Consider the following 288,358-nt stretch of genomic DNA (forward strand, 5'->3'; position numbering starts at 1 on the left):
TTTGTTTGTTTCATTTATTCAAATAAATAATTATTGAAAGGAGATTACTTGTAAAGCATTTAAAAAGCAGAAAGAGCAACAGGCCTTGAAGTCTACCCTCTAGGAATTTTTATGTTCTCCTAGTATAAGTTTTCCACTAGCAACCCTAGAAGCAATTTTTTAGTGCTCTGCTTTTATTAAGGTATGATTTTTTTTTTTCTGAATGTTGAGCTTCAAGCCAACCTTTTCACTCTCCTCTTTCACTTTCATCAAGAGGCTTTTGGGTTCCTCTTCACTTTCTGCCATAAGGGTGGTGTCATCTGCATATCTGAGGTTATTGATATTTCTCCCAGCAATCTTGATTCCAGCTTGTGCCTCTTCCAGCCCAGCATTCCTCATGATGTACTCTACATATAAGTTAAATAAGCAGGGTGACAATATACAACCTTGACATACTCCTTCTCCTATTTGGAACCAGTCTGTTGTTTCATGTACAGTTCTGACTGTTGCTTCCTGACCTGCATACAGGAACATCTGGGAGTTCACAGTTCACATATTGCTGAAGGCTGGCTTGGAGAATTTTGAGCATGACTTTATTGGCTTGAAGCTCAACATTCAGAAAACAAAGATCATGGCATCTGGTCCCATCACTTCATGGGAAATAGATGGGGTAACAGTGGAAACAGTGTCAGACTTTATTTTTTGGGCTCCAAAATCACTGCGGATGCTGATTGCAGCCATGAAATTAAAAGACACTTACTCCTTGGAAGGAAGGTTATGACCAACCTAGATAGTATATTAAAAAGCAGAGACATTACTTTGCCAACCAAGGTCCGTCTAGTCAAGGCTATGGTTTTTCCCGTGGTCATGTATGGATGTGAGAGTTGGACTGTGAAGAAAGCTGATCGCCAAAGAATTGATGCTTTTGAACTGTGGTGCTGGAGAAGACTCTTGAGAGTCCCTTGGACTGCAGGGAGATCCAACCAGTCCATTCTGAAGGAGATCAGTCCTGGGTGTTCATTGGAAGGACTGATGCTAAACCTGAAACTGCAATACTTTGGCCACCTCATGCGACGAGTTGACTCACTGGAAAAGACTCTGATGCTGGGAAGGATTGGGGGCAGGAGGAGAAGGGGACGACAGAGAATAAGATGGCTGGATGGCATTACCGACTTGATGGACGTGAGTTTGAGTGAACTCCGGGAGTTGGTGATGGACAGGGAGGCCTGGTGTGCTGTGATTCATGGGGTCGCAAAGAGTCGGACACGACTGAGCGACTGAACTGAACTGAATATGATTTTAAGTTTTAACCCTTTGGAAATTATAAAAATAAGGCTTTCAGTCAAATGCATTGTATTGTTTAAGGGAAACAAAAATCCATACATATAATTTTATTTCAACGAGTACAAAACTGGACAGCTAAGATTTTAAAATACATTTCTTATTGCTATTGTGAGACTACCCATCTGTACACGGGGTTATCCTAGGCACAGAAATTAATTTACAACAAAGTACTTGTGGATGTGGATGAAAACATCTTTTACAGAATCACAGGATTTCAGAACTTCTAAACACTTCCAAGATCACTCAGTTCAACTCTTGGGGACTGAGGTTTTCCTTCAGTGCTGCAGAGCTCCTTTGGCTACAACTGATAAAGCCTTTTCATACCCAGCCCAGCATTCCTTTCTCTATGTGACACCAGCAGTATTTCAATTAGACAGAAGAGCTTGACGTTTGGAAAGCTTCAGTATCCCTGTTGGTTAGAATACTGAAAAAAGGCAGAGTCAGAAGACGACAGCATTTTAGCCATGAAAAGACACACTTCTCAGGGCACCCAACTTTAAGTCGTACGAGGGGGCAGCAGAGTGCTGGAGGAAGTCACTTGGGGCTTTGAAGGTCTGGTTTGAACATTGTCCCAAGAACTGTCCCCTAGTTGTGTGATGAGTCATGTCGTTTCGTTAACTCTCTGAGCTGCTGGTTCTTTGCTGTGAAGTGGGGCTAAGACTCAGTTCAGAGCTGCTATGGACTCAGCAAGGTAATAACTGAAGAGCTTGGCACTCTCTAGAGACTCAGTAAACATCAGCCCTCTGTCTCCCTGGTCCCACTGGGAGTGTGGCTTAGAAAGTACAACACGGAAGAGAAAAACTCTGGAAAAACAGAACAGTTAGTCTACCATCAGTTGAATTTCAGTAGAGGATAATGGCATTTGACTAAACGGCTGGGACGTGAGTAGACCCACTTCCCATGCTCCCAAAATGTTCACTCACACGAGCTATTTAAAACTTAATGCAGAGATTAGGAGTTACACAGTATCCGTTCAATATGTCCAAAAAAAATTTAACCACAGATTCATCCGGAAGGAACCAGATCCTAAAGAACAACAACATGTGAACCCAATCCAGGGAAACACTATTGGAATCGTTTTGCAATCACAAAACCTTGAATGTCGGAAAGGTGATCAAAACACGGTGAGTATTTAATTCACTCTCATAGCTCTATAATTAACAGACAATTGCTTTTTAGTTAGTGTCTGTCAAAATATGGAATGAAGGTTGGATATCATGGCACAAGGGCCTGCATCTTGGCTGGGAATGGTTTTACCTCTGAAGTTTCCTTTAGGGTCAAACAAGTAGAAACCTGATACCACGAGCTGACATTTAACCCCGGCAGAGGTTTAAACTCAGTGTTAGTACTATGTCTTCAAGGATCCTGTTAGTGGTGTAAAAGGTGGCACAGGTAACATTAGATGGGAGCAGTGCCTTTTACTTTACAAATGCTACACATATGCTGAGAGATATAAATATGCCTCACTGAAGGAATCCACAGTACCATTTTATTGATTTCTTTTTTTTGTATTAAAAACAATTCCCAAGGCTCTTGTCTAGCAAGAATTAGCTTCATACATACATTAGCTTGATACTCAAGGCCAACCAGTCGCGCACCTCCTGTTCTTTACGGAAACTCCTACTGTAAAGTCTGTAAGTCTATACTTTCCCATTTTCAAAGTCTTTCTCTATGCCCTCTCTCAGTTCTGTTACTCTTCCCCAAGCAAGACAGCAAATTCAGCTCCCCACGCACTCACTTAAGGTACTCATTTCCATTTGTAAGGCACCGTGTCTTAAGCACCCGCTCTGTTTTGGTTAACTTTTCATATATATGTGATACTAGCTCCCAGCTTAGTCTGTAAGCACCTTAGGGTTAACGACAGGTATTTAGATATAATGGAGACTCAAATATTTGTTGATTAAGATATTCACACTTAAAATGTGTCATTTTCAACCTTTTAAACAGCAGCTGATAAACCATCTCACAATTTAAAAGGATACTCAAAAAATCTATTCAGGTGATAAACTTTACAAAGATATTGGGAAAGGTCCATTCCTTTTTTGGACAATCTAAGGATTAAGACTTTTAAAAACAGAACATTTAGGACAAAAAGCCAACAGAGACTGATGCTTAAGTCCAAGAAACATTTTGGTTCCTGAGAACTCCATGGTGCTAATGAAAAAAATACTATAACTTTCTATTTTTAAAAGTCAAGAATGGCAAGGATGGCAATAAAGAACGCCAGTCAAATTTAAGAGAAGAGAAAGTGTATTTCCACTCATGGTTAATTACTGATAGATGTGGGAACATTTTTAGATTACATGGGCCTCCAGGGCAGCTCAAACAGTAAAGAATCTGCCTGGCTTCTCAGGCGGCGCTAGTGGTACCTGTGCCACCTTTTACACCACTAACAGAACCCGCCTGCCAACGCAGGAGACGCAAGAGATGCGGGTCTGACCCCTGGGTCGGGAAGGTCCCCTTGAGAAGGAAATGGCAACCCACTCCAGTGTTCTTGCCTGGAGAATTCCATGGACAGAGGAGCCTGGTGGGCTATGGTACATGGGGTCGCAGAGTGGGACACGACTCGGTGATTGAGCAATAACGGTATTAGATGACATAATTTCTCACAGCGAAAAAAGTTTATAAGGATCTTCAAATAGGAGCTCACCCATACATATATTGTAACTTTCTGTGTAACATACGAATATGTTATTATCTTATTATGAATATCAAAAAGATGTTTTTGTAATAAGAGAGTCTTTTCCACATTAAGCTTTAGCTTTTTAAGCTCCTGCAAGGCAAGCAATGTATTCCAAGAATTTCTGTGTTCCTCACTGTACTTGTCATTTGTTGTGTAATTAGTGGCGTACTACTTACACATCAAGTATGTGCTAGGTAGGAGTCTGAGATAAAAGGAAGAGCTACTGTGGATACTGGCGGACAGGTGGGAGGCCTCACCCGGTCTGGACCCAGTTCTGCCCTGTACGGTCCAGCTACTTACTGCTCTAAAGCACTCTTTTTGAAACCTGGCTATTCACACCCACCCCAGATGTTTGCTCTGCGGATTACAAGAAATAATGTAAGGGTTTTACATAGTTCCTGGTGCATAACAAGTACTTAATATTTTTTTGGAACATATTTTTAATGTGCCTACATGGACATTCAGTCTTGAGGGGTTGGGAGTTCCAAAGAGAACAAAGTCAAGTCTTTGCTCTCAAGGAGCTCACAGTGTAGGGGGATGGGACAGACAAATTTACCCATAGGTAGAAAGTGTCACGGAGAAGGCAATGGCAAGCCACTCCAGTACTCTTGTCTAGAAAATCCCATGGATGGAGGAGCCTGGTTGGCTGTAGTCCGTGGGGTCGCTGAGGGTCGGACACGACTGAGCGACTTCACTTTCACTTTTCACTTTCACACATTGGAGAAGGAAATGGCAACCCACTCCAGTGTTCTTGCCTGGAGAATCCCAGGGACGGGGGAGCCTGGTGGGCTTCCGTCTATGGGGTCGCACAGAGTCGGAGACGACTGAAGTGACTTAGCAGCAGCAGCAGAAAGTGTCACGTACGGATGTGAGAGTTGGACCATAAAGAAGGTTGAGTATGGAAGAATTGATGCATCTGAGCTTTGGTGTTGGAGAAGACTCTTGAGAATCCCTTGGACTGCAGGGAGATTCAACCAGTCCATCCTAAAGGAGATCAGTCCTGAATACTCATTGGAAGGACTGATGCTGAAGCTCCAATAACTTGGCTACCGGATGGGAAGAGCAAGCTCATTGGAGAAGACCCTGATGCTGGGAAAGATAGAAGGCAAAAAGAGAAGGGACAACAGGATGAGATGGTTGGATGGCATCACTGACTCAACAAACGTGAGTTTGAACAAGTTCCGGGAGATGGTGAAGGACAGGGAAGCCTGGTGTGCTGCAGTCCATGGGGTCGCAAGGAGTTGGACATGACTGAGAGACTGAACAGGAACAGACAGTGTCAGGTAGAAATAAAAGCCATGAAAAGAATTGGAAGAGGGGTGGATGGGTAAGCAGAGAGCAAATGGAAGGTGTGTATGTCTTAAGTACATGCATGCACTATTTTATACAGGGTGGCAAGGGAAGCCTTCTCTTGTAAGTCTTGAGAAAAAGTGTGTGTGGGGGTGCTTAGAGATGCATGGGAAAAACTCAGCAAGGAGAGGAAACACTGAAGCAAAGTCCTGGAGTAGGCCTTTGAACAGAAGGGGATAGGGGAGGGAAGAGCCCAACACAAGGTCACCAAGGCAGGAGGAGGCCGGAGCGCCTGGACCCACAGGCCTCTGGGAGATCTCTGGGCTTTTTTATCTGTGGTGGGGGGACCACTGAAGAACTGTGGGCAGCAAAGTTATCTTCAAATACTTGAAAAGGCAGAACAGAGTAGCTACTGTCAAATAGTGTAACCATAAGGGATTTGATACACAGGAAATGAACACTGTCTATCACTGTTTTTTTAACTCTGATGTGATCCATCTAGATTGTAAGAACCAGTCAGCCATATGAAACTGCAGTTTCTATTGGTCAAAAATTGTGGAACACCATCAAAAGTTCCCACCTTACTGGATAGGGTTAGTAAAGGGGCACAGAACAAAGGCTTTAGAATACAGTATAACTGGATTTGAATTCCACACCTAGGACTCCAGAGCTATAACCTTGGGCAAGTTATTTAATCTTCTTCTTGGGTTTCCCCTTATGTAAAATGGGGCTAGTAGCATAAGCTAAGTGACAAGGCTGAAGTAAAAATTAAACGAGATATACATTCAGCACGAGGCCTGGGAGCTTAATAAAGAAGTGAACAGATTACAGAGACTGAACATTTTACACTAAAGTCAAATGAACAACTTAGTACCAAAACCCTTCACAACTACCATTCTGCCCACTACTAAGGAAACACACCTTACCTTAGTTTTTGAAGAGATGACAGCTTTTGACTAAATTACTATTCCCTGCATTTAGAATATTCATCCTTTAATAGGTAATTAGGTGAATATTCTTGGCAACCCACTCCAGTCTTCTTGCCTGGAGAATCCCCGTGGACAGATGAGCATGGACGGGCTACAGTCCATGGTGTTGCAGAGTCGGACAGGACTGAGCGACCAAGCACAGCGCAGCTCAGGTCAATCTTCTATAGCTCCACTAACAATGATGGGTGTTGGTGAACTTAGAATATTTCAGTTTGTTTTCAACTTTGTCTAGCAAAGCAATTCCATTTTCTCTATCGACTTAGCTTGATTTTAAAAGCAAACTCACTTTATGCTTTTTAAATGAATAGGCCAGATGCCACTTGCCACTCGAGTTTTTGTTTGAAATTCATTTAATAGTTTCAATACAACTCAAAAAGTGTTCCTCAGAAACAAAATTTTATAAAAGAAACGAAAACACCCAACAAACCCACTTATTTAGAACACGGTAGACAAGACTACGGACATGAAACTATTTCAGCATATATTACTCATACAATGATCGGTTTTTGCATACATCGTTTTGTATACATTATCAACTGAACATGTCATAAAGCGCTTGAAATAAAGTGCAGATGCAGATTTGGTGGCTGACCACATTCTGCAAACCAAATTGAACGGCAGTGTGGCAGTTCAGAAAATTCCTTCCCAAAGAAATCGAAATGTTTGAAATGTACTCTTAACTGCAGGAAAATCCCCCTTGCCCAGTGTACGGTTATTTCTGCATGTGTGCAAATACCAGTGTTGACTTTGCGCTTTTCCAACTTAGGCAGACTCTCCTCGGTCCGCCTCGCCATCGCGGCTGCATGGGATCATTACTGGACACCGAAGCCGTCGCGAAGCGCTGCAGACGGCGCTCCCGATTCGCTTCGGACTCGGCCCCGGCGGTGCGCGCGCCTCCCCGCAGCGGCTCTCGGGAGGGCTGGGGGCCACGGAAGCGCGGACCCCCCCCCCCACGCCCGGACCCCGCCGCGCCGCCCGGGTTCCGCCGTCGGGCGGGCCAGAGGCGCCCACGGTGGGGGGCAAGCCGCCGCGCGACCCTCGAGGCCGGAGGCGACCTCGAGGAGCCTGGGGTCGGGGGTCGCGTGCGCGCCCACCGTGGAACCGATCCTGGCGCAGGACGGCCCGGCGGCCGGGAGCCGAGGCTGCGCCGCGTCGCCGCCCCCACTAGCCCGACGGCCCGGCAGCTGCGCTGTAGCGGCGACGGCGGGAGTTCCCCACAGCACGACCCCCGCCCACCCCGGCACGCGGCCGTCCCCCTCCCCCGCCCGGGCCGCGCCCCCGCCCCGCGCAGGCGCGCGCAGGCCCCGCCCCTTCCCCTGGGCTCGTGGGGCCCCGGCGGGGGCGGGGCGGCCCTCGGAAGGGGCGTGGCTGCCGGCCTCGACGCACGCACGCACGCGCTCTCGGGCCACACGGCTACGTGTCGGGCCACGTGACGCCCACCCCGACAGTCCCCCCTTGAAGCAACAGGACGTTAAAAAAAAAAAAAAAATTTGTTTGGGGGTGTGGGGGCGGGGAGGGCGGCTGAGTGGCTTTTAGAAAACCTACAGTAACGGGGCCGAGCGGCGGCGGCGCGGCCCTCACATGCCAGAGCGCGTCCCGCTGGAAAGCCCTCTCCCCTAACGCCACAGCCCGGCCGCGCCCGCCAGGAAGAGCCGGCGCGGCGGCGCCCCCTCAGCCCCTCACGCTCCCGTCCACGCACCGCCGCCGGCGGCCCCTCCGCTCGCCCGGAGCGGCGACCCCCGGCCCGGCGCCCAGGCCGCGCTCGCAGTGCGCCGCCTCCGGCACGCCGGCCGCCGCCGAGCCCCTCAGGCCGCCCGCGGGGGACGGCGCGGCGGCGCCCGGGCCGGGAGGCGGCGGCGGGAGGAGGGGCGCGCCGGCCGGGCCCCGTAACGGCCGCCCTGCGCGGCCCCGCCCGCCGCCCGCGCCCGGCCCTCCCCGCCGCCCCTCCCCCCGCGCGCCGCCGCCGCCGCCGCCGCCGCCGCCTGAACTGAGGCGAACTCCGCCGCCAAGTGAGTGAGGAGGAGGCGGCGGCCAGGAGGAGGAGGAAGAGGAGGAGCGCAGTCAGAGCGCGGCGGCAGCGGCGGCGCAGAGGCGGCCGCGGCGGGGACCGGCGCAGAGAGACCCCGAGCCCGCGGCACAGGCGGCGGCGGCGGCCGGGCGGGCGCGACCAGCCGAGCGAGCGAGCGAGCGGCGGCGGCGGCGGCCCGGCTCCTCCTCGTCCGGCGCCGAGCGGCCCCGCGCCCGCACTCGGCCCGCGGAGACCCGCCTCCCGCCCGCCGGCCTCGTGAGGGACGCGCCGAGCCGGCGGCCGAGGAGCGGCGGCGGGCCGCGGGCGGAAAGTGCCTGCGGGGGCGGGGAGAGCGCGGCGAGCGCGCGGTCCGGCCGCCCGGGCGCCCGGCGCGGGAGCGGAGCGGAGCGGGACGCCGAGTCCCGAGCGGCCGGCGGCCGGGGCTCCCCGCCCCTCCCTCCCTCTCCGGCGGCGGCGGCGGCGGCGGCGGGCGGACTGAGCTGCGGAGCCTGGAATATGGTGGGGGAAATGGAAACGAAGGAGAAACCGAAGCCCACCCCAGATTACCTGATGCAGCTGATGAACGACAAGAAGCTCATGAGCAGCCTGCCCAACTTCTGCGGAATCTTCAACCACCTCGAGCGGCTGCTGGACGAAGGTGAGTCCTGCCCGGCCCGGCCCCTCGCGACCCGCGCCCGGGCGGCGGCCCCTCTCCCCGGGCCCCGACGCCCGCCGGAGTGCGCGGAGGGCGGGCAGGTCGCGCGGCCGCCGGCGGGGGACCGTGCGCCCGGGGCCGGCGAGGCCCGGGCGGGGCGCACGGAGGCGGCGCCGAGGCCGGGGGGCGCGGGGCGGGCGGGCCGGGACTCGGGCGGGACGCCCCCATTCTCCCCCGGGCTCCCTCACCCCGGCCCGGCCCTGAGCCTCTGGCGCCCTGGCGGGTGCGTTCGCGCAGGCTGCGGGGCCGCCGGCTCCCGGCCCGGCCTCGAGCTCCGCGACGGCCCCGAGCTCCGCGGGCCTCCCGGGGAGCAGCCCGGCCTCGCCCGCCCCGCGCCTCGCGGGCGCCTGAAGGACACCGGCCTCGGGGCCGCTCCCGGAGGGGCCGCCCCCTCACCCCCCGACGGAGGTCCTGGCGGTTCCCCGAGTGGGGCTTGTGCTTTTGTGTTTGTAAGTTTGCGCAGCTTGTAAATACTCAAGGGGACCGAGGAGCGTGGGGCTGGGTGAATTGAAAGGCATCCCAGAGCCGACCGAAAGTACAGCCGCCGTAGCCGAAGGCGAGGACAAAATGACAGCGGAAAGCACTTTTCTGCCCTTTTGTTTGGGGAAGCGAGCGGCGTCGGGGAGTTTTAAGTTCACTTTCGGGGGGGTGAACGCGAAATACCGCGAGGACGCGTGCGGGCGGCGTCCGACTTGGAGAGAACTTGGGCGGAGAGCTTTCCCCCGGGGCCGCGGCCGCGTCGGTGTGTAGGACAGGAAGCCGAGGCGCCCGAGAGGGCGAAGACGACGCGAGCAAAAGTTTGCAGCGGAGCTTCGTCGGCGGAGAGCTGCGAGGACCTCCGAAGACGTTCGTTCCGGCAACTCGGAGAGGGCTCGACCGAGGTCCGGGCCGGAGCGTCCCCGTCCGGGGGCGTTTCCGTGGCCGCCAGGGGAAAGGCGACCACTACGAAGGGAGTCATTTTTGAAAATCGAGTAGCGTGGAGTTTCTTTTTTTTCCTGCTCAGAAGCATCTCCGGGAGGGCTGAAGAAAACGGAAAACTGCTGCATAGCGATTAACATTGGATTGTAGGTTTTTCGCAAGGATTTTGAGAGATTTTTACAACAGACCTAAGAGAAAGGAATCTGGGGAGTTGGAATGTCACGCAAGAACAAAAGACCGGGAATATCTGCGTGATAAAAAGTGGTTGAAGAAGCATCCCAGGAGCTTTGGTTACCATGAAAGTTTCAAAAACAACTCGAAAAGTAGAAAACTGTTGGATATTACTGTGTACTGTTTGTGTGTGTGCTATTTATGTGTTAAGCATACAGCAGTAGATAGATCTCATTGAGATGAGCTTTTTACCCCCCATAGTTGAAACAGCAAATCTGTTCGTATCCAATTGTTCCGGGGAAAACTTGAGCTGTGCCTTTAAGGGGTTCTGCTTTTCCTATTTGTGTTGGCATTTGAAAGATTGTGGAGGCAGAAAACTTTCTGGAATGTCAAAAAAAAAAATTGCTGGAACTCTTAAAATCGAGTATTTCCAATTGTGGGCACTAAGGGGCGCCAGTTATTTTTTTTTAAGCATAAGAGATGTTTGGAGCAAAATGTGTAACATTCTCAGTGATCTGACCTATATTAAATTTAAATCATAGATCTTATGATTAAACTTAAATCATGGGTCATTTTGTCATTTTCTGTCCATATATATATTTGAAGACACTTCGGAACAATTTTATCACATTTCATGTGATTTCATGAATTCCACATGCGCTATGGAAGTAATAACGCTATTTTTTCTTGGCACATTTTGATGCATTTAAAGTTTTAGTAGTATTCGTAAAAAGTTGTGTTAAGCTTTTTCTTTAAGCGTAGTTGTATAGAAGACACCCTTTATAGTCATTAAAATGACTTTGAAAATAGGCTTTGATTATATTAGGGTTACAGTTAAGTTGCAGTCAGAATTAAAATGTTGGATTCAGTAAGATAGCATAGGAGATTATAAAAAATTTGGAAATGTTTTCTCCTCATTTGTACTATTTGAAGTAAATAATTTGAGTTTCTCTGACCAGTTTTAAAAGATTTCTCATATGTACTGTTAGGTTGGCCTGAAATCTCTAAATGGTAATTGAAGTTGGTTCTAACCTTTGGCGTGATAATTTTTAATCTAAGTCTAGAATTCCAATTATGTCCGTTATTTCTAACAAAGGTTTGTTTGTTCGTTTCTCTCTGTTTGGAAATAGCAATCGCTTGAGTTTTAAATGTTGTGACCTTCTGGTTGAGGAGGAAACAGTCTAAGTAATATGTATTTTTTACTTTTAATATGGTTTACTTCATCTCTGTCTCAGTCTCTGTTGAGTTTTAGCTTTTTCAACTCCCCAGCATAAAGAATGCTCCTGTATAGTAGCTGGGATGTTTAAAAAGGGACAGCATAATGACTAGGAAGTTTGATTGTTTTTTATCAGACCAGTACAAACAGGGAGGAAAAGGGGTTATTCCTTAGTGTGGCATAAGCTGCTTCCTGTAATTGTTAGCCTTATTATACTTAATTTGACTTAAGGAAAATATTGGTTTCTGAAGTTCATCACGTTTTTATCTGTGCTGGGTGATTTGATTCTCAAATTTGGCAAGTTGTCCTTTACTCCTTTGTGGCCTATCATTGTCCAAAACAAATTAATCTACTTGTTTGTGGTTAGGAATTATAATTTCCTTTGTCCATATGATTGGCTGAAGAATTCTTTTTAAATTTAGTTAAAACTAAATTTTATTTCAGTGATTAGTTTAATCAAGATATTGTACTTACTGACAGTAGTTGTATCTTCTGATAATTGGAAGTTTTGAATGAGTAGCAATTTTATTTTGAAATATTTTTCAAAAGCTTAAAAAAAATTTCCTGGTCAGTTTGAGAATATTTATTTGGCTAGTTACACATTGGGGATTTCTGTGTTCCAGATTTCGTTTGGTTGATTAAAACTTGAATGCTTTAGAGTGAGCATTTTAATTTTATGCCAACTTACCCTTTATATTTTGACTGTGGACTGTGGACAATCTTTTTTTGTTTACTGTTTTTTTGTGTGTGTGTGTGAGGCAGGGTGTCAGATTTTTCTCTGAAGTAACTTTATTTAGCATGGTTGCTTTTTTAGGTTGTTGAATGCATTCTAGGTTGGATCAGTCTCATGAAAGACAGCATCAGTTGATAATTCTGATACTTGGTCTTCCATTGAGATAGAGAGGATCACAGATAGGTTTGAGGTTTTAAAGTGTTAAACTGCTCTTCCTTTAAAGAGAAGTTTTCCACTGAACCACGGTGGGACTATCCATAGGAAAGAATAGTTTTTTTTTTGGGGGGGGGAACCTTCCTTTGTCACGAAAATGAAACTTAAGCAGGAACAGTGTTTGAATGCAGATTCTGTTTTAATAAAGTATTGCAATTTAGAATTGAGACAGCATAAAAGTAAAATAAAATCACTCCACTCAAAAATCCCAAATAGGGGGAAATGGAGATCTAGAGATACTAAAATTAGATTTTGAGTTTTCGTTTTTAGGCAGGTATGAAAATTAATGTGACTATGTGGTATAGTTTTTGAGGGAGGCTAGCCTAAATCTTTTTATTGTGAATAACTGAAAAAGTAGTGCGTGGTTCCGAAAAAGCAAACGTGTTAGAGTCCACATTAGTGATCTGAAAATTTGTGTTCACTTCTTCATGATTTTTTTGGGGTTGGGGGGTGAGGAGAGATGTGAATTTTCGTTTTGACCTCAGTTTATTTTTTCTCCCTGTTTCCTCTCCCTTGAAAATGAGGGCAAAAAAATATTTTAAATTAAAACTTGCTTTGCTGGTTAAACATTTTCCAATATTAAATGTTTGTTTCCATTCGTTATGCGTTCATTACTGAATGTATCATATTTTCAGTTTTCCTACACTTACATTTTCTTTTTTTTTTTTGAGAAGTCTTGCTCAGTTTAGAAATTACATGTTTTTTTTTGCATTGAGAGAAATTTTGTTATATAAGTTTATTTTAGTTTTTCCCCCCTGAAGAAGCATTGTTGACAATAATCAATGTCTGTGACAAACTGATTTTAAGTTGAAGTAATTAATCTGTTCTTTAGGAGCAAAGGTTGTGTTTTTGCATGCACAAACCTTTACGTTATTAGTAATGAGAAGGAAGCTAGTTTTCATAATCAGTTTTTTCCCATATCCTTTTTTCTCCTCACCCAGGAGGTGTCAGCAGCTATAATAAGGTAATAACAGAAATGATGATTTGTATCATGGGTCATTTATTCAACATTTATTCAATACTTTTGAAGCTTAACTTCTCTGTAGACAGTGTGTATATAAAATGCTTGTACATACTATGATGCAGGTGACTTCTTTTTCTTAATTTTATCCAGTTTACATGATTTTGTAGTAAATCTGTACTCTCAAGACTATAATGTACTTGAGTTAATAGGAATAGGTCTCTGGTAATCACATTTGCTAGTGTGTTTGGTATGAGCACCTTTTCTTAAATGGCTTTGATAATGTCAAGTGAAAACAAGTTAATTTTATCTTTTTAATGCTTTGTACACATCTTACTCCTATTGTTATCCCCCTACTAGTCACAATCCTGAAGTTGAAATGCATCCGTTTTTCATAAGAACAAATGGTTTTTGGCTTCCTTCTTAAGGGAAATAGATTCCTGCAACTAAAGACATGAAGTGAACCCTCCTTCCCTTTCCTGAGCGTGATTCAGGTGCTTCTTTTTTGAGGCCAGTATAAGGTTTTTGTTTTTTGACTTATTTTTTTGGTATCAAGAGAACTACACCAGTGTGATTATAAGGGCAACTTTTTATAATCTGACTGGAACCACATTTTAATTTCCTTGAGAATTTAATGCTGTTAGTATTCTTTGTTTGATTTATAATGACGCACTTATAAGTAAAACTTGGCCTTACTCTGTTGGAGATGTTGGAAGTGCTATGCTATTGTTAAGTTTTAGTTTTTGATTGCTTAAAAGTTGGAGCCCACTGAGCAATTTTCTGTTACTTACATGTCAGCTATTGTGAGATATGTAAGGATCTATTTTAGGGTCAACGGAAGGGGTCAGTGCATGGGCCCATGTGAAGAAGTCATAGTTAAAATTAATGTGCTGACTTTTTATTTGCATGATTGACAGGACTTTGTCATTTTCTCTGACCCCTCTTTTTTTGACATTGACAGTTCAATGTGAATTTTAAATGCAAAAATGTATGTATGTTTCTCTTAATGAGAACTTTTAGGAAATGCTTATCCCTTTTTTGAATTGGCGTTTCAGTGCTGGGACTCAAAGCTAGGTTGTTTGATGCCCAAGTAAGATTTTTACAGGTTTATTTTCATTTAATAGAAAGCAAAAATAGCATTAAACTTTTCATAGTGAGTACAGTTTGTTTTGTTAGTGTGACTCTGTTACGAAATTTGACTATAAATATAATCCCCTGGCCTGTGTTAGGTACTACTCTCTATATAGTTATCATCATACTTAACATGGTAATATCATCTTTTTTTTTTTTGTCTGTCTCTGGTTTGTAATGTCATCTCTCTCTTTTGTCTGTTAGAAATAGTTTCTTGAAAGTGGCCACCTCATAGCCTGCATATGTGCGATCTCAGATATTTGTTGAATTAATAAATAGGTTCACACTTTAAATTCTTTTTTCTAGTTTCTCTAAAATACGTTCATTGCTAGTTTCTCTAAAATATGGGGTTGAGCAGATGGTTTTGGGTAATTAGAAGAAAAAGGTACACGTGTTTTTCTTAAAAATGGTATTTTTTAGAAATCTTACAATATTTTTTGCAGTACTTGCCCTCAAGGAGCTTAATCTTATTTTACTACCATTGGTATGAATGAGAATTAGGAAGATAAAATTGCTTTATTTAAGCAGTAGTTTCTAGCCAGTCTTATAGAAAGTGTATTGGTCCATAGGCAGAAAAGATCTGTCAGTGTTCATCTCAGCTTGTGCATGTTTTGGCATTTATGGAATTATATAGGTGAACCTTCTCCTAGTTAGTTACCTACAAAGGCAACATTAGGCAGATGCGTATGTCTTGTACTCTGCAAAGCACAGTGAATATGAAAGATTTCTTCTCCCTAAGCGGTGCTTTGATGTGCTTAGGATAAATAAGGACTATTTGAATGGTTTTAGTTTAGAGGAAAGCTGAGTGTAAACATATGTGGCCGTTAGAGTAGTTTAACACAAATAGCAGTTTTTAAGACACAGGTGTTTATTGAAGCTAAGTTGAAAGTGTCATTACTTAGAAGACTGATAAATTGAAAATTTCAGTTAACTGAAATTTAATTCTCTGAAAAGGAGTCTACTTCTCTGCTTTATCCGTACAGTGTTTAAAGTAAATCTGTCAAGTTTAAGAAATACATAGCTTGTCGAAGTTAAGTGATTTATCCAAAATTCGTGTAATTAACAAGGTGATGATTGTACTTAATGTTCTCAACACTTCCTCAGTTTGCTGAAGCAGAAACTCATTTGAAAACCTAGCAATCCAGTCAAGTCTAATAAAATAAACAGAATTGTGTTTATGTTCATACCGTGGTTTCATATATTGATTCTAACCTACATATTTTATTAAACTAAGTTTTGAGGTTGGTGAAATGATTCAATTTACATTTAGCATTTCTATTACATTAGTTATGTTAAAGCAGAGTTTATTAATTTGGATGCTATTCAAGGAGGTTGAAGTCTCAGTAAAACATGAAAGTGCAGTTAAGTCCGTGAAGCGGTCCTGTGCTATGCGGCCATGGTTGTAAGGAAAGGGTGTATGTGTTTGCATGTGTCCAAGCCTGCGTGTGTATAAAGGGAGCCATGCAGTAGATGTGAGCTGGCCTTGAAATCCTTGCGCATGGGTGCTGCAACGGTGAAGTTCAGAGCAAGGAAGTTTTTCAGAGTAAAAACCTGTCTGGCCTCAGGATTGAAATGATTATATATCAACAGTGGAAAAGGGAGTGGATATTAAATATCTTGCTTTTGACTTTAGTGCAGGATGAGTTGTTGTAAAGATTGGGCATGATCACCTGGTCATTTGCAGATCTTGGAGGAAAAATACACAACATACATATATTTATTACATTAAAAAGAAAGCTCTAGTAAAAAGCAAAACTTTTATGCAATTTTTACTTGAAACTTTTCCATTAACTCAATGTCATAATATTTTACAGGGTCTGAAAATTCATTTACAAAGAGTGTTTGAAGAGACTTATATGTGGAAAAAACTGGGAGAAATATGAAACATTTCTTCTTAGATGCAATTGAGTGTAAGGCATGCTAAAGTGATGCCAGAAGATCATGGAATTTCAGAGCTACCAGGGACTGTGAATTGGGGGATGAGGTCTTCATTTCACAGGTGCAGAGACCGACTTAGGGAGACTTGTGACTGGTCCAGATCACACAGCGGGGTGGGTGGTCTGCGGGTTGACCGCGCTCCTGCTGACATGGTACAGAGGAGGAGAAAGACTTCTGCTGTTGCCTTGGGTTGTGGACATGACGGGAAACAAAAACAGATGAGGGTTTTCCTGATTCTGTGATGTGTTGGGCTTCAGCAGAATGCTGGTCATAGCTTTGGAGCTAGAATACACACACACACACAATTCAGTGGCAGATCTTCATGATAATTGAAGGGCTAATAATAATAAACACATTTTTAGAGAATTTCAGCTCATTCACTTAAACTGATTAGTAGCTGAAGGATAGAGCTTTAGCTCTTAACATGGTACAAATCTAGTGAATATTGAGTATTGTTTCTACTCTTTTTATTACTGTAAATTCCTATTTTTGAAAACTACTCAAGAGGAAACTTGTGTCGAAGTTTACTATTGTTGGGCAATTCAAATCAGGAATATACAAACTTGTATCAGTTTCAGATTAGCATAGGGTGGTTACAAGCATAGGTAGGCAACTCTAATGACAGCCAAAAAGTGGATGATAGTAAATCCTATGGAAATAGAGCTGCACTAGGTAGCCCCTCCAGTACTATTGCCTAGAAAATCCCATGGATGGAGGAGCCTGGTAGGCTGTAGTCCATGGGGTCGCTAAGGGTCGGACACGACTGAGCGACTTCACTTTCACTTTTTACTTTCACACACTGGAGAAGGAAATGGCAACCCACTCCAGTGTTCTTGCCTGGAGAATCCCAGGGACGGGGGAGCCTGGTGGGCTTCCGTCTATGGGGTCACACAGAGTCGGACACGACTGAAGTGACTTAGCAGCAGCAGCAGCAGCAGGTAGCCCCTGCATCCTATTCCCGAGGCCCACATCTGGAGCTTTCCGTGTTTCCAGTAGATGGGAAAGGATTGAGTATAAACCACCATTACTTGCCTGTATTATGGTAATGTGTCAACTCTGATAGAATTGATTAGAAGAAATAAAAGTTCCAAACTAAGACCCTATAGGTTACTCTGAAATTAACTGCCCCAATCCTTTACTAGTGTTGCTGCTGCTGTCACCACTGCTGCAGTGACACTCTCATTGTTAGAACAGGCATTCAGGTGTTGACTCTGCCTGTGCCAGCATAAACATGAAAACGAATTTGTGTTTCTGTTCACATGCTAATGAGACTTACATTGCAAAGTAGTAACAGTTCTTTGGCTAATAGATTTGGGATCTGTTCATGACTTTACAGCTAACTGATTAGTTTGGTGATCTTGGACAAGCTCTGTAAGCTTTCTGAACCTTAGTTTCTAAATGGAATGATCAGTTACACTGGTAACTTCAAAATGCTCAGAGGATGAGGAGAATATTATATTCAAAAGAGTTTCTTAGGCTATAAGGCAGCATTACCTAGCTTCTGTCAACATTTTCAGGTTGTTTTTCATAGGATGGGCAACCAGATAAGCAAAGGAGTTTGTAGAGAATGAGAGAAGAAAACAAAAAGGAGAAGGGTTAATTATCCAAATGAATATCATCTAGTTTTTGTGTTCAGGAGAATCATTCACTTCTAGCATTCTGGAAGTTCAGAAGTCACTTTATGCTGAAGTGTCTAATAAGGATTTTTTAAGAAGTAGAACTTGAGTTGGTATTAATAGGTGAATGGTATTATTGATTTTTAATGAGGTGAATGGGAGGGTAAAGGATGTTCCAGCAGAAGGAAAAAGTGAAGTAGTATCAAAACAGTAGTGATGGGAGATTGAAAGACTTTCATAAAAGTGTGTTTCAAGGAGGTTAGCTGAGATGACGATGCATGAAGAGAAGCAGTGAGAAGGAAGAGACGAGCAGAGCCAGAAACCAGTTTACAGCTGTATTGCGATGGGCTCTGATTGCTGGGGTGAATGTTCAGGTTTTCCTCTGTCTTGTAAGGAACCATTGATGACTTGGGTTGTATCAATCAGGATGCCATGATGAAATCTCTGGGGATAAACTAGCAACCGTGTATAGAACAAGTAGATTTAAGGAAGTAGACTTTGGACACTGTGGAGAATTAAGACAGTAGAGAATTTGGAAAGAATCTTACATTTTCTCCAGATATTTAAGAAAAAATATCTTTTGATTTTTCTGTGTTTTAGATTTTAACTTTTTAGAGTTTTTTAAAATGGTGTTTTAACTGAAAGTAAACATACATGCAAATTATTTTTTTCTTTACCTGTAAGTTACTGTATTCATATTAAAGTATTGAGAACACATGGGGCTCATGTTTTTACCTGTCAGTCCAGTTACTTAGAATTGAACTTTCATTTCTGCGTGAATTAAAGAGAATTGAAGAAACTCTTGGTTTGGGGAATGTTGGGCATTTTTGGCATAGTTTGATTTAAAATTTTTGTTTCAACTGTACTTACCTAACAGTGTTAAATATATGTGTTCCATCAAGTACAGTGAAGACTTTCTGGGAACTTGACTGCTTGTCATCCATTTTACTTTGTGTGTGTGTTAGTCGCTCACTTGTGTCCAACTCTTTGCCACCCCGTGGACTGTAGCCTGCGAGGCTTCTCTGTCTGTGGCATTTCCCAGGCAAGAATGCTGGAGTGGGTTGCCATTTTCTTCTCTGGGGATCTTCCCAACCCAGGGACTGAACCCAGGTCTCCCGCATTGCAGGCAGATTCTTTATTGTCTGAGCCACCAGGGAATCCCACACTTTAATTTATTGAAGGTAAATTATAGAGATTTTGGCGTTCTGTCTTTAAATATTTATATATTTCTTTAAAAAGTAACAAGTTTTCTACATAGTAAATTCACACTGAACAAATGGATTAATCTTACAATTCATGTAATAAACAATCTGTATTCAGATCCCCTTATGTGCCAAGTTGGTTTGATCCTGTTGGACTCTTTGCAACCCCATGGACTGTGTAGCCTGCCAAACGCTCTGTTCGTGAGATTTCCCAGGCAAGAATACTGTAGTGGGTTGCCATTTCCTTCTCCAGGGGAACTTCCCAACTCAGGGATTGAACTCCATCTCCTGCATTGCCTGCATCTTGGGGACTGCAGGCAGATTCTTTACTGCTGAGCCATCTCAGATCTCCTTTTATCTCCAGAATATTCTTTGTAACTGAACTGGCCTGTGGAAATCAGAATCTGACTCAGAATCACTCAGTGAATCTGATTGTTAGAGCTTGAAGCCTTAAATCTAGAACCATCTCTCTCGCTTTTTCTTAATGACACTGATGTAACTTTCTTGTTATTGAACTTGTTCCTTTATGTCTTCTGTATCTATTACTTTGGAATTCCAGTCTAAAGATGGACAGGTCCAAGTGTAACACCGTGGGTGTCACTTGCCCCTGGGAACCCAGTTTTGGTTCTGCCGTGAGGGAACCTAGACCATGTTCCCAATGGAAGAGTTAGATAATTCTTATTAAAGAATTAATTAATTCTTACTAAGTGTTGGTTGGTTTTCAGAGTGTTAGTTTGCTAGCTCGCTCAAAAGATGACTAATGAATTTTTTCTGTGTTTCATGATAATTATTAAGAGCTCAAGAATCTTAATAAACTCACTGCAATTAATATTCTTTTTGATGTTCAAGTTGTCACAATTTTGGCCTGTGATAATCTGAACTGGCTTTTGTGTCTTTTGAAAATCTTCTTTGCTTTCTGGAACAGTTTGATGCCCCAAACTCCTTTGCCCCACAGCTAGAATTAAACCTTTCTGCAAGGTTTTTTTTTTTTTTTTTTTTTAGTGGAAATGGTATTAGAGATGTGAATTTAGTCCCTGAGCATATTGGTTGCTGTCAGGGTGAGGTTATTTCCGAGTCATTGGCCATTTTTCTGTGAACAGAGCTCAACAGTTAATGAGTTCATGTTTGTACTTTCAATTCAATTTTAACATTTATTTAATTTTATAATCGTATCTTTCTTTTTCTGTCAACACCAAAATAATGTGGTTTCTGACAGTGACAGAATTTCCTATTTACTTTATGCTACCATATAAAGAACATACTTTAAAAATAATATTGCTAATAATTGTAAAATTACTGAATATATTTAAACATTTTTAATATATTTTAGACATGTTACAAATTATAGATACAACCAGTGATCTCTTAATTCTTCCAATTGATATAATTTTCTTCTTTCTTTGGCTTTATTCAATTTGTAGTGTTTTTTTCTACCAAATCTTGTTTCTGAGCTTTTGATGTTGTCAGTTATTAGCTAAGTTCTTTTGCTGTTTTACTGACGGTTTCTATTAGTTTTCACCCCAGGTCCAGCAGAAATTATTATGGAAGAATACATTTTATAATCAGGGGTTAGTAAGTGTGTATATTTATCAGGGGTTAGTAAGTGTGTATATTTATGGAGATATGTTCCAGAGAGATAGAGAACTTTAAGATAACCTATAAGGAAAAAGATTGTGCTGTTCAGGTTACTGCTTTGTATCTTAAGCCTAAGGATAGAGAAGAGAACGTAGCGGGCAAAGTGTTTTAATTTAGTAAATTTTTCTGAATAATGTTGGTAAAAGAATAAGGATAGGTCTAAGCTTTTAAGGTCCTATGAGTTATAGGAAAAAAAATCCCTAGGTAGAAATTAAGTATTAAATTTTATTTTTAAGTAGTTGCAAATTCTCTACTGCAGCGTTTTTGTCCTTAAGAACTTTGGTAGTAAGAAAGTTCTGTTCCAGCAGATGGAGATATTAGTACACAAAAGACAGTGTTTAGTGATTAAAATGTGTTGAGAGATAACTGTCTTGCCAGCATAGGAAATTTTTCTTCCTTAAATTGTAAGAGAAGAGTTGTTGTTCAGGAATATGACAAATATTAGTTGCTGAATTTAATTTGGGGGTAGTACTTAAATCAGTTGTGATATTTCTTTAGAGAGTTTTTTTTAAGAGACCATATGTTGCTATGTTGACTATATAAAATATAAATGGTTTAGGACATTGAATTGATTACAGGAATATTCTGAAATATTCTCTGCCTTTACAGTTTCGTTGTTTGAATGATTTTGGTTTGTTTTGGAAAGGGACTGTGTCAGGTCTGTTTAAATGTATTGTTTGTATGTTACCTTTGCAATTCTAAAATCTTTACCAGGCAGTTGATTTCTGTTTATTAATCTAGGTATGAAAAAAAACGTGTGCGATAGTTTACTATTATATGTTGTATAAAGAGAAAGTTTTTTTTGGAGATTGTAGTTTTATTATAGTAATAAAAAATTATCAGCAGTAAAAGGTAATTTTGTCTCACTTTATTATCGTTTATGGTGTTCCTTATCAGCTTTTTTTTCGGTTGGGTGAGTATTACATATTTTGCTTTGAAAATGGCTTGCAATTTTAAGTTCCTTTTTAGGAACTTTTTGATTTGTGGAAATACGTGTTTTATTATTAGTTACTGCATTTAAATTATATGTTTCTAGTTGTTATACTGAGCGTTTTTTTTTTAAATTGCCAAGTCAGTTGTAAAATACCGTTTTTCCTTTCATTACTTGAAGTTGAACTCAGCCATGAGAAGAAGATGGATGTGTTTTCTTTGTTACTATCTGGAGGACCAGGAAGACGAAGTCTGCTCTGGTGCCCTGTAGAGGGGAGGGCAGCTCGCAGTTTACCCCCCACCCCCCGACTTGTAGAGGGGAGGGCAGCTCGCATTGTACTCTGCCCCCCCCACCCCCCCCCACCCCGACTTCTGCTCTTGTTTGTTATTCCTGAAATGTAGAGAATCAAAGATGCAGACTTTTTTTTGGCCTTGTGGCATGGCTTGCAGGATTTTAGTTACCCTTCCAGGAATTGAACCTGGGCTCTGCGAGTGAATGCGCTGAGTCCTAACCATTGGGCCACCAGCGAATTCCTGAAAATGCAAACCTTAATTCACCTTTCACAGTAAGGTGCTCTGTGGTCTCTGAGTCCTTGGAAAGGTGGTGCTGTGAAGGCAGAGAAGTATCCTGGCATGCTGGCTTTGCACCTTAATGTGAATTATTATTGTTTTGACATAAATTATGTCATGAGCATTTTCTCCTGCCATTTTATATCATTTAACAATACAATTTTTATGGTAACAGTTCATCTTATACAGGTACATTATAATTTATCAACTCTTCACTGTTGTACATATCATTTTGCTTTCAGGAAGCTTGCATGATGATATATCAGTGGTTTCAGAAGTTTAATACTGTTTCAGAAGCCTTAGGTTACTAAGTGTTGTAACTTTTATTTTTGTAATGTGGTACTTGGAAAGCAGTGTTTTATGCTGCATTCCAGTAGGAAGTGATTGCTATTATGTGACATGCAATTTTTGAGTAATGTCAGTTGCATATTTCACATAGTAGCTTTTAATGACAGAGAAGGCAATGGCAAGCCACTCCAGTACTCTTGCCTGGAAAATCCCATGGATGGAGGAGCCTGGTGGGCTGCAGTCCATGGGGTCGCTAGGGGTCGGACACGACTGAGCGACTTCACTTTCACTTTTCACTTTCGCACATTGGAGAAGGAAATGGCAACCCACTCCAGTGTTCTTGCCTGGAGAATCCCAGGGACGGGGGAGCCTGGTGGGCTTCCATCTATGGGGTCGCACAGTGTCGGACACGACTGAAGTGACTTAGCAGCAGCAGCAGCAGCTTTTAATGACAACGTATTTATTTGAAGTTTTTTATTCTATTTTCAAATATTTGAATGCATACTATGTGTGTCATCGTAGGAAAATACAACAAAGCTTCAGATTCATTCCATACCTTCAAGTTGTTTGAGTAGTAGGGTAGGTCAGTCAGTGCAGTCGCTCAGTCGTGTCCTGCTCTCTGTGACCCCGTGAACCGCAGCACGCCAGGCCTCCCTGTCCATCACCAACTCCCGGAGCTTATTCAGATTCATGTCTGTTGAGTCGGTGATGCCACCCAACCATCTCATCCTCTCCCACCCCCTTCTCCTGCCTTCAGTCTTTCCCAGCATCAGAGTCTTCTCTAAGGAGTCAGTTCTTTGCATCAGGTGGCCAAAGTATTGGAGTTTCAGCTTCAGCATCAGTTCTTCCAATGAATAGTCAGCATTGATTTCCTTTAGGACTGACCATCTGCAGTGATTTTGGAGCCCAAGAAAGTAAAAGTCTGTCACTGTTTCCATTGTTTCCCCATCTGTTGGTAGGGTAGAAAGAAAGTGAAAGTCACTCAGTTGTGTCCGACTCTTTGTGACCCCATGGACTATACAGTCCATGGAATTCTCCAGGCCAGAATACTGGAATGGGTAGCCTTTCCTTTCTTTACGGGATCTTCCCAACCCAGGGAATGAAGCCAGGTTTCCCACATTGCAGGCGGATTCTTTGCCAGCTGAGCCACAAGGGACGCCCCTTTGTAGGGTAGGTAGCATGAAATAAAATAATAAAATTGGAACTTCCATGGCCGTCCAGTGGTTAAGACTTTGTGCTTCCACTTCAGGGAGCGTGGGATTGATCCCTGCTCAGGGAACTAAGATCCTATAAACCTCACAGCCCACCTCCCCCACCTTAAAAAAAAAAGTAATATAAAGTCATATAAACAAGAGAGGACTAAAGACTGTTGTTAAAGAGGTAGCTAGGACATTCCAAGTAGGATCAATTCTCCACTGTAGATAAGCTTAAGTGCCTGGAGTTTAGCTTCTGTTGTGTTGATAATGAGAGACCCAATAAGGGTTTTTCCTTTTATATCTTACTCTTAGGATTTTTTCTTTTCTTTTACATGTCTCCATATTTCTGTTCAGTGTGTATTAATGTGATAGATTGCTATGCTTGCTATATATTTTCATATTGTTGAATTTATCCCCTTCCCAACCCCATTCCAATATTTTGCCACTTCAGTTCACTCAGTCGTGTCTTTGCAACCGCATGGACTGCAGCACACCAGGCTTCCCTGACCATCACCAACTCTCGGAGCTTACTGAAACTCATATCTATGGAGTCACTGATGCCATCCGACCATCTCATATTCTCTTGTCTCCTCCTGCTTTCAATCTTTCCCAGCATCAGGGTCTTTTCAAATGAGTCAGTTCTTCCCATCAGGTGGCCAGAGTATTGGAGTTTCAGCTTCAGCATCAGTCCTTCCAGTGACTGTTCAGTACTGATTTCCTTCAGGATTGACTGGTTTGATCTCCTTGCAGTCCAAGGCACTCTCAAGAGTCTTATCCAGCATCACAGTTCAAAAGCATCAATTCTTCGGTGCTCAGCTTCCTTAATAGTCCCAACTCTCACATCCATACGTGATTACTGGAAAAACCATAGCTTTGACTGGATGGACCTTTGTTGACAGAGTAATGTCTCTGGTTTTTAATATGCTGTCTAGGTTGGTCATAGCTTTTCTTCCAAGGAGCAAGCCTCTTTTAATTTCATGGCTGCAGTCACCATCTGCAGTGATTTTGGAGCCCCCCCAAAATAAAGTCAGCCACTGTTTCCACTGTTTCCCCATCTATTTGCTATGAAGTGATGGGACTGGATGCCATGATCTTAGTTGTCTGAATGTTGAGTTTTAAGCCAGCTTTTTCACTCCTCTTTCATTTTCATCAAGAGGCTCTTTAGTTCTTCAGTTTCTGCCCTAAGGGTGGTGTCATCTGCATATCTGAGTTTATTGATATTTCTTCCAGCAATCTTGATTCCAGCTTGTGCTTCATCCAGCGCAGCATTTTGCATGATGTTCCCTGGTGGCTCAGAGGTTAAAGCGTCTGCCTCCAATGCAGGAGACCTGGGTTCGATCCCTGGGTCGGGAAGATCCCCTGGAGAAGGAAATGGTAACCCACTCCAGTATTCTTGCCTGGAGAATCCCATGGACGGAGAAGCCTGGTAGGCTACAGTCCACGGGGTCGCAAAGAGTAGGACACGACTGAGCGACTGAACGGAACGGAACGGAACTCTGTATAGAAGTTAAATAAGCAGGGTGACAGTTCACAGCCTGGATGTATTCCTTTCCCAATGTGGAACCAGTCTGTTGTTCAATGTCCAGTTAGAACTGTTGCTTCTTGACCTGCATACAGATTTCTCAGGAGGCAGTTTAGGTGGTCTGGTATTCCCATCTCTAAGAATTTTCCAGTTTGTTGTGATCCACATAGTCAAAGGCTTTGGCGTAGTCAATAAAGCAGAAGTAGATGTTTTTCTGGAAGTTGGTTGCTTTTTCGATGATCCAAAGCATGTTGGCAATTTGATCTCGGGTTCCTCTGCCTTTTCTAAACCTAGCTTGAGCATTTGGAAGTTCACAGTTCATGTACTATTGAAGCCTGGCTTGGAGAATTTTGAGCATCACTTTGCTAGCGTATGAGATGAGTACAATTGTGCAGTAGTTTGAACATTCTTTGGCATTGCCTTTCCTTGGGATTGGAATGAAAACTGACTTTTTCCAGTCCTGGACCATTGCTGAGTTTTCCAAATTTGCTGGCATATTGAGTGCAGCACTTTCCCAGGATCATCTTTCAGGGTTTGAAATAGCTCAACTGGAATTTCATCACTTCCACTAGCTTTGTTCATAGTGATGCATCCTAAGGCCCACTTGACTTTGCTTTATAGGATGTCTGGCTCTAGGTGAGTGATCACACTCTTGTCGTTATCTGGGTCACAAAGATTTTTTTTGTAGAGTTCTTCTGTGTATTGTTGCTACCTCTTAATATCTCTTGCTTCTGTTAGGTCCATACCATTTCTGTCCTTTATTGAGCCCACCTTTGCATGAAATGTTCCCTTGGTATCTCTAATTTTCTTGAAGAGATCTCTAGTCTTTCCCATTCTATCGTTTTCCTCTATTTTTTTTGCATTGATCACTGAGGTAGGCTTTCTTATCTCTCCTTGCTATTCTTTGGAACTCTGCATTCAAATAGGTATATTTTTCCTTTTCTCCTTTGCTTTTCGCTTCTCTTCTTTTCGTAACTATTTTTTTGTAAGGCCTCCTCAGACAACCATTTTGCCTTTTTGCATTTCTTTTTCTTGGGAATGGCCTTGATCCCTGCCTCCTGTACAATGTCACGAACCTCCATCCATAGTTCTTCAGTCACTCTATGTCTATCAGATCTAGTTCCTTGAATCTATTTCTCACTTCCACTGTATAATCGCAAGGGATATGATTTCGGTCATATCTGAATGGTCTAGTGGTTTTCCTTACTTTCTTCAATTTCAGTCTGAATTTGGCAATAAGGAGTTCAGAATCTGAGCCACCGTCAGCTCCTGGTCTTGTTTTTGCTGACTGTGTAGAGCTTCTCCATCTTTGGCTACAAAGAATACAATCAGTCTGGTTTCAGTATTGGCCATCTGGTGATGCCCATGTGTAGAGTCTTCTCTTGTGTGTTCTTTTGTGGTTTTTTGCCACTTCTTTTTTTAATATGTGCATAGCTGCTTTGGATTTTTGTTCTGTTTCACTTGGATTTACTTACTCCTTTATTATGATGCTTTTTAGTTACTCTGTGTTTGTCTGTTGGTTATTGTTTTGGGTTTAGGTGCAGGGAGGAGAAGGACATCTGGATTAGTGAATGTGTGGCTTCTAGAATGGTGAGTTTCAGCTGTGTACTAAAGGTGAGTTGCTAGCCTATCTTGGTCTGCCTGTGTGGTATAGGTCTTCCCTTAGGTCTGGTTTTCATTGTCCTCTCCGTTTGCTTTGGCTCTAATGACTTGAGAGATTGCACTCTCATGTTGGAGGGGAGTTGTGGAAGATATGCTAACTTAACTGGTTTGTGAGAGGCTTTCAGTTCAGTTCAGTCGCTCAGTCGTGTCCGACTCTCCGCGACCCCATGAATCTTTAGGAAAGTGTTTTTGAGTCCTGTTTCTTGTAATGCTGGCTTCTTCAGGTGGTCTGAGAATAGAAGGGTTCTGTAGTCAAAGAAGTGCTACATATTCTTCTGTGAATTCAGTGTTGATACATTAAATATACAGGACCTGCAACCAAGAATTTTCTGAAATTGACTAAAAGAATGCTTTTTTTTTTCTTCTTGGAACAAATGGTCTGAGGATATATTATGGGAAATAATAGAGGATTATAACGACCTGTGTATCTGGAGAGAGGAAAGTTTTTATATAATTGTTTGGGAATCTTGATTTTGAATGAGAATGCTGATTCAAGTCAGATCAAAGTACTCTTTGAAAAGACAGTTAAAACTTCATTTACTTTGGGACTATTTCAGATTCCATCTTGAAGCAAGAAAAGTATCCTTTCTGGCTTTATGTAACAACTAAGAGGGTTTCAGTAGTGAATTTTATTTGAATCGATGTATGTTACTTCAGTAACAATGTAGATTTGCTATTTAAAACAACTAAAGTCCTGAAAGTAAAAACAGAATTTTGACAATTTAAATAGCAGAGTAAAACATGTTTTGAAATAGATATGCATATAGAAATATGTTGGTGTACTAAGATATGACTGGCTCAAGTGTAGAATTTTTGAATTTGGGAACTAGTGAATTTTAAAGTGAAGAAGAAGTGTGACATTTTGAAAAGAAAAGTATTTGGATTGTTTGGTGAGCACTGAGGCGCAGTGATACGATAGCCTTTGGGGTCTGTGAGTCAGGAGCCTGCCGAGTGTTTCCGGGGCCTCGGTTTTAACCTGAGCACGCGGATGGCCGCGCTCTGTTCCCGTAGTTAATCAGGCTTGTCAAACGACACGTTGATGACACTTGCAGTTTGAAGCAGCCTTTCAGAAAGGGGGATACAAGGGTTGGACTTCACTTGGAAGGCCTGCAGGATTTTTATTAAAAAAATTTTGTCCTTGTTCGAAGAAAAACACTATGATTCAGATTTTAAAGCTGAAATGAATATTAGAGATCACAGTTGCATCGTTTCATTGTATAGTATGTAAGTGCATTTCATTTACAAAGGGTATGAAGACAGCTGACAGTCTAGAAACTACTGGTTTCAGAAGTGATAGCTCATTTGGCTCTTGTGGCAGAAGTATATCTGTAAGTTATGTTAAGTTATATGACTGGCCAGAAGGTACTTTTGGGCATGATCCCCTCTGTGGAGAATTATATCAGGACTGATAATTTGCATAAGGTGACTGCCTTCTGATGTGAGTGGTCTTAATTATTTTAAATTTTATTTCATTACTTGAAGTATCTGCCTACCATGTTTTAACTTTTCCTCTAAAGAGTAAAACTAAGCATCTCATGCACACAGTGATGATGTCATTAAACTGATGTTAAGTCAGAAGGTTCTTCTAAGTTTGTTGTAGTTTCCTTCAGCATTTTCTTGCAGGCTGAATCTAGGTCCGCTGCTGCTGCTAAGTCGCTTCAGTCGTGTCCGACCTTGTGCGACCCCATAGATGGCAGCTCAGCAGGCTCCCCCGTCCCTGGGATTCTCAAGGCAAGAACACTGGAGTGGGTTGCCATTTCCTTCTCCAATGCATGAAAATGAAAAGTGAAAGTGAAGTCGCCTAGTCGTGTTCGACTCTTAGCGACCCCATGGACTGCAGCCCACCAGGCTTCTCCGCCCATGGGATTTTCCAGGCAAGAGTACTGGAGTGGGGCGCCAGTACCTTCTCCGGAATCTAGGTCTAGGGACAGTTGAGTGTGTATTTGCATAAGAACTTTCACTGTCCATATTTTATACAGGTCTTTTAAAGTCATCTGTTAGTTATCCCCACTTGCTGTGTGCCCCCCGCCCCCCGCCCCGCCGCCTTTCATTACAGATCGTGTGTCTTTTGAACAGTGTGATAAAGTCCAAGATAGAGATAAGGGAAAGTGAGAAAGCCATGTGGTATGTTCTGAATACTCAGTTCACATTCTCTGTCCTTGCTATGCTAATACTTAGGTACATTTGCGTTGATGTTCTGTACAGGTTGAAAGAGGTGTCTGTAAGAAACTGTCTTAAGTTAAAGACCTAAAGGGTAAGAGTGTAGAGGGATGGATAAATGGATCAGTTAGAGAATGCTGGTAATGAAGGAAGGTGAAAGTAAGATCTGAGTTAGAAAATCCTAGGCTTCTGTTTAGGTTATAGGAAAATGTACAATTGTCCCTTGAGCAATACAGTTGTGAATTCCACGGGACATTTATGTGGACATTTTTCAACAGTAGGTACTAGAGAATGGCAAAGTCCATGGGTGACTGAATCCACAGTTGTGGAGAAACTGGATGCGGAGGGCCAACATAAGTTAATACTGGGTTATTCATCTCTCTGCTCAAGGGTCAGTTTTGTTTATTTTACAGAGTGGTAGGGGGTGTGAGAAGGTAAAATCTTTCATTTTGTAAATTGAGTCTCTTTTGATAACGTTATTTGTTGAATAGCAAGTATACATATATCCTGACAGTATAAAAGTGAACCAGAACAAATGGTATAAATATGAACCAGAAAAGGCATATACCTTAAATTTTTAAATGTTTCCTGAAAAGAGACGTACTTTGCTAGGTACACATACATGTATATTTATATAATAACTGAAATGAAAGCTTCATGAAATAATAATTTTTATTACCTGTGGCCACTCCAGTACTCTTGCCTAGAAAATCCCATGGATGGAGGAGCCTGGTAGGCTGCAGTCTGTGGGGGTCGCTAAGGGTCAGACACGACTGAGCGACTTCACTTTCACTTTTCACTTTCACACATTGGAGAAGGAAATGGCAACCCACTCCAGTGTTCTTGCCTGGAGAATCCCAGGGATGGGGGAGCCTGGTGGGCTTCCGTCTATGGGGTCACACAGAGTCGGACATGACTGAAGTGACTTAGCAGCAGCAGCATGGTATAATGTAGTATTTTTGTGTTCTATTCCATTTAAAAAATACTGGTTTTGACTAATATTATAAATTTAGTGGATTGTGATCTGTGTGGTTTTAGGAAAACTTATGTTGACTCCTGCTATAATTTAGTTTTCAGTACACTTAAAAAAAAACTAGTACTTTGCTGGAGATACAAAGATGGATAAGGCATAGTCCAGTTTTTAAGGAGACGCACAATGGAATGGAGATAGAAATGAACTGAGCAATGCAGGACAGTGCTTTAACTGCAGAGGCAAAGGTATGCGCAGGGTAAGATGGAAAGGGGCCACGTTTCCTAGCAGGAAAATGAAAAGTTTTTCTAGGTTCACATGGTGCGTGTGTGTGTGTGCTAATTCGCCCAGTCCTGTCCAACTCATTGTGACCCCATGGACTGTAGCATGCCAGTCTCCTCTGTCCATGGAATTCTCCAGGCAGGAGTACTGGAGTGGGTTGCCAGGGCCTCCTCCAGAGGGTCTTTCTGACCCAGGGATTGAACCCAGGTCTCCTGCATTGGCAGGTGCATGTATGTCTCCACCATGGAGCCACCTGAAAGTCCAGATTTACAATGCATGATCTGATAATTTCTCTTACTACAAGCTTCACTTAATCTGAAATTGAGTTCTGTTTTTTCCCTGTAAATTCTAAAATGAATACTGTCAAATTAACTTTAAAATAAGAGATTTCTGAACTTTTGGTATACAGGCCAAGTTAGTAAATGTTAATTTTATAGATAATATTAAAAAAAATTTAAATCTCACAAGTGCGTAGAATTGTTGTCTTAAATATGACATGGTGAGTAACTGTAATGCCATTATTTTGGAAACATTTTTCTTTTTTTCCTTTGAAGTTTATGTTGTGACTTATTAAGAAGGTAAAGTTAGATAAAAGTGTTCTATAAACAGATATATCTTATAATTATCTTTCACCATTAGTTATTTGCCCAGGTAGTGAAAGTTAAATTACAGTACAAACCATGAACTTTTAAATGATAGGGTAAAGATGGATACTTAATTATCCAACACTTAAAAAACCGTTTTGTCTCTGTATTGGAATTTGAAAATATTCTGTATATTGACTTTTGTGGTTAATTGATTTGCAATAACATTGATTGTGAAAGTTAGGAAATTGATTGCCTTTTATTTTAAAAACTGAAACCATGACATTTCTGTAGAATCGCGTTATTTTTGTGGGTTACATGGCTGTTTCGGGTCCTTCGTGAGTGACAGGCTACTGCACCCGGTTGAGGGCGCTAGTTTCCGGGGCTGTGGTGTCTGCTTTAGGATGAATTCGCTGTTAGCAGTGAAAAATGTTTTCCTTACAGTTCTTGTGCAGCAGGCCATGGAGTAAAGCACATTTTTATAATAAAGGTGATGAATTTAATCGCAGACTGGCAACCAAATGGAAATTGCAGACCTTGAAACTGGGAGAAAATTGCCTATAAAGCAACTCTTGAGAGAACAGGCTTTAAATTTATCCACCCATTTCGACATTGAGGAGAACATAGGAATCACAGGGTATTTTGCTTGGTCTGTTTAGTTCAGATGAATGACTCTTGAGTGTTCTGTTTAAGAGTCAGAGATAGTTGGTTTAAAGTTGCTTATGCTATATACATAAAGCCTTTAACACATTTTTTGTATTAAAATTCTAAAATATTGCTGCCCTTTTATATATTAGCACATTGGTAAGAAAGTGGAAGTTGCTCAGTTGTGTCCGACTCTTTGTGACCCCATGGACTGTAGCCCACCAGGCTTCTCCATCTGTGGAGTTTTCCAGGCAAGAATACTGGAGTAGGTTGCCATTTCTTTCTCCAGGGATCGAACCTGGGTCTCCTGCATTGCAGGCAGATGCTTTACAGTCTGAGCCACCAAGAAAGCCTGCACATGGTAAGCGTAATGAATTGAAATCCATTTACCACACTTACTGTCATATGCCATGTAATTCATATTTCTGCCATGAACATGATGGAGTAAAGGGTTTATAAGCAACATTGGGCCTATCTGGTGGCCCTGTCAGTAAAGAATTTGCCTGCAGTGTGGGAGACCTGGGTTGGGAAGATCCCCTGGAGGAGGGCGTAGGAACCCTCTCTAGTACTCTTGCCTGGAGAATCCCCATGGACAGAGGAGCCTGGCGGGCTGCAGTCCAAGGGGTCGCAAAGAGTCATACGTGACTGAGCAACTAAGCACATAAGTAACATTGAATGTCTGTCATATAAACTTAAACAGCTTATATTATAAAATTTAAGCACAGAATGGTAGAATTTCTATTATGGGAAATCTGGACTTTGTCATTTTTTAAGTAATTAACGATTGTCATTTCTTAGAAATAGCTTAACCTTTGATCCAACATGCTGTATTTAGAGTGTTTAACCTTGAATCTTGGTTTTATTGTTGCATGTATTTTGAGGTATGCTTTCCCCCCATGGTATACATGTTGTTAACAGATATGTGTCCAAATTTAGAGAATTATTTGTACTATTGGAGAGTGAGGCCTGTTGGAGGATGGTAAATGTTTAGAATGTAAAACGCCACTGGAAAATATAAAAATATTTAATATACTTACAGAAATCACTGGGTTCCAGAGGGAAATAAGAATGACCTTTAGGAGGTTATCAAATTTTGCTTGGTTACACAACCCTGTTCTGATAGATTTTATTTTCTGGATAGTGTGGTACATTATATCATGAGAGTATAGCTGTAATAAGTGTGTGTGTGTGTGTGTGTGTAGCAGCGTTTTATTAAAGTATGCAAAGGGACAGAGAGGTTTCTGACATAGACATCAGAAGGGGGACGGAGAGTGCCCCCCTCACTGTAGTCTTATCAGTGTGTTCTCTTTATTTATAGAATTACAGAAGCGTTTAAAGTAAATATGGAAATTTAATATTTTTTGATAGAGCAAGAATAGAAGGAAGAAAAAAGTCTTAGAAATTTTGTTTTTAAGAAACAGCTTATTAAAGTTGTGCAGATGAGACTGAGGGTAAGAAAACAAGAAATAGGAGTATTGTTTTTTCTTATTAAAACAAGTACCAGCAAGTGCATCTTTGCCATTAGATATAGTTTCATTTAAATTTAGTGGTAGATTGATTGTAGTAACATCCATGTGAGAAGCTTCCATGAATGTTGAAGGAGGTAGAGTGTTTAACCATCTCTGAAGTTTGCAAAGTTTGAAATAAATCCTCTTCTCTCTTCGCTTATCTGTGGTGTATGCTTGATCTTTGGTTTATTTGGTGGAAGTAAACTGTGATAGACCCTAAAGACAGCATTTGTGCTCTGCCTTTGTGAGAGAAGTATAATTATTTTAACTCTGATCCTCCTAGTCCAGTAAATTAATATATGGAAAACTGTATTTTCAGTTTCAGAAAAAAACTATAAAGTTTCATGCACTTAAAGTTAGATGTAAGGATATATCTATAAGATATAGTTAAATATAAGATATGCGGGATAAAGTTAGAGTAAGATATATGGACCATATATAACTTGTGTACATGCATAATATGTTTGTTGATACGGTTCAAAAATATATCTTGTACATATAATATTTGTATATAAAGGTACAGTGTGTGTATAACATGCGTGACTTTAATGATGTATAAGCACTGTGCATGTGTTTGCCCACATGTGTGTAGATGTGTGTACACACCTGTATGCTTACCGTGCTTCTTTGAAACTGTACTATTTGTCTGTAGTAGGTTGAGTATAATTGGTTGTAATCTGACATTGAATTCAATTTCCATAGACATTGATGGTGGTTTATTTTTTTAAAAAGGCTTTTGTTTGTTTTACTGCTGTGCTTCCATTCACATATAAATCTATTACTGTGATAAAGGTAGTCGCAGTTTAGCTCAAGATTATTAATGTGATAAAGGTAGCCACAACTTAGTTCAGGATTGTCTATGTCAGAGTCTGAAACACCTTAAGCATCTGAGTTCCAGATGGATTTTAGAATTACGTGTTTGAAAAGTCATATCACTGAATTAGCTCAAAATTGCTAGTTTGTCAGTGGAGTGAAGTAAGGGGAGTGTCCACAGTAATATTGTAGTTTCAAGACGACAGTGTAAGATATGATCCTTTTATGTTGTTTTTGTGTAGATGACTATTCTAATGTATTCAGTTGTAGTTACATAAAGATATATTACAAACTAGAATGTCTCCTCAACTTCCTTTCCTCAAATTATTCATTTGATGTTAAAATAATCTTAAAGCTCCTGAGAAGCGGTTAAACCTAAACAAGTCGGATCCTGGAGCAAAACCTTTTTTAAAGAGAGTATTGTGGGAAAGGTGCTGTAGAGGACGGTCACTCCAAGTATTCAAAAGTCATTTTTATAAGTCAGGTATACTGTGGGGTTTGTATTCGAGTAGTTTGTAAGATTTTCCAATTATATGTTTGACTATTTGAGGAAAAGCTTAGTAAAAATGAGTTGGAAAAATTTAGATGTCACTTTATTACTCTGTCTCCTTTTGCCATTCGTGGTGAATTAACCTGTAAGAAGTCATTTGCAAACAGTATTTGGTAGGTGCCTTTTCTAGTATCTTTTATGCCTCTATCTTCTGCAAAGAGATCAATTACAGATTTTATGTAACAGGTACTCATCAGATCAGCAGACACTGTCTTTGAGACCCACCTGTCAGGATACAGCATTCCCAGAGTATATCATTTTACGTCACAGCCATCCTTCATAGTGATGATGCTGTGGACACACCTGTGCATCAGGCGTGTCTGCTCCTCCCCCCTCCCTGCTCCTCCTCCTCTCTCTCTCTCCCTCCCCTCCCCCTTTCCCTCCCCTCACTCCTTCTCTCTTTCTCTCTCCCTCTCCATTATCTCCTTTAACTTTCCCAGCAATCCTGTGGAGCTTCTAATAACTTCATTTTACAGATGATGAATGGAGGCTGAGACACTAATTTTTTTTTCCCAAAGATTGCACTTTGAGCAATTTTTCTATTCATCATAGATTTTTATTTACAAGTCTTTAGTCTGCTGTTCTGTAAATTTCTTTAAAAAGTAAAGTTTAGTCTAACTTGTTTAGGTTAATTCTGGATAAAGACCTGGAGAAGCAAAGTTTTTCTCTTTAAGTTGTCCTTAAGAGACAACTTTATATGCACATTGCATTAAATTATCTTAAGCTACTGTAATTATAACTCTAAGGAAGGTGGTGTTGTGTTGACTGTGTAAATAGCTTGCTTGATTTGAAAGTGTCATTCTTTTCATAGGGAAAGAAAAACTGCACAACATGTTCAGAATGCAGGAAGTATATTAAGTTTCTTTCAAAACTTGTTCCGTTAAGTATTGACCTTTTGAAAGTGGGTTTACTTTTTAAGTCTTGATACTCTTATGTCTTGCTGAAGGTTCCTACCAGTGTCCCCAGGCACCTGTGAATTGACCAGGTGTCGAGAACTTGTACTGGCTTCCCTCATAGCTCAGTTGGCTCAGTTGGTAACAAATTGTCTGCAACGCAGAAGACCCTGAATCAATTCCTGTGTTGGGAAGATCTGCTGGAGAAGGGATAGGGTACCCACTCCAGTATTGTTGGGCTTCCCTTATGGCTCAGCTGGTAAAGAAACCACCCGCAATGTGGGAGACCTGGGTTTGATCCCTGGGTTGGGAACTTATGTGGCCTTTTCCACCTTGTTGTTGTTTAGTTGCTAAGTTGTGTCCAACTGTTTGCACCCCTGTGGGCTGAGCACCGCAGGCTTCTCTGTCCTTCACTATCTCCTGGAGTTTGCTCAAACTCATGTCCATTGAGTTGGTGCTGCCAGCTGTCTAACCATCTCATCCTCTGCTGCCCCCTTCTCCTTTTGCCCTCATCTTTTCCGGCATCAGGATCTTTTCCAGTGAATTGGCTCTTTGCATTAGGTGCTTTAAAAAAGGTATACTGAGGGGTTTTAGTGTACATCTTATCCTTTTCCTATCAATGAAATTATTAGTCTTCAAAGGGATTTGGCTTCAAACCGCTATTAGGTAGGGTTTCCTCTTTAATGATGGAATTTCACTCATTTTTCAATGTGATAAGGGTGGTACAGTGTTGTTAGAAATAAGGTTTTTTCGATTTTGGTTTATATAAGTAATTTTCTACTTGTCCCTATCAAGGTAGGCTTTGGTAAAGACAGAACTTTGTTCTCAGAAATTCTGTTCATTATGAACTTTGCATGGGGAAAAATAAGTATAGTCTTCAAGGAACAAATACCCAGTGTGAATGGTAACTTGCATATCTTTAAACCTTAGCATGGCTACTTTATAATAAATAACTCTAAAATAAACAGTCTCTGTGTTTGAGAAGTTTTTGAGTAAATGAAGTACCTAGAGCAAGAAAAACAGAACCACTTGCCTGAATAATCATAGATATTACTAAAAATAAGTCAGAAAACTTAAGATTTGGGGGGAAAAATCCTTAAGTGGGACAGAAAAATATATTTTAAGCTTTTTTCATGTATCAGATCCATCAACATAATTATGTATCTTAATAGTGATATATATATATCCATGCTTTTTCACTTTTATTCTCCTTTTCTTCATAATGATTAAGGTGAGAGTTCACTTGGTCTTTTCCCACTTGTTCAGTCGCTTAGTCTTGTCGGACTCTCTGTGACCCCATGAACTGCAGCACACCAGGCTTCCCTGTTCTCCACTGTCTCCCAGAGTTTGCTCAAGTTTATGTCCTTTGAGTTGGTGATGCTCTCTAACCGTCTCATCCTCTCTTGCCCTCTTCTCCTTTTGCCTTCAATTTTTCCAACTATAGAACGAAATGAAACCATAGAACTCTGGCTTACTCTCCAAAAAGTGCTTTGTCTATTGTTCAGGCCCAGGTATTTATATCCCAGGACACTCAGCTGCATCCATCAATCAGTTCTAGCACTCTATAATCTGTTTATGTAGAAACTAGTTCTTACTGCTGGAATGCCCAGACCATGTTGCTTACAGTGTGTCCCCGGCATGGTGCCTTTACCATAGAATGATGAGTTGTATTCAGTCAGGAATAGCTTCTTGAGCATCTTTTATGTGTCAGATACTCTACAAATGTTTCAGTTCAGTCACTCAGTTGTGTCCAACTCTTTGCGACCCCATGAATCACAGCACGCCAGGCCTCCCTGTCCATCAACTCCTGGAGTTCACTCAAACTCATGTCCATTGAGTGAAATAATTTTTCCTAACTCAGAAACTTAGGTTTAGATATCTTTATCTTAGATATCCTTAGAGATGAAAGTTGTCGTAGGCCATGGAAAGCTTGCACAATTTGTTGGAGGATATGTAGCCAATCCCTGGCAGAGCTTAAATGAGAATCTCTCCTTTGACTTTCATTTGGACTGTACCAGTCTTCCTGTTCTTAGTTATTATTGCATATATATATATATCTCTGTGTTTCCCTCCATAGCTCTGATTTGTAACCTCTTCACCATCTCCCCACCCCCCCCCGCCTTTTCTGTCTGGCTCCTACTGTCTGCCATCACTGCTTTTCCCATTATTCTAGACCATTTGCTCTAGTAGCAGCCAAATTTAATTTTGGGAGATGGAGCAATAAGGTATGGAGACAGACCTGGGTTTGAATCCTGATTTTAACTTTCAAGTTATGTGATGTTTGGTGAAGGTATTTAATTCTGAAATCCAAGTCTGAACTATGAAGTGGAGATGAGAATAGTGTGTATGTGTAAGGAAATCCACCTACCCAGACTGGAGTCATAAGGTGCTGTCCTACAGGGCAGACTTTGTAGGGAGATGCATCCTTCAGAAAGGATCTGATCTCATGGCTCCTCTCCTCCCACCATGAGGGAACTCTGTTTCATTCCCAGTGCCTTTGTGCTGTGGCATTCCAGGCAGCCCTAGAGAAGGTCTGGATGACTGGAAATAGAGACCGAGTAGCAGCTGGCTAATTTGTTTACAGAGGAGAGTTCATTTTAAACTCTGTCCTGTAGGGAGGTGATGCTTCTTTGTGCAGTTTCTGGTAGGCTCCCTTTTCCTGGGGATTTTGTCTCATGTCTGCTCTTGGGAGCCCAGTCTCAGAGCAGAATGTGAAGCCCAGAGGAAGCAGGGGCTCCCAGTCATATTTAGATTCTTGTGCATTTTATCTCTCATTTGATCTAAAAATACAGTAGAGGAATTTAACACTGGTGTAATAAACGTGTTATTGAGCAAGTGCTGGTGGTCATGGTGGTTTAGTCGCTAAGTTGTGTCCAACTCTTTGTGACCCCATGGACTGTAGCCCACCAGGCTCCTCTGTCTGTGGGATTCTCCAGCAAGAATACTGGAGTGGGTAACCATTCCCTTCTCCAGTGAATTCTTCTGATCCAAGGATTGAACCTGCTTATCCTGCTTGGCAGGCAGATTCTTTACCACTGAGCCACCTGGGATGCCCAAGCTAATGCTGCTGCTGCTGTTGCTAAGTCACTTCAGTCATGTCCAACTCTGTGTGACCCCATAGACGGAAGCCCACCAGGCTCCCCCGTCCCTGGGATTCTCCAGGCAAGAACACTGGAGTGGGTTGCCATTTCCTTCTCCAATGTGTGAAAGTGAAAAGTGAAAGTGAAGTCGCTCAGTCTTGTCCGACCCTTAGCTAGATTCTCACAAATCCAGAATAAAGAGCTCATTTGAGAAGGTGAATATGTTCCTGTTACTTTAGAAAGAAGAGGAATAAGTTGTCAGCATGTATCCTGTTGATGCTTTAGTGAAGTTTCAGCAATGTTTTGTAGCTTTGTATGCCAAGAGCCCTAATGAGGTTTGCTCAGTCTCTGTTTTTTTCAAGGATTTAGATGTTGGGACTGTAGCAAATGGCAAAAATAAAGCTATCTGCCCGTCCAGGGTTGACATTTCTTTTGTAGGAGACAGGCAGTAGGCAGTGTATACTTTTATGGTATATTAGACATTATGAGTTATAGGGGTAGGTTGAACAGGATAAAGTGAATGAGAGTGTTCTGGGTGGATTGGCAAATTGCAGTTTTAAATAGAGAGATTGGGGTGAGCCTCATTGAGAAATTGACGTTGGAGCAGAGATGTGAAGGAGGTAATACAGGAGCTGTATTGCTGGGCTTCCCTGGTGGCTCAGAGGTTAAAGTATCTGCCTCCAATGTGGGAGACCCGGGTTCGATCCCTGGGTTGGGAAGATCCCCTGGAGAAGGAAATGGTAACCCACTCCAGTATTCTTGCCTGGAAAATCCCATGGACGGAGAAGCCTGGTAGGCTACAGTCCACGGGGTCGCAAAGAGTCGGACACGACTGAGCGACGGAACGAACGAACGATTGCTGTCTGGGGAGAATGGTGTTCTAAGGGGAGAGAAGAGTCCGTGCAGAACCGAGGCCAGAACCAGCATCTCCTTGCGTGGGCGCAGCTGCAACTGTGAGTATGGGACAGTGGCTTGGTCAGGAGAGGAGGGTGGAAAGGAGCGGGAGTGGCACAGTGATTGATATGGGAAATCCCAGCAGAGTTCCTATAAACCTGGTCTGGCCTAGGAAGTCTCTGAGGTCTAATTATTTACGATAATGTTCTCTGACTTTTTCACTTGTCCTCCTTGCTTGAGTGTACATTGGAGTGTTCAGAGGCTGCGTGATAACTGCAGTCGGTTGAATTGAGAAGAAACTAGGAGAATCCCACTGTCCCGTTAAGAAAGACATTTCAACCATTTGCAGAAGTATAAAACAGTGCCTCTCCTCACTATTTTGTTGGAAATAGTGTAATAGAGTTCATGTAATAGAGTTCACTGTTTTTAAGAGTGAATCAGAATTAAATACTTCACTTTTGACTTCTAGTATAGTAGGTATTAATAGATATAAATCTCATGGACATAAGCTCTCTAGGCTCCTTGTGGTAATATTTTAAGCATGGGGTCCTGAGACCCACAATTTTGAGGAAAGCTCCACTAGAGAGTTTTGAGCAGAGGAGTGACATATCACTTGGATTATTACAGGCTAGCTCTGGAAAATAGAGAATAGATTGACAGGGGCAGAGGTGGAAGCTGGGAGACCAGTTAGGTTATTTTAGTAGTCACAGTGGGAAATGCTTGAGGCTGGAAGCAGGTGGTGAGAAGCGGGGTTCTGTGTATGTTTTAAAAGGTGAGCATATAGTACTTGCTGGTGAATTGGATATTATGTGTGAGCGAATGGACTTGCCATTTTCTGAGATCAGGAGGGAAACGTCTGAGGGGAGGCAGATAAGGAATCTGATTTTGAATGTGTCAAGGTACATGTTTAGAAGGTGGTTAGATATAGGTGTCTGGAGCTCAAGGAGAGGGTTCATCTGGAATGTCCTCCAACTCCACTAGATTTTGGTGGATTATATCGGTAATATTTTTATATGATAGCACTTTAGCTTCCATTGCATGTGCGTACCAAGTTGTGTCCAACTCTGCAACCCTAAGGACTGTAGCCCACTAGGCTCCTCTGTCCATGGGATTCTCCAGGAAAGGATACTGGAGTGGGTTGCCATTTCCTCCTCCAGGGGATCTTACCATCCCAGGGATCAAACTCATGTCTCTTACCTCTTCTGCATTGGCAGGGAGGTTCTTTCCCACTAGTGCCACCTGAGAAGCTTCCATTATAATGAGTTAAAGCTGTATGATCTCAGAAAGCATGCTGTATTCTGCATTTTAAAAGTTCACATTAAAACTGCTTTCCAAGAATATTAAATGATAGTAGAATGTGCACTTTGAGTTAGTAAAAATTTAATACAAGTAATTATGTCAGTGGCATATATAGCATTACTTAGACTTTCTGAGTCTAGTTCTTTGCAAAGTGAAACAGCTTTGGTTTAAATAAAGGGGATCATACTGTTTACTGTATTAATGTTTTTAATACCCATTATGTTGACATCTGAATATGTTGCTCTTGTTACAAAGATGGAAGTTTTGACACTTGATATAAAAGGACCTTTTTGAATACTGCGTGTAGCAGGTTTTTTATTACGGCTTAAAAACCTCTCCCTAGCTTTTTCATCGTGTGAGGCATTTCTCTTGTATGCGGGCTGCTGTAGCACATGTGAATGTCGTGTGATGTTAATTTGCTTTAGTTTGTGGGAGTAAGGTGATGCACAGGTCAATGTAATGTGCGATTACACATCTGAGGCTTTTCCTACATTGAGCTTAGGTGGAGTTTAGAATCAATAAAAAACGATAATTAAAAATCGAATTGTTCCCTAGGAAGAGCAATTCATCTCTCTCCCTTACACAGACATAATTCCTTCGAAATCTGGGGAAGTTCTGTTTTGTTTTCACTCTGATTTAACAAATTCCCTTTAAAGCCCTCAGAGACTTGGAGTTTGAAGAGGCTAAAACACATAGAGATGGACACCTTCTCACCTTCTCAAATACAACTGTGGTAGAGCCTGCTTTGGAGAAGGCAATGGCAAGCCACTCCAGTACTCTTGCCTAGAAAATCCCATGGATGGAGGAGCCTGGTAGGCTGCAGTCCGTGGGGTTGCTAAGGGTCGGACACGACTGAGCGACTTCACTTTTCACTTTGACACATTGGAGAAGGAAATGGCAACCCACTCCAGTGTTCTTGCCTGGAGAATCCCAGGGACGGGGGAGCCCGGTGGGCTTCCGTCTATGGGGTCACACAGAGTCGGACACGACTGAAGTGACTTAGCAGCAGCAGCAGCAGCAGAGCCTGCTTACCCGAGGGTTTGGTGCTTTATAAGAATGTCATTTAAACTGAGTCTTGGTGCCTAGTAGCTTAAGACATTTTGGAATGTGTAATTCTGACAAGAGTAGGATTGTTTATGCTTCTTAGTTGGTCATTGAATTTATTATTAGTCATTTCTTGTGATGTATTGATACAGAGAGAGCACAGAATGGGGTTTTCTATGAAGAAACAGGAGGATGCACCCTAAACAATTTTAGAGCTGGCAAAATCTATACATGTGATCTGGTCTAACCTCACTTCACAGAGCAGGAAACTGAGACCCAGAGGTTAAGGTCAAAGCCACACAGCTATAAATTGCAGCAAATCAGAAATAAAATCCAAGTTGTATAAACTCAAGGTCACTGTTTTTTCTCCTACTGCATGTAGTTCTTAGAAAGACTCTTTTTACAGAAGTGAAAGTCTCTCAGTAGTGTCCTACTCTTTGCGATCCCATGGACTGTAGCCTGCCAGACTCCTTCGTCCATGGGATTCTCCAGGCAAGAGTACTGGAGTGGGGTTCCCTTTTCCAGGGGATCTTCCAGATCTCCCATATTGCAGGCGGATTCTTTACCATCTGAGCTACCAGAGAAGCCCATTTCTACAGAAAGGTCATCGTTTATGGATTGTAGTCTTTTTCCTTGTTCTTAAAGAGCATTTAAAGTACATATGTTTTTTAAGCAATATCTGATAAAATTAAAGAGATTATTTTAAAATTTTTAGTTATTTTGAATTAAAGATGATATTGAATGATTTTGAGATCCTCAGTGTTACTGCTAAACAGATGTTTTCTTTTTCTTTTTTTTTTTAGATACTAGAAAAGTAAAACGTTTGGGTGGCTTTCATTCTCTCCCACAACTATCCTCCTCCATTAGAATAAGTAACTTCTAAGGCTAAAGCAAATAGTTTTCTTAAAAAATGAGTTTAGACTTACTTATAGAGAAACAGAAAAAATAGTGCAGAGGTTAACGTTAACTCATATGACTAGGAAATTAACATCGATTTGGGATTATTTACTCATTTGCAGATACTTACTCACATTTCACTAGTGTTTCTACAGGTGTGCTTTTCCTGGTCTGGGATCCAATCAGAAATTCCACATTGGGTTTGGTGATGATGTCTCTTCAGTTTCTTCCATTCTGTGACAGCGTCACATTCTTTCATGATACATTTCTTGACACTTTGGAAGGCAGCTGAACACTGAAGAACATTCTTGAACTTGGACTTGGCTGAGTTCAGGCCGTTTGGACAAGGAAACCACAGAAGTGCTGTTGGACCCTTCTAAGCACGTCACACCAGAGTGCATGTCTTTCTCTTGATATTGACCACCATCTGGTTAAGGTGGTGTCTGCCAGTTTTCTCCACTGTGCACTTTTCTTTTTTCCTCTGTAATTAGTACATGTCTTGTGGGAAGACGCTCTGAAACTGTGCAGATAGCCTGTTTCTCATACTTTTGTTCACCCATTTTAGCATCCATTGAGTAGTTTTCTTCCTTGCAGTAATTATTACTCTGGTGGTTATCTGTGATGATTTTTCTTATCCGTCTTTTCTACTATATTTTTTATTGAAATTCTACAAGGAAAACCTGTCTCTTCTCCCAGTTAAATTATTCAATTATCTATATCAGAATGGTTTTTCCCGTGGTCATGTATGGATGTGAGAGTTGGACTGTGAAGAAAGCTGATCGCCGAAGCATGGATGCTTTTGAACTGTGGTGTTGGAGAAGACTCTTGAGAGTCCCTTGGACTGCAAGGAGATCCAACAAGTCCATTCTAGAGGAGATCAATCCTGGGTGTTCATTGGAAGGACTGATGCTAAAGCTGAAACTCCAAGACTTTGGCCACCTCATGTGACGAGTTGACTCACTGGAAAAGAGTCTGATGCTGGGAGGGATTGGGGGTGGGAGGAGAAGGGGACGACAGAGAATGAGATGGCTGGATGGCATCACCAACTCTGTGGACATGAGTTTGAGTGAACTCCGGGAGTTGGTGATGGACAGGGAGGCCTGGCGTGCTGTGATTCATGGGGTCGCATAGAGTTGGACATGACTGAGCAATTGAACTGAACTGAACTGATAAATGGATTATAATCCATTATTATATTACAAGTAAAAGCTTCTTTAAAATATAATTTTGAAAAGTAAATACATGGAGATGATTCAAAATTCAAAGGCCTGTTAAGAGTGTATGGTGAAATATCTCTCCTCCAGTCCTGTATCATGGTTACCCATTTTCATTGCTATGAATTTATTTTTATTCTTCCAGAAATACTCAAAGGGTTGGGGAAAGAGTTGTTAGTAAAAATTGCTAGATTCTCAAGTATTACTGTTTATCTGGATTCTGATAACACCTACGATTTTACCATTACATATTCTGCAGATATTTATGGAGAGATGTTTCTTAACTAGATTTCTTAACTTTCGGATTGAAATTTTAATGACAAATTAATATAAAGACTGGTTTCTCCTGCATATTCTAAAAAATGACCAAAGGCAATATTTTTATTAAATAATACTTAAAACTCACCAGATATAAAAGTAACTAACCAAGTTATGACCAACCTAGATAGCATATTAAAAAGCAGAGATGTTACTGTGCCAACCAAGGTCTGTCTAGTCAAGGCTATGGTTTTTCCCATGGTCATGTTGGACTGTGAAGAAAACTGATCGCGGAAGAATTGATGCTTTTGAACTGTGGTGCTGGAGAAGACTCTTGAGAGTCCCTTGGCTGCAAGGAGATCCAACCAGTCCATTCTCGAGGAGATCAGTCCTGGGTGTTCATTGGAAGGACTGATGCTAAAGCGGAAACTCCAATACTTTGGCCACCTCATGCGACAAGTTGACTCACTGGAAAAGACTCTGATGCTGGGAAAGGTTGGGGGCGGGAGGAGAAGGGGACGACAGAGAATGAGATGACTGGATGGCATCACCGACTCGATGGACATGAGTTTGAGTGAACTCCAGGGGTTGGTGATGGACAGGGAGGCCTGGCGTGCTGTGATTCATGGGGTCGCAAAGAGTCGGACACGACTGAGCGACTGAACTGAACTGAACTGAACCTCCAAACAAAATTTAATATAAGTAAGGTTCCGTTTTTTTTTCAGTTGATTTTTATTCACTTACAAAATGCTTTCCCTTTTTTCTGATAGCCTGTTGCCAGTTTTCATTTATGTATCCGTTTATTCATTTAACATTGTCACTTTTCTGGTAACCGAGGCCTAGATTTCATTCATAAACCCGCTTACTTTTACCGTGGAGTGGACGAGGAGGGCTGCAAAGACTTCTTGGTAGTTGCTGGGAAACAGTGAACGTATTGGACTGTGCTTGTTACGGTGTGACTGTAGCAGGAAACCAAAAATTGGTTTTTTCCACTTTGTTTTTTTATATTTCTAATTATTAATGCCATCTCTTAAAGTGAGTTTTAAGGGCTTCTTGTTGCAGAATTCCTTTATGAAACCCTAAATAAAAGTTGCTTGCACTGTCTGCGGTCTTGAGCAAATTCTTTAATTTCTGAAACTTTTCTTCCTTCCTGCTTTCCATTCTCACCTCCCCCTGCCCCTTTTGTTTTGGAAAATATGTATTAAATACTATCTTAGATCCTGTGAGGATCACATGATAATTCATGTACCGAATTTTAGCATGGTGAGGTGCTCATATTTTAAAAAATAGGTAAGTCTTTGTGGTTTATTTTTAGACTTGAGAGTCAATAACTTAATCCTCATTATAATTTTATATGGGGAATCCTATTCTGCATTTTGATTTAAATTAGTTTCTACCATCCTAATGAAACTAACTTATCTTCTAAGTGTTACTGTTGTAAAAAAAAAAAAGTTCATGAAGTAGCATGAAAACTAAATTGTCCCTGTAAACTCACCTCCCAGGGATGACTACTCTTAGTCATTGTCATATCCTTTTGTTGACTTCTGTATGTCTGTCTGAAAATTCAGATACTTCAGTTGTGATCATGTAATAGACTTTCTTTTCTGTAACCTTTGAAAGAGCCTTTCCAGGGAAATGCAGCTACTTTTAAACACCTTTCGTGATACGTAACTGCTGCTGAGAACAGTCAAGGAACTAGGACGGACTATTTCATATTTTTATGTGAAATTTACCAACAATTTTGAACAGTTAATTTTTGGCAGTTTAAAGGAGGGCTGCTGAATTTCATTTTGTCATTTTTCTTTGTGTGCTCCCAGTTCTGGATTGATTAAAGAGTAAAAAGGGCTCTGTCTATTATAGCATCGGCAGTAGCTTGAGTCCTGCCCTCCCTGCTAGTTTCAGTGTAGCTGCCTCAAATTTAAATCAGATTTATTTGGTTGAATAAGCAAAATATGTTCCATTAAGTAGTGCATATTCTCTAGTAGCCTGCTTCTTAATTCATTTCTTTTCTTTACCTTGTGGATATGGCTTTTTAACATTAGAACAGTGAAGTTATATTATTCTGTGGGTTTTGCTGTGCTTAAAATATCTTTAAATTTAGTAAACCCTGAATTAGAGGTTTCTTCTTTTAGAAAAGATGTTTGTTGCCCCTACAGGGCACATAACAGCCACCTCGCTGTGCGTTGGCAGGTGTCCTTCAATTATAAGTAGACTTCTAATATTATTTTTTAAGATTTAATGAATTTCATGTGAATAGAGATTGGTGCTTTCTTAATTAAGACCTAAAGCAACTAAAATCTTACTTTGCCCTTTGTCTCACTGTACCAGTTTAGTGTCCAGCAAGAGATGGGTGCAGATAGTGAAGAAATCATTGATCCCATTTAAATTTCATTTGGAATGAATGATCAAAGCTGTCATTTTAACTTTGTTTATAAGATTTATACTGTGTACCTCGAAGCATATATATGTTTATAAATAATTGACTCTTACTTTACTGAATAAGGGAAAATGTTAAATTAAAAAAAGGCTTTAATGGTCAAATGATACAGTAACCTTTTCATTTCTTTCTGTATTTTAGCTCCAGCTATATTAATTACAATATAGATGATATTTTTGATGAATTTAAGTGTAAAGGTCAAAGAAAAGCAGGTAGATGCCCAAATAAAGTGTATATATCTATCGTATCATTATAGCCAATTGTTTTTCAGTTGCAGTCGTGTCCACCTCTTTAAGACCCCACGGACTGCAGCACGCCAGGCTTCCCTGTCCTTCATTATCTCCCGGAGTTTGCCCAAGTTTGTGTCCACTGAGTTGATGGTGCCATCCCACCATCTCATCCTCTGTCGTCCCTTTCTTCTGCCTTCTCTCTTTGCCAGAATCAGGGTCTTTTCCAGTGAGTGGCCAGGGTATTCGGAGCTTCAGCATCAGTCCTTCCAGTGAATATTCAGGGTTGATTTCCTTTAGTATTGACTGGTTTGATCTCTTTGCAGTCCAAGGGACTCTCAAGTGTCTTCTCCAGAACTGCAGTTCAAAAGCATCAGTTCTTCAGTGCTCAGCCTTCTCTATGGTCCAGCTCTCAAATCCATATGTGACTACTGGAAAAGCCATAGCTTGGACTAGACTGACCTTTGTTGGCAAAGAGATGTCTCTGCTTTTTAATACACTGTCTAGTTTTGTCATAGCTTTCCTTCCAAGGAGCAAGCATCTTTTAATTTCATGGCTGCAGTTACCGTCTGCAGTGATTTTGGAGCCCAAGGAAATAGTCTGTCACTGTTTCCATTGTTTCCCCATCTATATACTATGAAGTGATGGGACTGGATGCCATGATCTTTGTTTTTTGAATGTTGAATTTTAAGCCAGCTTTTTAACTCTCCTCTTTTCACCTTCATCAAGAGATTCTTTAGTTCCTCTTTGCTTTCTGCCATAAAGGTAGACTCATCTGCATATCTGAGGTTATTGATATTTCTCCTAGTTTGTAATTCCAGCTTGTGATTCAGCCAGTTCAGCATTTCGCATGATGTACTCTGCATATTCCTGTGTGTGTTGGAGAAGACTCTTGAGAGTCCCTTGGACTGCAAGGAGATCCAACCAGTCCATCCTAAAGGAAATCAGTCCTGAGTGTTCATTGGAGGGACTGATGTTGAATCTGAAACTCCAATATTTTGGCCACCTGCCTCATTTGAAAAGACCCTGATGTTGGGAAAGATTGAAGGCAGGAGGAGAAGGGGACGACGGAGGATGAGATGGCTGGATGGCATCACCAACTCAATGGACATGAGTTTGGGTGAACTTTGGGAGTTGGTGATGGACAGGGAGGCCTGGAGTGCTGTGGATCATGGGGTCGCAAAGAGTCAGACACAACTGAGCAACTGAAGTGAACTCTGCATATAAGTTAAATGCACAGGGTGACAATATACAGCCTTGACACACTCCTTTCCCAGTTTTGAAGCAGTATGTTCCATGTTCGGTTCTAACTGTTCCTTCTTGACTTTCATACAGATTTCTCAGGAGGCAGGTCAGATGGTCTGGTATTCCCATCTCTTGAAGAATTTCCCACAGTTTCTTGTGATCCACACAGTCAAAGGCTTTGGCATAGTCAATGAAGCAGGTGTTTTTCTGGAACTCTCTTGCTTTTTCTGTGATCCAGTGATGTTGATTGGCAGTTGGATCTCTGGTTCCTCTGCCTTTTCTAAATCCAGCTTGTACATCTGGAAGTTCTCAGTTATTATACTGTTGAAGCCTAGCTTGGAGGATTTTGAGCATGACCTTGTTAGCATGTGAAATGAGTGCAATTGTACAGTAGTTTGAACATTCTTTGGTATTACTCTTCTTTGGTATTCAGTGAAAACTGACCTTTGCAGTCCTGTGGCCACTGCTGAGTTTTCCAAATTTGCTGGCATGTTGCATGCAGCACTTTCACAGCATCATCTTTTAGAATTTGAATAGCTCAGCAGGAATTCCTTAGCCAGTTGAACAATTAAAATTAGCTGTCACAACATTAAGTTTAACATGTGGTTTGCATCAGATTTTTTTCAGTGTTTTGAAAAGTCATCCTTTTAAAAAAAAGATTACTTTTTGGCTGTGCAGGTAGGTCTTAGTTGTGGCTTGGGGACTTACCTGCCCCTTGGCATGTGGGATCTAGTTCCCTAACCAGGGATCAAACTTGCATCCCCTGCATTGTGAGACAGATTATTAACTACTGGACCACCAGGGAAGTCCCCCTGAAGAGTTACCTTTTAATCTGCATTGTTATAGATTCTTAAAATAATTTTTTAATCCTTTTTAAAATTTGTATCATTAGAATTTTTTTTCCTACACTACTGAGGTGGTAAGTTTTTTATATTTCCTAATCTTTGTTTTCTTGTTTTAAATTTTTGTTAAAATTCTAAATGAGAAAGTAAAATAGGGCTATATTTTATTCTTTATCTAGTCTTTCAATTTTGCAGCATTGAATTTATACACAGCATTTTCTACTGATCTTTGGAAATGACTACTTAATTTTGTAATTTAGATTTCTCAGCCTGTATTTTTCTGTTCTTCAGTATTTTTTTCATGTCTTTATTTGACACTCTACTCTTCTACAGAGTGTTTAGCTGTTAATTTGATAATTCGGATTTTAAAAGAATGTGCTGCACTACTATGTATAAAATAGATGACTAATGAGATTCTATTTAATAGCACAGGGAACTCTACTCAGTACTCTGTGGACACCTCAATGGGATGGAAATCTTTTAAGAAAAGTGGATATATGTATACTTAAGGCTGATTCACTTTGCTGTAAAGCAGAAATAACACCACGTTGTAAAGCAATTACACTTCAAAAATTGAAACCTGCAGAACTGTAAGGTGGCAGTGGTGGACGCACGCGCAGTGGTTAAGAGGCAGTAACGGCAGTGGCGATGGACAAGCTAAAAGCCCAGGTTAGTTAAGGCTTACTGAGACATAAGAAGGACTTTAAAGCAAAGCTTTTAGTTAATATTTAGGTGAATTAGGGGAAAGGGAAATGACTCAAGGCCAATGAAGTGTTAGTAGGTTGCATAAAACAGAACTGTGTAATAACTTCCTTTTCCTCTAGGAGCATAATTCACTGACTGATAATTGAGCTTTAGTTTGGAAAAGGAAAATATCAGGGTAATTAAAGCAGAGAAATATGAAGAGACAAAGCAGTACAGCCAAGGCAGATTTTCAGGACTGGATAAAAAAGTAGTTTTTAAGGTATTGGAACTTGAAAAAAAATGTGATGACTGAATATCAGATCAAGAAAACATGGAAACTGAGAGGAGCCTGCCTGTTAGAAAGGTTAATACTCCCCAAAGCCGAAGAAAGCGTATTCTCAGCTTGTCAGCACAGCCTTTAGAGTCCGGAAGTGATTGCTTCCTGTTTAGCGCTGGTGGATCCAGAGGGAGATTCCAGTTCTAGTGTAGCTTGGCATGTCATCAGATAGTTGATAAAGTATGCCTGAAGTTTTAATATCCAGGTTAGAGAAATATGTGTGGTATGAAATTGCAGTTAGTTGGATCCTTGCCTCACAGAATAGTCATCCCTTAAGAATGTCAACTGATAGATTATCATCAGTCTGAAGGTATTAGTCTGGTAGAAAGCAACCGTGAAAGAATGTTAATTTGTCTCCTGCTGTCTAAGGAAACAGCCGTAGAAGTATGGAATGGGTGAAACGTAGTTTTGACCATGTCAGCAGTGCACTGTGCTTGCCAAAGCAGTTAAGGTATTCTTGAAGGTGCAAAGGGAGCGGAGTGTTGGGGACTGGAGGTAGGCAGCAGCCTCAGGCTGCGTACTTATTGGTGGTCAGGGAAGGATGTGTGTGGTACAGGGTTTTCCATTTTAAAAGAGAAGACAAATGAATTACACCTAAATGAGTAAGAGAGTATGAAACTATGTCATATAGCTTAGAGAAGAGGACACTTAGATTTCAGAACTTTTTTTTATGAGCTTTGGCGTGTTGAGTGGGGGTGAGTGGGAGAGATTTCAGGAAAGAGAAAATTCAGTAAATTTATAACATTTGAGAATTTAATTTAGAGATGTCTAAAACAAATTGTTTTGATATTGGGGTTATTTTGGGGTAATTATAAGTAGTAGGAATTTGTATACTCGGTGAGTAAGCAAATGGCTCTGAACTTTTACTTTTCTAAACCACTGCAAGTTTGATGAAGGTAGTGTGGAGATGGGGACATTAAAATCATTATATCTTGTAATGTTTGATGCAACAAAAGAATGTATAAAGCATACTAATCATGAGGTGTTTGTATGTTTCATAAATGAACACCTGTGAGCCCACCACTCACGAAGGAATCAGAGCATTACCCATGCCCATACCTATGACAAGTTTCTGTAATACTTTGCCTTTGATCATACCAGCTTGATAGGATAGCATTAACAAAAGCTCTTCTTGCTAGCCTTAAAGAATGAAATGCTTTGGAGGCAGCTTTTAAAACCATTGGAGTTGTGGGGAAAATAATAAATGAATTTTTGCCTAGTGAGGTTGGAAACCAGTGGATTCAGTCACCATCATTCGATAAGCACCTTTAATTATATGAAGTACAGGGTACCGACTCCAGTATTCTTGGACGTCCCTGATAAACTTTTGGTAAAGAATTCACGTGCAATGCAGAAGACCCCGGTTTGATTCCTGGGTTGGGAAGGTCCCCTGGAGAAGGGATAGGCTACCCAGTCCAGTGTTCTTGGGCTTCCCTTGTGGCTCAGTTGGTAGAGAATCCACCTGCAATGTGGGAGACCTGGATTTGATCCCTGTGTTGGGAAGAACCCCTGGAGAAGGGAAAGGCTACCCACTCCAGTATTGTGGCCTGGAGACTTCCATGGAATGAATAGTCCGTGGGGTCACAGAGTCAGACACGACTGAGTGACTTTGACTTCACTTTTCACAGGAGCCGAGAGGTTAGGCCAGAGACACCTAGAATGACACAGTTGCTGTTAGAACTGGCATCAGAGCTTGTTCTGACTTGAGTGTCAGCAGTAATGTGTGGAGAAGCACTAATGACTTTCTGCCTAGAAAGGTGCTGTTGATAAAGGTGTAGTACTCAGCTGGTTGGACTCCACAGTGAAAATTGTAAATACCTGTGAGCTCAAACTGTCTTAGTGATCATTTCATTTCCATTAGTGCTGTCTTGTATGTAATTTCTTTTCTATTATTAAATTGAAGTATTTCAGAGACTGAAATAAACACGGTAGAAATATTTTTTAATTTTAAGAAAAGTAGAATATATAATTTCGCTTCACATACTCCTGTCATTAGAAAACAAAGTCAGAGTTCTGTCCTGTTGACTTCTTTCTTGATCCTAATACCCTGTCTAGCAGAGTTGATGATGCCTGTTTTTGTGTCTAATCCGTATCTTTTACTTACTGTTGTTCTACCTTAGAGTACCTCTGTATTTATATACTTCCCATATTAGACTAAGTATTTTGAGAGCTGGGACCATGACTTAACTTCAGTGCCCTAGAACCTGGCTCATTCCTCCCTCCATTCAGCCATCCATCAATCACATTTACTGAATGTTAATTGAGGACCCAGTGTATTCCCAGCCACTGTTGTAAGAAGCAAGAATATAATAGGTAATAAAATTTCATGAAACTTTTAAGGTATTAAATAGTCTCAAAAATGTTTCTAGAAATACAGCTGAAGTGGTAGATGTATATTTTCTCTCATTATATCCTCTGGTCAGATAGATATACGTTACTGGGTTTTTTGTATATTGTTTTTAAATCTAGTCATCTGAATTTTTTATTTATAATTATTTTAACTTAGATATATGTTACTGGGTTTTTTGTATATTGTTTTTAAATCTAGTCATCTGAATTTTTTATTTATAATTGATTATTTCAACTTTTCTAAGTTATATAAATTTGTTTACCTGAAAATCACTTTCCTCTTCAGCCAACTGTATTACTATGTTAATAGATTAAAAAAAATATCGAATTACTCTCGCATTCGTGGTGTGAATTCCACCTTGCCCTAGTGCACTATGCCAGTGGTGTCTGTGCATTTAGGACATTTGCATCTCCATCTGTGAGCACATTTTGTCTATGGTTTCCTTTTATGCTCTTGTCAGGTTTTTATTTGAGTGTTATTAGCTTCATAATAAGAATTGGGCAGCTTTTGAAGAGGAAATTTAATGAAATAAACTAATGTTGGAAGTGCTTCTGCATAGAGACCTGGACTGAAGGATAGATGTGAGTTTTAATTAGATTAAAATTTTCTCATGCCCTCCATTTAATTATGTGCTATAATTACAAATTATGTAAACAACCATTTATATTTAAATTGTTGGTCACTAGAAATTTGATTTGAGAATTGCTGTCATATGCTAATTTAAGATAAACACTGATTTGATACTTGACATCTTTGGGGAAGATTTCATTATGAAAGCAAAAGTATAAAAAAGAACTTAAAGAATCAAGTCTTGCCCTTATAATGTAGTTAAATACAAGGTACCTTCTTTTGATACTCTTACAAAAGTTCACTTGCTGTAAGAGATAAACATTTGGTAAACTTTGACAAGCAAATTGTTAAGAGATAAGATTTGTCGTAAAATGAACATTGCCATCACTGAAGCAGAAAATGTACTATAGTGCAAAATTTTCATCAGTTGAACTAATATAGCTGGGTAAAAACATCTTTGATCATGCCTTTTTACTGTAGTGGATTTTATTTAACTGAAAGCAATTAACTAGTTAAGAAAATTAAAGTGTGCATTGCTTTTGATAGTTCCTTAATAGCAATAAATTGAAATCCAGTGTTTGGAAGGCATACAAATACAACAGGAGTGGTAAATGTATCTTTCTTTCCAGATGAAGTTGTTTTTTTGTATGTTTATGTATCCTTTAACCTAGTCATCTTATCTAAATTTTTTTATTAATAAGTAGTTCTTTTGGAATCTTATTTTTAAATATCAATACTAATGGACCCAAGTCTCCCAAAGGAGGACATAGTCTGTATCATTGACAGCTGGTTACAGAAACATTCAGCTAAATTAATAATGACAACTGTTATTAGTGTATTGCAGTAGGTAGGGGCCTGTCCTTTAGCACATTGTAAAAGCTACATAAAGAACTCTTAAAAGAATTGATTTCTTTGTACAGGACTTGATCTGTTAAAATAGATTTCTCATTTTTTTTAAGAAGTCATATTTATACCTGAGAACTGTCATGATAATTGTTTTAAAAAATCATTGACTTCAAGTATCTCTGATTTCTTATATTTCATTCATTAACTCAGTGTAGTCTGATCTCCACACCGTCTTTTCCTCTCAACTTCTGGATCAACATTGACTTAGTGGTCAAATCCAAGGTACCCTCTTTTTGCTCTTTACCTTACCACGCTTTTGCGGTATTTGATACTGTTGATTACCCTGTCCTTGAATCTGTCATTTCTTAGCTTCTTTGATGCCTCTCTTCCCTTGTTCTCCTATCTACCTCCATTCTTGGTTTGGAGCCTCTTTTCCTACTCCTTAAAAGTTGCTTTTCCTAGGGTCTTCTCCCAATCGCCCCTTAAGACATCTTTTTTGTTCCTGTAGCCTTTAACCAATACGTTTCTGTATCACACTCAGACTTCTGAATCTCTGTATCTATTGGACATCTCTGTTTGGGTATTCCAGAGATAGTTAAATATCTAAGGAAGTGGTCCAGTTTGAATTTCATTGAGATAGATTAGTTCTGAAGTATAAAGGAGCCTTTGGCATTAGTGTTGTCTGATAGGCATTCTTGGGGAGGTATTTGGCTGAAGCTATCATTTGTTTAGGCATGGAGAAATTAGGTAAAATAACTGGCTTGTCTTACAGTGAATAAGAGCTTGGGCTCTGAATTTATTTTTAATAAAGTATATTATTTGGTGTAAATTTGGTTTCTGGTAGAATTTACTTAACACTGTAGTTTGGTTATACACAGACTTAATCCAGATAATGACAGTGAAGTGAAGTGAAGTTGCTCAGTCGTGTCCGACTCTTTGCGACCCCATGGACTGTAGCCTACTGGGCTCTTCTGTCCATGGGATTTTCCAGGCAAGAATACTGGAGTGGGTTGCCAACAACTCTTGACTTCTTTAAGTTTTAACACTTAATCAATGAAATCCTCCCTTACCCTCTTATTTATTTTTTTCCTGGACTAGTAAGAATATTTTTTTGTCTAACACATTTAAAATTTTTACTTTTAACAGAAATTAGCAGAGTACGGAAAGACATGTACAATGACACATTAAATGGCAGTACAGAGAAAAGGAGTGCAGAATTGCCTGATGCTGTGGGACCTATTGTTCAGTTACAAGAGAAACTTTATGTGCCTGTAAAAGAATACCCAGATGTAAGTATATTTTGTTTATATTCAATGTTTTGTTTTGCTTTTTTCCTGCTTCACATTCTTTGGAAAGAGATATATCTGGTGGTAAGCATTGGCAGCTGCTTTCAAAAAATTTCACATGAGGGACTAGATGTGTGAATAATTTAAAATTATTTAAAAATATAAATTTTCGTTTGGATGTTGCTGTGTCACTTTGGAAATGCACATAGTAAAGACTTAGTTCTAGATTTCAAATTGAGGCAAGAATGATGGAAAGAGCTTTGGCTTGAATATCAGAAAGCACCAAGTACAGCTTAGTGCTTGTCTTTGACCTGACCTCCGAAGAAGCTGCATCATCCTCTCAGTAAAGTGAGGGGCTCGACTGTGAGAGCTAAGGTTCCTTGCAGTGCTAAAATTTTTATCATAACTACTATTTATAATTTTTTCCATCTTAGTTCCTTGCTCAGCTATTCTCTGAGTATCCTGTCCTGGATACCCTCCTTATGCTATACAGTTAATTTATAAAAGGCTCAACAGTCTTTGCCTTTTATTACAAAGCCCTACGTGATACGGTACTTTCTAACTCTGGCCTCATCTTAAATGATTTTCCTTCTTCCTCAACACCCTGTAGTCACATTGGCTGTTAAGAATAAGTCTGTTCCCAGCACAAGTACCTTTATGTTTTCTCTGCATTGGTCTTAACTGGCTGGCTTCTTCTTGTCATTAAGATTTTAGCTGAAATGTCACTTTAGAGTGACCTCCTCTGACCATTTAATATAAAATCAATCTGGTTACTGATTATTTCACATAAGTCTCTCTTTTTCTGCAATAGCATTTATTATCTAGGTTTTTTTTTTTTAATTGTCTCACCCCAGCAGAATATAAGGTACTTAAGAACCTGTTTTTGTTATTTACTTCTATATTCCCAGTGCATGTAATATTGGCACATAATAGGCATCCAGTAGCTACTGAATATATCGAGGCAAATGGATGTTTTTTCGCTGAGCTTCAGAGGACTTTTCTGAAAGGCAGTACAAGAAGGAGTTGATATTGTAAAGTCAAAAATATGATGTGCAGTTTAAGATGCATTGATTATATGGATACTATCATAGTTTGGAAATAAATGTTGAGTTGATAGGGGAAAAATGTTGATATTACATAAGGTGCATTTCTGTTAATAATACAGTTTTCTTACAAGTTATTAACATTTACTCTTTTTTTAATAAATATTTTTGTTGCAAATATATAAACAATTCTGGATGATGTAGGCAAAAAGGAGTTTGTTGGAAGATAATTGGGTGTCGTACTAAGGATTAAAGGAATAGTTGGAGAAAAAAGCTATATAAAAGACAGGAACCAGGGCAGGTTTGAGAACCTCACTAGTGGAAGTTTAGAACTTCCCTGTTGAGAGCCTTGCTGTTTTTCTATTTTTAACTTCCATTTAATAATATTATGGTAGTTCATACATATCCATGTGTAAATTCTTCAAACTCTACTTCCATCCAGGCTGCCGGGTAACATTGAGCCACATTTCATGTGCTACATAATTTGGCATCACTCCTCTCAGATTTTATTTTCAAACTTCATATTCTTAGGAGAGAGAATGTATTTTGGGCCAGTTTGCCGTGAGTAAGGTCTGGGATTAACAGACATAATCTAGACCACCCTGGGTATTGGATTATTTTTAGGGATGGTAAATTGTGGTTTGGGCAGCTGTCCGTCCCAGTTGCCGTCTACTACTTTTGTGTTTCATGATCTCTTTAAAAGATAGTGATCTTCTCATGTACTTGTTTAAAGAATAAAGATCCAGCACTAGTATTTAATGTGGACCATGTAAAAACATGAGATTGTGTTAGAGAATATAACCTTAACTTGCCTGATCCCCATTCTTAAAAAAAAAATGCCATGTACGGAGTGATGTTTATATTGCATTACTTAAAAGACACAAGTCCTGTATAATCCTCTGAGTCAGAAGAGATGTGTTCTGTGTTGTGGATCCAGAGTGAGGCACTTTTTTTTTTTTACTATATTCCTGTCCTTTTCCACCAGTTGAGATTCATTGTCATGGTCAACTTCAGTTGCTGACAGGTGTGTTGGAGTGAAACGTCTGGTTCACTGATTCTCAAAATGTGGTCCTGGGACTATAGTATCCACACCTCCTGGGAACTTGTAAATGTTCACATCTCAGCCCAGACTAGTTGAATCAGCACCTCTGGGCCAAAGCTCGGCAGTCTGCCTTCCACGCCACGTGGACGATACCGTGTCGCTGAAGCTTGAGAAGCACCGCTCTCCTTTGTGTGGGTTGTCACCCTAAGCCAGGCTCACAGGCTGTCACGTAGGGTCCTCTGCCTGGCGTTGTTTCGGGAGGCAGACGGGGGCAGTGAACTCTTGGGGAGCAGGCATTGCAGTAGTAGAGACAGACAAGAAACAAGTGGATGTTTTCTCTAGGTCCTGTCAGTGCTGTGGGGAAAGGAGATGCACAGGAACTATGTGTTTACAGTCAAGGAATCTCTCATAAGATGAAGGGAGTGCAGAGACGTGAGTAGAGTGATGGGGGAGGGCATTCGAATCGTCTGGGGAAAGAGCGTTTCAGGCAGAGAGATCAGCAGGTCAGTGAGCATGCTTGGGAAGTGTGGTGAGATTCGAAGTTAGAAAGAGAGCAGAGTGCCTGTCCTGTAGAGATTCTGGATACTCCTGAATGGGAAATGGAAAGCTGGGGAGCGCTATGGGGGCAGTTAGGTTTTAATAGCTTACTTCTATGGGTGATACTGCCAGCAGGGAGACCAGCTGGGGGCAGAGGAGGAACTTGAACAAGAGGACTTTGAAATACTCAGATCCTACATAATTGATAACTTAAGAGCCAGTAGGATTTGCTGCAGATTGGATATGGGGGGTGAGGGAAAACTCAGAGGAATAGCTCGGAGGTTTTGATTGGTTGAAGTAACATACACCAATTCCTGAGCTGTGAAAGACTGAGGGAAGAGCAGGTTGGGGGTGGGGCTTCACATTTCTGACTTAGAGCTGAGTTTGAAGTCAGACATCCATATGTAGGCATGTCAGTGAGGCAGGTGGTGTATGAGTTGTGGGTAATTACTGGCACCCAAAAATATCTATTTTATCAAAGCTTTTTAAATCAGAAATTCAGTGGTTTATAGGGAAGAAATAGATACAAGCCATTTTGGTCCTTCAGACCAGTTTTAATACATTGGTTTTAAATTTTCTTTAAAAGAATTTAGCAGAGTTGGAGTCTGCATGTAGTTTCTCTTTGAGGTTATCGATACATACCAAATGAATAGTAACTATCAATGCTGTAGTCTGTACTAGGAACTGTATCTCATCATTAAAAAAAAATGAAACGAGTGTCAAATTTTGGCAGCAGAGAAAATATTTTTATTTCAGAATTACGAATTAGGTATTGGTCACAGTGAAACAAGTATGTGTATTTCTTGTTCCTTATATTTTTCTTAATATATCTTAGGGATCATTACATATGCATTTCTCTTACCTCCTCCTTTTCTATGAGGAATTGATTTTGTGAGTGAACTCATGCTCTTTGACTCGAAAATGCTTTTATTAAAGCTTCAAAAGGGCAATGTAGTATAGTGGTCCAAATGTGTGAACTCAGACTCCTGGCTGGCCCTAATGCTTGTACTGTGACTTTGGGCAAATCCAGTCATTATTTTCTTTGTCTCTGTATAGAAGTAGTGTCTCACAGGCTTGTGAGGACTGATAAGTGAATTAGTACATGGAAGACGTTTGGAAAATGCCACAATGCTATGTAGGTGCTGCCAGAATGTAAGCTCCAGGAGGGTGGGGATGTTGTCCTTTTCTATAGTCTCACTGCCTGGGATAATGTCCGCTAAACGGTAGCTGTACGCTAAGTATTTGTTGTGTGTATTTGTATGAAAACTTCAGTCTTTCAAATATTGCTGAACTTTAAAAAAAGTAGTCTTTTAAGTTTACATATAACAACTTATTTATAAAAGTAAGTGTAATCTTGGAGATATTGTTTTGGATTTGACTGTGTATAACTCTGGGACCAACAAGAGAAGGAAGCCTTAGATTCAGTGTTTGAGAAATGAGATTGTGCTATATTGTGTCCGCAGTGTTTTTTGAATCAGTGGCTTAATGGTGTGGGAATGAGAAGGTCATATGAGTAGCTTGTTGAAAATGTATTGAAAATTTTTTACAAATTTAACTATTAGTGTTTATACTTATTAATAAAGTGGATTGTATTGCATCTCTGCTAGTATTAAGCACATCCTGGAGGTGGGGATATTAATTCAGTAAAGAAAACTGCTTGATCCAGTTGAGGTAATAGTGGGTTTTTGAGTCAGGGTTTGAATCCTGGCTTACTCCTTTAGTGGCTGCATTTGTCAACAATTGCCACAACAGTGCTCTGTATAAGCTGTCCTAAAACTCAGTGGCTTAAAATAACAAGTATTGATTTCTGTACTCTTTATTTAGTCTACACTGTTTGGGCTGGAGTTGTGCTGATTGGGTTTAGCTAGCTTGGCCTGGGCCAGCTGTGGGTGTTTCAGTTACCTTTATGTTACCTTTATGTTCCTGCTAGGCTCCGCCCAAAGGGGCAGCAGCTGCTTGGAGCAAGCTCTTCTCCTGGCAGGTCACTGGAGCTTCAGAGCCGAGCCAAATTGCTTAAGCACATGAAAGACCTCTGCTCTTTCTCCCTCAGCCAACATTCCCTTAGCTTGATGGTTGTCAGCTGTGGATTGATCTTGCCCTTCGGGGGCATTTGGCAATTTCTGGAGCCATTTCTGGTTGTCACAGCTTGAAAGGCAGACTAATGGCATCTAGTAGGTGGGTGCCATGGATGCTCTTAGACATACGACAATGCACAAGACAGCCCCAACAACAAAGAATTCTCCTGCCCCAGATGTCAACAGAGCTGAGGTTGATAAACTGCTATCAAGTCACTCTGTCTACATGAGAAGGGACTGGAAAAATAATTGAGACTATCACACTGACTTTGAGCCCATGTTAACTTTAGATGTTTCCTTGTCTATAAGATCATCAAGTTTCCTTCATAGAATTATTTAAGAGTAATGAAGATGACAAATACATGGTATCTGATAGAGCACTCAGGAAGGTTCTTGTGATCATGAGTGAGGGAAAAATCCCCATCCTTGAAGGAGCCCAGTGTTGTATGAAAGAGAAAAGCTGTTGTGTTAAATCCTTTAAGACTATTTATCATACTTTCATAAAAGGACAAACAGGAATGAAGATTAAAGTTATACATAGGCCATCGTAGTGTTGGTTTGGCCAGTTTTTAAGGAAGGACTTCTTTGAATCCATGACGATCTTATAAATAGTACATGAATGGAGTTAACTCTGATTGATAAAAGATGTTGTGTTTCAGTGAATCAGTGATAATTGTGTCATTAAAGTTGCCTGGTTATCGTTTCTGTGCTCTGAGAAAATGGTTTTATAGGATGTGCCAGAGTGGTAGAGTAAGTTCCAAACATTGGCGAGGTCTAGCTGCAGGAGAAGGCAATGGCAAGCCACTCCAGTACTCTTGCCTAGAAAATCCCATGGATGGAGGAGCCTGGTAGGCTGCAGTCCATGGGGTCGCTAAGGGTCGGACACGACTGAGCGACTTCACTTTCACTTTGACACATTGGAGAAGGAAATGGCAACCATTCCAGTGTTCTTGCCTGGAGAATCCCAGGGAAGGGGGAGCACGGTGGGCTTCCGTCTATGGGGTCACACAGAGTCGGACACGACTGAAGTGACTTAGCAGCAGCAGCAGCAGCTGTCAGGTGCCTTAGTTAGCCTAGTGTATATGTGAACAGATAGATTGCAAAACTGTTTTAGCTTCAGGCATGTTATGATTAAATTGTAGTGAGACTTTTCCCAGAAATTTTTTATGAAGATAATTTGACTTTCTGATGTTTTAAAAATGGGTCTTAATTTTGAATAGTTATAGCCTTGAAAGGTTTGTCTTGGATCTAAGCTGTCATGAGGACATATATTGTCAGTGTGTTTACACAGATTGTAAGATGGATAAATGCCCTTTCAAATATTTTTTCCAGCTTGTAGGACTTCAATATGGCAATGCTAATTAATAATGTGGGTTTATAATGTTTTCCAAGGTACTCTCTATGGAAAGTGAAAGTGGCTCAGTTGTGTCCAACTCTTTGCGACCTCATGAACTATAGAGTCCGTGGAATTCTCCAGGCCAGAATACTGGAGTGGGTAGCCTTTCCCTTCTCCAGGGGATCTTCCCAATTCAGAGATAGAACCCAGGTCTCCCACATTGCAGGTGGATTCTTTACCAGCTGAGCCACAAGGGAAGCCCAAGAATACTGGATTGGGTAGCCTATCCCTTCTCCAGTGGATTTTCCTGACCCAGGAATCTACCCAGGGTCTAGCTCCTAATAATAAAATATGTTAATGGCAGAACATAATTTTTTAAAATTCCTTTTCAGTTTATTTCTCCTGGGCTTGCAGATAAAATTTGGCTAGTCATAGCTTCTGAGTTATTGGTCAGATTCAGTTTCTTAAGATTGTCACCTGCAGAATGGCTGTTGAACTGACTTTTGTTTTGGAGGAATTATGAGAGGAGAAAAGAGATCAATGCAGTTGGTTATCTTTACTTAAGCCTTTGTTCTTTGACTCTTGTGGCTTTCTTGTTGTATTGAAAGACTCAATATAAACTACTTTGGTCTTTCGTTGTTCTGAGAAACTAATGGACAGTAAGTAAAAATTTAACCATTGGCCAAGTCTCTCTTTTCAATGCCTAGGTTAAACCTTGATATTTGGCAGGATATGATTTTAATTACAAGTGAAAATAAAAACATCTGCACATCTCTCTTTGATATTTTATACAGGAACCTCTTTAAGGATAGTGTGTTGATTTGAAGAAGGTGAGAGATGATATATTTTTACTGAATGGTGTGAAATGTTTCAGATTACATATTAACCTATTGGAGTTTGTAATTTAGCAGTACAATTTGATAACATAGAGCATGTCTTTAAGTTTTAGGAAGGGAGACTATTATTGTTGATTTAGAACTTTAAACAGATCAATCCAGTGAAGGTCAGTTTCATGACATTTCGTTTTTAAGTTTCATTTTTATTTCACTCTGCAAAGATATTTCAAAGGCCTGCTGTGTACCAGATATTTAATAGGCTCTTTGTGGTCTGAGATATACTAAATTTCTTAGGATATTAATAGAAATTATTCCAAAAAGGATTTCAAGACAGTCTGAAAACTAGTTTTGTTTGGTTTAAATTTTTTCAAAGTTTAACGATTTTTAAAATAATCTCATCTTAAAATAGGAGTGCTTTCTTTTGTAAGTAACATTTTGATATTAAAAAGGACTAGTGTGTAGAAGAACAAGCTAAAAGATGAGTTAGTTTTTAGGGAAGAATAGTTACTTGTAAGCAGATGTTTTCCAAACTCAGTTGAGATAGAAAATTTTGCCTGTGATTTATCTTACCCTGAAAGAGATTGTTAGGATCTACTTGGTTAAAATTACTGTGACAGAGGTCTTAAGGAATTAGATGGTAACCTCATCACAGGCGTTAACCTCCATATCTCTAAGATTCTCACTGAAGTAATCAAAGGAATAGAAAAATTAGAAACCTGCTCCTCAGGGCTGTTGGGTGTTAGATGTTAAAGGACAGGTCAAGGTGCTGATCTTTTTTGGCCCATTTTGGGAGAACAGTGTCTCCTGGGAGTGAGTGAAACAGTCAGGAACAGAATCTTCTTAATTTTTACCCTGTCCCCTCCAAAGTTGGTAAAAATGAAATGGGATGTGGAGTAGTCCACAGAACTCTTGAGCTTGGCAATCCGTTTTTGTGCCTGCTTAACATAGGTGATCTAAGTTTATTTTGTGAGTGAATGAACTCATTATTTATACCTTCTTTTGGTTTGAGTTTGAGCAGAAAACTACTGTAGCTTTTGATAGAATTTGTCTTAACTTTTGGGCTTCCCAGGTGGCGCTGGTGATAAAGAACCCGCCTGCCAATGGCAGGAGACGAGTAAGTGACGCGGTTTTTACCCTGCGGACCTTGAAATATAACTTTTTAATGATGAGCCATAGAACTAAATTTAGTTATTTCTTTGGTAAAGTTTATGTCTTAGTAAACCCATCCCTTTAGAACAAAATAGTTTATAATAAATTAGGAAATTCCTGAAGTCTAGGTTTTGATTACAATGCCTGTGTTGCTCAGTCACTTCAGTTGTGTGTGACTCTCTGTGATCCTATGGACCGTAGCCCACAGGCTCCTCAGTCCATGGGATTCTCCGGACAAGAGTACTGGTATCGGTTGCCCATGCCTTCCTCCAGGGGATCTTCCTGATCCAAGTATGGAACCCCAGATCTCCTGCATTACAGGTGGATTCTTTACTACTGAGCCACTGGGGAGACCCTACCAGGCTGCTCTGTCCATGGGTTTTCCCAGGCAAGAATACTAGAGTGGGTAGCCATTCCCTTCTCCAGGGGATCTTCCTGACTCAGGGATCGAACCCTGGTTTGCTGCATTGCAGGCAGATTCTTTACTGTCTGAGCCACCAGGAAGCTTTTCCTAAATTCAAAAACAATATCAGTAAGTAATCTGCTTACCATGAGATTGGCCATCTCCATGTTTTGTATTGGTATGATAATTTTTTCTTCATTACTTGGTAAGGAATTGATTGAGCTTAAAAAATTTATCACTGTTGTATTGCTTGGGGTTATAGTACAGTGATTGATTACTTTTTTGCCTTTTTATTTGTAAAATTATATAAAGCAATACAAATTTGCAGTTTTAAGAACAGATTAAACAAAAGAAAAAAGCAAAATTTGAGAAATGAGTAGAACATGAAGGCTACAGAAGAAATATGAGTATAAAACTGTAAAATTTTGATATTATTCAGTAGCAAGGGCCTGAAGAATGGCAGTGACAGTTGGAACAAAGACAAGGGAACAGATTAAAATTAAAATCTTAAGCTTTCATAGTCTGTTACATGTGGGGGATAATATTGTAGAGGAACCAAGAGTAAGAGATGGTAAATGTACTGTATTAATAGAATTTAATAATTTAAAATCACTTAGAATAATTGAAAATCACTGTGAATTGAGTTTATTCTTAACAATTTAGCAACATTGAAGCAAGGATAGTGTAAGTTACCAGTAAGTCAAATGTAACTAAAATTTATGCCCCAGAAGAGCAGGTTTTTTTAAGAGCTGAATTAGTACTTTTGGAGCAGTTATGAGTGATATTTATGCAGCAAAATTTAAGAAACCAGTTTCAAAGAGCCTTAGGCTGTATTCATAATCAGTACATGGTCAGGATTACTAAATATTTGATCTCCCAGACTTATCTGCAGGGTCTGAGGTAACACTTGTAAGCTCAGTCTTGACTCAAATAATCATACTGTTCTTTCTGTGTGTGTCTTGTGCTGAAGTTTATGCATATTTGCCACTGAATCATGTGGATGAAGTAATGATCACGTACAAGTTTTCATTCATGTGAAAGGTTTGGTTAAGGTACAAAGGATGTGGATGTTGATCCTAGTCAGTAACAGACAGATGAGGATATTGAAAAGGGGTGGTCATGTGAAAGGAGTATGGTAATGGTATGTTCTATGATGTATGTGGAAAATAAATTACATTTGGGCTGATCGTGAAAGTAAACTTAAATCTGAAGAGGGTTTTTATAGACTTTGTTTTATAAATGTTTTATAGCTAAACATTTTGAGCTACCCATGAGCGCCTGGTAGAAATCAGGGTCTTTAGAAGAGAGGTTTTATGCTATACTGATGAAATGTCCGCACTCTAGGTGTTCTAGGATTGGGACTACTTTTGTAACCTCTAATGTACTAAATGGAGATGATACTTTCTAGTGTTGTTGTGAAGATTAAGTGACTTAATGCAGGTAAGTCTTCCCTGATTGCTCAGTTGGTAAAGAATCTACCTGTAATGCAGGAGACCCCAGTTCGATTCCTGGGTTGGGAAGATTCACTGGAGAAGAGATAAGCTTCCCACTCCAGTATTCTTGGGCTTCCTTTGTGGCTCAGCTGGTAAAGAATCTGCCTACAATGTGGAAGACCTGGGTTTCATCCCAGGGTGGGAAGATCCCCAGTGGCTACCCATTCCAGTGTTCTGGCCTGGAGAATCCCATACAGTCCATGGGATCGCAAAGAGTCGGACACGACTGAGCCACTTTCATTTCGATGTGGCTAAAGTGCCAAGCATTGAAGTTCACTGTTATGGAACACTCATAGTAGAACTTACTTCATAGTACTCAGCATCTAAGAAATGTTGAATAACATGGTCCTTGCACTCATGATGCTTCCATATTGAAGCATCATTAGAGAGAGACCTGCTTCTCAGAGCTATTGAGTGTTAGATGTTACAGGAAAGGTCAAGGTGCTGATCTCTTTTTGCCCCGTTTTGGGAGAGCAGTGTCTCCTGGGAGTGAGTGAAGCAGTTAGTAACAGAGTCTTCTTAATCCTAACCCTCTCCCCTCCAAAGCTGGTGAATGAAATGGGGTCTGGAGTAGTCCACGGTTATACCACTTGAGCCTGGCCACCCATTTTTGTGGGTGGGAAATAATAGTTGTTTCTGTGACGTCATTAACTCTCATTTGACTTTTATTCTGAAAACTGTCAGGCTTTGATAAGTGTTTGGGATGTGTGAGCGCTCCTGTGCTGCCTGTGTTTGTTTCTTCTCTGCGGTATGTCGTGTGAGGCACTGTGGGTGCACATACACGCACACGCGGCGCTCGTTTCCGATTTCAAAGAATGCCCTGTGAAAGACACGCAGGTTACTGCAGACGGTGAGACAGGAGGGCTTTAAGAGGTGGGGCCTCACTTAGGGGAAAACAGCTGTCGCTAGGAGTCAACAACCAGGGAGGTCACTGAAGGACCACTTGAGCTTAATACTATGAGATGAGAAGTTGACATGTTTGGTGAGAACAAAAGAGAAAGAAAGGTATTACAGGGAACAAAAATTCAGAGTCCCCGCTGTTTTAGAGCACCGTGTTTCTGAACAGAAGTCTAAAAGCAAAGATAAAGGTTTGAAAAGTAGCTAGGGGGACTTTTAAAAGGCCTCATGTGTAAGTGTTTGGACCCTACACTTTCAAAGATACTGTCTTCTTCATGGCCTTCATATCTTTTTATTTTAATTGATAATTTCTTGTTTTTCTAAGTACGTGTTATTTAGCTTCCTAAAGAATAATCATCTTATTAACCTGAGTTTGTTTTGAATGGTTTCCTCCTTTTTGCAAATTATATTTATACTCAAAAGAGAAAGACTTGACGTGATTTAGGTTATCCAGATTCATATGCTATAAATTTAATATTTTGATTGTTATTGGTTACTTTTCTTCACTTTTACATCTGTTGGTGTAAATGCTTCTTCTTATATGTCCTGTGCCACCAACAGAAGATGTGTATGAAGGCCTAATATATGAATGGTTTGCAGAATGGTTCCTGTAGTAGTTATGTACCTTAAGAAAACCTATTTGGCTGCTTATCTAGAATTAACATGAAGATAGAGAAGGGATAAGACATCTGTCTCCAAAAGTACATGACATTTTGATATATTCATTTTTTTTTTTAAACAGAAGACATGACATGAATATTGATTGGTATTTTCATTTACGTTAGTGAGTAGATGAAAGTGAAAATCACGAGACATATGTTGGAACTTTATTGTTCATAAATGTCCAGGCAATTTATTTGCTAAATTGGATAATGACTTCAAATATTGGAGAAGGCTATGCTATTCACAGTGGACTTTAGATGCAGCAAACTTCAAATTTAACCTACATTGTTAACCTTTTCTCCTTTACTGTCATCAGTCGAGTCAGTGAAACTATAAATCAAAGATATTCTGGTATTTTTAATTAAAAACAGTTGTACTGCTAAGTAGTCATAACTCTTTTCTCATCTTACATACTTGAATAAGATGGCTTACTAGTGTTGACTACATTAGAAGTGGTCCATTTTTATCTGCAGAACAGAAGACTTTATCAAGAAATAGACATTTGTGTGTATGTGTTTGATACTTACTATGTTGCTTACATGATAAGATGTAAAGTTTATAAATATCTAAATTAAAATTGGAAAAGACCTTGATGCTGGGAAAGATTGAGGGCAGGAGGAGAAGGGGACAACAGAAGATAAGGTGGTTGGATGGCATCACCAACTTGATGGACATGAGTTGGAGCAAGCTCCGGGAGTTGGTGATGGGACAGGGAGGCCTGGTGTGCTGCATTCTTTGGGTCACAAAGAGTCGGACATGACTAAGCGACTAAACTAAACTTAAAATCACCTTAGCTATACTAGACAAAATATTTAAAAACAGAGTATCAGTTTATTGTACGAAAAGCAATCCAAAGAAGTGCATCTTCTTTTTAAAATTGTTTTTCCAAAATTTTAAGCAGAAATTACATATGTCTTAGAAGCGTTTCACTGAAATGAATGCTTTTGGAAATCATTTTTTAATACGCTTTGATAGTGTGCCACAAAAGATTTTATCTTTGTACATTTCTTAAAAGGTTAGTGGAAAGATTTACTGTAATACTTTATGTTCTGTCATTGAGAGGACTAATTTCTACTTAAAATTAAGTCAGCAGCAACAAATAGCATTAGACATGATTGTTGTTGACCTCTTCTTCAGAAATTAACATGCCACTTGAGGGTGATAATAATTGGTAAGCCACAGAGAGGTCTGTACTTAAACAGTAGAGTTAATGAATGTCTTTTTTTTCCCTCTTTTCTTCTTTCTTTCCCTTCTTTTGGCCTTTAAATTTTGCAGTTAGCTTAGGCTGTTTGAAATGATTTTCTTTGAATGTGTTGTGACATTGTTTTAATTGAATGAAGCTGCAGAACTAGCATGATAAATCAACACAGAATGAATTTTAATGCAAGGCAAACAATATTAACTTGGAAATTGGTTGCAGTAGACAAAGCAGCTGCTGTGATTAATTTTTTTCATTCTTTCCTTACACCATTTTGAGAAGGATGACCTTGACAGTTTCGATTATATTTGAGTCCCAGTGGTGTGCACTTGAACACATTTGAGCTGTTTTTTGCTGGTTGTGGTGCAGTAGAGATTGGTTCATTTTTAAGGTTAGGATAATTTTGTTACGGATTTAATATGTTTGACTGGCTTTAAAACATTTTTTATTTAGTAAATAATAATTGGGAGTATTACTTAGCTATGGCAGAAAACCTTTTCTATGTAATGCTGTGGTTTCAGCAAAAGAGATTTAATATATGAAAAAAATAGAATGTGCCAAAAATGGCCTCTTTAGGGTTTGTGTATCAGGAGTGGAGCCAACCACTTTAACAGAGGGCACAAATTAAAAAGTTACATATTAGTTATTTGACATGCTGAAGTATCTTCATTCATGCTGCATTTTCCCACACATTCTTCGGCTTGTTTCAGATATATAAAGTCTATTTTCTATATGAATTATTTCAGAAAAAGGTGTGTGTAGAGCACAACTGTAATAGAGGAAAAGTTGGCAAAGGTGACTGATTTTAAGAAACAGTCAAGGTACCAAATAGAATAAAGTCATTGTCACAGATTTCTTGAGAGCAAGGAGAATTTCTTCTCTTTCTCCTCCTCCCCTTTCTCCTTAAAAAAAAAAAAAAAAAAAAATTCTACCATCTATTTCACTCTTTACTGAGTAGCAGACCATGGATACATATTTCATTAAGTTGAATTTGAAAATGAAAGGTTGTTTCCTATTTTACTGAAAAATGCTCAAAGTCAGTGAGGCATGGAATGTGGAAATTCTTGTCTCTGTTCAGGTTGTTTGAAGAGAGGAGAGGGAGTGAACTTTACAGAATCTGTGCCTATAAATAAAGATAGGGGTTAGCAAGGCCTGTTGATAGATTTTCTGTGGTAGGTGTCTTTTTCTCAGACCCTTATTCTAATATACTTTTACCCTGTACTGCCTGAAATTAGTCACTTCTAGATTGGCAACCCACTCCAGTGTTCTTGCCTGGAGAATCCCAGGGACAGGGGAGCCTGGTGGGCTTCCGTCTGTGGGGTCACACAGAGTCGGACACGACTGAAGTGACTTAGCAGCAGCAGCAGCAGATCTACTTAGACTTAAAGGCAGCCTCTTTAAAAATTTCATGGATTTCTCTGTTACGTACTATAAAATAGGACACAGAAGGGAAAAACAAACAAACAGAAAACAGCCATCTGCTTGAATGCTTCAGAGACCTAGCAAGATTGTGAAGAACTGCTAATTCAGGATTCTTGGGAGGATAGAGAATCAAGGTTGAATGTAAGCCTGGCTTTGTGAAACTCCTTTTCCTGTAGGTGTGTTTGCTGAATCTGGAGAGGACAGCTGAGAGGCTAAGCTTTGGGGGACATAGGTCTAACCTATGTAAGCTCCTTCCCATCTCCAGCCTGTGCTTTGGGTAGGAATCTGATGGGTATGCATTCTAGGGGTAAGAGTGAACTAATTTCCTAGGCCTTTACAGACTTTGCATGTCAGCATCAAAATTGTGTCGACCTCAATAAGTGAAATTGTATTGAGGTGATCTTAGGTTGCTAGTTAACAATAGGTGCCTGGCGGAAGTTGACATGTATTCCCTCTGGAGAAAGATAACATCACCTTAGGCCTTATATTATTTCTGTAAGCTATTTAGTTAATACATTGTCTGGCATACGCTAGAAAACAAGCAAACACAAAGAATATAGGATGATGTTAACAAAAATCTGAAGAAACAAGACAAAAGAAGCACATTCATCAAGACTCTAAATATTAGGATTATGAGACCCAGACTTTATAAAAGTTATGTTTATTGTGTGGATGGAGACAAAAGACAAGTTGGAGAAATATGGCAGAGTTATGGGAGCTATGAAAGAAGAGTCAGACTGAATATGTCAGAGAAATAGAAAGTATAAAAGAAAAACTGAAAAATTCCTTAACTGGGATTAATAGGTTTAACAGAAGACTCAAAGCGTTTGAAGAGGGAATTAATGAACTGAAAATTACCTCAGTTGAAAATTCAGTATGAAAGTTAATTTAGAAAATAAATTTAAATATCTTATAAATATCTTTATATCTTAATATATGTAGGCATAAGGGCAAAGGTACTAATGGAGAAAAAGAAGACCACTTCATAATGACAGAAGAATATAATTTTGTATATACCGACAACACAGTTTCCAATTGTATAAAGCAAATAGAACTGAAAGAAATAGACAAGACTTAGTCACAGAGGAGTTTGCCTGCTTTTTTTTCCTAAGATTTTTTTTGATAAGGACCATTTTTAAAGTCTTTACTGAATTTCTTACATTGCTTCTGTTTTATATTCTGGCTTTTTGGCCCCAAGGCATGTGTGATCCTAGCTTCCTAGACAGGGAGCAAAATTGCACTCTGCATTGGAAGACAAAGTCCCAACCACTGGACTGCCAAGGAAGTCTCATGAACACCCATGGAATATTTAGAAACATTGACTGTGTACTGTGCTTAAAAGTCTGAACAAGTATTCAGTTCAGTTCAGTTGCTCAGTTGTGTCCGACTCTTTGTGACCCCATGAGCTGCAGCACGCCAGGCCTCCCTGTCCATCACCAACTCGCGGAGTCCACCCAAACCCATGTCCATCGAGTCAGTGATGCCATCCAGCCATTTCATCCTCTGTCATCCCCTTCTCCTCCTGCCGTCAATCTTTCCCAGCATCAGGGTCTTTTCCAATAAGTCAACTCTTCGCATCAGGTGACCAAAGTATTGGTGTTTCAGCTTTAGCATCAGTCCTTCCAATGAACACCCAGGACTGATCTTCTTTAGGATGGACTGGTTGGATCTCCTTGCAGTATAAGGGACTCTCAAGAGTCTTCTCCAACACCACAGTTCAAAAGCATCGATTCTTCGGCGATCAGCTTTCTTCACAGTCCAACTCTCACATCCATACATGACCACTGGAAAAACCATAGCCTTAACTGGACGGACCTTGGTTGACAAAGTAATGTCTCTGCTTTTTAATATCCTGTCTAGGTTGGTCATAACTTCCCTTCCAAGGAGTAAGTGTCTTTTAATTTCATGGCTGCAGTCACCATCTGCAATGATTTTGGAGCCCAGAAAAGTAAAGTCAGCCACTGTTTCCACTGATTCCCCATCTATTTGCCATGAAGTGATGGGACTGGATGCCGTGATCTTAGTTTTCTGAATGTTGAGCTTTAAGCCAACTTTTTCACTCTCCTCTTTCACTTTCATCAAGAGGCTCTTTAGTTCTTCACTTTCTGCCATAAGGGTGGTATCATCTCCATATCTGAGGTTATTGATATTTCTCCCGGCGATCATGATTCCAGTTTGTGCTTCCTCCAGCCCAGCGTTTCTCACGATGTACTCTGCATATAAGTTAAATAAGCTGGGTGTTACAAGTATTACAGGTTTGATACTATGTATGGTATTACCTTTATTATGAAACATAGGAAGTTAGAAATCAGTAAAGATTCTCATATGTTTGAAATGAGAGTAATACATTTAAATATTCAGTATCTATCAGGTTATTTGTCCTGAATGATAGCGGCGTACTGCATATTCAAAATTTTGGTATACAGCTGAAGCCAGCTTCAGTTCAGTTCAGTCGCTCAGTTGTGTCCGACTCTTTGCGACCCCATGAACTGCAGCACGCCAGTCCTCCCTGTCCATCACCAACTCCTGGAGTTCATCCAAACTCATGTGCATCGAGTCAGTGATGCCATCCAGCCTTCTCATCCTCTGTCGTCCCCTTCTCCTCCTGTCCCCAATCCCTCCCAGCATCCAGGTCTTTTCCAATGAGTCAGCTCTTCGCATGAGGTGGCCAAAGTATTGGAGTTTCAGCTTCAGCATCAGTCCTTCCAATGAACACCCAGGATTGATCTTTAGAATGGACTGGTTGGATCTCCTTGAAGTCCAAGGGACTCTCAAGGGTCTTCTCCAATACCACAGTTCAAAAGCATCAATTATTCGGCAATCAGCTTTCTTCACAGTCCAACGCTCACATCCATACATGACCACTGGAAAAACCATAGCCTTGACTAGACGGACCTTGGTTGGCACAGTAACGTCTCTGCTTTTTAATACGCTACCTAGGTTGGTCATAACTTTCCTTCCAAGGAGTAAGTGTCTTTTAATTTCATGGCTGCAGTCACCATCTGCAGTGATTTTGGAGCCCAAAAAAATAAAGTCAGGCACTGTTTCCACTGTTTTCTCATCTATTTCCCATGAAGTGATGGGACCAGATGCCATGATCTTGGCTTTCTGAATGTTGAGCTTTAAGCCAACTTTTTCACTCTCCTCTTTCACTTTCATGAAGAGGCTTTTTAGTTCCTCTTCACTTTCTGCCATAAGGGTGGTGTCATCTGCGTATCTGAGGTTATTGATATTTCAGCTTAGAGGAATACTTAAAGCATTAAATGTATATTTATTAGAAAAGAAAGGGTGCAATAAGCTGAGCATTTGTTTCATAATATCAGGAAAAGTACAGCAGATTAAACGTAAAAGAAGTAGAAGGAAGGAAGTATTAAAGGTAAGAATAGAAATTAATTTAAGACCCCTGAAAGCCCATCACAAAGTGAAGAAAATCAGTGTATTGGCTGTCTACTACTGCGTTTTAATGAACTACCCCAGAAACTTAAGTTAAAGCAACCACCCCTTATTTAGCTCCTGCTTCTCTTGTGCATGCTGGTCGTTTAGGCTGGGCTCACCACAGCAGTTCTGATCGGCACCTGCAGTCAGCTGCAGGTTAGCCAGGCCCCTGTGCTCTTATTGGTTACCTGGCTGTGGGCTGGCATGGATGGGGACTGGATTGCTTGTCTTTCATTCTCAAGTGGGTTAGTCTGAGACTGTTTGTTACATGGGGACATTAGGGCCTCAGAGAGGAAGTACACATAAGACTGAGACTTAGGCTTTTAACACACACACTATCTTCTCATGGCATTGGAAAGCCAGTCATCATGCTAACCCCAGATTCAAGAGGTGAGAGGAGCGGCAGGATTTCACTGCAAATGGCATAGGTTAGGGATGAATGGGTAATTGTGGTCATTTTTGAATGACCTGTCTACAAATTTAATTTAAATTTGTTTTCATCAGTCTAGCCCTGTCAACAGAAGAAAAGGTACATTCTTTGTAAAGACTGGAAGGCTGATCAAGATAAAGGATGACATAGATAGCCAATCAGGATTGAAGTGGGACCATTGTTACAGATCCTGTAGATACTAAGAAGAAAAGTCTATGAAAGCTTTGTATCAACAAATTTGAAAATTTAAACATATTGGCATATCTTTAGATAAACCCAAGTTACCAAAATTGACATATGAAGGAATAGGAAATCTAAGTAACTGAATCCATAATTGGAAACCTGAACAGAGAAAAGAAACTCTAGACCCGGGTGCCTTCATCACTGGTTTGTCTTCAGTATTTAAAGAAGAAATAGTACAAGTTAGCTTCTACAAGCCATTCGAAAGAGCTGAAAAAGGGGGACTACATCCCAACACATTTTGAGTCCAGAATAATCTTGATGCCTAAACGCTAAGAAACATATTATGAAAAAGGAAAATTGCAAGCCAGTTCCATCTGTGAATGTAAATTTAAAAAAATAAAATTGTCACCAAAGTGCTAATAAACTGAACCTGCTGCTGCTGCTGCTAAGTCACTTCAGTCGTGTCCGACTCTGTGTGACCCCATAGACGGAAGCCCACCAGGCTCCCCCGTCCCTGGGATTCTCCAGGCAAGAACACTGGAGTGGGTTGCCATTTCCTTCTCCAATGTGTGAAAGTGGAAAGTGAAAAGTGAAAGTGAAGTCGCTCAGTCGTGTCCGACCCTTAGCGACCCCACGGACTGCAGCCTACCAGGCTCCTCCATCCATGGGATTTCTAGGCAACAGTACTGGAGTGGCTTGCCATTGCCTTCTCCGAAACTGAACCTAGTGATCTATAATAAAAGATAATGCATCACGGTCAAGTTTATTGTAGAACTATAAGTGTGATTTAACATTTGATAATGAATTGTAATCCATTGCATTACCAGAATAAAGGAGAAATATGATTGTCTCGATGTTGAAAGAATGTGATACATTTAAACATCCATTCATGACTAAAATTAAAAACTATTAGTGAATTAGGGAATAGAATGGAATTTTCTTAATCTGCTCAAGTATACACAAATTACTTCAGACTTCATAATGAACTATTGAGAACTTTATTCTTGGAATGAGTCAAGGATAATACACTTGATTTGACTTTGAACCCAAGATGTGCTGGCCAGTGCTGTAAGGATGGCCAGAAAAAGAAATTAAAAATATGATTGACAGTTACGTATTTTTCCTTTTCTCTTATTTGCAAGTGATATGAATCTTCACCAAAAGAATCCAAAAGAACCTGCAGAAAAATTAGAATGAAGAAAGAAGAAACAGGGTTTCTGGGTATACTGTACGATACAAAAAGATGGATTATGATTTCACATGTAAAAAAAAACATGAAATAAAAATATGATTTACAGTAGCAAAAATGAAGCCCCAAATGTCTTGGAATAAATCTAACAAAAACAAAGGCACATTAAGAAAGCTTTGAATTCTTGAGAGAAATCAAAAAACACCTAACCAAATGACAAAATTATACCATATTCATGATCCTGAAGATCCCAGTAAAAATTATTACTAATATTGACCAGCTATTTTTGAAATCTGTATAGAAGCACAAAGACTGAGACATCTTTGAAAGAGGAGCAAGGTGAAATAACACGCTATCCTGTGTGTTAAGGTTTTGAAAATAAAGTTACATTAAGTGACAGTGAGGTACTAAACCAAGTAGCTTCATAGAGAACCCCGAAGTCGACCCATATATGTAAACGTGTAGGTGTTACTCTCACAGGAGGTGACACTGTGCTATAGAGCAGGGGGAAGGGTAGTCTCCTCAGCAACATGTAGTGGTACACGGAACAGAAGAGGAGATGGTTGTTTCCGCATCATGGACATCACTTTCTGGTACACTGTAGATGTAAATAAGAAAGTCATAACAATAAAGCTTCTGAAAGTTAATACAGAAGGGTGTCTTGATGACCTTGGGATGGGGAAAGACTTCTTTTAAACAGGACACAGAAAATATTGTTAAGGGAAGGCATGAGCGGCATTAAAATTATATGTAATTTAATTCAATTCAGTCTGCTTAAATTAAGTCATCTTAAGACACCATTAAAGATGACAATGGTAAGCCACAGGAAGGGAAAAGGTATTTGCCACACGTGTGACCGCAAAGTAGAAATCAATAAGACAGCAAAACAACACAATAGAATAGTTGAAAACTTCACATGTGCTTCAAAAAACATACATCTGAATGACCAAAAGCATAAGTATTGAAGTGTATCAGAGCAGAGTCCTCCTCCTCTTTTGGGAATGTAACTGTGTATGACCTATTTAGAAAGCAGTTTAGTGCTGTCTACTGAAGGAGTTTTGGGGAATTTTCTGGGAGATGGTGAAGGACAGGGAAGCCTAGCATGCTGCAGTCCATGGGGTGGCAGAGTTGGACATGTCTAAGCTACTGAACAACAATCTCCTTTACCAGCAGTCTTTTCCCTAATGGGACAGTCCTTTGTCCTGCTTCTTTAGTTTGTACACTCTTGCATGCAAGAGCCTTCCCCAAGTTAGAGCATTCCTCAAGTCTTTGGTGAACTTTATCTATACATACTTAAGTAGGAAGCACAGAATTTGAATTAGAAGCTTGTATTCTTGAACTGGGCTTGCTCGTTGCAGGGTTCAGTGGGAGCTGATCACCTGAAGCGAAGTGTCAACCTTTGAGAATGGAGCCAAATGCTACACTGTGAGAGTCTTTTCTCCGGGCAGCTTTTCTAGAGATGAAAACTCAAGCCTGATACCCGCAAGTTAGATGCCTGGCTATTGCTACTCTTTGAGCAGGGTTTGGTCAGTTGTTCTGTGTATCATTTCCATCTTTTCTTCCTGGTTTTCTGCAGAACTTAGTGCGTGAGTTCCTGGTCTCTCTGGGGTTCTGTAGGGCAGATTTGCTATTTGACCATATCCCCTTCCATGGACATTCTGAGCTGACTTGTTGATTGAGGGCCTGAGGCTTCCTGAAGTGAATTTGTAGTGATTCATAGACTGTGGCCCACTGTGTGGCGGACTTTGTATTGGATGCTTCATATATATTGTGCTGTGCACACATGCAGTTCCTCATCACAGCAGTTCCAGATAGCGTTGTCTCCATCACATGGCAGAGGCTTGTTGCATATGACTTCCTGATTCCTAATTATTTCTTAGTATTGGAGCTTGAATACCTGTTGGGGTCTGTGTGCTTTCCAAGTATAAATGTGTAATCATAGTACAGTACTTCATTTTATTTAGATTGGGGATATGGGAGGAAGGCTCTTGACTGGATGACTGCAAGGGTTTAGTTGGGTGAAGAGGTAGATCAAGTCCTATATGCCAAAAACTAGGCAAGGGTGAAGGGTTTTATTTGAATGTAAAGACATGGTTCAGGCAGGTTTCAGAGTTTGGAATCTTCTGTAGCTGGGTCAAGGACCTGAGAGTCTTTGCTTAGGGTGGAAGAACTGATGTCATAGTCCCCTAGGGAATAGGACTTTCTTCCATCCTCAAATGTGTACACTCACTTCTTTCGTTTGGGAATCACTTCTGTAAGATGTGGCAGTGCTGGTGAGCAGCTGAGGCAAAGCAGGCAGCCCCTTGAGCATAGAAGACTGAGGAAGTGCCCTGGTTTCTTAAGCCCTGAGAGCAGTGGATTCTGGCGCATTAGTGTTATGCAACAATACACTAACAGTAGGGATAAAATGCAGGAAAAAAGTAGGAAGCATAGACATCAGTAACCTGTTTGAATAAGTAGATAAAAACCACCCATGGATCTTTGTGGAACTGATGGTATAACATTCATTTTTTTTTTGTCTTTTATATAGATGACATATTAATGAGGAAAATTTACTTTTCAGTGTTCATAGTCAATCTGTTCCTCTCATTGGCCTTTTTAAAAAATTAACTTCTATGTGTGAATATTAGAAGTTTCTGTGGAAGGATGATAATTATTTATACAGTTATTTCTTATTACTGACCTTTTTGTGACAAGAGTTAAGGTTCTTTGTCAAAGTAGTAGTGCAAACTAAAGGTGGGGATGGGAAATAGGAAAATAAGGATGCAGATACAACAGTGTGCAAGGATTGTGGGAAAATGCAGACTATTATGTCTCAAATAGTCAGTATAGTGTGGAAGCCAGCGTCGCCCGTCAGTGTGCTGGCAGTCAGCCCCACAATGCAGTGCTCTCTGAACAGGCGCTGAGTATAACTCAGATCAGTAAGAGAGGAATTTCCCTCAGGGATTTCTGTATAAAAGGCAGCCACTGTTTAACATACTAAACAGCTCCTGGAACCCTGTCATAGAAGGGATTTGTTGAACTTTTCATGTCCACTTGTTTAGAGTGTGCATGTTGATGGGCAGTTGAATACAGCACCTGTTTTAGGTAGATTCTGCTGTTCCTAATCCATGATTTGTATTAATGCACATGAAAATTTCAAGCTGAAACATGAACTGCTGGCATTACACCCCCAAACTTGGCAAGAAATTCATAAGAGTTTATTTCAACTTAGTATTTTTAAAAATTTAATTAGAGAAAGTTAAGTATATACTTTAAAATAACTGAGTGAATAATGCACGATGTTGTTTTTTTTTTCTCCTCCAGTTTAATTTTGTTGGGAGAATCCTTGGACCTAGAGGACTTACTGCTAAACAGCTTGAAGCAGAAACAGGATGTAAGATCATGGTCCGAGGCAAAGGCTCAATGAGGGATAAGAAGAAGGTAAGTCCTTGAAAATGGGGACCATCCTTTATGTGTATAATGTACTTACACTTCTGAATTTTATTAACAAAATATCTAGATCTTAAAGCACTATATAGTATTTCATATCAGAAAATTTTTAACTTTTTAAAGGTGGTGTCATGATTTTCTCTTTTTGATTATCATTACTTTTCGTTTAGCTAGCTAATATCAGTTAATCCATCATATTCATGTTGATTTTTACACTTGAGAAGCTGCCAGTTTGGAAGTTAGACTATTCAGTGTTTTATGTATTAAAGATGCAACTGAAACTTTGAAAACTCTAAAATGTTTCTCTTGATGAGATTTAAATGAGAAGAATCAAATGAATTACTTTGGATTTATGTCATCTCATCAGGAGAGTGAGTAAACATGGGGGAAGGCTTATAAGTAGCCATATGGGAGTCATTTTGGTTTTCACCAGCATTTCACATTGTTTGTTTTCCAGACATTTTACTTTAAAGTATATTGTTGTTGTTTTCTGCTTTTCTTCCTTTTGCCACTTCTTATTTTTCTAGTTTAATTGATGAACACCTAGTTACCTGTGTTAAATACTGTTTTTTCAGAAGGTTTTATTTGCCTGTTTCCTTTTATCCACTGATGCTGTGAGGCAGAATATTTTGAATTCTATCTGTGTGAAAAATGTTTGACTGATTTTTTTAAGAATAAAGTAGGTTTTGCTTGCCACAGATTAAATGTATTGTTAGGAAGGGTCTGTTGTGTGTTTGATTTTCAAATACACTGCCTTGAAAGAGACATCGAACGATGGCACTGTGGGCAGCTTTGCCGGAGCGCGCTGTGCCCTGAGCCCCTCTGTGGGCTCCGCGTGGAGAGCGCCGGCCTGTAAGGTGTTCATGACTCGTTCTGACTTCTCGTTGATCCCTCACCTCCTTTCACTTAAACCCCCGTTAGCCGACTGGGTGTCAATCGTTTTCTCTCCTTACAGATAAACAGTGACTTAGCAGTTAAGCTGAGGGGAGAGGCCCTCAATAATATTAATTATCTGTACATTTTATTTTAAGCTGTTCTTGTCAGATGAGGATAAAAATATTTTGAGGCAAGCATATGAGTTCTCCCTGAGCACATTTAGCGGTTGTATTTAAAACAATCATTTTTATTAGAATCTTAAAATAACTTAATCACTTTGTGACTCAGCTGAGAGGCAGTCTTGTATTGCCATGCAGTTTTGGTTCCCATGTTTGCGCTTGTGGTTGCTTTGCATTAAGCAGTGCTGATTTAATAGCCTGGGTACAGTAAGACAAAGTCTCAACAACTGCAGGGACAGATCTTCACCAGAAGCTTAGTGTATGCCTCAGTTAGGCCAGTTGTTAGGTCAGTTCACAAAGCGTGTTTAGCTCTCTCCTCAGTCTCTTGTCGATTCTGTAGTACCAGCCCTCTGCTCACACACAGACCCTGAGGGAAAGTAGAACTTGGAGCCCTGTAATGAGACATCGCGCGTTCTGTTTTCAGTCAAGTTGAACTTGGAGCCTGAAGAAGTTTTCTGCCATCATTTTGGCATATGTTAGAGTGGCTTAGAGTGTAACCTCTATAACCATCTTGCTTTCATTTGAATCTTGCTTCTGTCACTTAGCAGGTTTGTGATTTTAGCAAATGACTTCATCTCTTGGTGCCATGTGAAGTGAGGTCACTGTGAGGTCACTCTGACGGCTGTGAGGATTACAGAACTTGTAGAGCACTTGGCATAGTGTTTTGACACATCGTAATCAATTAATGTCAGTGATAGCTCTGTAATAGATTTTGTTTACATGGTTAGTACACTTCCTGTTTAAACTCTTACATTGTCTCATGGGGGAGTACTACAGTATTTTAAGCCTTGGAAATGACAATACTTTGTTGTTGCTTTGTGACCCTTGAATATCCCATATCCTCACAGCTTTTTTGTTTTGGTTCTCTGATGGTTGGTGTGTCCCTATTCTGTCTCATCCGCTTTGTTCTTAAACACAAACAGAAATGGTTAACACATTATACTTTTTTAATTTGTACTGTTGCCTAATGAAATGTAAAAAGTTTACAGATTATACGTAATGCATGAAAACAATGATAGGTTAAGACACCAACAAAATTTTGGCTGCAGATTGCATTTTTAGTTTTATTAAGTGCTATAGATGAATATACTTTGGGAATATCCAGTTAATTTGAACGGCTACCGTATGTTTGATACTACAGTGAAGAATTTATGTGTAAATGTATAATGCCAAGAGTGTCTTCTGTAATATTAATGTAAATCTATGCATATTCAATTGTCAACCATGTCATTTTGGTTTACTCTGCTCTGCTCATTGAGTTCCTAAAAACGTTAATAGAATTTAAGTCAAAATGGAAGGTACTGTCACTTGTTGCTGGTTTATTATTTTGAAAAAGAACATGAGAAATAGATGGAGACCAAAAAATATTGAAGAAGCATATTCCATGTGTTTAAAGGAAAACTAAACTTTTTCGTGCAGAGTTGTCAGTTTATGTAAAAGCTGAGAAAGCTAGAAAATCTTAATTTGTTGACTGTCCATGGTATTAATGATGGAATGTTGTTTGCTGATTTGTCAGTAATGGCATGCCATGTCTGTTTTATGGAGTGTTTCTCTGCTGTTTGATAAGTACTTGGCATAGAGTAGAAACTGGAAAAAAAGCATCTGAGAAGGGATGAATGTGTAGGTAGTAAATGAAAGACATAGATGGTCCTCTCTCTTTTACCCTGCCCAAGGTTTTTATGAATAGAGAAAATGATAAATTCTATGTGTTTTCAGTTCTTTGGGGAAGATAGGCAGTACTGTATCATTCTATGCTGTTGGTTTTAAGCACGGGAATGAATATGCTGCTGTGTATTCTTCATTTTCCTGGATTGCTGTTACTTCAGAATTACTGATGGCCCGGCAGCATTGTCATTGTATACAAATACCCAGAGGAATGGCACTGGGTAATTGCAGGAGCCTAAGGATAAGAACTTCACTCACACTTCATAACTGACTAGGGAGCTGTGCTTGTCTTTCTACTTCTCACTCCCACCTGAAAATGTTAGTGCGGGAGATGTCTGCTGCTGCCGTGGTTCCGTCGCTCAGTCGTGTCCGACTCGTTGCGGCCCCACGAACTGCAGCATGCTGGCTCCTTTGTCCTCCACTCTCTCCTGGAGTTTGCTCAGATCCATGTCCATGGAGTCAGTGATGCTATTTAACCATCTCATCCTCTGCTGCCTCCTCCTGCTGCCCTCAGTCTTTCTCAGTATCAGGGTCTTTTCCAGTGAGTTGACTCTTCCCATCAGGTGGCCAAAGTATTGAAGCTTCTGCATTAGTCCTTCCCATGAATATTCAGGGTTGATTTTCTTTAGAATTGACTCGTTTGATCTCCTTGCAGTCCAGGGGACTCTAAAGAGTCTTCTCCACCACCACAGTTTGAAAGCATCAATTCTTTGGTGCTCAGCCTTCTTTATGGCCCAACTGTCACATCCGTTCAGGGCTACTGGATGCGACAAGGCTGTGATCCATGAAAGGGGTTAGATGTCTACAGTTGATCAGAGTTGGGTGTTGGGTCTTCTGAAAATGTCCAGTGGGACTCAGTGATTCTGGTTAGAGCTCTTTGCTTGAAATGAAGGGATGTGCACTCAGGGAATCAGATGGCCATTCGAGGGCTGCTAATAGCAGTGGCCAGATGGCATTACCCACATTTACGATCTGTTCAGTGTCATATTCAGACTGTGCAAAAATCTCAAAAGATAGTTTTTACTCTTCTAACAGGAATGAAGGCTTGAAAGAGGTCAGGTAACTTATCCAGTCCCTTATTTCTAACTATTAACTGCACTCAGTATAAACATGTATCTTGCTGGACATTGACATTCAGCTCTGTAATTCATTCTGTTCAGAATGTGAACTTTGAAATTAGATAGATCTGTTATAAAGTTTTAATTTAGATTTTAATGTATCTCCCAAATATATTTGACCACAGTCTGTCCATTCTGAGACATGTCTTAACTTCTTGAGGAACTACAGTGTTGAATGGACCATGATCTCCAAAGTAGTATTAGAGGGACATACTGTACAACTGCAAACACAGGTAGAATTGCATAGCTTTTTGATTTGCCACTTTTCATATGCTTGCACATTTTTCTCCTATTCTTACAGTTCGTAGATGTTTTACCTAGTTAATACATGATATTTTTAGAAGAGTTTAAAAGTGTGTCTGATCAGAGACAGAGTGCAGCGAGGCGCCTGATGGTCCTCCTGGCGGCAGTTCTGACGTGTTTAGTGGATCATTCTTCCCGAATTGACATAGGCACTGTCACATGTGCTGTAGAAAGTCAGTCTTCCTATTCTTGATGCTTTGTAGTTAGCATTTCCTGCAGTTCTGTACCCTGTCCTGTCAGTTTAATTGACAAATAATTGAGCTTTATAATGTCTGAGACTTTGTGCTGCGTGATAAAAAAAACTTAAAAGACAGCTTAAGGCAATATTAGCAATATATGCAAAAATTAATTTGCTTGTATGGGGGAAACTTAGACTTTTGTTTTTAATGAAGGATGTTATTGCTTTCTCAACACTTTGAAAATGATCAAATTGATACAGTTTTTTTGGTTTGACATACTAAAGTGGTTGTGATAGCCAGTGACATAACATCAGATACAAACATGGTCTAGACAGCCCACTTTATTAATCTTGTTGAATGCTAGACTTCTGACAACCTGGAGCCTAAGTGTAGTTTATTAAAACAACAACAATCAGAAAAGCAGCTTTGATCACAGCAGATTTTAAGCACTGTTCATTCATCCCCCAGTGTCGCACTGCCCGTCTCCTTCCACGTGCGCCTGGTTTCCCCTATCCTCCTTGCCCCTCTGTCTGCCAGATGGTCTGGGGAGCAAGTTCCGGACATCATCTCAAGCTGGAGATTCTGTATTAGGTGTTTCTAAAATAGAAGGGCTCTTCAGTGCTATCATATTTGTGTTTTTTCTCATCACCAAAACAGTTTCTTTGTGTTGTTAAATGTCTGGTCAGTGTTCCTAGTTCCCCTCTTGTCTCATAAATGTGCTTTTAAGAGAAGCTTAAACGGTGTCCATGTAAGGGGCTTACACATTGCATTTGATTGATAGATCTGTTAAGCAGTTCTCGCCCTGGCCCCCATTTCTCTTTGTAGCTTATTTGTAAAGGGTCTCAGTTGCTTGTACCGAAGAATTCCCGTAGCCTTTGCCGATTGTATTTTCATGGTCATGGCCATGTTTATTAACACTTATCTCTGTCCCATGTTTTTTGGCAGTTTGGTAGTGAGAAAGGTTTCATAAGGTTTAGTTCTCCTGCCCTCCCTTCCTCATTTCCTTTTTTCCTTTTGAGAGAAAATTTTATAAGTAAATGTTTTTGTGGTACTGAAAATATAGTGTTCTTTTGATTTTAGCAATCATTGTTGATTGTTTTTCAGACCTTTTACTTCAGTTGTTGTTGCTAAGTCACTTCAGTCGTGTCCGACTCTGTGTGACCCCATAGACGGAAGCCCACTAGGCTCCCCTGTCCCTGGGATTCTCCAGGCAAGAACACTGCAAAACAGCTATTACCCTGTTTCTTTGCTATTATTAGTTAGATTTAATTTTTATAGGAAAGGCTGGATAAATGCTCTGTTTTTGTTTTGACTCAGTCCCTTATTTACTAGGTTTAAAATAGTGAATTGGTTCCTAGGAATCTTTCAGAGGTGTAGAATTAGTTTTTTTGTTTTGTTTTTATTTGAGTATCATTATGAATGCATTTAAACAGTTTTGATATATTTCACTTCATTGCACCATGGTTTGAAGGCATCAGTTCTTCGGCACTCAGCCTTTTTTATTGTCCAGCTCTCATATCCATGCATGACTATTGGAAAAACCACAGCTTTGACTATGCAGAACTTTTGTTGGCAAAAGTCTCTGCTTTTTAATATGCTGTCTAGGTTTGTCATTGCTTTTCTTCTAGGGAGCAAGCATCTTTTAATCTCATGACTGCAGTCACTGTCCACAGTGATTTGGAGCCCAGGAAAATAAACTCTGTCACTGTTTCCATTGTTTCCCCATCTACTTGCCATAAAGTGATGGGACCAGATGCCATGATCTTCGTTTTTTGAATGTTGAGTTTTACATTATATTGTTTATATTGTAGTAAACTTGTGGTTGGGCACAAGAAACGAATTATTGTTTTAAATGTTTTCAAGAAGAAAAGTGCTATAATTTTCTATTAGTTTACACAGCCTTTCTCAGCTAGGATTCCTCATCTTAGAAGTTCTTCAGGTTCACGAAGGGTGGTTCATAATGGTAGAGTGGTCCATTCTAGACAGGAGAGAAGTAAACTATATATAATTTATACCTTGGGCCAGGCACTGGGTACTTGATTCCCTTGTGGAGTCCTTAGTTGAGAAAGACTGTACCCTGTGAGGAATGTTTTTTTTCCTCTCTATTTTATAGTCCTGCCTTACCGCCTGCTCTGACTCCTGCTTCTTGGTACCTTCAATTCAATGCGTTGAAGTAGGAATTTTTTTGGATTCTCTCCTAAAAGTGCTACTTTTATAAACTGCATGCTTAGAAACTTTCATGAATCTGTTTTGAGTAGTGTGTGTGCACGCTAAGTCGCTTCAGTTAGGTCTGACCCTTTGTGACCGTATGGACCATAGCCTGCCTGACTGCTCTGTCCAAGGGATTCTCCAGGCAGGAACCCTGGAGTGGGCTGTCATTCCCTCTTCCAGCTGAATAGTAGTATTTAGCTAAGAGTAATTATAAAAGTTACAGTATTGTATATCTGTTTGGAAGGAACCTTGTTAAAGCTGTGAAGTCTAATACTCACATATATTTAACTCTGATATTTTAGTTCCGATAGCACACGTGGTTGTCACTCGTTTTCGCAACCTCCTACCATAGTCAGTGCCTTTTCAGGCAGTAAGTAGATTTGAATGCCTATGAATTTTGTCCTCAAAGATCTTTTACCCTGAGAGACGGATATGTTGATGGTAGACTAATGCAGTGTGGTGTAAGCAACAGATGTTACACGCTGTGCAGTGGGAAGCCAAGGAAGTGATGAATTCTTTTTACAGGTTGAGGACTTCAGGGAAAGCTGGAGAAGATGGGACGAGTAGGAATTTACAGGGCATATGAGTGGAGTGGTATTTTGGAAAGAAGAAGTAGGATCACCCAGTGTGTGTCCTTAGCGAGTGCTTGGCATGTTGCAGTGGAAGTTACAAGGTTTAGTGGGAAAAGTGGTGTTGGAGACAGGCTCGGATTTGAGGATACAGGGCCTTGAATACTATATTAAAATGTTTTTCGTTGGAAAGCAGTGTACTGGCACTCATAATTTTAAAGTAAGAAGTTATATGATACATTGTTTTAAAAAGAGAAGCTGGCTGTAGAAAGGATGGGTGTAGGGAGACGATGCTAAAGCTGAAACTGCAATACTTTGGCCACCTCATGCGACGTGTTGACTCACTGGAAAAGACCCTGATGCTGGGAAAGGTTGGGGGCGAGAGGAGAAGGGGACGACGGAGAATGAGATAGCTGGATGGCATCACCAACTCTGTGGACGTGAGTTTGAGTGAACTCCGGGAGTTGGTGATGGACAGGGAGGCCTGGCGTGCTGTGATTCATGGGGTCGTGGAGAGTCGGACACGACTGAGCAACTGAACTGAACTGAGGGAGACGAGATCAAAGGCCACAAAGAAAGAGCCAAGTCTTGGACAGCTTGACTCAAGAGAGTTCTGTGTGTGTGCAGAATATCTTTGAAACTTAGATCCTTGGATCCTAACTCTACTTTGAATACAAAACAAAATAATCTCTTTACCTTAGGGCCTTTGACATACTTAATGTCCTGTGTCTCAAAGGTGTCCTACGCTAGCTATAAAGTAATACTCTAGGAACTTCAGTCCTCCTCCACTTTTTTTTATTGTTAATGTCATGGAACACTGCACTGAATTCAGCTTCAAAAGTGATTGATTGGTTTCTTTTTAAAGAGAAAGGAAAGCCTGCATTTCTGGAAGAATTTAAATCAGTACTTTTCAAATTGTCTGCCACAAAAGACCATTACAACAAGGTTCTAATTCATCATAGACCATTTCTTTTGTAAAATTATTATACAGTGAAATTAATTATCAGAGAAACAATTTTAAAAAGACAGTTTTCATCCTGTTTAAAACTTTATGTCAGCAGAGAAAAGTATCTGGTCAGAATGCTGTAAAAGTTTCTAAACACCCCCAGAACTGTAGTGCACAAGGCTCCTCTGTCCGTGGGATTTTCCAGGCAAGAATACTGAAGTTGGTTGCCATTTCCTTCAGGGGATCTTCCTGACCCAAGGATTGAACATGAGTCTTCTACATGTGTCTCCTGCATTGCAGGCGGATTCTTTACCACTGAGCCACCAGGGACGCCCTAATGGGCAGAAGTATCCAGTCAGAGTGCTATAGAAGTTTATAAACACTTGATTCTGCACTTGGGGCAGCATTGGCTTAACTATCGCTTACTAGCTGATTGATTTAGTGGTCCTTCGGGGTTGGGAAGGGACCCTCTGGTGTCCTCTCCTCCTCTGCTTTTCTTCTTTGTTCTCATACCCTCATTTTTACTGAGTGTTTTTTAAAACAAATTTCATTTTGTAATATGGAACTTCATATGGAATGTTTAGTTATGTTTCTGGTTACATGTTCATTTTGACTTAAGCAGCTTAGCTTTAAGGTAGTATAAAGCAGCACAATACAAATTAAATATTTATTTCAGATTGGATAGTATTTCAGTACATTTGTATAAAATAGAGTCATTCCTTTGCCTTGATTAATTGCTGAGAAAGATCAGGAAGATTTGAAATAAAAATTTTGCTACTGTTTTTTAAAGTACAGTTTTGTGTTTGTTTTTTTTTTTAATTTGTATGACTCTTTAAGGGATAAAAAGATGGATCCAATGAAAGTAAACCTGTTTTCATTACTAAAGTAACTCTTTAAGTAACCTGTAAAACTTAAGCTAATTACTCTGCTATAGATCTAATACCACGATGAGTTTAATTGTCCATGTCTAATGAAATGAGACATGAGTTTCAGTGAAAGGGAGAATCTATTTTATCACTGGATCCTGTTAATGAGCCTTTTAAAATTAAGTCTTGATTGGATTGTAGTCAATTTAGTTAAGGAATCTGAGGATCTTATAGTATATTGTGTATAAAGTTTTTTTCCCTCAGAAAGTTTAGTTCTCTGTGAACAGAATGAGTAGTGGAATGTTGCTTATGTGTTTATCATTGTGCTACATCAGTTGATTTTCTTTTTCAAAACCCTTTAACAAAGAAATTCAATGGAAAATTTTTGTCAGTTATATTAGTGACAAATTATTAGACAATTTCATAAGCATAATGAGCTATCTTACTGTATCCTACTACTTTTATTTTTCTTCTTCAGTTATGAAAGATAACAATTTAAAGAAATTGCAATGTTGCTTTTTGAATTTTAAAGTGTTTTTCTTTTTAAATCATGTGTACTTGTTAACTCTTTGACTTTTAAATACATGTATAGTTGTTAATTCAGAAGTTGTCATGGGACCAGGATGATATCATAGTCTTTGGGTCCAGAAAATTTTAAACCTGTGATCCTTCATTTTGCAAATTATTTATTACTTAGAAAAGAGAAAATAGAAACTACAGCAGGTAGTTAGGACTGCTTTTAAAAGGACTTAGTAAGTTTTTATCTAAAGTTTTTGCTTAATTCAAATACCTATATAGTATTCTAAATATTAATTACTAATCACTTCACATAGGAAATACTGAAAAAATTTTCAGATTGTTGATGTGAAGGGAGTTTTGTAACATTTCATCTTTGTAACTAATAAGATTAATTCCTGACTAGTAACCTTCTTTTCATTTTTGCATATTTGGCAAGGGTATTTAAAAAAAAAATGATGTTGTGTCCCTCAGTTCAGTTGCTCAGTTGTGTCTGACTCTTTGTGACCCCATGGACTGCAGCACGCCAGGCTTCCCTGTCCATCACCCACTCCCAGAGCTTGCTCAGACTCATGTCCATCGAGTCAGTGATGCCATTGTGTCCCTAGCACATTATATTAGTTTACCCTGTATTGATGATATTAACTTTCATAATTTAGTTAAAATGGTGTCAGTCATATTTTTTCATTATGGAGATACTCTTCCCCCTTTTAAATGAACTGGTTTTAGGGGAGTACTTTGATACTTTGTGAATATCCTGCTCCTAAGAAAATTTTGCCCCGTGATTTTAGCATTGGTTAATGACCTATCCAAATTCCTTATTATTGTAATGCAATGTTTGCAAAACTGTTATTTTTCTGTCATTCCCTTGACATTTATTAGTTGACACTGAATTGTAAGAAAGATACTGCCTGCCTGTCATTTCTGATAGGTTCAGATCTCTTTCTGTGTGTGCACTTTTCCCCCAACCCCCCGTGTGGACTTAGATGTCCACTGAATTCCAGACAGCTTACCCATCCTGTGAATGGGTAGGGTGGTTGGTGAAAGCAGTGCTGAGCTGGTGGGGGGTTGGTGGTGAGAGTGCAGCTCTCATTGTTCTGTGAATTTGCTCATTAACTGTCACACAGCCCTGTGAGGTAGCTGCTGTTGTCCTTCTACTTGTAAGACCAGGGAGGAAATGGAGGCATGGGGGAGGTTCTCTTCACCTGGCTAGTGAGCTGCCTAGTCACAATTTGAACCCAGGCTGAGTGCAGGAGTTTAATCCTTACATTGCCATCTCTTGATCACCTTATTTCCATTCTTCCTCTCTGTCTCCCTCTGGCAACCAGAGTGATTTTTAAAAAGTAATCCTGCAGTATATTTTTCTGTGTTCAGTGAGAGTCAGCTCTTCACTGTGGGTTACAAGGCCCTGCTTGGTCATGAGTCCTGCTGCTGTCCAGGCTGCTTTTCTCTTTGCCGCCTCTGTGCCAACTGTATGGCTCACAGCAAATTGGAAAATTCTTCAAGAGATGGGAATACCAGACCATCTGACCTGCCTCTTGAGAAATCTGTATACAGGTCAAGAAGCAATGGTTAGAACCAGACATGGAACAAGGACTGGTTCCAAACTGGGAAAGGAGTACATCAAGGCTGTATATTGTCATCCTGCTTATTTAACGTATATGCAGAGCACATCATGGGAAATGCTGGGCTGGATGAAGCACAAGCTGGAATCAAGATTGCTGGAAGAAAAATCTCAGATATGCATAATATCTCAGATATGCAGATAACACCACCCTTATGGCAGAAAGCAAAGAGGAACTAAAGAGCCTCTTGATGAAAGGGAAAGAGGAGAGTGAAAAAATGGGCTTACGAAGATCATGGCATCTGGTCCCATTACGTCATGGCAAATAGATGGGAAACAATGGAAAACAATGACTTTATTTTCTTGGGCTCCAAAATCACTGCCAATGGTGGCTGCAGCCATGAAATTCAAAGATGCTTGCTCCTTGGAAGAAAAGCTGTGACAAACCTAGACTGCATAATAAAAAGCAGAGACATTACTTTACCGACACAGGTCCGTCTAATCAAAGCTATGGTTTTTCCAGTAGTCATGTATGGATATGAGAGTTGGACTATAAAGAAAGCTGAGCGCCGAAGAATTGATGCTTTTGAACTGTGGTGCTGGAGAAGACTCTTGAGAGTCCCTTGGACTGCAAGGAGATCCAACCAGTCCATTCTAAAGGAGATCAGTCCTGGGTGTTCATTGGAAGGACTGATGCTAAAGCTGAAACTCCGATATTTTGGCCACCTCATGCGACAAGTTGACTCGCTGGAAAAGACTCTGATGCTGGGAGGGATTGGGGGTGGGAGGAGAAGGGGACAACGGAGAATGAGATGGCTGGATGGCATCACCAACTCGATGGACATGAGTTTGAGTGAACTCCGGGAGCTGGTGATGGACAGGGAGGCCTGGCGTGCTGTGATTCACAGGGTCGCAAAGAGTCAGACACGACTGAGCGACTGAACTGAACTGAACTAAAAGTGGTTTCTCAATCAAGTGTTTGGAATATTGAGGAGTAATAGGTATCATTTAACAGAAAGTTTTAAATGGTGCATTTAAAACAGTTTGCTGACCAGTATTGAATAACCCTAAATGGACAGTGTGAAGTAGGGTGTCTTTTTGGTCACTTAGCATGCCTTCCCACTCAGCTCATGAACTAGATTGTAGAGAGATTTATTCCTAGGATGTTAATGTTTTTAACATTAAAAAGAAACTGGCATTTGAGGCAGAGATTTTTTTAGACAATAGTTGTTTAATGAGTTGCTTGTATATATGAGAGAAGAGAATAGGCCTGATTGCTCACAATCTGATGTTTGGAAAAGTATTTTCCTGGATCTTATTTATTTGCATATCTAATTGCTGTGTAATCAAAACTAAGTGAACTGTAGCTACTTGAAGCTCTAAAATGAAAGGCAGTCATCTGTGTGGAGGGGGTGCTTACATGCAGGCTAGCCTGAATATTAGCATTAAAGGCTTCTTGTGTTTAATTATAGGTGTCTGACTGAGCAGTAAATGTATGCTTGTGTAATAAAGAAGTGAATGTGACCCTGACACATGAGCTCTTTTTTTTGGTAGCAGAGCCTTGGCTTGGAGAGAACTTAACACCCTTTGTGTATTTTGGTGATAAGGGATTGTGCCAGAATGGTTGTTAATTACCTGCTTTGTTTGATATAGAAAGTAGTGATTTCACACTTTTCTTCCTACCAATGACAGCACTCAATTAAAATGGGTATTAAGGCAGCTGTAATGCCCTAGGTTATCTACTGGGAAGACATGAGGTAAAGAAAATTAACTTGACTTTTTCCAGCTGCTTGTTGGCAGCTTTGTTTTTCATAAATGGAAAATAAATAGAATAGAAAACTATTTACTCCAGGATGTACCCTATATCCTTTTATCAGTTCAGTTTAGTTCAGTCGCTCAGTCGTGTCCGACTCTCAGCGACCTAATGAATCACAGCATGCCAGGCCTCCCTGTCCATCACCAACTCCCGGAGTTCACTCAAACTCATGTCCATCGAGTCGGTGATGCCATCCAGCCATCTCATTCTCTGTCGTCCCCTTCTCCTCCCGCCTAATCCTTCCCAGCATCAGAGCCTTTTCCAGTGAGTCAATTCATTGCATGAGGTGGCCAAAGTATTGGAGTTTCAACCTTAGCATCAGTCCTTCCAATGAACACCCAGGACTGATCTCCTTTAGAATGGACTGGTTGGATCTCCTTGCAGTCCAAGGGACTCTTAAGAGTCTTCTCCAGCACCACAGTTCAAAACCATCAACTAATGTTATTTCTTACTGCCTCATTAAGTGGAGGGATATTCTTAAATGTAATTTGGGGGTAGCCACTGGTTAGCATATTTTAACTTGTTTGAACTTCTAAATCTAGCACAAGTTTAAGGCTCTTTTTTTTTTTTAAGTTTCCTTATTGTCAAATCAGTAAATTCCCTGTTAGTTTGTGTGGCATCAATTGACATTTCTAACTTGGGTCTCTAATCAGTATAATTTGGATAATGAATTACTACTAAGGATGGCTGTGGGGAGATTGCAGGCAACGCATGTAAAGGATGTACAAGCGTATGTACGCCCTGTACATTGTTTGAGGTCGCTCTCCTCAGTGTCACTTCTTTTAATGTTTTTTGTATATTTAAAAAACTATAAGTATATTACAGTGAGCTTCCAGTGTGTTACGTTTGTCTGTGCTCGGCCTGCTGTCGTGTGCTTTCAGCCAGTGAATGCTGGTGTAGTGGGACACATGCTCCCTTACATGACACGTTTCCCACTGAGCGTAACATCATATCAGAGTAGGCTCAGCCAGGTGAATCTTCTGCATTATGTGCAGTTAACTCTGCTCTGAAAAGAAATCCAGATTCTGGCTGTCCCCTGAATCACATATGTGCAAAACAGACTTAAAGGATCTCAGCTGAAGATCTGAACTGAGACCAGACTTAGCACCTTAGAAGGTTTGCAGTTATGAATTGTCAACCACTTTGGCCCCATTGGCTTCCCTGATGGCTCAGATGGTGAAACGTCTGCCTGCGATGCGGGAGACTTGGATTTGATTCCTGGGTTGAGAAGATCCCCTGGAGAAGGAAGTGGCAACCCACTCCAGTACTCTTATGTGGAAAATCCCATGAACGGAGGAGCCTGGTAGGCTACATTCTGTGGGGTCGCAAAGAGTCGGACACGACTGAACACCTTCACTTTCGCCTTACTTTTTCACTTTCACTTGGCCCCATTGGTGTTTATGAAACTTTACACATGACAACTGGGGAATTCACATTTTTTTCAAGTGCACATGTGCACGCACCTGGACAAAACCATAGTAGGCCATAAGGTGATAAAGATTGCAATTATATAGAGGATGAACTCTGCCCAAAATGAAATTAAACCCCAAATATTTTCATATTGAATACACGTCTGTATAATCCATTGGTCAAGAGAGATGTCCCAGGAGAAAATAGAAAATATTTTTAATTAAACGATAATGAAAATACAACATAAAATTTAAAGTATGAAGCTAAAGCAGTGTTTACAGGGAATTTTTATCTCTAAAAGTTTATATTTTAAAAGATTCAGTTACCTGGTTTTCTACCTCATTAAAAATTTTAAAATATGCCAAACTAAAATCGGTAGGTAGAATGAAGAAAATAAAATAAACTACTGAAATAGAAAATGGACAATAGAAAAAAACTTTTTAGAAACGATTAATAACATAAATAGAGCTCTAGCTAGACTGATCTGAAACAAAAGAGTGCAGACACTAATTACCAGTATCTGTAATAAAATAGGGGGCTTCCCATGTGCTAGTGGTAAAGAACCCACCTGACAACACAGGAGACCTAGAGATGTGGGTTTGAACATCCTGAGTTGGGAACATCCCCTGGAGAAGGGTATGGCAACTCACTTCAGTATTCTTGCCTGGAGAATCCCATGGACACAGAAGCCTGGCAGGCTGCAGTTGACAGGGTTGCAAAGAGTCAGACACAACTGAAGCAGCTTAGCATGCCATGCATGCACATAATAGGGAACATCACTATAGATCCTACAGATATTAAGAGACTTTTAAGGAGTATTATGGGCAACTTTAAGCCATTAAACTTGACAGCCTAGATGAGAAGTCTTTGAAAAACATAAATTATTACCAAGAAGTAACAGAAATTTGAATAGCCCTATACTGATTAAAGAGACTGAATTTATAATTGGAAATAACCCTAAAAGAAAATATAAAGCCTAGGTACTCACACTAAAGGATTTTTATCAAACTTTTAAGAAATAGCATGAATCCTAAATGAATTTTTTCATAAAAGATACTAGAATACTTAATTTTTTTTTTCTTTTTTTTTTTTACCTGGACTGGTCACTTATGATAATATACATGCTACAATTCCATTCTCTCCAATCATTCCACCTTCACCCTCTCCCACAGAGTCCCAAAGACTGTTCTAAATGCCTATGTCTCTTTTGCAGTCTCTTATACAGGGTTCAGGTTACCATTTTTCTAAATTCCATATATATGCGTTAATATACGGTATTGATGTTCTTCTTTCTGGCTTACTTCACTCTGTATAATTGGCTCCAATTTCAATTAAGAATACTTAATTTATTGGTAATTATTAGCTTTAGCATGATACCGCCACAAAAAGAAAATAAGGATATAGGTTTATAACTTTAACATCTGTGAATTGATCAGTGTCATTCATTGTGTTAATATAGCAAAAATTTATATGATTATTGCAGTCAGTTCAGTTGCTCAGTTGTGCCTGACTCTCTGTGACCCCACTAACCACAGCACGCCAGGCCTCCCTGTCCATCACCAAGTCTCGGAGTCCACTCAAACCCATGTCCATTAAGTCAGTGATGCCATCCAACCTTCCCATCCTCCTGCCCTTAATCTTTCCCAGCATCAGGGTCTTCTCAGATGATCAGCTCTTCACATCGGGTGGCCAGAATATTGGAGTTTCAGCTTCAGCATCAGTCCTTCCAGTGAACACCCAGGACTGATCTCTTTTAGGATGGACTGGTTGGATTTCAAGGGACTCTTAAGAGTCTTCTCCAATACCACAGTTCAAAAGCATCAATTCTTCGGCATTCAGTTTTCTTTATAGTCCAACTCTCACATCCATACATGACCACTGGAAAAGCCATAGCCTTAACTAAGACGGACCTTTGTTGACAAAGTAGTGTCTCTGCTTTTTAATATGCTGTCTAGCGTGGGACCTTGGAGGTCAACTAATTCAGTGGCAGCCAATCCAGTGGGAAAGGGGCCAGCCCTGCACATCCCTTTATTGCCTCCCCAGCAGGCTTGTTTAGTCTCTCCAGGGCCCTTGCTCTCCAGGTGCATAGCTCCTATTTGCAGCTCCCAACCCCAAAGATCTTTGATTTTTTGTAAGGCTTTTGGCAGAGAAACGTTGCCTGATCTGAACTGTCTTGAGGTCATTTAGAGGCTTTCTCCATCCTCCTCCTGTAATAGTCGATATTTTGCTGCCAAAATATTTAACTTCATTTGATTAAAAAAAAAATATGCTGTCTAGGTTGGTCATAACTTTACTTCCAAGGAATAACCATCTTTTAATTTCATGGCTGCATTGAACAAAATTCAGTATACCTTCGTGATAAAACCACCTAGCAAACTAAATATAGAAGGGAATTTACTCAATTTGATGAAGACCAAATATGAAAATACTTAGAGCAACATCATATTTAACATGAAGACACAATGTATTTCTCCGAAGATTATGAATAAGTCAGAGATGTTTGCTTTCATTATTTCCATTCCAGTTTGTACCAAACGATAGTCTTAGCAAGTTTAGAAAGTCAAGAAAAAGGAATTAAAAGGCATATGGACTGGAAAGATGTGAAACTCTTTTTCCAGACTGCCTGATTGCTTACGTAGAAAATTCTAAGTTTTTTAAAGGGTGAGTCCAGCAAGGTGAGATCTTGATCTTAAATTTGCATATACCAAATAGCATAGCTTGAAAATATATGAAGTAAAAATGACCAGAACTAAAAGAAAAACACAAACACACAATTATAATTTTAGCATCACTCTAAATATCTGATGGAATAAGCACACAAACTCATGAATATAGAGAATCTGAACAACACAACTAGCAGACTTGACCTGCTGCTGCTAAGTCGCTTCAGTCATGTCCGACTCTGTGCAACCCCATAGATGGCAGCCCACCAGGCTCCCCCGTCCCTGGGTTTCTCCAGGCAAGAACACTGGTGTGGGTTGCTATTGCCTTCTCCAATGCATGAAAGTGAAAAGTGAAAGTGAAGTTGCTCAGTTGTGTCTGCCTCTTAGCGACCCCATGGATTGCAGCCTATCAGGCTCCTCTGTCCATGGGATTTTCCAGGCAAGAGTACTGGAGTGGGTTGCCATTGCCTTCTCCAAGACTTGACCTAATCAACAACAAAAAAAGAACTGTGCACCCAGCAGTGTCATAATTCATTCTTTTAAAGTACTTTTGGAACATTTTGCTAATAAAGAAAGCCTTAACAAAGTTTGGAGGTCTGACATTATTCACAGTATGTTTAATCACAATGGAATTGATCTGGAAATCAGCTGGAAATTTAAAACTAAGTGTTGATTGTAAATAGTTACATTAGATGTAAAGATTTAAAAATAACAGTGAAATAGATCAAAATGAAAGTGAAAATTGCTCAGTCGTGTTGGAATCTTTGCCACCACATGGACTATACAGTCCATGGAATTCTCCAGGCCAGAATACTAGAGTGGGTAGCCTTTCCCTTCTCCAGGGGATCTTCCCAAGCCGGGAATCGTCTTTACCAGCTGAGCTACCAGGGAAGCCCCTTATCAAAGCAAAATTTAATAAATAGAAAACATACTGAATAGAAAACTTTAACTAAAATATGTTTTTTTGAAAATTCACAGAGTAGATAAGCTTGTATAAAAGTGATTAAGAAAAAAGAATCAGGACTATATTTGATGTCAGTAATTGTAGCACTATTATTTTCTGTATCAGCAGGGGAGAAAGAGCAAGCAAAGAAACTGAAAACTTACTGTTCATGTAGAAGTTGTTTTGTGTAGACTTAATTCTATCTTTTTTACTCTGTTCTGGTATATGTTAAAGGAAAATATAAGTGAAATTATTAAATACATTTTTAGGACCTTCTCAGAGAGTTCTATCTCACTTTTTTACTCAGTCATGCTGTATAGTACTCTAGTCCAGGAATGTCAATGGTGTAGCATTTTTAAGGCATGCTTCATTATTCTTCCCTATAGTTTTCCCCAAGCTACTGAGAGTTTTAATACACATTCTCGTCAAGGAAAGCAAAGTCTGAGATTTTTATCCTACTTGTAATCTAACACGTTAACTTGCCAGCATATTTTTGAGGATTCTGCTGGAAGACTCAAGACTCCTGAATCAGAGGCCAGACTTTATTATTCACAGCAAAAGCAGTAGCAGACTATCAGCATATTTTCACTGATTCCCTGAGCCTCAGTTCTCAGCCTGACATCTGTACTCTTAGAGTGCTGCTTTGCTGAAGAGGGGCCAAGGTCCCAGCACTTATGAACAAGCAGCAGACAGTAGTCTTCTATGCCAGGATTCAAGATGGAGGTCTCCTTGTCCCACTTATTACCTGTGTGAGTACAGAAACTGCTCGGTTTGAGGAGATAGATGAGATTTGCACCCTTGCACAGCCCATGGGAATATGTGGGGATGTTCCAGGCTTGTGGGAACCTCTCTCCCCCAAGAGAGGTCAGGCAGGGTCGGCTGTGTCCTGCTGCTGACAAGCTTACAGTGTTAGTAAGACACTGCAGGTTTCAAAGATGTTAAAATATTTTTTTAAAAGATTGTTAGAATGGGTGACGTACTATAGATTAGTGTTAAGAGTGGAAATGAGGGTCAAGTAAGAAATATTGGGGATATTTTTTAAGTTGAGGAAAATTCAGTGGACAACTTTAGAGTTAAAATTTGAAAATGTACTAACTGAAATTCTATATTTCATAAATTTTTTCTGAGATAATTTTAATAGTAAAATCTAATAAATTCTTTTTTCTTATTAGAAAGTAATGAAAGTTTTGTGTGTGTGTGGGGAACTGAATTGACTGGTTTTAAAGTTGTGAAGCTAGCAAAACTAACCTTTGGTACGTGGCACAGTTTGAAAAGGAAAATAAAACAAAATGGAGGAGTGCCTTGAGTACATTAAATTTCTGTGATTTTACTAATTGTGTATGTTACTGAGGGACAGCCGGTAGACTAGTGAAATTGGAGTACGAGCTATTTTAGTATAATATATGAGTGTGTGTTGTGGAAAGAGGGCTTCCCAGGTGGCTCTAGGGGCACAGAACACACCTGCCAGTCATGGAGAGGGCGCCTTAGCCTTGCGCAGTGTGAAAAGAGGGGTGGACACAGGGCAGCCTGTGAGAAGTGGAGACATAACTGGTCAGCAGCGATGGTAGGGAAGTTGGGATTGCATATGCAGAAAGAAATTCAGGAGATTTAAACACATAAAAATTAAGAGCAAAACGGTTAACTATTGGAAGAAACTGTAGAATGTTTGTGACTTCAGAGTAAGAAAGGAATACCGAGAAGAAAACTCCAATAGATGTGACTCCGTTGGGAAAAATCTTGTTATGCCAAAGACACTGTTAAAGGACAAGCCACTGAGGTATTTGTATTCAGGATATAGAAAGAATTCATTCAAAAACAGAAATGAGACCATAAATCCAGTAGATAACTGGGTAAAATGTGTGACACAACCACTCAGAACAGGAAACTACAATCAACAGTGAACCCATGGGAAGATACTTTGCTACATTAATACTTAGAGGAATGCATGTTATAGTGAGAGTGATATATATACCATTGGATGCCCACTGAGTTACCAAAGTTATCAAAATTCCTACGTGACTCTTCGTGGAGAAGGAAATGGCAACCCACTTCAGTTTCTTGCCTGAAGCATCCCATGGACAGAGGAGCCTGAAAGGCTCCAGTTTGTAGGGTCACAAGAGCCGACACGACTTAGCAACCACACCACCAGCAGCAGCTGACTGCAGAGTGTGGAGGAGCACAGGCTGACTCAGTGAGGTGGGGAGTGTGTACTGAGACAGCTGAGCTGGAGAGCAGTCTCACAGTCCCTGTTTGGCAGTGGGTGTTTATTTTTAAGATCTTGTGTTAGATATTCTTTTATTTGTCAGCTCCTTGCGAAACTCCGAAAGGAGTACATGGAAGCTGTGTGTTTATGCAGCATTGTTTATAGTTATAAAAATATTGGAAAACATTAATGGGGAGATGGAAGTTCTGATTTCTCTATGTAATAGAATATTATGTGGTAATAAAAAGGATCTAACACGCTTGATTTCACGTAAACTCAGTCTTGAAATTGTGATTTTTAAAAAAGAGCAGAGTTTTTAATCTTTATTCTAGGTGCTTTTCTGGTTTAGTGTTGAGAAGTGTATTGATATATTCTTTGTGCATTGGGCAATTTGAAAATGGAGCCATATCACATGATGATACTGTGGCATTGTTCCTGATGTTGGATGGGATTGCAAGAGATTTTATGTCTCATTTATTAAAAACTATTAAGAGACACTTTAACTATTGAATATTTAATATTTTGGAGAGTGGGGGAGATTGGTAATTAGGTACTGTTTTCTGTTTGAGAGACAAAATTGTCTAGCAATTGATGTTTAATAAGTAACCAAAGTTTTTCACTTTTCTTTTTAATCTTTCTCAAATCTGTCACCTCACTGCAACCTAATCTATTTATTTATGTAGGAAATTGTTTTCTAAGACTATCTTTTTAAGATTAAGTACCAATAAACTAAATTCATCATATTCCTGAAAGTTAAGGTAAAAATGAAAATAATCTTTCAGTAGGTTATTAATATTACAGGCTCTTTGTAGAAAGTTAAAAATACGTATGCATACACACAACACACATACATTCTACTCTGTTTCTGTTGCTTGAAGGTCTTTTTTGGGTGAAGTGGAGGATTTCTAAAATTTCATCTTACGTTGTTATATTTAGTTAAGGGGAAGGAGGGGGTCTTGTGGCCCTTTTGATCTACTTTAATGCCTTGATTAAAATGTGGCTTCCCTCATAGCTCAGTTAGTAACGAATCTGCCTGCAATGCAGGAGACCTGGGTTCGATTCCTAGGTTGGGAAGATCCCCTGGAGAAGGAAATGGCAACCCACTCCAGTATTCTTGCCTGGAGAATCCCATGGGCAGAGGAGCCTGGCAGGCTATAGTCCATCGACTTAGCGACTAAACCACCACCAATGCCTTGATGACTTATTTAAGTCTTTTCATTTTCCCTAACTCCTTTCCATCATGTTTATTGAGTAAAGGTTAATCAAACAAGTTTAGTAAAGAAATTGTTTTTTCACATCAAAAATAATTCTCTCTTAGCAGTTTGGGTTTGTTACCAGCACAGGTTTATGTACCCATCGCAGTGAGGCGAGATGAACGGAAATGTCAGTGTTTGGAGCAGAGAAAGGCTTATTGCAGAGCCAAGCAAGAAGGATAAGTGGCTTAAAAACCCTGTACTCCCTGAGGGTTCTGGGAGAGGTTTTTCTAGGCACAGTGTGGGGTTGTGTGACTTTCTTCTGATTGGCTGGTGGTGAGGTGACAAGGTGGCCTTCCAGCAATCTAATGGTCAACTTAGATTTGCATCCCCCACGTGGAAGGGGTTCCTTTGTTCCCAGACAGAAACTCAGATGCTGTTCTGTGTATTGCATCCCTTAAGGAAGAGCCAGGACCCTGCCCCAAGGCTGTACTGCAACTGTTCCTTGAGTGCTCCTCCTAGTTTCTGCACCACCTCCGCTCCCTCATTAGCAACTGTTTGAACCTGCCCTTTGGAACTCTGGGAAGGCCTAGGAGGCTGAATAAAACAGGCTGCTGTTTCCTACAAACAAGAAACCTGGGGCCATGAGGAGACTTTTGTGCCTCGGAGTACCCTTTAGAGTCCTGCTAGATTTTAGGTTTAGTCCAAATTCTGGAATAAGCTTTAATATGTTTCGGCTTAAAAATACTCCTTAAACCTATTTTGACTACTTTGAAAATGCTCCTTAAACCTATTTTGACTACTTTGAAAATGCTCCTTAAACCTATTTTGACTATTTTACCAGTGGTTAGCCTCTTTACATTCATACCAAAATTACGGCTTTGGTGGGGCTACTTTAAATTTTATTGTATAGTTTTTGTGAAGGTGAAACTTTAATGCCAGTATAAGTCAAACCTAAATCAAATCCCGTTATACAGTGGGAGTGAGAAATAGATTTAAGGGACTAGATCTGATAGAGTGCCTGATGAACTCTGGACGGAGGTTCATGACATTGTACAGGAGACAGGGACCAAGACCATCCCCATGGAAAAGAAATGCAAAAAAGCAAAATGGCTGTCTTAGGAGGCCTTACAAATAGCTGTGAAAAGAAGAGAAGCAAAAAGCAAAGGAGAAAGGGAAAGATATAAGCATCTGAATGCAGAGTTCCAAAGAATAGCAAGGAGAGATAAGAAAGCCTTCCTCAGCGATCAATGCAAAGAAATAGAGAAAAACAACAGAATAGGAAAAACAAGAGATCTCCTCAAGAAGATGAGAGATTCCAAGGGAACATTTCATGCAAAGATGGGCTCGATAAAGGACAGAAATGGTATGGACCTAACAGAAGCAGAAGATATTAAGAAGAGGTGGCAAGAACACACAGAAGAACTCTACAAAAAAGATCTTCACGACCAAGATAGTCACGATAACGTGATCACTGACCTAGAGCCAGACATCTTGGAATGTGAAGTCAAGTGGGCCTTAGAAAGCATCACTACGAACAAAGCTAGTGGAGATGATGGAATTCCAGTGGAGCTATTTCAAATCTTGAAAGATGATGCTGTGAAAGTGCTGCACTCAATATGCCAGCAAATTTGGAAAACTCAGCAGTGGCCACAGGACTGGAAAAGGTCAGTCTTCATTCCAATCCCAAAGAAAGGCAATGCCAAAGAATGCTCAAACTACCGCACAGTTGCACTCATCTCACACGCTAGTAAAGTCATGCTCAAAATTCTCCAAGCCAGGCTTCAGCAATATGTGAACCGTGAACTCCCAGATGTTCAAGCAGGTTTTAGAAAAGGCAGAGGCACCAGAGATCAAATTGCCAACATCCGCTGGATCCTGGAGAAAGCAAGAGAGTTCCAGAAAAACATTATTTCTGCTTCATTGACTATGCCAAAGCCTTTGACTGTGTGGATCACCATAAACTGTGGAACATTCTGAAAGAGATGGGAATCCCAGACCACCTGACCTGCTTCTTGAGAAACCTGTATGCAGGTCAGGAAGCAACAGTCAGAACTGTACATGGAACAACAGACTGGTTCCAAATAGGAAAAGGTGTACGTCAAGGCTGTATATTGTCACCTTGCTTATTTAACTTATATGCAGAGTGCATCATAAGGAACGCTGGGCTGGAAGAAGCACAAGCTGGAATCAAGATTGCCGGGAGAAATACAATAACCTCAGATATGCAGATGACACTACCCTTATGGCAGAAAGTGAAGAGGAACTCAAAAGCCTCTTGATGAAAGTGAAAGAGGAGAGTGAAAAGGTTGGCTTGAAGCTCAACATTCAGAAAACAAAGATCATGGAATCTGGTCCCATCACTTCATGGGAAATAGATGGAAAAATAGTGGAAACAGTGTCAGACTTTATTTTTTTGGGCCCCAAAATCACTGCGGATGCTGATTGCCGCCATGAAATTAAAAGACGCTTACTCCTTGGAAGGAAAGTTATGACCAACCTAGACAGTATATTAAAAAGCAGAGACATTACTTTGCCAACCAAGGTCCGTCTAGTCAAGGCTATGGTTTTTCCCGTGGTCATGTATGGATGTGAGAGTTGGACTGTGAAGAAAGCTGATCGCCGAAGAATTGATGCTTTTGAACTGTGGTGTTGGAGAAGACTCTTGAGAGTCCCTTGGACGGCAAGGAGATCCAACCAGTCCATTCTAAAGGAGATCAGTCCTGGGTGTTCATTGGAAGGACTGATGCTAAAGCTGAAACTCCAATATTTTGGCCACCTTATGTGACGAGTTTACTCACTGGAAAAGACTCTGATGCTGGGAAAGGTTGGGGGCAGGAGGAGAAGGGGACGACAGAGAATGAGATGGCTGGATGGCATCACCAACTCTGTGGACGTGAGTTTGAGTGAACTCCGGGAGTTGGTGATGGACAGGGAGGCCTGGCGTGCTGTGATTCATGGGGTCGCGGAGAGTCGGACACGACTGAGCGACTGAACTGAACTGAACCAGAGAAGTGGCAGAACACACACACACACAGATTTATGATGAGAAGTTGATGTTTACACCTGAGCAGTCCTAGTCCAGAGTCCAGAGCCCAGAGCCCATGGTCAGGAAGGACAGTCTATGGGGAAGGGAGAGGAGTTTAGACCCATTTGGTGTTTGGAGTAACTTGAGTTTAGAAAAGGCCTCATCCCCACAAGTTTCAAGTGAATAACCTAGGCCCACCTAGGATAATCTCCCTTTTGAATAAAGTCCACTGGGTAATGGCTTTAATTACATACACTGGATTCATTGCAGAACAGGTTGCTGCTTGGTTGGATAGCAGAGAAAAGGTGTATATATGCTACCAAATGGCCCTTGCTTCCTTTTTGTTCTCTAAGATCTTGGGAAGGATTATTGCTCACTCTGACTGGAAACACTTTCACACTAGAACCCAGACAACTAACTGTTCTTAAATAGTAGCTTGCTTTTTTGGTTATTGACATTAAAGATTAGTTTCGTAGATGAGCAAGGAATATAAGTTTATGTTAGAAGATATACAGCTATTTCTAGGCGACTAAGAGAAGGCAGTGGCACCCCACTCCACTACTCTTGCCTGGGAAATCCCATGGACGGAGGAGCCTGGTAGGCTACAGTCCATGGGGTCACGAGGAGTCGGATACAACTGAGCGACTTCACTTTCACTTTTCACTTTCATGCATTAGAGAAGGAAATGACAACCCACTCGTGTTCTTGCCTGGAAAATCCCAGGGACAGAGGAGCCTGGTGGGCTGCCGTCTGTGGGGTCGCACGGAGTCGGACATGACTGAAGTGACTTAGCAGCAGCAGCAGGATTAGAAAACTAAGATCGTGGCATATGGTCCCATCACTTCATGGCAAATAGCTGGGGAAACAGTGGAAACAGTGGCTGACTTTATTTTTTCTGGGCTCCAAAATCACTGCAGATGCTAATTGCAGCCATGAAATTAAAAGACCTTACTCCTTGGAAGGTAAGTTATGACCAACCTAGATAGCATGTTAAAAAACAGAGACATTACTTTGTCAACAAAGGTCCATCTAGTCAAGGCTATGGTTCTTCCAGTGGTCATGTATGGATGTGAGAGTTGGACTATAGGCTGAGCGCCAAATAATTGATGCTTTTGAAATGTGGTGTTGGAGAAGACTCTTGAGAGTCCCTTGGACTGCAAGGAGATCTAAGCAATCCATCCTAAGGGAGATCAGTCCTGGGTGTTCATTGGTAGGACTGATGTTGAAGCTGAAACTCCAATACTTTGGCCACCTTATGCGAAGATCTGACTCATTTGAAAAGACCCTGATGCTGGGAGTGATGGAGGGCAGGAGGAGAAGGGGACGTCAGAGGATGAGATGGTTGGATGGCATCACCGACTCAATGGACATGGGTTTGGGTAAACTCCGGGAGTCGGTGATGGACAGGGAGGCCTGGCGTGCTGTGATTCTTGGGGTCGCAGAGAGTGAGACACGACTGAGCGACTGAACTGAACTGAGGATCAGTCAGGAGTCACCTGGTCCATTTGTGGTACATATTTAGTTTATACTTAATAATAGGTTTACCTGCCTCTGGTAACTTTTTCTTTTTTTTTTTCTCCCTGGCATTGATTTTATATGTTCAGTGTACAAACCCCTTTTAACACTTAACGTGAAGGAAAGTGGTAATTCCGAAGATTTTTATCTAAGCAAGATTAGAGTTTATTAGAATTCAGGTAATCTAGAGAGATGTCTAATTCTACCTCAAATTGAAAACGAACTAGAAACTGACTTGGGAATCCCATTTCCTGGAAAACAGGTCACATCAACTGAAAATTAATTCATTTCTTGATTCCTTTATTCAGCAGACTTAATAGTTGTGTATGTATATGTGGTAGGTATATGCTAAGTGCTGAAGATACAGTCAAATGCAAAGATACTGTGCCTGCCCTTATATAGGCAGGATGGATAGGTGCAGGTTTTATTTAGAAGGGACTCAGAGAAGCAGGGTTAAAAAATACTATGTCTTTTTTTTTTTTTAATTTTTATTGGAGGCTAATTATTTTACAATATTGGTTGGTTTTGCCATACATTGACATGAATCCGCCCCGGGTGTACATGAGTTCCCCCTCCCGAACCCCACCCCCCCACCTCCTTCCTCCCCTTATCCTCCCTCTGGGTCATCCCCGCACACCAGCCCTGAGCATCCTATAACATGCATCGACCCTGAACTGGCGATTCGTTTCACATATGATATAAAACAGTCTTTGGGACTCTGTGGGAGAGGGTGAGGGTGGGATGGTTTGGGAGAATAGCATTGAAACATGTATATTATCATATGTGAAAAATACTATGTCTTACATAGAAATAATGTTTTGCTGGTTGGCTTAACCAGAGTACCTACAGACCTATAAAGTTTTGAGGTTTCCTGGGTATATTTTTCAAAATGATTGCAAACTAGTTGAATAGAGTATCTTATACTTTAGTGGCAGGAAGGTCTTTATTACTGTTGCTGTTGGCCTTAAAGGATATGAGCAAGGGATATAAATTCAGGTTGTTAACTGTTAACAGTAAGGTTAGATCTGTACATGAATATCAGTTGTTCGCAGTTCATGAGCTGCTGACTTTGAGGTTTAGGGTTCCATTTATTGTATCATAGTTTCTATTAACTGCAGAAAAGAAAATCAGTTGTTCTTGTAGCATGGAACGATTAGGAAAAAGCACTCTGTTTTTCAGAGAAGGTAAAGGTAAATCAATTTGTAAATACATAGGACGTCAATTTTGTGTTTTGTCAAGACTCAGTGAGGTAAGCCTGGGAAGGCGGCAACAATTCAGCTGTTCCAACTCTCCCAGATGCAGTAGGTGTTTATAGAAGCTTGCATTTACTGTGTGCATTTATTTATTTAGTATTTATTCTTTCTCTTAGTGTGAAAGTAGTCATTGAAATTTCTGTTCACGATGATGTTCTTTGGTTGGTGTTCTGCTCTACAGATAAACTTAAATGAACTGAACTCCCGTTGTTGGATTGAGTTGGTGTTACTGAACACGGTATTTTCTCTCCCATTTTCCACCAGACTTTTCATTAGCTAAACATTTGAGTATGAAGCATACTGTTAAGATTTGTTGGGCAAGAATCCTAATCCTGAGTAGAAACCTAAACCATAGTAGAAATGAAAAGATGAAATACATAGACATGCGGAGTTGCCTTATCAAGCCCTGTTGGTAGTAACAGTACGATGAGTCGGACTGCGAGAGAGGGTCAGAATGAAAGAGCTTTTGACACAGCTTCACACAAACAGGGCCTTGAGCTCCCCTGGTGGCTCAGCTGGGAAAGAATTTGCCTGCAATGTGGGAGACCTGGGTTCGATCCCTGGGTTGGGAAGATCCCCTGGAGGAGGGATGGCAACCCAGTCAGTATTCCAGCCGGGGAGAATTCCAAGGACTGTACAGTCCATCGGGTTGCAGAGTCAGACACAGCTGATCAACTTTCACTTTTCACTAAGAAGAGAAAGGATTCACTGTTGCTTCTGGTGTGGCCTAGTGAAGAGAGGACACGAGAGAGAGTAAGATTTGCATACAGTTTGGGATCTTCTACTTAAATCTGTGACCATTTTCAAAAAGATGTTTTCTCAATTGTAATGATTACTATTAATATTATTTAAATTGAACTTTGTTTTTAAACTTAGTCACTGCTACTGCCGCTAAGTCGCGTCAGTTGTGTCCGAGTCTGTGCGACCCCAAAGATCTCAGCCCACCAGGCTCCTCTGTCCCTGGGATTCTCCAGGCAAGAACACTGGAGTGGGTTGCCATTTCCTTTTCCAGTGCATGAAAGTGAAAAGTGAAAGTGAAGTCGCTCAGTCGTGTCTGACTCTGACCCCATGGACTGTAGCCCACCAGCCTCCTCCATCCATGAGATTCTCCAGGCAAGAGTACTGGAATGGGTTGCCATTGCCTTCTCCGAAACATAGCCACAGTAATTGTTAATTCATAAGCATTGCAGTGATTTCATTTGGTTGTTACAAAGTTTGTCTTCAGTTCAGTTCAGTCGCTCAGTTGTGTCCGACTCTTTGCGACCCCGTGAGTCACAGCACGCCAGGCCTCCCTGTCCATCACCAGCTCCCGGAGTTCACTCAGACTCATGTCCATCGAGTTGGTGATGCCATCCATCCATCTCATTCTCCATTGTCCCCTTCTCCTCCCACCCCCAATCCCTCCCAGCATCAGAGTCTTTTCCAGTGAGTCAACTCGTCGCATGAGGTGGTCAGAGTATTGCAGTTTCAGCTTTAGCATCAGTCCTTCCAATGAACACCCAGGACTGATCTCCTTTAGAATGGACTGGTTGGATCTGCTTGCAGTCCAAGGACTCTCAAGAGTCTTCTCCAGCACCACAGTTCAGAAGCATCAATTGTCCTAGGCCTGGGCAAATGTTTTTCATCGCATTCATATTTCATTTAGATGGTACATAACATCCATTACCTCCATTCCTTAATTAAGAGGAAGTGGAGCCAAGGATACTGTGAAAGAGTAGACTTGGGTGTCTTGTCCAAGCACATTTTATTGTGTTTAATTATTCGTGGACAAGTAATGTACTCTTCTTGGTCAGTGAAAATATTTTCCTTGGTCACCAATGAAACATATATAAATGTGTGTGTATGTATATTTTAATTGAAGTATTGTTTATTTACAATATTGTGTTAGTTTCAGGTGTACAGCAAAGTGATTCAGTTATAATAGATTCTTTTTCAGATTCTTTTCCATTATAGCTTATTGAAAGACATTGACTATAGTTCCCTGTGCTACATCAGTTCAGTTCAGTTCAGTTCAGTCGCTCAGTCGTGTCCGACTCTCCGCAACCCCATGAATTACAGCACGCCAGGCCTCCCTGTCCATCACCAACTCCCGGAGTACACTCAAACTCATGTCCACAGAGTCGGTGATGCCATCCAGCCATCTCATTCTCTGTCGTCCCCTTCTCCTCCCGCCCCCAACCTTTCCCAGCATCAGAGTCTTTTCCAGTGAGTCAACTCGTCGCATGAGGTGGCCAAAGTATTGCAGTTTCAGCTTTAGCATCAGTCCCTCCAATGAACACCCAGGATTGATCTCCTTTAGAATGGACTGGTTGGATCTCCTTGCAGTCCAAGGGACTCTCAAGAGTCTTCTCCAACACCACAGTTCAAAAGCATCAATTCTTCGGCGATCAGCTTTCTTCACAGTCCAACTCTCACATCCATACATGACCACGGGAAAAACCATAGCCTTGACTAGACTGACTTTGGTTGGCAAAGTAATGTCTCTGCTTTTTAATATACTATCAAGGTTGGTCATAACTTTCCTTCCAAGGAGTAAGTGTCTTTTAATTTCATGGCTGCAATCAGCATCTGCAGTGATTTTGGAGCCCAAAAAAATAAAGTCTGACACTGTTTCCACTGTTTTTCCATCTATTTCCCATGAAGTGATGGGACCAGATGCCATGATCTTTGTTTTCTGAATGTTGAGCTTCAAGCCAACCTTTTCACTCTCCTCTTTCACTTTCATCAAGAGGCTTTTGAGTTCCTCTTCACTTTCTGCCATAAGGGTAGTGTCATCTGCATATCTGAGGTTATTGTATTTCTCCCGGCAATCTTGATTCCAGCTTGTGCTTCTTCCAGCCCAGCGTTCCTCATGCATGTAAGTTAAATAAGCAAGGTGACAATATACAGCCTTGACGTACACCTTTTCCTATTTGGAACGAGTCTGTTGTTTCATGTCCAGTTCTAACTGTTGCTTCCTGACGTGCATACAGGTTTCTCAAGAGGCAGGTCAGGTGGTCTGGGATTCCCATCTCTTTCAGAATGTCAGTCCTTGTTTATTTTATGTATAGTAGTTTTTATGTTTTCCTTCCCCACCCTTTTCTTCTTTGGTAACTATAAGTGTGTTTTCTATGTCTGTGAGTCTGTTTTGTTTTGTAAATAAGTTCACTTGTAGCTTTTTTTAAGATTCCACATATAAGTCATATCATACAGTATTTATCTCTCTGTCTGACTTCATTTAGTATGGTGATTTCTGGGTCCATCCATGTTGCTGCAAACGGCAATATTTCATTTTTTATGGCTGAGTAATGTTTGTGTGTGTGTATCCCACATCTTTATCCATTCATTTGTTGATGGACATTTAGCTTGCTTCCATGTCTTGGGTATTATAAATAGTGCTGGGGTGCATGTATTTTTTCAGATTAGAGTTTTCATCATTTCAAGACACAAGCTAAGAAGTTGGGTTGCTTGCTATATAGTAACTATTTTTAGTTTTTTGAGGAACCTCCATATTCTCCTGGTGACTGCTCCAGTTTACATTCCCACCAACACTCTAGGAGGCCTTCCTTTTCTTCACGTCCTCTCCAGCATTTATTATTTGTAGTCTTTTTGGTGATGGCTATTTTGACTGGTGTGAGGTGATAGCTCCTTGAAGTTTTGATTTGTGTTTCTCTAATAATTAGTGATGTTGAGCATCTTTTCATGTGCCTATTGGCCATCTCGATGTCTTCTTTGGAGAAATGTCTATTTAGGGCTTCTGCCCATTTTGTGATTTGGTTGTTTGGTTTGGATTTTTTCTTTTTATATTAAGCTGTATGAGCCTTTTGTATATTTTGCAAATTAAGCCCTTGTTGGTCACATTATTTTTAAGTATTTTCTTCCATTCCATAGGTTGTCTTTTCATTTTGTTTATGGTTTCCTTTGCTTAACAAAAGTTTGTAGGTTTAATTGGGTCCCATTTGTTTATTTTTACTTTTATTCTGATGGAACATATTTTAAAGCTGTTATTAAGATTTTTGAAGCAAATAGTGTCTGATTATATACTTATATAGATGTCAGTTGATAACAGGGAGAGGAATATAAGAATTTCACTTTAGTTCCATATCTCTGAAACTTGAGCATGTTTGAAATGATTTCAAATAAGAAAAAGCATCTGAACTTTTATTTATTTTTTGTTCTACTAAGAGAGTATTCCTTTTTTAGGTGATAAAATTGAAATTAGCAGCACAAATTATAATAACAATAAAATAGTTGAGCACTGATTATAACACTGGATACTGTGTGAAATATATGAAAAGTGATGATTTGTAGTGCTAAAAAATCTTATGTGTAACGGGCCAGATGTTAGTTGGCAAAAGTTCAAGATTTTTAATGTTTTTAGGGAAATTATGAATGTTGGCTGCGTAATTGTGATTATTGAAGGAAAGCATTCATGTTATTATTTTTGCCTAGTAAAATCCCTATTGAATGAAAAAAGAAGGTAAGGGACAGTTTTAAAACTGACCCTCTTTTAGCTTGACCACCACCTTGGGCTTCCCCGGTAGCTCAGATAGTAAAGAATCTGCCTGTAATGCGGGAGACCCAGGTTCGATCTCTGGGTTGGGAAGGTCCCCTGGAAAAGGGAATAGCTACTCACTGCAGTATTCTTGCCTGGAGAACCCCATGGACAGCGGAGCCTGTTAGGCTGCATGCAGCCCATGGAGTCCCAAGAGAGTCAGACACGACTGAGCGACTAACGCTTTCACTTGCACCACCTGTTAGATGCAAGTGTTTGAAGTGGTGTTCTGTTCTGTTAATTGTGCTCATACTTAAATTCAAATTCTATTGAAACCCATTGAAATCAGGCTAACAACATCATTGAAGAATAGTTTTGGTGTTTTTAATTTATTAAACATCTTTGACATGTCACAGTCTACTCTGGATTGGTTGTATTTCAGAAGTACCCACAGGAAGTGAAAGTTATTTCAGTATCTTTAAAAGGGAAATTTTGTTCTGCACTAATGAGCTATATGACTTATGGTTCTGTCTTGTTAATCAAATTACACTAAAGGATTATAAGAAAGATGTCACTTCTTATATTCTGTTAACCAAATTTTGATAAAGATTATAAGAGTCTTAAATTTTTATAGATGTGAAATGATAGACAATATGATATGCGAGAAACATGAAACCCTGGATTCACCTGGTTCTTTCAATTAAGTGACTACATCGGACTTCTCTGGTGACTCAGACAGTAAAAAATCCGCCTGCAATGCGCGAGGCCTGGGTTCGATCCCTGGGTTGGGAAGATCCCCTGGAGAAGGGAGGGACTACCCACTCCAGTATTCTGGACTGGAGAACTCCATGGACAGAGGAGCCTGGTGGGCTATAGTCCATGGGGTCACAGAGTCAGACAGGACTGAGCAACTTTCACTTTCAATTCAGTGAAGTTAACTTTGCTTTTTATCCACTGAGAAGTATAGGTGTGTGAAATATATATTAACACTTTGAAAATACTAGGAAAAGGAAAAAAAAAAGAACTCTGCTCATAATACTTTAGCTATTTGGACAATTCAGTATTGTGTTTTTGATCATCATCAGATGTTATATCATCCAAATTATTAGCCAAGAAGTGCAGAAGTATGCATTTCACAGTAATTATACCTACTAATATCTGGCTGTGTATTAGAAGCGTTTCTTGAGCTTTTTAAAAGCTTAGATGTTTCCAGCGCATCCCTACAGTAATTGCTGAGACGTGTGGTGGGTTCCTGTCTCTCTTTATTTTAGTGGAAATAAGAAAGATAACCGTAAGATGCTTAAATATACCAAATAATGATAAATTTACAACCATTTTGGATAAACACACAGACTATTAACCATGGGTTTTATTTACTAATTCTGATCTTAATTCCAGAACTTTTCAAGGGTGACGGTAACTACCCAGAAAAGAAATATGACATTCCAGGTATTTGAGTGTGGGTACCTATATTTTTTTAATCAGGAGGAATTGTTTGTTGATTCCTAATTTATTTTATTACTATTTTCTTTCTTTTTTTTTTTTTTTTTTACTGTGACTTTAATTTAGAGTCTTTTGTAGTTGAGGAACTGGTTCTTTCCTGAAGGTTGTTTATGTTAACATAAGGTCAGGAAGGAAATCTTGCAGTGGAGTTAAGGGAACATCCCTGTTATCTGAAAAGCCATCCTTAAGAAGACTTGGGGAAGGAATAGGAGTAGTAGGAGTTACACAGAGAAGCACGAGGTACTGTGAGCTAGTCACTGCCTTCAACATCCTTTTTTTCATTCAGTCCTAGCAACCCTGTAACCTTTACAAATGAGGAAATAAAATTTCATGAGGTATTTATCGTATAACCCAGATCGGTCATGCTTCATTCCACTTTGATAGCGTAGTGAGCTTTGATGTCTGTCACTCATCTCAGTTGTAAGTAGTTACTGTGTTATTACTTATGTCTTTCTTCCTTGCTGGCCTCTAAGCTTTTCAAGGGCTAGCATGTTTGTCCAGTTATCTGTTATAAACCTTGTGCACTAGGAAAGTATCTTCTGTGTAGTAGAAAAACTTAATAAGTATTTATTAAAGAGTCAATGAATGTATGAGTGAGTTAGTCCAGGTTATTACTGAGGTAACTGAAACATGGTACTGAAGCAAGGCTTGCATTCGAGTCGTGTTCTCTCCTCACTGTAGTATGTGCCTTGTTCACTTCTGTGGGTAGAGAATATTTTATTCCAGGTATTTCTGCAGTGCTTCTTGTTGTTGTTTAGTCGCCGAGTTATGTCCAACTAGTTGGTCACATCTCCATGGACTGTAGCCCTCCAGGCTTCTCTCTCCATGTCTTTTCCAGGTAAGAATACTGGAGTGGATTGCCATTTCCTTCTCCAGGGAATGCCGACCCAGGGATTGAACCCATGTCTCCTGCATTGGCAAGCGGACTTTTTACCACTGAGCCACCGGGGAAGGCTTCTTCAATACTCTTTACTATATACAAAACCTTTTGCCAGATATGTTAGGGAAGTGATTTCTAATATAGATGAACAGTAGTTTAGCATGGGGTGAGTAAAGAAAAGACATAATCATGGTAAGCAAGCCTAGTGTGAATTCAATAATGTACTTTTAAGTGACTTTGTTTTGTGTTTATTGTGGTAGCATGCGTATATGTTGAGAAACTAGTAGTATGTTTGTATGTGATACCGCATTTGAATATATATGCGTATAAAATAAGACAAATGCAGATAAATATTTGAGGAGGAGTTGCTATTCAGTGGCTAAGTCGTGTCCAACTCTTTGCGACCTCATAGACTACAGCATGTCAGGCTCCTCTGTCCTCCACTATCTCCCGGAGTTCACTCAAATTCATGTTCATTGAATATTTGAGAGACCTGATTAAAAATATAAAAGAGATGCAAGTTCATATCTGTGCAGAAGTGTAAGAACAGAAAAATATTAAGCTACTGCTTAAATACCAAACTCTTACTTAGGCATTTAAAAATGCACTGGGCAGGAGAAGAGGATGAAATGGTTGGATGCATCCCTGACTCAATGGATATGAAATTGAGCAAACTCTGGAGATAGTGAAGGACAGGGAAGCCTGACCACGGGGTCAGAAAGAGTTGCACATGACTTAGCAACTGAAAAACAGCACAGATGCATTGTGCATAAATTTTTTAAAAAGACACCTGTCTTGATCTCTTGAAGCTTATTATTTTATACTGGATGCAGAGGACTATATTACAATATTAAGTATTATTATATAAAGCCATAAAATTCTATAGAAGGAAGCAAAGTGGAGGAGATGAATTCTAATAGAGGGGGTGACTTAGGAAAATATTACTAAAGAAGTAGTATTTGAACATATTCTTCAGTTATTTAATTTTTTATAAATTCCTTTTATTGCTATTAGTCTCTTTGTGTAGAGCTGGTGGACAGATCGTGACTTATTCCTCTTTCTGGGAAGCTGTGGTCATCTTCCTTTATATGTTGTTTCAAATTTAAAGCTTACATGGAAGGCAGTCCAGTACTGTGATCAGCTGAGCTCCTCTCCAGTTTGCAATCCCAGAGATTACAGGTGGATTTTTATTAAGCTTCTTTATTGTAAAAACTGTATTTTGAAACAATCTCATGTTTTATTTAGTATGTTTAATATATTTTTATTGATGAAATTAATTTTCTTAAGCTAGTACTCTTTATCCCCAAAAGTATTTTTCAGTTTTTTTTTTAATTATAACTTTAGTCATGCTATTTTATTTGCTGTTTTTCAGTCATCCCTCCTCCATATTCCTAGGTCATTTCCTGTAATTTTCTATTACTCTTTGATTTTATTATTTTTTTCACTTTTTATTTTACTCTTTGATTTTAAACAGCAGCCTGTTCAAACCATGATAACATCACTTAGGAGATGCTGGCAACTATTCTATGTGCTGTACAAACATAATACAGAACTTACCTCTATTTTATAGATGAGGAGACCAAGGTTCAAATATTTTGCCCAAGATCATGGATTTGACTTTGCAAATTTATGGGCCAAGTCTTTGCTGCAGACCTTTTGTTAGTTCATGAAGATGCAGTGTTGAAGACATTGCGCAAAGCTTTTTACCTTGCTTTAGTAACAGTTTGAGGTTACAAGGGCAGTTTTTTAAATACATTTCTTAATCAGTTGATGAGCAAGAGGAAGACACAACTTTTGGATTGGTGTAGATGTAGTTACGGAGAAGGCAATGGCAACCCACTCCAGTACTCTTGCCTGGAAAATCCCATGGAAGGAGGAGCCTGGTAGGCTGCAGTCCATGGAGTCGTGAAGAGTCAGACACGACTGAGCGACTTCACTTTCATGAATTCCTAGGAATATTATCAAATGGATATAAAAATCATATTTTAAAATAATATTCTAAACAAATAAGAGGCTTCCCTGGTGGCTAGGATGGTAAAAAAACTCTGCCTGAAATGCAAGAAACCTGGATTTGATCCCTGGGTTGGAAAGATGCCCTGGAGAAGGGAGTGGCAACCCACTCCAGTATTCTTGCCTTGACAGTTCCATGGACAGAGGAGCCAGGAGGGCTGCAGTTTATGGGGTTGCAAAGAGTCAGACACGGCTGAGCAACTAATATTATCACTACCAAACAAATAATTGTTTTGTTTTGAATATCTATAGAATTTACTTTCTGAATAATTTCCCTCAGGAAGCAGAAGCTTTGTGATAGTGAACCAGGTGTTGCCACTCACTCGCTGTTTCCTTAAAGCGATCATACAGCACAGACCTGGTAGTGATCTTTGCTTAGGACAGCAAGTTATCCTGTAGGTAGTTTTATCAAAATGTTCATCTTGTTTATTGTTACAGTTTTGTGTGAAATAATTTTAATGTTTTTTCATTGTTGTTCTTTAAATGTTACAGTTATTAACCTTTCTTGTCTTCTTAATATACTGCTGGTTGTAAAATCTTTAGGGCAAAGTGTATAATCAGAAGTTTAGCTGAGTGACATTGAGTAAGTCAGGTTTCTGCCCTTTAGTTGATGTCATTTTCAAGTGAGAAACAGGTATTATAATAATATCTACTACCTCTACTAAGGTTTAAAAAGTTTTTTAACTTTATGGATATAAAATGCTCAGTACAAAGCCCTATATATGTTATTTTTCTTCATAATAATATTAGCTATGACTGCATTTTTGTATCGTGCTTGCTTTGGGCGCATGATTTGATATTGAGTAGTTATGTGGCCCTTATGGTCAGTGCTAAGAGATAGGAGTAGAGTCTGATTCCACATTTCTTGGAGCTTTTTAGATAGTAATATACATAAGACTTGAAAGATTGAAGGCGGGAGGAGAAGGGGACGACAGAGGATGAGATGATTGGATGGCATCACTGACTGAATGGACATGAGTTTGGGTGAACTCCGGGAGTTGGTGATGGACAGGGAGGCCTGGCGTGCTGTGATTCATGGGGTCACAGAGAGTCGGACACGACTGAGCAACTGAACTGATAGTAAGACTTCAGTCAAAAGAACAAATTATAGGATGTTTCCTATACTCCCATTTTGTCTGAGAGGACCTGGAAAAGTTTTCATTCAAAGGCGATTTCTGAAATTGAGTTTTTGCTGATTTTGGAAATAAAATGGGTATGAGTAGAAATGGTAATCTTTAACTTTTAATCTTCTTTCCTTGATTTGCTGTCAATAAGTAAATACTTCAATTTAACACTTTGAAACATCACATTTTAAGACAAATGGTTGTTTTTTTCTGCCTTTAATAATCTTTATGTCTGCTAGATGGGGGAAAGAATAAATCCAGTACAAGGTTTCACATATGAATAGTGAAAGGGTTCTGTTAATGCTGTGTGGAAGCACTTCATGCCTCCATGGACAGTAACTACTTGTATGTGAGTGATCATTAGCAGCAGAAACGTAGCCCAAAGTTTCCAAAAGGATTTCCTGCCAGCTCCTCAGACTTTTTTTTTTTTTAAGCATTAGGCAGCCACTGATATTTAAACTTGGGGAAAATGAAATTAAAAATCACCTGGTCGTTTTTGTCCTTCTGTGGGAAACTGTTTGTATATGTTTAGTTCAGTCTTTTCAGCCTGACCTATGGCATCATCAAGATCGTATTTAGCTTCCCAAATGGGGCATGGATACTATAAACAGCTCAGCTCTAGTGAAAGGTTACTGATTTTGGTCCTGATAGGGACAGACTAGTATTACTTGGCCATAGTTTGGCCATAACTGGTGATACTTAAGTTTGGTCTCGACACATGGTAATTACAGTTAAATTAGAGGAATTAATATATGAGAAATGGAATGAGGACTTAACCTGGCACTTTTTTGAATTTAGCAAGTTGTTTCACTATGCTAAATTTAATAAGCCTTTATAGAATACCTACTGACTATAAAGACATTCCTAGATAATTATTTCAACAAACTGAATAAAAATATTCTAATCTCTATATATTATTAGAAAATAACTTGCTTTGAGAACATGATTCCTGTTTGACTCAAGTTAAACATTTTTTTGAAGTCAACTTTATAGCTGGAGTCAGTCAGTGAGCAATTATATATAATATACTTCAAGAAATGTTCCTCAGTGTACATTTCTTAAACTGATGTAAGATTTATGTACAACTGGAGATAGTTATCTGTTAGGCTTTATCACTTGGCTCAAAATGTATTATTCATAAATGGGTTATTAAAACCTTGGTTTGCTTAAATACGTAGCACTTCCCAGAATTCCTTTCTAGGAGATTTTGGGTATGAACTTCCACATTAAGAGTGCAGTAGGGGGAGAAGTCTTGTGCTCATTTGCCTGACTACGAATGTATAATTAAAGAGTCTGTCAGCAGGGGTTGGGGCAGTCATTGTGTTCTGATTCTTCATGTTATACAATTACTTTGTTGTTCAAACAGATATTGTAACTAGAGCATAATTTTAAATTTCAGAGGTCAGTGACTCATTGAGGTTTTTTTTTTTTTTGGTTTTGTTTTTAATCAAAAACAAAAGTAGTTTCTCGGGTTTTGAGGAATTTTTTTGCTGAATATTTTCGTATCACTGTATACAGCAAGTGAAATGGGTGATGTTTTATTGAAAAGTAATGCTTAAAGCTTATTTCACGATGGTGATTTAATCAGCCCTAACTTAGGAATGACGTTGGGCATATATGTGTGCATTGTATACTAAGACCAGATTTTCGTCTTCCGCTATTGAAAACTCTTAATGATTAGAAGAATTCTGTGTAAGTGGCCACAGATTTATCATTTTTGTGTATTTGTGTCATTGAAATTTGGTAGGCATTTCTCTCTTCTAGGAGAAAAGCATATTTGTCTGTGTAAGAAATCTGTTTTACCAGGTATTCTCTATTTATTGATACTGTGTGTGACTCAATCAGGAATTCATTGATGGAGAAAGCGCCATATGACTTGGAATTAGGGGGGGAGAACACAAAATAAATTTACCAAGTCATCTCTGTTAATCTGTTTCTTTATTTGCATCCAAATTCCCTACCAGCTCTAAAATTCTATGAGAACAAGCTGTGCTTAAAATACGTGTTTCCCCACCCAAATGTTTAAAGGTAAAATGGTAAGAGTAGAAAAAATTCTTAATTGTCAAGACTTCAGTGTTCTATGTCTTTCACTAATTTATGACTCTCTCACTGATTTGTGGCACTATTTTAAGGCAGTTTACTTAGTTTTAGGGCTTCCGTGTAGGCGATGCCATGTTCTAGGAAGCGTGGCAGGCTCTGAAGCTCTCCTGTAGAACCTGTGTGTGTGTGGCTGGGGCAGGCCTTCCGCCTTAACCTCCTCCCCACGCTGTGAGGGATGGGGAGGACTGGGGCCACAGTCTCAGGACTGCTGGGGCGACTGGGCGAGGGGACGTGTTTGTGCTGCTCAGTGTGGCGCTGGGCAAGCCGGAAGGCAGGTAGTGTCATCCTCGTTTTCATTCCTGAATTTCTTTGTCATCACGAGAGACTCAGAGCTACTTGAAATGTATTTTTTGATAGTAGACTTGCCAAGAATATAAACCGTAATAAAGCATTATTGGTAATTGTGTCAGTCTGCTTCATAGTCAGGTGTGAATGGTATTATAGAATCGTTTTATATGTTACTAAACTTTAATTTACTGTACAAATTAAAATGCATTCCATTTCCTTGAATGCTGTCTTGTCATTTCAGACTACCTTAAATAAAAAAACCAAGATCAGTGGTTTGAGCTTTGTTCTTATTTGTACACACTGTAATTGTTTATAAATAACTTGCCTTTGCTGTCATTTTGCTTTATTATATTAAGATATATAAATTTAGTCTTGCAGTTTCAAAAAGACCTTTTGGTTTTTTTAACTGCTTTCTTCTGATATGTTGTAACAGGGTGATACTGACCTGATAGAATAAAGGAAAAGCGCTGTCTTTTGTGGGATATGAAAATCAGAGCTCATGAACATTATCTTAGAAAATCTGAGAGAGTTGACTAGAAGAGAAGTAAGAGACCAAGAATAAAAGTTAGGGGTGTAAGGATTTTCAAATGTAGCTCGCTACTTAAATAGGAGGTCATATAGAAGCAGGCCCAGAAACAGACAAATGATCAAGGGAAACTGGAGACTTATTTGGGCAGACACAGCAGTAATGAATACAGCAAAGCACTGTGAGGAAACAACATGATTTTAGTGACGCTCACCAACAGTAAAAGCTCAGTTGTTCACCAGTAAATCAAATGGCTAAAGACAGTGCGCAGATAACATCAGTTACAGTACCATGCAAGCAGGGTAGTGCTATAAAAATAAAGGACGAAAGTAAGTAGTAAAGAAAACATTCTGCACACGGGTGATCAATTGCGGAAAGTTTGTGGGTATCAGACTCCATGTTCAGGAATATTGACATGTTGACAATATTGACATGTTGACAATATTGACATGTTGACAACCTGGAGAAAATGTAACCAGGAAATGATGCCTGAAGTTAGTGTGGACTGAAATGCACGGGTGAATGCACAGCAGCTCTCTGTCAGGACCAAAGGAAGCTTGTAGCTGCGTTTCAGACTTTCCACAAAACCAGTTAGTTGGTCCTTGTTTTGAAGTATCAAAAATTCACACTGAACTCAGAAAGCTCATTCAGGATCAATAACAGCTGAGGCGTAACTGTGAATTAGTTTGGAGAAGAGAATGACCTGGACATGTTGAGTTGAAAGCTTTACAGACGCTGATGTACACTTGTCAGTGGGCAGTTGAATTTAGAGGTCAGAAGTAAGGAATGTACTGGAAGTATAAATTTGGGAATATGTGGATACAAAGAATGCCATATTATTGTATATTGCTGAAGATGTGGTGGCAAGTTATATGAAATTCTTTGGGTGAGTATAAAACAGAAATTATAATAATTTGCAATGAGCTATTTTTTCCACATCAGTTTCTCAGCAGTTTACTCCTGAAATACTCTTTAAAATATGACTGTAAGAAGAAATCAATGCCTCGACCACGGTTTCTGAGATGTACCCCCTTTGGTGTGTCTCCACTTTGCCGTCAGTCCCCTCTTCTTCGTTGCACCCCTTTTTTTGGTCCCAGATTATGAAAGAGAGAGATTTCGGGAGTGGATTCTTAGCTGCAGGTCCACTAGGTATAGGAGTAGACCCCCTATAATTTTACTCTCTCTCATTTGTCTATAGTAAAAGAGAGCCTTTATGGGTATGTTTTATTGACTTGCCAATCCCAGATTGCCTTTGTTATCTGTTTGAGAAGCAGAAAGAGAAAACAGGGAGAAATTATATTTGTATTGAATAATGACTTGGCTCAAAATTCACTGTTGACAGAATTTACTTCACTCTTCCTGAGTGAGAATGGATTACAATTGTATAAAGGTGGCTTCTGCATAGAATGATCTTAAAACCTCTTTAAAAATGAGTTTAATATGCTCATGGATTAAAAGTATGCAGTTCTATAAAGCCTGATGTAGAAAATTCCTTCTCTGCTTTCTGACAGCAGCCACTGCTCACAGCCACTCCCTGCTGTTGAAAGAGATCCCTTTGGTGCTCATTCTCTACTGCTGCATTTTGTGCTCACCTTACCCCTAGTTGATTCTGTTTTGTTTTGATCTCACTTTTTCATTGTGATGAGAAGTTATTGGGCCCTTTACATTTGGAAACTGTTATCAGTTGTGTTTTAAAATATGTATTATGTTAATGATTTTTCTCCCTTCTGCTTCCCTTTTTCTTTTTTCATGGTGAGATATCAGCCATTTATCGTTCTTAGCTCTTGTTTTAGTTCCCTAATCTTTATGTTATTTTCAGCCATTTTCCACCTCTGTCTTTATGCTTTACTTGGAAAGAAAATTCAGTTTTTATCTTCAAGCACTTCTGTCATGTTATTTTTGTTTCTACTGTCATATTTAAATTTCAAGAATTCCTTTTTATGTTTTGAATTCCTTTAATAGCATTTTTTTACTTGTTTCCAGGATGCAGTGTCTTTTCTTAACTCTGAGGACTTTTTGAGTTTTTCTCCTCCTTGCCCAGTGATTGCTTTTTTCAGGCAGTTTCTGTAGCTGGGCTGGCCATAGTTTCCTGAGAAGTCTTCTGGTCTCTGGCCGCCAGTGTGCGGGCTGGGGGTAGAGTGAGAGAGGGATAGACACCTCAGCCTTCAGTGTTTTGAAGGGTACTGTCACCTGCCCCTCAAAACCCAGTTCCAGAATACGGAACTCTTCAGGGATACGTTTCTAGTCTGCAGCTAGAAATTAAGGAGTGCTGGATTGCCAGCTATTTAAGGAGTGGGGATGTGGAGATTGAGCTGTTCCTTAGTGAGAAGTTAGCCAGTTTTCCAGTCTTAGCTCCACCCTTACACCACTTCCACCGCTGCTGGTTTCCTGAGGCTTCATGGAGGCTCTAGAGTGTAAGTGGGTTTCTTCTTGCCTGGGTCAGCTAAGACCCTGGCTACTTAGCCATCTGCTCTCCAGTATAGTTTCCAAATTGTTTCCTTTCCCATTTTCTTATTTCTTAAGAGTTAGTTTGTGATTTTAAAACTGCAGTGTTTCAGAAGAATTTTAGGAAGGAGTGAAAGTACACAACTGCATTAGTCTCACGTTTTTTGTCTCTTAGTGTTTTAGAAACCATAAGCAGACATTAGGACAAGAATGACTTTCTTTTATTTTTGTAGTTTTAACTGGTACTTAAATTGGTGAATTTATTGACAGTATCATTTACCAAGTGTAGTTTTCATTCTTAGGCCTTTCTGAAATGTTTCAGGTTGTAACTCTTCCTCAGTTGTCCTTGTGTTAGTATCTGTGTACATCAATAACATGCACACGCATGCGCTTTTTTAGCGTCTTTGTCTGCTAATTATAACGTTACGTCAGTCCTAGGTTTTGGTTGATTTTTCTTCTTATGTTTCCTTTTTCTCTTCCTTCGCCTGTTAATTTCTGATAAGATGCCAGGTAGTGTGAATTTTAGGGTTTCCCGTGTGGCTCATTGGTAAAGAATTCGCCTGCCAATGCAGGAGCCACAGGAGATGCAGTTTCAATCTCTGGGTCAGGCAGATCCTCTGGAGAAGGAAAGCAGCCCACTCCAGTGTTGCTGCCTGGAGAATCCCATGGACGGAGGAGCCTGGCGGGCTGCGGTCGATGAAGTCACCAGATAACTGGACACAGCTGAGTGACCGAGCACACACAGTGTGGAATCTGCCTTGCTGGGTGGATATTTCATATTACTGTAGCTATTCTTGGACACAGTTAAATTGGAGCCAGTTGGATCCTTTTAGGTCTTGCTTTGAGTATTTGTTTAGGCACTACTGGCGTGGCACTGCTCAGACTGCTGCTGATCGTTTTCCACTCCTGAGGCAAGACCTCTGTGTACTTGTCCCGGTGTCTTGTGTATCAGCAAGTTTTCTACCTTGGATCCTTGGATTGGTTCTTTCTCTGGCCTCTGGAATTTCCTGCCACATGTGCGCTAAGCAGTGTTCAGTTGAACACTTGTGCATATCTCCACTCTCGAAGTGAAGTGAAGTGAAAGTCGCTCAGTCATGTCCAGCTGTTTGCGACCCCATGGCCTTTAGCCTGCCAGGCTCCTGTGTTTATGGAATTTTCCAGGCCCAGAATACTGGAGTGGGTAGCTGTTCCCTTCTCCAGGGCATCTTCCCAACCCAGGAATTGAACCCAGGTCTCCCACATTGCAGGCAGACTCTTTACTGTCTGTGCCACTAGGGAGGCCCTCCACTCTGCGCAGCTCTTTTTTCCAGTACTGGTTTAGGTGAGCTCTAGCTGCTGTGTCCTCCCGGGTCTCAAAAGTTAGTCTTCTCCACTCAGAGAGGCGGCCTGGCATGCAGCAGCGAGCTTCCCGGGCCAGGAAGCCTGGACAGTCGTGGGCCTTCCTGTGTTGGCTTCCCGTCCACAACCTCACTGTCCTCTTCCTCTTTGGTTGTTTTCAGACATGAGAGTGAATCTTGTTGATGTTACTTTATCTTGGCCCAAAGCAGACATTCCTTATTTGTATGGATGTGGAGGTTCATTAAAACATAAACACACAGAACTTTATCACTTCTATAAAAACTGATCACTTCTATAAAAACGTCTATAAAAAACTTTATTTAACTTTTTATAGAAAAAATTGATCAGATATAAGTTTCAGTGAAACAATATTGTCAGTGTTTTTCAACATAAAAATTAAAATCTGGATTTTAAAATTGCTTTTTATTGTTACAGTAGAGGCATGTCTTCACACTTTGTATTTGGCACACAGATAGCCGTGAGGTTCCCAGTTCCTTGACTCATTGACTCCTTGAGTCTCAGTTTTTCATGGTGTCCCCTTGGCAAAAAGAAATGCCGAAGAGTTTTTCTTTCCATTTTTAAATGGTTACTTCCAAACAGCTTAGTTTATCAAAACAACTTAAATTGAAATTTTTAAGTTTTATTTATAAACAACCACATTATTTATTAATGGATTTGTTTTTCTGTTGGGTACTGTTTCAGATTCTCAAACTGGACACTACCACCTTCTTCCTGTCCCACACTGATTTTACATGGACATGGCTTTTTATTACAGCAGCTACTGAAAACCTAGCACTGCAGAGATAAGAGGTCATCAAAAGTGATCTCATATTGATAAAGACAAATATTTTAATCTCAAAGGTTGCATGGTGTCTGACAGACATCAACTATTGCTGTTTCCCTTGAAGCTTCAAGTACTTTGTGGTACCTGGTGAGCGTGCTGTGCTATCTCCTTGAATTCACTCCTTGGGAGCACACAGGTGGCTGACCACAGGCTGGTGTGCTTTGTTTGGTTTCCCATTTCCCCTCACAACATGTGGGTGCATTTTCACACTTAATGATATTAATAGAAAATAAAGAGAAGCATAAACTTTAAGAACTCATTTCTATCCTTATTGTCTGAGTTCCATATATTTCTTTTTCCTGGCATGGCCTCTGCACACATGTGAGTTGTGGTAGAAAACTGTTTGTTTGTTTTTAATAACCAGTGTATTTTTCTTTGATTGGAAGAATTCAGTAAATAGTATTCACAGTTCAGTAAATCGAATACTTAAAGATGAAACTTCAAAAAAAGGTATTGTTCATTGTTTATGTGTGGTACCTTGCACTGAACCATATGCATTTATTTATACCATTTTGATATTCATGTTGATATTGTTTTTAATTATTAAAATTATATTTATGAAATACTTACAAATATATTTGCATATTATCTCTAAAGCTTAAAGCAAGGCGCAGTTCTGAAATGATTATATTTTAGCTGAAAGGGAAGTATGACCAATCTTTCCTGAGGCTTGACAGTGTTTTCCACCTGGGAATCACTGGGTCATGTGAAGACATCGGGGAAATGAGATGTAGATGTTCTCTGCTAAAACTAGTGTTTATGATGGTATGGTTAAAAGAGTGACTGTACAGCTCACCATTTTTAAAGTAAGGTCTGATGGAACTACAGTTAAAGTTATTGTTATATTTATTCCTTGTTATTTTATAATGAAATGGTTCCATAATCACTACTTAAAATGCTTAAAACAAATGGCATTTGTCTACACAGTAATGTCTGTTGGCAAAATACTTTTCCTGTTCTTTAATTCAGCCAGTATTACTAAAAGCAGTTGCAGCAAAATGGGAAAACCGCTGAATTTGAGAATGAAGATGTTGATTCAGTTCCTAAATTTGGCAAGTTACTAGCCACATGGCCTTGACAGGTGACTTGCTTAAATTTACCTCAGTGACCTTTTATTTACTCATAGCAAAATAAAGCAAGCATAGCTTAATGATGGCAGCAGGTCATTATTATGGATAGAAAGATGTACTCTCTCTTTGAAAAGAAAAATTTGTAATCGTGTGCTTTGTAAATATTTTAGGAGGAGCAAAATCGAGGCAAGCCTAATTGGGAGCATCTCAATGAAGATTTACATGTACTGATCACTGTGGAAGATGCTCAAAACAGAGCAGAGATCAAACTGAAGAGAGCTGTTGAGGAAGTGAAGAAGTTACTGGTGCCTGCGGTAAGTAATGATTTCCAAACCTTAGATTTAGGCCCAAGGTCTTTTTTGGTTAATTTTTTAAAATTATTATAATGTTTATGTTAATAAAGAATAGGTTATTATTTGTTCAAAATTTTATATAAGCACAAAATATAAAAATAATTTATAAGTCATTTGCTATAGAATAATAGACAGACACTGCTCCATTTCCTAAATGGGAAAGTCTACTCACTGTTTATTTTTTTGTGAAGGAAATGTGAGTGGAGCAACCGAAGCAGCGGCCTATTTTTCAAAAACGTGGTTACCTTTGCATCACTGTTACAGGGTAAAGATGTAGGTCCATCATCAAGTAGGGCTGATGAAAGCTTTGTCTCTCTTTTAGATCAGTTTCTAACTGCAAAGAAGTAGTGAGTGTACACAAAGTCTGTATGAGTTAATACTTCTGTTGGCTGATCTATGTTAGTTGGAGTGCATTATTTGTGTTGCCTATGGATTCTGTGGGCTTCCCAGGTGGCACAGTGGTAAAGAACCCACTTATCAATGCAGGAGACACAAGAGACCCGGATTCCATCCCTGGGTCAGATCAGGAAGATCCCCTAGAGTAGGAAATGGCAACCCACTCCAGTGGGTTTCTTGCCTGGGAAATTCCAGTATCGTTGTACCTATATTCCTTGTGACTTGATTCTAATTTTTCTAATTTGAATGTGTTTTCATCAGTTTACATAACACCACACATAACTTACTGTTCAGAGTTCAAACCTTTTAAATTCAAATTGGGATTTCAAAACAACCTTACAGTACGTTCCTTCCAATCCCACCCCGCCTTCTCCCAGCAAGCACAGGAACTCAAACAAGTCTTAGCATTTTTTAATTTCTCTGCAAAAATATTGTAATAGGGATTTTGAGATGATCACACTTAATCTGTAGAGTTGTAGTACTTTACCTGACTAAACTGTTTATCCTGGATAATACTGTTGTTTTTATTTCAAATGTTTCTTTGATTTGGACAATTAGTTTATTTTAGTCTCTTTTGTTTCTTCAATCACAAAATAAACCGTGCATAACTAGAGAAAAGTCATTTCTTTAGTTACATATAGTATATCCAGTCTGGCAAGTCTGCATGTGTTACTATGAAGTATCTACTAAAGATGTTCTTTTTATCATAGGCACAGTTAATTAGTTGTTCAATCTCATTTCCATAAATCTGAACTATACCTCCTTTAGATTCTTGAGATCTTCAATATACTTTTATAAATACAGTGTAACATTTTGTGGAAATCAAATCATCTTCACTGACAGATAAGGACTGTTGAGCAGTGCCCTGATTTTGGTCATCTTCAGGGACTTAGGTCATCCTCGGCAGAAAAGAACTATTGATGTAAATCTGCCTCCACTGTATTTCTTGAAGACAGTGTATTCTTGCCAACCCAGTTAAAATAAATGTCTCCTTTCACTTTTAGTCTTAACCCACTCAGTTGATTCTCAGAAATTAGTAAGAGTGATTTTTTGTTTGTTTGTTTGAAAAAATTGTATAATCAATGATTGGACAAATCACTCCTCTGAAAACAGGGTAACCAGTGAATTACCTTCTCTGAAGCTCCTTGTTGTACGCTGAAGAAGTGGCTCTTAATTGTAAACAAAGTATAGGTAGTTGTGAAAACTTTAAAAGTCAGAGAAGGAAAATGTTTGTGAAATAATTATTTTATTAGCATTTTACTAAGCATATAGATAGAACATTAAGCAGAGGTTTTATAGGAAGATATAATGATAGCCTTCTTATTTTAAGTGGCTCCTGTGAGAAAATTACTTGAAATTGTTAGGAACTTGTGATTCTTATTTGTGATTTGTGTTTTTATGTAGCTGCATAGTTCTAAAAATTAGTTGGGTTAAAAAAACTATAGTTTTTATGATTCTTATAGAGTTTTACAATGCAGACTGTTAATTTTAGCTAAATATTTAGGATAGAATATGTTGATCATTTTTGTTTGTTATTAGGCCATGTTGCAGTGTGCTACTGTATGCTTTTCTTTAAATTTTTGTTTCTTTAAGCTTCTATGATAAAGTTACTAATTTAATCTAACCCTTTGATAAAATACTATTCTGTAATTAGACAAATGGTATTTTAATAGATTAATTACTAATTTTATATATGTAAAACTTAGGATTTTAGATATGCCTGTTGAACTGGCTTATTATAATTAGAAAACTCCTCAGATGACATTTTAGTGCTTGTTTTTTTATTCACATAATAATTCTCACACTTTTCCTGTGAGCCTTTCAGAATAAACGAGGCTGTTAAATTTATTGGCTGAACTTACAGTTTTTGCTTAGCATTTACCTAATGTGCTTACAGATACACAGTATTTTGGGAAATTATGATCTCTTATCTATATTTTTAAATCACTTTAACATAGATTTGATCCTTACAGAGAGCTTGTGTATTAATTTACTCATTTTGTCATCAGATGTTTTCATTTCCTTTATTCTCACTGCACTGATACTGTAATGTGCTATAAATTTCCATTTCTCCCATTCAAGTACCAATCAGGCCCAACCCTGCTTAGCCTCTGAGATCAGACAAGATTGGGCGTGTTCAGGGTGGTATGGCTATAGACTAAATTTCCATTTCTTTTTGCCTTTTTTAACAGAATATCTAAACCTATTTTTAATTAAATTTAGTCTTAGTATCCTCATGTATATATTATGACGATTAATTATTGTGCAGGGCCTTGTTAACCATTTTAAGAACTTTGGCTTTGGGGCTAGAATGGGTGGGCTTCCCTGGTGGTTTAGATGGTAAAGAATCTGCCTGCAATGTGGGAAACCTGGGTTGGGAAGATCCCCTGGAGGACATGGCAACCCACTCCAGTCTCCTTGCCTGGAGAATCCCATGGACAGAGAAGCGTGGTGGGCTACAGTCCATGGGGTTGCAAAGAGTCAGACATGACTGAGCGCTCTAAGCACTAGAATGGGTGAAACCATCGGAGTGCTTTAGGAGAAGGGAATGATGTGATCTGATTAATATTTTGTAAGGATTACTGGTCTGCTCTGTTTAAAACAGAATAAATCACACAAGGTGAAAGAAAGGAAGCTCTCATAGGAGTTCACAAATTAAGACCCGTGGGCCAAAACCAGCCTCCCACCTGGGTTTGAATAGCCCATGAGCTTAGCATGGTTTTTACGTTTCTTTAATGACCAGGGGGGGAAATCAGAAGCGTAATACTTGAAGAAGAAGAAGACTTCATGAAATGTGAAAATTATATGGAATTCAAGTTGCATTGTCTAACAAGTTTTACTGAAGCACAGCCATGCTTATGCTTCTTCGTTTACATATTGTCTGTGGCTGCATCTGAGCTCCACTGTGAGTTGAGTAACTGCCACAGAGACCATATGCCCAGAAAAGCCATTTACTGTCTGGCTGATTACAGAAAAAGTTTGCCAGTTCCTGGACTCCTGTATTAATTCAGATGAGAGGTGATGATGAGTTGGGTCAGTGTAGCCACAGAAGTGAGTCATGGTCTCATTTCTAAGCATATTTTTAAAGTGAAACTGGCAGGATTTGCTAATGGATCATCTATGGGATATTAGAAAGCAAGCCGTCAGGGATGATACCAAGATTTTTAGCCTGAACAACCGGAAGGATATAATTGCTGTTACTCTGATGAAGGGTGTGTTAGGAATAGATTTTGAAGAGATTACTTGGAACTCAGTTTTGAATCTGGTAAATTTAAGATGCCAATAGCTATCCAAATGTAGCTCTTCTAGTATTCTCTTCAGATTAACAAATATTTATTCCACGTTGACTGTATTTTAGAGCATTAGGGGTGTAGAAAGTTATTTAAAGCAAGATGTTTAATGTTTAGGACAGTGGCAATTCCCTAACTATATTTCATAAGATACTTTTCGTAGGTATTCTGGATAAAAGAAAGCCTTAAATATAAGTATTGTGAATCTCTGGTAGAAACCATTTCCAAATTTAATTGACCATCAAAAATTTTTTTCTGAGAGTGTATTCACCATCTAGTGTTATAGAGATACCTGTTTCAGGAATAATCTGTAAACTCATGAGTCTGATTTAAATACATAAGAGCAGTCTTTTTAACTCTGAAGCATAGTCATTTTGAAGACATGAAAAAAGGGCTCTTCTTCAGGAACTTTTTCTTTTTTTACACAAATAAAAACTCCTTAATTTTAAATGTACAGTTTGACCCTTGACAACTGTATATATTTACAACCACTACTACAGTCAAGGTTTCCATTACCCCAAAAAGTTTTCTCTTAGCCCTTTTGCCATCAATTCAGATTAACAAATTACCGTCACAATCAAGTTAGCATCCATCATCTCATATACTCATTGTTTTTTTGTGTATGATCCACTCTTAGCAAATTTCAGGTGTACAATGTATTAATTAAATGTAACCTCTATGCTGTGCCTTAAATCCCCAGAACTTACTCATCTCATAACTGAGAGTTTGTGCTGTTTGATGCACATCACCTCTTCCCTAGCCCCTGGCAACCAACATACTACTCTCTGGTTGTATGAATTTGCCTCTTTTAAATCAGTTTGCTTTTTCTAGATTTCCTTTCTTTGTACTTTTCATGCAGCTTGGCTCTTTTGAGTTTCATCCATACTGCTGCATGTATCAGTGGGTTGTTCCTTTGTATTGATAATTAGCATTCCATTGAATACATAAGCCACAGGTTGTTTGTCCTTTCACTTGTAGTTTTTATTTCTATGAATACAAATGATATGGAGCATCTTTCAATATGCTTCTTGAGAATTCATATATTTTCTTTGATGAAGTATCTTTAAATCTTTCTGTCATTCTTCTTGGCTTGTCTTTTTATTTTTTAGTGTTAAAGCAATTCTTTATGTGTTGAAAATGAATCCTTTATTGGACAGATAGTCTAATCTGTGACTTGTGTTTTTCTTTTGGTTTTGTGGAAAGGCTTTTCATTATAAATCCCATTTCATTCATATTAATAAATATTGAACTTAGTTTATTTCCCTGTTCTTGTACTCTTAAAGGAATTTGTCTTTGTCGTCTGAGTTGGTAAATTTTTTATCGTGAAGTTGGTCATAATACTCTTTTTAAGGTCTACTCTGTTCATATAGGTTGTGTGAGCTGTACATGCACACATGTGCATATGTCAGAACTGCCATTTCAGTGCCTTCAAGGAGAACACGCTAGTGTACACACACATTATTACAACGAATGGAGAGCTTTACACATCTTTCAGTAATTCAGGGGAAAAATGGGAAAGAAGACCTGAACATTATCTATCACCTTCATCTAAACGGGGCTTCCCTGATAGCTCAGTTGGTAAAGAATTCGCCTGCAATGCAATGCAGGTGACCCCAGTTTGATTCCTGGGTCAGGAAGATCACCTGGAGAAGGGATAGGCTCCCCACTCCATTCTTCTTGGGCTTCCCTTGGGGCTCAGCTGGTAAAGAATTTGCCTGCAATGTGGGAAACCTGGGTTCGATCCCTGGGTTGGGAAGATCCCCTGGAGAAGGGAGAGGCTACCTACTCCAGTGTTCTGGCCTAGAGAATTCCATGGACTATACAGTCCATGGGGTCGCAAAGAGTCGAAGTGTAAAAGGGGATATTCACCGAAACAGACAATATGATGGAATATTACAAACAGGTATTCTAACTGATTCAAAGAGAATAAAATTTTAACAGAAAGCATTTTTTTGGAAACAGAATTCAGTTACCAGTCAGTCACAATAAGATAAATTTAAAAGTCCCAAATATTGGAAAACATTTGGAAATAACTCATAGGTCAAAGAAATCATGAAATAAATTAGGAAATACTGTGAAGTGACTGGTAATAAAAATACCACATAATATTATATTTAGGATGCAGTTAAAGCATTATTCAGAGAAAATATTTTTAGCATAAATAAAAGGTCTCAAAAGTATAAAAGAAAGGTCATATGTCACTAACAGTCCACCTTTAAGAAGCTGTGAAAATAAAATTAAAAACAAATCAAGTAGAAAGAAGATAAAAAAACAGAAATCAGTGAAACAGAAAAGGAACAAATAGAGAAAATCAACAAAACCAAAAGCTCACATGGAGCGCGAAAAGATGAATAAAACTAAATAAAATTCTGGAGAGGCAATGGCTTTGGGGGTAGCACAGTCTGTCCTTGGAGTGCAAGTTTTAAACTGAATTGTTAGTGAACTGATGGCCCTGAATTTAGTTCTTGACCAAAGGATCAGTAATTGAAGTCTGGTATCATTGGCCTCCTTTTCATGTTATTGGGAAAGAAGGATTAAAAGATCCAGCTGTAATGCCCTCGCCCCTTGATAGAGCTGTAATGTGAGAGAGCGTCTCTCTTGTACGGAGGGTGTTGCTGCTGTTTTCTGCCTTGCACAACCATTTTAATCTGAATGGGAAATCTGTCTAGGGACCCAGAGTACAGTAATTAGCAGTCTCTTCAGAGTGTCAGAGCAGAATTACCATTGTAATGGTTTAGCTGCAGGATAAAAGGATTGAATTTGGGTCTTCCTGTCTGCCAAACTAAATGAGTTGCTATGGGAATTTTTAAATGTGAGAGGCGTTTACATAAAACAATTTGGCGGGTTTGAATAAACTCATAAATTACAGGTTTGAAAGGAACCAGTCGTTTCTTCCTCTTATATAGGCAGGACTGTACAGAAGGCTGATAGCTTCTTACATTCTTCATGAGAATGAGCTGATCCGTCCATGCTGCCGTGCGGATGATCCTATTAAGGCTTGTATTTTCACTAAATACAGTACAGTAAGCAAATTTAAGGAAAGATATTTTGTTCCAGATCTCTGGAGAAAGAAGTGAAAATTGTAAACATAAGTTTGTCTTCCTAAGTTAAATATGTCTTCAAGTAATGCTATTAAGTATTTTGTTTTAATAAACATTAATATAAGATTAATTTTTTGCTTAGGGCGTATAATAAAGAGGTATCTTTACACTTCTCATATTTGTCTCACAAAGATGAACATTTAAAGCTTTTTGGAAAACAGAGGAGGTACTCACACTTGTAAGTAGGATTATTTAGGTTGCATGTAAGCAACTTGCAGAGAGAGCTTTGTCTTTCCTGCCTCTCCAGTCTGGGTTTAGTGGAGTGACTTTTCAGTGAGGAGATGCTGCCTTGGGTGCCTCAGGTGATGACGATCACTCTGACTTGTCCTCAGTCCTCCCCAAGGAGTCAGTCATAGTGGGAGTTCCTGCATGGGGTGCTTTGTATCTGCTCTCCAGAAAAGACGTTCAGTGAAATTTAGGTAAAGTTTTTTAATGTGAGACTTACTCATGCAATGAATAAGTTCTTCTGGGTGATCAGGGGAAGTCACAAGATTTTCAAGCCACAGGATTATAGTTTTGTAAGGAAAGGGAAAAATTGGTTGCTGCTAAATAACTTCGTGGCCTGAAATTGTAGATGCAAGTTACACATAATGATTGTTTAATTCAGATGAGAAAGTATAAAATAAATATTTTTAAAGTATAATAAATGAATTTTATAGTTTAATCTTTACTAAAGGTATAAATTATATTAATATATCAAAGTAGTCATCTGAATCTGATTTTATGTTTCTGAGATTGTTGTTAAACCTTAATTAAACTAGACCCAACTATAAGTAAGACTGTGAAAATCTCATTTAAAAGTTGAATACAAAGACCATCATAGAAGTCCTAGAAATCCTGGAATCAAAATGGTGTGACATGATACAGGCTAAGTGTAAGGTTCTCTGATGGGAGTCAGTGTATACTTCTTGATAAACATGGTGAGAGAGAAAAGTTCTTTCAGGAATTGAAATGTGCTGATTTTATTTTTATTTTTTTATTGCAGAATGGAACTACTGAATACATTTTAATAGGATTTTACATCAGTTTCCCTGTATGCCCCACCCACATTGTTAGCTGTGCTGTTTGTTTATTCTGCATTAGACCATCTACAGGAACATTGTTCCAGCTAGAGTTTTCACAAATAATTAAACCACTGTATCTTTGGATAGATAGCAGTCTATCAGTTCAGTTGCTCAGTTGTGTCCAACTCTTTGCTACCGCATGAATTGCAGCACGCCAGGCCTCCCTGTCCAACACCAGCTCGTGGAGCTTGCTCAAACTCATGTCCATTGAGTCCATGATGCCATCCAACCATCTCATCCTCTGTTGTCCCCTTCTCCTCCCGCCTTCAGTCTTCCCCAGCATCAGGGTCTTTTCCAATAAGTCAGTTGTTCTCATCAGGTGGCCAAAGTATTGGAGTTTCAGCTTTAGCATCAGTCCTTCCAATGAATATTCAGGGCCGATTTCCTTTAGGACTGACTGGTTGGATCTCCTTGCAGTCCACGGGACTCTCAAGGGTCTTCTCCAGCACCACAGTTTAAAAGCATCAGTTCTTCAGCACTCAGCCTTCTTTATAGTCCAACTCTCACATCCATACATGACTGACTTACTGGAGAAACCATAGCTTTGACTAGACAGACCTTTGTTGACAAAGGAATGTCTCTGCTTTTCAATATGCTGTCTAGGTTGGTCATAGCTTTTCTTCCAAGGAGTAAACGTCTTTTAATTTCATGGCTGCAGTTGGAGAAGGCAATGGCAAACCACTCCAGTACTATTGCCTAGAAGATCCCATGGACGGAGGAGCCTGGTAGGCTGCAGTCTGTGGGGTCGCTAAGGGTCGGACACGACTGAGCGACTTCACTTTCACTTTCCACTTTCACACATTGGAGAAGGAAATGGCAACCCACTCCAGTGTTCTTGCCTGGAGAATCCCAGGGACGGGGGAGCCTGGTGGGCTTCTGTCTGTGGGGTCACACAGAGTCGGACATGACTGAAGTGACTTAGCAGCAGCAGTAACCATCTGCAGTGATTTTGGAGCCCCCCAAAATAAAGTCTGTCACTGTTTTCCACTGTTTCCCCATCTGTTTGCCATGAATGAAGTGATGGGACCAGATGCCATGATCTTAGTTTTTTGAATTTTGAGCTTTAAGCCAACTTTCTCACTTTCCTCTTTCACTTTCATCAAGAGGCTCTTTAGTTCTTCTTCGATTTCTGCCATAAAGGTGGTGTCATCTGCATATCTGAGGTTGTTGATATTTCTCCTGGCAATCTTGATTCCAGCTTGTGCTTTATCCACTCCAGCATTTCTCATGATGTACTCTGCATATACGTTAAATAAACAGGGTGACAACATACCTCCTTGACGTACTCCTTTCCCAATTTGGAACCTATCTGTTGTTCCATATCCAGTTCTGTTGCTTCTTGACCTTCATACAGATTTCTCAGGAGGCAGGTCATACAGTCCATACAAACAGATTAAATTAAGAAAGCATGACAAAGTGTAGATTTTAAGACTTCAGTCACTATCACTGAGCTATCTTTACTCCCCATCCAGGCTTAATGTCTGGCAGTGGGGTCAGGCTTTTTAAACAGAGGGGCTTTTCCTCAGACTTGAAGCTTCACTTTTAATGAAGCTTCTAGGTGATGATAATAAAATGTGTCTTGTGTACAAGGTCTCATAAATAAAGACTGAAGAAACACCCTCCTTTTTGTTCTTAGAAGGATTTGTTGAGGGATAGCTTTTCTGAGTACAGATGCTGTGGGAGTTGACTGTTTAGATAGCTTGTAACTTTTAAAGCAAGGGATTCTAGGCTTAGAGTAGTACGGCAGTGTATGTTTACTCTCTAAGAAATACTTTTGCAGTTTATATAGGAAGTCCTTCCATTTTAATCTCTTGTTCATGCATCCCTCAGAATTTGCCTGTTGAATCTCCTGTGTAACATTTTACACTTGTTTGAACCCATTTATCTTTAAATATTAATGTTTTTATTCCATAATTAAATATGCCACTCACTGGCTGGGATAATGCATTTTAGTTTTTTATCTGTTTCCCTATTAAATACATAATATTCTACGCAGATAAATATATTTTATTGAATAATTTAAATTATTTAATAGAAAAATAGGTGAGTAATGTCTCAGTGTGTCTTTTTTAGTTCAGTTATTTTCATACATCCCTTTAATCTGTTTGCATGCCCTTCTGATGGTTGGTAAGTAGCATCGTGTTCCTTTTCTATAGGTGAAGCATTTGTAATCCATTTACTCTTTACTAATGGACACTGAAATTGAATTGGCAAAAATGTTAAGAAAGCCAAACACCCTGTATTTTATTTAATTGCTCTTTATTTTTTTGATGCTTATACTCAATTTTTCTTGACAACATTTCAAATGTTTTAGTGTTACAATATTTATAAGTAAAATTCAGGTAGCTACCGTTGTGAGATTTAAGAAGTATATTAATGATTCAGATGAGTATTTTAGTATTAAGATTGTTTCAGATAAATTTACTTCGTAGCTCATGGCTTGATTTGCCTTCTGTATTTTTGATAACCGAATTTTGAAAATTTAATTTCAAAAGTGATACTTTTTAACAAGATTTTTCCTTTATGGGAATTTCTCTGAAGCCTATATTTATATTGCAGGATTATGTAAGTGGATGTGTTTTGTTTATTATTTTCTTAACTTTTAATGCCTTTGTGGAAAAAATAGTCTTTAATATACATTAAAATAATTTAAGTTTATTAAAATCAAATATAAATTGAATTGTTTTTACAAGTTATACCATTAAACTGACATGGCATCAGTTTTTTTAATTAAACATCTTTAGCGAATATAGTATCTCCAAATAAGTTAGCAGATTCGTGAATTCACTTACATTGTGATACTGTTTTATGAATTCTGTGAGTGATGACAGTATGCTCTGTTTAAATAAAACTCCTTGATTATTAAATTTAGCACCTGTGGAATTACAACATACTTGTTATAATTTTTTTATATTGAAAGACTCAGTGATTGTCAAAAGCAATTCATTTCACAGACTTATATTGAGAAACTGCTATTTACCATACGTGAGCATAGGACAGAACTAACTCGTTTCCAGTTACCTTTTTGATCACCACATGATTCTTATCTTCTCTGCTTTTTCTCCTGGGCTTAGATCTCTGGTACTCCCTCAAGTTGCGGCTGAGTTCCCTCTCCCATACTTTTGTGTGACTGTGTACACTGGAAAATCCTGTTTAGGACACTGTTTAGGAAGATGCGTGCATATTCTGGAATGAAGTGGGGAATAAATAAATGCAATTCATCTTCCTGGTATTTATCCAAAAGAAATAATCCCCAATCAGGAGAGCAGTTTATAACGGTGTTCTTTATAAAACAAAAGGTTCATGTTGAGGAGTGGGGAAGCATTCAATACCACCTGACACACATACCGTTGGTTTTATCCTCTAATCATCTCTCCCTTCTATTCTTAACTCTCCATTCCCACTGGAATTATCTCAATTCAGACATCATTATGTGTTGCTTGGATTAGGAACCTATAATTGCCTCTTAATCTTTATGATCTTGCTGTATTTTTCCAAATATTCTCCTTACTGAAGCTAAACTGATGCTTCTAAAATAGAAACCTAATCATGACTTTCCTTAGGTTCAAACACTTGAATGACTTCTAATTATTCCAAGGAGTACGTCCAATTGCTTGAGCATGACTTGCAAACTGTTATTAACCTTACCAGCTTCATTATTTATTTAATACCCTTGATTCTAAAGTTTTGAACATGTTCTTTTTTTCAGAACCAAGTTCATTCTTTCTCCTCTTTAACTCTTACTCATCCTTTGAGTCTCAAATTGTGTATTGATGCCCAAAAGCCTTCCCTCCCCTGTTCATGACCAAACCAGACTTAGTTCAGCACTCTTGCACTGTGTTCCTGGAAAGTCCTTATTGTCAGTTTGTTTTAATTGCTTAATTTTACGTTTCTAGCTCCTTTCCCCACTCCTCCAACCCCACCCCCACCACCAGTTTTCTCACGGGCAAACTATTTGTTAGGTAAAAACTATCCAAGAGATAGTGTTTCAGTAAACATTTATGTAATGAATATAATTTTATTTTAGAATTTCAGGAACTATAATATAAAAAATTTTGGTGGAATATTTCATAAAAATAGTAGGATATAAAATTGAATAGCAAATATGAAAGGAAATATGAAAGGAAAAATTCCATTCGTAGTGAAACCTACATAGGCATAATGATGTTGTTTTCCTATAGTAGTAGATTATGGATAATTTTAAATTACAATTTTAAAGCAATATAGAAGCACCTAGATTTTGTCTGACTTTTTCAACCCCATGGACTGTAGCCCACCAGGCTTCTTTGTCCATGGGATTCTCCAGGCAGGAACACTGGAGTGGATTGTTGTTCCCTTCTCCAGGGGATCTTCCTGACCCTGGGATCGAACCCAGGACTGCTGCATTGCAGGCAGATTCTTTACTGCTGAGCCACCAGCGAAGCCCAAATTTGAAAAGACAGTACCTGAGTCAGTTTTTTCGTAAGTCTCAATCATTTCAGTGTTTTCTGCATACAGTTCTTGGGCATATCCTACTAAATAGAGTAATGATCCTGCTTAAGATATTACTGTTTTTGCCTTCCTTGGTGGAATATCATTGGTACTTTTTTCAAAATAAATCAGGTTAGTGTGTATGGAAAGCACTCTGTGAGGCAGATGCCTTTCTTCCCTTTTTGTTTTTGTTCGTTTGCTTTTGTATGCTCCATGAGGCATGCAGGATCTTAGTTCCCAGACCAGCAGTGGAACCTGTGCCCCCTGCAGTGGAAGCTGTGCAGTGGAAGCTCCCGGACTGGGAGGGAAGTTGGTGCCTCCCCTCCTTGATAAGCTCATCGGGTGTCATAGGGAATTCCTTGGCAACCTGAGCAGACCTGTTCCCTTCCAGGTGCTCCTGTTGATACTACAGTACAGTTCAGTTGCTCAGTCATGTCCTACTCTTTGCAACCCCATGGACTGCAGCATGCCAGGTTTCCCTGTCCATCACCAACAATTCACATAAAAGGACATAAAAGTGACTTTCAAAAATATCTTTAAAATGTGATTATTCTCACAGTAGAAGAAATACAAGTTAAAATAACAGAAAAATAACATTTGCCTATTTGCTGTTGTTATTCAGTCACTAAGTCATGTCTGACTCTTTGCAACTCCATGAACTGCAGCATGCCAGGATTCCCTGTCCTTCACTGTCTCCCCGAGTTTGCTCAAACTCATGTCCGTTGAGTTGGTGATGCCATCCAATCATCTCATCCTCTGTCATCCCCTTTTCCTCCTGCCCTCAATCTTTCCCAGCATCAGGGTCTTTTCCAACAAGTCAGTTCTTCGCTTCAGGTGGCCAAAGTATTGGAGCTTCAGCATCCGTCCTTCCAGTGAATTTTCAGGACTGATTTCCTTTAGGATTGACTGGTTGGATCTCCTTGCAGTCCGAGGGACTCTCAAGAGTCTTCTCCATGTGTACAGTTTAAACATTCATCCAAGCCCTCGGGGCTTCCCAGGTGCCACTAGTGGTAGAGAGTCCACCTGCCAGAGCAGTAGATGCAAGAGACACGGGTTCCGTCTCTGCGGTGGGAAGATTCCCTGGAGTAGGAAATGTTAGCCCACTTCGTATTCTTGTCTGGAAAATTCCATGGACAGAAGAGCCTGGTGTGCTGCAGTCCATGGGGTCACAAAGAGTTGGATGCAACTGAACTGAACCGTACATGACTACTGGAAAAACCAAAGCTTTGATTGTATGGACCTTTGTCGTCAAAGTGATGTCTCTGCTTTTTAACATGCTGTCTAGGTTTGTCATTGCTTTCCTTCCAAGGAGCGAGCACCTTTTAGTTTCATGGCTTCAATCACTGTCCTCAGTGATTTTGGAGCCCACGTAAATAAAATCTGTCAATGTTTCCACTTTTTCCCCATCTATTTGCCCTTATGAGATGGGACCAGATGCCATGATCTTAGTTTTATGAATGTTGAGTTTTAAGCCAGCTTTTTCACTCTCCTGTTTCACCTTCATTAGGAGGCTATTTAGTTCCTCGTTTTCTGCCACTAGAATGGTATCAGCTGCATATCTGAGGTGGTTGATATCTCCTGGCAATCTTGATTCTAGCTTTTGCTTCATCCAGGCAGGCATTTCACATGATGTCCTCTGCATGTAAGTTGAGTAAGCAGGGTGACTGCAGCCTTGATAAACTCCTTTGTCAGTTTTGAACCAATCTGTTGTTCCATGTCCCGTGCTAACTGTTACTTTTTTGACCTGCATACAGGTTTCTCAGGAGACAGGTAAGGTGGTCTAGTATTACCATCTCTTTAAGAATTTTCCAGTTTGTTGTGATCCACACAAAGGCTTTCACATAATCAATGAAGCTGAAGTAGATGTTTTTCTAGAATCCCCTTGCTTTTTCCTGATTTAACTCATGCCTACTTTAAAATGAGGTTTTTAGATTGCTTTATAAGTTTCCACTTAGGAAGTATAGGGTATTTGAAAATTACTTCAGAAGTGAAATATTTTTCATTCCCAGAGAAATGTGTTGTTTCCAAGTTTTTATTTATTATTATTTGAATCTTCAGGTGTGACTAAAGCAAACCCTGCATCCTCACTTTCGTTGGATGGCTGAGTGCTTTATTTACATTCCCTGATGGCTCAGAGGTTAAAGCGTCTGCCTGCATTGCGGGAGACCCTGGTTCAATCCCTGGGTCAGGAATATCCCCTGGAGAAGGAAATGGCAACCCATTCCAGTATTCTTGCCTGGAGAATCCCATGGAGGAAGGAGCCTGGTAGGCTATAGTCCATGGGGTTGCAAAGAATAGGACACGACTGAGCGACTTCACTTTCACTATCTTTTGTTTAATTTTACCCTAAAATGCAGCCAGTGAAATAGATAACAGCTGCCTTATATACCTTATGGAGTAATTAAGAGGATTAAGCGAGATAACAAAGGTTAAATTCTCTATAAACACTTAAAATAGAAAAGTGAAGTCGCTCAGTTGTATCCAGCTCTTTGTGACCCCATGGACAATAGCCTGCACCAGGCTCCACTGTCCGTGGGATTTTCTAGGCAAGAGTACTGGAGTGGGTTGCCATTTCCTTCTCCAGGGAATCTTCCTGACCTAGGGATCGAACCCAGGTCTCCCTCATTGTAGACAGACGCTTTACCGTCTGAGCCACCAGGGAAGTCCTTAAAATAGAAAAGGTTACTCAAATTGCAGGGGAAACAAATCTTCAAAAAATGAACTACTTAACTTAGTTATTTTTTTCTGACCAAGGAAAACTCTTAAGTGTCTCCATAATCTGAAACAGAATTGTAGTGCAAAAGGCGACCTCTGCCTTCACTGCCTTTGCTGCTGTTGTGACTCCGAGAGGTCAGGTGCTGCTGTGTGGCATACGCGAAGAGTTGACTCATTGGAAAAGGCTCTGATGCTGGGAGGGATTGTGGGCAGGAGGAGAAGGGGACGACAAAGAATGAGATGGCTGGATGGCATCACCGACTCAATGGACGTGAGTTTGAGTGAACTCCGGGAGTTGGTGATGGACAGGGAGGCCTGGCGTGCTGTGATTCATGGGGTCGCAAAGAGTCGGACACGACTGAGCGACTGAACTGAACCGTCTCTCTGTTGTCCCTGCTCTGTTTTCCTCTGGCCTTAATTTGGTTCAGAGTTCCAGTCAACTGTGTATAATGAAGGTATACCTTATGAAGCAGCAAAGGAAAAACATTAAGATGGGCCTCAACCAAAATTAAGGACCTCACTGTAATGACTATATCCAAAAATATTCAGTATTTTGAATATAAGGAAAACTGGTAGTGGTGACTTCAGGTTGCTTTAAGGACCATGTGGCTTTCTGCATCTGCTCTCATTGAGGTCATTAGACTGTGCTTGATGACTCAGAAACAGGATGAGTGTCTCCCAGTAAAACATGGGTTACTGGAAGAATCCCTGTAGATGATTAACACTGGGTGGCAGGTTCTGTCGTGGCCCTGTTGTGTGTACTCGGCAGCCCGCGGTCATCATCAGATTCCTACAGTGATTTGTGACCCTTCCCCACACTTTCATCTGGTCTCCGTTATACCTTGTGTCAGCCCCTGTCACAGTGCAGTGCTTCCTACTTCTGTGTACCTCTCACAACGAAGAGAGTTTCAGACCCCTGTTTCCAGGTTCCCACTCTTCGCCTTCTGCTATCGAGTAAGGCTCGCTTTAAGTTCACAGTTTGTAGCCATCCTTTCTTCTACAGCACCAACCATATAGTTTGATAAAGTCCACCTAAAATACAGTCAACCTTAGGGTTTTGGTGTGTTTTTTTTTTCCTATAAAGGTGTGGCTCTACTGATACTAGTATGTTGCCTGAGTTGCGGATCATAGAAATCTTTCAAAAGGTTGTCATTTATGTTAAGCTTACTATAAAAAGTAATGTTTCAAAGTATACAGTAATTTCATATAGAAAGGAATAAATGCTTTCTAATGAGACATGGCTTTTCTGAGGTTGTCAGTACTTTTAGATGAATCTATAGCTTGTCAAAAAAAGACAATGTATTATCCCAAGACAAAAGTATTTGTTAGTCTTGTGTAATAGTTTATGGAGCTTTGTGTATATGTCTTTGTCAGTGAGTGAGTGAGTGCTTTAAACTTTTCTGATGAAATAAAATGCCTCCTGCTCTCTCAGTGTCTTACTTTGCTTTATCAGTGTTAAGTTGTTGCTGCTAAACCATGGATTGTGCTTAAATGGGAGAATGTGTAATAAATGGGAAATAGAAACATATATGCTAGGATTTTCCCCCCTTACTGTGTCTCTAACATTTTGACCCACAAATTTTTCAGAGGAACAGTCTTTTTTGCCCTTATTTGAACTAAGGGCTTGCTTTGTAAAAGACAATCAGGCTGTATTACGCAGGTGAACCCTTTTTGATATTGAGTTTCTGTTATGATTCTGGAAATTTCTCTAATATGCTTCAGTTTGTGAACATCATTCTTTTGGCGTGTTGGGCTGATTAGCAGAGTATCTGCATCCTAGCAGGCACTCAGTTGCCTCTGTTAACTGAACACTGGTAAAAGGAAGAACATGGAATTAGGGAGCCTTAAAATAATCTAAAGAAATAGTTGCAGATCATCTGCTTAAATTTTTGACACAAAATAAAGTTGGTGACATAAAAAGGAAAGGAAGCTGATGTGACCATAAGTATCAGATGGGGAAATTCAGGTTCTGTGAAGTAGTGCTGGGGAGCCCCTTCAATCAGGAAAACAGAAAGCACACTAGGTATTTCAACAGAGAGAAGTAATTTGTTAAATGGGTGTTGAAAACTAAAAAAGGAGAAAGGAGACAGAGTGTAATACTTTTTTAGAAGCTCTAGGAATTGACTATTATCCCAGGACTGGGAGATAAAAGGGAGAGAATGGTACTGTTATTACCATATTACCATCACAGAACTGGAGAAAGTTCTGCGCAGAGGCAGAATCTCTGTATCAGCCAAGCTGATACAGAAGCTCAGTAGCTCACAAGAGTGCGTACACTGGTTGTGCCTGAGGGGTGGGCTGCTCAGTAAGTAAGGCTGGTTCTAGAAGTGCTGGGGAAGAACTCTGGAGTCTGGGCGGAGCTGCCACGACAGGATGCAGGGCTGAGAACAGCTGGCACAGGAGGGCGCCCCTTCCACCCTCAGCCAGCACTTCAGCCTCCCTTTGGTGCCCGTCGGCGTGTCTCAGTTACGGGTGCCTAACTCACCAGCTGGCCTGGAAGACACACAACTGTGTAGAGTCTTAGATCCAGCCTTTGGAAGTGTATAGCAGGTCAGCTTGAAATTTAATAGTTTCTGTATCATCTTGGAAAAAAATACTCTGAAAATGGAGTGGGAGGTAATTTTTCTCCTAGCTCTTTATATGCTAAGTTAGGAAGTAGACCTCAGATTTGAATTAGCTGTCTCCTTGGGCTTCCCTTGTGGCTTAGCTGGTAAAGAATCTGTCTGCAATGCAGGAGACCTGGGTTCGATCCCTGGGTAGGGAAGATCCCCTGGAGAAGGGAAAGGCTACCTACTCCAGTATTCTGGCCTAGAGAATTCCATGGACAGTCCATGGGGTCACAAAGAGTCGGACACGACTGTGTGACTTTCACTTTCACTTTTGACATCTCCACTGGGGTGTTGAAACATTTTAAGCTTTGTATTTCCAAACAGAACTTTTGATTCCATATCCCTTCGCCTTTAAACCTAAGTATCTTTCTTTAATTTCTTCTTCTCCCTCACCCACTCTGTCCAGTCAGTCATCAAGTCGTGTCAGTTTAAATTACTTTTATGTCAGTGTTGTTACCTCCCCCAACCCCGCCCGCCCGCCCAGTTCTTCTGTCCCCTGGACCGGGTTAAAGCTGATGGCTGGGTCTCTCTAATCATACTTGAGCCCCAAACAGTCCATTCACAAAATACCAACGCAAGCCTTTCAAGACAGGCACTGTTACGTCACTGCCATGTGTAAAGCCCTCTATTTAAGTTGGTCAGGTTCTTTGTCAGACTTTGTAGCTGACAGAAGCAGACGCAGGTAATGATTGGTATTAATTCTTCATAAACTTTGCCACTTGTTCTCTTTATTACGTGTTCAGCCCTGTTCTCCTAGTGAATTAAGTTATGTACTTTTTATTTAATGCTTGGAAAACCTTTTCTACTCATTATTTCAAATTTATAGAAAAGTAAGAATCAGTTTTTTTTTAATGTATTGAGAAGGTTCATATTTGTGAGACATTGGAGGCTAAAAGACTGGTTTATTGGCTGTTCACTGATTCATAACTACAAGTCATGAAATTTTCTAAAAAAAAGAAAATGAAAAAATAGAAGAGATTCTTTCTTCGTTGTGGCTGTATGTGATTGATTACCCCAAAAGGAGTAGCATGAATTTAGAAATGTTTAGAAAAGGCTACACTCTGGAGAGCCCAGTGATCTGCCTGGGCTGTAAGAAGAGGCATACACAGCATGCTTCTGGACCAGGTCTCATCTCACTTAGAGGCAGAAAAGCACGGAGTATATTCTAGGAGACAGTGGACAGATGATTTCGACCAGTGCAAAACATTTGCAAATAGGGCTGCTTTTAGAAGTTACTCAGCGCCTTGAATGCTAAGCTAGAAAGTTCGGGCTTTTATTACAGGCAGTTCAGTTCAGTCGCTTAGTCGTGTCCGACTCTTTGCGACCCCATGAATCACAGCACACCAGGCCTCCCTGTCCATCACTAACTCCCGGAGTTCACTCAAACTCAAGTCCATCGAGTCGGTGATGCCATCCAGCCATCTCATTCTCTGTCGTCCCCTTCTCCTCTCGCCCCCAATCCTTCCCAGCATCAGAGTCTTCTCCAGTGAGTCAACTCGTCGCATGAGGTGGCCAAAGTATTGGAGTTTCAGCTTTAGCATCAGTCCTTCCAATGAACACCCAGGATTGATCTCCTTTAGAATGGACTGGTATAGATGGGGAAACAGTGGAAACAGGGCCAGACTTTATTTTCTTGGGCTCCAAAATCACTGCGGATGCTAATTGCAGCCATGAAATTAAAAGACGCTTACTCCTTGGAAGGAAAGTTATGACCAACCTAGACAGCATATTAAAAAACAGAGACATTACTTTGCCAACAAAGGTTCGTCTCGTCAAGGCGAGTGGTTTTTCCAGTGGTCATGTATGGATTACAGGCAGTAAGTAGTTCAAATTATTGTACTAGTTGACATTTTAATTAGTTGGAAATATTCACATATTTGTTTTAGCTCTCTGTTGTAATTAATTACATTACATTCATTTTTCTTATGTGAATTCTTTGATGAATTCAAAAGATACTTCCACTTGACGTCACCATAAATTACATTGCAGAAGGTATAATGAGGACTTTGGATCAGGCACTCCCGTTGAAAGCCAGTTTTGCATTGTGACATTTGGTAAGCTACCGAACCTTTCTGAGCTTTGGGGATAATGAAGTACCAGTGCCATAGATCTGTTATGAAACAAAAATGCTTAGATGATGAGGATTTAATATCTAATTCTAATAAGGTAGAACAGTGTATAAAGTGTTCTACTTTAAAATGTTACTATGATCTAATATTAACCATGAACTATTTCTAGCACTTTAACATTGCTATTATATATAGCTGATAACATAGCTGTATGTTAAGTAATATATACATAAGTTGTATATATTTGTATAGACCCATAATTTGTCATCTTTAATTGCAGAACCCAAAAAGTTCAGAGAAGTGTGTTTATAGTCTGTTTTTATCCCACTGAGTTCAAGTAATCTTTATATAATGTTTTCCATGCAGAATACATTTACCCAATGACCCAGCAATTCCACCTCTAGGTAATTATCCAAGAGAATTGAAAACTTAAGTTTACCCCAAAAAACCTTCTACAAGAATTTTCATAGCAGCTTTATTCACAGTACCTCAAACACCCAAATATCCATAGTCATGTCTTGAGACAGGGAGCATCATGTTGTGTGAGTGCAGAGTGGGTAGGAGTGCCGAGGATGCAAGAGAGGCTGATTCTGGACTGTTCTGCCAGGAGACGTTGGGGTAGCCTCCCCCGCGTGACATGATGCAGTGCGTGCCGAAGTCCGTTACTTACGTCAGCGGCCGCCAGCGATGGTCACCATGGTACACATCGCGGACACCGCCTGTGACAGCAGGGCTGCACTGGTGTTTGTTCTCTGCTGATGGCCCTAGGTGGGTTTTTTGGTTTCCCACACCCTGCAAACGTGCATGCACACACCTGTATACACATGCACACATGTATTTCTTCCATCATCTTTGTCTTTCTCCCAAGTTTGACACTGCATCACCAGCTAATGAGTATGTTTATATTGTTACCCAGAAGAAATTGTTCAGTGAAAACATGTGTTCAAGCACCTCTTCTTTGTACAGTGCTGTATGAGGCGTTGTGACTCTTCATTTCTTTCATCTTTGTTTCTGCTTAATTTTCGGACATTTTCAAATACATAGCGCTTTTTCACTGTGGAAGATGACTGAAGGTGTGCTTACTGTCTCTCTGTTTAAATAAGGTGTCGCTTATATACTTCTTTAGTGTTCTGTTGCTGTTGCTCAGGTGCTCAGTCGTGCCCCACTCTTTGCAGCGCCGTGGACGGCAGCACGCCAGGCTTCCCTGTCCTTCACCAACTCCTGGAGCTTGCTCAGACTCATGTCCATCAAGTCATGTCCCTCCAACCATCTCGTCCTCGGTCGTCCCCTTCTCCTCCTGCCCTCAGTCTTTCCCAGCATCAGGGTCTTTTCCAGTCAGTTGGCTCTTCACATTAGGGTCTAAAGTACTGGAGCTTCAGCATCACTCCTTCCAATGAATATTCAGGGTTTATTTCCATTAGGATGGACTGCTTTGGTCTCCTTGCTGTCTAGGGGACTCTCAACAGTCTTCTCCAGCACCGCAGTTTGAAAGCATCAGTTCTTTGATGCTCACCCTTCTTTATGGTCCAACTCTCATATCTGTACATACTTACAGGAAAAATCATAGCTTTGGCTGTATAGACCTTTGTTGGCAAAGTGAAGTCTCTGCTTTTGAATATACTGTCTAGATTTATCAAAGCTTTTCTTCCAAGGAGTGAGTGTCTTTTAATTAGGTTTAAATTGGAAACAACTTAAGTTTAAACTTTCAGTATTGTTACAGCTTTCAGTGGACAAGTTAAAGGAGTTTTATCATAGTATATTTCTAATTCTTCTCTTCCAGTGATAGTGCTTACTTATTTTTCTTTAGCAAGTAATTGTTGTATCTTTCAAGTAAATCATATTGCCACTTTTTTTAAATGCATCTGTTCACGTTCACAGGGATTCAGAAGAGTAGCTCCATAGCCTGCAAGTATCTTCTTCACTTTCTGTGACTGCGAGTAGGCTTCTGAGAAGTCATCAGTGGCGCACGAAACCTTGTCTTCATGATGTTTTCACTTAAGAAACTTTTTTTGTAATTTGTTAAAAGCCCCCTTAGCAGTTCTTTTTATTACAAATCATGGTACCCTAGTTGCTGTTACAGTGCCAGGGACAGAGTTTTGTATAATAGGAAAGGGCTGAGAAGTTTGTTACCTGTTCCTTTCTTGAATCAAGAAGGACCAACGTTACATCAGAAAAACATATCATTGGGTTTCTTGCCTTTTAAAATGTTAAATCCTGGGAAGATAATGTGTAAACTATGTGAGCAGCACATAGGCCCACTTCCACCACTTCTTCATGGGTGGGCCTCATTTTTCTGTGGCTTAAGTTTATTCTGTAGAATTTAAACATTTGAGATTTCTAAATAAAGATATCTCATAGTGATCATTTAAAAATAACTCCTGGCAAATGGCTTGGGGAGATGCGGTGGACGAGGAAGACAGGCAGTGCCGAGTGAGAACTTGGCTTTGCATCAGGGGCTTGCACGTTTCTTGGTAGTTGTATGCAGCAGACTTGAACACAAAGCGGAAACGTATGCTCTAGGGATGACCCTCTTGAGAAGGTAGCGTTTAGGCCGAAGTCTGTAAGGATAGAGTAGGATTTGGGAAGAGGGGTGAGGGGTAGCGTGGAGTGCAGAGAAGCAGTCAGGATGCAGGCAATAGGAGGCTCAGAGATGAATGACAGGAAGTGATTTGGTGTAATTTATGCCGTAAGATAACAGATAGTAGGAGATTCATTGATTTAACTTGAGAAGACTTGTGGGATAAGACCATAAGTTGCTTAAATGTATCTTTTTTTTTTTTTTTTTAAGCTAGTAAAAGACTACAAGGGTTTTAAGACATGAGCCTGTCAAGAAATATTAAGATGGAAGTTGTGATTTGGGCAGTTAACTGGCCATTGTGCATAGATTGATTGGAGAACAGATACTCTTAACACATTGTAGTAGTTCTGGTAATAAACCAAAAATGCCAAGAGCAAGAGTGATAGCAGTAAATGAGGAGGGTGGGTCTAGTCCAGGGTTAAGGAAATGGCCTAACAGTTTGATGTCAGAGACATCCCTGGTTTTTGCCCGGTGTATACTTATTAATATTAGCAGTGTGCCTTTTCGCTGTCAAGTTTTACATGACTTGGACAATGTATCAGATGATCTTAAAGACTGATTTGCTTTAGAATTGATAGCATTTGCTAATTGAAGGGAGAAAGGGATTTGGGGATAAGAATGTAGACCAGATTTTTAGAAATTCTTATGTTTATGATTTTTAAAATTTTCCTCTTTTGAGAATTAAAATTTCCTTATCTGAATACCACAGTTGAATTTTACATGTTTAAAATCCCAGTTTATTTTTGTTTTTTGTCTTTTAATGAAGATTTAGACTCTTTAAAATGGTAGATACTGTAGGGACTATACTATATTTAATTTACCTAACATTTTCATTGATTCCATTTGAAAGTAAAGCTTTTTAAGTGATTGTTAATACATCAGTGTAGCTTCCGTAAGAAGTGTCCAAATGGAAATGGAGCTGGTGGCGGTTGAGAGCATCTTGTGTGTTAATATCCCATTACTGAATGGGCTTTAGCATGTAGCACCTTTTGTTTCGCCTGGAGAAGGAAATGGCAACCCACCCTTGCCTGGAAAATCCCATGGACAGAGGAGCCTGGAGGGGCTACAGTCCTTGTGGTCACAAAGAGTCGCACGTGACTGAGTGACTGAGCACTCACTCACTCACTCACTCACCTTTTGTTTGCTGGATCTTTTTTTCCTGATTGAAACCAGTGGCTGTAGTCACATGATACCTGTTTTAAGGTTTTTGCATAGATATGACTGTAATGTGTATGGACCATTTCAGGTGCTTAGTACTCTTGTCTTCTCCACGTATAGGCAGAGGGAGAAGACAGCCTGAAGAAGATGCAGCTGATGGAGCTTGCGATTCTCAATGGCACCTACAGAGATGCCAACATTAAATCACGTAAGACCAGAGCGCACAGCTGTCTTAGCTGTTTTGTCTGCAAACCCCCTCTCCTTTTGGCAGCACAACACATGAACAGTTAAAGGGAAGAGTTGAAATAATTGTCACTTGATATGGGACTCACTGTTCCATTTTTACTGTTTTCAAGAATGAGGGCACTCCCTTGATTTTATTTTACGCCAGCATGCCTAAGTTTCTAGTTTCTAAGCTTTTCTTTTATTCTTTTGATGAAATTTCAGCTTCTGAATTCAAGAGTTTCAAAAAAAGTTTTGTTAACTACAGATTTAAGACTTCTAGTTTATTTTGTTACATTTATGCAAAGGAGAAGTTTTTTCTAAAAGCTAATTTGGAATATATATGAATACAGTGATTCTTCTGTTGGATTCTGTCGTTTCACCTTGCTTGCATGTTTTTCCTCCAATATTTTTTTTGCTTTATTGATTTCATACATGAGTTCACAGAGAGCAGTAGATGATAACTATTTTTAATCCTATTTTCCCCTTGATGTGTATTGTGCATGCTTTCGTAAACTGTAAGAGGATTGCTTTTTTATATTTAAAATGAAATAATGTGAAACTTATATTTTGAGACAATCTAAGTTTTATTCATCATTCATATGAACATAATATCATTTAAATTCAAGGTATAGAATTTTAAAGACATAGCCAGCTTTCCAAAGTATTGACACCCTAGGTGTTTAGACAGCTAGTGACTATATCGGAGAAGGCAATGGCAAGCCACTCCAGTACTCTTGCCTAGAAAATCCCATGGATGGAGGAGCCTGGTAGGTTGTAGTCTGTGGGGTCGCTAAGGGTCGGGACACGACTGAGCAACTTCACTTTCACTTTTCACTTGCACACATTGGAGAAGGAAATGGCAACCCACTCCAGTGTTCTTGCCTGGAGAATCCCAGAGATGGGGGACCCTGGTGGGCTTCTGTCTATGGGGTCACACAGAGTTGGACACGACTGAAGTGACGCAACAGCAGCAGGTGTTTAAAGTGGTTACTTTTTATAAATGGTTGGCTCTAATTTACTCATGAAAATGAGTATATCATTAATAGTCATGTGTTTAGGAATGTGACATTTGTTTGTGTTTTCTATGAAGAAGTTAATCTCCACAAATGCAGGAAATTAATAACTATTGGTTATTTGGCTAAGTTAATACAATGAAAATTATTCTTTCCTTCATTTGAAACTGAAGCTACTCTTTAGAAATATACTAAAACTGTATTTCTGTGGACTCCAATTACAGAGTATTTTTAACATCTTTTAATGCAAGTGTTTTCTTGTGCTTCTGCATGTACCTTTAGTCTCATGAGATCTTAAAAATACATACCAAATACACGAAGTAAATATAACCTATTTTAATGGTCTCATTCTTTTTTCCCCCCAGTGGCTTTTTAAATTTTGCACATTTATTCTTAATCACATTGGGAAAGGGGAAGCTGTTTTGCATTTGATTGGTGTGCTTTGGCATTTTTGTGTGATCAGCGCATGTACTAATGATTTCCTTTTATTTTTCTTCTTTTCTGCTTTTTCCTTTTTCCTCCTTCCTTCTCATTTTCCGTGTTTTACACTGCTGTCTCTGTACTTCCTTCTAAATTTCTTTGCTTACTGTAGCAGCCCTTGCCTTTTCTCTTGCAGCAACGGCCCAGGCTGCTCCGAGGATTATCACTGGGCCCGCGCCCGTGCTCCCACCAGCTGCCCTGCGCACTCCGACGCCGGCTGGCCCTACCATAATGCCTTTGATCAGACAGATACAGACCGCTGTCATGCCAAACGGAACTCCTCACCCTACTGCTGCAATAGTTCCTCCAGGGCCCGAGGCTGGGTTAATCTACACACCCTACGAATACCCCTACACGTTGGCACCAGCTACATCAATCCTTGAGTATCCTATTGAACCTAGTGGTGTATTAGGTAAGTTGTTCTCCCTGTATGGTTAACAGCATTTTTCTTCATCACTTTTGCTACCCCATACTTTGAAATGATATACCCATTTTAGAGAGGCAAGACAAGCTTCCACTGGAAAGACTGAAAATTATTTCAGCCTCTTATAAGGGTTCCCTCTTTAAATAATTATACCTGAAATTTATTCAGGTGCACTTTGGTGACTGACGGCCACTTTGGTTGGGTAAATTTGCAGTGAGCATTTTAAACAGAAAATGCTTTTCACGTTTGACATTGCCGAGGTCGTTCTGAGTGCTCGATCCCACCCGTAGGCCTGTCCCTTCATCAGCCCCACCACCCAGAGTTTTTAGATTGCTTTTGTGTCAGAAATTGATTGTCGTCTACATTTTCAATTTTTGTGTGAAAGTCTTTTGAGACATTTTAAACCTGATATGTGTTTTCTGATATTTGTGGTCACTTAAAATATGAAAGGGGACCAAGTAAATAGTTGGCATTCTTCAGGTTTCTTCAGTTTTTCTCTTTCGAAGCCCTAGTTAATATTAAAGATAAGAGACGTTCTTACAGTATGGAATTGATAAGTAATACCAAGTCTCACTGAATTAGAATCACAATTGAGGCAGAAATTACGATCATGCTGTAAACACTCAGTTTTACATGAACAGAAAGTGGTGTGCTTGAAACAGACATTACTGACGCCTTTTTTTTATAGAGTGGATTGAAATGCCAGTCATGCCTGATATTTCAGCCCATTGACTGCTGGATGGAGGACTAGAGCAGCAGCTGTTCTAACCGACCAGTCAATGTGGACACACAGTTTCCGCGCTGCCCCTTTGTCTTACCAGACAGAGTTTGAGTTCTTTTTTCTTGAATTGTACATGACTCTGGTGCTGCGTGCATGCTGTTGACTTTTAGGACTTTGATCTTTTAAAGTTATTTTTTTCCCCAGCATTAATATTGATTTATAAAAATTTGAAAGTTTTTAATGAACCTGGACACTAAGATTGAAACTTGAAAATTCATTGTTCAATTAAAAAAGCCACAGTGCTCTGTATGTTATCTGTGTGTGTGCATGCACTCAGGTGCGTTTGTTTCATGAGCAAATACATTTTATTGTACATGTTTTCCGTTTAAATCATTGTAAAAAGTTTTATAGGTCAGAATCATACAGTAGAACTGTTTCTGAGAGGCTTGTTTCTGTTGCACATTTCTTGAAGCGTTTTTAAAATAACATGTAACCTGTAACCTGTTTACGTTTTCCTTTCTGTTAACGCTCTGTCCTGTGGCCCCATGCCTGCTCCTTTCCCCAGAGCTCCTCTCTGCTGCACGCACAGCGTCTGTTCGAGGAGTTTGACTGTTGCTTCCCGCAGGGCTGGCACTGTGAGCCACCAGCTGCTGTTCCAGCACTCTCAATGCAAGATCTCACTGATTTTGCCTCATCGAATTACACTTATATAAGATTAGTTTTTCCAAAATGAAAAAGGGGTGATGGACCAGTTTACTGCTTAGAAACAGCAAGAGGCACTGCAGTAAAATCTCCCATTTTAAAGCGATGTGCTTTTGTTGTGTTGGAAAATTTTTATTTATAATACTTAATTATTAGACTGACAAAATTGAAAGTAAAATACACAGACACCTAATTGACATGCGTAAGGTGAATAATAGTGAGCACTAAATGGCAAGACTCCATTATCAAGTTTTATTTCTCACTTTGCCATCTAAGCAGTGAAACATGCTACTGACCACTTGGAGAACTGAGAAAATGAATTTCAAGTTGCTATGTTATAATCAACTTGCACACAGATAACATGCATGCTATATATCAAGTCTCACATGAGTATTTTAAAATAAGCAGTGCCCTTCAAAACAGATGCAGACATATGTGTTGGTGGTAGTGAGGAGATTGGTATTAGCCTCAAATCTTCATTGATGACTAATTTTTAATTCCCTTCCTTTTATCTTTAGGTATGGCTTTCCCAACGAAAGGCTAAGAATTCAAGAACGGTCTTAACTGAACCCTCAGCAGATCTGAATTTAACAAATGCTTAGTCTCAGCAGCCTCCAGGGGGGTGGGAGGGAAGCTTAGCCTAGCAGTCAGTGACTTACTTGCACTTTTTGCACACTGATAGAAAGTAAAAGTTATGTTATTAATTGGTTTAGTCTGTACTCTCACAAAGTAACGGTAATTTATAAAGGAGTGTATAGTAGTATACTGACTGCTAAGTGTACTATACTGTTTGCTTTACTAATCACCTAATTCATTGCAGTTCATACTTATTGACTCGAAGTTTAGAACCGCAATCTGTAGGCTTTAAGAATTGCATTTAAACCTTCTTAAGTGATAGACTCTGGAAGTGTGGTCTTAAGGTTAGCAAATAATTGTCAGTATTAAACATGGCATTATTTAAGTAGTCCTGCTGCAAGAAAGGCACTTCAGTGAATATGTGACTAGTAAAGCCTAACTATGTTTGGATCTAATAGAGTTCATGAAATCTGTAACTTGGGATTATAAATGAATGGATAAAATAGGTTAAGGCCAAGATGATTGAAATGAATGCAATATTAATAGATGCATATATACACAACATATAATGGTTAATTTTAAGACTACTGTGCCTTAACGTGTTTCCTAAAACAAAACTTTTGTAGTAAATGAACATTTGAAATCCATTGTGATAAACCTGCTGTTAATGTTTGTTTTCTTTTCCCTTGTGAATGTTTTCTAACTTTGTCTTGGTAATTGCAATTTAACTAGGTGCGGTGGCTACTAAAGTTCGAAGGCACGATATGCGTGTCCATCCTTACCAAAGGATTGTGACCGCAGACCGAGGTTAGTTTAGTTCTGCAGTTCTTGTTTATGAGAAATGCGTTGGGTGTTCATAAAGTTTGCGACACCACACCTGATGGAAAAACATCACTGCTTGCCTGCCATCGTTTCTTTTCCTTTTCTAAATTAATTCGTAATAATTGAAAGATTTAAGGGTTGGGTTTTTTGAATGTTTTCTTTTCCTCCCTTCATATTTTAATTTATTAAATTCTATTTTAGTATGTACAATGATTTATTTCTACTAAAATATAAATTAGTCCATCTGGGGAGCTATTAAATTCTGATGTTGCCTTATTTTTCAGGAATGATTTTTGCCCAAATTTACCTTTTAGTTGTTCTGAAATTTTGGGTTGGTTTTGCAAAAAGAACTAAGCAGATGGTGCTTTAATGAGAGAAGTAAAGGAATATATTCCTCCTGTGTCCTTTTGGAGAAAACTGAAGATTTAGTTTCCAGTTTCCTTTTTAATAAGATACTTGAACCCCACTGTATACACACAAGGTATACATGTCAGGTCCTTAGCTGAAATCAGCAAGGGGCTGTGAAGATGACTTTGATGAAGTTGGATTTTTTAATAAATGAGAAAATCATTTCCCTTTTATTTTTACATTCTTGTCCCAAAATGGATCCTTTGATTTTTGTCATTTGCTGCTAAAATATATTATCCGAAGGTAAACTGTCTCTTGAAATTTTGTGGTGACATGAATCCAGCTGTTTGGAAGTCCTTTTTGACTAACCTTTGACTAGAAAATAAGTCTTCATTTTTCTCCTCTTCCACGTGTATAATTTGTGTCCTATATATGCCCTTGGACCCTTCTATAAAATTATTTATGTTTATTGAGGAGTGACGGTTTTGGTTTATTGACATTGTTTTCTGAGTTTGTCATTACAAGGTAGCAATCCAAAACAAGATTTTAAAAAAGGATTTTGTTTTGCAAACTTCTATTATGGCACATCTTTACCTACTAATTAATTTGATCAAGGTCTCTAATATTAGTGGTGGAAAGTGATGTATTTATACCCCAATCCTATATTTTCTATGAACTTGAGAAAGACCTAAACTGTCAGTTTCACATCGTTATGTTAAATACTGATGGACGCGAATGTTGTCCACACCAGAATAAAACACCTTTCCAAAGACATTGATGATATTTATTTAGCATCATACATAATTACAGAGTTTGAAGACCTTTAACTAATACATGTATTACTCATAGAGATTACTGAATAGACAGACACCCCCCCAAGGTCAGTGGTTATCTATGAAGATAATATAAATGTAAGTACATTATGCACCACAAGCAAATAAATGACCCTTTTTGTGTCAGAAAGTCTCCTAGTGAAGGAGGAAATTAAAAAATCTTTTAACTAACTTTTCAGTTTAAGGAAATTGAATAATTCCACGAAGAATTGGAAGTTTTTTACATTGTTAATGTCTAAAATAGTTTTAAAGACTATTTTAAAGTAGTTTTTCTTCTGTTAACCTTTCCGTGCATGCCCTTTTAAAGAGATTTCTCGTAATTTTAACACAGTTATTGGTCTACTCAACACTCCAGTGCCTTGAGACAGCTGAAAATACTAGAAAGATTATACTGTATTTGAAATTGACAGCACATTCCATGAGAAGCTCTTTTGTAGTGTATGTGTTTTCATTAGTCCTGTCACTATTTTTATTCAAAATGCAATGTCAGCAAACCGAAATGCTCTTTTTTTTTTCTTTTTTAATAACAGATACTTGTATACTGCTGTTACTATCACTGTATGCACTCATTGGGTCTAAGGGAGAGGTCTGAAGTCCTTCACTTAAATTATTTTATGATACTACTGTTTTCTCTATTTTTGAGGTTTTTTTAATGATTATTTTTTAATCTTTTGAAGGGAAGATTATAAGTATTCATTTTTGCAAGGAAACTCAGCCCTTAGACATATAACCATGTAATTCTGTATGAGCAGTTAGAGTACTGAATGGTTGACAAACATCTAGTTCTTCACTAAAAATAACCCCCTGTACACGTATTTCGAAACTGAATATGAAGCCTATAAAAGACCAACTGACTTTTTAGTTGTAATGAAGCGTAAGTGATTTTGCACGGTTGGCACACCTGTGTGTACTGCAGGCCAGGACTCGGCAGAGGACATATTCTAGGTTTACTGGTATATATAGAAACAGTAGTTTGCTTGTTTATATATTCCACACTCAAAAAGGCATAATCAGAATGTTTCTAAATAATGATTTTACAAAAACCATCATTTATATAATTTGTATAAAAAACTTAATACAATTTTAATCAAAATTTTAAGTAATTTAAAAAATGCTTTAAGATTCTCTATTTCTGGAGTACCTATGAAGTGGTATGACTACATCATGTGAAATATTTATTTTCTTTAACTTTGGAGTAGCAGTTTTTATTTTAATTAAATAAAATTCCAATTTTTTTAACAAATTCAGGGAAGATTTGATCACATTGAAGATACAGTGTTTTTGTAGTATTTATAAGCTGTCCTTCGTGATAGACTTTTAGAAAGCATTTTTTTTTTTTTATGAAGGTAAACCAGTCCATTATATAGATCATTTAAACTCTGTGAACATTACACCTACTGGGTTTTGATTTATCAAGTGGCACAGAATCTGCCTTTGCACTGAATATCTTTTCATTCACATCTCCTCTGCCTTAGTCACAGTGGCAACAGTACAGAAAATTCTCTCAAACCTCAGAATATAGTAGAAATAATTAAAGCTGTTGAATGAGTCTTAAAAATCATACTACTGTTAAGTGGACCAAGTTTGATGAAGCAGAATGTGACAGAGGTTGATTAAGGAAGGAGCAACTCAAGGACATTGGGAACGATAACTTTTCCACTTGAGAACTACTTTATGTTTTACTGTAATTTTTTTTTAAATTTTTTTGTTCTGTTTGTTATTTTGCAAAAGAAAATAGTATTTACAGGTGGCTTCTTTTAAAATATAAAATATAAAGCAGGAATGTATATGAAATGTCAGATTTTATTGTATTTGCAGAGTATTAGCTTTGAAATTGAATAAAGAAAGCTGTTTGTAGTTTTAAAATGCCTTATTGGTATCAATTAGAAATTTCTTCTATTTTTTGATGTATTTAGAGCTTTTTGAGTATAGAATTTTAAATGGCAGGATTTTACAGTGTTTACATGCAAGTGCATTTTATAAGTGTTCTATATGTGTAAAATAGTATTTCCAACTGGAAAGTGTTGGCCAGCGCGGAAGGCCTGGCCCTTTTCTGGTTCCCATGATGTTGCCCACACTGCTAGACTACAGTTTAGTGTTGCTTTGTATCATGAGGCCAAGAAATTCCATGTTGTTTGTAAATAGAATAATTGAAAAAGCAATAAACATTTATTGAACAAAAGAAACTTTGTTTGGCCCAGAGTTTATGTTGAACCAGATTATTCATAGAAATTTAAATTTCTTTTTAATTCATTTCTGTTAATCATTGATTATTAATAATCACACCCATCATTAATAGTTGCTTTAATGCTTGCATCTGAGAGAATACTAATGCTTAATAGCAGTCAGATACTGATAGCCACGCTGACTGTTCAGAATTCTGTATACCAAACCTATTCATTGATGTTGTTTTCCAGTTTCCTTCATTGACTGCTACTAACTATTAGTTGTTAGTTGTATTTTATTTCTATTTTTCCTGTTAACAGTGTTTTTGTTTTTTTTTTTTTGTGGGAGTGGGCTCTCCTTCATTTGTTCAAATCATGATATGGAATTGTCATGATTTTTATTGTATTCTGTAGATGGTGTCAATCAGTTTGTCAGAATTAAACATGCTTTTTTTTTTTATTAGTTGTGATTAGTTTTTCATGTTGTCATTAAGCCGTCACTAGCTGAAACTAATCTCTTCTCTATCTTTTCTTTTCTTTTTTTTTTTTTTTGTTTTTTGTTTCTAACCACCCAGCCGCCACCGGCAACTAACCTATGACCTTCTGACCTCTGAACTCTTCACCCAATGATGACCTGACCATGCCTGCCTGCTGATCAGTTAACTGGTAATCGCCTTTGCTTGCCTGTCGTCAGTGCAGCGAGCTGAGGCACTTGTCCGTTCGTCTTACCATCTAACCAAACAAAAGACAAAGAAATCGTTGTCCTCCAACTCAGCTTTTGTTTGTTTTGTTTTGTTTTTTCTTCTTCTGTTTGGGTGAAAGTGGTTCTAGAACCTGCACTGAATAGTAGTAAAGCAATAAGGCCCAATTCATCCCACAGCACTGATCATCTTTTAATGTCCCACCCTAAGCGAACGGTAAGAAGGCCTCACTTCAGAAGGGGAGACAGATGGCCCTTAACTACTCAGTGACAGAGGCAGTTACTGTGAGAGACTTCTAGGAACCTCTCTTTATAGCGAGTCAAAGCTCTCTGAATGTACTGTGTGCTGATGCATCATGCATGAACCTTTGGTCAGGGATGTCATTGGTGAAGCGATTTCAAAAAGTATTCAAAATTTGATATGCTGTTTAGTCACTACAGTGCCCTCAAAGGGCAGACGTTGCAGCCTTTTTTATATTGCCTGCCAAAATTTGAAGTGTTAGAAGTGTGCCATGAGAGAAAAACTCAACAAGGAATTTTGGAAAGTAATGCAAAGAACAAAACTGCAACACTATTTTTAAAAAGATAAATATCTGAGTTAAAATTACTGAACCTTTATTTTACACCTCCTTTAAAAAATATATGAGAACAAGGTACATGCATTATGTGTCACATTACTGGGCAAACTGTTCAAATATTTTTTTTAAACCTCCCTGTATAGAAAAAAATCATTAAGGATGTAAAAGCCATGCTTGCCTATTTGCTGTATACATGTAATGAAATTGTAGATAAAGTGTAGTGCATTGAAACAAATGAACAAAAAAAGTAGATACTTTTACTATACAAGGGTGCTGGTGCAGAAAAAAAATATATATATTTTTGGAAATGTAGCATTTTATACTTTCAAGTGTTATAAAAAAAAAGAAAAAGAACAAAGAAACCCTTTATTTCATTAAATGATTTTTTCTGGTGGTTGTCAAGAAACAAAAGACCAAAAGAGCCTTTTTGTCTTTCTTTTTTATTTTTTAAGTATTGGAATAAGTCTAAAGAAAAGAAAGTGCCTTATTTTCCTTCATGGTCATTTAGTCAAGTGTCTTGTAAGATCAGCTCCTCCCTCAGAATACGAGTCGATGCCTGTCACTCAGTCGCCCAGTATGTGAAAGAAGATGTCAGGGGAGACGCATGAGTTGATGGTTTGAATTAAATGATTTTTGCCACATTACCTTGATATCAATTTGCCAAATCTGATACTGTGAAAAAAATTTGATAACTTTTCTAATTCCTAACAAGTTTGAAAACATCCTTTTAAAATCATAATCGAGTGCTTTTGGTAATTGGTATACTTAATGTTAGCCCAGAGGATTCTGAAATAAAAATTACATGTGATCAGAACACCACTTCATAGACAAAATTAGAACTTTATTTGGTGGGTGTGTTGTTGGATTTTTTTCTTATTAGTGGTAATCCTATACACAGCAGTCTTTTTCACAAAAATGAATCTTCATGATTTTCATCCTGGATAACAGTGTTTCTAAATTACCCAAATTTAAATCAGACTCGTTTCTACCGAACCGGATCACTTGTGTAGTCCATCTCTGCTGGTTTTAGTGGCCTAAGCTGCCACACACACACACGCCCCCAGCCCCCATTTAAAGGGACGTGAGAAACTAGCATTGTCGTGCATATAACACTCAAATACCTGTGAGTATGAACTTGCAGCTTCTGCAGACGTCCAGTCAGTTTTGTAGCTGCAGTGCTCTGTGCACAAAGCTCTACATCTGAACTCTAGCTTGCAGATCTAAATGACCTGTAAGTGATCAGTAAATGCCCAGTACCAGATGTGGCAAATGCGAGTGGCCATGGGTCCCCAGCTCATCAACTCCTGCCCTCTGCATACCTTCACAGCTTCACAGTCAAAGGTCAGCAGTAAGCTCAGTAAGCACCTTCGCGGTGACCTCCATCATCTTGTCTCACTTGGAAACCGTTTTCAGTTTATTTACTATGCAATAGACATTCATTGTTTTGTATTCAGCTAGCTTTGGTTTAGTGTGCCACTGCTTTTTGTCTTTCTGTTACACATACAATTGTTTTGATTTATTTACCATATGTGCTGTGCCATTTTGATTTTTGTTTGGTTGGTTGAATAAATTTGCGACACTCAAACACTTGAGGTGATAGTTTAAAAAACGATACCAGTATTTGATCCAGTTTCATCTCAACTGTGTTATACCTGGACATTTTAGATGTTTATCAAAGGTCTTTTATGGGGAAGAAAGTATATGTATGAAATAGGTGCGCGACATTTATGAGTAATGTTGGCTCTGAACAAACGTTTGAAAACTTAGTTGATAAAATTTTGGATCAACTGAAAAAAAGCATGACTTTTGAAATCTCTGAATGCCTTGGTTCTCAGTATTATCATACTTTATTGAATTTCTTTCTTATTAAAATATGTAGTTTTTAAGACTTTTTTTTCTGACAGTATTATGTAATTTTTAGCGCGGGTAGATGGGAGTGTCGCTTGTATGTTACCGTACAGCTGACATGTATTTTTGTCTATTCTTTATTATCTCAGTAGTTTCATGCTGTGTATGTACCATAACCAACCTATTGCCTATGAGAAACATGTAAGATAATGTATTTACAGCCATTGTTACAAGTTTATAATGTATTTTTCTATCTTGTTTTATATGTATGTTATATAACATTCAAAAAGAATTTTTTTCTTGATTGAGAAAAGGATACAAAATGCAAAATCCACAATTTTGATAACTGAAAATTGCCAATTGTTTTGCAGTACTTTATTATATTGGGTGTCTTGTCTTTCTTGGGCTTTTAGTTAGCTAATGAATGAATACATTAGACACTTTTGGGTTTTAGTTGGGATTTTACATAGCTTGCATTTTAATTCTTTGGTTCTTTGCTGTTTCTATTAACCCATAGCATTATTTTAATAAATGTTATAATATCAACCTACTAACTCTGGACTATGTCTGTTTATTAACCTTTACATGTTTAATTAAAATAAACAAATAAAGACAAAAGAATGTAAAGTCTTGAATTACTGGACTAACCCTGAAGAAAGTGACCACAGATAACATAGCGTGACTTGTTTTTATGTTGTTTGTCAGCTGACAGTTCCGCACACTACTGTCAAAACGGCTTTGGTCATTCTGGCCTTTTACCTTGGGGGGTAGGTGCCAGTAGAGACGGGAACAAAGTAGTGTTGGTTTGAGGCGTTCTTCTAGTCTTGCCACCTGCCTTTCAACTTCTGCATTACTAATTCCACACTTTCTTATTTTTCCTTCTCCAAAATAATCACTGTCTGCTCACAGCATAAAGAGTAAAGAGATTTATCGTAATTATATACCCAAGAAACCAGTTTGATTCTTTGTTGAACCATTTTTAAAATTTCTATAAGTAGATAATCTGATGGTCACATTATAAAGCAAAGCATCTGGTGACGTTTTACCTTCCTTCAAATTGGTGTTTTAATTGGACGTTTTTCCAGTATAAAGTTATGAGCTGTTTTAGCTAGCTGCTCCCGTTAAGGAAAGCCAGAGGTAGAGTGGCTCCGTGTCTCAGGCCATCCCAGCGTCGGTCGTTCATGACGACCACAGACACAGGCACAGGTCCCTCAGCACGAGGTCAGACGGCATGGCTGAGCCTTCTCTCTCGCCCTGCTCCACAGTGCAGTCAGAATACTTTAATACCGGAAGTCTGAGGGGGAGGAACAGTGCGTTGAAAAGTAGTATATATATTGTTGTTTGCATGGGAGTTAATTTAAGGAGATGTATTAACTTACCTTCATGCTTTTCTTAGCTGCAGCCTAGGTGAACTGACCTCTACTTACTCTTTTAACTCTTGAGGTGCATTTATGTTTCACAGATACTGGTATTTCCTTTTCTGTGAAATGGTCCTCCTGGATAATAAAAATTCTCAGGACGAATTTTTGCGTTTGCAAATAATGCCTTATTTTTGTAAGTTGCTTTTTTATTTATTTTAAAGTTCTAAAATTTGGGGCTGAAATGAGTCACATTGTTCCAGAAGACATAACCACACCAATATGGTATTAACCAGACTGTCAAAACGTAGTCCCGTAGTATGTATACATACGTGAAATACACAGAATAGCAAGAGTATCCGATTTAATCATAACTGAGATGGTTTGATCAAACATATTGTTTCTCTGATGGGGAGGGGGCAATCTATTATTGTTAGGTAGGCAGCTTTAATATGCTGCTATCTATAAAAGTTCACATTGCCATACAGTTAATATATATATCATTTTGTAAAAATTTGAAGATAACTTTCAAGCTGCTAGTATACAAGTCATCATGGTACCATGTCACTGAAGTTGATGAAGAATTTCTATGTATTTTATTCTACATTTTCTGAATCCTGTGAATGCAGTCTCATCTCATTTTCAGTGGAGTACTTTCATGTATAATTACGTTGTATTGCCACATTTTATGTTGGAAAAGTCCAGTTTTAAAAGGCAAAAATGATAAAACCCATTTTTATACAGGCTATAATAGTATTAAACTTGAAATCGCCAAATTGTTAGAATGATAAAATGCCGGAGTCAGCTTATTGTTTTATACTACTAGTGTTTGACAAAGCAATTGGAAGTTAAGCTTTCAGTCGAGAAGTTGGTAAAGTTATGTACTTGTAGTCAAGCATCTTTGGGAAAATAGAGCATGAAAGTCAATATTCACCAACACACTAGTACACTCTGTGTGGGAGAGCCCACCTCGGGGGCGGTCAAAGCACCCTGTCCATAAAGCCAAGATGTGCGAATGTTCACACAAGATAAGAGGCGGTTAAGGTTTCTCAATAAATACTGAAATAAATACAAAGGACTGTAAGTTTTTTAGTACACCAAATGCAGACATTAGGTGTAATTTAAATTACTTTGATTTGCTTGTTACCAAATCAAGACTCTTCTTTACCAGCTAACTTTTATAAATGACAGTCTAAAGTTTCTCCAGTTTGAGGGAGAGGGGTTTGTGTGTTTGAAATAAGATGTCTGTCATGTCTTGGTAACAATTAGCAATTGTAGGGTTACCAGCAAGTGATTTTTAGTAGAATGAAATGTATTGCTAGATTATAGTCCAATATTTAATAGCAAAAGTTATCCAGAGAACTTTTTACACTCATGAGCTTTCTAAGTAATTTTTAAACATCATCAAAAATTTCTGTTTTATTTAAAATGGAAAAGTAATTCATTTTATAAATAATTTTACTTTTAGAAATATTAGAAATATTCATATGGTACACACTTGTAATTTTATCTGTGGTTTCTTTTAACATATTACCTAAGTTGAAATGCCTTTGCTATGAAGACACATAACGAAATTCCATGCCTCCCTGGTACTCAATGCTGAATCAAACTGGTTCACCTCAGTGTAGTACTCTACTTTCTGTGTCTCTGCTGCACTAATTGCAGGGGGTTGGGAGAGAAGAAGAATCCATTCACAGGAGAAGTGGTTGGTAGGTGCAGCAAATAGCACAATGTGGACTTCCCACTGCTTACAATTTTGCTGTCCCTACATGGCAAAAGACACCGCATTGCAGATAAAGCACAGCTCCCAGAGTAAAAAATATATATATCTTTTTGAAAATGCTATTATTGAGAAATTTTGATTACCAAATACATCGTTTATGGCTTATATTGTAGTGGTGTGTATGAAACATTTAGAACTTGTGAAAATTGTATATACAGAGAAAAGTTGAAATAGGTCTTTCCAAATCGTATGTGAATGGAGAAGCCACGTATGACTGTACATGACGTGCAATAAACCAACTGGAAAAAGCGCATGTGCGTCATCCTCTCAAGCCGACTGCAGATGAAATGCTGCCCGTGCCCCTCCCCAGACCCACACGTGTGTAATATGCTCATGTCCCATGGCCCTTCCTGAACCCCACACATGTGTAAATGTGCTCATGTCCCTTCCCAGAACCCACGTGTGTAAATATGAAAGAGTGCACATTGCAGTTTTAGCTTCTATTGGTGCTTTTAACCCTATTGAGAAGAAAATAGAAGCATCTGACATTCTGGAGCAACATTACCCCCGATGGCAGTGATTAGAAAAGGAAATCACTAAGCCAGTTGAGCTACAGTGTTGCTCAGTTCAGTGTGCCTCCAAAATGCTTGTTTCTAACTAAGAAATGCAGGTGCAGTTGTGCAGTTTTGCTTTTGTTCTGGTGGCCCTGTGGGACCTTATTTCCCTGACCAGGGATGGAACACTCGGGCCCCGCACTGGAAGTGCAGAGGCTCAGCCGCTAGACTGCCCAGGGATGTCCTATATCGTTTTTAGATGTAAGGAGAAAGGAGTGCCGACCAAATTTTGATCCTGTGGGCCATGTGTCAAGGATTAATGTTATCAATTTCTTGAGCACGGAGGAATTGGTTGAAAAGAAAAAATCGGTGATGTGAAACCTTTTTTCAGAGATCTTACCTTGACATCTTCAGTTTTAGGGCCCCCTGCACCTTAAATTTCCCAGCTCTCTCACTCACGAATGCATTCTCCAGGTTTCTTTTCCCCCTTTCTGACCACTCACTGGAACCTCTGTCTGTCTTGGCAGGGTTCCTTTCACGTGCTTCTGAGAGCAGCTGCCAGGGACCCGAGCTCAGGGTCCACGTCAGCCACCCACAGGTGGCGTTTAGCCTGGCCAGCAGGGTTGCTGTTGCTCTAGTTACCGGCCAGCTTCAAAGCCTGGATAGACTTTTTTTAAACCCTCTTCATAAAGTCGACCCTTCAGAGACCAGATTACCTAGAAAACTTCGGCCTGCATGTGCCTCAGATAGCCGTCAGGTGAAACAGAGTTGCACTACCCCTGCTGAACCCAGGTCCCGCTGGTTAGTCCCGCCGCCGCCTCTGTGCGCCCGCAGTGTGTGTGTGTGTCAGGCTCACACGCGGGCTCCTGGCGGCCGCGCTTCATCTTGGTTTAGCCTTCTCACCTCCCTGGCGCCTGTAGACACCGGTGCTTCCCCTTCAGATTCAGCGTGGTGATTCCAGCCCTTCACACACCAGACTAGCTTCTCAAAGGGTACAGTTTAGAACAGGTTTTCAAGTTTCCTCCTAAAAGATGAGTATGGTTTCTATTTAAAGATGGCTTTCATAATTCATCTACTTCTTAATATTTAGGGAGCAATTCCTATTTGTGTGAAGAGACAGGATGAATTTGGGTTTCCTTGCAGATGTCACTTTTTAAAATACAATTATCTACTACCTCTTTTTAGGAGCTCTTTTTGGTTTTGTTAGAAAGTAGTTAAGCTAATCGAACATTCAAAAAATACACCACACCTAAAAGAAAATATTAGTAAGTTCATGGTTTTCCAGAAAAAGCACATTAAAATCCAAGTCTGCAGTTACGTACTGTTTTGTGGAGTAGGGAGAGAGTAGAGCCCACGACCTGAGAAGGCAATGGCAAGCCACTCCAGTCCTCTTGCCTGGAAAATCCCATGGACGGAGGAGCCTGGTGGGCTGCAGTCCATGGAGTCGCTACAAGTAAGACGTGACTGAGCGACTTCACTTTCACTTTCACACATTGGAGAAGGAAATGGCAACCCACTCCAGTGTTCTTGCCTGGAGAATCCCAGGGACGGGGGAGCCTGGTGGACTGCCGTCTGTGGGGTCACACAGAGTCGGACACGACTGAAGTGATTTAGCAGCAGCAGCAGAGCCCACGACACGGGGGCCTGTTTTTAATGTTCTCTGCAGTGGTTCCAGTTTGAGGGAGCATCTCAAAGTGAGGATGGAAAGTTTTAACTCCTGTGGTTCTGATTTCTTCATGTATACCCTGGTTACTTAGCTGAATACCAAGGAAAACCAGGGGGAAGTGATTACAAGTAAAATATAAGAAGAAAATACAAATTAATCCAGAAGTATTATAGAACTATTCGAGTTGATAACAGATTCCATAATCACTCATTTAACTTCAAACGTCTATCAAGGTTAGGGGAGGAATAAAGTCCCTTGCCTATACTCAAAACCTGAATTTTAAAAACCTTTGTCACAGTGTTTTAAGTGATTTAACCTAAAGATTAGAACCGTGCAGGTGAGAAGCTGCCTTGAACATTTTCAAGTAAATTACATAAATGATGCTTTTGCCCAGTGATTTTTCACTGAGCTGAAACAGCATTGGGAAAACTGTTCAGAAGGTTAAACTAAACTCCTAGATGGTGAGAAAATGGAAAACTTGCTATTAGTGGGTGGAGTGCTGTACGTGTGAAGACTCCAGTGCGAAGAACTCTGAGAAGCTAAGGTCTAAATCGGTATGCCAGGGAAGAGAACTGCATCAACAAGTCCAACGCCCCACCCTAACTCGCATGTTCTTTAAGCACCAGTTTGCAGGGCTATTAGGGACAGCAGTTTTTAAGTCAAGGGAAAAAAGAAACTGGGACATACGATACCACATCCGAAAGTAGTCTGTCATCAGTCTGTTGGCTTCAAAATGAATTAAATCTCTCTCATAGCTCTCGGAGCTTATAATGAAAGCAACCTGACATAGCGAGACACAAAAGGAAAAAAACGCCCTTTGTACTTCTGTGTCTTCCAAAGAACATTGCATTTTCATTGAATTCTACATGAGTCTGTGTGACAAAGATTCTGTCCTGTGCAAAGGGAAGGCCACTGATGTGAACTCTGTCAGTTACCTGTACTAATAAACACCAAGAAAGCCTTGTAAATACCTTAACTCCTTCAGAGGTGTTACCCCAAATTCTTCTAAATTGCTTGTTATCCTCTTCTGCTAAAGATTCTCCACCTCCACCATGCTAGAGGGTTCATAGCAAAGAAAAGCTGTTGAATCAAAGTACAGCTTAGTATCTGAACTAAACTAATGAGAAGTCATTGGCGGAAGGCGCAGCTTGTTTTAATTACTGAAATACACTGTAATATTTTTATCTACAGAACTCCACGTCTGAGCGAACATGCAACAAGCTGCGGCTGGAGATAGTGTCATTAAGGGAAATATTGGGAAGCTCAGTCTTTTCCTTACCGCCATCTCCCACAAATTCAAAGGGAGGTGCTCCTTTCTTCAAGACCCCGTTGGACAGGGCTGGTGGAAAAACAGAAAAGAAAAACGTAAATTTAATCTAAAAATAATGCAGACTTGAAGGATGGAGCTGGTTACCACACCAACTCCCATTTCTTAAGTGGTTTTTTCTTTTATCTGTGATCCCACTGGATCCAAAGGTGATGATGAGACAATGCAGGCTGTGAGTTCTGTCTCCTCGCAGCTTCCTAGTCGAGGATTTGGGTAAGAGGGTCGAAATGAGCCACCTCCAGGAGAATCCTCTCCTGGGGGCAAGGAATGCCTCAGGTTTGGATGCCCAGAAGGCTCTCTGCCCACTCCTTTTCAATCTGAGTTACCACCTGTCCTCCCTGTGAACGTTTCTGAAGAGTGGGAATTCTGCAGAACTGCCGTAATGACATTAAAATTCAGAAATAGCGGGGAGAGAAGTTGTTGGGCTCTATGTTAGGGATTGTTATAGTACCAAGTTTATACCAGTGGCTTTAACTATCAGCTAAAAGACACTGGGAAGTGTCCCAGCAGGAATCATGTCTGTCTGGTACCCTGTGTTACTCATATTGATGAATTATCAGCCCCACAGTCATCTTCTGAACCCTTAACTGGATTGGACACATGACGTTTATCAGCTGAAACAGTCAATCAGTATTCAATAAACTCAGGAACACGCAATGAACAAAAATAGCCGTTTCTCTGTATATCAGAAAGCATTAAAACCAAAGAGCTATGCATCAAACTTGTGTTGCCCAAATATGGTAATAAGATAGATTGATGGTTTAAAATCAAACACATTTCAACTGCCCGTGTCCTTTCAAAAATGCTCCCTTGGTGACCAGTTTGGGAGATTTTGCTATCATTCTTGTTGCTCATAAGCCTCAAGTGTGTGGTCTGGGTCGACAGCAAAGATAGGAAGTTTCAATAGAAGACATCAGTTTATTGCACAGGTAATTTTTAGCCTCTTTCTGCAATAAAATTTATCAAATTTTTCTACCACGCATTAGTTATGCTCTTCAAACAAAGCAGCTCTAAGAAATTGTTAACAAGTTTGTGAGGCCATAAATTAAAATCCATAGGGACAAGTGTATACTGTGTATGTTGTGCATTTAATTGTGTTGGTCAGTGCAGTATAAGCTTGCTCTCTGCAGGGGCACTGTGGAACTTGGCCAGAAGCATCCAACTATCTAAAAACTTGGTGTGTTGCAAAGCAGATTCGAAACATATAACCTGCTCCTTGGGAGTTTGTGTCCTTTGTCAAAAGGAATTTTAAAATCGTATGTCCATTATCCGAATAAGGATTTTGATTCTGCGTGTACATTATAATATGCCAAGCTATTTTAGAACATGTGTGTTTTCAGAGATACTTAGCTGTACTGACGCTGCTGCATCAGTTATGTTTTCATGGTTTCTTCCATCACAGAAAATGTCACAAATGAATAGACATCATTTTATCTTCTCAATGTAATGCCCTGGGGATTCTGGCAAACATTTCTGTTTTATTTTGTTTTCAATAGACTCTTTTTTAAAGCAGCTTTTCCACAGCAAAATTGAGCAGATGACACAGAGGTTTCCCATATATTCCCCTGCCCATCACTTGAACAGCCTCCCCTGTTATCAACATCTTGCCCCAGAGGGGGCAAGATTAAAACTGGTGAACTTGCAATGACATGTCATAATCACCCAAGTCCATGGATGACACTACAGTTTACTCAATGCTGTACTTTCAATGAGTTTGGACAAATGTATGCATCATTAAGGTATCATAGGGCTTCCCAGGTGGCTCAGTGGCAAAGACTATGCCTGCCAATGGAGGAGACTCGGGTTCAATCCCTGGGTCAGGAAGGCCCCCTGGAGAAGGAAATGGCAACCCGCTCCAGTATTCTTGCCTAGAGAATCCCACGGACAGAGGAGCCTGGAGGAGTCCATGCGGTCACAAAGGGTCACACACGATTTAGTGACTAAACAATAACAGTGTTTTCACTGCCTTAATAAGACTTCTGCGCTCCATGTATTCATCCCTTCTCCACCCACTGATTTTTCACTGTCCCCACAGCTTTGCCTTTTCCAGAATGTCTTGTAGCTGGAATCATCCGGTGCGTGGCCCTTTCAGGCCGGCTGCTTTCCCTCAGCTGCGTGCATTTAGTTCCTCCACGTCTGCATGACTCGACGGCTCGTTTCTTCTCAGTGCCGATACCATCCCACTGTCTGAATGGGTCACAGCTGACACATGAGGCTCCTGAAGGACATCTTGGTTACTCCCTTGTTTTGGCAGTTGTTATACTGCTTTCAACGTGCGTGTGTAGGCTTTTGTGCGGCCCCAGTTCCTTTGAGTAAATGCCAAAGAGCACCATTCCTGGGTCATAGGGTAAGAGGACACTGAGTTTTGTGTCTTCCAAAGTAGCTGTATCCTTTTGCATTCAGAATTTAACTGGAGGATGCTGATTTAAGAAGGTTAATGTATAGATACATGAAAGTGAAGGTCGCTCAGTCGTGTCCGACTCTGTGACCACATGGACTACACAGTCCATGGATTTCTCCAGGCCAGAATACTAGAATACTAGAGTAGGTAGCCTTTCTCTTCTCCAGGGGATCTTCCCAACCTAGGAACCGAATCAGGGTCTCCTGCATAGCAGGCAGATTCTTTACCAGCTGAGCAATCAGGGAAGAAGCCTATATAGACAGATATAGATATATGGATATGCAGGAATTTTGAGACTGAATTGGTCAGTTACTTTGTTTCAATAGACAAATTCAATTTGGAATCCACGCAGATTTATTAAAATCACAAATCGAAGTGAAAGAAGAGCTACCAAAATTCCTAACCCGTTTTATTCACTCAAAAAGTACGGGCTGTAACGACGGTGCTGAATACTCTGCCTCTCCTCCTTGAGACAAGAAGATATAGCCCTTTCTTTAAAGCAGCCAACAGCCCAGGACAGGGGAAGACAAAATCACGTACTGTAAGAATAGTATGTTAATTATCAACGGGCATTCCAAGCCCTCAGTTCAGTTCAGTTCAGTTCACTCGCTCAGTCGTGTCCGACTCTTTGCGACCCCATGAATCACAGCACACCAGGCCTCCATCACCAGCTCCCGGAGTTCACTCAAACTCATGTCCATCGAGTCGGTGATGCCATCCATCCATCTCATTCTCTGTCGTCCCCTTCTTCTCCCGCCCTCAATCTTTCCCAGCATCAGAGTCTTTTCCAGTGAGTCAACTCATTGCATGAGGTGGCCAAAGTATTGCAGTTTCAGCTTTAGCATCAGTCCTTCCAGTAACACCCAGGACTGATCTCCTTTAGAATGGACTGGTTGGATCTCCTTGTAGTCCAAGGGACTCTCAAGAGTCTTCTCCAGCACCACAGTTCAAAAGCATCAATTCTTCGGCGATCAGCTTTCTTCACAGTCCAACTCTCACATCCATACATGACCACGGGAAAAACCATAGCCTTGACTAGACGGACCTTTGTTGGCAAAGTAATGTCTCTGTTTTTTAATATACTATCTAGGTTGGTCATAACTTTCCTAGCAAGGAGTAAGCATCTTTTAATTTCATGGCTGCAATCAGCATCCGCAGTGATTTTGGAGCCCCCAAAAATAAAGTCTGACACTGTTTCCACTGTTTTTCCATCTATTTCCCATGAAGTGATGGGACCAGATGCCATGATCTTTGTTTTCTGAATGTTGAGCTTCAAGCCAACCTTTTCACTCTCCTGTTTCACTTTCATCAAGAGGCTTTTGAGTTCCTCTTCATTTTCTGCTATAAGGGTGGTGTCATCTGCATATCTGAGGTTATTGATATTTCTCCTGGCAATCCTGATTCCAGCTTGTGCTTCTTCCAGCCCAGCGTTCCTTATGATGTACTCTGCATATAAGTTAAATAAGCAAGGTGATAATATACAACCTTGAGGTACTCCTTTTCCTATTTGGAACCAGTCTGTTGTTCCATGTCCAGTTCTAACTGGTGCTTCCTGACCTGCATACAGGTTTCTCAAGAGGCAGGTCAGGTGGTCTGGGATTCCCATCTCTTTCAGAATGTTCCACAGTTTATTGTGATCCACACAATCAAAGGCTTTGGCGTAGTCAATGAAGCAGAAATAGACGTTTTTCTGGAACTCTCTTGCTTTCTCCATGATCCAGTGGATATTGGCAATTTGATCTCTGGTGGCTCTGCCTTTTCTAAAACCTGCTTGAACATCTGGGAGTTCACGGTTCACATATTGCTGAAGCCTGGCTTGGAGAATTTTGAGCATGACTTTACTAGCGTGTGAGATGAGTGCAATTGTGCGGTAGTTTGAGCATTCTTTGGCATTGCCTTTCTTTGGGATTGGAATGAAGACTGACCTCTTCCAGTCCTGTGGCCACTGCTGAGTTTTCCAAATTTGCTGGCATATTGAGTGCAGCACTTTCACAGCGTCATCTTTCAAGATTTGAAATAGCTCAACTGGAATTCCATCACCTCTACTAGCTTTGTTCGTAGTGATGCTTTTAAGGCCCACTTGACTTCACATTCCAAGATGTCTGGCTCTAAGTCAGTGATCACATTATCACTACATCTAGTAAAGATATGATTCTCTCTCGTGAAGAGTGAAGCAAAGCAAACATTTATGGTTAAAGATGGTTGGATTTTAGTAGCAAGTCTTGCTTCCTGGTGTAGCCAGATTTGAAGTAACCTCATTTCCTCCAAGCCCATCTTATTGAATTATTATTCAATAAAAAACATCTTCAAAAGCCACTTCATTCTGGCTGTTCAGTCTTCTGGGAAATAAGCTATTTGTCCTCCTTCTCTGGCTCCTGTGGGGAAAGGCATTTCTTAGACCCAGGCACCCAGCAGCTCATGCCCTAACCCTCTGTGTCCTGCGGAACAGGGGTCTCCTCTGGATCCAAAGGCAAGCCCTCAGGGGATGTAGCCCCACCGCAGGTAGGATGCTTATGGCCCTGTACCCCTCCATCACCAAGCGCAGAAATCCCTCCTGTCCCATGGGATATGTGAACAACAGCATCACCATTAAACAGCTCTCCTTGAATCCCTTTCCTAGGGTCCTTGTCTAAGAAGAGGCATTTTGTGTAACCATGGCAGCCTGGCTTTCAATCTCAAGACAGTCTATGGACTTTCAGAATAATAGTCTTTTTTTTTGTAAGATCCTTTTTTTTAAAAGTCCTTTTGCTGGATCTGTTTTATGAAAGCAGCCTCAGATATGAATGGAAATATACCTAGAGTGATCTCGAAGATAGAGGCGCCACGTAGGGTATACCGTCAGTTTCATATCTCATTGTGTTTAATTGTGATTGGAACCTAAGTGCTTAATAAATACTTGCAGAGTGGATAAACGCCACCATACGCCCTGTTTCCAAAGCTGATGGCTAGAGAACTGTCAGTTCAAAGGTAAGCTGAGGCCTTGAAACTGGCGTGGGAGCCAGTGGACTGGCTGGTGGACCCCCCGTGATGGCTCCGAGCCAGGGGCATGGAGGCGGGCCATCGCTGGCTCTAAAGTAATCTGGGCCTGCCCGTGGGTGGTGGTGCCAATGGGCCAGGACCATCCTTTGCCGTTTCCTCCCTCTGCAGGACGTACACGGTGCTCCCCGCTCACTCTCTGGCCTTCAGGACTGTCCTTGCTCATCGCTTTAAGCAAACACTTAAGTCATAGATGGGATCCAGAGAGCAGTTTATTAAAGTCTCCCTATAGGGACTTCCCTGGTGGCTCAGACAGTAAAGTGTCTGCCTACAATGTGGGAGACCCGGGTTCGATCCCTGGATTGGGAAGATCCTCTGGAGAAGGGAAAGGCAACCCACTCCAGTACTCTTGCCTGGAAAATCCCAAGGACGGAGGAGCCCGGTAGGCTACAGTCCATGGGGTCGCAAAGAGTTGGACACGACTGAGCAACTAAATTTTCTAAACTTTAACTCAGAAATGGCCTAGCATCCTTTTATAAGCATCATACTTAAAAAGAATTAGAGAAAAACAATGGACCAAAGCCCCTTAGATGCAAAAGCCACATTGTGGTCGCACAGACTCACACCCTACTGCTTGCAGATGAGGAAATACACCCAGAGAAAGACCTGGAAACGATATACCTAACCTCACACAGCGAAGTGACGAACTGGGAAAGGAACCCTCCGTTGGTTTGAACCTCTGCAGTATTCCAAGAAGTGGGCCCTTTCAGAGCTGCTGCTGCTGCTGCTAAGCCACTTCAGTCGTGTCCGACTCTGTGTGACCCCATAGACGGAAGCCCACCAGGCTCCCCCGTCCCTGGGATTCTCCAGGCAAGAACACTGGAGTGGGTTGCCATTTCCTTCTCCAATGTGTGAAAGTGGAAAGTGAAAAGTGAAAGTGAAGTCGCTCAGTCGTGTCCGACCCTTAGCGACCCCACGGACTGCAGCCTACCAGGCTCCTCCATCCATGGGATTTTCTAGGCAATAGTACTGGAGTGGCTTGCCATTGCCTTCTCCGCTTTCAGAGCTAGAACCATCCAAATCTAAAGACCTAGTTTTCTCACGGGGCCTCGCAGAATATGAACATCTGTACTGTGAATGAGCTTAATCCTTTCACCGTTTTCGGTGGCACTTGCTAAAAACAAAACTGAGAACCCAGAGGCACATTTTCCTTGCATGCGTCTGATGGGATTCCACCACGACCAGGCAACCCCTGGCGCCCGTCCCAGGGCTGAGGGGGAGAGGGGAGGAGGTCCATGTGTGGATGATTCCCGCCAGCAGCTCTCCTGGGTCCCCGATGGGCTTGGCGGGTGAGGGGCTTGACGGTGGTGTCCGGACGAGCAGTCCTGAAACTCGGAACCCCAGCCCCTCGCGTCTGGAGTCCTGAGATGGCCTCTTTCCCGTCATCCCCACCTCCAGCTTAGGCCAGAATCCACGCAGCTGTACACATGTGTGTGCTAAGTGGCTTCAGTGGCGTCCGACCCTGTGCGGCCCTCCGGACGATAGTGCCCTTTCCGCTGAGCTTCCACACCTGATGAAACCCCCTCTGTCCTCCTCGGCCTGTTCGAGACACTGCACGCCCCTTCCTCTGCGGAGAGGAGGGAGGAGGAGGAGAAGGCGATGTGTCCGGAGGCCTGGCTTTGGGCCCACGACCCTGGGGGTCAGGTTGGTTCCCCAGAATGGGGCTTCCCACAGTTTTTCCAGTTAGGATACGTTTAGAAAATCATGGAATAGGTGACTGGAGCAACGGATGAAGCTGCTGACAGCTGCTGACAGACCCTGGTTCGGGAGTTCCCAGATGAGCGGACGGTATCTTGGATGCATTTCGAATCCCACTTTGCTGCACAGCAGAAACTGACCCAGCAGTGGAAAACAAACATACTCCAATTTAAAAATAATTAAAAATAAAATCCACTCTCTTTCTGCCAGGGGTACGGGATAGGGCAAGAAGCTTTCACTTTGGGGGAAGTCACAGTATGATGGCAAAGGTGGCAGCCCACTCCAGTGAATGAGCTTCAGAGTGACAAGATGTAATAACCGGGAAACCAGGGCTGTCAGCTCGCCTGTTGTCTCTGTGTGGCCATGTCACCTTTCACTATTTGACATTTATCTTGACTTTCTATTACCAGGTATCATTATAATCGGTTTATTTTTCCTATCAAAGCGTAAGTGAGATATTATCTACAAGACGCGGTCTTCCTGGATTCTTTTCCTCCATCACCGGTCTCCCATTTCTGAGTCAGAGCAGAACATTTTACCAGGCTTTGTCCTCTGGGAAGTTACTTTGCACCACTGTCCATGTTGATGAAAAAGCTATAGAGGACTCGAGACTTAGAACATGCTGAGTAGGATAAAAACTAGCTTTCTTCTCGCCTTGACCTGGAGCAATCGTGTTCATATTATCAGGAACTTAGAGTTCTCTTTGGATCTGCTAATAGTTTGTGCCTCAGCTGCTTCTAATCTCCTTTTGAAGAGACCTGTGAATCACTAATGGATGATTTCCACTTGGTTTCAATGATTCTGAAATCAAGTTGTTGTTGTTTTCTTTTCTTTCCCCTCTTTTTCCTCCCCCAGAGAAACCTGAGTCAGATTCACCATTTAATTTTGTGGGATTTCCATTTCCTTGAAGTGAGCACAATTTGATTCGTTTCCCACAGAATTTAGTTCCCTGTGGATCTTGTGATCCCACAGCATGGCCAGCGGGGTGGTTCTTAACTGTAGAAAATGTTCTGTGGACGCTGGCGCTTTACTTCTTAAGGAGCTGTTCTTGTTAATGTCTTCATCAGAAAGCTGTCAGCTGGTGGGGCGTGTGTATCTGCAAAGTTCTTACACCTGATGTGGGTTTCTCCAAACTGTGGAGTTCACCACTGAAATACCTACTATTAGAACACTACACCACATCCAGATTGAGCCCTAGTCTACAAACTCTTAGATGCTTCTGGTGGCAATGCAGGAGACGCAGAGACATGGGTTCAGTCCCTGGGTCGGGAAGATCCCCTGTAGGAGGAAATGGTAACCCACTCCAGTATTCTCGCCTGGAGAATCCCATGGACAGAGGAGCCTGGTGGGCTACCGTCCATGGGGTTGCAAGGAGTTGGACACGTCTGAGCACTCACGCACCTATAAACTCTTGTTTATTTAACCTAAGAATCATTTATAGCGGCAGTCCCCAGTCTTTTTGGAACCAGGGGCCAGTTTTGTGGAAGATAACTTTTCCACAGACCAGCTTTGAGGGAGGTAGAGATGGTTTTGTGATGTTTCCAGCATATTACATTTATTTGCACTTCATTTCTATTATCATTACATCAGCTCCACCTCAGATCATCAGGCATTAGATCCCAGAGGTTGGGGACCCCTGGCTTATAGCAATAATGACTAGTGAGTACAAAGAAAGGCCTCATCCTCTATAACAAAACCTAAAAAAAAAAAAAAAATCACCTGCTGCTGATATCTGATTCACCGAAGACTAACCATGCTCACCCAGACACGCGTCTGGCAACTGTCGCCTTCAAGTGTGAGTGCTTCGGCTTCTAAAGCGAGTCCGATCTGTGGTTGTTTTCACCACAGAAATCAATTGGTTTTGACTTACTTTCATTGATAAACCCTTGGAAAATATAGACTTAGATCGGGACTCTCGGAGAAGGGAAATAACCCAGCGTTAACCACGTCAGTCACTGAGGAGTGCACGGCGCAGATGGAGGGGCGCCAGGTGACGTGGTGAGAGAGGCCCAGAGGATGCTGAGGGCGGCTCTGCTCTTCGACCGGCGGGGCCGCACTCAGGAAACCTGGGGACCGCAGCTAGGATTTTGGAGAAAGGCTCATTCTTAGGCATCCCTTTGGGAGGCTTGTGATGTAACTTTAAACCTCTTTCTCCACGTGATGCTTGATTTCTCCTTGGGACAGAGGAGGAGGAAAAGCACCCGAGTCTGTCAAGTCCCTGATCCGGTTTCTTCACCTGGGGTCTGTCCTGCAGAGGGTGTTTGTTGTTTAGTCCCTAAGTCGTGTCCGACTCTTTGTGACCCTATGGACTGTAGCCCGCCAGGCTTCTCTGTCCATGGGATTTCCCAGGCAAGGATACTGGACTGGGTTGCCATTTCCTCCTCCAGGGAAATCTTCCTGACCCAGGGAACGAACCTGAGTCTCCTGCATCGCGGGTGAATTCTTTACCTCTGAGACCAGGGAAGTCCCCCCTATCTCCCCCCTGGCCCATGAGGTGCTTTTGAGCCATTTGTATTTTCTCAAATTTTAGCAGTAATGTGACTTTCCCCATCCCTCTTTCAAGGAATGCGGCCCTTGTTGCCCTCGTCGTGATTGCTGTAAAGGGATTTTAGGGTGAAGAGGCTCTGAGTGTGTCACCGACCTGCCCCCAGGGGGCCGGGGACAGACCTGGGGAAACCCTGCCTTGCTGACCTGCAGGTTTACCCCAGCGTCCTCCCCAGTTTGTAGAGACTCACAGTCACGCCCGAGAGTGATGGGAACCACAGCCCCGGTGGGGAAAGAAGGAGGGTTTTCTGTGGCCGAAGCGCAGCCCGTTCTCGCATACCATAGAACCGGGTTGAGCTCTTACTTTTAAAACGATGTGATTTCTTTTTGTTTGTTTGGAGTTAGAACGTACTTGTCAGTCACTCGGAATCTCCAATTAGAGTCTGACGGCTGTAAGGCTTTATATAAATATCTTTCTATATCAAAGCAGTTCCATTCATCGGCATTACATGGGTCATCTGGGTCTGTGGTAACTTCCCACATCTGGTAATTTTGGATAGGCTACTGAAACCTCGCATCTCAGATTTCTTATCTATAAAATGGATGATCAGTGCCCACCTCACGGGGCCCTTCAGAGGATTCGATGAGCTAATGAATTGAAGCTTCTGAGCACGTGGCCTGGGGCTGCTATATTTTCAGCAAGTACGTGTCATTTTTGCTTTGCGTGTTTCCTGGCGCCATGCTGCAGACGTGTATTTAGACTATTTGGAGCCACTGGGAGGGGCATTACCTACCGCATGGAAGTCTGGAAAGTTGGGCACCCAGGCCCTCTGGGAGTGCTGAGCCCCGTGTTTTTGCACATATTCTGCATGATTTCAAATAAGTGTCACCTTTTATAACCAAACCTGGGGTTTCCACAGAGAACCTAGTTAAAGTCCTCCCACAGCTGTAATAGTTTAATAGGAAGCGCAGCTCGGCGCTCTGGGATGACCCAGAGTGGTGGGGTGAGGGCATGGGAGAGAGGGGATATATGTGAATGTACAGCTAATCTGTGTTGTTCTACAGTGGAGACGCACACAACCTGTTAAAGCAAGTATATTCCAATTAAAATACAAGATAAAATAAAACAGTGCTATACTTTGCAGAAAAACAAAAAAAGGCCATTAGACCCAGGCGGTTCTAATAGCTTGGCAGCCTACATAAGCAAACCCAAAGCCCATAATGCCTCAAAGTTAAAAAACTGAGACCTGAGGCCCGCCAGTTGCACACCACCAGCGAGGCTTTCCCAAATAAGGCAGCTTCTTAAATGTTCACCAAATAATTTCCTCCCCTTCCTTCAAGTCTCCTTCTAGAGTTCTTGGCCCTGCCTCCTGTCAGTGGAGCACTGCTATCCACTTCTAATCTGTGTTGCTTGACTCAAATCAACTTCTGCTCAAATAAACTTTCAACACTAAAAAATGATAAAGTAAATTCAATTCACACAAAAATGAATTACTGAAGTAAAAACCTCTACATACACAGCAAGATACGGTAAGAAAAAAAATGAAAATGAAAGCTTTTCAGCAGAAGGAAAAAATTAACAACAAAAGCAAAGAGCCCACAAAGCAGAGGGTAATTAACAGTCTTTCAAAACAGATTTTGAGAGCAAGACATCCCCATAAAGCAACTGCAACTCTGAAAGAACATCACAGATCACAATTGTTTAAAAATTCAGAGATGGATGGGACTCGGGGGAAATTTTGGAAAAAATGCCAAATCATTTCATATTGCAAGGTACACAAGGGAGAATGAATATCATGGAAATAAAAATAAGAAAAAGGAAGCAAAGAAAAAGAAAGAAAATTGATTAGAGGAACCAGAAAAAAAAAAAATCGATTAAACACAAGCAAAAGTTGTTATGGAACCAGGTTCCTTTGCCAGGAGTACAAACCAAACACTGACAGAGCAGCAGAGAAGGGACTTTCTCACGAGGCTGCCAGGCAAGGGGAGGCGAGAACGAATCCCAGATCCACCTCCTAAAGGCAGCAGCTCGGGCTATGGTCAGAGAAAGCTGAGGTGTGGGGAGCGTGGGGAACAGGGATTGGGAACCAAAGAAAGGTGAGGTTACTGTTCTACTCCAGCTCAGCCTAGCTTCAGGGGTCTTCAGGAGACTCACATCTTAGTATTTTCTGAGGGTGGCCTTTTCAGCCCTCTGACGTCAGAAGGTCCCTGGACGGACACTCACTCTGGCCCAGTACAGGTGTGGTCGTTCCAGCCATTCTGAACACACATGTCAGTTCAGAGCTGAACACGGCCGATTTCAGGTTTCTGAAACACAGCCCTGGTGAATATCTTATTGTTTAGGCTACTAGATGCTTGGAAGACTCACAAGTGTTTTACATCAACAATCGAAGCCACATTTAGCGTGAGACTGGTCTAACGGATCTGATGACTATCCTCACTTTCAAAGGGACACAGTGTTTGTATAATTGATCTGCACAAGGATATAAAGCAATAAAATAGGAAAGACATTCTTAAACTATCATTCAAGAAAACCCCTCTGATTTTTTTAATGGTGTAAAGTGCCCCTAGTGTTTCTATGGGAGCGATCTGTACCTGAGAATAGGCAAGAAAAAGGAGATAGGGAGGCAGGACACGAGCCACCTTCTAGCACGGTTAGGAGTCAGGGTATTCAGATCTGTCTTAGAGCTGCTTGGAATGTGTGTCAGTGGAAGGGACAGCAGGCCCTGAAACATGAGTAAACTTTCAATTATATGAGAAATTAATACACAACAAGGTGGTGTTTCAATTCAGTGGGCAAAGAATGGATTACTTAATACACATTGTTCTGGCATAGACAGCCACCAGTTTGTAAGAAAATAAAAATCTGTGAGACTCTTACCTTGTCATTCAGTCGCCAAGTCATGTCTGACTCTTCCCAACCCCATGGACTGTAGCATGCCAGGCTTCCCTGTCCCTCACCACCTCCTAGAGTTTGCCCAAGTTCATGTCCATTGAGGCGGTGATGTGATCCAACCAGCTCATCCTCTGTCACTCCCTTCTCTTCCTGCCCTCAGTCTTTTCCAGCATCAGGGTCTTGCCCAGTGAGTGGGCTCGTCACATCAGGTGGCCAAAGTATTGGAGCTTTAGCTTCAGCACCAGTTCTTTCAATGAACATTTAGGGATCATTTCCTTTAGGATTCAAAAAACTAAGATCATGACATCTGGTCCCATCACTTCATGGCAAATGGATGGGGAAACAATGGAAACAGTGACAGACTTTATTTTGGGGGGCTCCAAAATCACTGCAGATGGTGACTGCAGCCATGAAATTCAAAGATCCTTGCTCCTTTGAAGAAAAGTATGACCAACCTAGACAGAATATTAAAAAGCAGAGACATTACTTTGCCAACAAAGGTGTGTCTAGTCAAAGCTTTGGTTTTTCCAGTAGTCATGCGTGGATATGACAGTTGGACTGTGAAGAAAGCTGATCGCCAAAGAATTGATGCTTCTCAACTGTGGTGTTGGAGTAGACTCTTGAGAGTCCTTTGAACTGCAAGGAGATCCAACCAGTCCATCCTAAAGGAAATCAGTCCAGAATATTCATTGGAAGGACTGATGCTGAAGCTGAAACTCCAATACTTTGGCCACCTCATGGTAAGAGTTGACTCACTGGAAAAGACTCTGATGCTGGGAGGGATTGGGGGCAGGAAGAGAAGGGGATGACAGAGGATGAGATGGCTGGATGGCATCACCAACTCAATGGACTTGAGTTTGAGCAAGCTCTGGGAGTTGGTGATGGACAGGGAGGCCTGGCGTGCTGTAGTCCATGGGGTCGCAAAGGGTCGTACATGACTGAGTGACTGAACTAATACTGATACTTCCTTTAGGGTTGACTAGTTTGATCTCCTTGCTGTCCAAGTGACTCTCAAGAGTCTTCTCTAGAACTACAGTTTGATCAAAATACACTCTATGTTAATTAAATATTCAGTTGAAAAATAAAACAGTATAACACTTCAAGAAAAATAAATGATTATATTTACAGTCTGGAGTGAGAGAGATTCTTTTTGGCAACCTGGAAACAATATAATGATAGGCTGAGACACTATTTAGAAGCCAGAAAGCTTTGTATGGGAAAAGAAAAGGTAAGCATACTTAGAAATGAACAGAAATATAGGCATTGTTGAAAGTAAAGTGAAAAGTGAAAGGGTCAGACACTCAGTCGTGTCTGACTCTTTGTGAACCTGTGGACTGTACCCAGCCAGGCTTCTCTGTCCATGGAATTCTCCAGGCAAGAATACTGGAGTGGGTTGCCATACCCTTCTCCAGGGGATCTTCCCGACCCAGGGATTGAACCCAGGTCTCAAACCCAGGTCTCGTGCATTGTGTACTGATTCTTTACCATCTGAGCCACCAGGGAAGCCCATTGGGCATGGCAGAGAAGGTAAAAATTCACAATTGCTTTGGAAAACAAATTGGGAATATTTAACACGAAAACACACTGACCCTTTAACCCAGCAGTCCCACTCCTGAGAATTCAGCTCATAGAAACAATGCATTGGACCTTAAGAATATTTGTAAAAGGTATTTATCACGTGGCTCACAGAGGCAAAAGCGAATGAAGATGTAGAGTCAGGGAAGTGATTACATAAGTTAGAGTACAACCACTGAGAGTGTCAGGCAGCTGTCACAAAAACAACAGTGAGAATGATACAGAACTGCAGGAGCTGTACAGCGTTTAATGCCTGCGAAAAGAGAAGCTATATAATATGACCTCTCTTTCATTAAAAAAATATCTGACCCCTTCGTGATCTCAATATAGGTACATGCATATCATAAATATGGGTGAGTATGATTATCTGAACACTGAGAAAAATATTTAAAAGCCTATGACATCATTGATCTCCTTTAGAATGGACTGGTTGGATCTCCTTGCAGTCCAAGGGACTCTCAAGAGTCTTCTCCAGCAACACAGTTCAAAAGCATCAATTCTTTGGCACTCAACTTTCTTTATAGTCCAACTCTCAAATCCATACAAAACTACCGGAAAAACCATAGCTTTGACTAGACAGACCTTTGTTGGCAAAGTAATGTCTCTGCTTTTTAATATGCTATCTAGGTTGGTCATAGCTTTTCTTCCAAGGAGTAAGCGTCTTTTAATTTCATGGCTGCAGTCACCATCTGCAGTGATTTTGGAGCCCAAAAAAATAAAGTCTGACACTGTTTCCACTGTTTTCCCCATCTATTTCCCATGAAGTGATGGGACCAGATGCCATGATCTTTGTTTTCTGAATGTTGAGCTTCAAGCCAACCTTTTCTGGGTGTTCACTGGAAGGACTGATGCTAAAGCTGAAACTCCAATACTTTGGCCACCTCATGTGACGAGTTGACTCACTGGAAAAGACTCTGATGCTGGGAAGGATTGGGGGTGGGAGGAGAAGGGGACGACAGAGAATGAGATGGCTGGATGGCATCACTGACTCTGTGGACATGAGTTTGAGTGAACTCCGGGAGTTGGTGATGGACAGGGAGGCCTGGCGTGCTGTGATTCATGGGGTCGCGGAGAGTCGGACACGACTGAGCGACCGAACTGAACTGAACTGATGATGTCGTTGCCATCACGTGGTGGAGACCTCTGTGGCCCCAGCTTGCTGCGTGGATATTCCTCTGCCTGTGACCCGACCATCACACTCACACCACGTACCTTAGCTTTTGGCACATGTCAGTTCAACAACTTCTGTGTTCACTGGGGTAACACATGCTGCTACAAACGAGAAACCAAGGCATCTAAGAGCTCAAATTAGGTAGACATTTATTTTCTGCTCAAGGTTGACTAATTGCTCTCCTTCAAGTGGTAATTTGGGGAAGAAGGTCACTGGCGACCTGGTGACTTGTTATACTGCAGCAAAACATTTGGGAAAACTATGCCTGAGGGTTTTTCCCTGATAGCTCAATTGGTAAAGAAACTGCCTGCAATGCAGGAGACCCCGGTTCGATTTCTGGGTCGAGAAGATCCACTGGAGAAGGGATAGGCTACCCATTCCAGTATTCTGGCCTGAAGAAATATACCATGAGCTTCCAGATGTTCAAGCTGGATTTAGAAAAGGCAGAGGAACCAGATATCAAATTGCCAAGATCCGCTGGATCATCGAAAAAGCAAGAGAGTTCCAGAAAAACATCTACTTCTGCTTTATTGACTACACCAAAGCCTTTGAGTCTGTGGATCACAACAAACTGTGGAAAATTCTTAAAGAGATGGGAATACCAGACCACCTGACCTGTCTCCTGAGAAATCTGTATGCAGGTCAGGAAGCAACCGTTAGAACCAGACATGGAACAACAGACTGGTTCCAAATCGGGAAAGGAGTACGTCAAGGCTGTATATTGTCACCCTGCTTACTTAACTGATATGCAGAGTACATCATGTGAAATGCCAGGCTGGATGAAGCACAAGCTGGAATCAAGATTGCTGGGAGAAATATCAGTAACCTCTGATATGCAGATGACACCACCCTTATGGCAGAAAGTGAAGAGGAACTAAAGAGCCTCTTGATCAAAGTGAAAGAAGAAAGTAGAAAAGTTGGCTTAAAGCTCAACATTCAGAAAACTAAGATCATGGCATCTGGTCCCATCACTTCATGGCAAATAGATGGTGAAACAATGGAAACAATGACATTTAATCTTTTTGGCTCCAAAATCACTGCAGATTGTGAGTGCAGCCACGAAATAAAAGACTCCTTGGAAGGAAAGTTATGACCAACCTAGATAGCATATTAAAAAGCAGAGGCATTACTTTGCCAACAAAGGTCTGTCTAGTCAAGGCTATGGTTTTTCCAGTAGTCATGTATGGATGTGAGAGTTGGACCATAAAGAAAGCTGAGTGCCGAAGAACTGATGCTTTTGAACTGTGGTGTTGGAGAAGACTCTTGAGAGTCCCTTGGACTGCAAGGAGATCCAGCCAGTCCATCCCAAAGGAAATCAACACTGACTATTCATTGGAACGACGGATGCTGAAGCTGAAACTCCAAAACTTTGGCCACCTGATGGGAAGGGCTGACTCATTTGAAAACACCCTGGTGGGAAAGATTGAAGGTCGGAGGAGAAGGGGACGACAGAGGATGAGATGGTTGGATGGCATCACCGACTCAATGGACATGAGATTCAGTAAACTCCAGGAGTTGGTGATGGACAGGGAGGCCTGGCGTGCCGCAGTCCATTGGGTTTCAAAGAGTCAAACACGACTGAACTGTATAGTCCACGGAGCCACAAAGAGTCGGATACGACTGAGCGACTCTCACTTGCTTTCCTCACCCCTGCAGCACCGAAAGCAGACCTGCCCAGCCAGCAGCTCCAGGAAAAGGACTGTGTCCTGACTGTCCCCGTGGGTGCAGGTGGCCCGCGTGGCCTGAGTCCCGGCCGCCCCCTCCACCCACAAGTCATCAGCACAGCTTTTACCCTCCTCCCTGGCCTCTCCTTTCTTAGTCATATTTCTCCCTGATTCTGACCCTCTCACCCCTTTCTTATAAAGACCCTGCGATTACACTAGGCCTACTTGGCTAACCCACGAGAGTCTCCCCATCCATGCCAAGGCCCTTAATTAATCACATCTGTAAAGTCCCTCTTGCCAGGTAACATACTCTGAGTTTCGGGGGTTAATATTATTAACATCTTTGGGGGGAAAATATTATTCTGTCACCAAGGAGGGGAAAAGAGAGAAAGGAAAGGAAAAGCAAATAAAAAAAAAAAAGCCAAAGCACGAAGCACTGGTTCAGTTCAGTTCAGTTCAGTCGTTCAGTCATGTCCGACTCTCCGTGACCCCATGAGTCACAGCACGCCAGGCCTCCCTGTCCATCACCAACTCCCGGAGTTCACTCAAACTCATGTCCACAGAGTCAGTGATGCCATCCAGCCATCTCATTCTCAGTCGTCCCCTTCTCCTCCTGCCCTCAACCTTTCCCAGCATCAGAGTCTTTTCCAGTGAGTCAACTCGTCGCATGAGGTGGCCAAAGTATTGGGGTATACTGTGCAAAATTATGTTTTTTGTTTAGCATAAACAAGCAACTTTTATTCTTTTAAAAAATATTTAAAAATAATTTTTATTAGTGTACAGTTGATTTAACAAGCAAGCTTTAAAGAGGAAACAATATTTGAAATAAAATCTGGAGGAAGAGTCAGAGAGCGAGGTGGCAGAGAGGAGGACTAGGAAGGGGAGGCAGCAGTCTTCGAGGCACAGTTTAAGCTGGTGTATCCATTCATGCCTCTGGGCAGGCAAAGGTATTTCATAAGAAACCATTTCAGAATTTGATTTTACTTCTTGCCGTCTGAATTTCTGTTCCCTTGTCGGAACCAGAAAAGTGAGTGAGGGCATGAATGGAGGTTTTCATTTATAGAACAGCCCCCGGGTGCTGCCTTTTAAGGACAGAAACCTGCCACCTTCTCTTCATTATAGAATTGCAATCCCTTTTTCTTTTTCTCCTGGACTGGTGCTCACCAGACTGTCCATCCACCTGAGAGCCAAGCTGGGCTTCATACAGTGCCTGTCTGTTGGTAGGTGCTGGGGAGATCCTTGGGAAAGCCAGGTGACTTAAAGACGGTACTGAGAAAAAAAAAAGCACCTGAAATAAAGTTGTTAGAGCATCCTTTGGAGTAGGAATGAGCTGAAATTAGACATGATACCTATTTTTATCCTCTTGAAATTCAAACTTCTTGGAACCAAGAGTGAGGTTATGACATGAGCTTTCTTTTGTTTCTAAGGAGTTTTAGGAATAACCATGTCCTTTTCTTCCTTATCTTGCTCTCACACTTAAGACTGGATGTATCCTCATGGAGGCCACCAGGGAGCGGACGGCAGCGCGTGGGCATCCCAGAACAGGAGGGGCGGGGCATGGGCAGTGCCCAGGGAGTGGGCACAGCAAGGGGCCTGCGGGGAGTCAGACGCGGATCAAACGGTCAGCACAGCTCCAGTCTGCGGTGCCCAAGAGGCCCAGATCCCACCCGACACGCAGAGCCTCTGAGAGCAAGCTAGCAATGTGACTCAGAACCTGCCTTTCCTTCTCAACCCGGCAGCCCCGCCCACCTACCTGCGGCCAGTCCCGAGGACCACGTGCGTTTGCAGGTGAAGCTGGGTTGGGGCTGGCAGGGGCGTCGAGGTGATGATTGGTTTCATCCACTGCGCTTGCAGCCTTCACTCTGCGGAAAGCAAAGCGACAGATGAACCCAACATGGACGAAGTTCCTGCCATCGGCAACTACTGTCCTGGGCCTTTAAAACTGTGGCTGACTCCAGAAAGTATTAGAGCTGAACCATCATTTATGTTGGTCACAGGAGTCGCGAGTGTGTAATAAGATTCCAGAGCTCACGTTTTGCATGAAGCACTTAGGAGCCAGGCTGAAGCTGGCGTATAGTTCTGATCTGGGACTTCAGTGAAAGATAGTTTGTAATCAAGGGTGGAGCAAAGGCTGTTGAGACAATGTCAGTTCACGGTCCAATCCACTGGGGCAGCCTGGGGGAGTTCCTGTTGTCAAGAGAGAGGGAGAGAGAGGGACACAGAGAGATAGATGGACAGAGAGACAGAGGGACAGAGAGATGGACAGAGGGACACAGATGGACAGAGGGGGAGAGGAGAGATGGAGACAGAGCGCCCTTCTCACTAGGGAGGCCTGAGGGGTCCTGTCTGGAGCTTGGGGCCCCTGCATCCCAGGCCTGCGGCCGCCTGTCTCCCTGGTCCCAGTGGTTCGCCGGAGCCCTGGGGGAGGCGGGCGGTCAGCCCTGGACGCAGCCCGGGGAAGGAACCCCTCTCCTGAGACAGAGATTGCAGGGCTGGGGACCCCGCCCTCCCCCGCCCTCCCCCGCCCTCCCCCGCCCTGTCCCCTACCCCCTGTTTCCCCCAGGCCCGGCGCCCCCTCCCCGAAAGGCCCTCCCTTTGGACAGAGATGCGCCGGAACAGCCGGGTGGGCATCCCGGAGGCGGGGGCCTGAGGGGAGCCCCCGTACTTCGGAGGGGCAAGGACACTCTGCTTGCTCACTGGCAAACGGTTGTCTCTTTTCTTTTCTGTGAGTCACGCAGGAAGCCTCTGAGCTGCAGAAAAGCCTCAGAAAAGGTGACTCGCTGACCCCCGAGCGCCAGGAGCGCTGAGTCCCCGCAGGACCAGGTTTCCACCCCCGGCCGCGGCCGCCTTCCCGCCGCGCGACTCTGCCCGCGGGCGGCGGCGTCTCCGCGGGTGGCGGCGTCTCCGCGGGTGGCGGGTCGGCTGGACCTGCGTGGGAAAGGCGGTTCCCTGTCCCTACCCGGAGGCGGGGCGCGTGGGAGGCGAGAAGGCGGCTGGTCCCGCCTGGATTCAGGGCTCGGTTCTCCTCACCCTGATCGCGCTCCCCACCTGCATTCTTACTCCACGGGGTCCAGGCCCGAACCACAGCCAGAAGCATCTTTCCAAAAACAAACAGAACCAGGTGAATCTCTTGCTTTCAATTCTGGTTCAGTTCGGTTCAGTCGCTCAGTCGTGTCTGACTCTTTGCGACCCCATGAATCGCAGCACGCCAGGCCTCCCTGTCCATCACCAACTCCCGGAGTTTACCCAAACCCATGTCCATTGAGTCAGTGATGCCATCCAACCATCTCATCCTCTGTCGTCCCCTTCTCCTCCAGCCTTCAATCTTTCCCAACATCAGGGTCTTTTCCAATGAGTCGGTTCTTCGAATCAGTTGGCCAAAGTATTAGAGTTTCAGTTTCAACATCAGTCCTTCCAATGAATATTCAGGACTAATTTCCTTTAGGACTGACAGGTTGGATCTCCTTGCAGTCCAAGGGACTCTCAAGAGTCTTCTCCAACACCACAGTTCAAAATCATCAATTCTTCAGCACTCAGCTTTCTTTATAGTCCAACTCTCACATCCATACATGACCACTGGGAAAACCATAGCCTTGACTAGAACAACCTTTCAATGGCAAAGTAATGTCTCTGCTTTTTAATATGCTGTCTAGGTGGGCTGCAGTCCATGGGGTCGCTAAGAGTCCGACATGACTGAGCGACTTCATTTTCACTTTTCACTTTCATGCATTGGAGAAGGCAATGGCACCCAACTCCAGTACTCTTGCCTGGAAAATCCCAGGGATTCTCCACCAGGGACGGGGGAGCCTGGTGGGCTGCCATCTATGGGGTTACACAGAGTCGGACACAACTGAAGCGACTTAGCAGCAGCAGCAGCAGGCTGGGCATAACTTTTCTTCCAAGGAGCAAGCATCTTTTATTTCATGGCTGCAGTTATCATCTGCAGTGATTTTGGAGCCCAAAATAATAAAGTCTGCCACTGTTTCCAGTGTTTCCCCATCTATTTGCATGAACTGATGGGACTGGATGCCTTGATCTTAGTTTCCTGAATGTTGAACTCTAAGCCAACTTTTTGACTCTCCTCTTTCACTTTTATCAAGAGGCTCTTTAGTTCTTCACTTTTTGCCATAAGGGTGGTGTCATCTCCATATCTGAGGTTACTGATATTTCTCCCGGCAATCTTGATTCCGGGATTGTGCTTCATCCAGCCCAGTGTTCCTCATGATGTACTCTGCATATAAGTTAAATAAGCAGGGTGACAATATACAGCCTTGACAAACTGCTTTTCTTATTTGGAACCAGTCTGTTGTTCCATACCATTTCTGTCCTTTATCGAGCCCATCTTTGCATGAAATGTTCCCTTGGAATCTCTAATTTTCTTGAAGAGGTCTCTTGTTTTTCCTATTCTGTTGTTTTCCTCTATTTCTTTGCATTGATCACTGAGGAAGTCTTTCTTATCTCTCCTTGCTATTCTTTGGAACTTTGCATTCAGATGCTTATATCTTCCCTTTTCTCCTTTGCTTTTCGCCTCTCTTCTTTTCACAGCTATTTGTAAGGCCTCCTCAGACAGCCATTTCGCTCTTTTGAATTTCTTTTCCATGGGGATGGTCTTGGTCCCTGTCTCCTGTACAATGTCACGAACCTCTGTCCAGAGTTCATCAGGCACTCTATCAATCAGATCTAGTCCCTTAAATCTATTTCTCACTTCCACTGTATAATCATAAGGGATTTGATTGAGGTCATATCTGAATGGTCTAGTGGTTTTCCCTACTTTCTTCAATTTAAGCCTGAACTTCGCAATAAGGAGTTCATGATCTGAGCCACAGTCAGCTCCTGGTCTTGTTTTCGCTAACTGTATACAGCTTCTCCATCTTTGGTTGCAAAGAATATAATCAATCTGATTTCGGTGTTGACCATCTGGTGATGTCCATGTGTAGAGTCTTCTCTTGTGTTGTTGGAAGAGGGTGTTTGCTATGACCAGTGCATTCTCTTGACAAAACTCTATTAGCCTTTGCCCTGCTTCATTCCGTGCTCCAAGGCCAAATTTGCCAGTTACTCCAGGTGTTTCTTGACTTCCTACTTTTGCATTCCAGTCCCCTAGAATGAAAAGGACATCTTTTTTGGGTGTTAGTTCTAAAAGGTCTTGTAGGTCTTCATAGAACCGATTAACTTCGGCTTCTTCAGCATTACTGGTTGGGGCATAGGCCTGGATTACTGTAATATTGAATGGTTTGCCTTGGAAACGAACAGAAATCATCCTGTCATTTTTAAGATTGCATCCAAGTACTGCATTTCGGACTCTTTTGTTGACCATGATGGCTACTCCATTTCTTCGAAGGGATTCCTGCCCACAGTAGTAGATATAATGGTCGTCTGAGTTAAATTCACCCATTCCAGTCCATTTTAGTTCACTGATTCCTAGAATGTCAACGTTCACTCTTGCCATCTCCTGTTTGACCACTTCCAATTTGCCTTGATTCATGGACCTAACATTCCAGGTTCCTGTGCAATATTGCTCTTTACAGCACCGGACCTTGCTTCTATCACTGGTCACATCCACAGCTGGGTTTTGATTTTGCTTTTGCTCCATCCCTTTATTCCTTCTAGAGTTATTTCTCCACTGAGCTCCAGTAGCATACTGGGCACCTACCGACCTGGGGAATTCCTCATTCAGTATCCTATCATTTTGCCCTTTGATACTGTTCATGGGGTTCTCAAGGCAAGTATACTGAAGTGGTTTGCCATTCCCTTCTCCAGTGGACCACATTCGGCTGTGGTCCATGTGATCAGATCTCATGCAAAGATGGGCTCGATAAAGGACAGAAATGGTATGGACCTAACAGAAGCAGAAGATATTAAGAAGAGGTGGCAGGAATACACAGAAGAACTGTACAAAAAAGATCTTCACGACCAAGATAGTCATGATAATGTGATCACTGACCTAGAGCCAGACATCTTGGAATGTGAAGTCAAGTGGGCCTTAGAAAGCATCACTACGAACAAAGCTAGTGGAGGTGATGGAATTCCAGTTGAGCTATTTCAAGTCTTGAAAGATGATGCTGTGAAAGTGCTGCACTCAATATGCCAGCAAATTTGGAAAACTCAGCAGTGGCCACAGGACTGGAAGAGGTCAGTCTTCATTCCAATCCCAAAGAAAGGCAATGCCAAAGAATGCTCAAACTACCGCACAATTGCACTCATCTCACACGCTAGTAAAGTCATGCTCAAAATTCTCCAAGCCAGGCTTCAGCAGTATGTAAACCGTGAACTCCCAGATGTTCAAGCAGGTTTTAGAAAAGGCAGAGGCACCAGAGATCAAATTGCCAACATCCGCTGAATCATGGAGAAAGCAAGAGAGTTCCAGAAAAACATCTATTTCTGCTTTATTGACTATGCCAAAGCCTTTGACTGTGTCGATCACAATAAACTGTGGAACATTCTGAAAGAGATGGGAATCCCAGACCACCTGACCTGCCTCTTGAGAAACCTGTATGCAGGTCAGGAAGCAACTGTTAGAACTGGACATGGAACAACAGACTGGTTCCAAATAGGAGAAGGTGTACATCAAGGTTGTATATTGTCACCTTGCTTATTTAACTTCTATGCAGAGTACATCATGAGGAACGCTGGGCTGGAAGAAGCACAAGCTGGAATCAAGATTGCTGGGAGAAATATCAATAACCTCAGATATGCAGATGACACTACCCTTATGGCAGAAAGTGAAGAGGAACTCAAAAGCCTCTTGATGAAAGTGAAAGAGGAGAGTGAAAAGGTTGGCTTGAAGCTCAACATTCAGAAAACAAAGATCATGGCATCTGGTCCCATCACTTCATGGGAAATAGATGGAAAAACAGTGGAAACAGTGTCAGACTTTGTTTTTTTGGGCTCCAAAATCACTGCAGATGCTGATTGCAGCCATGAAATTAAAAGACGCTTGCTCCTTGGAAGGAAAGTTATGACCAACCTTGATAGTATATTAAAAAGCAGAGACATTACTTTGCCAACCAAGGTCCGTCTAGTCACGGCAATGGTTTTTCCCGTGGTCATGTATGGATGTGAGAGTTGGACTGTGAAGAAGGCTGATCGCCGAAGAATCAATGCTTTTGAACTGTGGTGCTGGAGAAGACTCTTGAGAGTCCCTTATACTGCCAGGAGATCCAACCAGTCCATTCTAGAGGAGATCAATCCTGGATGTTCATTGGAGGGACTGATGCTAAAGCTGAAACTGCAATACTTTGGCCACCTCATGCGACGAGTTGATTCACTGGAAAAGACTCTGATGCTGGGAAAGGTTGGGGGCAGGAGGGAAGGGGACGACAGAGAATGAGATGGCTGGATGGCATCACCAACTCTGTGGACATGAGTTTGAGTGTACTCCGGGAGTTGGTGATGGATAGGGAGGCCTGGCGTGCTGTGATTCATGGGGTCGCAGAGAGTCGGACACGACTGAGCGACTGAACTGAACTGAACTGAACTGTTGTTCCATGTCCGGTTCTAACTGTTGCTTCCTGACCTGCATACAGGTTTCTCAAGAGGCAGGTCAGGTGATCTGATATTCCCATCTCTTTCAGAATTTTCAACAGTTTGTTGTGATCCACACACTCAAAGTCTTTGGCATAGTCATTAAAGCAGCAGCTGCTGATGCTAAGTCACTTCAGCTGTGTCCGACCCTGTGTGATCCCATAGACAGCAGCCCACTAGGCTCCTCTGACCCTCGGATTTTCCAGGCAAGAATACTGGAGTGGGTTTCCATTTCCTTCTCCAATGCAATGAAGCAGATATAGATGTTTTTCTGGAAGTCTTGCTTTTTCCATGATCCAGCGGATGTTGGCAATTTGATCTCTGGTTCCTCTGCCTTTTCTAAAACCAGCTTGAACATCTGGAAGTTCACGGTTCATGTATTGTTAAAGCCTGGCTTGGAGAATTTTGAGAATTACTTTGCTAACGTGTGAGATGAGTGCAGTTGTGCGGTAGTTTGAGCATTCTTTGGCATTGCCTTTCCTTGGGATTGGAATGAAAATTGACCTTTTCCAGTCCTGTGGCCACTGCTGAGTTTTCCAAATTTGCTGGCATATTGAGTGCAGCACTTTCACAGCATCATCCTTTAGGATTTGAAATAGCTCACCTGGAATTCCATCACCTCCACTAGCTTTGTTTGTAGCAATGCTTCCTAAGACCCACTTGACTTCACATTCCAGGATGCCTGGCTCTAGGTGAGTGATCACACCATCATGATTATCTGGGTCGTGAAGATCTTTTTTGTACAGTTCTTCTGTGTATTCTTGCCACCTCTTCTTAATAACTTCTGCTTCTGTTAGGTTTCTGTTAACTCTCTGGTGGTTTCTTGTAACACTTGGAGTAACAAGAGTAAGAGCAAGGGCAGGCCTTTGCTGAGACCCCATATGGAACCTCCCCTGGACCCACCTGGGCCCACCTGGACCCTCACCTGCCCCCACTTGGAACCTCACCTGGGCCCACCTGGACCTGCTCCCCTCTCCACCTGCGGGCTCTACACCCCTTGGCTCCCCTGTGCCTCTGTGGGGCCACACAGCCTCCCCCTGGGACTTCCACCACCAAAGCCTAGACCAGAACCTTCTCCTGGGGCTCCCTCCTCGCCAGTCAGCCTCAGAGCTCCTGTGCCCTCCTTCCTGTGTCTAAGGCAGCCTTTGACGTGAGCCCCGCCGCACCACCCAGTGAGGCCTCAGGGCGCTCCCCTCTATCTTATTCTTGACTTGCTCGTTCCCCGGGTCTCTTCCTTCTGGGACATCAGCATCGGTAGAGCAGGGCCTTGCTCGGCCACACCCCAGGCGCTCCTGTCCGGGAACTCCAGGTGAGCTGCCCGGGATCCCTGTGTCCTCCATTCACAGCCACTTCCCTGCTGTGGACCTGAGTCCTCCCACCTGTACACGACGTGCACTGCTCAGTGCAGGTGTTAGCAGATGCGCACAGGTGGGAGACGGGGCTCTTCTTTAGGTGCCTCCTGAATTACCCAAAAGGACATGGCTCCTCGCAGTGGGCGTCTTATTATCCCAGCTGCTGGAAGACCACAGCCGTGGCTGGCCCCACCTGACATGAGGGTCGTGTGTCAGCAGGTTGCGTTGTATCGAGCCAGATACAGACTTTATTCTCCAAATTGGGAGCAGAGAGCTGGGGAAGTGGGCAGACAGGTATGACCTAGTGCAAATCTGCTAACATCCAGGGGGCAGTGAGCTTGGACATGCTTTGTGGACAGTGAGCACAGCCTGGCGCTAACCACACTGAGAGCTTTGTTCCAAGACAACTGTATGTTGCTATTTTCACCATCTCCTGGCCGGCAGTCCACTTACCCCTGCAAGGACATGGAGAGCTGGGGGTGCCCCGGGCTCCAGGCTCCCTGTGGCATCACTTAAAGCAATCACATTAATGGGGATTTCGTATTAGCAGAGTGAAAGGCTGATGCGAAACCACAGTGTCTGGGCAGGAAGCAGCCAATTGCTATCTGGGCACAAGCTCCCATTTCATTAAGTCTGCTGCTGTGAAGCCAAATGAAAGCTTATGAAGTTAATTGAGTAAAACACTGATAAACTGGCATCTTATCCTAAGGTTGCAGCGACTAGTGGGTCCTGTGGGAATCACTAAGACATTGTTTTGAAGGAAATGATTTATAAGGATTTCCTTCAATATTTAAAAACATAAATGAACGTTCTAAGGGCCTGTCTGGTCGTTCTGTGGCTGTTCCAGACCAAAATATATCCTGATACGCTTTAAAAATGCATTTTCTTTGGTATATCACAGAATAATAAAACCTCACGGTCTTTTTGTTGTTTTAAATCCAAGTCTCCAGCCTCCTATTTGTTTATGTCACAATAATTTTACTATTAATTTACATTTATTAACATCAGTGCAGGCACAACATTTTGTGTGTGAGTTGAATCAGCAGAGGAAAGTGTTGTTGAAGTAAAAATTAATCTACCTCTCTCCCTCTCTTTTCCCTTCCCCAGTCCAGGGAAGGCAGTGGATGCTGGGATGGTCTTCAGGGAACCAGGGGTCCTGGATTGTTCATACGGGTCAAGGCTCTGCCTGATCCCCACCTCTCAAACCCTTTATCCACTCCCTAGCGTCTCAGTTTTCTGGCTCCTGGAATTGTCGTGTTGTACTGTCCACTGCTGTGGAGTAAAGTTTGTTGTTGTCATTGTTTAGTTACTCAGTCGTGTCCGACTCTTTGTGACCCCATGGACTGCAGCACGCCAGGCTTCCCTGTCCTTCACCATCTCTCAGAGCTTGCTCAAACTCATGTCCATGGAGTCAGTAATGCCAGCCAACCATCTCATCCTGTTGTCCCCTTCTCCTCCTGCCTTCAATCTTTCCCAGCATCAGGGTCTTTCCCAATGAATTGGCTCTTCACGTTAGGGTCTAAAGTATTGGAGCTTCAGCTTCAGCATCAGTCCTTCCAATGAACATCCAGGACGGGTCTCCTTTAGGATGGACTGGTTGGATCTCCTTGCAGTCCAAGGGACTCTCAAGAGAGAGTCCAACTCTCCCATCCATACATGTATGACTACTGGAAGAACCATAGCTTTGACTAGATGGACCTTTGTTGGGAAAGTAATGTCTCTGCTTTTTAATATGCTGTCTAGGTTGGTCATAGCTTTTCTTCCAAGGAACAAGCATCTTTTAATTTCATGGCTGCAGTCACCATTTGCAGTGATTTTGGAACCCAAGAAAATAAAGTCTGTCACTGTTTCCATTGTTTTGAGGCTTATCTTCACCATATATCCTTGGATCATTCCTATGAACAGACTTTAGCAGAGGGGACAGACGACTGCTGAGGTGGGGAAATGCTGTGGAAGGGCAAGGCGGGATCCAGCCTGGCTCAAAACTGCCTGGCTGGAAAGTTGCTGGTGGCCACACCCATCCGACTGCCTCTCACGTGACTTTGTCTGCACGTCCAGACTTTTTGAACTTTCACTTTGAAGCTTGAATCATAGGATAACATCCCTTTGAAACTGCATCTTCTAGTTTAGCATGTTTTGGTTTGAATCACATTTTTGTCATTTTGTCTCATTTGTGTTGTTTTCTTACAAAAGTCAAATAATTTTTCTTTCTTCATGCACGATAGTCACTAAGATTATTTAGCTGCATAAGTTAATAACAGTCTGCCATCCAGAAAACTAGTTTGCATTTCATTTGCGGAGAAGATTTTAATAATTAAACACAATCAATAGTGGGATTGTCATTCCAGCAAGTATGGGAATCTGAAAGAGACGCTGTCAATTTGCACTTAGTGCCAGCTCCATGGATTCGTTAATGGCTCTCATTTTAACAAGCTTAATCATTTTTATAGGTTTGTCTCTGATTCTATCTCCTTTCCCTGTTTTATTGCTTGGCTCGTATAAAGGCTTCTGTAATTTAGTTAACAGGAGGCTGGAGGGAGACTTCTGTATTTCCCACTTGATATTGACATTAGATAAAACCCTTCCGAGACCTTTTGATCATCTATGTCATGTGTCGGCTATACTTATATTTTTAAAGGCCCATTTACTCAGAGAAAAATGGGAAGTTCCACGGTCTTAACTTCCAGACTCGTTTGTTCTCCGCTGAGCCTTCATTTCCTCCTGTCCCTTTGGTTCTTGGGTAAAGGCCGAGGGAGGCTGCAAGCTTCCGAGGCCGGACGCTCCCTGCCCCACGGGGACGGTGACGCCCGGGGCTGCGGTGCTTGTGTCCAGTGCCTGGAGACACTGCCGAATTCCCCAGGCCTGTTTTCATGCCTGCACAGCGGTGGAACCCTGGTCACCTCTGTCTGGACCGTGATGCTTCGAGGGTCTCTGCTCCTCTCCTGGGGTGTAGCCGCTCCGCCCTCTGGGCGGGGCTGCCATAGACGGCGACGGGTGTTAGAGGCGGGCGACAGGAGCCTGGCCCCCAGGGTGGGCCCTCACTCTCACCGTCACAGTGCGCCCTGATGCAGGCAGCGGGAGGAGGAGGAGGGTCCCGCCCCTCCCCCACCCCGTCTCCCGCCCCTCCCCCACCCCGACTCCTTCCCCCTCCCCCCTCCCGACTCCCTCCCCTCCCCCACCCCGGCTCCCGCCCCTCTCCCACCCCGGCTCCGCCCCTCCCCCACCCAGGCTCCGCCCCCTTCCCCCACCCCGGGTCCGCCCCCTCCCCACCCCCACCCCGGCTCCCGCCCCTCCCCCACCCCGGCTCCGCCCCCCTTCCCCCACCCTGGCTCCGCCCCCTCCCCACCCCCACCCCGTCTCCCGCCCCTCCCCCACCCCGGCTTCCGCCCCCTCCCCCACCCAGGCTCCGCCCCTTCCCCCACCCTGGCTCCGCCCCCTCCCCACCCCCACCCCATCTCCCGCCCCTCCCCCAACCCGGCTCCCGCCCCCTCCCCCCACCCGGCTCCCGCCCCCCTCCCTCCCTCTCCCCTCTCTCAGGCTCAGGACCTCAGCAGGCACGGCTGGGGCCCAAGGCAGTGCCCCGAGGGCTGGGGGAAGCCTGGTGGGCTAGCCCAGTCCTGTGTGTCCTGGGGGGCTTGCGTGGGGGCTGTGTTGTGGAATGTTCCCCAGTCTCTGTGGGACCGTGACCCCTTTGTCCTGCTGGGGCAGCCAGCCTGGCGCTGAATTTCAGGGCCAGTGACTGGAGAGGACACGCCTGGGACCCTGCCTGGAACTCAGCCGTCCTGGGACCGCGCTGCGCTTTCCGCAGGCGCCAGGAGAGCGTGTGGCTGGTCTGCGCCTTTATAAACAGTTCCTTGTTGTTTCTACTTCTTGTTGTTGTTGGTCGTTAAGTCATGGCCAACTCTTTGCAACCATCTCCTGGAGTGTGTCCAAGTTTATGTCCATTGAATTAGTGATACCACCCAACCATCTCATCCTCTGTCATCCCCTTCTCCTGCCCTCGATTTTTCCCAGCATGAGGGTCTTTTCCAATGAGCACTTTGTATCAGGTGAGCAAAGTATTGAAGCTTCAGCTTCAGCATCAGTCCTTCCAGTAAGTCTTCAGGGTTGATTTCCCTTAGATTTGACTGGTTTGATCTCCTTGTTGTCCAAGGGTCTTTGCTTATAACAGAAGCAAAAAATTTATTTTGCTTATTGCCTCTGACTTCAAGTTTGCATATTGCATGTATATTTCATAGAGATGAAATCTACTGAGGTAAAATCAGTTTCTAGGAAGCCCATTAAAAAAAGCAAGAAAGTTCCAGGAAAACATCTGCTTTATTGACTACGCCAAAGCCTTTGACTGTGTGGATCGCAAGAAACTGTGGGAAATTCTTAAAGAGGCAGGAATATCCAGACCACCTCACCTGCCTCCTGAGAAATCTGTATGCAGGTCAAGAAGCAACAGTTAGAACTGGACATGGAACAACAGACTGGTTCCAAATAGGAAAAGGAGTACATCAAGGCTGTATATTGTCACCCTGCTTATTTAATTTATATGCAGAGTACATCATGCGAAGTGCCAGGCTGGATGAAGCACAGGCTGGAATCAAGATTTCTGGGAGGAATATCAGTAACCTCAGATAAGCAGATGACACCACCCTTATGGCAGAAAGTGAAGAACTAAAGAGCTTCTTGATGAAAGTGAAAGAAGAGAGTGAAAAAGTTGGCTTAAAACTCAACATGCAGAAAATGAAGATCATGGCATCCAGTCCCACCACTTCATGGCAAAGAGATGGGGAAACAATGGAGACAGTGACAGACTTTATTTCTTGGGCTCCAAAGTCACTGCAGATGGTGACTGCAGCCATGAAATTAAAAGACGCTTGCTCCCTGGTAGAAAAGTTATGACCAACCTAGACAGCATATTAAAAAGCAGAGACATTACTTTGTTGACAAAGGTCCGTCTAGTTAAGGCTATAGTTTTTCCAGTAGTCATGTATGGATGTGAGAGTTGGACTATAAAGAAAGCTGAGTGCCGAAGAATTGATGCTTTTGAACTGTGGTGTTGGAGAAGACCCTTGAGAGTCCCTTGGACTGCAAAGGGATCCAACCAGCCCATCCTAAAGGAAATCAATCCTGAATATTCGTTGGAAGGACTGATCCTGAAGCTGAAACTCCAATACTTTGGCCACCTGATGTGAAGAGCTGACTCATTGGAAAACACCCTGAAGCTGGGAAAGAGTGAAGGCAGGAGGAGAAGGGGACGACACAAGATGAGATGGTTGGATGGCATCACGAACTTGATGGACATGAGTTTGAACAAACTCCAGGAGTTGATAATTGACAGGGAGGCCTGGTGTGCCGCAGTTCATGGGGTTGTCAGCCACGACTGAGCGACTGCACTGACTGCCTTAGGAAGCCTGTATTGTCCTTCCCACTGGAATGTTCGCTCCCAGTGTTCAGCCAAGAGCCAGCGGCAGAGGCAGGCGGCCCACAGGTGCGGAGGGCTGCGGTTGTGGTTGGATCCCTGGTGGAGCGTCCACCTCTGTCCTCCCTGGGTGGAGGCAGCCAGGCAGGACCGTGGCCTCTCTTACTGCATCTCATGCACCACGATATGCAAATCTTTAATAATCAGGGTGTCACGCACGAATGAAAACATGAAAACATTCTCTCTGAGAATCTGCCTGCAGCGTCCTGACGCCGTGGCTTGCGTGGGCTCTGCGCGGGACTGGGGAACCTCGGGGCTCAGCCCGGGAGCCTGTGGCCGTGGTCTTTGTGAGGCGCTTGTCTACAGGGGCTCATCTGCTTGGGGTGGGCAGGCGGGCCCCAGCGGCCTTTCCAGGGCAGCTGTGGGCTGGAGGTGATGGACGGGCAGAGGAGGGGCCACTCCTACAAAAATAAAATTAAAACGAGAACAGAGTGGAAGCTGTTCTTCCTCAGTTTATAGACACACGGCGGGGGTGGGGGGTGGGTTGCAGACTCAGCTTTGTGGACCCTGATCCCCACCTGGGGCCCCAGGGAGAGCGTCTCCTGCAGCGGCAGGCTCCCTTTGGGGATGAAGACTTCACTGAATTTCTGTCCAGTGTCTTCTGCCTCGGGGGAGAGGGTGGGGTGGGGGGGAGAGGACCGGAGAATCTCACCCGGAGCCAAGCCAGGTGACAGCAAGCTGTTCTTTTTGTGTCGACTGGGAAACCATGTCTGAGTTGGAATGAGACTAGTGTCCACTCTGGAGCTGGCAGATGGACCCACGTCACGCTTTCCCAGGGCCGAGCTGCCCGGCCTCTGCGTCTGTCAGCGGCTCATCTCCGGTCCCCGCGGCCCCGCGCTTCCCTAGAAAGGTCGTGAGAGTGAGGAACATAAAAACACACATGCTAAGATGGAGTCACAAAAACGCAACAAACGCGCAAGACAGATGAAAAAGTTCCCCCCTGTTCCCATAAACGGGGGAGTCCCCATGGCTCAGGCACCATCCATGGGGTCGCACAGAGTGGGACATGGCTGAAGCGACTAAGCAGCAGCAGCAGAGCATGAGAGATGTGCAATATGCAAGATGTTAATTGGAAGAATTGCCAAAAAGAAAAAGCAGGGTATGTCCCTCTGAGGGCTGATGCTGGTGCGAGTTTTCCAGGAAGGACAGCAAAATCACAGATCTCAGCTCTACATTCAAATGCTCCTTGAAGCTGACCTCCTACCAGGTTGGATTTATTTCCTGGGGCTTCTGTGACAAATCACCAAGCACAGTGGCTTAGAAAGCAGAAATTTATCCTTTCATAGTTCTGGAGGCTGAAAGTCTGAAATTGAGATGCAAGCAGGGCATATTCCCTCCAAAGTCTAGAAGGGGATTGTCTCTGCCTCTTATAGCTTCCAATGATTACAAGTGTTCCTTAGCTGGCAGCCACCTCACTCGAACCTGTCTCCATCATCATTGGCTTTAGGGCCCACCTAAAATCAGTCCTGAATATTCATTGGAAGGACTATTGCTGCAGCTGAAGCTCCAATACTTTGGCCACCTGATGCGAAGAGCTGACTCATTTGTAAAGACCCTCATGCTGGGAAAGATTGAAGGTGAGAGGAGAAGGGGACGACACAGGATGAGATGGTTGGATGGCATCACTGACTTGATGGACATGAGTTTGAGCAAGCTCTGGGAGTTGGTGATGGACAGGGAGGCCTGGCGTGCCGCAGTCCATGGGGTTGCAAAGAGTCGGACACAATTAGTGACGGAAGTGAACTGAGGCCCCACCTGGACAATCCAGGATCTGCTCATCTATCTTCTACAGCCTTTCTGAGAGTAGACATATAACCTTGGGACATATAACAAAGTGTTGATAGAATACACTCATGTATTTCAAAATGGCCACCACGGAGTAGCTAATACCTCAATCATGTCATGCATTTGCTGTGTCTCTTTTTGTGGGGAGAATATTTAAGATCTGCTCTCTTAGAAACGTCCAAGTATTTAATACTACTGTCTTAAATTGTTGTAGTGTATGGCATTAAGATATTGGATTGTTAACGATAACCACCGTGCTGTAGGTTAGATCCCAGAACTTATTCATGTTTTTGCTGAAAGTCTGCTCTTTGACCAGCATCTCCTCTTTGCCTCCACCCCTCAGCCCCTGGTAACCACCACTCTATTCTCTGTTTCAATGATTTCAGGATTTTTGCATTCTACATCTAAGTGACACAATACACTACTTGTCCTTCTCTGTCTGACTTGCTTCACAGCCTAATGCCCTCCCAGCCCATCCGTGTTATCACAAATGGTAGAATTCCATCCTGTCTCATGACCGAACGATGCCCCACTGCTGCATGTATATCTCTCACGTCTCCATTTATTTATCTGTCAAGAGACACCTAGGTTGTTTCCATATCTTGGCTATTGTGAATAATATTACAGTGAACATGAAGGTACAGATATCTCAAGGAGATCCTGTTTTCATTTCCTTCAGCAACGCGCCCAGAAGCAGGATTGCTGAATCCCATAGTTCCAATTTACATGCCCACTGATAGTGCAGAAGCGCTCACTTTTCTCCATATCCTGGCCAACACTTGTCATCATTGCTTGTCTTTTGGATGATAGCCCTTGTAATAGGTGTGAGGTGATACCTCACTGTGGTTTTGATCTGCATTTTCCTAATAACTGGTGATGTTGAGCACCTTTTCACGTACCTGTTGGCCATCAGTATGTCTTCTTGGGGAAAATGTCTGTTCAGTTTCTCTGCCCATTTTTAATCGGATTTATTATTATTATTACTATTGAGTTGTGTAGGATAATCTCAAGATCTTTAACTTAATTACATCTGCAAAAACCCTTTTTCCAAATAAAATCACACTTAAAGGTTCTGGGGGTTAGAAAACGGACATATCTTTTGGAGGACCACCCTCCAACCTGCTGCACAGGTATGACTGAATGATATTTATTTCAGAATAGCAAGTAACAGAAATCACAGCTCAAAACTAGCTTAGACAAGAAGGAAGTTCATGAGCTCAATAATTGGAGATACAGAGAACCCAGGTGTGGTACAAGCTATTGGAGAAGATTTCTCAGAGCCACCCTAAACCAAGAGAGACTCCAGTCCGTACCCGCTTCCTCCTGGTATCTGGTCGAGGTCTTCCGGCCCGAAGGGGTGGAGCCTGGGCTGAGCAGTCATTCCCTCCAGGGCCCCAATCTGCACCCGTGACACAGACAAATCATGGTTTGTCAGTTCACGTGACCACATCCTGAACCCAAAGCCTAAAAGGAGCTAAAAATGGAAAAAAAAAAAAAAAACCCAACCATCTAACACAAATAATTTCATTTATCTCCTTTCCAGCCAATGCTGAGATTATCTTTAAAACCATAGATGTTTTGGTAGGAAATAATTCCCAGCATTAGTATCCTATAGCCAGAACCCATGTATCCTAATTATGGTAAAGCTGAAATCGATGAAGAGCAGTCTCCTTCAGCAAATTTGCTCACTACTCGCTGTGAACCGAGTGGAAATACATCAAATCAGCCTACATTCAGCAACCTCATCAACCTCGAGTGAGATTTCTGCAGCAAGAAAATGACTATTAAGAAAGTTAAAACTATGCAATGACCAATTTGATTTATTTCCCCTTAAACTGATTGATTTTTTTAATGGAACTACAAGACAGAGTGAGTTTGATGGTACAGGTTATTGTTCAAGGAATGTTCTCTGCCAGCCCATTCTGCTGCAGGAAAGAATTCTGACCGTTTAGCTGACCTCAGCCCTGCAACCTTTTCTCTTGACTTCAGCGGATGCGGTGTGACCAGTCTTACACCCACTGCTTTGCCTACCTTGTGTTGAGCTGATCGTCCAGGAGAACGCCCTCCCACTGTCTGGCCCAGCCCAGCCCCCACGCAGACCTGAGCATGGAAGTGAAAGTTACTCAGTCATGTCTGACTCTTTGTGATCCCGTGGACTATACACTCCATGGAATTCTCCAAGCCAGAATACTGGGGTGGGTAGTCTTTCCCTTCTCCAGGGGATCTTCCCAACCCAGGGATCGAACCCAGGTCTCCTGCATTGCAGGCAGATTCTTTACCAGCTGATCCACCAGGGAAGCCCAAGAATACTGGAGTGGGTAGCCTTTCCCTTCTCCAGGGGATCTTCCTAACCCAGGAATCGAACCAGGGTCTCCTGCATTACAGGTGGGTTCTTTACCAACTGAGCTATCAGGGAAGCCTGATAGAGCATGAAATAAATGTGAAATAAACATGATCCACGGAAACAGTGGTGTTCAGGGAGCCTTCTCACATGTCTGTATTATAGCTGCAACTGATGAAGAAATTCCTATCTGTGCCTCTTCTGTAAAATCAGAAAAGTCACCCCAGCTAAAAGAACATCTCTGCTCACCAGGTGAGCCATATAGAAAATCTGGGCTCTGACACATGGGAAATTTCAGAGTTATTTCCCCTCAAAGAAAACAAGAGGTTGTCATCCGTCTGAAGACCAGATTCAGAGTCAGGAGAAACAAAAACCCTTTGTGAACATGCAGTGAAAGTGAAAAGTGAAATTGTTAGTCGTTCAGTTGTGTCTGGCTCTTTGGAACTGTAGCCCACCAGGCTCCTCTGTCCAAGGAATTCTCCAGGCAAGAATACTAGAGTGGGTTCCCATGCCCTCCTCCAGGGGATCTTCCAGACCCAGGGATGGAAGCTGGGTCTCCTGCATTGCAGGGGACTCTTTAGCACTGAGCCACCAGGGAACCCCTTCTCATACCCTGCCTTTCTCTAAACAACCCTGTGGAATTTTGAGGCTTTGCTTGCCAAATCGCTTCAGTCGTATCCTACTCTTTGCGACCCCACCCGTGGACTGTAGCAGCCCAGGCTCCTCTGTCCATGGGATTCCCCAAGGCAAGAACACTGGAGTGGGTCGCCGTTTCCTCCTCCAGGGGACCTTCCTGACCTCTCTTCTGTCTCCTGCATTGGTAGGTGGGTTCTTCACCACTAGCGCCACCTGGGAAGCCCCTTGGAGGTTTTGGAGACGCATACTCTAAAACTTGATGGGTTGAGGGTTTTGGTTGCATCTTTGGCAACCCATTCATAAGAAGAAGGTATGAGCTGGTCCAAAAGGGGAAAAAAATCTGCAAAATCAATGGCATCATTATTCAGAGGAGATTTTTCTGGTAGAGTTATGTCTACATTTTTTCAATAAATTAATTTTACAGACTTTTAAGGGGTAGCTTTTAGATGAATGGATGTATTACTTGAATTTAAATTCAGCCCATTAAGTCATCAATTACGTTGTTGTTGCAACATCATGTCTTTAATGTTTATGACACACACAAATAAAAAAGAAAAGACACAAGAAAGCTATTTGCTTTACTGTTTGGGGTGAGCTGAGCCAAATGCTTAATAAGATTTACTCTTTGCAGTCAGAGCCGGGGCTGCCAGAAAGGAGAACACACGGAAGAGACAGACTCTCCTAACAGGAGTCATTTCGCAGAGTGAGAAGACGGAAGATGCAGCCGTGGCCACCGGGTCGGGGCGCGCACAGCCTCCTCATCTGTATCTGCCTCCGCTCTGCTCTGCTTCCATCTCCCTGATCTATGAATCCATCCCTCTGGTTCCTAGTCTGACTCCTTTGCTCCTAATTTTACTTACTTCGTTGTTTCATTCTTCAAATACAACCCAATTCCACTGAGTTTTTGCTCTAACCCTCAAAACTTGAAACCTGGCTTTCTCTGATGGCAGCTCCATATTTCCTCTCTCTAGCTCTTTATCGTGATCTTTAACTCAAACTATGGAGTGCCAACAGAGGAACCAGCAGCTGACTTTATTTTTCTGGGCTCCAAAATCACCTTACATGGTGACTGCAGCCATGAAATTAAAAGACGCTTGCTCCTTGGAAGGAAAGCTATGATCAACCTAGACAGCATATTAAAAAGCAGAGACATTACTTTGCCAACAAAGGTCTGTCCAGTCAAGGCTATGGTTTTTCCAGTAGTCATGTATGGATGTTGAGAGTTGGACTATAAAGAAAGCTGAGAACCGAAGACTCGATGCTTTTCAACTGTGCTGTTGGAAAAGATTCTTGAGAGTCCCTTGGACTGCAAGGAGATCCAACCAGTCAATCCTCAAGGAAATCAGTCCTGAATATTCTTTAGAAGGACTGATGCTAAAGCTGAAACTCCAATACTTGGCCCCCTGGTGCAAAGAACTGACTCACTGGAAAAGATCCTGATTCTGGGAAAGATTGAAGGCAGGAGGAGAAGGGGATGACAGAGGATGAGATGGCTGGATGGCATCACCGACTCAATGGACATGGGTTTGAATGAACTCTGGGAGTTGGTGATGGACTCTGGCAGGCCTGGTGTGCTGCGGTTCATGGGGTCGCAAAGGGTCAGGCACAACGAACTGAACTGATGGAGTGCTTTTGTGCAAATTAGAAAAAAGTTATCCTCCTTTGGAGAAGCACTTTGGAAAATGGTTCTCTTCTGCTTGGTCACAGACCACGGGCTCAGTGCTTCACCAAGATGCCAGCGTGGATTTCCACCCCACACACCCCTTTGGGTGCACTTCTGTGCAGTGTGGAGATGCACAGTCACGTGGGTACCCGGTGCCAGCCGCCTCACCGTCCCCCTTCCCAGCTCCCCAGGCTGTTCTGGTCCTCACTCGTCTACCACCAGACCCCTTGGGAAATCTTGCAAATAAGCTCTTCGTGCTGTCTCTGATTTCTCTTCCTCCTGATCCGTTCCTGGACCACACCCAGAGAATGTGCGTTTGATACGCCACTGGGTCCTCGGCCTGGCATATGGAGCTGGTAGGATGGAGTCCTTGGCCAAGAGCTTGGGAAGTATTGAACTGATGAATGCATTGTTTCCTTTCAATTAGTCCATTAATCAACCTCACAACACTTCCTGTCTGCTGCTGCATTTTGCAGAGACAGTTGTTCATCTTGGAAGACTAACGTCAACTCAGATTCACGCAGGACTCAGTGGTGCTGGGAACTGTTTCTGGTCATCGTGATTGCCTTCCTCCCATAGGTCCCACAGAACGTGCTGCAAAGCCACCATGCTTCTCAAGCCCGCACTTGCGTGTCCATTTTTGGGAACAGAATGTCTTACCTTCCGCCTCAGTAAAAAGGTGTATTTTCTTCTCTCCCAGGCTCCACTCTGACCGTTAATCAAAGCGTTGGCCATCTCTTCTGCAAATTCACTTTGCCAACTTGTCCTCTGCCATGTCCTATAGTTATAATCTCTCTTATTTGCTCCTTTGCTTCATTTTCTTAGAACTGGCACCCCAGTTCTAGTCCTTACCACCTCTTACCTGGGGCTATTCCATCAACTTCACAACAGTGGCCCTTGTCTAGACGCCCCCTTTCAACCTTCACACAGGCTGCTAGACCAGTCCTTCAAAACTTTAGTGTCTGGTTGCAGCACGTCCCCTCCACATAAAGCCGTCAGAGGTCTATCGGTAGTCCACTCAGAATCAGTTCCAAACCCCTTAGCCTGGTCTTCAAGGGCCCACATACTCTAGGTTCAATGGAAAACTACAGCCTCAATTTCTATAATTCAGGCTACCCATTTTTACTACAGTAAATGGAAATATTTTCTTTTCTGTAATCATCAATGGTTTGAGTCTCTGGTTTTACTCAAGAGCATGTGTTATATTAAATGGTTTTCAAATTTATTGCCAGCTTTCTACAGGCTGTTTTGTCAATGTTTTTTAAAAAAATATACATGCTACCTATATAGTAATTTTACTTCTATGAAGTTATTCTAAGGAAATAATTGTGGATGAATACAAGATTTAGGTAACACTTTAAATTTAAGTGTATCTCTTTTTACACTGTAGCCTTGTTCCTAATGTTCTTAACAATTATTATTAATTTTATGCTTAGTGTGTATGTGTTACAGAATAAGAATAATATTATAACTAACAAAAGGTAGAGACAGCAATTCAGGATGACTTTCAGATGTTTTTGACCTTAGGATATACCTCATTAAAGATATAATCAAAATGTTGTACTTTAAGGTTATTATAATAATTCTTCTGTGTGGATAAGATACCATTTTGGATATTCTTTTGGCTTATTTTCAGTTTTTTGAAAGATATTTTTATTTTTAAATTACCTTTGCTTTTTAAAGTTAATGAAACATTACGTCAACTTCAGAGCCAGAAGCATCGAATCAGAAGTGTCCAGTAAGCTCGCCCTTCTCGCCTTGGCCCCGCTCTCCTTTTGCAGTTACACAGAGCAGCATCCGAGCAACACTCCTCTGCAGCTTGGCTTTCTTCACTTGACCATTTATCCTATATGAGGGTCACCTCATCACCGCAAAGAGAGATACCCTGTTCCTTCCTCAGCTTCACAGTTTTCTGTTGCCTTCAAGTTTAATCGGTTCCATTCCCTACTGATGGACCTTTACGTTGTTGGCCGTCTTTGCTATTATGAACACCACAGGAAATAGCCACGTGGATATGCCATTTTGAGTTTTTGCCAGTGTATCTTTGGTACAGGCACCTACATAAGGAATTAATGGTTCAAAAGGGTGATGTATATATAATTTCACAACTCCTGCCAAATCTCTTTCCACCAGGACTGAATTATATTCGTTCCCACAGCAACGTATAAGAGTGCCCCTGTGTGTGGTCAAACTTCTGGATTTTTGGTAATTTAACTGATGAAAAACAGCAGCTCAGTGTAGTTTTAATGAGCAATTCTCTTATTATGAGCAAGGTTGAGCATCTTTTCCTAAATGCATAATTTGTGTTTCTTTCCAATGAACTGACTTTTCATATCACTTGCCATTTTTCTACTAGGGCACACTGTTATTTTTTAGCCACTCCAGTACTCTTGCCTAGAAAATCCCATGGACGGAGGAGCCTGGTGGGCTGCAGTCTGTGGGGTCGCTAAGCGTCGCTAAGGGTCGGACACGACTTCACTTCCACTTTTCACTTTCACACATTGGAGAAGGAAATGGCAACCCACTCCAGTGTTCTTGCCTGGAGAATCCCAGGGACAGGGGAACCTGGTGGGCTTCTGCCTATGGGGTCACACAGAGTCGGACACGACTGAACTGACTTAGCAGTAGCAGCAGCAAGTTCTTTTTTATTTAATTAACTTCTATTTATTTGGCTGAATTCGGGTCTTAGTTGCAACATGTGGGGTCTTTTGTTACAGCACACAGGTTCAGGAGCTGTGGTACGTGGCCTCAGTTGCTCTATGGCACGTGGGATCTTATTTCCCCAAGATCAAACCCACATCCCTTTGTTGCAAAGGAGATTCTTCACCACTGGACCACCAGGGAAGTCTCCACACTGTTATTGTTAAGGATGAAAGCTGTTTCGGGCTTCCCTGGTGGCTCAGTGGTAAAGAATCTGCCTGCAGTGCAGGAGCCACAGGAGATGTGGGTTTGATCCCTGGGTTGGGCAGTTCCTCTGGAGGAGGGCATGGCAACCCACTCCAGTATTCTTGCCTGGAGAACCCCATGGACGGAGGAGCCTGGTGGGCAACGGTCCATAGTGTTGTAAAGAGTTGGGCACGACTGAGCGACAGTACCAGCACGTGCATAGCCTTCCAAACAGAATCATCATCTTTACACAGTTATTATTTTTCTTTAACAAATTTCCACCACGCTAGGAGCCCACAACTGCCAAGTAGATCTACTGACTAGTATTTCATGGGGTCAATGCCCACCCCACACCCCCAGTCAAAGACCATCAGGGACACACACCTGTGCTTGAACAAGTTGGATTGATTACTTGCTGTCCTGAAGAGCAACATTGATCACTGAGAACTGTGGGGGTTTCAGTTAGATGGTGTTAAAGAGCATGTAATGGGTTTGGGCTTTAGCATGTAACGGGTTTGGGTGATTTGGGGGAGGAGTTAAACTTTGCTCTGGCTTGGACACAGCCAGGAAGTGGTGGTAATTCTACGTCTGGGCCTTGGAATAAATTTATCTAGAGGGAAGGCTAGGTCAAGGGAAGGCTGTCACTGGTAAAGAACATTCATTCAGCCAGGATGGGGGTGTCTGGTATTGTGTGGCCTGGATGCTGTGTGTGGTTTGTCTCTGTTTAAACATGACTACTAAAGAACAGTCATTCATTCAGCCAGCATGGGGGTGTCTGGTATTGTGTGGCCTGGATGCCATGCGTGGTTTGTCTCTGTTTAAGCATGACTGCTAGTGGTCTTACTCTTGTCTTCGTCCATCACGGTCACAAAGTAGCTCTGTCTGACGTGACATTTTGTGAAGTGGTCTGTGTTCACCGGGAGAACACCAAAGCCTGCCAGGCCAGCTTGCAGCAGCACTGGCATCCAGATAACAGATCCAGGCCAGGACCTGGACACCTGGACTGTTTTTCTGTGCCCACAGGGCACCAGAGCAGAGCCTCAGGCTCTGTAGAGGCAGGTGACCTACCTCATGATGGTCAGTGACGGAAATTCTGAGGGACTGAGAGTACTCGTGTTTAGGTGTTTATTTCACATGGCATTGTGTAATACCTCATCACATGGGCCTGTGATTCTACTCTGGGCCAGGGTCCAGAACTATAGTCTTCTTTCTGGCTTAGCCTTTCCATATCCAGAGGGTCTTGTTAAAAATTACGTAGCCTCATGGAGGGGAAAAGACCTTGATGCTGGGAAAGATTGAAGGCAAAAGGAGAAGGGGGTGGTAGAGGATGAGATGGTTAGATAGTATCACTGACTCAATGGACATGAATCTGAGCAAACTCAGGGAGTCAGTGGAGGACAGGGAAGCCTGGCGTGCTGCAGTCCTTGGGGTTGCAAAGAGTCAGATACGACTTAGCGGCTGAACAACAGCAGCAACAGGGTAGGGGCTCTGGGTCTGAGAGGAGGAATTTTGACTCAGGGAAGAAGGAAAAGGCCGATGAGTCGGGGAGGGTGAGCAGCCCAGGGATGGGGGTGATCAGCTCCAGGACTGGTGACTGGAAGGATTCAGTGTGGTCCCACTTTTCTCCAGATTTTCTTAAAAGCCCCATTTTTCAGTCCTCTCACCTCAAACAGGACTTCTAGAAGTGGATGGCTCTGGGGTAAATGCACGTGTATAGTAAACACGAGGAAAGCAGGTTGGCCACATTTGGTGTATTAAAGCTAAAAACCATCAGGCTGTGTTAGGAGAGCCTAACAGGGAGGGTGTGGCTGTAACACTTCAGAAAGCGCACACCTGGGTTGGATCAGAATTTCTAAGGCAACATCTAAGTCTCTTGAAAATCTCAAAATGCAAATGATTCACACTTCACGTTTTAAAAATAACATATTAGGCCAACAAGAAAATAGGTATTTAAGTAATGAGAAATAGCACTACATATCTGAATATTGAAAGCAGGTTTGCAACCACCTGGAAAGCTTTATTGCTTTTCTGAATTTCACCATTTTCATTTGTCAGAGACAAATTTGCAAGTTGTGATGATGATTGGAGGTGATAATGTGCTTTCATAGCATCTGGTACACTTCCTGAGACATAGCAAAGACCCGGTGAATCATCGTCAACTGTACTAATAATGAATCTGTATTTCCTGCCTTAAAATATTTTGTGCACCTCTATCAAGTTGATACAACCATATTTTCTCTTCATAAAGCATTTTTAAGTTATAATTCGAAGGTTATAAGTGGGCTTGTCTACACTGCCAGGATGCAAAAAGTTGAAAATAATTAGGTTATACAAGTCTTTGCAAGGAGATCCAACCAGTCCATCCTAAAGGAGATCAGTCCTGGGTGTTCACTGGAAGGACTGGTGTTGAAGCTGAAACTCCAATACTTTGGCCACCTGATAAGAAGAACTGACTCATTGGAAAAGACCCTGATGCTGGGAAAGATTGAGGCGGGAGGAGAAGGGGATGACAGAGGATGAGATGGTTGGATGGCATCACTGACTCAGTGGATATGAGTTTGAGTAAACTCTGGGAGTTGGTGATGGATAGAGTGGCCTGGTGTGCTGCAGTCCACGGGGTTGGAAAGAGTCAGACATGACTGAGCGACTGAATGGAACTGAGGGGTCTTTGAAACCATGGGGAGGCTGCAAGCTCTCTCCTTCTTGCAGAAGTTGCAACCTGCCCAGCTGCCCGTGAACCACTGCACGTGGTGTGGAAAGCTGTTCTCGGATCCTCCAGGAAGTTGCAGAACCAAATCTCAATGACATAGGAGACTAACCTGAGCGTGGTCCCACCTTGGCTTTGAGTGTGTTTGAAGGAAAAGTCTTACCCTGTGCCTAACCTCACTCCTCAGGGGTGCTTCCTCTGCACTAAAGACGCCGAGAGGCAATGTAGCCTCAGAGCCCCCAGGGAGAAGGCAGAAGCGGGGCTCGGTCCCCGCACAGTGCTGAAGTGGACAGTGCCACTCTGAGCACCCCAGTCCCCAGGCTCCAGCGAGGTGGACTGCCATCAGCCCTGTCAGTTCCCACGAGCAAGAGCAGCCTGGGGGGAGAAAGATCGCTTTGCAAGGGAAAGGTAGGAAGTTGTGGATACTTGGAACTTAGCAGATCAGATCCTGCCTTTTCCACTTGAAAAACAACTTTAAAAGTAACAACACTTCTCTCTAGGGCCACCGGCAGCTATAAGCCTGTTATTGCTGTTGTTCAGTTGCTAAGCCACGTCTCTTTGCAACCCCATGGACTGCAGCACGCCAGGCCTCCCGGTCCATCACCAACTCCCGGAGCTTGCTCAAACTCATGTCCATTGAGTCAGTGATGCCATCCAACCATCTCATCCTCTGTCGCCCCCTTCTCCTGCCCTCCATCTTTCCCAGCATCAGGGTCTTTTCCAAGGAGTTGGCTCTTCACATCAGGTAGCCAAAGGATTGGAGCTTTAGCTTCAGCATCAGTTCTTCCAGTGAATATTCAGGGTTGCTTTCCTTAAGGATTGAGTAGGTTGATTTCCTTAAGGACTGAGTGGTTTGATTTCCTTCTTGTCCCAGGGACTCTTGAATCTTGTGTAAGCTTGTGGTCCCATTTAAGCCTTCTTCACAGCACATGGTGTTTTTCATGTTAATTGGAGGGACTGTCCAGAGCTTATTGAGAAGACCCACAAAACCAGAGTTAAAAAAAACCAAACAACTTTTATGGCTTCCGTTAAGTGACATCAAGAACAAACTAACCAATAACATTTCCTGCCACTTTCCTCTGGACTGACTGGCTATGCCCTTAGTCTGAAGCACTGATCACTTGATGATGTAGTTAATCACCAATCATAGTCTTAATATGGCTGTAAGTTGCCAATTATTACCCTTGGGGGTGATGTAGAAATGGACAATAATTTGGATAGCTTCTTTTCCTTTTAAAATATGAAATGCTACAATTCCATTCTCCCCAATCATTCCACCTTCACCCTCTCCCACAGAGTCCCAAAGACTGTTCTAAATGCCTATGTCTCTTTTGCAGTCTCTTATACAGGGGGAATTGTAGCATGTATATTATCATAAGTGACCAGTCCAGGTTCGACGCATAAATTTTCCTCTGTTCATTTCTTTGCATTTGTGCTTTTTTAATAAAAATACTTTTAACTGTAAAAAAAAAATAAAAAAAAAATATGAAATGCTTTGAGGTTGAAATAGTTACCTAATGGCCATGTGATTGTCCTCAATAACCAGAGTTATTCATTGACTCAACACTAAACATTTATCTATTGAGCATTATGGTATGCAAAACAGCAGTCGTCCGAAGAACTCCACCACCGTATGCATAGAACGTGTAACTATGTTAGGCTACATGACAATGGGGGTTGAAGATTGCAGATGGAATTAAGGTTGGTGGCCAGCCAACCTTGAAATAAGGAGATCATCCTAGATTATGTGGGGGAGGCCTAAGTAATCACAAGCTCCCTTCAACGCAGAAGAGGGATGTGGCAAAGTCAAGGTCTGAGTGATGAGAAAGACTTTCTTGCTGGCTTTGGAGATGGGACAAAAGCAGCTGTGAGCCAAGCAATGGGGGCAGGAAAGCCAAGGAGATCGTTTCTCCACTAGAGCTTCTGGAAGCAACCAGCCCTGCCAGGATCTTGATTTCAGCCCTGTGAGATGTGTGTCAGACTCAAAAGTCTCCAGAACTATACCCAATGTGTACTTTTAAAGGCCAGTATGTTTGTGATGCTTTGTTACAGCAGCAGTAAGAAACTAATACACCACCTTTCACACCCCGGGCCCTTTGCTGGACCCTGAGCATAACGGGTGGCACGACGTGCTCCTGCCCCAGTGGGCTCAGGCGCACTCTGCTGAGTAGGCGCAGGCGGTCACCCCGTGGAGCGGTGGCTGTTCTGGTCCACATGTGCTCACTTACCCCGGTCCTGTCTACATGGTGACAGCCCCTCAACCCGTGGGGAGGGAGCGGCTGGAAAACTGCTGAGCTTGATGAGAGCAGTGGCTGTTTAGAACCACCCAACTCTCCCTTTTTCCACTCCAGTAAATTACATTACTGCCTCCAGGAGGGCTGGCGTGCCCTTGGCCTTGGGGAGCTTGTCACCTGTCGGAGGATGGACAGCCCCTCCTTGTTGGTTACGGATGCTCTGGCTCTAAATCGCTTGGCCTTGGTTTTGTCATCATGGCATTGATGGGAGAAGGGGCAGAAAAGTGCAACTTAGCATCAGGACAAGAAGCTGAGCAGGAAATGCTGACTTTGGGGAAAGGAAACAAGCAGACGAAGCCCTGCTTAAGAACCCAAAGCAGGAACCGCAGAGACCACTGGCTCCGCTGGGACCCGATTTGAGCCGCGCTGGGTGGAGGTGACTGCAGCGGGGACACCGAGCTGTTCCACAGGCCAGGGCTTTGTCCTGAAGGCTGAGAGGGGCGACGGTCCCCGTTACTGCACTGCGGCCACTCCCCAGGCCAAGCCCGAGGCCAAACCATCCGCCTGTTCGCTCCATCTATGTGGATCGGGAGGCTTCTTTGGGGACAGGAAACAGTGAAATCAATACATCACTGTTCGAGGGTCCCGGGCTGCCGTGTGAGCCTGGGAGCCTGAGCTGAGCTCCCGGGAGGAGGCGTGGTTCCCAGTCAGTCCCCACGATCGCCGCTCGGGCTCGATTACAGCCTTGGCTCTCATTAACCCTCAATTACCAGCTTGTCAGCACCGTGCAGGACAAGGAGTACGCAGCGAAGGGCGCCTTTTTCTTGGCTCCTTCGTGGCTGTGCCTTTCAGGGTCGAGACGGGAGGGGCAGACACAGAGCTGGCTGGTGGGCGTGCATCCCAGCGGAGGGCTTCATCCTTCCCACAGGTGTGAGGGTGCTTACTCCTTGGAAGGAAAGTTATGACCAACCTGCTGCTGCTGCTGCTAAGTCGCTTCAGTCATGTCCGACTCTGTGCGACCCCATAGACGGCAGCCCACCAGGCTCCCCCGTCCCTGGGATTCTCCAGGCAAGAACACTGGAGTGGGTTGCCATTTCCTTCTCCAATGTGTGAAAGTGAAAAGTGAAAGTCGTGTCTGACTATTCACGACCCCATGGACTGGAGCCCACCAGGCTCCTCCATCCATGGGATTTTCCAGGCAAGAGTACTGGAGTGGGGTGCCGTTGTCTTCTCGGTATGACCAACCTAGACAGCATATTAAAAAGCAGAGACATTACTTTGCCAACAAAGGTTCGTCTAGTCAAGGCTGCGGTTTTTCCAGTGGTCATGTATGGATGTGACAGTTGGACCATAAAGAAAGCTGAGCGCTGAAGAACTGATGCTTTTGAACTGTGGTGCTGGAGAAGACTCTTGGGAGTCCCTTGGATGGCAAGGAGATCCAACCAGTCCATCCTAAAGGAAATCAGTCCTGAATATTCATCAGAGGGACTGGTGTTAAAGCTGAAACTCCAATACTTTGGCCACCTGATGCAAAGAACTGACTCCTTGGAAGAGACCCTGATGCTGGGAAAGATTGAAGGCAGGAAGAGAAAGGGATGACAGAGGATGAGATGGTTGGATGGCATCACCGACTCAATGGACATGGGTTTGGGTGGACTCTGGGAATTGGTGATGGACAGGGAGGCCTGGTGTGCTGCAGTTCATGGGGTCACAAAGAGTCGACATGACTGAGCGACTGAACTGACCTGCCCCTCTCCCCGTGGCTGAGCCACAGACCCCACTTGCCCCCGTCACTGCTCCTGGAAACCATCCATGGACGTTTCCTCTAATGCCTTGCGTTAAAGGATGACCGAGCATTTTCCTTCCCATGTTTCCAAGTTTTCAAAAGCTTCCTTCTTTGACGGCCTCAGAATCGAGTTAATTGGGCTGCTGGTGCACTGTATATGCACTTTTTGGTTTTTTTTTCGGACGTTTATCTTATTTTTTTTTTCCTCAGCAAACAGATTACATTCGCCCATTCATGTATTCAATCATTATTGTAACTTGATGACTATGCGCTTGACATTTTCACATTCCAAGGGGGGAGAAATCACGTGTAAAGGAGTCAGCAAATGTAATTTTAGAAAGGAAGAAGTGCCTAGAGGGAAAACGTATCAGGACAACGGGGATGCAGAAACTAGGCAACAGGAGGGGAGCCGCCTACATAAGGCGTCGGGAGGCCTCTCTGTGCAAAGGGAGAGCTTCGTGGGCACAGGTGCGCTCGGACCCTGCAGGGACTCAGCACGTGGTGAGGAAAGTGACGCCCACCGAGTCGTCCCAATAGGGTCGCGTCCCCCACTCCCACAGAGAAGAGTCCGCCTGCCCGGCGAGGGGACTTAGGACCACACGGTGCTTGACTAATGAAAAATCCCCCCCACCCGTGCACAGTTTTGTATAAATTATCAATATATTTGCAGCGAAGGTAGATTTTGCTGGAGAAGGTGCTTGAACTATCCAGAGTCGCTTCCGTTTCCAGGTTGTTTTGTAGATGGAGACCAAGTCTGATTCAGGTCTCCTCTTAGGAACACTGTGGCTGACTTACCTTCTGAAGCACTTAGCTTCAGATGACTTAGCTGAAGCACCCACCTTAGATGGCAAATACTAAAGATGCTGCTTTAGAGCGAAGTCTTGACTCGGCTGAACTGAGTTGAGATGTCTGGCGGTGTTCGATGCAGCAGGGGCAGGATGAGCAGAAAGCCACGATCCTGTAATACGCCCATAGTAACCAAAGCATGCATTTACCGAATAATGGGTTCTTCATGTTTTGCACAGAGATTGCACTGTCAGAGCAGTGAGAGCATAAGATACGAAAAGGAGCAATCTTTCCAGGTAATGTAGGGAAAAATGTAATTTTGCAACACTTGGTAAAGCAGGAGGCTAGAAATTGAGATTGAGGGAGAATGTTGTTTTCTGTTTAAAGAGCATGGATACTATTTGCAGAGGAAATATCTGGCTTTCCTTTTTGTTTCGTTCATTTTTAAGAGTTAAAAATATAAAAATTTAAAATGTAAGGGGTGTGCCTTCAGCTCCTGTTATAAGCAGGGTAGAGAACGAGAAAGGTGATTTAAACCCTAGAGGCTAAATTTTGCTTTTTTTTTTTTTTTTATGAGTGACTCAAAATACTTTACTGAGAAAAACTGAATGAACAAAGAAGGTACTTCTTTATCGTCTTGGGGGACACTGGGAATTATTTTTACAGAAACTAGCGCACAGGCAAGGTCTTGCTTATTTATCACTATGTAGCCAATTACCCCAAAGGTGAGCGAGTCAGTGAAGTCACTCAGGTGTGTCCGACTCTTTGTGACCCCGTGGACTGCAGCCCACCAGACTCCTCTGTCCATGGGATTTCCCAGGCAAGAGTACTGCAGTGGGTTGCCATTTGCTTCTCCAACCCCAAAGGTAATAGATTTAAGTAAACCTTTATTACCTCAGGGCTTCTGAAGGTTAGGAATTGAACGCAGCTTGACGGCTTGTCCCTGAGTCCCCACATGGCAGCCACAGGGTGTCAGCCGGGGCTGCTGTCTCATCCGGCGGCTCAGGCGGCATGGGAGGGTCCACTTCCAGGCCCAGGACACATGTGCGGAGGGTTCAGGCCCTCGTGGGCTGTTGGCCGGAGCTTGTCCTCAGTTCCTGGCCTCATGTGCCTCTCCCAAGGGCAGCAGGTGACAAGGCAGCCAGCATCCCTCAGAGAGAGCGTGGGAGGGCAAGACATAGCCTAGAAGACAGACGTCACAGTCTCCTCAAAGCCTAAGCCCAGAGGTGCATCCCACACCTGCTGTTTTCCGCTCACAAGAACTTTCCCCAAAGCCCAACCCACTCATGTTGCTGAAGCAGAGATATGTGAAGTGAGGCCATGTCATCCCACTGGAGGCCACCAGCTCACCTTGGGCAGAAGGATGTTTTTGTTAGTTAAGGAAGCGCGAAGAAGGGAGGAGGGAGTCTTTGTGGGATTCTGGGGTTCGGGACTGAGCATTAGGTTGACCACGCCCTGAATACATTCTTTATAACAGGGAGTCTTAAAGAGCAAGTCTTCTCCTCTTCCCTGGCTTTTCCCAGGCCCTGGGCAAGGCCACGCGGCCCCCGCGGCCCTGCCCTTGCCCACCGGCGGAGCCTGGTACCGTCACCGTGTTACTGCCCAGGTTCTGCTCCTGCGGCTTTCATGAGAGCCGGTGACCAAGGAGCGGTTTCAGGAGTCTGAATTTTAGGTTATAGACTCGGGTGATTGAGAAAAGTATGCTCTTTACTTTTTCTAAAATTCAGTTCCTTTCTGTTTTTCTAAATCTCAGTCTGTTCCTAGATCTCTTGCTGTGTGGTCTTTCCATCCTACTTTAAACCGCAGCTTTTCGTCTGTTGTCATCATTTGGTTCGTCTGTGGATGTGACCAAGTCGCTGCTGGTGTCTGAGCGCATCCTCAGCGCAGTCAGCGCATCCCCCGGAGTCAGCACATCCCCTGCAGTCAGCGCATCCCCCGAAGTCAGCGTATCCCACGCAGTCAACGCACCCTCCGCAGTCAGCGCATCCCCCGCAGTCAGCGCATCCTCAGTGTAGTCAGCGCATCCCCCGCAGTCAGCGTATCCTAAGCACAGTCAGCATATCCACAGTGTAGTCAGCACATTCCCCGCTGTCAGCTCATCCTCCGCAGTCAGCGTATCCCACGCAGTCAGCGCATCCCCCGCAGTCAGCCCATTCTCCGCAGTCAGCGCATCCTCAGTCAGTAAGCGCATTCCCCGCAGTCAGCGTATCCCACATAGTCAGCTCCTTCCCTTGCCGTCAGCCCCAGGTGGCAGGTGTTCTGATCAGCGCTGTGCAGGCGAGGAAACCAAAGCTGAGGCAGAGGAAGCAACCTGGCTGGGTCCTCCCTGCGGGGAAGGTGGGGAGCTGGGATTTGAAGCCTTGGCTTTTTCCTTCCAGAGCTTCCACTCCTCTTGTCTTGCTGACTCTCCTCTGCTTTAAATAACGACCATTTGCACACGCATCATATTTCCTTTCCAGAATATAAACTTCTGAAGGGACGGACCTGAATACAGCAGACAGTCAATAGATAATTTTTTTGAATTGAACTATTAAACATATAGGAATTGAGTAATGTGAGTGATGAAGTCTAAAAACAAGTGGTTTTATGTTGGGGCAGAAAGATTTTTTTTTTAAGCATAAGTTCTAGAAAAACCTGATATTTGTTAAAAAAAAAAAGTCTTAGTTCTTAGGAATGTAAATTCATGACCTACCGCAGACAGCACTGTACTTCTGATAAGCAGTGTTTGTTCCAACAAGAGTGGTTTAGTGTTATGAATTATTTAATTTCTCCTTTAACATGGAAAATAATTCAGATCTGATCTCCTCTTTTGAAAATGTCAAGTGTGATATTGAACCGTTTTCTTAGTGTCTCTGCTGGTGGGAACCTGGCATTGCCTCCTGGGCAGTCCATTATAGACGGGCCCAGGGGCTAATGCCTCTTCAAAGTCAACTCAGGAATGTTTCTGCGGAGAAACTGAGAGATGAGATGGAGGTGGGATGAGAGTTTACTGTGCTCAGTATCTGGATATCGGAAATACTAGCCAGTGGTTTATTGAGTAAGAACAGGGTCCCCAGCGTCTCAGGAGCAGAGAGCGCTCTGGAGAGGCAGGTGCCCATCCTCACGGAGGCAGCAGATCTGAGACACAGGTGGCAACTCGTGTGGGGAGGCCTGTCACGGGCCCAGGCGATTTCACCCTCCTCCTGACTCTCCAGCCCATTTTACAGATTAGTGAACCAAGTCTCAGAGAGGTTAGGTAACTTCCTCGAGGCTCAAGAGGAAGCCAGAGTTTGCATCCAGACTCAGTGGACATCTCCTTGGGCACTCTGGGAAACAGTGGGGGACAGGGAAGCCTGGTGTGTCCATGAGGTCGCAAAGAGTCGGACGCCACTTAGCAAGTGAACAGCAACAGTTCTGAGATTAGGAAGTACACGTGCTTGTTTTCAGTAGTACAAGTGTTTCGTCTGACTAACTTCAACATCTTGACATGATCCAGTGCTCCAGAGAGAAGTTCCACGTTAATTCTGTGGAACACATACTTGCTGTCACTCAGCCTCCCTCGTGGGGAACTCGGGGCTGGAAAGCTGGGCCTGTGGGATGAGTTGGGCGTCGAGGTCATGAGCTGGGGGCGTGAAGACAGAGCGACGCCCTCAGTTAACTTGCTTCTGCCATGAAATGACTTCCCTCCACTAAAGACTGCCTAGGTCCAACATGTCGTTTATGTCAGGACATGTCTGGTGAACCCTCGGAAATACGGGGTCAGTGGGAGCCTGACATTTCCATTGGGCCCACGAGGAGGCTTGCGGCCACCCCCATGCTTCATTCATTCCCCGTTTGGAACTGACTCACACACAACCTCTGCGTACGTGGGAAAACCACCCGACTGGGCGCGTATTTTCCTACTTTCCTTGAACAGCTTCAGATCATTTCATTTCCAAATGGGGATTTGCTGTAAGCCTTTCCAAATCTCCCCTTGGAAGTATGTGGGTGTTGAAATATAAATGTGAGCACATAAATATTTCACTCTGTGCACAGGCCTCCTCCTACTCTCTGCGTGTGATGAGGCCAGCCCAGGTGGCAGCTTCAACATCCTGCGTCCACAGGCATCCAACAGAGCAGGTGCTGGCCACGCCGCGCGTGGGCCCAACCCAGCCCACCTTATAGTTTAATAAACGTAATTTAACTTGAAAGACGGCCACACACATTTTGTTTCTGCACTGTCTATGGCTGCTTTTGTGTTAAAATGACAGATTTGAATAGTAGCCTCCAAATCCCCCAAACATTTACAATATGACCCCTTAAAAAAAAGTTTGCTGACCCCTGAAATAAGATGCAAAATAACATAATATTATAGAAATCCGTGTTTAAAGATAGCTTCAGCTGACCCTCATAGCTCAGTTGGTAAAGAATCCGCCTGCAATGCAGGAGACCCCAGCTCGATTCCTGGCTTGGGAAGATCCCCTGGAGAAGGAAAAGGCTACCCACTCCAGTATTCTGACCTGGAGAATTCAGTCCATGGGGTCACAAAGAGTCGGACACAACTGAGCGATTTTCACTTCAGCTGACCCATGTAAGGCTTCCCTGGTAGCTCAGATCGTAAAGAATCTTCCTACAATGCAGGAAACCTGGATTCAATCCTTGAGTTGGGAAGATTCCCTGGAGAAGGAAATAGCAACCCACTCCAGTGTTCTTGCCTGGAAAATCCATGCACAGGGGAGCCTGGTGCTCTACAGTCCATGGGATCGCAAGAGTTGGACACAACTGAGCGACTAAACCACCAGCATGTAGGTAACGGGAGCACTTTTTGGGGGTGCTGCGACCACATGCAGGGTTCCCCAACCTCCAGGATCTAATGCTTGATGATTTGAGATGAAGCTGATGTAATAATAATAGAAATAAAATATATAATAAATGTCATGTGTTTGAATCATCCTGAAACCATCCCTCCCTTGCCCGGTCTGCGGGAAAATTATCTTCCATGAAACCGGTCCCTGGTGCTGGAACGCTTGGGGACCGCTGGCGTGGGGTTAGTAAAGACTTCTGCTAAAACCCACTTCATCTCAGGCATAGTGTAGCGAAGAGGCCTGGCTTCCAGAGACAGGGTGGGTCCCCGTAGGAGTCTTCTTACTAGACGTGTGCCTTTAGGAGGCTGCTTTTCCTCTCCAAAATACTCAAGTGGTTGAGAGGGTCAGAAGAAATAGCAGAAGTGAATTTCCCTGTGCTGTTTTGGGGGAGGTTTGGTTTCAGAGTTCTGTTTAGCCCTTGAACTACGATAGTTTTCATTCAAAAACAGTGTGTCTAGGAGTCGCTTTAATCCAGCCCCTTGCTACACCCTTCCGTGGTCCATCCTCATGCAGGTTTTGGGAGTAGTTTGTTAAATTACATATTCATTATAACTTTCACCCCACATTATAACTGTGGGAGAAAATTATACTCCACTCACTCTGAAACTTGAAGGAGGAGAATTTACAATATAGATTCTGAAGCCATTGAAGGGAAAATACTGAAGAGTTGAAGCAGGACTGTATGTAATTAGAATAAATTTATCTTTTAAAACACTTGAGTTGGCCAAATAACCTTCTTTTTTCCTGCTTTGCCTATGTGGACCTGTCCTTTGTTAACTAAACTCATAGAAAGTCACCAACTCTGCATTAAAATAAAATTTAAATGAATTTTCAGTTCGGATTGAACACAAGAACCTGTGAAGATTTATGGCTATTATTTCAAACATCATTGAAATTAGACTTAATTATCTGTGCAATTTGCCGGAAATAGCATTTTAGCATTTTTGATCAAGTATATGTCATTACTTTAAAAATAGAAATGTACCAAGCTGCTTGTAAAAAAATTTCCTCAAAAGCATAATTGCTAAATTGCCCATTTGAAAGAGCCTGTCTTTTTCCTCATCCCTAAGAATTTCGTCACCCCTGCCTCTTAAATTGGCAAATAAGTCCTTTGTGTCTGTTTGCTTCCTTTCTTGACCATGATGATTCTGAGGGCCAGCTGGGCTCTCGTGAATACCCAGAATATTTCAAAGTTTTAGACTTTGAAAGGACCTAAAGAAAGTGAAAGCGCTAGTCGCTCAGTCATGTCTGACTCTTTGCAACACTGTGGACTGTAGCCCACCAGGCTCTTCTGTTCATGGGGTTCTCCAGGCAAGAATAAGGGAGTGGATTGCCATTCCCTTCTCCAGTTGATCTTCCCGACCCAGGGACTGAACCCCTGTCTCCCGCATTGCAGGTGGATTCTTTACCATCTGAGCCACCGGGGAAGAGTCGAAAGGACCTCAGTGAAAGGCTTTTACTGCTTGGCTTCTCCTTGGGGAAAAGTAACCTTGCATTTTCTCAGTGTGCCTCTGTCTACACCGTACCGAGGAAATTTGAAATTTATCAAGTTAATGAACTTAGGTATTTCAGCTGAGTAATCGGCCTCGCAGTCTACTCTTTAAATGGCTTCTTTCCATCAGGGTGACAGTGTTAAGTGTGTGGCACTTCCCAGGAGGCTGTGATTTGTTCCTCATACTTGGCCCCTTCATGGGAGCCTGCAACACACAGGTAAGATGCCGGGGCTTCCCGGGGCTGTGTAGACTGAACAACCTCTCTTTGTGAACGACACCATCTGGGTTTGGCCCTGGCCTGGTGGTACCCTCAGACTCGATTTCTCCCCCTTTGCTCCGGGATCCACCCCGAGGCTCCCTCGACCCCTCCTGAATCTAGCCGATAGCTCGGTGTGCCGTCTGCTCCCATGCCTGCATGTGTACCCTCTTACTCCAGGGCTGGTTTTCTGCTTGGTTCTGTTCACTGCCCACCCGGCCAAGTCCAGGTACTACGATATCCAGACCCACCGATTTGTCCCCAACTCTTGCTGGCCCATGGCGTCTGAATGTCCCTGTGAAGGAAGAAAAGGGCTCCATGTCCAGTGCCTGGAGACCTTCGGTTCGGCCCAGAGAGGGTCACAGAGCCTTGGTGTGCACTGACCTTTCGGCAGGAGCTCTTGAAAAGCAGTTCCATGTGGAAGGCCAGGACTGACCCAACTTTGAGACAGAAGAGACCCACTTCTTGGATTTAGATGTGCCAGGAAAGTAGAGCCGCTTTGGGAGCCGAGTGCCCTTGGAATCGACATGTTTGATAAGTGCGGGCCCAGCACCAAGGGCAGAGCCTTGAGGAGCCGAGCTGCTCCGGACACAGGTCTGTCTCCAGTCCAGGGCCTGGGGTTCAGGTCTGAGTCTTTCAGTGTGTGTGTGTGTCTGCGTGTGTCTCTGTGTGTGTATCTGCGTGTGTCTCTGTGTGTGTATGTGTGTGTCTGTGTGTGTCTCTGCGTGTGTGTCTGGGTGTATGTCTCTGTGTGTGTCTCTGTATATGTGTTTGTGTGTATGTGTCTGTGTGTGTATCTCTGTATATGTGTGTGTGTCTGTGTGTGTGTATATGTGTATGTGTCTGTGTGAGTGTCTGCGTGTGTCTCTGTGTGGGTGTGCGTGTCTGCGTGTGTTTCTGTGTGTCTCTGTGTGTGTGTGTGTATGGCTGTATGTATGTGTCTGTGTGTGTCTCTGTGCGTGTGTCTGGGTGTATGTGTCTCTGTCTGTGTGTGTCTCTGTATATGTGTGTGTGTGTGTCTGTGTGTGTGTCTATGTGTATATGTCTGTGTGTGTCTGTGTGTGTGTATGTATGTGTCTACATGTGTGTGTCTGTGTGTGTCTGAGTGTCTCTATGTATGTGTGTCTGTGTGTGTGTGTCTGTGTGTGTGTCTGTGTGCTCCCCTGCTCCAGGTGCTCCCCTGTCTCCTGGGTGCTGCCCTGTCCCCCTGGTGCTCCCCTGTCCCCCAGGCACTCCCCTGACTCAGGCGCTCCCCTGCCCCATGTGCTCCCTGTACCCCCGGGTGCTTCCGTGCCCCACATGCTCCCTGTCCCCCGGGTGCTCCCCTGCCCTGGTGGCCTCGTGGTGACGTGCTCTGATGCAGCGGACACAGGGGGAATGGCGGGGGACTTCTGCCTGGCCTTTCAGGGGCTCAGGGGCTCAGGGCCTCTGCTCCCTCTCAGGAGGCCGCACCCCGCCCCAGCTGCCCTGTGGAGACAGGGCTGCAGGAGGCCTGGGCATCGGCTCGGTGGCACGATCCGAGGTGTGCTGGCGAGGCTGTCCCGCCCAGGCTAACCATCCCCTCCACACAGATGCACAAATGAGCACGGGGAAGCAGCCCCGTCAGATTTCATAGAAACGTGACAAATAATAAGTCAGCATTGTTTCAAGTCCGTGAGTTCTGGGATCGTTTCTTAGGCAGCAGATGCTCAGTCAAGCTGCTTTTCACAAATGCTGTAAGATATTTTGGGGTCTACCTCCACTTCTTTGGGGGAACACAGCGTGCCTCCAACATGCTCAAAGGATTTATTATCCTAGCAGCTGGCAAGGGAATTCCCCTTAAGAAGAGCATATTCTTTGCAAGTAGGGTGGTGCTGGGGATGGGTAAGGCTTGAGAGCTGCTCTGGGGAAGAGAGAACCGAGATGTCAAGGTAACAAAACTTCTGTCCATGAGACACACACAGGGGCCTGGGTGTTGGGGGGAAGGTGGGGAAGTCTGGAACCAAGCTTTGCTGTTGTTCAGTTGCTCAATCGTGTTCAACTCTGCGACCCCATGGACTGCAGCATGCCAGGCTTTCCTGTCCTTCACTGTCTCCAGGAGTTTATCCAAACTCATGTCCAGTGAGTCAGTGATGCCATCCAACCATCTCATCCTCTGTCGCCCCTTTCTCCTCTTGCCTTCAGTCTTTCCCAGCATCAGGCTCTTTTCCAGTGAGTCAGCTCTTCATGTGAGGTGGCCAAAGTATTGGAGCATCACTTTGGTGGGGGGCGTTTGTACAAATGTCTGAGGGGCTTTGATTGGAGTCATCAGTTGATTTGCTGTAGACTACACACTTCTATGCTTTACACACAAGAGCCTGTGGGGGCTTTTACTTGGATGCTCAGGGATGTCTGGGTTATCCACAGTTTCAGTACATTAAGGACCTGAGAGATTCTCACATGCCATAGGTGTTGGTGAGGTCGATTGTGGGGACGTGGATTCTCTGGGCATCCAAGGGAGGTTAAGCCATCTCATTAAGAGTTCAGAGCAGACAGCCAGGAAAACAGTGGACTCCAAGCGCTAGCCTGTGGGTGTGTTGGTTCACACCTGTGTGACGACTCTGGAGAAAACCAGGACCAACCTGAGGTGGGGACCACACTGGGGAACTGGGATCTGCTATCGAGAAAAGGTTAGGGAACCTGACCAAGGAGGTAAAAGACTTAAACCGTAAAACATTGATAAAGGAAATTAAAGATGATTTAAAAAAATGAAAGTTGTCCCATGCTCTTGGATCAGAAGAACTGATATTGTTAAAATGGCCATACTATCCAAAGCAATCCACAGGATTAATGCGATCCGTATCAAATTATCCATGATACTTTTCACAGAACTAGAACGAATCATCCTAAAATTTATATGCAGCCATCAAAGACCTAGAATTACCAAAGTAGTCCTGAGGAAAAAGGAAAAACCAGAAAGTGTAACCCTCCCAGACTGCAGACAATACTACAAAGCTACAGTAGTCAAAGCAGCATGGTATTAACACAGAAACAGACATGGCTCAATGGGACAGAATAGACAGCCCAGAAATAAGCCTACACACCTATGATCAATTAATCTGTGACAAAGGAGGCAAGAATATACAATGGAGAAAAGATAGTCTCTTTAGCAAGTGGTCTTGGGAAAGCTGGACAGCTGCAGGTAAATCAATGGAGTTAAAACACATCCTCACACCATACACAAAAAATAAATTCAAAATGGCTTGAAGACAACTATAAGACATGGCACCATAAAAGTCCTAGAAGAGAATGTCGGCAAAACATTCTCTGAAATTGTACCAGTGCTTTCTTAGGTCCATCTCCCAAGGCAACAGAAATAAAAGTAAAAATAAACAAATGGAACCTTATCAGACTTGTAAGTTTTTGAACAGGAAAGAAAACCATCAGATGAAAAGACAACCTATGGACTGGGAGAAAATATGTGCAAATAATATAACCAACAAGAACTTAATTTCTGAAATATGTGAATAGCTCATACAGATCACTACCAAAAACCAGACAATGCAATCAAAAAATGAGCAGAAGACCTAAATAGATATTTCTCCAAAGAAGACACACAGATGATCAACAGGAACATGGAAAGATGCTCAATGTCGCTGCTTGTTAGAGAAATGCAAATCAAAACTACAATGAAGTATCACCCCACACCAGTCAGAATGCCTGTCATTAAAAAGTCGACAAATAATAAATGCTGGAGAGGGTGTGGAGAAAAGGGAACCCTTCCACACTGTTGGTGGGAATGAAAATTGTTATAGCTACTGCGGAGATCAGTATGGAGTATGGAGGTTCCTTAAAAACCTAAAAATAGAGCTACTGTATGAGTCAGCCATCTCACTTTGGGCATATTACCAGAAAAGACAAAAACTCTATATCAAAAAGATATACGTACCTCAATGTTCATAGAAGCACTATTTATAATAGCCAAGACAAAGCGACATAAATGCCCATTGAGAGGTGAATGGATAAAGAAGATGTGTATATATGCATTCTGGAATATTACTCAGCCATAAAAAGAACATAATAATGCCATTTGCAGCAACCTGGATGGACCTAGAGATGATCATACTAAGTAAGTTGGACAGAGAAAGGCAAATATTGTGTGATATCATTTATACATAGAATCTAAAAAAGTGACACAAATGAACGTATTTACAAAACAGAGTCATAGACATAGAAAACAAACTTGTGGTTACCAAAGAGGATAGCGGGGTGGGGTGGGATAAGCTGGGCGTTTGGGATGAGCACACACACTGCTATATACGAAATAGATAAACAACAAGGACGTACTCTGCAGCGCAAGGAGCTGTATTCAGTACCTTGCGATAACCTATAATGGAAAAGACTCAGACAAAGTGCGTGTAGACATATATACAACTGAACCACTTTGCTGTCCACCAGAAAGTAGCGCAACACTGCAAACCATTTATCCTTCCATTTTTAAGAAAGGAGAAGAGCCAGGAAAAAATCATCCTCCTGCTCATGAGACTGTGATTCTAAGCTCTGCTTCAGGGAGAACCGGGAGCTCAGACACGTGCCTGTGCGGGAGAGCCAGGGATGCAAAGGCTCGCCGTGGGTGTCACTGTGTTTAGACAAATGGTGAGCGGATGGGAGACGGGACTCTGCAGGGCTGTTAATTTCCAGGGAGAGAATTTACAGTGTGGTTTTTCTGGCTGACTCAGCAGATCAAAATAGTTTCAAGTTAACTTTTTTTTTTTAAGTGTGTTCCAATTAAGTAAATAACCACTTACTAACATTCTTCTGAATAACTTTATGCAACTATATTAGTTTCGGTTATAAATAAAAAAGTGAGCACAGCTCGAGCAGCTAACAACAGAAGAGATCCTCACCAGGCAGCTTCTGTGCCTGGGGGTCAGGGTAGGGGGTGTCTGTGTCCTTAGCTCAGGGTCTCCAGAGGCTGCGCTCAAGGTGTCTGCTGGGGCTGGGGTCTCTTCTAAGCTCTCGTGTCCTTGGCAGAATTTACTCCTCATGGCGCTGCTGGGGGTGCTGTCCTCAGCTCCCCGAGGCCCCTGTGGGTGGTTGATGGCATGGGTGTTTGCTTCTCTGCAGGCTCGACAGCAGGAGTGAGTCCCTATGGTGTTTTCTTCTTTCAGAAGCCCCCTCTGCTGAAGTCAGGCCCACAGGACAATCTCCTTTGATCACCAAACACCGGGGACTGGTGACCCGACTGCAGAGCGATGCCCTGTAGGTCCGCAGGTCCCCCGCACACCAGCAGTGGGATCAGGACCATCTCAGAGCCCTGCCCCCGCCGTATCCGTCTTTCAGCAACTCCCTCGCGCCTCTGCAGGGCCCGTCACGGGCTGTGCGCCTCTCCTCGCTTTGTCCTGCCTGGATGGTGACCTCCCTGCGTGACTTGGATACGCACATGAAGTAAAGCCAGCTTCTCTGTTCCTCTGACTGCAGGGCTGGGGGTCTGCATCTACCTTCCCGCACAGAAACGACGGTAAAGAGGAAAGATTTCCTCTCTTCTTTGGTTTTCCAGTGAAAGTCGCTCAGTCATGTCCGACTCTGCCACGCCATGGACTTACCCAGTCCATGGAACTCTCCAGGCCAGAATACTGGAGTGGGTAGCCTTTCCCTTCTCCAGGGGATCTTCCCAACCCAGGGATTGAACCCAGGTCTCCCACATTGCAGGAGGATCCTTTACCAGCTGAGCCACAAGAGAAACCCAAGAATACTGGAGTGGGTAGCCTATCCTTTCTCCAACAGATCTTCTTGACCCAGGAATTGAACCAGGGTCTCCTGTATGGTAGGTGGATTCTTTACCAACTGAGCTATCAGGGTTTTCCAGAATATATTTTAATTCAGTTAAGTTGAAAGGGAAGAACTGGAGTAAATCAGGAGAACCAGGAAAAATAATGTACCAGTGTCTCATATTTAGAAATCAGATTTTAAGTGACAGGAAAGGTCTGCCCTCCATGGAGCATTTTCACCAGACCTGTGCCAATCTTCCATGCCAGCCCAGCTTCATGGAGAAACTGGCTTGATGGTCAGTGGGAAACCAAGGGTCAGTGGGTTTGTATTCTGTTAGATTCTCTCGAGGTGACGAGATTCTCTCCAGATGACGGTTTTACCTTCCTTTCCTTTGTTCTTGGACGCACTCTGCTCATTCAGAGCACGACTAAGATCAACCTCTGCTGTGTTTCTGCAGCCAGCGCTCCATGCACGGAGGTGACTCAACAAGGTAATTAATGCCAACACGAAACCATCAGCGTGTGTGGGTGATCAAGTCTAAATAATTCAGAAAGCAACACCCAGCGTGTCTGGCATGTTTACATACAGACACTCACCTGGCTTGCTTTAGAGCAGCTCCCAGATTCCAGGTCGGGCGGTAGATGATGAATAGTGAGAATGTTGCTCATGCCCCGAAAGCACGGCATTTGCAAATCACATCATCGTTTTGCTCTTAAGAAAATACCACATGATTCTATTTTGACATATTTTATTTTTAGGAAGAAGAGCAGTTTATGTATACAGGCTCCCCTCAGAGCGCCTACAAAGGATGGAGGCTTATCACACAAATAATTGAGGCATGAGTGTTGTCACAGGTATAAATCAAAAGGGCACATTATGCTTCAAGATTTGCTGGTGATCGCAAATGTATGTTGAGCTTAGTAGGGTGGCATGTCACCTGCAGGACTATTCAAATGGCTTCAGCCTCACTAGCTGTTGGAGCTTGGCAACCAACCCAGAAGCTGTGACTCCGTTGGCTGGTGTGACACAGGCTAACGTTTACTGTGCACATGGAGAGGGAATCCGCTGAAAAGCTGTGCTCTAGAGCAATGGTTCCCCGACCTGAAGGTGAAGAAGACTCACTGGGGAACTGAACACGGATGGTGCGGCCACTCCCCAGTTCCTGATTCATTGCCTTTCTGACAAGGTGATGCTGACCACACTTCAGATTAGAACCAGCGCACTAGAAAAACAGAGGGTTTCTTGTGGAAGGAAAGCTGGACTTTGCTTTAAGAAAACACTCTGATGGAGCCTTTTGGTTGACGATTTCAGCTAGTTCTGACTCAAAAGGACTCAGCACAGAGGAGTGAACAAAAGGGAAAATGAAGTTGCTGTGTGTGTACAGCAGGAGGTTTGGGGCTGAACAGCAGCTAGAGAGCAGACTCAGGGCTTTGATGATGAGAAAGGATGGAAGGATGGGGATCCAGTCTAGAGTAACACAGTGGCTTCCCTGGTGGCTCAGCTGGTAAAGAATCTGCCTGCAAAGTAGGAGACACCGGTTTGCTTCTTGGGTTGGTCAGATTCCCTGGAGAAGGGACAGGCTACTCACTCCAGTATTCTTGCCTGGAGAATTCCATGGACAGAGGAGCCTGTTAGGCCACAGTCCATGGGGTCGCAAAGAGTCTGGCACGACTGAGTGACTTTCACTTTTTTCAACATGGTGGCAGGTTGAGCAGAGACTAAGCTCAAAAAGAATATCCTGATAGGGAAGGGCCAGTGACTCCTCAGAAGCACCGGAGTCTGTTCTGAAGTCTGGTGTTCAGTTGGAAGTGGCCTGTGGACCTGTGGCATGCAGTGTCCCTGAGAGCTGCTTAGAAATGCCCAGTTGGGGGGCTTCCCTGGTGGTCCAGTGGCTTAAAGGCCACACTCCCAATCCAGGGGGCCCGGGTTCCATCCCTGGTCAGGGAACCAGATCCCATATGCTGCAACCAAGAGTTTGCATGCCCCAAAGATCCTGCAAAGAAGACAGAAGATCCTGTGTACCACAAGTAAGACCTTGCACAATCAAAAAAATAAAACAAAGAAAAAAGAAATGCAGACTTGCAGGCTCCACCCCAAACTGACAGAATCAAAATCTGGAATCCAACAAGATCCCCAGGTAATGTAGGGCTTCCCAGGTGGTGCTGGTGGTAAAGAACCCGCCGACGAAGGAGACAGAAGAGATGCGGGTTTGATCCCTGGATCATGAAGATCCCCTTGGGGAGGGAATGGCAACCCACTCCACTACTCTTGCCTGGAGAATCCCAGGGACAGAGGAGCCTGGTGGGCTATGGTCCATAGTGTTGCAAAGAGTCAGACATGACTGAAGCGACTCAGCACACACACCAAGTCATGTGATTGCATGTGGTGGTTTGAGAAGCCCCAAGGCAGAGCTGCCCCGATTTTACGATGCCAGCACCTCCTGGTACACATTTAACATACAGATTCCAGGGCCCCATGCACCCCTAAGTCAGGGTGTCCAGAGAGATGCCTGAGAAACTGCGTTCAGCAGGAAGGTGAGCTGATTCTTATGATGAAGAAAGTCGGGGGAAGACAACTAAAGGGCATGAGGGCGAGATATGTCCATGCTTGGAGCGAACAGAGGTGGGGACGGGACAGGAGCCCCGGGGGCACAGGGCAGGCAGGGGTTAAAAGTGAGCAGGCAAGGAGAGTTCATAACAAACGTGATGGGGAAATGCAACCTCGCTGCCAGGATCCTTCAGACCGACTTGCCAATATCCAGAAGGCCTCTGGTTTCCTCTAGACCAACTGCCCTCAAGTGGGTGGGGACTTGGTCCATCAGGTCCAAGAGGATTATTGGTCCATCGGGATGTTCAGCAATGTCTAGAGACGTTTTTGGTTGTCACAGGTCAGGGTGTTACCCAAATAAGTTCATTTTGCCCCGACCCGTAACAGCCCAAAGGGCAGAGACACTTTGCAGCAAAGAGAGTTTATTCCTAAGAGAGGCAAGGGAGGAGACTTGGTAACTAGTCTCAGATTTGTCTCCCCAAAGGCCAGGGGCTTGGGGTATTGGCGGGATGAAGCATAAAGAGGCAGGTGGTCTGATGCATGGGGAAAGGTGATTGGAAAAAGGCCGGTCCCCTCTCTTCTGTGCGGGCGTAACCGGGCTCCAGACCTTTGCAGGTGTGAAGACGGAGGTGCTCAGTAAGACCCAACGGTGGAGTTTTCTGCCCTGCAATCTCAAAGTCACAGAGCAGACACTCGCAGATACCCAGTTCCAGGGTCAGTGGTCCTATCCACTCTTAGCCAGCTCAGCTCCAACTAGACACAGCTGATTTCAAGTTCCTGGAAAACAACTCAGGCAACCAGCTTATTGTTTAGGCCATGTGTTGCTTGGAGGACATGCCTTAAAACAACCCTGTGAAGGCAGGTGAAATGGATTTAACCCACTGTGTCAAGAACCGCGGCTGGCATCTAGCAGGTAGCAGGCAGGATGTTGTTAACCATCCAGCAATGCACAGGCGCTGTATTATCCACCCCCGGGTCTCCGAGGTGCTGAGGCTGGAATCCTGGTCTAGGGTAGCGGTTCCCAGTGGGATCCCAAGCCGGCAACTGCAGCATCACCTGGGAGTGTTGGGTCTGCTCAGACATGCTCGGGGGCCTGCACGTCAGGCACTCTGGTCGGGGCCCGGTGATCTGTTTTAGCAAACGTTCCAGGTGATTCTGATGCAAGCTGCGGTCTAAGAACAACGGTACAGCTCACAACACACACACACACACACACACACTGCACATCATCACACGGAAGGGTAGCCCTAGAAGGCTTCCATACCGGAGGACACCTGAGTCTGTGTTTCTGAAAGAGTGGTCTGCGCTCTGATTTCCTGGGGCGTGCCATCAAAATGCAGGGGCCTGGCCCCACCTTGGACCTGGACATGCACAGCCCCTTCCCCCCGCCTCCCAGACCCCGAGTGGTTCTTCCACTCTTTAAAAGTTCAAGAAGCATTGCCTTGGACTCTTCACTCACATGAAGGTCACAGTTCCCTCCATTTCCTTCTCTGGCTGCAAATAATTTTCTTTTTTTTTTCCATGTGGAAGCTGTACTTGATATTCAATTTAGCCTGATTTCATGGGTAGGTCACGGTAGATATACACACCCCCAGGGCTCCCAGCCCGTGGCCTGGTGGGGAGGCCTCAGGGGCCTGGGCGGCTGCAGCTGGCATGCTGAATTTTGCTTGGGGTCCGTGCTTGCTCGTCCTTCAACCAGGAAAGCCCCGGCTTCTGGGGAAACAAAGGTTTCGTTCTGCCGAAAAAGGAGAGAATTCCCCAGCTTTCCTCACACCCTGGCACACAGAGAAGGAGCTGTGGATGCATGGAGGGATCAGCTGGGGGTCCTTGGACCCCTAACTGGCTGCTTGGAGGCCCGAAGGCACCCATAGGGGGCTGCTCAGACACTGCTGAGGCTGGGTGGTCAGTGTGTCCGGGGGAAATCATGTGTTCCACTCGGAGAGTCGGTCCCCTCCCCGGGCCAAGGTCAGACCCCAGCTGATTTTCCTGACAGACTCCTCATCTGGGAATCTGTGTGTCTTTGGCTTGTAAGGACCTAGCACTCACCCAGACATGTTTGGGGATTTCCCCGATAACGTGGCCAGGTTTGGATTGCTCTGGGTTGCTCCAGCCTTCTCTAGCATCTCGTTTGATTTCAGTTCAGTTCAGTTCAGTTGCTTTTGAACTGTAGTGTTGGAGAAGACTCTTGAGAGTCCCTTGGACTGTAAGGACATCCAACCAGTCCACCCTAAAGGAGATCAGTCCTGGGCGTTCATTGGAAGGACTGATATTGAAGCTGAAACTCCAATCCTTTGGCCACCTGATGAGAAGAACTGACTCATTTGAAAAGACCCTCCCTGAAGCTGGGAAAGATTGAGGGCAGGAGGAGAAGGGGACAACAGAGGATGAGATGGTTGGATGGCATCACCGACTCAACGGACATGGCTTTGGGTGAACTCCGGAAGTTGGTGATGGACAGGGAGGCCTGGTGTGCTGTGGTTCATGGGGTCACGAAAAGCTGGACACGACTGAGTGACTGAACTGAACTGAACTAGTATGATTTAGCATCGGTTTATTGGACATCACAGTCTGGCAGATCAGAGTCATGTGGCTCTGTATCAATGCTGAAAAACATCATGGGAACGTATCTCCATTCTCCTAATGCAAAACGGAGGCCTCGGAGAAGGGGGGTGAGTTACCCAAGGTTGCCCGCTTGCAGCACAGGCGGTGGGTTGGGGGTTACCCCTTCTCCTCCCGTCCCCCTCCCATCACCCCTGATGGGAGGCACAGTCGGGCTGGGAGGTCAGTCGCCTGGAGAGTGGATGGAGCCACTGGTTCCAACCCCTTCAGCCTGATAATCAACTCCAGGGCCATTTAAATGCTTTTCAGGAAATGTGACTGCAGGCTTAACTGCATGCAAAGCTCTGTATGAGAAATAATGTCAGGGAGAAGTCGGGTGTTTTATCAGGTCAGTCCATGTTCTGGTTTTAATCTTAATATTTCAAAAATTTGAAACCTCAGTGCACAGGAGATATATTTTCAACCACAACAAGGACGATATTGGAGAACATGAATCATTTCCGTGTAATTTTTCAGGAACAGGAGGTCACCAGAGCTGTCCGCCCTCTCACTACATAGCACACTGCCGGACTGCAGCTTCCAGCTCCCCTGGCGATTGGGCTCTGTAGCCATGCTGCCAAGTTCTTGCCACTTCCAGGCCTGCCCTTAAAACATCCCAGCAAGAAAGGCTTGCTCATCCCCCAGCCTCTGCGGGCTGGACTGGGTGACTTCGAAGCCATGAGCTGAAGATAGCAGAGCCAACGCCAATCAACAGGGATCAGCCAGTCACAAGGTTTTCACAATAAAACTAAAGCATCACTTGCCATGATGGGGTGGGGGGAAGCCTGCCCTCCCGCCTGTTGTGGGCTTCTTCCAGGGAGCCAGCAGCCAGGCATGGCCCACGTGATACCCCAGACAAGAGTGGACCCCCCTCGGGCTGGGTCCTGGCTCTGATGCATTAGCTGGGAGGCCCTTGTGAGTCGTTAGCTGTTGTGAGCTCTGTTTATGCTTTTGTGAAGGGAGATGCGCTCTTTGCCTTCATTTAGGACCATTTCATTTAGGTTACTTGCTGGCCACTTGATGAGAAGAGCCGACTCACTGGAAAAGACCCTGATGCTGGGAAAGATTGAGCGCAGGAGGAGAAGGGGACGACAGATGAGATGGTTGGATGGCATCACCCACTCAGTGGAGATGAGCTTGAGTAAACTCCAGGAGATAGTGAGGGACAGGGAAGCCTGGCGTGCTGCAGTCCATGGGGTTGCAAAGAGTCGGACATGACTGAGGGACTGAACAACAACTTGCTGGACCTTCGAGTATCTGAATTTTCAACTTTTGTTGTTACCCATATGGATCCTTTTATTATGAACGCGGTAGCTTAGAATTTATAAAATGGAACAATGACTGTTCAAAGAGTCAATAAGAAGGGAAGCCATGAACTTTCAGGGGCCGGAGGCATTGTTGGATCTGCTCATTGTTATTCAGCTGCTCAGAGTCTTAAACATTTTGGGATTAGTTGTTAACACTTAAAAGCCAGGAAATTTTACACAAAAATTTCATTTTCCCACTTTTCTAGAGAAGTCAGAGTAATAGTGAGCCAATATCCCCACATGGCCATGTCTGGCTGGAGCTGGGTCACAGCTTCCCTTAGACCCACCCCAGGGCCTCTGTCTGACAGCCGGACCACTCCAATTAGGTTACTTTCTGGCCCTAAGAGCATCTGAATTTTCAACTCTCATATGACAGTCATGGATAATTTTATGAATGCAGTAGCTTAGAATTTATATAGTAAAACCTACACTTAAAAAAAAAAGCACAACCTGTAGCATCTGTCTCAGTGAATTGAGCTCAATTAGAATGCATTACGAACTGATAGTTGAACATCTCCCAGCAACAGCCAAAAACGACAGGCAAAGATGCTGCTTTGTAGGGGAGACTGAAGGGGAGCCCCCCAATTATTTGGCATCCTCTGGTTCTAGGTCCTTGGGTTCAGGGTCCTTGTTTGACCTAAGCTTATCCTATGAGCCTTAAACTCCTTTGAGAGAACACTGTCTCGCCTGATCCTAGGGAAGCTGAGAAACCCACTTGGAAGTCCCGTTACCATCTGTTTCTCTGGCCCATAGTTTTCTCCAGTTTCTGCTAGGCCAAAGAGCAAGGACTCATCTCTGACATTCTAAATGCCTGCTATGTTTAGGGAAGGACACTCAAAACCTACATTCTCAGCTCTTCTAATGAGGTCAGTGGTGCCATGCTAAATCGCTTCAGAAGTGTCTGACTCTGTGCGACCCCATGGACTGTAGCTTGCCAGGCTCCTCTGTCCATGGGATTCTCCAGGCAAGAATACTAGAGTGGGTTACCATGCCCTCCTCCATGGGATCTTCCTGACCCAGGGATCGAATCCACGTCTCTTAAGTCTCCTGCGTTGGCAGGCCGGTTCTTCACCACTAGAGCCACCTGGGAAGCAGGGATATCGTCATCCCTTGAGAACCATGAGAACCACTGCTGTGCAAGCAGCACAACACCCTCCAGCCTAAGGGTGTCAGAAGCAGGGGTTTCCCCGGAAAGAGTTGCTAGCCCTTGCAAAGCACAGAGCTCACCATCCGGGACTGACTCCGGCGGCCCCACAGGGGAAAACAGCTTGCAAAGCAGTTAAAAGCCTGAAAGGCAGGAGAACAAAATTTGAGAAACAGATCCCCGAGAACAGTTATGTTTAATGCAGAGCAGAGATGGAACGGCCCTGGTACTGGGAGAACTGTCCTTGCCACTCCAAATACAGCTAGAGGATTGGTTTTGTGAAAATGAAGACTCTCCCTATGCAGAAACAGAAAACAAGATGAAAACACTGGTATATGGGGAGTCAACTAATGGATTCCAAGCCGTTTGTTTCAATTCAATTTCATTCAACAAATCAGTAGTCACTTATTGTTTTCCCTGGTTCGGAAATAGTCTGTGTTTCATATCCCCCCCCACCTTGGTTATGAATAAAAAGCCACTAAGCAGGAAAATATGAAAAAAAAATTCTTCTTGTCTCAGAAAAACATTCCGGAGTCGTTCGTGCGTGTCCTTCTCAGGTGTCGTGTGTGGGGTGGGGAAGGAGGTCGCAGTAGATGAAGGCTGAGCAGGTACCACTGACAAAGCCGCATGGGTGCTGCCCTGAGGGGGATTCAAAGTGGGCTAACACAGCAAAACTGCAAAGTAATCCTTCTTTTATGCTCTGTGCCGGGCAGTCTGTGGAAAACATGCTTTGCAAATAGGGCTTTTCATTGAAGAGTCCACGGGAGAGGTCAGAAGAAGGTCACCAAGGTGGTCTAAATTTGGAAAATAAGAATCACGAGGAAAAGGAAAGATGGTGCAAGGAGCAGCAGCAGCAGCGTCCCCCTCGGGGCCTTAGAAATGCAAATGCACCCCCAGTCTCCAGAATCAGACATGCCAGCCTGGTGCCCAGCACCCCAGTTTGTAATGAGCTCTCCAGGTCGTCCTGAGGCAGGCTACACTTTGAGCTCAGGAAGGGAAGGGGCCCAAACCTCACAGGCAGGAGAAGAGAAGGTGCAGGGGACTAGGGCATCCATAAATCTCTGCCTCAGACTTCTTTCCCTCATCTTCCAATCTTTTACTTTTCAGGCCCCTGGCCAACCAGCCAGGCCATCCGCAATTGCCAGCAACTTCATTTCCCAGGTGGTGCTACTGGTAAAGAACCCGCTTGCCAATGCAGGACAGGTAAGAGACTCGGGGTCCATCCCTGGGTTGAGAAGATCCCCTGGAGGAGGGCATGGCAACCCACTGCAGTATTCTTGGGCTTCCCTGGTGGCTCAGATGGTAAAGGATTTGCTTGCTAAGTGGGAGACTAGGATTTGATCCCTAGGCTGGGAAGATCCCATGGAGAAGGGAATGACAACGCACTCCAGTAGTCTTGCCTGGAGAATCCCATGGACAGAGGAGCCTGGCTCCTCCATGGCTACAGTCCACGGAGTCGCAAAGAGTCAGACATGACTGAGTGACTGAGCACACACCTTCTAATATAAATAAGGGATCTGCTCCTCAATTCTATTTTTTTTAACATTTAATGGTATTAATTAATATCATCGTACCTTAACCAGTAACATACTTTTCTTTTACTTTCAGAAAAAAAATCTTTCTTATTCCCCTAAAGGGACCCTGAAATAGATAGAAATGGGGCCGAGACACAGTTTCCCTGATTCACTCACTCGGCATTTGAAATTCCACTGACTCTCAATAGTATATGTTTGAGTATGCTTCCGTGTTAATTCCATTTTTAAAAAGGTGAACTGATTGCCTTTGAGGCTACAGCAACACTCTATGAAAATGAACTCTTCTTAGGCAGGTGGTTTACTTGGAACCCAAGATAAATGTTGAAGTTATTCTTTGCTACTTGACTATCCCCCCAAGTTCTGATTAAATGAGGTCCTTGTTTACAACTTGAGCTGGCCTCTTTGACTGACCCTGTTCGACTCTGCAAAGGTGCTAATGACCTGACTCTTAGCAAGACAAGATTGCAAGCCACAGAGCGAGCTGTTTCCCTCCCACCCCTGGCTCCTGTGCTCCATCTTGTAAAGCTGTGCTGAAAAGGGCAATGAGCAACACCACGTCTCAGTGGGTCATGGGGTCCTGAGGCCAGGTTCCTGCTCTGCTTTGGCGGGGTGGTGGGTGCTGGGGCTGTAGTCAGCAGTGCCTGGAGGGGAGAAGCATCATCCTGCGGCAGCTCTAGAAATTCCCATTTGGCGGGTGGGGGTTGGGGGGGACAGGAAGAAGCAAGGACACATGTTTTGAAACTGTCTCCTACAGTAATGTGTCAGCTCCTCAGCTGTGTCCCACTCTGTGCGACCCCCTGGTCTGTAGCCCGCCAGGCTCCGCTGTCCATGGGATTCTCCAGGCAAGAATACTGGAGTGGGTTGCATTTCCTTCTCCAGAAGATCTTCCTGACTCAGGGATTGAACCTGGGTCTCCCGCATTGCAGGCAGATTCTTTGCCACTGAGCCACCAGGGAAGTCCCGCCTCATGTGGGGAGTGCAGTGTTTTTGTTTTGGTGCTGTGCTGACTGGAGGGATTTGCAAGTGTTGCTGGAGACTCATGGGGTTCAGCTCTAATAATGGCATCACATTGATGCCCCCTCTCTGGAATCCAATGAAGAAACGTCCCAGAGAGGCAGCTGAATCTGAAGCCTCTGACTCCTGCCCAGAGTCAGATTGCCTCTCTCAGGCTGAGGCCAAGAGAGGCGAGGCACAGACCTGCTTTTGTCCTTGAGGGTGAGGGAAGCTTAGCAGAAAATCAGCTTCTTTCCATATCTCCGAATCTCCTCCCGTTGCTATGCCTGTTGTAACTGGAGCGAGGCAGCGTGGGTCTGGCTGATTCAGGATTTTATGGCGAATGAACTAGAACAGATATGGCCCTGCTGGCAGGAATCCCAAGCTCATATACTTTCCTCAGACCTCTGACTTGAGTAATGAAAATTCAGCCGCGCAATCCAATTGGGAGGCAGGTAAATAAGAGAGAGAAGGGGGAATAGGAAAAGGTAAATTAAATCATGAAGCAAATGTCAAATGGAAGACAAGGGAGAGGCCAGGCCTGAGCTGGGGATGATCTTTGATCTGCAACCAGGATCTTTCGCTAATTTTCTGACGGGATCAGATTAAATGCAGTCAGTGGACGTGGCTGCATGGCAGGGCTCTGCAGAATCGACTCCCGTAACCCCCTCCTAAAGAGGGGGCCGGGTCTCCTGCCCGAGGACTCGTGTCCTGTTGCGCCCATGACCTGTGAGTCCCTGGCCCTCGGGTTGGGACCACCGGAGCTCATTTCTCCTAGGGGTCAGGTCTCGGCACAGATGACCAGCAGCTGTGGCCTCTGGAGATGTGGGAACACAGCGCTTTTGTTTGCTTACTTCCAGCTTCAACCCTGACTGATGGGCTTCAGCTTGGATCTGGCAAGGTCTTCACTTTTGTGCAGATTTCTTCTCAAAACTATTTCTTGTTGTTTAGTCGCTAAGTCATGTCCGACTCTTGTGACCCCACAGACTGTAGACCACCAGGCTCCTCTGTCCATGGGATTCTCCAGGCATGAATATTGGAGTGAGTTGCCGTTTAAGATCTCCCAACCCCAGAGGCCGTCTCCTCTGCTCATGTGGAAAGCCTATCTGCTAAGAAAGCACACGTCTTTGTGTGCAAAGGATTGGAATCCACTGCTAGCAGCAGCCCTGCCGCAGACAGACAGATTCTGTGACCTTGAGCTGGATTCTCGTGCCATTTCACCGTTTACTCCTGGCTTCAGGAATGACAGATTTTAGGGACCCCCTAAACAGAAATATTGTCTATGCTGTGGATTCAGACACAGAAAACAGAGAGCCAGCTGAGCCAGGGTCCTCTGGATGAGGTGAGGGTGCCGAAGGCAGACTCGTGGGCCCCTGTGCGGCGTGTGGTCCCGCTTGGTGAGTTACCAGTGTCGACCTGGGCAGGTTAACTGTCCCCTTTGTGCCTGGGTTTCCTCTAAGGTGGATGGATTAGCAGAGTGGACAATGAGGATTAAATTAGTTCTATGCCCAACGCACTTGGAGAAGCATCTTGCTCACAGGAAGTGAGTGCCCTGGTTTTATGGGGCCAGCTGATCATGCCTTTTCCCTAATCAACGGCGCTTGTAGGGATTCATGGGAATGAACCGCCCTGTCTGGTGGGGTTCAACGGGCAAGGCTTTCCAGAGGGGGAAGGATGTGGGTGGAGCCTTGGGAGACAGATTTTGGCAGAGGAAACAAGGGAAATTACAAGAATGCAGGCCAGGAGGCTTGCTTTGGGTTGGGGTGCGGGACCCGGCCCTATTTCGTGACTCGCCCCTGGTGGTCAGTACCCCTTGGCTGAGAAGCTGGTCTGGATGGATCCTGAGAGTGAATCGCAAAAGGCTGCAGCAGTGCATCGCCAAACCCTGCTGACTCCAGGGCTCGTGAGCCTGTGTCACCCGTCGGGGAGGAGCGGCCAGCTCTGGCTGAAGCGGATGGCTTATTCCGGAGAAACGCGAGAAACTCTGAGAGCAAGACTGAGGTAAGAAATGGCTGGTGGAAAGGAAGGGGGACTTTATCAGAGTGCCATCACTGGGTTGGCATGAGAGCTCAATACCAGCTGGACTCAGATCAGCATGGCCCTGTTCTGAGGATACCAAAGACGGATCTGTGACGGCAAGCAGCTGGAAGACGGAGGCACTTTGACTGCAACATTTGAAAGGAGTCCACTCTTGATCATGTGTTGAGACTTTGTGTTGGCGCTGAGAAAAGCAAGATGAAGGCTTACATTTTTGTTATTTTTTTAGGTGTTTTTATTTTAGAACGTTCTCACAGCTTTCCCAGCTCTGTCCCAGCCCTGGCTTCCGTGACCCCATCTATCCCTAATGCCCTATGATGACAGTGACAGGCCAGAGGGGAGGCCGTGGCTTGGGGGCCACCTCTGACTCCACCGCGGCAACGGCAGTGAGGCGGAGGGGGAAGCAGGGGGCGGGCACAGGAGACATCCTGGAAAGACTTGCAGGCTTGAGGGTCTCTCTCTCCTCACAACGTCTCCTTCCATTGTCACTTACTCCTCCTTTCAGCTCCCTCTCTGTGCTGGGCCATCGTAGGAGTCCATCTTAACTCCACGGTATCCTGAGCCCCCGCACCAGATGGAGACACCGCCTCTTTCTCCTGCTGTAGACATCGTCCCTCTGCAAGGTGATGAGTTCCCACCCGTGTGCATGGCCTCCGTGTAAAAACTATAGCCCTCAGCATTTCTGGGCTCCTCCCACAGACTGAGCCCCACACACCCCCAGGAGCAGGATGCCTCCTTTTCAAGCCAGAACGACCAGAATTCAGTCTGTGCCTTTAGAGTTTTCCCGGCTTCCTGAGGGATCGTGGCCAGAGTGGACCTGGCTTGAGCCCCTGAGAATCGGGGATCTTGAAAATTCAATCCTGGAATCTGATTTTCAGCTGAAATTACTGAGGACTAAATGCAACACAGAATTAGCCTGTGGTGGTGGCTCGAGGGGTTGATTGGTCACAGAGATCTGGGAGCCCCAGAAGACTGCTGTGTGTTCTAGGGAGAAGACAAATGCTTTATTGAGCATCCTTGGAGATACCTGAATCTTTGGAAGGTGAGACTGAGGCCTGATGAAAAAGCTTTCCCTGGGAGAGCAACTCAGACGTTTGGGAGCGGTCTGTACAGCGCTCCAGTCCACACACGCAGGCCATTCACACGCTGGCCTCCATGGGTGACTGTTTTCTGTTGAAGGAGTATCTCTCAGGTTGTAGTTCAATCATTCAGTCATGTCTGATTCTTTGTGACCCTCCCCCCCGCCCCCCACCATGGACTTCAGCACAACAGGCTTCCCTATCCTTCACCATCTCCCGGAGCTTGCTCAAACTCATGTCCATCGAGTCGGTGATGCCATCCAACCATCTCATCCTCTGTCATCCCCTACTCTCCCTGCCCTCAGTCTTTCCCAGCATCAGGGTCTTTTCCAAGGAGTCAGATCTTCGAATCAGGTGGTCAAATTATTGGAGTTTCAAATTCAGCATCAGTCTTTCCAGTGAATATTCAAGGTTGATTTCCTTTCGGATGGACTGGTTTGATCTTCTCTCAGGTAGATGAAGGTATTCTGGATGAAACATGGTTCTTCACAAACTTTAAACGCACAAAGTTAAACACTGACTGAGCTGGGACTTCCCTCAGGGTCCAGTGGTTAAGAGTCCACTTTGCAGTGCAGGGGACATGGGTTTGATCCCTGGTAGGGGAACTAAGATCCCACATGCTGCAGAGCAGCTAATCCCGAGAGCCACTAGAGCATCTGTGCACCTCAGTGGGAGACCCCACATGTGGTAACTAAGGCCCAATGCCAGACAAACAAACAAAATAAATGATTAAAAAGTGAGTTAGACCTAAAGTTTGTTAAAAAAAATATTGACTGGGTCAATTCCAACCAGGTTTTAGTTGGCTTAAATAAGCATATTGGACTCCAGGTGGCCCGGAACCCCTAGAGCACTAGTACACACAGTGAAGTGATGAGGCATTTCTGTCCCCTGAACCTTAGGAGTCAGTTGTTTAAAGCATATCCAAGCTTCCATCAGCCTAGGCTTTTCTTGGGATTAAAGATAAATTAGATAGTGGATTTTGAGTATATGGTCTCCAACTCCCTGACTAATTTATCTTGAAGGGAGAGAAACTATCCAATGGGACTGGAAATTGACAAAAAGCCTGCACTGAATCCATTGGTTAATCATCAGGGATATATTGGCAAAATGATTAACTCTACTGGAAGATCATGGCTCCGGCTGATTCTTTTTGCAATCTGAGTAAGGGTGGTAGGAGGAATGTGTGTTCCTGTTTGGCCTAAAAGTTACACACATTTCAGAGGCTGGTGCAAAGGGAAGGTGTCTGGGGTGGGGGGGATTTGCAACACTTATTTATTCCTTGAAAAATTGTCTGTTATGTCTAAGATGCAGGTTTTAACTTTTGAAACATACACGCTCCATACAGACGCACAGAAACGCAAACTTCAGACACACACACAGAGAAACACACACATACAATACACACAGACCCACACTTACACTCTGCCCTTAGGAAATTTTACATAGATGCCTTCTGGACCTTTTGAAGGAACATGTAACATCAATTTAAAACAATTTAGTTTTGGGCAAGAAAATGATCTGACTTTGGCAAAGACAAGAAGAAAAGTACTAAGACCATCTATTAATGTCTATCCGGGCTTGTGTTCAGTATTCATTCAAGTTAATAACCATCACTCCTCTCCAAGCCCCGCCCCATGATCCTATTGGATTATATAATAGACCTCAATAACTCTAAATGAGCTATTATATTCTGCCATATAATTATATATTTAGGACACATGTATGGTTAAAAAAAGAAATCCACAGAAAAACAGTGAAACAAATTGCAGAGCAATTTCAGTGACTGATTATATTTAAGCTGTAGTGTGTCAGCTGTTCTCATTTTTTTTTTTCAGAGTTCCCAAATTTGCTAGACAATATTCCAGAGCTTCCAAGTGTTGGTCTTTATTTTGGAATCAAAATCATTTTGGAAATGTAAAAAGCCTGCTTTCCTGATCTTTTCTCTTTGGGACTCATAAAATAGAAAAAAAAAAAGGCACCTCATTTATTTTTCTTGGCCAAGTCTTTTATCTGCACGTCCTAGTCAAACAATAACAAGAAGAATAAAAATAAAAGCAGTTTTCATTAACTGAGCACTTACTTCCTGCCAAGTACTGTAGTGTGTATTTCATATCATCTCATCTTAATCTTCACAACAAACTTATGAGCCATGAGTTGTGCGAAGACCCCAAAGTATTAAGTTTCTTGTTTCAAGGACGAGTGAGTCATAAACAGTGGAGCCATGATTAAAGCAGAGTGGGCTGGCCCATCCTGATTATTTGCAGTGATAATGACAACTAATGTATTTTCATTTTGTGAAGTATTTTCACACATGCTATCTTACTGAGGCTCACAACAATTCTGAGAGTACAGATTTTGGTGGTGTTCCCATTTTACAGATGCGGAAGCTGAGGATCAGAGGGACTGTGATCCTCCCAAACTCAACTCACTTCCCAGGAGGGCTGCTGGGGGCCGCATGGAGTGTGAAGCAAAGCCAGCATGAAAACTCGGTCGTCTGAATTCAAATCTGGTGCCACTCACGGTTTCACACTGAGGAAACAAAATCTCTGAGCAAACCAAGACAAACACACACACCATCCCATGTAGGCACACACACACTCTCTCTTTAGTTGCTAAGTCGTGTCCAACTCTTTGCAACCCCATGGACTGTAGCCTGGCAGGCTCCTCTCTCCATGGGATTCTCCAGGCAAGAATACTGGGGTGGGTTGCCATTTCTTCTCCAGGGGATCTTCCTGACACAGGAATCAAACCTGGGTCTCCTGCACTGTAGGCAGATTCTCTACCAACTGAGCTACCAGGCATGAGGAGAGTCTTTTCCCCTCAAGCATCAGTCAGGCTAGCAAAGACATCTCTGTCAACATGGGTACCATGGAGCCTGTCCACCTGCGCGCTCGAGCTTGGTGAGGCTGGCGGGGCCCTGATGAAGCAGTCCAGCCTCAGCATCTCTGGACCTCAAGCTGACTCTTCTCACAGGCCAGGGTGTGATGCCGGGTAAGAACTGGGCAAGCCCAGAAATGCGGAAGAGTGCAGCACGTTGTCCTTGAGGCTGGAGGTCTAGGGGGCTGCGAGGCAGAAGGCCTGGGGGTCGTGGTGAAGAGCAGACCTCCTGAGCATGGTGCGCGTGGTGAGAATACCGAGGAGGTCCTTTTCATCTTGAGGATGAGCGCTGGGGGTCTACAGGCGTGCACGCAGCCGCTCCTCATTCATTTAATGCACGATTAGATGTCAGGGCTGTTGGAGCCACATTTTAGGAAATGACTATTCATAATGGAAGTCCTGGCAGGGTTTCCTTATAATCAGCTAAATGGGGCGGAGGGCTCAGCTGCGGCACCCACGCCAAAAGGCTCTTAATTTACGAGTGATGTGAACTTACCGCCGGCTGCCAGAGAGTCAGATACGGGAAGCAATACAGTAAGTCATCGGGGGATGTGCTAGTTTTTCTCTTTTCATTTGACAACCACAGGAAGTGGCCATTAGCCAAGCCATCTGAGGGGGTGGCATCTGATTGTTCTGCTACGTGCTTGGTTTCTTGAATAACTTGAAGGCCTCATGGGAAAGGCTGCTGGGTGAGGGTGGGAATGAGCGTCCCAAGGCTGGGTCCCCAACATCAGCCCCGAGGGACTGGGGCTCCGCACACACCAGCCGCCGAAGGGTTCCTGGAATGTTTCCAGGTTGGGCCGTGCTCACTCAACTTTGTCATAAGCCTTGTAAATCTAATTTGGGGTATATGGGGAGGGGTGGGAAATGGTGCATGAAGAACTTACACATATCCAATTCCTTTCTTTGCTCACTTCTAGAAAGAGCAACTCAGCATGATGAGATGTCCCATCTGTCTGCATGAAGGCAGATGGAGGCAGGACTCCGTCTCCTGGCCTGACTGCTGGGTGCACGGTGTCGCCTGCTCTCCTTTCTGAAACCCAGACTGAGATCTGAAAGTGGGGAAACTATCAGAACTCTCAGCTGATGAGCCACTGCCAAAGGACCTGCGGAGAACCCCGGGATACCCGTGTTTGGGAAAGTTGTCTCTGATAAAAGCAATTCCAAAGATGCTGTCATATTTTGCTGAAAAGAATCCCAGGGATGATAACAGGTAACTAAAGCTACAGACAGTGAGTTTGTGCTCAGTCGTGTCTGACACTTTGTGACCCCCTGGACTGTAGCCCACTAGGCCCCTTTGTCCATGGGCTTCTCCAGGCAAGAATACTGGAGTGGGTTGCCATTTCTTTCTCCAGGGGATCTTCCCGGCCCAGGGATAGAACTTGTCTCTTGTGTCTCCTGCATTGCCAGGCGGATTCTTTACCACTGAGCCACCAGGGAAGCCAGAAGCCACAGACAGTGGGTCCCTTACATATGCACTGAGTGGGCGTCACAGGAGTGTCTGGGAGGACCTCCTTCCCTTTCTACCCCTGGGATGTGGTTTGCTCTCTGTTAGAGCTCTGGTTTCATATCTTCCTTTTGCAGCATGGCCACCATTGCTCTTTGATTTCCCTGAAATAACTATTTTGAAGTTCATCAGAAAAAATTTCTTTTTTTAATTAAGATAAAAGATTTTGATGGAACGGTTCCCGAACTTTCTTGCTCTTGAGAATTACTTGGGGATCTTTATAACATTCCAATGCTTGGCTGTCACTCCCAGAAGCCTGATTTAATTTGTGTGGGTGCCGACCTGGGAGTCAGGATTATTCAAAGCTCCCCAAGTGACTGTGAGTTCATCATAGTCTGGGAAGCTCTGCTCTGGTCTTTTTACTCTTCGTGACGTTTCCCAGCATATCCGCTTAAAAAACCCTTTAGCAAATTTTCCATCTTTTCATAAATCCTTTTCTCCAACTGGATATTCCTGAATTTTCTAGAGCTTGCTTATTATCATGAGGTAGTAGTCCCATGGGACAAGTTATGTTGCTGTAACAAACAGTATCATCTAACATCAACAACGCAGGTTTTGTCCTCATTCAGGCTGCACGACTAGCGTGGGTCTGCAGGGGGACTGCTTGTGGGAGACTTTTGGGGACCCAATTTAACCAGAAGCTTCATTTTGACCTGTGCTTCCCTATCACCTTAATTAGAAGAAGTGATCTTGGCAAAATGCACACTGGTTCTTAAATCTTCAGCTGGGGAATGATCCTTTACTTGGATTCTCATTGCAATGGCCAAAGAAAATCATATAGTTTTGCCTCCTGTCAAAGGGACGAGGAAGCATGATTGTACCATGTTCCTGAGAGAAGGAAAGCCAGAAATATTTGGAGAATAGCAACAGCTATGACCCGTGGATTTCTCATTTTGCATTCAAAATTCTTTCAGTTTGGCTAATTCCATCAAGATTTTTTTTTTCCCCTTATGATTTTGAGAAATTAAGAGATTAAATTTGCTTCAAAATGGAAATACTTCCTTGGCTGGGACCCAGGAGGGAGGGTACTCTGCTTTTCTCAGATCCTCTTGTGATTATATTCTTGGTTTGATTACTCTATTATTAGGAATGCATCTTTACCTCCAATAATGGCAAATCCTCCTGATGGGCTGAAACAGCCTGTGATTTTTACGTCTCATGTATGAGAAGTCTGGGTGTCAGCAGTCTAGGGTGGGTTCTGAGCCCTTCGGGACTTAGGTTCTTTCTGGGTTTTTGCCTAACCACCCTTAGTATTTATGCCTTTGTTTTCATGTTTACGGACCCACTGTTATCAGATGGCAGCTGCCACTTCAGACGCCTGCTCCAAGATACGTGCAGAGAAAAGACCGGGGGAAAGGAAGCAGAAGGGCTCAGTGGTTTCTCTTTGCAAGGCTTTGCCTTTTTACTTGGGAAGGGACCCTCTCTGAGGCTTGCATGTCTGTCTTAATTGGCCAGAGCCGGAACTGCCCAAGAGCCTGTGTCACAGAGGACGGCAAGGAGACAGGGCCAGCCTCTCGTTTGCACTGCCAGCAGTGAGCCAAATTTGTGCTGGAATCTCCGAGTCTAGCCCTTGGGCTGTCACCCCTGAGAAGTCCATAAAACTCCCAAGTTAATTTCTGATAACTTTGTGACCTCAGAAATGGAGTCCAGGCTCAAAGCTGTAAAAATAGTTAAAATACCTTCTATCACAATGTGAGCCTTTATTGGGTAACCTGGGTGGCTCTTTACAATTGACTTCCACTTAGATTTTGGGTCAGGTCACGATGAGCTACTCAGAGCAATTGTTGTTGTCGTTTAGTTGTTAAGTCATGTCAGCCACTTTTGTGACCCCATGGACTATATAAAGTTCACCAGGCTCCTCTGTCCATGGGATTTCCCAGGCAAGAATACTGGAGTGGGCTGTCATTTCCTTTTCCAGGGGATCTTCCCCACTCAGGGATTGAAATTGAGTCTCCTGCTTTGGCAGGTGGGTTCTTTACCACTGAGACACCTGGGAAGCCGACTTAGAGCAATCAGTTCAGTTCAGTCACTCAGTCATGTCTGACTCTCTTTTGACCCCATGGACTGCAGCACCCCAGGCTTCCCTGTCCATCACCAACTTCTGGAGCTTATTCACACTCATGTCCATTGAGTCAGTGACACCATCCAACCATCTCATCCTGTGTCATCCCCTTCTGCTCCTGCCTTCAATCTTTCCCAGCATCAGGGTTTTTTCAAATGAGTCAGTTCTTCACATCAGGTGGCAAAAGGATTGGAGTGTCAGCTTCAGCATTAGTCCTTCCAATGAATATTCAGGACTGATTTCCTTGAGGATTGACTGGTTGGATCTCCTTGCAGTCCAAGGGACTCCTAAGAGTCTTCTCCAACACCACAGTTCAAGAGCATCAATTCTTCTGTGCTCAGCTTTCTTTATGGTCCAACTCTCACATCCATACATGACCACTGGAAAAACCACAGCTTTGACTACATGGATCTTTGTTGGCAAAGTAACGTCTCTGCTTTTTAATATGTTGTCTAGGTTTGTCAAAGCTTTTCTTCCAAGGAACAAGTGTCTTGTTACCGTAAGTAATGTATTACTTAGAATAATACTAAATATGAAAAATGGAAAAATGTCTCTACTAAAAACAATATATCTGATGCAATTATAGTTCAGAGACTTTGAATGCCAGAACTTTAGAATACTGAGGCTGGGTGGGAACTAGGAGGCACAGCAGTTGAAGTCAAGCATCCCCTGTTGAAATGGAGAACTAAGACAATTACCCAGCACTTCAGGCAAGAAGAGCAAGCATTTGTCTTTCTGAGAGTGACCTTCTAGAATCCTGTTCTGTAGCATTCCCCAGGCCACTGAAGAGCCACGGGGTTATTGGCATCTTTTCCCTGGACTATTGGGTTTTTTCATTTTGGAGAAAAGTGGTTCTTAGGAGTTAATGGCATTAAGATGTGGCCTGGGCTTTTGGCTGGTAGATCCTCAGCGAAAGCAGATGGCCACAATGGTATTAAAAACTAAAGACTGCAGTAAAGCTTTTAATTGAAAACAATTGGACCCTGCTGGATGGTAATTACCTTGGCTGCTTGCAAATAATATCCTGCCCCTGATGCTATGAAAAAAAAAGCTGAAACCCAGTGAGCAGGATCTGCTTTATCTGCCTCTAATAAGGATGGAGCTCCCCCAAACTACTTTCTCCAGAGGTCTGCCAGTAAAATGAGTTAGAAACGAAGGGGAGAATTTGCCATGGCAAGAACTGTAACAGCAAAGCATTCATTTCTAAAACAACCTAATGGATCCACATTTACCTGGAGAAGATTGAAATTCCAGCCACCTTCAGGAGACAATGGATGAAGATGCTTTACATGCTTCCTTCTTTGCTCAGTTATGACAGACCCTGATGAGGAAACCGTCTCATTTGGATGATTACCTTTTAAGATGTTTGCACATAAGCTGCTACTTGCCCGACAAGCTGCAGGCCTTGAAAAGCCTAGGCTGAAGGGGAATGCCAACTTTCCTCTCACAGCTCTACCCTCTCAAAGCTCCCATCGACTCAGATAATGTTTAAATGTGGAATATAAAACTCAGGAGGCATTGATGTAGTAATACTCTGATGGACTCAGCCCTGGGGGTTAATGCACAAGCAAATTTTGGCCACAGACTCCCTTTTAAATCTAGATAACAGACTCTCTTAGTTAGAAAGGATGATTTGGGGGAAAGGAGATGGGAGAGGGTCTTAGGAGGCCATGGGTTCAGTGGGTCTCCCCAGAAACAACCACCTGAGATTCCAACCAGTGGACCCTGTTTGCGGTCCTCTGATTACTATTCTTTAAGGGGCTTCCAGTGGTTCGCCCGCAATGCCGGAGACCTGGGTTCGATCCCTGGGTTGGGAAGATACCCTGGAGAAGGGAAAGGCTGCCCACTCCAGTATTCTGGCCTGGAGAATTCCATGGACTATACAGTTCAAGGGGTCGCAAAGAGTCAGGCACGACTGAGCGACTTTCACTTCATTCCACGTCAGTGGTTCTGTTGAAAAGTCCTGATCTAGCCTGGTCTGCAATGTAGTCAGCGTCAGGATCTACATTCCTGGTGGTCATTTCGGCACATGTGTATGTCCCCTTAGTGAAGCACTTGGCTTCATACAGGCTTCAGGCCAGTTAGGTTAGAATCACTCCTTCTTGGTGGTGCTCCTTACGGCTGCTCACAAAGACTGTTTCCTCTGACTTAGGGGCCCAGTAAGCAAAGGATCTTGGCTCCCTTTGAAGTCAGCTGTGGCCACATGACTTGTTCTGACCAATGACATGCAATGGATGTGGTCACATGACTTGCTCTGGCCAATGACATGCAAAGGATGTGTCACATGATTTACTCTGACCAATGACATGCAAGAGGAAGTGAGGTTTGCCTTTTCAGTGACTAGCCTATTCTCCTTCCCTTTGCTTCTGCAACTGGTGGTGCTCCAACCCCATCAGCCTGGCTTCCTGAGTGGCCAGGCGGCCCCTGACCTCTGTGGGCTGAGCATAATAACCTCGACGTCCTGTCCTTCCTAAGCCAACGCTTAGCAGAGCTGGGTGGGCTCCTGAGGAGGACCTCGACTTCACAGTGAGGCTGGAGTAAAGTGAGATAGGTGAGTGCAGACTATGAACCATTGAAGACTTTGCGGGAGGTCTGGGCACCTGCCGCCACCTTCATAAAGCTCCCATCAAGGGGAGCATGGGGCCTTGAATCTGGAGAGACTTCTCGTTTCCACCTGCAGACTTCCCTCACTCCTAGTCACAGGAGTCACTTTTGGGGGCAGCGCAACAGTGCGAGTGTGAAAACAAAGCCCACACAAACCCGGTGAGATGGTACGTCTCCATTACTTAAAATGGTTATTTAGTCATGGAAGGAGAAGGCAATGGCAAGCCACTCCAGTATTTTTGCCTAGAAAATCCCATGGATGGAGGAGCCTGGTAGGCTGCAGTCTGTGGGGTCGCTAAGGGTCGGACACGACTGAGCGACTTCACTTTCACTTTTCACTTTCACACATTGGAGAAGGAAATGGCAACCCACTCCAGTGTTCTTGCCTGGAGAATCCCAGGGACGGGGGAGCCTGGTGGGCTTCTGTCTATGGGGTCGCACAGAGTCGGACACGACTGAAGTGACTTAGCAGCAGCAGCAGTCATGGAAAAATGTAAAAGACCTCCTCTAGCTTCAAATATCCGGAGAAGGCAATGGCAAGCCACTCCAGTACTATTGCCTAGAGAATCCCATGGATGGAGGAGTCTGGTAGGCTGTAGTCCATGGGGTCGCTAAGGGTCGGACATGACTGAGCGACTTCACTTTCACTTTTTACTTTCACACATTGGAGAAGGAAATGGCAACCCACTCCAGTGTTCTTGCCTGGAGAATCCCAGGGACGGGGGAGCCTGGTGGGCTTCCGTCTATGGGGTCACACAGAGTCGGACACGACTGAAGTGACTTAGCAGCAGCAGCAGCAGCTTCAAATATATTGTGATAGTTTATAGAGCAAAAGTGAAACACAGAAAGCCCAAACAAAAGAGAGAGAATGCATATAAAATATTTCTGTAAAAAACTGTTTCCACTTTGCTTTGGTGACTCTGGCTTGGCTCTTTCCTTCTTGGAATATTCTCAGCTGTTTTCAGCGGTTATCTTCAGTAGTTGTGTGCCACCCCACACCCCACACTCTTGGGTGGACGGTTATTTTGTTACGCATTTTATTTAATAAGGGCACAATTCCTTGGATTATCCTGTGTTACTCTTTCTTGGTTTTCAGGGCAGTTAGCTCTGTTCTGTTCTGGAATGTTCTCTTTCTAGAGCAGCCAGGATATTTTCCCCTGTCTGATGAAGTATTTCCTGCAGCGGTCCTGTCACATGATCCTGTTTTCTCCCGAGAGAGTGTGGAGGAGTCATGGGTGTCATCAAGCTCCTTCTCCAAAGGGCAGGCTTCTCTTCTGTCCTGCTGGTAGACGTCTGGCCTTGGCTGTCTTCCGTGGTAGGAGTTCTCTGAGGCCTGAGATGACCTATTTCTGTAGGGGGGTGGCACACTTTTTAGGAAATCCTTCTTTTACATTGAAATCCTCCCAGTAGCTCCCACTGTTCTGACCATGGGTCCTTGGAGTATGAATCTAACCCTTTTCTATGTGACACCCATTGAAATATTTGAAGGCACTATTTTAAAATAGTGAAGACACTATTCTTTTTCATCTATAAGTTATTTTCTCCAGGCTACACTTAATCATTTTTTCATTCATTCTTCATACAATAGAATCCCTAGCCTTGTAAATCATTCCATCATTCCATCAAAGGGCGACTTGGCGATTGCCTTTTTAAAGATACAGTTCTCAGAACTTGAGCCCATGCCATTTAGAGTCTCATCAATGTCGAGTAGTGACTTTAAACTGGGGGTTCAGAGCTCCTAATACAGATTAAAATGATTTTCAAACTCTTGGGTCATATTTCTTTTCATTTTTAAAAGTTTTATTTCTCCTGGTGCCTCTATTTTTTCCATTTCCTTTCTTTTCATTTCTTCTCTTCCCTTTCTCTCCCCTCTTTTTCATTTGTTGACCACACGAGCTGATTTTGGGTCCTGGGGGATGTGTCTGGAGCCGGGGGTCAGGCTCCATTGGGAATCTCCACCAGCAGAAGTTCTAGAGACAAAGAAAGCATGGGGCCACCTGCAGACATGGGGTCCCGGGAAAGGATGCAGCTAGGGTTTAGGGTTAGACAAGGGAGCATGGGTCACTTCTCTGAGACTGAGGAATGGTCTCTGCAGCCTCAAGCAGTGTCCTCTCGGGGACCAAAAGGAGCTCAGGCTTTGAATAAAATTTTTGAATCGTTGCTTTAGTCTTATTCAGCACTAAAAATTTCAATTTTGGTGACAGTGCCAGAATATGTGTATAAAGGCCTATAAAAGATACTCCTTGATATTGGATTTTGTTTGAGAAAGATGTAATGGGAAAGCAAGTCAGCTTCAAACATCCCATAATTTTTCATGGGCAGTTAAGATAACTACTTGCTGTTGGTATTATGCTCTATAATTGTACGGTGTAATTGCTTCTTGTAGTCCCACAGTATCTGTTCTGTAGCATTCTATTTTATAGGTATTTTAAGGTGTATTTTTTATTGATTTGGCCTATACACAGCAGTAAGCTGCTCTTGGATTGATTAGATACTAGAGTAAAGCTGAAACATTTAGTGCATTGATTCTTCATCTATAAAGCTGTTTATTTGCAGTTCTGCATATATTTATTACCATGGTGTAAGTAATGTTAACATTAAAAAGAATATTGGGGTGTGTGTGTGTATTCCTAGTGATCAATTAAAAATTCTATGGTTACCTCTTTCAAGATGCTGCCCAGGGGCTTCCCTGGTGGTCCTGTGGTTAAGAATCTGCCTTGCAATGCAGGGGGTGTGGGTTCAATCCCTGGTCAGGGATCTAAGATCCCACATAAGTTGGGGCAGCTCAGCCTGCTGGCACAACTAGAGAGCCTGCACCACATCAATGCAGTCAAATAAATAAAATTTATTAAAAAAAGATGAAACTCAGATAAGTCTAGGTCAGTGATAGAAAACATAAAGCTTTTCCCAGTGGATTACTTTCTGGGCAGATACTGTGTGTTTATACCCTTATCAGGCCTAGAACAGTGCTTGATTAATGTTTGTTGGTTGAATAATTCCAAGGCGGGGCGGGGGTTATTTCTGAATCTTCCAGAAATGGACACAGCCAAATCCTCCCCCTTTATTTTCCTTAAGAAAAAATGGGATGATTCTTGTTGCCTTTTGGAGAAAAAGCATGGAGTCCTGTAAGAATTGATTCTGGGCTGTCTTACTCATTCCTTGACGGAGACCTCTTAAAGTTCCTTTGTGGTCTCTAGTGTTTTATCAATAATGTTCTGGTGGCGACTACAATTTATATATGCAAATAGTGTCTGTCTTTAGACGTTAGCTTATTTTAACCAATCGCTATTCCTTTCTTCCCATTTTGCTCCCATTTTGGTGACCAGTGGTAGTATGTAGGCGAGCAGACTGAAGTTCATTTGGGGATGAATGGCAGGGAGAGGCTTTCAGGATGGAATGGAGCCTTATTCTTGGAAATGGCATTAACATTTTAGAGCAACTGGGGGCCGTTTAGTGCACGGATTCTGAAATGTTTGAAATATTCTCATTTTCTTGCTCCACATTTTGACGTGCTGAGTAAAAATCACAGTGAAGAGGGGAAGCTAGTTTTTGATTGCAGACAGGAAAGATGGATGGAGGCAGGGTGTGGGAGGCAGATCCAGCCTCTCTGGTTTCATCCAGATGGATGTGGGCCCGTGACTGGCTGGAGGAGCCTGATTTAGTTTATCACTGTTAGAGGTGGTTGACCGAGGAAGCCAGGAAGCATTATTCACAGCTCTCTATAAAGTGAATCATTTACTCCCTTCCCTCCGATAGACTGAAATCTGTAAAGCCTTTGGGACTTTTTGAATAAAGTGCTCCACAAACATGTCAGATGAGTTTTGGTTTTATTACAGAGGAGCCTGGTTAGGATGGAAAGTGGGAGTTGAGTTAAACATAAGGATTTATTGCCTGAGGGAGCCTCTTGGAACGTAATTGCTTTAAGAAACAAATGTGTGATAAAGAAGTGAAAATTACCTGCATGTTATAAATTTTATTTGATATAGTTACATTTGAATGCAGGTGCAAGTCATTTTTTTTTTTTTTGGTAAATAATTAATATTGTATCTGTAGCCTTGCAAAAATCCCCTGTTATCACTTGAGTATAGTGATTTTCACTCCTGATCTCCAGCTAAGCCTCTAGCTACTGGGCCTGACAGGTGTGTGCACAGCAAGCCCCCAGCAGCAGTCACCAAGTTCTCCTGGAAACGGGGGAGGCGGGTGGCATGCGTGCGCGTGCCTGGGTGCACGCGTGAGTGTGTGTGTGTGTTGGCACGAGTGTGTGACTGGCTGCTACAAAGGGAGGGAGAAGGAAGGGAAGAGGGGACAAGGAGTTAGGGGAGAGGGCTGGGGTTCTACAGAGGCGGCTGCTCTCCAAGGCCTGCATTTCCTCCTTCAAGAAGAGCCTGCCTGCTGCTGTGGGCACCATGAGGGATCTGGACGCGCCGACTGGATGGATGGCTGAAGGGGATGGGAGCGGACGCTGAGCCAACAGAATATTCTGTGCTCCGTGGGGGGAGGGCTCATTCCTCTGATGTCACCCAAAATGGAAGTGGGCTTCAATTGCAGGAAATGAGAGAGTAGTAATAGGAGGCGTCTTTGATGCGTTTGGCGCCTGGCAGCGTAGTTCCGAGCAGTTAAGAGAGAGTTCTTTCTTTCTCTCCCTCCCTCCCTTTTTCTTTCTTTCTCTCTTCCTTTCCCTTACTTCTTTCCTCTACTCCTTCCCCCATCTTTCTTTCTTTTTTTTTTTTAAACTGTGATTGTCCAGGCGTGGGTGTTTGTCCAGCATTTTCTTTACTTTTTTAAAATTTCATTCAATTGCGTATTTTTGGCCATGCTGGGTCTTCGCTGCTGCGTGGGCTTTTCTCCAGCTGCCCTGAACGGGGGCCGCTCTGGCGTCGGTGCGTCTGGGCTTCTCATCACCGTGGCTCCTCTCGTTGAGGACCATGGGCTCCAAAGCATGGGCTTCAGCGGCTGCAGCCCCTGGGCCCTAGGGCACAGGCTCGCTGGTTGTGCTGCCCAGGCTTACTGGCTCCGCGGCACGTGGGATCTTCCCAGCCCGGGGATCGAACCCGTGTCTCCTGCATCGGCAGGTGGGATCTGTACCACTGAGCCACCAGGGAAGCCCACTCTCTTTCTTGAGATGTTTCCCTGTGGCTGCTTCAATTGATCAGTTACTGTACTCAATCAGATTCTATTCTTAGAGGACACCAGGTCAGAGTCCACAGTGGTCAGTCCACAGACCAAGGCATTCTGGTACTTAAATAGGCTAGAGGAATTTATCTTCTAGCTCTCTTCTGCTCTCAGTTTATTTGTTATTAAAGCAGCTTTGGATCTACCACTATACATTATATATTACATAATACATATTACATATTTATATTATTTCTTTATATATAATTATGTATGCTTTTTATATAGAACTTTGTGTACGACATACAATGTATTCAGTTCAGTTCAGTCGCTCAGTCGTGTCTGACTCTTCGTGACCCCATGAATCACAGCACGCCAGGCCTCCCTGTCCATCACCAACTCCCGGAGTTCACTCAAACTCATGTCCACAGAGTCGGTGATGCCATCCAGCCATCTCATTCTCTGTCGTCCCCTTCTCCTCCCGCCCCCAACCTTTCCCAGCATCAGAGTTTTTTCCAGTGAGTCAACTCGTCACATGAGGTGGCCAAAGGATTGCAGTTTCAGCTTTAGCATCAGTCTCTCCAATGAACACCCAGGATTGATCTCCTTTAGAATGGACTGATTGGATCTCCTTGCAGTACAAGGGACTCTCAAGAGTCTTCTCCAGCACCACAGTTCAAAAGCATCAATTCTTCGGCAATCAGCCTTCTTCACAGTCCAACTCTCACATCCATACATGACCACGGGAAAAACCATAGCCTTGACTAGACGGACCTTGGTTGGCAAAGTAATGTCTCTGCTTTTCAATATACTATCCAGGTTGGTCATAACTTTCCTTCCAAGGAATTAGTTATCTATTATTTATTGTAGTCATAAGACTGGGTATAGAAGGTGATGGCAGCATTGAACCAATCATCCGTCTGGCAGCTGCTGACAGCTCTGCTCCTTCACCACCTCCCCGGGGTAACAGAATACTTAGACAAAATATAGACATGCCTCTTTCTTTTAGGGCAATAATTATTATCAGGCGATTTATTTTATTTACTCATAATGCATGCAAAGTTGAGCAGCAACAAAGCAATTTGTTACTTTTGGAAAATACCTTGAACATGTCCATGTTGGTAGCTCAGATGGTAAAGAATCTACCTGCAATGCAGGAGACCTGGGTTTGATCCCTGGGTCAGGAAGATCCGCTGGAGATGGGACTGGCAACCCACTCCAGTATTCTTGCCTGGACAATCCCATGGACAGAGTTGCCTGGCGGGCTACAGTCCACGGGGTCGCAAAGAGTCAGACATGACTGAGCAAGTAAGCAGGATGTTGTTGTCTCATGGGAGAGCCGGCTCCAGGGCCGTTGATCTGGTTTTGATCGCAAGGGTCACTCTTATGCTGCCCTGCCGGATAATATGTGTGGTGACTTAATATTTGGGTTCGCTTAAACTGATTGAGAATTCCTAAGCAAACGGTCATCTGCCTGAACTTCTGAATCCCAGACGGCTAACCTGAGAAATGCTTCATGTGCTCCAGGGATGCCCAGGGGTAGGGGGACTAACCCAGAGTGCTGGTTTATCAGCCTTGCGCTGTAGCTCTGCTTGCACACTGGTAGGAAAGCTTGTGTTTGCCCTGACATGCTCACAAACAGTTTGCTGTTGAAGCAGGTTTCCCCTTATCCTGGATGATTTTTAGAATAGAAAAGCTGTGTGTCTGTGCTTGGGTAGCTGGTTCAAAACAGGTCATTATTCTCACTAAACACAGAGCAGGTCAGAGTGGTTTCCTGAAACATCTGGTTTGGGCATTGGCCTCAGGTTCCAACATTCATGCTCATAGTAAAACGAGGCTTAACAGTCACCTCTGTAGTCCTGGTGGAGGCAGGTTTTAGCTGGAAAAAAACAAGTAATATAGCAAGATGGTTGACTAAGAGCTTGACTAACAAAAGAGCCACTTGACTCTGCTCTTGTGAAGCTGATGGGACAAGGGGTGGTGGTTGTGGCGTCCTCATGAACAAGGCCTGTTCATTCCCGCCTGCCGGCCCTCAGTGCAGCAGCAGGACACTGCGGGCAGGAGGAAAGTGTTTTCTGAATGAACAGCTGAGGAGGGCAGGAGATGAGACAACAAGCTGCGTTCCCGCAGAGACAGACTGCTCTTCTCCACACTGCAGCGCAGGGGCAGCCATAGGCCCAGGGTGGGAGATGCACGACGGCTGCCTTGCTATTCTGCCACGTGAAGGCTCGGGTGGGCAGAATCCAAAGCCCAGTGACCCACCCCCTGGTATAATTCCCTCTTGTTGAGGACATCTAGCCTGTTTTTAACCACAAAATTTGGCAAAGGTGAAGGGATTTTGCAGCTGTAGTTTAGATCCCTAATACTTTAAGTTGATCAGAAGGGAGATTATTTTGTGTGGATCTGACCTAATCAGGTGAGCCTTTTAAAGAAATTCTGTAGGTCAGAGACCAGTCCTTATGGAAACTACCTACCTTATTTTATCATGGTCTTCATTACATGAGACACTGTTCTGCATGCAAAACGTTTGCAACATGAAGTTGGGGGTCTTGCAGAGAAGGCGGGATTAGATCAAGTTGATGGCAGGGATGCTGGGGAGCTGTTGTAATCTTTCGACAACCCTTAAAAAGTGAGCGTCGGATGGAGGTATTTCAGCCGATGAATGACGAGCAGACAGTTGACAGGGACGGTGGTGTGTTCGTGTTTCACAGTATTCGGAGGGGCACTTGGAAGCAGTGATGAAATGCTCTGGCTTCTTGTGCAACAGAGCCTTTTTCATTGCACCAAGGAGCTGAATATACGAATAGAGTGTAAGCTAGATTGTGACCCCGCCCCCTGTCGATACTTGGTGTGTTGTTTGCTTAATAATAACCTAAAATGATGTTAAATATAAAAAACAAATTCACTTTTATGGTCTTCAGTTCAAGATAAACCCCAGTCTACTGGTTTTTATCACTATGAAATACTGATTTCTGTTTTATGTGAATTCACTGTGCCAGATTTTCTTCCTAACAACTTAATGATAACAGGACTTCCTGTAATAAATCATACATAACGCGAGTCTAGTGTAAACTCCAAAGTCCTTTATTCCAAGGACCTGGTGAAAGCCCATAGCTGGACTGGGCAACGGCGCACGTCCACTGGCACGGACTCCTCTTCCTTTCCTTGTCTGGTCCAGATTAAGGTGGTCCTTTTCTCTGTGTTCCACGTAGATCTGCATTTGGCTACTTTTTATCCAAGCATCTTCATGACCTTTTAGGGAAAAATCAGGGTATGCGTTGGTAAATATTCAGCATTCATTCAGAGTATTAAACATCCCCTTGGCATTCTTGAGGTTGTTCCTCTAAAGATGGGATGTAAATCGTTCTACTTGTTGTTTAGTTGCAAAGTCATGTCTGACTTGTTTGTGACCCCATGGGCTGAAGCCTACCAGGCTCTTCTCTGTCCATGGGCTTTCCCAGGCAAGAATACTGGAGTGGGTTGCCATTTCCTTCTCCCGGGGATCTTCCAGATCCAGGGATCAAAACTGTGTCTCCTGCATTAGCAGGCAGATTCTTTACCGTCTGAGCCACTAGGGAAGCCAGAATTGTCCCACTGCTCCCTTTTAGCCTCAGGATGCTCTTTTCTCTGCACTGGGCTGTGGCACTAATCTAGCACCTTGTCAGCATCTGATTGTTGTGTTCTGTATCTTGTTGTTGCCTTGCTGGGTTGATGGGAGAACCCTCTCTGATTCACAGGTTGATGGGAGGAATAACTGCTGTTGGGATTCAAGCTGAGAATAGACTTGCCAAACTGGGCCGAGATTCACCCAGTGTCTTGACCCTTCCCAGTCATGCAGCTGAGAAGCTCGGGGACCCCAGGATGCTTCTGTTGTTCTTCTCATGACCAGTGTGACAGGGGCTGTGATGGATAAGGGTATAGACTTGGGGACCGGACAGCCAGCATCCGAACCCCAGTTCTTCCTCTCCCGGGGCCGTGATTTGGAGAAGTGACTCCGCCTCCCAGGGCTTTTGTTACCTCGTTTGCAGCAAGAGCATCATTATTGTCCTGCCTGAGGTTTGTTACGAGGACTGTTGCTGTTTAGTCGCTAAATCGTGTCCGATTCTTTGCGACCTCATTGACTGTAGCCCACCAGGCTCCTGAGTCAATGGGGTTTTCCAGGCAAGAGTGCTGGAGTGGGTTGCCATTTCCTTGATGAGTTATTATCTGGGGTGTGCTGAGTAAATGTCAAATAAGTGTTTGTTACAATACATTGGACAGATGCCATTGCACTGAAAAATGAATTAACTCAGATTTTAGGCATAAGGTGACACAGAACAACCCGCCGGAGCATGGTCACGTGTGTGTGGGTGAAATGATCCCGAGTTAAGGTGTGCTCAGCACCATTAAACCTTCTTCAAATGTCAGCGCCTGATATTGGCACGTGGAAAATGTGCTAGGATTGAGGGTTCTAAATTATTCATGAAGGCTTTGCAATCTTGAATCCTTTAATTCCATCACAGTTCTAGTACAAAAGACAAAACCAATGTTTTCTGATTATAGATTTTGTAAAATAAGATCCCTTCAGCTGTGCCAGACTGGCAAAGCTATTTTTTTTTTTTTAATATAAGGCATGGGCTGCTGTATCTGTCGCTTCAGTGAAAGCCTGGAACTGGAGAAATACTAGGAAAAACCTAACCCCCTGAAAGGAAAAGTCTTGAGCAGAGGTGTTTTAATCTCTGGCTGTGGCATCAAGCTCGTGAGACCATGCTTTGGGGTTTCCGTACAAAGACAGAGGCTGGAGGTGGTGACTTAACTCCTTCCGCAGTGAAGCAATAGTTATTGAGTGTGAACGCGAGCCAAGTCGCTTCAGTCGTGTCTGACTCTTGGTGACCCCGTGAACTGTAGCCCGCTATGTTCTTCTATCCTTGGGATTCTCCAGGCAGGAATATTCGACTGGGTTGCACCCCAGTGTTTCCTTCTCCAGGGGGCCGTCCCAACCCAGGAAGCGAAGACACGTCGCTTGTGTCTCCTGTGCTGGCAAGTGGGTTCTCTGCCACCAGCGCCACCTGGCACTTCGGGTCAAAGGCTTGAATTTCGGGGCCTTTCTTGCTGATCGAGCGCTGTTGCCACGTCCCCGGCCGTTGTGCCCTTTTTGCCTGTTGGCTCCCTGCTACTGTCTCCTCCCGCTGGTCTCCTCTCTGCCTCTCTGGTCCAGCCCGTTCTTTAAGCCCCAGAACAGAAACGCCCCTGTGTGGGGTGACACGGCCCCTCCCCGGGCCTCTCTCCAGACTGCCCTGAGGGGGAGCGATCTCTCTCCACTCGGACTTCCCAGGTTCCATCTTCTGTCCCCTTCCTTCTCCATGCGGTTGTATCGTTGGCCACTGCCTCAGATTTTCAGCTAGAATGTAATTTCAACAAGGAATGAATTCTATTCACATTTCTTTAAATCCACGCGCTGCCAAGCACAACAGAAAATAAATAAATAGCTACCAGAGGATTGGATCCTTGGACGTTCAGATTCCAATCCTGGTTCTGCAGCCAGCTTGCCAAAGTAGCTTTCGCGTGTTAGCCATCCACACTCTCACACAGGTACACCTTAGATAATAGTAGTAACATCGTAACAGTAGATTGCACTTAGTGAATGCTTGTTAGTTTCGAAATTGTTCTAGGCACTTGACATGTATTGATTAACTTAATCCTTATAACACGTCTATAAAGCACACCATCCTCATGCTATAGTGGGGAAACTGAGGCACTGAGCCGCGGGGTGACCTGCCTGAGGGAGGACACAGCAGGAGCCGTGAGGGACGGAGTCCCAGGGTTCAGACCCAGGTGGTCTCTGCCTTAGTCTGTGGATGACACGAGCAGTGGTAACCCCACGTGGGTTGTGTTAGCTTGGTGAGGCTGTAGTCACTCAAACACTCGTCTGGGTGTGGCCGTGACGGGATTGGGAAGGAATTACTGAAGGGGTGGCGGAGCATGAGATGGTTTGGTCATGTCACCAACTCAGTGGATGTGAATCTGAGCAAAGTCCAGGAGACAGTGAAGAACACGGCAGCCTGGCCAGCTACAGTCCTTGGGATTGCAAAGAGTTGGACATGACTCTGCCACTGAACAACCACCACTAAGGCCTTCATTCGGTTGGCCTGAAGTGGGGAGATGATCTCGGGTCATCTGTGAGCCTGACTTCATCGGCTGGTTTACAAACAGGGCTGCTGCTGCTGTCACGTCAGTCCTGTCTGACTCTGTGTGACCCTATGGACAGCAGCCCACCAGGCTCCTCTGTCCACGGGATTCTCCAGGCAAGAAATGGGTTGCCATTTCTTTCTCCCACAAACAGGGCTGAGGCTGCCCCAGAGAGCGTGGAGGTTCTGCCCGTCTGAGCCGAGGAGCCCAGTCCTGACATGGCCTTCTCTTTCTTGCCCTCAGCCTCTGCTCGTGTACGTCTTGTGCTGGTTGTGCTCGCCTGGCGGACCCTGACCGAGACGTGCCTGGACTCCTCCCCGGCGCTCCTGCAGCCGTCTCAGGCTCCCCGCCCTGAACCCCCTGCTCCCTTAGATCCTCTCTGCCTCCCTCGGGGCTGTGGTGAGACTCCTCCCCCTCCCCTGTCTCAGGTCCGGCCCTGAGCCCACGCAGGGTGGAACAAATGCTCCCTCTTTGGGGCTGCAGCCCATGGCGTCCAGCACTTGGAACACGCTTCTTTGCATCATAGGTAATTCCATCCCCTCCTGGCAGTGGGCAGGGGAGCAGTGGCAGGGTAGCGGCCAGCCTCATATCTCTCATCAGTAGAGAGAGATACCAGCCCAGGCATACCCATTAGTGGATACAAAGGATTAACATTTTCTTGGGCTGAGTTGAAAGGGATTACCTTCGCGCTTTGGTGGTCAGAACATCTGCTTTCCTTCCTGGAGTGTTGATAAGTGCTTTTAAACCCGGGAGACAACACGGCTGCAGTCATTAGGATTATGGTAACGAACTGGTGATGGTCACAGGAACGATTAAAGAGTTCTCCCGTTTAAGTGCAATGGTTAAGCCGTTTCCTCTTGAATTAAAATATGCTGCCTATCTGCAAGTTTCAGAGAGGATGGGTGAGTGTGTGTGTGTCAACTGGGCACAATCATTTATTAGGAATTCACACTTGCATGCATACATGTCCACAGTTACCAGGGGTAATTGTGTGTCCACAGGAATAACTGGCTCAGAGGCAGTTCCCTTCACGTTACCCAGGCCCCCAGTTAAGTGAAATATCATCAGGGCAGCGTTCTAATGTTCCCTCTCCATTCTGTCCTTTTTCCCTTTTGTCAAATAAAGACACAAGTGAAAGCGACCTCCGCGAAGTGACTCGGGTAAAACTCAGCCTATTTACGTGCACCAAGCTTGGTTGTTCTGTTCTGGAAACTAGCAGGTGGCAGCATGAGGGTGTTCAGAAGGCAGGCAGGCAGGGGAGGAGGAGTGTTGAGAGCACTCTGCTTTGATCACGTTCCAGAGTGGGGCTGTGTCCTGGGCTCAGGGCGGTGGAAGGAGGTGTCTGTACACTTGGCCACTTTGTCGGGGCCTTTGCTGTGAACCTGAGTGTTAAGCCTCCACCTCGGAGCAGAGGAGGTCAGGTCTGGACACGGCATGACGCCTGACGTTTACTGCAACCTGCGTGTTCACGGTGGGGCTGCCCTGTGTGGTCCTTCCGGAAATCACCGTCTTTGCAGGAAGTGGTCCCATGGGAGGACTTCCAAGCAAGCTAGTTGGAGTTTGATGGAGAAGATGGTGTTGGGGAACTTCAATTTTAAATTGAATTCAGGGCTTTTCTCACAAAGTACAAGATATCCAATCTCTTCTATTCTCTGTTTACCCTGCACGTAGGTACGTTCACGTAGGGTTGTGTGTGCACTTGTGTAAGTTGAACAGCCAGAGGTAGGATTTTTCAGTTCTGCTGCTGCTGCTGCTGCTGCTAAGTCACTTCAGTCGTGTCTGACTCTGTGTGACCCCATAGACGGAAGCCCACCAGGCTCCCCCTTCCCTGGGATTCTCCAGGCAAGAACACTGGAGTGGGTTGCCATTTCCTTCTCCAATGTGTGAAAGTGAAAAGTGAAAGTGAAGTCGCTCAGTCGTGTCCGACCCTTAGCGACCCCACGGACCCCTACCAGGCTCCTCCATCCATGGGATTTTCTAGGCAAGAGTACTGGAGTGGATTGCCATTGCCTTCTCCGTTCCTAAGGATAACCTGTGCCTTAAAAGTCATTAGAAAAATGTGTATGCTTAGTCTTCAGCAGTGTCTGACTCTTTGCGACCCCATGCACTGTAGCCTGCTGGGTTCCTCTGTCCATGGGATTTTTCAGGCAAGAATTCTGGAGTGGGTTGCCATTTCCTTCTTCAGGGGATCTTCCTGACCTAGAGATCAAACCCGTGTCTCCTGTGTCTCCAGCATTGCAGGCAGATTCTTTACCCGCTGAGCCACTGAGAAAGCCTGAAATGATCTTCCAAAATAACTTTCTCAAAAGTCTGAAAAGCAGAGATATCAGAGGAAGGAATTGATAAATAGGCTTTCTCTAGAAACGGTCCCGGAGAAGGCAATGGCAAGCCACTCCAGTACTCTTGCCTAGAAAATCCCATGGACCAAGGAGCCTGGTAGGTTACAGTCCACGGAGTCGCAAACGGTCGGACATGACTGAGTGACGGGATGGATGGATGGACACTTGGGCTCACTCTTAAAATTTTCTGTTCAAACCATTGTGTACAAAAATGTTTCCATTTGTTTTGAGGGCTGCTAGTATTTCAGAGATAGATCAAACTTGTGTTCTTTTCTTCTTCAATTTATTTATTTGGTTGAAGGATAATTACAACCAACATCGTGATGGCTCTGGTCATACATCAGTATGAATCGGCCATAATGGCACAAGGAGAGGGTGGGGTGATTTGAGAGAATAGCATTGAAACTTGTGTTCTTAAGGGTGACTGTTTGAGAAAGAAAGTTCCTTATTTTCCTCTTCAGAACTGGTGGCACAGCGTGGGGAACTGAAGGAAGCTGGAGGAACCCCAAGTGCTTCTCGCTTTGTGGCAGAACATGCCCCGGGTCATGGGTGGGGAAACGGAGACCTCAGGAGCGTATTCAAGTGCACGGCCCCGCCCCGTGCCAGGGAGGGCGGAGCAGCCCTGATGAATGAATCAAAGGCCTGGTTTTCTTCCTGTGGTAACGGGTTGCTTGTGGAGTTCTCACATCCAGCCTTCACAAAGTCTGCTGTGGTTTCTGGATGAGAACCCAGCGCAGGGCCTGGGAAATGCGTTCTTGGCAGCAGGAGCCGAGAGGAAACAGATCATGCACCTTTTTACCCCATTGTTTCAGGGTGGGACTCGGCTGCCCCCAGGCAGGCTTGTTATGAAAGAAAGTTCAGGTCACTTCATGAGGCCACTCCAGATGAAAGGTCACGGAAGTGCAGTGCTTCAGAGTGTGACGGAAACTCAGGAGGGAACAGCCTGAAATAATCGAGAGGTTCTCCGCTCGCAAACAGGGTTAATCTGGCGTCCATCCAGACAGCGGAAGCTCAAACAGGAAGGCCTTAAAATGTTTCCAGAGAGGGTTCCTGAAGGATGTCTACAGTCTTGCCTGAGGGGAGCAGAAAGGAGTGTTTCCTTGGTGAGTCCGTGGCAGGGTTTGGGGGGTCACTCACTGCTTTGTGTTGTCTGGAGGGGTGGGGGCCTGGGGGCAGGCTTCAGCCTCTCAGCATCTCCTTTCCTCGCTGTGTCTGGCAGGTGTTTGGTTGTCTTTGTGGCCTGACATGCAGCGGGCATTTAATAAATAATTTCTCACGAGAACTAGAGCTCCATCTACGATAGTCACACACCTGATTGTTGGGGTGAGCTCTCTCTTCTGGACAGCGGCTATTTTCATATTTGGGTAAGTCTGTTGGGAAAACATGAAATTGCTCAGAAAGCCTGAAGGGTTTCCCTGGAAATAAAATAACAGTCAAACCTGGTGTAATCTGTCCTTTAAAATGAAAAGCTGTATTCAGTTCCATAAAATGTCAATCAAATAATTTATTCTACCTATTAAATATATCATAAAATGCTCAGAGTTTATCCAGGGAAACAGACTCACTAACAAATAATTGCAACGTTGCATTGTTAGTTGAACTAAGTGGCCTGAGAATTTGGTGGCGGAGGAGGGAGCCGGGAAGGACTTCCATGGTGGATGGAATCCCGCGTGGGCAGTGGGATCGTGGCTCTTCTTAAGTGGGTTCAGATGGTGGTTATGTTAGCTGGTTGGGCTGACGTCTGCCCTTTCTCTACTGGACAAGTCACACGCCTGGGCCCTGGGCCGCATCCACTTGAGGGAAAGGATGTCTTCTGATTTTCACAAAGGTGCCCAGTGGGCTGAGAGTGGTTCTGCAGGGAATGTGCAGGGAGCTTCACGGAGGGTGGGCGCCAGGTCCAGGTGGTCTCAGTGAGAAGAGCTCATCCTGACCTTCTCTCAACAGTTCTCCAGTAGAGGGTCTACTTGTGCTGACCCCAGACCGGCCTGGAATTAGAGCCACCGCACTTCACGTGGAGGCAGTGGTGGAGTGCACGCCAGGCTGCCGTGTTCTGAGGTTTACAGAGTGACTCATGCCAGATAGAAAACTGGAGACAATTTTGCATCTTACCACTAAGAGGCAAGCATCTAGTTTTCCTTTCGTGGTCCCACTTTAGTTTTCAAATCATAGATTATATTTTCTTTTTTCCCCCTCCTATCTTTATTGAGAAATCTTTAGAAAATAAAATCTACTGAAAAACCAAACATATAATGTTAACAAAGGCTCTTAAAGCAATGTTTGGTGTGACCTCAGCTTCAATGTTCAGGAGGTAATGCTAATATTTATAAGCAGAATAAAGACAAATTTAACTTGTTTGATTTGATACTTGGGAAAGTTTTTTTTCTTTTAATTTGATACTTTCAGTGAAAAGCTTAAGTGTTAGTATTTGTGTTGCATTCAAAATATACCCATGTGTTCTCAAATAACATTTTATACCATTGTAAACATCTTGTACACAGGCCCTTCTAAATAAATATATCTTCTAACAGTGAACTGTGATACCTATTTCTCAATGAAAAACTGGGACTACAAATCACCACTATCATGTTGGTTTGCTGACCCTTAATAAACTGGACTAGAGAAGGAAATGGCAACCTACTCTAGTATTCTTGCCTGGGAAAGCCCATGGACAGAGGAACGTGGCAGGGTATGGTCCATGGGGTTGCAAAGAGTCAGACATGACTTAGCGTCTGAACCACCACCAACAATAAATTGGATTGCTTTTGATATTTGCTGTAATCATACATGTTCGAGTTTCAGGAATGGAGCTCTGGTAAACTCTTGGGCCCCACTGGTCTTTAAATGAATGTGTATTTCTTACATCACAGGTCCTTTGTGGCATTGGCAAGATCACTGCTAAGAGTGGCATCTAGGAATCACTCAACGCATGCCAACCAATTTCTGCTTAGGCTGAGTTATTTTTTTTTGGATTAATCATGTCAAATACATGACGTATATATCAAAAACCTAAATAGAAAATGCATTGAAATAGATATGTCCCTCAAAATTATTGTCCATGATTGTCAAGAAGCTTTCCTGTATGTTTTCTTCTAGTAGTTTTATAGTTTCCGGTCTTCCATTTAAATCTTTAATCCATTTTGAGTTGATTCATGTATATGGTGTGAGGTAAGGGCCCAATTTCATTTGTCTGCATGTAGCTGTTCACACTGGAAGCATTCAATAAAGGATCCTCTCCTTTTCTTTGTGTTTTCTTGTCACTGTTACCAAAGACTGGTTGACTTGCAAATGTGTGGCTTTACTTCTGGATGATCCTAAAGTAAAAACAGACAAGAGGGGGTGTGTAAAACTATAAAGCTCTGCACACCAGAGCAAAAAATACCAGCAGAGTGAGGAGACGACCTGCTGGCTGAGAGAAAGAACTGTCCGTCTGGGTTGTCTGAGTTCCTGATATCCAGAGTATATTAATATCAGGAGCTCAAACAACTCATTAGCAAAAACCTATCCAACTGAAAAATGGGTAAAAGATCCAGACAGACATGTCTCAAAAGAAGAGACACAAATGGCCAGGTGTATGAAAAGATGTTCAACATCCCTAATCATCAGGGAAATGTAAATCAAAGCCACAGTGAGATGTCACTTCACATCTGTTAGGATGGCTGTCATCAAAAAGACAAAAGATAGTAAGTCTTGGCGAGGATGTGGAGAAAAGGAAAGTCTTGTGTACCATCTGAATGTAAGGATGTAAACTGCACAGCCATTATGGAAACCAGTGTAAAGCTGCCTCAAAGAATTAACATGATCCAGCAATCCCACTTCTGGGTATACGGCTGAAGGGAATGAGATCAGTATCTTGAAGAGATCTCTGTACTCCCGCGGTCACTGGGGCATTATTCACCACAGCCTGTCAGGGACGTGAACCAAGTGAATGGTGAAGAGTGGCTGCGTAAAGAAAAGTGTGTGTGTGAGTGAATGTGTGTGAGAGTGTGAGTGTGTGTGTGTGTGAATGCATGTGAGTTTAAGTGTGTGTGTGTGTGAGTGTGAGGGTGTGTGTGTGTGTGTGTGAGGGTGTGTGTGTGTGTGAGTGTGAGGGTGTGTGTGTGTGAATAAGCATGTGTGTGAGGGTGTGTGAGTGTGTGTGTGAGTGCATGTGAGTGCGTGTGTGAGTGTGAGGTGTGTGTGAGGTGTGTGTGAATGAGTGTGTATGTGAGTGTGTGTGGGTGCATGTGAGTGTGTGAGTGCGTGTGTGTGTTTGTGTGAGTGTGTGTGAATGAGTGTGTGTGTGTGTGTGTGAGTGTGTGAGTGCGTGTGTGTGTTTGTGTGAGTGTGTGTGAATGAGTATCTGTGTGAATGAGTGTGTGTGAGTGTGTGAGTGTGAGAGTGTGTGTGAGGTGTGTGTGAATGAGTGTGTATGTGAGTGTGTGTGAGTGCATGTGAGTGTGTGAGTGCGTGTGTGTGTTTGTGTGAGTGTGTGTGAATGAGTGTGTATGTGTGTGACTGCATGTGAGTTTAAGTGTGTGTGTGTGTGTGTGAGGGTGTGTGTGTGTGAGTGTGAGGGTGTGTGTGTGTGAGTGTGAGGGTGTGTGTGTGTGAATAAGCATGTGTGTGAGGGTGTGTGAGTGTGTGTGTGTGCATGTGAGTGCGTGCGTGTGTGAGTGTGAGAGTGTGTGTGAGGTGTGTGTGAATGAGTGTGTATGTGAGTGTGTGTGGGTGCATGTGAGTGTGTGAGTGCGTGTGTGTGTTTGTGTGAGTGTGTGTGAATGAGTTATCTGTGTGAATGAGTGTGTGTGAGTGTGTGAGTGTGAGGTGTGTGTGAGGTGTGTGTGAATGAGTGTGTATGTGAGTGTGTGTGAGTGCATGTGAGTGTGTGAGTGCGTGTGTGTGTTTGTGTGAGTGTGTGTGAATGAGTGTGTGTGTGTGTGTGAGTGTGAGTGTGTAGACAAGCAAATGTTATCCAGTCATAAAAAAAGACACTCTGCCATTTGTGACAACATGGATGGACCTGAACCACATGATGCTAAGTGAAATAGACCCAGAAAGAGGATTACTGCAAGTATCACTTACATGTGGAATCTTTAGATAGTAAACAGGATGGTGGCTGCCAGGGGCAGGGGGAGGGGGAAATAGAGTGGTATTGTCCAAGGGTACAAAGTCGTTACATAGGATGAAGTTCTGGAGGTCTAGTGTACCAGTGTCTATAGTTAGTAATGTTGTATTGCATACCTGGAATTTGCAACGGTCATAGATCTTAAGTGTTCACACCACACACACACACACACACACAGGGATGGATATGTGAATTCGCTTGATTTCGGTGATAATCTCACATTGTATATCTAGACATCATGTTGTACAACTTAAATATATACCAGTTTTACTTGTCAATTTTATCTGAGTAAGACTTCCTTGGTGGCTCAGATGGTAAAGAATCTGCCTGCAATGCAGGATACCCGAGTTTGATTCTGGGTCAGGTACATCCCCTGGAAAGGAAATGGCTACCCACCCCAGTATTCGTGCCTGGAGAAGTCCAAGCACTGAGGAGCCTGGCAGGCTGCAGCCCATGGGGTTGGTTGCAAAGAATCAGACACGACCGAGCAACCAACACTTTCAAAACTGGAAAATGCAGGAGACTTTGCTTAACTCATAAAAACATGTGGTGCTAAAATAATAGCTTCAGATTTTGCCAAAAATTGTTAATCTTATGATTGAGTTTTAAAACTGAGGCTTAGACTAAACCTCCATAAAGGCAGACATGAGATGCCAAAGTGAGGCACGTATTAGATGCAGAATTTCATGTGACATATAATTACATATTTGTAGCCACTGACACACTTTACCAACTCACCAAATGCAGTGATGTTTATTTCATTTTTCAGGTGGTTGCCCTCTGTCTATAAAACAAGAGTTCCACCACCTCAGTTTTGAGGCCTTTTATTCCCTCCCATCCACGAAAACCCCTGAGAACCTGGGGTTACCCTCTGTTCCATGAGAACCCCTAAGAACCTGGGGTCACCCTCTGTTCAGAAGCTGACCGGCTCCATGGCCTTGGGGCCTGCACTCACGTAGCAGTTAAGGCCACTTCTGTGTCCATTCATGGGCTCCCTGGTTCCTTGCTCTTGGATGTCATGCATTTGAGTTCCCACACACTTGCAGCCACTGTTCCCCAACCACCATCCCAGGGTGGCTGGGCCTCAAGGGGCTTCCAGATTTAGCCCCAAACCCTGAATTCTTAGCTTCCTGCTTTGAGTTAGGGTGCCAGGCCAGTCTTCCATGCTTATTTAACTTATATGCAGAAATGTTGTTCATTCATTCAGTCGTGTCCGACTCTTTGCGACCCCGTGGACAGCACACCAGGTTATATGCAGAGTACATCAGGCAGAATTCCAGGCTGGATGAAGCCCAAGCTGGAATCAAGATTGTTGGGAGAAATACCAACCTCAGATATGCAGACGACACCACCCTAATGGCAGAAAATGAAGAGGAACTAAAGAGCCTCTTGATGAAGGTGAAAGCTGCTGCTGCTGCTAAGTCACTTCAGTCGTGTCCGACTCTGTGTGACCCCATAGACGGAAGCCACCAGGCTCCCCCGTCCCTGGGATTCTCCAGGCAAGAACACTGGAGTGGGTTGCCATTTCCTTCTCCAATGTGTGAAAGTGAAAAGTGAAAGTGAAGTCGCTCAGTCGTGTCCGACCCATAGCGACCCCACGGACTGCAGCCTACCAGGCTCCTCCATCCATGGGATTTTCTAGGCAAGAGTACTGGAGTGGCTTGCCATTGCCTTCTCCGGAAGGTGAAAGAGGAGAGTGAAAAAGCTGGCCTAAAATTCAGTATTTGAAAACTAAAAGCATGGCCTCTGATCCCATCACTTCATGGCAAATAGATGGGGAAACAGTGGAAACAGAGGCAGATTTTATTTTCTTGGGCTCCAAAATCACCATGGATGGTGACTGCAGCCGTGAAATTAAAAGACGCTTGCTCCTTGGAAGAAAAGCTATGACAAACCTAGACAGCATATTTAAAAGCAGAGACATCAGTTGGCTGACTGAGGTCCATGTAGTCAGAACTATGGTTTTTCTTTTAGTCACGTATGGGTGTGGGAGTTGGGCCATAAAGAAGTGTTTGTATTAGTCACTCAGCCATACACGACTCTTTGCGACCCCACGGACTGCAGCCCATCAGGCGCCTCTGTCCATGAGATTTTCCAGGCAAGGATACTGGGGTGGGTTGCCATTTCCATCTCCGATAAAGAAGTCTGAGCACCAAAGAATTGATGTTTTCAAACTGTGGTGCTGGAGAAGACTCTTGAGAGTCCCTTGGACAGCAAGAAGATCAAATCAGTCAACCCTGAATTTTCCAGTCAAAAGAAATCAACCCTGAATTTTCATCTTAATTTGTTTCAGAAAAAAATTTACTATCTGCAAATAGTGAGTTTTTTTCCAGATGGTAGTATATGAGGTGTATGTGGTAGAAACGTCTGGCAATGTTTGGAAATATGGGTCTGGAACTCAGGAGAGAGGAAAGCTGTAAATACTGTCGTCATGCACAGAGGGCAAACACGCATGCCTGGAAAGAAGAAGAGAATGAGAAGGAAAGAGGGCTCGGGACAGAAGTCGGGGGAAAGCCAGCACTGGAAACTCCAGGGATGGCCAGAGAGCTGGGAGGAGAACCAGAGAGCTGTCTTGCTGAAGTCAGCGATGAAGAGAGTTTCAGGAAGGACGAAGTTGTGAAAAGGCCAGTTTTCAAAAAACATGAACAGGATAAGGACCGGAAAGAGGCCATGTATTGCCTTCCCAGAGCTGCTGTAACAAAGCACCGCCAACTAGGTGGCTGAAGACAGCAGAAACTCTTCTCTCACAGTTCAGAGGCTAGAAGTCCAAGATCAGGGTGTCAGCAGGGCCACGCTTCTTCTGAAGGCCCAGGGAAGAACCGCTCCTTGCTTCTTCCAGCTTCTGGCGGTGCCTTCAATCCTCGGTGCTGTTCCCTGGCCACTCTCTGCCGCCATCGCCACATGGCCTTCTCCCTGTGTCTGTCTAAGGACCAGCAGTCACACTGGATTAGAGCCCTCTGTAATGTCCTCCTCTTAACTTCATGACATCTGCAAAGACCCTATTTCCAAATTCAGCCACATTCACACCTTTCAGGTGGACCTAGATTTGGAAGCCACTGCTCAACCTGGGGCATCCCACGTGACCCAGAGGTAAGAGAATCCGCCTGCCAATGCGGAGTCACAGGAGATGCCAGTTCCACGCCTGGATTGGGAAGATCCCCTGAAGGAGGAAATGGCAACCCACTGCAGTATTCTTGCCTGGGAAAGCCTATGGACAGAGGGGTCTGGCGGGCTACAGTCCATGGGGTCGTAAGAGTCGGACAGGACTGCGCATACACTGTTCAACCTAGTACAGGTCACCTTTCAAAGACGGTTGGAGACAGAATCGTTTCAGTGAGGGGGTGGGCGGGTGCAGATTGCATGGCATGGACAGGAATCAGGAATCGGGGTATGTGGGTAGTGTCCTGACCCCGTTGGCAGGGTAGAGGCAGCTTGACGGGGAGGAGGGTAGAAGGAAGCAGGCAGTTCCCTGTCCTTTTCCCTGGGCGGGAGAAACCAGGGCTGCAGAAAGGACCCAGTCAACAGGGCAGACATGGGCAGGGATGCTGCATGGAGCCACGCCTGGGGGAGGGCAGGGGTCTTGGGGTCCAGCTCAGGGCTGAGGAGCACACCTGGAGGAGGGGGATCAGTGGCTTTGGAGGGAGCCGTCCGCCCGAGGCTGGCCAGCCTTCAGGCAGAGGGCAGATGGCGCTCGGTCCGCTGCGGTCACTCAGGGGCTGTTCTTTCCTTCTCTGTGGGCCCGGCTCTGTTTCTTTGTTCTCCTGATTTTACAGGTAGTCGTGGAAACATATGGCTGCCATGTGCCGCCTCAAAGGCTCTGCGGCTCATTTCCGAAGCCCCGATGGATGAAGCAGTCAGCGTCTTCCCGGGGCTGGTGTCAGCTCTGACAGCCGCAGGTGAACCCCTGGGGGTCCCAGGGAGGCCACTCCCCCTGTGCACAGAGATGAACGAAGTAAAAGGAGGAGGAGGACACAGCTGAGGCCCCAGAACCTGGAGAAATCCAGTGAACTCAAGCCCAGAGCTCTGCATACTTCGGGTGGGGGTCTCCACTCCCAGTCCCGGCCTCAGGAAGTTAAGGGGTCTCATGGGAGTGACTGTCGGCACGCCCTGCAGGGTCTGTCCTCAGAGACCAGTGGGCTGATGTTTTGCACGAAGCACATTTTTGTTGATCTTTCTTTCAGGATGACGGTGTTGGGGAATTTTCAGACATTCTGAATTCCCCTCTAAATTCCGAACTAATAAAGACACACAGAATTCAGTGAATTTGTTCTTTGCTGGAAAAACTGGATAGGCTGGGGCTTGTGCTGTGTTGAGCTTAGTCTCTCAGTCGTGTCTGACTCCTTGTGACCCCATGAACTGTAGCCCACCAGGCTCCGCTGTCCATGGATTCTCCAGGCCAGAATACTGGAGTGGGTTGCCATGCCCTCCTCCACGGGATCTTCCCAACCCAGGGATGAACTCAGGTCTTCTGTACTGTGGGTGGATTCTTTACTGTCTGAGCCACCAGGGAAGCCCATGAATACTGGAGTGGGTCACTTATCCCTTCTCCAGGGGAATCTTCCTGACCCAGGAATTGAACCGGAGCCTCCTGCATTGCAGGCGGATTCTTTACCAGCTGAGCTACCAGGGAAGCCCACTGGGGCTTATATGTGAGTTCAAAATGAGTTTCCTACTCTTTCTTTCATAAATTGAACTTACGGGCTGAGTTTATGGGCCCCAGCAGGTAGAGGGCCTGCTACGGTGACCCTACAGTCTGCAGGTCTCAAAGCAAGCCCAGGAGAACAGAGGAGGGCCCTCCACGATCAGTTTTCTTTGGCTCTGAGCTCCGACTCTCAGAGAAAGGACAACCAATGGAGGTCAGAGTCTCATGGTCCCACTTATTGCACGCACCATCTTTATGCTCCTCAGGAGGAGCCAGCAAGGTAAGAGAGAGGACAGCTCAAGCTAGGGTGGTCGAAGTGAAAATGGAAAGGGACAAAGGATTGTTATTTGCAGAAGCGGAGTTGAGAGAATTACAAGCTCCCTGTGCGGTGGCAGTGGCGGGAGGAGCTCCATGGAGGATGAAGCCAGCGGTGTCTGTTGCTGCAGGAAGTGTAAGAAACGTGTGGATCTGGTAATTAGGTGGCTGGGGGCAGGTCACAGCTTGGTGGAACCAGCCATGGTTATGAGCACATAGAAGGTGAAAACAAAAATGACAGTTTGGCTTTTGGAGGGCTTATCATTTTCTGTGAAAGTTCATGTTGTCATAATTATCACTTGATGATGATCAGTGACCTTCAAAATTAGTGGCTTAAAACAGCAACCGTTTTCTTATATCTCACAATTCCGTGAATCCGAAATTTGGGTAGATGTCGGCTTAGCAACTGTTCTGCTTCACACACACTCCTTTCCTAGCCGTAAGTGGCAAGTGGGCTGGTCTGGATGGGGTGAGATGGCTGGACTCCCGTGCATGACACCTGCAGGGGTCAGCTGGAAGGGCGGAGTCTCCTGGGCCCCTCTCCTCAACATTCACAGATGTCCTGAAGTCACAATGGCCTTTCTTAGCCCTAAGATTCTTGGAAGTCATCTTTTTTTAATAGAGGAGATCTTTGAGGACATCTGCCTTGGACAGCCTTAGCAGGACATTTTTCTGTCTGAAACCATCTATGAAATGCCACCTTAGGTCTCCTAAGGCCTTAACAAAAAAAATCTTGTACTAACATCTTTGATTCTTTGCCCCAAAGCCATCTTTTCCCGCTTTGAGAATCTTTTGCTGGGAGAGGCTAAGGATAAGAGTTTACTTTCAAACCTAACAACCCATGGTTCCTTTATACTTCCTCTACGTTCTGCTGAAACAATGAATAGTTCCCTCCGTGGTTCATCTTTGTCTTCTTGAATGTCATCATTGCCAGCCAGAGGAAGAGTTCTGTATGCTGCCAGCAAAGCTCCTCAGCCAAATCCAGGAATTTACAGACGATACCTTTCATTTTCCATGTTACTGCAAGGGATGGTTTTGCCAAACAACTTGCCCCTGCATAACACACATCATCTTCTCCCCAGAAAAGTTCTCACTGTTCTTTCTTTTCACTGACAGGCCCTTTGAAGCCTTTCAGACCTTTTCCCACCACCAGGTCCCAACCCCTGCACTGCATGTTGTAATTTTTGTCATAGCAGCAGGCTGCTTCTAGGTTAAAAGTACCCCCCGCCCCCGACACACCTAATAGCCTGTGGCTGCATAACAAATGAACCCAAACTTTAGTGACTTAAAACATAAAAAGTTTTTCATTATACTTCATATTTGGGAAGTGAAGGATTTAAGCAGGGCTCAGCCATATGGTTCTTCTGTTCCACGTTGCATCAGTGAGATTCAGCTGGCAGTTAGACTGGCTTGGGAGGATTTAAGACAAGATCCTGGAGTTTGGAGCTCCTAGCAAAGAACTCCAGGGCCCTAGCTCTCCTTGGGTTCTGGCACCCTAGCAAGGATAGAGGGAAGGCTGGACTCAACCCTTCTCCTCCCCTCGCATATCAGGGCTTCCCCATAAACCCTCTAAGGCAGGATCATCAGACTCCTTACATGGTGGCTCAGGACTCTAGGAAACCAAAGTGATAGTTGCCAGTCCTTCCTTTTGAAGCAAAGCTATGCCCATACCTGACCTCATGTCATTTTCTCTGTCCTCTATTAGTCGAAGCAATCAGAGACTTGCCTCAAGCTTATGGGAGGAGAAATGGTTCCCTTCTCTTGGGAGGAGTATCAAAAAATATGTAGCCATCTTCACTCACTCACAGGAGTTCATCAATCAAATTGATCAATCATAAAAGTCACCTGTAGATATGTGCTATCAGCATGTAGTGGCATAGTGGGCATTTAGCAAAAAATATTCTTAACTTACTGAGGGAAGCAAATTAATCTGTTTCCCAAAGGAAATAATAGAGTACAGAGGGGGCCTTTGTATTAATAGTAGAGTTAGATTCTTGGTTTCTGTGAACTTGCTCTGTGCACTTGTGCAAATCCCTCCACTTCACGGAGCCACAGTTCTTTTATTTGCAAATGTTAATAATATTCTGTTATGTACCATGTAAAGTTGCTCTGCTATACTTCATATAAAAATCGGAAACAAAATATGTTGAAGATTTTATAAGATCCAAGTCGTTCAGTGTTCAACAGAGCTTTGGTGTGGTCTTGATCGGCTTCCTAAACCATCTGAGTCCTCATTCCATTAATTGGAAAAAGGCTGTTACCGTCTCGATCTCACGCAGCACACGAAGCATAGTAGACCCAACAGACTCAGAGCTGCTTTAACTGTTACTCTTCAGTGCTCTGAGGCGAGAAGTCAAGGTGAGGTTTGGCCATGCCTCACTTTAAGATCTGTGTGTAAGTCAGTGCAAGGAAGGGCGACAGCCACCCCACTGCAGTGCGAACAGCGTGATCAACGGGGCAGGAATAGGACAGTGGTTTGGAAAACTGATCCCAAGTCAAGTCTGTTTGTTGCTATGCATCAACAGGTCAAACAGTGAAAAATACCCATAAAAATGGTTTCTTCCATAGTCATTTGATTTCTGTCTAACGAGACAGCTTGTTATTACCTGTTAAGTCCTAGATTTAGCAGTTATATCAGAAGTCTGTGTCTGTGACATAGTTAATCCTCAGTGGGTATGCCTTGCATAATCAGCTGATATTTAATTAACATGTGAAACTTCCCTGTTCAACCTAAATTAAATATGTGGTGGGTCTATTTGAGATTATTTAGAATGTTGTCAGAGCAACGTTTTCCTTGGCTGAAATGTCATTTTGTTAAATCCTAGAGTTTTGAACATTCACATGAAGAGGAGAGGGAGTTTAGTGTGATGACAAAGTGGGGAATCTCAGCTCCCCGGTGCCCTGCTCCTTGTGAGTGAAGCAGCAGTTCTCAAAGTATGGTCGCTGGCAGCTGCATCTGTAGCCCTGTGAGAAATGCAGGTTCTTGGACCCTCCCCAAACCCAGTGAAATGGAAATTCTGGGAGAGGTCCAAGGGATCTGGGTTCTCACAGGCCTCCAGATCCTTCTGAAGCCCATCCTTTGAAGGACCACCAAACTAAGGTCTGGTGGTCAGGCAGGGGATACAGCGAATATAAACCATCCCTGGAAAACTTCACCTCATTACATCACCACCCAGAAAATAACCAGCCCCCAGAGAAGATCTCTATCTTGGCAATTCTTTTTCGTTTTTGTCTTTATTATATTAAACACGTCAGTCAAGAATCCTGGTTCCCCTGGTGATGAGTAACTGGGATATAAGTGTGCGGTTACAGATGTGAATTCTGAAAAGCTCGCAGGAGGTTCACGTTCACTTGACTTTCAATGGGAAGAGATGCTGTCTCCTTCTGCTGGGCTGCACGCTCCCCCCTCCCCATCAGCGGGTTTCAGCATGCCCTTTGCTTCACGTGCTCCTCTCTCCTGTCCCTCCAGAGTTCAAGGATATCAGATGCCATCTGTAAACCACATCGCCAGAGGCTGAGTTGCACACCTGAGCCCGCAGGGAGGCCACGTGATAGATTTAAGCTGGAGCCCTTCAGAAGTGTGGCGGGTGAGCAGAGAGGGAAGTGAAAGCAGCCTTTTGTGATGCGGGAGGCAAATTCTAGAAGGCATTTGCAGAGACCAGGAAGGACGGAGTGAGCGAAGAGCGGGCAGGTGTCTCTGGGCAAGGGCCACAGAGTGGGCTCAACCAGGGACGAATGTGGTCTCCAGGCAAAGTGGGTTTTTGTGTTCGAGCTGAAGTCAACACACCTGTTGCTGCCAAAAGGCATGGACAACGCATCATGGAGCACAGAATGCAGAACAGCGGAGGCTCATCTGGGAGGGACTGACAGGACGGTTTCTCTTTCAACAGGACAGGAAAGGCAGAAGAGCACGCGGCATCTCATTCCAAGCCTTTCTGGACATGCGTGACGACGGTGAGGGAGAAACCAAATCCTCATACCAGTGGGAGACACGGAAAGAGCTGGCGACCAAGCCTGGCGTCCGAGCTGGTTATACTTAGGTTAGCACAGCTTACGAGCTGGTTACGGTTATATTTGCACCTGTTTGCCAAACACCGGGCTGTGACGTCAACTAGGGATCAAGTGATTCTATTTCGAAAAGAAGCAAAACTCTTCTGCTCTATGATATTCATTTGTGAGAATTTCCCTGGCCCAGTGCTTATCCTTAGTTTTTCCTCTTTTTTTCCTCTTTCATTTCTAGGAGGTTCTCACTTTTCCAAACAAGAGGGCCTCTGGCAGGGAAACTGAAGCAGTGGTGTTGCTGACCCTGTACTCGTGTGAATGAGGTGCCGAAGTGTGGCCTGAAATACGGACTTCCCCCAGCAGCATCACCACCGACGGCCACCGAAGAGCTGGGGAGTTTCCGGGCTCAGGAACGTTTGTGAGCGAGCACCATGTGAGCAAATGCAGGCTGGCATAGGCGCAGCATGATGAAAACCTACGGTCTGGATCATTCGGGCCACGGGAAACCTACCCCGGGGCACACCATCGCCGGAATGGGGAGGAGGTCTCATTTACAGACACGTTCACAAGCCACACGGTCGACCTACAGTGCCTGCCTGCCTGTAGGAGCGGGAGCCTGGGCTGCAGCCTCCATTGGGCGGTGGCTCTCTCTCCTTAGGGGAGGTCAGGCTGGTCTGGCTGTGACAGTGACCAGCCAGGTCGAAAGGCAGGAGGGAATAATACATAATCGACTTAGGCAAAGGAGCTCCCAAACCTCCCCTTCCCCTGCCAACCGTGGGCTCTTCTTTGGCTTGTTTGGGGCAGCTGAGGGTAGAACTCAGAGTCCAGGGCCGCCTGGTCCTCAGGGACCAGTCCTGCTGAAACAGCAGAGCTGTACAGGAATTCTTTTCATTGTGCACAAAGTGTAGGCACAGTGGGCTGCCTGTGACCTCTCATCCTGAATGCCCTCCTGACTCTGGAGGAGTGTTTTATGGCTCATTCAACACCCCACACAAACAAACACATGTGGGGGTTAGGGAAGACATATTCTTTCAACAGGTGGTTGAAATTTAGCAGCACTTTGGAGGCTGGTCTAAATTAATGGCTCCTAAGCTGCAACCCCGGAGAAGGCAATGGCAAGCCACTCCAGTACTCTTGCTTAGAAAATCCCATGGACAGAGGAGCCTGGTGGGCTACAGTCCATGGGGTCGCTACTAGTCGGACAAGACTGAGCAACTTCACTTTCACTTTTCACTTTCACACGTTGGAGAAGGAAATGGCAACCCACTCCAGTGTTCTTGCCTGGAGAATCCCAGGGATGGCAGAGCCTAGTGGGCTGCCGTCCGTGGGGTCGCACAGAGTCGGACACGACTGAAGTGACTTAGCAGCAGCAGCAGCAGCAGCAGCAAGCTGCAACCCACTCCAGTGTTCTTGCCTGGAGAATCCCTGGGATGGCGGAGCCTGGTGGGCTGCCGTCTATGGGGTCGCACAGAGTCGGACACGACTGAAGCAACTTAGCAGCAGCACAGCAGCAGCAGCAAGCATCCTTTTCCACTAATAAATAGAAATGATATTGAGACAAATTAGCTATAGGACCCCTCTCTTTTCGAGGCTGGATTGTGAATATAAAATGCTTTAAGTATATAAAAACCTTATAGTGTGTGTTAATCACTCAGTCATGTCCAACTCTTTGTGACCGCATGAACTGTAGCCCACCAGGCTCCTCCGTAGCCCACCAGGCTCCTCTGTCCATGGAATTCTCCAGGCAGGAATACTGGAGTGGGTTGCCATTTCCTTCTCCAGAAAAACCTTGTAGATTGTTCATAAACTGATACAGCACATAAAATGAACGTCAAAGTCATACTCAAAGTAAATCTTGTATTTAAATAGCTCAGATCTTTTCCCCTGAATTACATAATTGTTTTCCAGCCCTTAAGAAAATAATAACATTGGCGTTTCATAGAAAGGGAAGGAAAATCAAGATGGGTCTAAACCGGGCTGTACAGGCAGATTACCTGGAAATGAAGAAACAAGGGCACGCATGCGGAATTCATAGGCTGCCGCTCAGGCTCCGGGAGGGGAGGGACGGACGTGGGAGGCGTCCTGGCCCCGGATGCGGCCAATCAGGTGCTCCTGGCGTTCACTTCCTTCCTCTTCTCTCAACCCCGCTTCCTCTAGTTACTTCTGGGACTTCCTGTGTTGTTTCCTGATTCCATAAAAACCTAACTAACATTTCCTAAAATTAAAACTTCAATCAGCTCAAGAAAAGCAAGCCCTCTCTCCTTCCTTGAAAGAGGAATGGCTAGAGTGTGAATCTGAACAAAGGGGCGTCTAGTTAGGAGGACCTGGCTTGTCCTAATAGACGGCCCTGCTTTCCGCTAATTGCCCACCTTGGCTAACTTCACACGGGATTTTCTGCCTGCGTCCAGCAGCCTAGAGATCAGAGCAGCCCCAGCCCCTTGGGATGTATGCTATCGCGGGCTGCCTTTGGAGCATCTGGGGACACATCCAAAACAAGTGATGATCGGATGAGCAGAAAGGAGAGGAGCTGTCATCTGAAAGGGGGCAGCGTGGGGTGGAGGAAACAGAGTCCCTCCAGCTTCAAAGTCTTCATTGATGACCACGAGGCCCGTAAGGCCTAAGACCCCCCCGACTCTTTTCTTCTTGGCGTTACTTGAGCCTGATCAAGTGCTGTGTGTACTTTGAGACACGGTCAACCTGCTGGGCACCAAACAGGGCTGTAGCAAAATGACACGGAGGGCAAAAGCAACCGGCAGTCACACCAGCTCGCGGGGGAGGGTCAGGAGCAAGCTCTGGGCTGGCGGCCAGTTCTCAGGGTCCTCCACACCCGTCACCCCGGGCGAATGAGCTGTCAACACCGCCCGCCCGCGCCGGGGTTTCCAGCCAGCTGGGACGCCCTGTCCTCCCGGGAGGGTTTCAGGGAAGGCTGAACCGTGAACGCCAGAGGCGCAGATGTTCTCCGCACCTCCACTCACGGTGTGGAGGTCGTTGGCCAGGCCGGCGGGATGGGGACCACAGCTCACTGCCGCTGCGCGGGGGGCGCTCAGAGCCACACCTGCCAGGCCCGCCTGGGTGTGGGGGACCGCGGGCCAGCTCAGCTCTGGCTTCCGGCCGCCGGCAGGCTTGGACGGGTGGGCGGAGAAATATTGCACCGTGGGCTGGGTGAACAGTATTTGCTAAATTTAGAGCCATTTGCACCGGCCAGTTCTGTTTTGTAGTAGTGTTTGAAACAAACATCCTTTATCTGGCAAGGGAAATGATACTTAGAAGTAACTAAAAAGTACTTGGTTGAACTAGCATAAGCGCACATTGAGAGGCGGACTTCTCAGGAGCCAGCCTTGAGTGTGCATCACCGGTTTAGCAACGAAGGGGACTCTGCGGCAGGGCCGCTGGGAAACCCATGCGTTGCTGCGAAGCTGCCGAAACAGCCGCGGGGTGCTTGTCCACGTCCTCCTCGGCGGCTCCGGCCGACCTCCAGCCGAGGGGCAGAGCCCCTGCCTCCTTTGCACGCTTCAGCTGTTCGGAGGGTGTTATCAACCCCCAGAGCTCAGACCCCTGAGCGACCCGCCTGGGTGGACAGGGAGACCCCCGGTTCAGTGTCAAGGCCTCGGGCGCGGTGGTAGCCCTTGCTGGCCACTCCTGGGGGTGGGTTTTGGGGAAGGACGGAGGGAGTCTTTCCCTGAGGGAAGTGGAGGATGGCAGGGGCCAAACAACCTGTCCTTCCAGTTGCAGGAAGGCCAGACCAAGGGGCTGGCCATTCAATTCAGTTTGTTGGGTGCAATTCAGTAGCTCTTTGAGCATCCACTGGGTGCAAGGGTTCAAACATTGTGGGGCAGACAAAAACGGGTCAAACTCTGTGTGCAGGGCCTTTCCCTCCGGTGGAGGACACCCAGCAACATCAAGACACCTGCGGATCAGGGTGGTTGTGAGAAATTGACCAAACAGGGCGGAGGGCCCTGGGCTGGAGAGAGAAGGTCCTTCTGGCCTTCATTTAGGAAGACAGAGGCAGAAGCTTGAGTGGGTGGTTTTGCACCGCTGGCCTCCTGGGTGCTCTTTCTTTGATGGCCTACAGCTGTTTGGTCTTAAACATCGGATTTTTGGAAACATAAAAATGCAGCATTTTCTGATCTGTGAGCTGCTGTGTCTTGACCACAGGCAGCCACTCTGGGTTTGGGGAGGGGACCAGAGCCAAAAATGCTGTGATATTTACGTGGGGGCATCTAGCTGTGTTTTATGAACTTTTTTTTTTTTTTTTTTTACTTAGAAATCACCATTGTTGCTGACCCTCTCCCACACCCTCTGTGTGGTCGCCTAACTGGGTCCCTTCTGTGCAGGTTGGAACCTCCCTGGGAATTAAAGTCCCCCTGGGACAGGTGGACCCAGCAGTAATTGGGTGTTTGGTGCTTCAGGAGAGCATGATATCCAAAGCCTTTTTGGGGTGGCATCTCTTCATTTTTTATCTCTTTTAGTCACAGTTTAATGAACTTGCTAATTATACTTTGTCCACTGTAGGTTTGCATTAATCAAAACTGATGAGTGAGAAACCGCGGTTCAGGGCCCGTTGAACTAATTCACTGAAGCTTTTCTCCGTCCTCCCTGCCTGTCCCCATCATCACGTCCATCAGGCCCAGAACTGCACCCCTGCTCAGTAGCTCTGGCAGCTTCCCAGTCTCTCTTAATTGACCACTGGCTTTTGAAAATGTCTGCTCCATGTTCCTGCTCCTGCCCTCTGAGGTGCGTTGAGTAGAGCTCAGACGTCAATGATGAGCCCATTGAGGTCAGCTGTGGCTCTGACGGGGGCCTGGATGGCTAATCTCCAATAATAAGAACCATGGTGACTGTTGGCCCTTTGCCAGGGGTGCGGGCCCCACCCTTCACGTGGCTACAGCTGACTGTTTCTTTCATCTGGACCTCAGCTCCAGTCAACCCCCGGCCCAGTAACCTTCCTGACCCTACAAAGTAAAATAAGCACCCGGCAGACCGTATCATATCACTTCATTTTATTTTTAATTTTTAAAATCAAAGTGTAGTTGATTTACGGTGTGTTAGTTTCAGGTATGCCGGAGAAGGAAATGGCAACCCACTCCAGTGTTCTTGCCTGGAGAATCCCAGGGACGGGGGAGCCTGGTGGGCTGGCGTCTATGGGTTCGCACAGAGTCGGACACGACTGAAGTGACTTAGCAGCAGCAGCAGTTTCAGGTATGCAATAGAGTGATTCAGTTTTATACATACATATTTTTCAGATTCTCATAGGTTGTCACAAAGGAAGGGATGAGATGGTTGGGTGGTATCACCGACCCTTTGGATTGTAGCCTACTAGGCTTCTCTGTCTGGGGGATTTTTTCAGGCAAGACTGCTGGAGTCGGTTGCCATTTCCTTCTCCCGGGGATCTTCCCAACTCAGGGATCGAATCCACGTCTCCCTCGTCTCCTGCATTGCAGGCTGATTCTTTACACACTGAGTCATCAGGGAAGCCCAGGTTATCACATGGTGTTGAATATATTGATAATTCCTTGTGCTATAAATAGGCCCTTGTGGATTTCATTTCATCTGTGCCTGACACTTATCACTTGCTGACACTTTTCTCACTTGCATCTCTCTCACTGTCTGTCTGTCTAGCTAGCGCTTTGTCCATCTCGTCTTGCTGCCTCTTGCCTCTTTCTCCGTCGGTCTACTCTCTTGATTCAAGCTCCCCGGGAGAAGCTTGCTCCGCGGTTCACTGCAGTGTCCGCATGTTCTAGCCACACCGGCCACGTGGCAGGTGTTCGGGAATTCTCACTGCGTGAGTGACGTGTGTGTGGCTGAGCATAAACGGGCAGCGGAACCAGGCCGCGGTCAGCTGTGGCTGTCGCCTGCCTCTGTCTCTTCCTGAGTGGACAGGGAGCGAGGCTGGAGGGGGAGGAGGAGCCGGAGTCTGGAGAGCGTGCAGCCAGTGACTAGAAGGAACGTGTGTTCGTGTTGCTGCATTTAGAATGGACCAGCAACAAGGACCTACTATATCGTGCAGGGAACTCTGCTCAGTGTTATGTGGCAGCCTGAGTGGGAGGGGATTTGGGGGGAGAATGGATTCGTGGGGGCTCCCCAGGTGGTGCTACTGGTAAAGAACCGGCCTGCGAAAACAGGAGGCAGAAGAGACTCGAGTGCTATGCCTGGGTCGGGAAAAGCCCCTGGAGAAGGAAATGACAACCCCCTCCAGTATCCTCCTTTCCTGGAGAAGCCCATGGACAGAGGAACCTGGTTGGGCCACAGTCCATAGGGTCGCAAAGGGTCAGACTCGGCTGAAGTGACTTAGCACACTTAGCACGGATCCCTGTGTGTGTGGCTGAGTCTCTTCGCTGTTCACCTGAAACTCACCATGTTGTTGATTGGCTGTGCTCCAACACAAAATGAAAATTTAAAAAAAAGAAGGAATGTGGGCATCTGAGGGAAAAGAGAACGTCTGGGCGGCTGTTCTCTATTATTTCATGTTTGCAGGATACTGTCAAATACCAGAAATTTTTGGTGGTGCCCTTGAAGAGTTCAAAAGTTTAAAATCGCCACTACACAAGTGAGCACTGTGCTGGTGAAGAAAGCTGTTTACCGCCTCTGTTACTTTGCCAGGGCTGCTGTAAGAAAGGAACACAGCGGTGTGGCTGACACGCACTGCCTCAGAGTTCTGGAGGCCAAAGCCAGGGCCAAGGTGTCAGCAAGGCCGTGGCTCCCTCTGAAACCTGCAGGGAAGGTCCTTCCCGCCTCTTCCAGCTTCTGTGGTTGTCAGCGCTCCTTGGTGTTGCTGGGCTCATGGGCACGCCACCCGGCTTCTCCCCTGTTCTCACACGCGTCTCTCCACGTTGTATTCCCTCGGTGTGTCTATCTCGGGGTCTGTTCTCCTCGTGCAGACACCAGTCATGCGGGACCAGGACCCACCTTAATGCCCTCATCTTCACATGATTACATCTGCAGAGACTATTGTTTTTGAATAAGGTCACACTCACAGTTGTGTGCGTGCTGGGTCTCTCAGTCGTGTCTGACTCTTTACCACCCCATGGACTGTGGGCTGCACTGCTCTTCAGTCCATGGAATTTTCCAGGCAAGAATACTGGAGTGGGTTGCCATTTCCTTCTCCAGGAGATCTTCCCAACCCAGGGATCGAACCCGGGTCTCCCACATTGCAAGCAGACACTTTACTGTCTGAGCCACCAGGAAAGCCCTAAATATTAATATACTACTGAGCAATTTTTCGAAAGCATTTACCAAAATCCTTTCTTGAATATTTACTGTTATACTCACTACTAATGACCCCCTAGTCCATGGGGTCACAAAGAGTTGGACACAACTGAACAACTTTCACTCAATGAGCTGCTAGTCTGTACAAAGATCGGATCCAAATATTGCATCTACTCCAAATATAAATGCAATCATTGCGCTAAAGTCAGCACGCGTCACTGGTGTTTCCTGCAATGACTGTATCCTCCCCTGCTGTCCTCCCACTCAAACTATTGCAAACCTTTTCTGTACCTTGAATTGGGAATGCGGTGCTTACATATTAAGACTTGGCCTCTGGTCTTTCCTCGCTAGTCTCTAAAGCCATCACCATTGTCGTCACACCACGTCATCTCACTGGATCTAAAATGCATCCGTGTCTTGTGGACCATTTAGAAAGAAATGCTGCTGCCAATTAAAGTAGGAGATGCCATCATTTAAAAAAGGTGAAAAACCAAATGTGTCAAAATAAGTATAATAGAGTAATTTTGGCAAATGTTTATATAGCTTTTACGTGCTAGGCATTTTTTAAGTGTTTCTGTACACTTTATTTATCTCACAACACCCTATGGGGAAATGTATTAATCAAAACAGGCTGGCTTGTGCTATGGTAACAAGCAACACCAAGATCTCATGGCTTAACTCAGTAGACATCGCTTTCTTGGGCACAAGTCATTTATGAAGGCTCAGTTTCCATCTTATGTCACCTCCAAATCAGTGTGAACATGCATGATCATTTCTCTAGGGGGAGAAAAACTTGGAACATCGGCTCTTAAAAATTTCTCCCTGAAAGTCACTCACATCACTTTCACTAATATTTCATTGACCAAAACTTCGCAGACTGTGTCAGCTCCAATAGGACATGTGCCGGGGTAGAGGAGAATTAGAAATCTTGTTGGAAGTCGTGTTTGGGACATGCAGATTATACCCATTTAACAGTCAAGAGAACCTAGGCCCAGACAGGTTAGGCGCCTTACCCGGGACCCTATGGTTGGACTGCAGCGGTGCTGGTGTCTGAAGCCAGCAGAGTCAGACACGACTGAAGTGACTTAGCAGCAGCAGCAGCAGCAGCGTCGCTCTTGACCACTGTCCCTTTGTCTCTTGCTGGGGTGTTACACATCACCCCGTTGTGCTGGTGGGTTTTACAGTGTCCAGTGAAATCTTGTTAAGTAATTTGAGAAATCAAACCTTTAGGATTTGAAAAAAATGCTTCTTGATTGTAAACTGTTACTTCTGAACAGATATTTTGTTTTTAAAACTGGTTAGAAGACCTCAACGTGAGTTTACCTGGAAGATTACAGGGCTTTGGCCTGAGGGCAGGGCAACCTAAAGGCAGCATATCAAAGGCGCAACAGGTAATATACCTTTAAGTGATCACTGGGCTTATAAGCCCAGATGTGAACTGGAGCTTTGAATCTGCAGAGAAGGAACGTGAAGGGACATCCCTCCACACCATCCGACAGACAATATGTTATTTTTGAAAATTTAAAAAATGAAGACCCCAAATAGGAAAATATTCTCAGATTAACATTCTTACCTCCAAGACTGATTCATACACTTCATTTTGAAACACCCTGACTCAGAAGGTTTTAAACCAACAACGGTGCAGACGATCTGAAATCCCTTCTGAGCTGTGAGATGTGGTCAGCGTGGCTTTCCGTTTTCACAGGCTCATTGGGATTATAATTATTATGATATATGCAAAGGTCAATGACAGGCATGTGCCTATCAACATGCTGAACACGGGAGATATCCTTTGCTTGCTCCAAATTTGTCATTCACTTATCGATACTCTTTTCACAGAACTGTCAGGCTGGGGTTCTAAGTCACTTTAGAAAACCTGAGACCCTTAACCTAATGACCAAGCCAAATGACCTGAGTAAGTAGGCCTCTCAGTCTGAGGCATTTGATTCAGGCTCCTCTGTCCATGGGAGTGGGTTGCCGTCTCCTGCTCCCGGGGATCTTCCCAACCAGGGATCGAGCTCACATCTCCTGCACTGGCAGACGGACTCCTTGCCTGCACACCTGGGACGTCCGCACGTCTGTATGTGGCTGCCCTGGGTCGTCATGGCTCCACAGGCTCCTTGTTGCAGTGACTGGACTTCTCTGGTTGTGGCACATCGGCTGAGTTGCCCCATAGCGTGTGGGACCTTATAATAGTTCCCAGACCAGGGACTGAACCCGGCATCAGAGGGCAGATTCTCAACCACTGGGCCACCAAGGGAGTCCCAAGGCGTTTGATATTGAAGGGCACCACTATTTCTCTCTAAACTCATTGTGTGTGTGTGCGTGTGTGTGCTAGCTGTTCAGTCTTATCCGACTCTTTGCGACCCCACAGACTGTAGCCCACCAGACTTCTCTGTCCACGGAATTCTCCAGGCAAGAATACTGGAGTGGATTGCCATTCCCTTCTCCAGAGGAACTTCCCAACTCAGGGGTCGAACCCTGGTCTCCTGCATTGCAGGCAGATTCTTTATCGTTTGAGCTTCATTAGCTAAGAGTTTTAGAAACAACTACACATCGAAAGGGTGGATATGGGGGAGAGGAGGCAAGATTTGGGCTAGGAGGCCAGGTAGATGGTGCCTGCAGCAGGTGAGGAGGAGGGTGAAGAGGCCGTGACTCATGCCGGCGGAGACTGTAGTGCAGGCTGCTTCCCACGTCCTGTGCATCGGTGCGAGGCAGGCTGAAGGCACGATGGGCCTGTTCGGTGTGGTTTCAAGTTGAACAAGGGATTGCTCTGGTCCTTCTAGCCAAGAACCTCTTGTTCTCCCTTTAAAAATACATCCGATCAAGTCACCGGGTGGAACTTTCCAGGCTGCAGAAACAAAGCCTGCTGCCCTATGGACAGTTCTGATTAGAGCTCATGTGAAGACCTGGAAAAGCCCCACCCTTACACGATCAAGTACGTTTGCTAATTTAGAGGAGATTCGAACGTTGGAAATTTCAAGCCAATGGACAGGACTTGAAGTTCTTGGTGGGCTGGGGGAGGAGGGAGTGGAAGGGAAGCACTTCTCCGAGACCGAGTGCCGATAAAATGCAGACAAGGAGCCACCAGCTTGAGTGGTTCTTACTCAGACAGATCTGGAATGGATACAGCTGGAAGCAGGAGGGCATTCGTGTGAAGATGGGCCTTTCACAGCCAAGAAGCCGCAGTGTGACTCCCCAGGCGGAAGCCACGTGGAGGAGAGCTGATGTGTCTGGGTGTCTGAGAGCTGCCCCTTCCAGAAGCCTGGCTTCTCAGCAGGCCTTATTCCCCAAGGTAAATATGACTCAACTGCTGTAGCTTAGAGGGGGCAGATAGAGTGTTTGTTCCCTGTAGTCCAGGCCAGAATACTTTGCTTATTTATTTAAATTATTTTTTTGGCCACTTAGCCTGCAGGATCTTAGTTCCCTGACAAGGGATCAAATCCACCAACCCTGCAGTGGAAGTGAGAAGTCTTAACCCCTGGATTGCCAGGAAAATCCCAAATTAACTTACTATTATTATTATTTTTTACAAGTGCCTCCATGTGCCCATTTAAACTCACCTAACCCCTGTGACTCCACTACTTTGGTCACCTGATGCAAAGAACTGACTCTTTGGAAAAGACCCTGATGCTAGGAAAGATTGAAGGAAGGAGGAGAAGGGGACGACAGAGGATGAGATGGTTGGATGGCATCATCGACTTGATTTACATGAGTTTGAGCACCACTGAGCGATTGAACTGACCAAACCCCCATGAGTTCTGGACGAACCTTAGGGGCCGTGTTGCGATCCCTCTTGCTTTCCTGCTGTGGGAACCTCGACACCAGAAGCGTGAACAACTTGCCAGAGAACCTTCACACGGGCACCTCCAGATACCCAATGCCGCTCTTCAAAAGAACACATTTTTTCATAAATGATTTTCAAAATTTGCAGTTTTCAATAGCTCTTTCATATCAAAAGCATGTTTATCTCCTTTACACTCATCCCCTACCCCATGCCAGGATCCTAGGTATTCCGGGAAACCTGAGTTTGGACAGCTGGACATCTCGGGAGGTCGGGTGAACTCTGCAGCTGTGCAGTTGTGGTCAAAGTTGCCAGGAGGTGGTGGAAGCAAGCGTCACATGACTCAGCAGAGGAGGGACCCTCATCCCGCTGAGGTCAGGGGAGTGCATCTACCCAGGTGCAGGGAGCAGAGGTGAGGTGGAGGGGGGTGCGCGTCCCAGGGGCTGCGGGCGGCGAGGCTGTGGGGAGGGTGTGGGCATTTCACCCACTAGGCTGTAGCCTAGGGGGAGTGGATGAGCGCTCTAGCATAGATTTCTGGAGCGTTCCGCAGTGACGCTTGTTGACAGACCGTCACCCAAGTGGCACTATAAGGATCATAAGTGTCGGTGGGTGGAGAGTCAGAGGACAGGGGCGTGGTCCTCATAGGCCGTCGGGCAGTCTGGGAGAGGAAGGTGCTGGCCGAGGGGCCTGAGTCATCAGAGCAGAGGCGAGCTGGGTCCACCCTGGGGGCCAGTCCACTGCCCTGAAAACCCAGGCCATCGAAGACCCACAGGCTAGCTGAGATAAATATCAAGCATTAATCCAGTGATGATTTCACCTGCTTTTCAGAATTTAGAAATCAAATTTTCGATTTGGTTCACTTAATAAAAACGTAGGTGTTTTTTTTGACTTCACTTCCTCCCCTCAAGCCTGCAGGTGGACCCTTAAAATCGTGGATAACCCCAGCTGTTGCCTAAGTTGACATCATTCTTTACAGATGCAGGCAGGGCAACAGCCTAGTCCCTGAAAGACATGCAGAGTTGGATTTACTGTGAAGACACCTCTGAGTGGCCGTGTAAGCGCTGGCTGAGCCAGGTTGATGTCACAGGTGTGGAGTAAAGCCTGGCCTCAGTCAGGGGGCATTTCTCTGAGCCTTAGGGACCACTTGGTTCAGGATGTCCCAGAAGAAAGGCACTCCATGCTCCAGTGATTTGTTGCTTCTCTTCTAAATACACTTCAATCTTCGTGTGGTTGTTCAGTTGCTAAGTCATGTCTGACTCTTTGAGACCCCATTGACAGCAGCACACCAGGCTTTGCTCTCCTCCAGTGTCTCCCAGAGTTTGCTCAAACTCATGTCCATTGAGTCGGTGATGTCATCCAACCATTTCATCCTCTGTCATCCCCTTCTCCTCCTGCTTTCAATCTTTCCCATCATCAGGGTCTTTTCCAATGAGTCAGCTCTTCCCATCAGGTGGCCAAAGTATTGGAGTTTCAGCTTCAGCATCAGTCCTTCCAATGAACACCCAGGACTGATCTCCTTTAGGATGGACTGGTTGGATCTCCTTGCAGTCCAATGGACTCTCAAGAGTCTTCTCCAACACCACAGTTCAAAAGCACAATTCTTTGGTGCTCAGCCTTCTTTATAGTCCAACTCTCACATTTGTACAGGACTACTGGAAAAACCATAGCTTTGACTGTATGGATCTTTATTGGCAAAATGATATCTCTGCTTTTTAATACACTATCTACAGATTTTATTAAGCTTCTTGTCCTGAATACAGGTTTCTTAGGAGGCAGGTAAGGTGGTCTGGTATTCCCATTTCTTGAAGAATTTTCCACAGTTTGTTGTGATCCACACAGCCAAAGGTTTTAGCATAGTCAATAAAGCAGAAGTAGATGTTTTTCTGAAACTCTCTTGCTTTTTGTAAGATCTGATGGATGTTGGCAATTT

At 43.2% G+C, this 288,358-nt stretch overlaps 1 protein-coding gene and 1 long non-coding RNA gene across 8 annotated transcripts; both read left to right on the top strand.

Annotated features, from left to right (window-relative positions):
* The first annotated feature begins 8,395 nt into the window (after positions 1 to 8,395).
* On the top strand, positions 8,396 to 158,994 carry QKI (QKI, KH domain containing RNA binding). 7 transcript variants are annotated; one of them, XM_055432842.2, is made up of 8 exons: positions 8,396 to 8,951; positions 54,686 to 54,828; positions 77,463 to 77,579; positions 123,377 to 123,520; positions 147,130 to 147,217; positions 148,840 to 149,139; positions 151,883 to 151,957; positions 155,894 to 158,994. In XM_055432842.2, exons 1-8 carry the CDS (start codon positions 8,810 to 8,812, stop codon positions 155,908 to 155,910), a joined length of 1,026 nt encoding a protein of 341 aa, XP_055288817.1. In that variant the 5' UTR covers positions 8,396 to 8,809; the 3' UTR covers positions 155,911 to 158,994. The 7 variants fall into 7 exon arrangements, 6 of the variants coding, with proteins under 6 accessions (XP_055288817.1, XP_055288818.1, XP_088697016.1 ...); XR_008686849.2 differs by having other exon boundaries at positions 8,398 to 8,951; positions 151,093 to 151,957; XM_088840890.1 differs by having other exon boundaries at positions 8,663 to 8,951; positions 148,843 to 149,139.
* Positions 158,995 to 247,527: 88,533 nt separating this feature from the next.
* On the top strand, positions 247,528 to 264,612 carry LOC129560962 (uncharacterized). The gene is made up of 5 exons (XR_008686895.2): positions 247,528 to 247,703; positions 262,354 to 262,478; positions 262,595 to 262,739; positions 263,320 to 263,493; positions 264,243 to 264,612. It is a non-coding gene; the product is annotated as an uncharacterized LOC129560962 (long non-coding RNA).
* Positions 264,613 to 288,358: the final 23,746 nt, after the last annotated feature.

This window comes from Moschus berezovskii, chromosome 10, assembly GCF_049115385.1.
Source record: "Moschus berezovskii isolate FMDL1 chromosome 10, NW_MosBer_1.0, whole genome shotgun sequence".
Classification (NCBI taxonomy): domain Eukaryota; kingdom Metazoa; phylum Chordata; class Mammalia; order Artiodactyla; family Moschidae; genus Moschus; species Moschus berezovskii.

Bases quoted from the DNA above. Each gene is read 5' to 3' on its own strand.
- QKI (XM_055432842.2), top strand. From the start codon at position 8,810: ATGGTGGGGGAAATGGAAACGAAGGAGAAACCGAAGCCCACCCCAGAT. The intron at 8,952-54,685 runs GTGAGTCCTGCC...TACTTTTAACAG, and splicing joins CGAGCGGCTGCTGGACGAAG to AAATTAGCAGAGTACGGAAA. The intron at 149,140-151,882 runs GTAAGTTGTTCT...CAATTTAACTAG, and splicing joins TGAACCTAGTGGTGTATTAG to GTGCGGTGGCTACTAAAGTT.